The sequence below is a fragment of the Callithrix jacchus genome, chromosome 13 (assembly GCF_049354715.1).
Source record: "Callithrix jacchus isolate 240 chromosome 13, calJac240_pri, whole genome shotgun sequence".
In the NCBI taxonomy this organism is placed as follows: domain Eukaryota; kingdom Metazoa; phylum Chordata; class Mammalia; order Primates; family Cebidae; genus Callithrix; species Callithrix jacchus.
Window position 1 is genome coordinate 32145406 of NC_133514.1, and position 288358 is coordinate 32433763.

Here is a 288358-nt window from a genome sequence, read left to right on the forward strand (position 1 = left end):
ACACAAGAACCATCCCTTGCTGTTTAAGTGACTATTCATGCTGGCAGCAATTTTCACAAAGAGAGAAAACACTGGGAGGGAAGGAAAGAAAAGTTCGTTTTCATGGCTATTCCTCTGTAATGCCAAAAATAGTCTGCTGAACAGTAGTAGGGGGAAAAATATCTGACAACTGCTGTTTGTCTGTTTCTAAAAAATATTTGTTAATGAACTGACTACAATGAATAATTGTTTTTGCGTCAGTTGGAAACTTAAGATTTATTAACGAACAGACTGCTAGCCCAGTGATGGACAGTGGTGGTGGTACCAAAAGCTATTATTCTTTAAATGTTTGCCATGGGCCAGCCATTATTCCACATCTAATCCCACAATAAGCCAATGAAGTGGACATAATTATTGTGTTCATTGTATTAGGTTGATGCAAAAGTAATTGTGGTTTTCCCATTAAAAGTAATGCAGGTCAGGCGCGTTGGCTCATGCTTGTAATCCCCTCACCTTGGGAGGCTACAGTGGGCAGATCACCTGAGGTCAGGAGTTCAACACCAGCCTGGCCAACATGGTGATACCCTGTCTCTACTAAAATTACAACAAGTAGCTGGGCGTAGTGGTGGGCGCCTGTAATCCTAGCTTCTCAGGAGGCTGAGCTACTCAGGGACTTGCTAGAACCCGGGAGGCAGAGGTTGCAGTGAGCAGAGACCACGCCGTTGCACTCTAGTCTGGGTGACAAGAGTGAAACTCCATCTCAAAAAAAAAAAAAAAAAAAGTAATGCAAAACTGTGATTACTTTTGTACCAACCCAATACAATGAGGAAATGAGGTAAGTTCTTTGTCCAAGATCACACAGCTAATATGTAGGCAGAGCTGGATTTTGAACCTAGGTTGGTGAACATCAAAGCTATGTATAAGACATGCTGTAGAAGAGCTCATCCTTGCTAAAACTCGAGTTCCCAAAATGCCTAGGAAAATATGTGACTCGATATTAAAAACCTGATAATAATAGACCCCATATGTGTTAGATTTAAATAACCCCTTTTTCCTGAATACGGTACTTTGATAGAGCAATTGAATTCACAAAGTTACCTATTGTACAGCCCAGCAAAGCCAACAATTATGTGGTTGTCACTGTAGGATTCTGAAGAAAAAGACACTTAGGTGTTCTGTGCCTGGTTACTCGTATTATCTTTCTCTATACAAGATGTTTCTGATGCTTAGAGAACGGTTCATGGATAGAGAGAGAAGGCAACTGAAAGTCAGAGGAGGGTAAAAACCAGGAAATGCAAAGGGACCTATAACAAACTGAGAAGAGTTAGGAGCAAATTGTTGAAAGATATCTCTGTGTGGTGCCCTAAGAGTAGTTGACAATTGGCATCTTTTTCATGTTCTTTTTACATGATGGAAAACCCATGACTTTGCTTTATGTATGATGCAACTGAATATTTTTACTCTAAAATGAGTTTCCAGACCTCTGGTATTTGATTAAAGAAAAGCAATCTCATCAGTTTTCAAGCACCCAGTTTTTCAGTTCTTCCAATTTTTTTCTTTGGAAATACATTAAAACTATTAACTTTCCATATGCTAAATAGAAATTATATGTTTTTGCTTTGGACTAAGCTCCTGCACCAAGCCCCAACAGATCCAACTAAAAATCAAAATGGTGTCACTCATGTCCAAGGTTCTGTTGTACTAGCCCGAGCATAGAAAGTCAACACCAAGACAAAAGTATGCCAAATTGCAGGGTCTTTATTGCCGGCGGCCACGGACGATTCACGTCTTTCCAACCCGTGGCCCTGAAAGGAGGGTGTCAAGACATTTTATACCCCTAAAACCACCTCAGGGGTGAGGGTGAGGAGCGGGGATGGGGATGAGGGGCTTCAGACATTCCGAGGGCTAGTGGATTCTGTAAATCACCTCTGGGGTAGAGATTAGGGTGGGGGGCTCCGGACATTCCAAGGGCCAGGGGACTTTTGTCACTCTGCTTGTTACTTAAGTGGTTTGCAGAAGTCAAGATAAGCATTAGTTTACACATTGTCTGGGTAGGGTGGAAATTACCGTCCTTAATTACTTATTACAAGTCGCAGGGGCCAAGATGGCATGGGTTTGGACTGCTTGCCTGTCACATTTGGGTAACAGAGAGCAGTTTTAATAGAAAGCTGAGGTATGGTTGAGGTATGCAGTTTTATGGGGCTTTTCCCATGTCACAGTTCCATATCACCAAACCAAATTAAATTGTTATCTGACCTGTTGAGAAATCGGGAGGGAGATATAACAGCATAATTTTCCAGAAAGGTCAGTTTTAATTAGCATGATGATAAAGTTCCCTCTGCTTTAATTTTTACAACAAAAGGTAAACTGCAGTAATCGGATGTTAATCAATCAGTTATTTCTCTATTGTTCTGTTTTCTTCTTCCTGCCTTCCAAGGAAAGTAACTTTGAAACGACCCAGAACTGCTTTTCGTTCTTTCTGTTTTCTTCAGCCCTGTCTATAAATCCAAACTTCTTTGCTTGGATCATTGTTACATTTATTCTATTTAATGGAATGAAGTATTGTTGGGTTTTAGAATAGCAAATAAGCCAAGTTTTTTTCTTTTTAAAGACAGGATCTTGCTCTGTCTCCCAGGCTGGAGTGCAGTGGCCCAATCATGGCTCACTCCAGCCTTGACCTCCTGGGTTTAAGTGATCCTCCCACTTGAGCCTCCTGAGTAGGTGGGACTACAGGCATGCACCACCACACCTGGATAATTTTTGTATTTTTTGTGGAGATGGGGTTTTGCCATGTTGCCCATATTGGTTTTGAACTCCTGGGCTCAAGCAATCTGCCCACCTCACCCTCCCAAACTGCTGAGATTTCAGGAGCAGCTGCCAATTAAGATATTCAAATGAGCCAGGTGCGTGGCTCAAGCCTGTAATCCCAGCACTTTGGGAGGCCGAGGTGGGTGGATCACAAGGTCAAGAGATCGAGACCATCCTGGTCAACATGGTGAAACCCCGTCTCTACTGAAAATACAAAAAAAAAATTAGCTGGGCATGGTGGCACGTGCCTGTAATCCCAGCTTCTCAGGAGGCTGAGGCAGGAGAATTGCCTGAACCCAGGAGGCAGAGGTTGCAGTGAGCCGAGATCGCGCCATTGCACTCCAGCCTGGATAACAAGAGTGAGACTCGGTCTCAAAAAAAAAAAAAAAAAAATTCAAATGAGATTATTGTAGTTCTGTCTTTTGACACATGATATCTATGAATTTGCCAAAATGGAGAAATATATCACCGAATTTAAAGTATAAAATATGTCCTACTTATATAAAGTATAAAATATGTCCTACTTAATTTAGTCTTTCTCTTTAATTATCATTTTCTGAACTTAAATTATATAGCTGTCTATCAAAATGTGTAAATAAAAAATTCCTACTTTGACACAATCAAAATAAGATATTTAGGTACCTAACTAAATTACATGTTTATCTTCAGTGTATCTTAATCATTACCTCATACAGAATTTATGTGATGTTTGGATATTAAAAAAGCCTTCTTTATAGACTAAGTATTGATTCATGCTACATGGATGAGCTTTAATTCCATTTATATGAAATGTACAGAACAAGCAAACCTATAGAGACAGAAAGTAGATTAGTGGTTGCTTAAGGCTGATACGTGGGGATCCAGGGATTGACAGTTAATGGGGATGGGCTTTCTTTTATGAGGGATGAAAATGTTCTAAAATTAGATTGTAGGGATGTTTGTGAACTATCTTCTTTTATTTCCATTTAAACCGCAACAAATTTGCACATGGGAGTACATGCCACTTTAAGTATTGACATAGCAAAATCACATAGTTGTATTCAGAGTTCTTCAGCAGGGAGACATGCTACTGTTTATATCTCATCTTTCACAGAGTTGGAGGGTGGCCAGTGATTTCAAATCCATACACAGAGTGAGATGTTTTCTGTTGTAATTAACAAGTGAGAATGTAAATGACTGATGCTGTGTATCTAGTTTTAGCTCAACCACAAAACCATCTTTTAAAACCAGGAACTACAACATAAAGAAAGAAATTCTATTTAAATAACAATGCTCCATCTGTAGAAAATCAAAGCCAATTACTCTAACCCTTTATTTTCTCTATGCCCTCATTGTTGAGGACCCAGGCAAGTCAGGAAGATAATTTGTCTGTTGGAATCTTTTTTCTCCTGCTACCAGTTGAGCAATGAATGGATAAATGCACATAAAAAGATACATGAAGGAAGATCACATATGTGAAAGAAAATAACATAGTGTCTAGCATATGGTGGATATGTGAAAAATAAATGATACAGTAGATTCTTAATAAATAGGAGGGGGTTGTTTCCAGCTAAATAGAGAGCAGGCTTCAGCTTGAAGCTCTTCACTAATGCATAATTACTACTTCACTATGTGAGAGATTCAGAATATAATTAGTTATTTTCAGTATTTAGACTTTTGCTTATTGGGGCAGGGGGAAGAGGATAGAATGCAGAAAGGAGATGATCTATTTTTGTTGTTGTTGTTAGTGCCTACACTTTGTGAGTATGGGGGAGAGAACATTCGATCTGTTTGGTGGGCCTTGGAGTTTTTAACCTTTTACTCTCTGGCCTCCTTGGAGAACTGTCAGGAAAGTTTTTCATTTTCACTCTCCTGCTTTGAGACCCATGAATCAACAAGAGGTAGAAGTATGTCCTGAGAGACAAAGACACTTTTCAACTCGGTAGCCTCAGCCTTCAAGCTGATTTGAGAGTGGTGTTGAGTGCCCAGACACCCTGCCAAATTGCTTTGACCTGCAACAGTAATGAGAGAGAGAGGGATTTGGGAATTCAGAGAAAACATGAAGCACAGCAAGCCATCTCTGCAATTTCATTAAATATCCCCATAGTGGGGAAGCAACTAACAAGACGTTCCTCCAGTTAGGAGTGGGGAATCTCCAAATCACTTTTAGGAGAGTTCTGAGGACAGTTACAACGTCGATAGCCTTCCAAAATCTGAGAGTAGAAACATTTGTTTTAAGGTTGCATGGAAAAAAAATGAGCTGACCTCTTCTGGGCAGGATGTATCATTCATTCATTCATTCATTCACTCACTAATTTCATTCAGCTCAATAAATAATGAGTGCCTAGTATGTGCCAGACCCTGCCTTAGGTCCTGGAGATACTCTATTAAATGAAGGTATTTAAAATTGATAGTGGTGCTGAGAAGGGGATGCAAAAAGAAGGAGAGGAAATGAGGGAGAAAGCCTAGATTGTTACTGGCTCAGGTTAATAGGGATAATGGTCAAAGTAGAAACAAAGAAATATACAAACAGATTAGAGAGCATGGAGAGATTTAGTAGGATTGCATCAGAAAAAAAAGAAAGCTTTACTGGAAGATGAAAAAGAATAGATATGGAAAAGGAAAGTAGTATGGGAAAGAGAAGAGCCTTCAAAAGCTGCATTTGCCTGAAACTAGTTGTGAAGGTCTTGAAGATGGACAGCTGAGAGCTTTCATGCCACCTTCTTTGAGTATAGAATTAGAAAAAGAAGGCATAGAAGGGAAAAAAAGGATAAACATATTTTGTTTGAATAAGTGACTCTTTTGGAATTTTCTTTTTGGTCAAGTTTATTTTTGAATTGATAATACTTGGTTTCAGAAAATGTGTGTATACAGTAAAAAAAATGTCTGTTTCCCAATCTAACACAGAGTTCCTCTTTTCCAAGGCATCAATTGCATTTGTTTCTTGTATGTCCTTCCATGGATAATGTATTAGTCCATTTTACAATGCTGTAAAAAAATACCTGAGAGGTACTTTATAAAGAAAAGAGGTTTAATTGGCTTACAGTTCTGCAGGCTCTACAGGAAGCATGGAAGCATCTGCTTCTGGGGAGTCCTCAGGAAACTTACAATCATGGCAGAAGGTGAAGGAGAAGCAGGCACATCTTACATGGCCAGAGCAGGAGGAAGGGGGAGAGTGTGGGGAAGTGCTACACACTTTTAAGCAATCAGATCTCGTGAAAACTCTGTCATGAGAACAGCATCAAAGGGATGCTGCTAAACCATTCATGAAAGACCCACCCCCGTGATCCAATCATCTCCCACCAGGACCCACCTCCAACACCGGGGATTACAATTCAACATGACATTTGGGTGATGACACAGATCCAAATCATATCAGATATTATGCAAATACAGGTACATGCAGTGATATTTTTTAAAATGCAAGTTCTAAAGCAAATACAAGTATATGCAGTAATTTTTTTTCTCTTTTTATGTAAATGGTACCATACTAAATATGGAGGAGAAAGTATTGAAATTCTTCTGTAATCAGAATTGCAATTTGGGAGAAAATGCACTGTTTGATACTGAACATAATCAGATAAAGGACCAAAGTTTGTGTATTTGTCATAGATAAACTCCCTGGGGAAAAAGTTCTGGGTCTCTGAGACATGCATGTGGATTGTTCTAGCCTCGTGGTCTTTTAGTGCCTCTTCCAAGATGTGTTGGTGAATAACACATCTTGATTCCTCCAGTCTTTCCATCTACAAACCTCTTCCCCAGATTTTCTTGTTCCCAGAGTTCCAAACCTTCTCCTTGCAAGGTCTTTACCAAACAGCCAGACCATTTCCCAGTGTCCATCAGTCTGCATAGTCTTAGCTTGGGCCACTTTTCTTTTGCACAAAGTGGATGACCCCAGGTGCACCAACAAAAGCTCTGTCTACTGGGAGGATCTCCTTTCTCCGTTGGTCTTCAAAGTCACCTCTGAGTGGGGTCACAGTGCAGTGGCAGTCCATTTTTCACTTGTACCCACATATTGAGGCGTGTTACCCATGAACCAAGCCTGGTCTTTTTCCTTCTCTGTGAACTGTTCATAGGACCCCATTATGTATCCACAGGTGTGAGCTGAGGGAGAGATGCTGCTGCAATAGTGGTGAATGGCATGGGGGCTGGAGCACCTGCTTGTGCAGTTTATTTTTGCCTTTTGCCCTTTGCATGTGCTCTATCCTGAATGTGTAACTTCCATCTTAAAACGAAATGCTGCTGAATGCACCTGACTTTTTAACTTTGTGGGTCAGACAGATCCAGTTCATAATGGGTAGTTCTGGACACATGGTCACTTCCTATCCCACAGCTAAGCATTCCATCTCTACAAAAACGTAATAGCATACCAGGAGTTGCTTTTCAGATGGTTTATAATGACCTGCTCCAGATGGCATGATTTGGCCCCAGAACCCTAGGGATTTGCATTGTGATTCTTATGTTGGAATAAAATCCATATGGCATCTTTGCCTACAGCAGATTTCTCTAATAGCATAGGGTTAGCTGGGTCAAATGGCAAAGTGACAGATCTGTTTGTACTGCAGCCTGGATCTGCTGCAGAACCCTTTACTACTCTGTGCTTCACTCAAAGCAGGAAACTTCCCTGTTATTTGGTAAAATAGGCCAGTGCATAGAATATGATACCTCCAGAACATGAAAATCCCTTCTAGGTGTTGCGGTTCCCTGCTACTGGTGGAAAACGTGAGCTACATTAATGTGTCCCTCAATTTTGTGGGGATATCCCATCATGCCTTAGACCATTAACCCTGAATATCTTTGCTGATTTGGTAGGCCCTTGAAATTTTGCTGTTTTTTTTTTCTCTATTGTCTGGAATGTGTGTCTTACCAAACTTCCAACACATTTGCCACTTTGCGTTCATCTGGGCATAATGTTCACCAATATAATGTCATCAATCCAATGGGCCATGGTGATATTCTGCAGAATGGCCAGAGAATTCCGTTCCCTCTGGGCCATATTTTAACATAGCCCTTTGTCAAGACAGTAAACATATAGTCTGTCCCAAGTGAATGTAAACTTTCTAATCTGTCTTTCTGAGACAGCAAAGAAGGCATTTGATAGTTCAATGGCCACATACCATGTCTTAGAAGCAGTATTAATCTGCTCCAACAAAGATACCACATCTGACACAGCAGGTACAATTTGGGCTACTATTTAGTAGAGTTTGAGGTAGTCCACTGCCATGTTCCAAGATCCAATTTTTTGCAGGAGCTAGATTGAAGAAATAAGTGGATGTTTGATGTGAACCACTAATCCTGGTATCATTCAGGTCTCTAAGAATAGAATTAATCTCTGCCAGTCCTCCCTGGATATGATATTGTTTTTTTAACTTACTATCATTCCAAGGTGATAGTGGGAGACTTCTAGTTCCCATTTTGTTAAATTGTACCCCAAACCAAGTAACAGATGTATTCTGCCAACTATTAAGTATGTCTAGTCCAATAATACATGCATACATATACACACTCACGTTTGCAAGATATGAAAGTAAATCAACTGTATATAAAATATATGAATATTAATTATATTTTTATAGGAGAGGAATGAATAAGAAAAATTATAAAAACATGAATGATAGTAAAATCAAAATTGTGAATATTTAAGAATATTTCTAGAAGAAGATGTGCAAGATGTGTACATTTAAAACTAAAGTTCGGCTGGGTGCGGTGGCTCAAGCCTGTAATCCCAGCACTTTGGGAGGCCGAGGCGGGTGGATCAAGAGGTCAAGAAATCGAGACCATCCTGGTCAACAAGGTGAAACCCCGTCTCTACTCAAAATACAAAAAAAAAAAAAAAAAAAAAAAATTAGCTGGGCATGGTGGCACGTGCCTGTAATCCCAGCTACTCAGGAGGCTGAGGCGGGAGAATTGCCTGAACCCAGGAGGCGGAGGTTGTAGTGAGCTGAGATCGCGCCATTGCACTCCAGCCTGGGTAACAAAAGCGAAACTCTGTCTCAAAAAAAAACCAAAAAAACAAAAAAACTACAGTTGATGAGATAAAAAGAAGAGCCAAATAAATGGAGAGATAGATAACATTCATGGGTCAAAAGACTCAATATTGTTAAAAATTTTCCCCAAATGGATATATAGATTGAATGCAATCTCTTCAAAAATTCCATCAGGCTTTATTTTAGACATTGGGAAACTGACTCAGATTCATTTGGAAATGCGAAGGACCAAGAATGGCCAAAATGACGTTATAAAGAATAAGAAAGTTGAGAGACTAATGCTTCCTGATTTCAAGACATTTTAATCGGGACAGTAGAGTGTTGGCACTTAAATATATAAATATATCAATGGAATAGAATAGAAAGTCCAGAAATAGAGCTATGCATATATGGACAACTGATTTTCAACAAAGATGCAAGGGTAAATCAATGGAAATGAGTAGTCTTTCCAACAGATTGTATTGGAATTATTTGATATTCTTTTGTAACAAAACGAACTGTGACCTATATCCTAAACCACGTACTAAAACTGTGTACACGTGTCATAGACCTAAAATGACATATAAAATTATAAAATTTATGAAAGAAAACATTGGAGAAAATCTTTGTGACCTGGGCTTAGGCATAGAGATTGTAGCTATGCAATCAAAAGCACAGTTCACAAAAGAAACAATTGATAAGGCGAACGTTACCAAAATTAAATCGAATTCAAATGTTCTTTTCTTTTTTTGAGACAGAGTTTTCGCTTGTCACCAGGCTGGAGTGCAATGGCGCGATCTCGGCTCACCACAACCTCCGCCTCCTGGGTTCTGGCAATTCTCCCACCTCAGCCTCCCGAGTAGCTGGAATTACAGGCACGCGCCACCATGCCCAGCTAATTTTTTTTTTTTTTTTTTTTTTTTTTTTTGTATTTTGAGTAGAGACGGGGTTTCACCATATTGACCAGGATGGTCTCCATCTCTTGACCTCGTGATCCACCGGCCTCGGCCTCCCAAACCAAAATGCTGGGATTACAGGCTTGAGCCACCGCGCCCGGCCTTTTTTTTTTTTTTTTTTTTTTTTTTTAGACGGAGTTTTGCTCTTGTTGCCGGGATGGAGTGCAGTGGCGTGATCTCGGCTCAATGCAACCTCCGCCTTCCAGGTTCAAGCGATTCTCAGACCTCAGAGTCCTGAGTAGGTGGAATTACAGGCATGCGCCACCATGCCCAGGTACTTTTTTGTATTTTTAGTAGAGACGGGGGTTTCTCCGTGTTGGTCAGGCTGGTTTCGAACTCCCAACCTCAGGTGATCACCCCCCACCTCGGTTTCCCAAAGTGCTGGGATTAAGTGCTGGGATTACAGGTGTGAGCTATCACGCCTGGCCAAGAACTCTTAAAAAGCAAACAAGGTGATCAACAAATGCGCAAACCAAACATGGGCAAAGATTTGACCCTTGGCCAAAGAAGATGTATGGATAGTAAATAAGCGTATGAAAAGATTCACAGCATCCCTAGCCATTAGGGAAATGCCCATGAAAACCACAAGAGATGCCCCGACATCCTACTTGAAATGGTGAAATTTAAAAATCCAACCATACCAATTATCAGTGGGGTTGTTGAAGGATTGCTGGTGGGAATGTAAAGTGGAATAAGCACTTTGGAAAATAGTTTGACATCTTCTTTAAAAGTGAAACACATACTTACCATGTGATCCAGTCATTCCATTCCTAGGTGTTTACCAAAGAGAAGTGAAAGCAAATGTAACAACACTTGAATACAACTTTTTATAGTTGCTTTATTTTTAATAGCCAAAGACCGAATTAGGCCAAATGTTCATCAATAAATGAATAAATGAACACATTCAGCATCCATATAAATTCAGCATATCCATATCCATGGGATAATATAAATAAATGAACTATTGATACACACAACAATATAGCTGAATCTCAAAATAAACATGCTGAGTAAAAGAAGCCAGATTAAAAAACAGTACATACTGTATGAGTCAATTTAAAACTATAGAAAATGCAAACTTATCTATGTTGATGGAAAGTAGGTCAGTGGTTGCCTGGTGATAGGATCAGAATGGGTGTCAGAGGGAAGGAAATTTTTTTTTTTTTGACACAGAGTTTCGCTCTTGTTACCCAGGCTGGAGTGCGATGGTGCGATCTCGGCTCACCGCAACCTCTGCCTCCTGGTTTCAGACAATTCTCCTGCCTCAGCCTCCTGAGTAGCTGGGATTACACGCATGTGCCACCATGCCCAGCTAATTTTTTGTATTTTTAGTAGAGACGGGGTTTCACCATGTTGACCAGGATGGTCTCGATCTCTTGACCTTGTGATTCACCCGCCTCGGCCTCCCAAAGTGCTGGGATTACAGGCGTGAGCCACCGCGTCCGGCCCGGAAATTGTTTTAGGTAATGGATAGTTTTATTATTATTTCAAATTCTCCTAGATCCTTAGGATATGTTTATTCTTTTGATAGTGGTGAAGGTTTCATGGTTGTATACATAATCAACACCCAATTGTTCATCTGAAATATGCACAGTGGCTTGTATGTCATTTATGCCACAATAAAACAACTAAAACGTGCATCTTTTATGACCAAGACACTTCATTTAAAATATGTGTAAAATATGTTTAACATAGCCTTGGTTGATATTGTAAAAATCTGTGAACAATGCAATGCCCACTATTAGGGGATTAGTTAAAGAAATTGTGATGCCTTCACACAACGGAATTATAAAATTACTAAAAAGAATTTTATTCATGTCTACATACAGAAAGATACTCAAGATAAGAAATAGACCAGGTGTGGTGGGTTATGCCTATAATCCCAGTACTTTGGGCGGCCAAAGTGGATGGATTGCTTGAGCCCAGGAGTTCAAGACTAGGCTAGGCAATATGGTGAAACCCTGTTTCTACAAAAGAAAATAAATATTAACTGGGCATGATGGCACATGCCTGTAGTTCCAGCTACTCAGGAGGCTGAGGTAGAAGGATTGCTTAAGCCCCAGAGGTCAAGGTTGCAGCGATCTGTGGTCATGCCATTGCAATTCAGCCGGAGTGAAAGACTGAGACCCTGTCTCGAAATAACTAAATAAATGGCTTGCTGCTGGAGATATACCATGGTACAGCCAGTGTAGACAACAGTTTGACAGTTATTCAAAAAATTAAACATAGAGTTACTATATGACCCAGAAATTACACTCCTAGGTATCATATATACATATATACCCAAGAGAACCGAATATATATGTAAAAACTTGTGTATGAATGCTCATAGCAGTATTATTTATAAAAGCCAAAAAGTGGAAACAACCCAAATAAATGCTCATCGGATAAATGGATAAACAGAAAGTGCTATATCCATATGATAGAATATCATTCATAAAAAAGAATGAATTACTGGTATATCCTGCAGCATGGGTTAACCTGAAAGAAGCCAGATACATAAAACCGCAAATCTGTTGATATGTAATGTCCAGAATAGGAAACCCATAGAGACGGTAGATTAGTGGCTGACAAAGTCTGAGAGAGAGGAAGAATTGGGACTTAATGCTAATAGATACGGCATTTCTTTTTGCGAGGACGAAAATATTCTAGATGATGTGGTGATGGTTACACAACACAGTGAATCTAATAAAACAACCAAATGCACACTTTCAAAGAGTGAATTTTATGTTATATGAAGCATGTAACAATTTTTTTTTATTACTAATCCTCATTTTAGTAGAGTTTTGAACTATACCAAAGGGGGATAAATATTAACCCATCCATTGAATTTCTTTTGCTTTTTAAAAAAATATATTCTGATTGGCATGTGTAAAATAATGCACACTTATGAAAGAAAGTGTGAACTCCTGTGGTGACCTTGACAAGTCCCAGTCAATCCCTAAAACAGGCAATGGTAAAAATACTGAATGATGTTGTATCACATACAGCCTGGCAAAAATGCCAAAGACTATGAGGAATATCCACATGTTGCTGAGGGTCATCTCCTTGGAAATAGCTTCCTTATGGCCCTTGGAAGGTGGAAAAGCTCCTGTTTCATAAAATGTGATAAGAGGTCCTCTTTTTCCATAAACCGTGAATTGAGCCAATTGGTAAGGTCATCAGTCTCCAGGGGTACATATTTAATTGGAAAGATCCTATAATGTACATGTATGACCATTGATTTCCTGTATCCAAGGATCCAGGTTTGAATATCTATGGGTTCAGCTTTGGGATAAGCTATCGTTTTATCTATCATCCACTGGATAATTTTGATTTGTTGTCTAATTCTTTAGCATCTCCTCCTGCTGGACTTCCATTTTCTTGTTGTGCTACAAGCGCATTTGAAACCATTTTATTGCCTCAGACCTAGGCAGAGTAACATGTGTAAGAAATGGCAAGTTATTTTTCTTGGCAAATGCCTGACTTGTTTCTTGCTCTTCCTGAGGAAGCCCCCTTCTGGAAACAAAACAATTCATTTTCGATCTCTGCTCCTGTAATTATTTTCTAAGTGCTTCTTGAGAAGCAGCAGCTGTTGGTCACGATAAGATCTTCCTTGTCTTATAAAGAAGTTTCCCTGAGCAACAACCAGCCCTTTGTCCTGGAGGCACATCATCAGTGTGCACACATCTGTTGCCTGATGATTCACCAACATCACTGCTTCATCTTTTGAAATTGCTTTCTTCTCCCCATTCCGTCGCTTTTTTTTTTTTTTGGGTGGGGGACGGAGTCTAGCTCTGTCACCCAGTCTGGAGTGTAGTGGTGCAATCTCAGCTCACTGCAACCTCCACCTCCTGGGTTCAAGTGATTCTCCTACCTCAGTCTCACAAGCAGCCAGGATTACAGGGGCACACCACTATGCCTGGCTAATTTTTTTTTTTGAGACAGGATTTTGCTATTTTTGTCCAGGCTGGGGTGCAATGGCATGATCTCTGCTCACTTCAACCTCTGCCTCCTGGGTTCAAGCAATTCTCTTGCCTCAGCCTCCCAAGTAGCTGGGATTATAAGTGCCTGCCACCATGCCCAGCTAATCAATTTTTTTAAGTATTATTTTTAAAAAGCTGTGAGGAGCAAAAGTTGTAATGTTAAGGAAAAAAATTTGGATGTAGTATAATTGGGTATAGTAAAACATCATTTTATTTATAAATTAAGGTCATGTGTGGTGGCTCATGCCTGTAATTACTTTGAGAGGCCAAGGTGGGTGGATCACTTGAGGCCATGAGTTCAAAACAAGCCTAACCAACCTGGCAAACCCCATATCTAATTTTAAAAAATACAAAAATTAGCTGGGTGTAATGACACATGCCTATAATCCCAGCTACTTGGGAGGCTGAGGCAGGAAAATCACTTGAACCTGGGAGGTGGAGATTGCAGTGAGCCAAAATTGCACCACTGCACTCCAGCCTGGGTGACAGAGCAAGACTCTGTCTCAAAATGTGTGTATGTGTGTGCGTATATATCTATATATATATATACACATATATATACACACACATATATTCCAAATTAATTGATATACATATACATATATACTTGAACATATCAAAAGATTTTAAAAATTATATTCACATGTTAATATATTTATATAAATTAATTTGGAGGACTATTCATTGAACTGTCGACAATGAAGAGTAGAGTTTTGCTATTAAATGTCATATAAAGATACTTTAATATTACTTTAAGTTTATTACTTATGATCAATTCAGACTCTAATTAGGGTGATTCTTTTCCCCCAATTTTGAGTATAGGAATAAAAATTATCTCCCTCTCAAACTAAGCAAAGTAAGCATGGCCATTTCATTAATGGCCGAGATTTGCTTTGTGATCCCAAATGCCTCCATGCAATGGCGTGGCAGCCCTGGGAATGTGCCTCTCCGATCTACTTCAGTGAGCATAGGTAACCAGAGGCACAAACTGCAGTGTTCTGACCTCCATTCCTGTGCAGGCCAGGACTCTGCTTCCTCTGCACTGTTCCCGTGGACTGCTCATGGCAGCATACTAAGGCAGGCCCATATCTGAAGACATAAGACTCCTCTAAAAAGCACCTTTGGCGTGAGCATTCCCTTTGGCCTTGCTGAATCTTTTTTATTGCAATGCTGCAAGCTAAGCTCTTTGTTCACTTTTTCATTGGGTGGGATCATCATGGAGTCTGATGTCTCACTCAGGCTCCTCCAGCCCCCCATTTTCCCTCGCCAGCATTTGACCCGGTACATCTCTTACATGCTTAATCCTATCTTGGCTTTTGCTTCTCAGATGTCCTGTGCTGGCAAAAGTAGTACCAAGAATGATCCAAGGAAACAGATGGTAAGATTATGACTTTGAATTGACCTACTAACCCTCCAGTGGGCAAAGAGGATATTGACTTGATTGATAGGTGGGGTGTGGATAGTCCCTAGCCTAAGGTGGTGAGTGAAAGGTGAAAGGTTTCATTGATGGTGATCTGGGAAGATGTCCAGGTGGGTGGAGCGAGGGAAGATGTTGCAGGTGTGATGATTGAAGCATTTGAAAGTTATGGAGAGAAAAATATCCTCAAAGACAGCAAAATTGTTGACTGTTTACTGCTAAGTTGTATTGCTGCTGGCTAAGGGATAATGTGAGCAGTTAAGCAAGCAGTAAATGGCTAAGTGTGGGAGGCAAGAGCCTCTTTTGGCATCTTACAAAAAGGCCCTTACCTCCTGGAGTGTGGGAGAGCAGTCACGCTTGAACAGGTGAGGATGAAATAGTTAGAATTGCAGAGACCCCTAGATGTTTGAATATTCAGTGACGAATGGGTTGGCAGTGGTGGGGATGAGGGTTGGGCATTCGGGGAATACCTGGGACCCTGGGAAAACTTGAGACCCTAAAAACTGGGATGAGGGTATGTAGATGGAGGCTCTTGAATATATTGTCTGGGCAGACTGCCACTTTCTTTCCCAATTATTTGGGCTTGCAAAAGTGCCCCATCCTTTCTGGTAAGCGGTAGTGCTTCTGTTGTATAAGAAGAGGTCCCTGCTTCACAAGGCAACACATGTTCCCCTTGGTAGGTGCCCTCATCTCCCCTACCTGATAACTAAGGTTCAGTCCCAGCATAATGTGGGTGGGTGCTTGCTGGAGACGATTAAGTAGAAAGGAGACTATACACCAGATGAGCTGTGCACCTGGTCACCTACTTTGCATGGAAGAAGTGGCCTGGGTAAGCATATTCACAGTTCCTGGGGAGTGACTGATGGCCTAGCTATCTGGCCAGGAGCCTGGAAAGAAAAGGACTGGAAGACTGGGTCCAAGAGGCCTGGAGTAGAGGCTTGTAGGTGCACATATAGGAACAGGCGCAGACTGCGAAGAGTTTTTTCTTTGAGATGGAGTCTTGCTCTATCACCCAGGCTTGGAGTACAGTGGTACAATCTTAATTCACTACAACCTCCGCCTCCTGGATTCAAGTGATCTCCTGCCTCAGCCTCCCGAGTAGCTGGGATTACAGATGTGCTCTACGATGCCTGGCTAAGTTTTTGTTGTTGTATTTTTAGTAGAGACAGGGTTTTACCATGTTGCCCAGGCTGTTCTTGAACTCCTGGCCTCAAGTGATCCACCCGCCTTGGCCTCCCAAAATGCTGGGATTACAGGCACGAGCCACTGCACCTGGCCCAGACTGTGAAGAGTTTTGTATCACATGTTAACGTCCACCAGAAGCCATCCATCATGAGAGAGGGACTGAACAACCAAGTTGACAGTGACTCGGACCTGGATCAGACTGCCATTGGCCACCTCAGAATTGGCAGAATGGGCACATCAACAGAGTGTGCTATGGCAGCAGAGACAGAGGCATCCAACTAGAGGACCACTTCATAGCAAAGGAAGTGGCTGGTGTAAGTAAGACTTGAATACCACACCATCCACAAGCCAGCATCACAGAATGCAGAAATAGACCATGAGTCAGTTATGTTCCCTGTAGAAGGAAATCTGAGAGATGCATTTTCACGGCCACCACAGACTCCTATTGGCACTGAACAGCTCTAAGTCTCCACCTAATTGGCCCACAGATCCAGCTGTGATGCTCTGAAATCTATCGTCATGTTAGCCCTGCGATGGGCTCCCCCTAGGCTGCTCCCAGCCAATAAATGAGTGTGACAGGGATACTAAGGGGGCTGAACCTGCAAAATGCTGGCCTCTTCTGAAGAGTGACTTTGGCTCAAGGACTCCCCTAGGCCTGGCTGAAACTTGCTTATAATTTCACTGCAGTCTTAGGAGTAACTTCCTTTCTACCTCCCTCCCCTTTGCTTCTCTCTTCTCCCCAGGGGGCAGACTTGCATCTGAGTCTGATGTCTCTTCCACTGGCTCCTTCTCCATTTTCCCTCACTGGCATTTCCTCTAATAAATCTCTTGCACATCTAATTCCATCTTGGCATCTGCTTCTTGGAGGACCCAGACTAACACAGATGGCATGTATATGTGCTGGTGGGTGTCTAAGGCAGAAAGGCAACTATGTCAATCTTGCATGCTAAGTGTAGTCAACTGGGAGCAGCTGCCAGGAGAGTACTGAGTTGAGAAAGACTCTAGATCTGTATCTGGCCATTTGAATAAATACTATGGCCTGACTGGGCGTGGTGGCTCCCACCTGTAATCCCAGTACTTTCGACCAGACTGACCAACATGGGGAAACCCCGTCTCTACTAAAAATACGAAAAATTAGCTGGGTGTGGTGGCACATGCCTGTTAATCCCAGATACTCAGGAGGCTGAGGCAGGAGAATCACTTGAACCTGGGAGGCAGAGGCTGTGGTGAGCCGAGATCATACCATTGCACTCCAGCCTCGGCAACAAGAGCTAAACTCTGTCTAAAAAATAAATAAACAAAAAATAGATACTATGGCCTACTTTTTTTTTTTCGAGATAGGGTCTTGCGCTGTCATCCAGGTTGGAGTGCAATAGCATGATCACAGCTCACTCTAGCCTCGACCTCCTGGGCTCAAACAATCCTCCAGCCTCAGCCTCCTGAGTAGCTGGGACTACCGGTACTCATTTTTGTATTTTTTGTAGAGCTGGGTTTTCACCATGTTAGGCTGGTCTTAAACTTCTGGGCTCAAGTAATCTACCTGCCTTGGCCTCCGAAAATGCTGGGATTACAGGTGTGAGCTGCTCTCAGCTGCTATGGTTTGTTAATAGGCAACATCTACCAGGAGGGTTAAGGGAGGCATCTTGGTCTTTCATTAGTTGCTTCTGCTGAATTTGGATGTTCCCTAAATCTCTATCAAGAAGGGTCATGGTCAGAGAGCTATTGTATGTAAAACTTTTGTTAATAATGGATGATATTTATAATGAGAATGAGTGATTAATAATACTTAGTGATTAATAATGATGATTATAAAAAATAATAGGCTGGGCACAGTGGCTTGTGCCTGTAATCCTAGCATAATGGGAGGCCAAGGCAGGAGGACTGCTTGAGGGCAGGAGTTTGAGGCTGCAGTGAGCCATGGTCACGCCACTGCACTCCAGCTTGGGCGATAGAGTGAGACCCTGTTACCAAAAACAAATAAGCAAAATAAAAATAACGATTATATAATGTAATGATATGATTATGTAGTAACATTATGATAATGCTTAATGATGAATGATATTTATAAAACGATATTCTATCACTGAAAATCCTAAAGTGATACTAAATGCAAGATAACATGTGGCTTAATCATATAAGCAATAATTTTCACACTGAAAGATGGGGGGGTCACAAGGAATCTGGAATAAAAGATTTAAAGCATAAGGATTTATTAGTGGTTTCCATCTCTGACTTGGGGTGACTGTGCTCTCAGCTGATATGCTGATGTGGTTATTCCTGTTTTCTTGGAAGGTCTGTATCATGAAACCCATCATGACCTATTCATGAATATTAGTCATTTTCCTTCATCTGATTTTATATCAATGTTCTGACATTAATCAGGTTTTAGAAGTAGATTTTCCTGCTGGGTGCAGTGGTTCATGCCTGTAATTCCACCACTTTGGAAGGACTGCTCAAGCCCAGGACTTTAAGACCAGCCTGGGAAACATAGGAAGATGCTCTCTCTACAAAAAATAACAAGTTAGCCAGGCGTAATGGCACGTGCCTGTGGTCCTAACTACTTGGGAGGCTGAGGTGGGAGGATTACTTGAGCCTATGAGCTGTGATCCTGCCACTGCACTGCCACCTCAGTGACGAAGTTAGACTCAACCAAAAAAAAAAAAAAAAAAAAGCAGATTTTCCTCCTGGAAAGAGAATGTGCTGACCAGTTGATATACCTATTCTGGTCTGTGTAGCATTTGATTTCTTGCCTTTATAAACTATAAAATAATACACGCTTATCATGAAATAATATGCAAAAACTATAAAATCAAACTTCAAAGTTCACTTCTTATGCACAGATTCTTTCCAAACCACTCCCTAGGTGTAACACTTTATTTTTTGTTGTAAATTAATTGGTTTCTCCATTGACTGTTATTCAAGGTGACCTTGTTTAAGAGGAATCTCTTGTGAATTCACTCAGAATGAACTAACAAAAATGAGTTTCCTTTTTTCTTTTTCTTTTTTACTTCTTCCTTCATCAAAGTCTTCTTAGCTACAAAAAAACGGAACTTCTAAATACACAAAACTGAGGGCCAGCCTTTTCATTCAGTCCTTTTGATCTTCACGTGCCAGTCTTTTGTTAAGTCTTTTATGATGGGAAACTTGCTTTGTGAAAGTGTAAGAAGGGAACAATTTGGAAAAGTATGTGTAGTTCTGAGTTCACTGCATTTCATGATTTATTCGGTCCTGTGAACTACCACTCTCTTATGTTGTGTGTATTGTATTACTTTTCAGTTATTTTCCAAGAGTCTTTTCACCTCCCTTGAATCTCTGCCAAGGATAAAGGATAAAGCAAGAGGTAAGAAAAATAACTTTAGTCCTAGTGCAAATCAGTATTCACCTACTTCAACAGTTTTTAAAAAAGATTGCATGAAGACAAATCTGAAGTGATGTAGATTGCAGATTGGCTTATTATTATTATTGGCCATTTGCAAACTTAAAGCAATTCCTGATGAGAAAAATTACTTCCCTAATTTGAGTACCGTTATGCTTTTAGTATACATGGAATTTATTATAGAATATTTTCCTTACTGGAAAGAAAACATTTGGGTCTGTTTTTCAAAATGCTTTCCTATAAGGATTTAGGGAGGATACCTTGAGCATAAGCTCTCTAAGGGAAAGTTACTGTTATAGGAACAGAAAAGACAACTGACAAAAATAATGCTAATAAAGCTACAAAAACAGATATAATTGTGTAATTAAAAAAATGCTTTCACTTACAGAGGGACCATCTTACAGAGGAACCAAACTTACAAGGTACATTCATGTTATTTAAAGTTGATAAGTTTTTTTTAAAAAATTCACTACTACCAATGAAAGCTGATAAGCATTTTTCAGGGTACTCTTTTTTATGGGACAAACAATGATGAAAATTAATATAGAAATCTGATTTACTGTGAGTATAAATTAGAGATCTTTTCATGTAGATTAAACATATTTTTCTTCCAGAAGAATATGTGAAATTAATTTGTAGCACATTTATTATTTACCAGTTTTCATAAAATGGAATGCTGTTAAGGTAGTTAGAAAAATATATTGTAAAAATATCTTTGGTGAGAGGCTGTGATTTAGTAAATATTGTATTTATTTAAGATAGTCACAGAAGCGAGCTTAGGGTTCACATTGGCACTATTCTTTAAACTTCATTTTTTGATGTTAGAAGTTAGACACAATGTAATAGCTATTTGAGGCAAAAATTACTGTGCCTGAAGTTCTTTATATAATAAAGAACCATAGTAGTATGGGAATATCATTTAAGTCATGAGACCTGCTAGATTAGTAGGCTGATAGGTTTGATGATCTTCTATTTAAGGTCAATGATTGTTGCTCAAGGAGCTTTAATCCATTTGTTTCGATTGTTTCTTTTCAAATTTTAACATTACCCAAGAGTTAGGCAAAGTACCAAGGTTGGAATGCAAATTTACATAGTGCCTTTATATTGAATTTATCTCTGGCTTGGGAGAAACAGCCCTCTGCCCTCATGAAGATATTAGCAGGTTCACTTGGCCTTCTGTTGTGATTTAATATAGATGCAGAAGCTAAAAATCCAATAAAACCATTGCCATAAGTTTATCTATTATGACATTCTGGCATATGATGTCAGTTTGTCCTGGAAAATTTCAATTTAATTTTTTTGACCTTATTTTCATATATGAGGAGGGGAACTTTTAATATCAGCATATAAGAATGACCTTTTCAATGTCATTTGAGTTGCAGTAAAGGTTTTGAAGGCATACTTGTTTTCATGCAAATGTTATCTCCTGGCTCCACCAGGTGATAAAACCTTATTAATAAATTACAAAATAGATAAAGGCATTATAATAGACTGTATTGGCACATTTTTGATCTTCTCAACTTACTTATTTCCAGTTCTGATAGGTCTTTTTCTATAGATCCTACCTAAAGATGATTTTGTAAGCCAGAACAACTGCATTTAAATTCCTAAAGATACCACAAATTTTGGGGCACAAATGATATAATGAAATAAACACAAAATCAACTTTTGGGGCCCAATAGAGCTGAGATGCTTTCCGTAAAATAATTAAGAAACCAAAGTAATCACACATATAAACAAGTTTATTAGATTGTCAGTGATACTTTGAGACAAATTCAAGTTATTTTATTTTACTTCATATAAACAGAGGAAGGGAGGAAAGTTTTAAACTTCAAGCTTTGTTCAGCATGTGTGCAGTTAGCATCCACAAAAGCACCATTGGGTATGGGAGAATTAGCACCACAGAATTTTAGGACCTAACTGTTAACATGCATCACTGAAAAACTTGGAACATAAAAACTGAGTAGTACGTGGTATGGTCTATTATAAACAATACAAGGCAATTTATGATTTATTTTCATACAGTACAATACAATCACAATAAATGAGAACCTTTTAAGAACAATACGGGACAAAAACCACCTTGTACCCTGTTAACACTAAAGCAGTTACAGATTTAAAAAAATGTTTCTGGTAAGAGGCATTGGGTTGAAATTATCCCTCCCCCTCCTCAATTTTTAAATTCAGAGTTATATAGTTACATGATCTCTTAAGAAAGTTTTCAAATCTATACATCTCTCTACCTCAAGGCTGACAAATGGTGGTCTGAAAACAGAAAGGCTTGATGAATTAAAAAAAACAAAACCTAAAAACCGGATAGAGTCGAAAAGTACTTCAATGTGGTGGAAATTATTCCACGTAAGGTCAGTTTGGAAATGATGCCAGTGGTGTCGATACTTGTCTTCCTTTCCTTGGAGGAATGTCAAGTACAGAGGCCTTGCATTCATGATGAACTTCAGTTCATTTCTTTCACCGAATGCCTTTATTCTGAGGTGTAACATAAGAGATTTATTCCTTATTCCTCAACTGTTTTTGTAGTATCATGGGGCTGTTCCTTATGCTTGATTTGACAACAGTGAAAAAGGTTGATATTCTCTCTGGATTTGGGATAATTTGTGAGCTAAAGAAAAAATATTAATTTTAATTTAGCAAACATGAAGTTTTCAAGGGTGTTCCACTATTTTCACAGTACAAACCCAAAATTAATCTCAATGAAAACCTTTCTGTTAGAAAGCATGTAACAAACCCTCAATTTTTAGTTGTGTCTAGGCCATTTTTTGGCATATTTGAAGCTACTGTATAAGAAATGTGTAATAAGGATTGATAGATACAGGTATATTCAGATCTCAATGCATTGATGCCAAGGAAAATATAATTTTACTCACCAAGAGAAGAATATACCTTGAAGCATCTATGCAGACACATGAATCAATCATGTATCTGCCCAACTTCTAATTCTGGAATAGTGATAACAGGGTCATTTAGGAAAAAGTACTCAACTACAGTACAGCAGCAATTTTATGTTGTATATATTTAACAGCAAAACATTTTTGAAAATAGAAATCAGTACTATATGGTAAGTTTACAATTCACCATTTCTATATTTGTAATACATGCGTTTATTTGTCTTCCAAGTTTTAAAAAATCCCACTAGGACCAACATCTTCCGGAACAACAATCTAACATTAAACAAAACTTTCTAAGAAAAATATTTAGCATCACAGAGAGTTGAGAAACGTCTGTTACTCAGCATCACAAAATACTCAATAGGTCTACACTGAAGATTGTTCATGCCATGACATTAATATACCTTTGGGTTAATATATCTTATTTTTGAAAGAAAACAGTGAACCTAACCAAACAACTGACATGGAATTTGTGTTTGGTCTCCCCTTAACAAGAATAGACCTCCGATAAACTGGACTCCTTTCTATATCATGTAATGATAAGACTGTCTATGAAACTGCATTTACATTTAGTGAAACATTCAAAATCAGAGATGGAAAAATGGCCGCCACAAAGAATGACTTAAAGATAAGTAAACTTATAGAAAAATGTGTTTTTGTAAAAGTATACTGCCCCTCAAGCAAAAAAGAAAGTGGAGTTTGCTCACTTTGAAATATTTTACTGTTGGAAAAATTTCTTGGATAAAAGCCTATCCTTATGAGTCTCAGAAAGATGCTAAGGTTTAACTTGAGAGGGTTGAACCCTTTTGAAAAAATTATCCTACGCTTTTTCTGCTGAACTAAATTCCTTGTTTAAATCAAGTACTAATTTTCTGAAGAGGAAACTGCTATACACAGCAGCACATCCAATGTTGATGATTTCAATTTGATAGTTCACCAGGCATGGCTGACTTGAGCAAAAAAGAAACAAACCGATGTTTTAATGTTTTAGAATTACACTAAAAAATCTCAACTAAAACAAAATTGAGTTATAATGGAATGGCTTAATAATTATGATTGCCTTTACATTTGATCAACATTTCAAGACAAGATAGTACCAATTAAAAATAAGATTTAAAAATAAAAACTGTCTAAAAATTGTTCAATGAAAAAGCCTTAAAAGTTTACACCATTTAAAAATCTGAAACGATTGTAGACCAACTTGGACTAACAGTCTTGTTATCACATATATTTTTGTTATTCTTGAGTTTCATTTCTGTATTATTCATTGGCTACATCATGTTAACAATTTTTCTGTTAAGTTACAGTAGTTTGAATTAATACGTTGTACTGTAAGAGGCTTTGAAAAACATATAACTAGGATAAATTTATAAAAGGATAAAGAATAATTTAAGGGATTTTTGACATATTCTATACAGACGAATAGCTAGTTCAAGGTAATAAAGTGCCTTCTTTTCCAGGTAATACATTTATCATTAAAATATTTTAAGGCTTTATAAGAAACTCAATGCTATCAGAAGTTTGATAGTATATGGAGTTATATTATTAATTAGCATTCTTTTGTAGCTTTTATTTCATGTAATCTTCAATTCATAAGGTATTAATAAATTTTAATAATTAGCAGCTTAAAATTACACATTTGAATTGTCAATTCTGAATTCATTTTGTGGGGAAAGGGAAAGATGTATAATTTCTAAATTCTGTGATCTCTATAAGACTTATGATGCTTGTGAACAATATAGTTTATGCTGTAATATACAGCAGCCAATGCCCCACAGAAAATTTAACAGAGTATTTAATCCCATGGCAAACAGGGCCATCATTTTATTCATTCACTATATTCATTCATTAATATATCCTGCTGTCTTTATATTTAAAATGATCATGCAGGCTTAAACAAACAAGGCCAGAGAAAACCTAAGGTGAATTCTTCAGGTACAGGCACAATGAATATCTTTTATTGCAACAGCTTATGCATAATCTATATTGGTGCCAACATCTAAAGTTCAGCATTTATATTCATTTGTATTTTGCTTCTACTACCCATAGGTGCTTGACAGTAAAATACTGGTAACCTAATAGAATGTACGTGTATATGTGTGTGTGTGTGTGTGTGTGTGTGTATATATATATATAATAGCATATATATATGTGATACTCATAATAATACAGAATTCTGTTTCTTCCAACTCTTGTCATTTGTCTTTAGGGGATATGCATATGTTTTAAGCACAGCTATGTACTCAGCTGTCTTGGCAGTTCCAGATTTTAGATAAATTATGACTATATGGACAATTACTCAATTATTTATCACCATTGAAAACTAATTAAAATGTTTGAATATTCTTTTTCAGGAATTTAGTTATTTTTATCAGAAAATTACTAAAATCAGGCACAAGATTAAGTGATCATGATACCTAAAACATGCTTCTGGCTACCACTGGATTAATTTAAAATGTTTCTTAAATTAAAGGTTTTGAAGTTAGAATGAATTAGCTAAAACTCATTGCAAAGAATGGTTTAAGTTAAATGTTCCATATAATTAGAAAAGCAGGAATTACCAGTAGGAAAGAAGTGCTAATCTTAAAATTGGGTTTGGTTTTTGTCTCTAAAGCCTAGTAAGAATAATTGCTGGGAATTAGAAAAACAAAATAAAATGGGATTAACCTTTATAATTGCACATTCCTTTACCAAAGTGCCACAAGTTACTGAATATTTTTCTAAAATGCACAATGGTACTTTTCAAACTTTAAAACATGTACAGTTTTACCTTTTTCATATCGGTAGAGTATACATTCATAAATTTAGCACAAATATAACCAACAAGACGAATGATACTGTCTACAAACAGTGTAGTCTTAGTTTTTTTGCTTTAAATAACTCTGAAGAGCCTTTGTGATTATGAGGATTTGACTATATAGTCAAAGCATTCCCAAAAATCCTGAAAACATCATCATAGTTTGTTTAGGCAAATTTTAGTAATACTCTGCCATGCAATGCACAGAAGTCATACGTGTTTTCCCTTAAAATAAAAAAACCACACTGGTTTAATTACCCTGTTTTTATCTTATTTGTCTACATATGCATATTGTCTTCAATCACTGAACTGACAATATATGAACAATTAAGGTTCGAAACAGTATTAAACATTGAGAGTTCTAGCCTTAGCTGCTCATTCCTATAAGGTCCAGCAAAAATGTCTGATGCTTGGGTTATTAATTTTCATGCTTCTATTTCTTTAGTCTAAATAGAAACACTAAAAGGAAGTGTTCAGAGATAGTATAATGACAAAAGGACACTAGAGAACAAAGCACCAACATGTGGGACAAATAAAATAATATGCAACTATGTGGAAGTTCTCCATATTATTAAATTTGGCAAAATCAGGGATGGCAATAAAAATGAAGATCACTTGCTCATGTAATAATCATATTAATATATATTTGCAAATAAATGCAATGCACAGAAAGTTAAATTTTAAATATTTTTTGTTGCTTCTGAGTGTGAAAAAATTAGAGTTGCCTCATTATAAACTAATATTCTCCCCCACCCCAAAATTCTATTGTTCCAAGGAAAGAGAGAATGTAAGATTGTGATTCTCTGTGACAGATGACCTGGGTTCCACTATGCCACAGGCTAAACTCTGCAGTGTAGTGCCCCATTTAATTAGGGTAAAAGCTGGTAAGAACATAAAAGTACTAATGTTAAAATCAGGATTAGGTCATAGTCACAGAACATTAAATAACTGTCTAAATAGGTTCCTTCCTTGAGCATCTGAAACTTAGGTATAAGAATGACTATATAAAAGCATCTTAAAGACATGGCCCATTCTATAAATTCATCTTTTGAGGGTGTATAGTGGGATATAAATTGGCAACCTCATCTTCTGAATTAACAAATTTTAAAAACATAACTAAAATAAAAAAGATCTGGCATAATAAATCACTGATAACTTCCCCAAACCCAACATACTGACAGGTTAGTCATAGGATAGATATTCATCTTATTTAACAAACCTTCCTACAGTTTCTGAGTATTAAAATACAATCCCTTGTTTGTGAATAATAGCCTTGGATAGTTTCAGCATTTAAACATTGGAGAAATATTTTTAATAAACACTGAAATTCTTAATCGAAGCTACAGATTTATAGAAACTTCATAGTATGTGTGATAGTCCAACTATATTTAGCTCGTGTAATATCCAAAATAATATAAGATTCCACAATTTTTCTTGTTAATACACACAGATATTGTCTTAACTTTGTAAAAGCTAGACGATTGTATTTACCTAAAATAGCTTTTCCCTGGTAGTGGTCCTATAGTGTTGACATAAATGAGAGTCATTTCTACCCTATAATTTAATATTGTTTTCTATTATTCAGCTCTTTTGTAGCTGTTTTCATTTCCAAAAAACCTCACAACTAATTATAAGAGCTATTTTCCACTTTATCCCAATGAGCAAGGCAAAGTTAATAAATTGCCTGTGCAGTGGTTGGGCTGCACAGGGTTTATAATGATATTGTATCTTCTCTGCTCTTTGGGCAGTTATCTAGAAATTGTCCATGTTGTGAGTATCTGTACTGTCTGCTCTTTGGGGCCAAAGACTGGATCTTGTTGTCTGCTATATTATCCAGACCCAGAGAAATGATTAGTTCATATTTCTAAGGCAAAATTATAAGGCTTATTTATTCATAGGCCAAATAAATATCTGTTGATTTAATGAATGAATGAGAAATTAGACTGAGAAAACAGAATAAAGAACTTCACCATAACAGTTTCCTACCCCTAACCCCCACAAAAAGCTGTGCTGGTGTGTTTTTGCTTCACCCATTCAGTGGGGTAGGTAGTATTACAATGTCTTAAAGAATAGGGTAGTATTACTCACTTTTGAAATGGTACTCTTGAATTGGGTAGTATTACTCTTGAATAGGGTAGTATTACTCACTCCTGAATTGCTATGGCAAACCCATATGATATGTTTTCCAGAGTACCAATGACACAATTGATTATTACTACAATTACTTCTAAAACTCTGAATGAGTCATCTTTACCTTTGCCAAGCATTTAAATTAAAAGTTGTGCATCTGGTAGGCTATCCTTTTCTCAAGCTAATTCAGTCATAATGAATCAAGGAAATAATTCTTATAGCTGCAATCATTAGCATGAATATGGGAAGTATCAGAGGGAATGAAAAGACAGTTATACATAAACACAAAGGGGATCTGCGGACTACTCGTTCTTCATTGTTTTGGAAATTAGAGTAGGAAAGCTAACACCTGTAGAAAGATAATAATTATATTGAACTATTGAATACTGAGGAGGTAAGACTAGATGATGTTGAAAGTCTCTTCTAGCTCTAAAATTCTATATTGTGGTAACTGGTTCTTCTCAAGATGGGAATCTGTACAGTATTTGAAATACATATATATATTTTTTTTAAAAAAGATAGTTAAATCCAAAAAGTTTGATGTTTTGGAGCTCTTGAACAAGTGTATTAAATGTTTCCTTTAAGCCACCATTATTCCTTCTTTTGCAACCATACCATATAAAATATTTTATTTTATTTTTTGAGACAGAGTTTATCTCTGAAGCCCAGAAGCCCAGGCTGCAGTGCAATGGCACGATCTTGGCTCATTGCAACCTCCGCCTCCTGGGTTCAAGTGATTCTCCTGCCCCAGCCTCCCAAGTAGCTGAGATTACAGGCACCCGCCATCACACCTGGCTAATTTTTGTATTTTTAGTAGAGACCAGGTTTTGCTATGTTGGCCATGCTGGCCTCTAACTCTTGACCTCAGGTGATCCACCTGCCTCGGCCTCCCAAACTGCTAGGATTACAGGCATGAGCCACTGTGCCCGAGAGAGATCTCTTTTACCTTTCTAACATTAAACGGATAGCACTATTCATATTCAAATGGAAGCAAAGACCATATCCTTATTTTTTTCATCTGGAAACAAACATTATCAGCAGTTAATTAATTACTACAACCAAAATGATAATGAACTGTTTAGAGACTTTAATTCACACTTTTGAGCGATTGCTCAAAAGCACTTATCAATCTTTAAAAGATACATCTTTGAGGCTTAGTATGACAGCACTGCAAGTTGCCCTTCTGGGTTAAATTATACTGAGATTCTCTTGGTAATTCAAATGTAACTGCTTTTGTATGAGAAATAAGACTTAGGCCAAATTCTACACTAAACTAGGTCATGTTAAAGAGAAGATTCATTTCAGTATTTTTGGAATTATCAGAATGAAATATGAACATGGTAAAATAACTTAGGAACCTTTAGAAAAAAGTAAGTATGACAGGGGAAAAGGAAAGCATGTCTATTTCAGTGGTAGGTGAAACAAATGAGAAAAGCAAATGAGAAATATTTCAAGAACGGGAATAATCTGAAACTTTATCAGTATTCTCTCAGTACTCTGGCTACATTTCTTATTTCCTTAGGGTACCATTTTTTTCTCCCACTGAAGTGATATAAGCATTATGGTACTATATGTGCACTCTTTTTCTGGCTGAATAATTGTATAAATACAGAAAATTGGCCCAGCATGGTGCCTCACACTGGCCATCCAGCACTTTGGGAGGCCAGGGTGGGAGGATCACTTGACGTCAGGAGTTTGAGACCAGCCTGGACAATGTGGCAAAACCCCAACTCTACTATAAATACAAAAATTAGCCGGGCATGGTGGTACCCACGTGTAATCCCAGCTACTTGGGAAGCTGAGGCAGGACAGTTGCTTGAATCCAGGAGGTAGAGGTTCCAATGAACTGAGATTGCCCCACTGACACTGCACTTCAGCCTGGGTGACAGAGCAAGACTATGTCTCAAAAAAAAAAAAGCCATACTAACTTTTTATAAAAGTAAGAAATGGCTGTTGGTATGTGACAATGTTTTGGGATCTCTTTGTGCTCCTGCAGCTCCTTGGTCTTGTAGGTGGAGATGGTAAGAATGGGGGAGGACTAGCCAAAGGCCAGCTCAATTCTCTCCTTTACTTTGTTGAAGTTCAGCCACCTTTTTGTTAACTATAGAATTATCTTGAAAAAGACAATAGCAGAAGGTCAAAATTCACCCTTTAGGTTTGTTGGTATACAATTTATTATGGCTCCCTAGAATCACAGTATAATCTTTGCTTAAATTTTCTGCCACTCCCCAGAATCTCAATGAGTTTTTGCATAACATGGCAAACAATTTAACTAGGACTTTCAAAAGAACAAAAATGCATTCTGGATGGTGCTCTTATTGTATCTACTCTTGTTTCATTTATATAAGATTTGCTTGGAATTACAGATCAAAATGAGTTTCTAATAATAAAACTGAGTTCATCAGATCTATATTACATAATTTTAAGAATGCAAAAAAGCTCCTGAGGCATCATCATATTGATAAACAAGTAAAGCATTCTTTCCAGCACATTTTGATCATGGAGATACTATAAGAAGAATATCCTTGCCTGGGTACAGTGGCTCACGCAGGTAATCCCAGCACTTTGCAAGCCTGAGGTGGGTGGATTACTTGAGGTCAGGAGTTCAAGACCAGCCTGGCCAACATGGTGAAACTGATCTCTACTAAAAATACAGAAATTAGCGGGGCGTGGTAGTAGGTGCCAGCTACAGTGGAGGCTTAGGCAAGAGAATTGCTTGAACCTGGGAGGTGGAGGTTGCAGTTGCAGTGAGCCAAGATCACCCCACTGTACTCCAGACTGGGCAACAGAGCAAGACTCTGTCTCAAAAAAAAAAAAAAGAATATTCTCATATGGGATTATTTTTCACGACTAGTTTCTGAAGTCAAAGCAGAACTATAAAGCGACGGAAACAGTAATAGTTTTATGGCTACTACAATTGCTGATGTGAACTCAGGTTCTGTTTTTAGTAATTTAGAGTCTTCCAAAAGAGTAGTTCTTGATGCATATAATGCTAATTAAGGTGAGAGAGTTATTTGAATGTTAGAAGTACTGTCACTTAATATTAATATAAGAGGGTGTTTTCTCCCCCTGCATTCTTACTGCAGGTTTGCTGCCAAGATTTTATAGTAGTTATGTGTATTCAGCAATGATCTGCTTATTTCTTGTCTGTTTTAAAAAAGTATCAGCAATAAAAGGAAAACTCTACTGATAGACTCAACAACATGGACAATCTAAAAATTATTATGTTGAGTGAAATAAGTCAGAGAAAAATACATGTAGGCCAGGCATGATGGCCCATGCCTGTAATCCCAGCACTTTGGGAGGCTGAGATGGGCAGATCACTTGAGGTCAGGAGTTCGAGACCAGCCTGGGCGACATGGTGAAAACCCATCTCTACAAAAAAAACACAAAAATTAGCTGGGCATGGTGGCATGTGCCTGTAATCGCAGCTACTTGGGAGGCTGAAAATGAGAATTGCTTAAGCCTGGGATGTGGAGGTTGCAGTGAGCTGAGATGGTGCCATTGCACTCCAGCCTGGTGACAGAGTGAGATCCTGTCATGAAAAGTAAAGAAAAGAAAAGAGAAAATAAAAAAAAGAAAAATACATGCAGTTAACAGGGGATTCCTGAATAGACAAAACTAACCTGAGGTGATAGAAATCTAATCAGTGGTTTCTTTTGGAAGTCAGGGTCGGGGGAGTGTTGACTGGGGAGGGGTACATAGGAACTTTCTGCGGTGACAGACATGTCCCTTCATATTCATCAAATCTGACTGAATGATATGCTAAGATCTGAGCATTTCTTTAAATTCTATCTTAATAAAAATGTTAAAATGCATTACAATGAAACACTATATTCCTTCTGAAGCATCAGAAGATGGTTGGTATTTTTCCTTTTTTTTCATTTCAAAACTTTTCCCTTCAAACCATCACATAGAGAACAGCAAGCTCTGGAAAGGGATTCATGACGAATTCTCTATGGAGGACACGGATTTTCTATTAGGGGCTACCAGTGGAGCAGCAGGACAGCACTAGTAGAGAAAGGAGACTGATGAAAGTCAAACTTTTAGGTGGGAAGGAAACAAGATTTTACCTTAAGCTGCTTGGTGCACAGTCAAGTGTATACATGGTCTACCCTACTTTAAAACCATGTGGAATGCCAGTGTCTGGGCGCCTAATCTATGACTACCTTACCACTTCAAATCTAAGGGGCCACTCGTTCATCAGCTTTAAAGAGGCTACAGTCGGAGTCAAATATCCAATGAATTCCCAGTTTCCTGCAGAAATAACCTTATTACACTGTCTGACAACCCTAAAAATAAGTGAGAAAATTCTGTTGGTTTTGAGAAGAAAACAGTAATGACCTCGACAGAATTTATCCACATGTCATGCCAAGTACTCATCTATAAAATTAAAACTATCATCAGAAGTCAGACAATGATTTCTCTAATTTACTTCTTTTTTAATTCCAAGTGAAACCCACCAAAGGCTTTTACTATCCCATATCTACCTATAACATACAAAGACATCTAAAACATATAATTTTACTATTCATTATCATCTCCACCTTAGATTAGAGGGGAAAAAATAAAAATAGTAAGCAATTTCTCTAGTACAATGCTGGCCCTATTGGAAGAACTCAATACATATTTGTTGAATAAATAAATGAATATTCTCATTCCCCTTGAATTGCTATTTCTTACCTTACACAGTGGCTTCTAACTCCACATCACAAATTCAATATGGTCAAGGGAAGAGCATATACACATACTTAATTTGTTTTTTTTTTAGAAAAGCTCTGGAACCCCTATGCCACATATTATTATTGCTACTGCTATTACGCTATTAACATAAAAATTGCATAAATATATCTTGACTCAATTGTAAAAACAATAAATTGATACAACAGATTCTTAGCTATCGAATTTTCCTTTTAAAAACTCAATTATGATACTAAAGGACATTATTTGCCTCTCTAGAGTGAACGATAAAAAGTTTTGCAATCAACAGAAAGGGCAGTCGTGGTGTTTTGTGTAAATATTTCTGAGAGTGAGAGGAATCATTAGTATCAAAGGAACATAGAGTACTCAGAGCTACATGATAGAAAAAATATAGTTCAACTACGAAAGAGGAAAATCTCAGTACTAAGAAGGTGGTCTGTTAAGAGTTGTTTTATGACAGTCACTGGGGCCTGAATTATAACGGTTCTTTACTATCCTGAAATTGAGGATTGAAGTGTACGTCAACTTTCAAAACGCTATTTGTTTTTCAGAGTCAAATGACCCGCTAATATAATCTTGTAATAGTGTTTTTAACTTGAAAATAAAGAGGTGAGAAAACTCTGCTAGTTGAAGGATAAAAACAAATATTCTGAATGAAGCCTAGGTAATGTGATTTTGAAGCAAAATCACTGTAATCAGAGAAACAATGCTGAATAGTGGAAGGACCACTTAATAATGTCTAGTTCAAGTTCTGAAATCACTAGTTAAATGATGTCAAAGTCATACAAGTATTTTTCCTATCTCTTGTAAAATGAGGGTGTCATATTACCCCCAAAGGCCCCTTCGGACAAAAAATGATCAAAGTCAGTGGTAGAGCTAGACAAGAAAATTCATAGGCACTAGGAAACAGGTGAATGTAATACTTTTAGTGCTGCAGCAATTGGTCCCTCAATCATGCAAACAGCCTACCGATCATCTTTGTTTTAAAAAAGAAAAAAACAAAGCTGTTCTGATTTCCTCCAGGAATAAAACTGTGCTTCGATTATTTTCCAGTCCAAGGATAGTGTATTCATTTTTTTAATGGTGTCTCTGGATGAGTAGGAAATTTTAATTTTGATGGAGTCTAATGTATTGCTTTTTTCTTTTATAGTTAGTGCTTTTTGTTTCCTGTGCAAGAATTTTTGCCTGCACAATTGTGCACACTTTTATATTTGACTAAAAATAGTTTTGTGAGATTATAAGCAGCCCAATTCCCTTGCCTCTGCTATACCTAAAGGTTCCTATGGTAAAAGGAGGCTCCCTTTGAATTTTGCTACACTTTCTGGGGAACCATCCATTTCGTGGGTTGGGAAGAATAATGATGTTAATTAATATTTTTTAAATGATTAGTATGTGACACTTTGTTAACAGTTTCAGGTACCTGAAGGCATTTAACTTTCTTTCTTTTTTTTTTTTTTTTTTTGAGATGGAGTCTTGCCCAGGCTGCAGTGCAAAGGCAGAATCTTGGCTTGCTGCCACGGCAACCTCTGTCTCCTGGGTTCAAGCAATTCTCCTGCCTCAGTCTCCTGAGTAGCTGGGATTACAGGTATGTGCCATCACTCCTGGTTAATTTTTGTATTTTTAGTAGAGACAGGGTATCACCATGTTGGCCAGGCTGGTCTTGAACACCTGACCTCAGGTGATCTGCCCGCCTTGGCCTTCCAAAGCTTTGGGATTACAGGCATGAGCCACTGTGCCTGGCCGCATTTAACTTTAAGAGAATTCTGGTTGACTCTAGGTTCTGTGAGGGCAGGGAACCTTAGGTTTGGTTATCAATACAATCCCCTGGACTTTAAAGATTGCCCAGCACATAGTAGGTGATTGATAAGTATACAATGAATGCTGAATGAATAAATTCTTACGACTCTATACAGTTACATAAATTGACCCAAATTTCACAATAAGTGACAGAATTTGGACTTGAACCCAGGACTGGGTGACACCAAGGTCTGTGCTGTTTCCACTTTATACTAGGCCACTGAGATTGCCTGATAACTTTAGGTGATTCAATACCTAAAAATACAGCTGAAATTTCTGCTATTGCTTAAGTGAGTAAAGGAAATGGATTAAAATCATTGTTTTCTTCTCCCAGTAAAAGGGAAGTGTTGAACTCCTTATTAAGCTCCTCTTTGATAATCTTAGCCATATTGATCTGCTTTTTATATTTATAACTAAATGATAATTTGTGCAATTTGTGCAGATTAAGCCAATCTGAAACTTCTATGGCCTTAAATATACAAACAGAATAATTCGGCCAGGTGTGGTGGCTCACACTTTTAATCCCAGCACTTTGGGACGCCAAGGTGGGTGGATCACTTGAGGTCAGGAGTTTGAGACCAGTCTGACCAACATGGTGAAACCCCATCTCTGGCAAAAAATACAAAAATTAGCTGGGCATGGTGGCATGCACTTGTAGTCCCAGCTGCTTGGGAGGCTGAGGTAGGAGAATCACTTGAACCTGGGAGGTGGAGGTTGCAGTGAGCTGAGCTCTCACCACTGCACTCCAGCCTGGGTGACAGAGTGAGACCCTGCCTCAAAACAACAACAACAACAACAATAACAAAAAATGGAATAATTCAATCTGCATTTAAGAATTCAGAATTTAGCCTGTTAGTTCCTCAGTGATACTACAAAACCGTGGTTAACTGGGAATGTCAGGGAGCGAAGTCATTTACTTAATAGCAATTCCTAGTTAACAATATGCTTTTAATCCTACTGAAATGCAATATTTCTAATATGTATTATTTTGATTTTCTGCTTTAATAAATACAATATAATGAACATGGTTAAATTTTGCATGTGCAAATGAGAATACTGCAGTGCTCTAGGGCCTTCACTGTCAACAACTGTAATCACCATACTGATGCAGACCAAGAAGAGTGGGATCTTGAATTTGTTTCATAAAACCTGGATCATTCTTGTCGAATAGGTTTCTGAAAAAGTCTGCCTCTAAGTTATCAAGTGTTCATTTATCTCTTGTTCATAGCATGTAGGGAAAACCAGCCTAGGCAACATAGTGAGACCCTGTGTCCACAAAAAAATGGGAAAAAATAGCTGGGCCTGGTGGTGCATACCGGTCATCCCAGCTACTCAGGAGGCTGAGGTGGGAGGATTGCTTAAGCCCTGGAAGTCAAGGCTGCCACTGCACCACTGTACTCCAGCCTGATCTTATCTCAAAAAAAAATGCAGAAAAAAGATTTACTTGATGTTTAATTAACTGGACTTATTATGCAAATGAAGTAGTTTTACCTCTTAAATCCTTTAAACAATATTAATTTTGGAGGGCCATTCTGCAATGCAGGTGCCATGAAAAGACTTGGATTAGATGAGAAAAGGTCAAGTTCTGGAAGGTTAGCTAAGGTGGGAAGCTTAGGCAGGGAGTCTTAAGCGCAGAGGACAAAGACTCAGAGTTTGAGGCTGAGGTTGGCAAGGAGTTGGTGCACAGACATGAGTGCCAATGCAATGAGTAGCCAGGCCGTCTGCCAGGGCTAAAACCAAGAGTTTACTGAGTGCAGAATTGAGCCTAAAGATGTGATGAAAACAACAAAATACCTAGAATGCATTTCAAAACACTCTTTAAATGAGCTATAAACATACATGCTTGATTTTGCCAAATTTTGATTTTAAGTTTACCACTTTAAATTTCTGTGTTACTATTACTAAGGCTACAATGAGCAATAAAAATCCTGGTATTTTTATTAGGCAGCTAAGTGACTACAGCAAATCATTTCACCTGCTGGGCTTTGGTTTTCTTCATCTGTTAAGTAGGGATAGTGATACTGAACTAATCCAAATCAGGAGTTCCATCAGGATAAAATGAGGTATAATACATAAAAGAACTTGGAAAATGATTTTAACTTACATGTAAATTATTAGAATTTAAAATTATATATTCTGTTTACCTTTAATTGAATTAGAAAATATTTCATAATTAATGACCAGTTACGGAAAAACTTTCAGGACACATTTGTACCCATGATTAACTGAATTTATCTATTAATTGTCTTCTTTGCAATGTCTCTACAGTGAAAATAATTACACCTGTGGATTTACTAACACAGTTGCGTTGGCTAAGACATTGGCGAAATGGTCATCATAGCTTAAAACACTGATGGATTTTTGTCAGTCCAAACATATGAGGAGAAAAAGAATTTGTGATTATATTGTACATGCAATGAGAATGAAATAAAATTAAAGTGAGGATGAATACAAAAGCCTGGGGCAGGAAGGGCTAACATGTAACATGTATATAACTACTCCTTGCTTTCCTCACCTAACTGCCCCATCAACATATACAAATCATCACAGTCTTTTACCATGGGCTCGAATGGAGCTTCATGATCATCCCCAACCTAGGACTCAGGTAGTCATTACCACTTGAACACAGCGGCACATGAGATGAAACAGAATAGTTATTTTCGTCTTCTGACATCAAAGCAGGTTTGGAATGAGGAAGACAGAATTATTGTTTAAAATAGTATCATCATATTTGTGTAAATCTGCATCAACAATATATATTTTGAGCACTATGAGTGTAGATAATCGTCTTTAAAGAATAAATTGTTAAAGGGAAAATAATGTATAGCATTTTATACTAGACAGTTTCAAATACACTTCCATATACACCAACACACTGTCTGGTACTTGGCAGATAATCAAATGATTGAACATCTGTTGAATGAACAAAATGATACTGTAATTAAGCTCCAAAAGTTCCTTTGAATCAAACAACTTTGGACATGGCATACTTAAAGAAAATGGCAGTGAAATAGTTGTCTTTGGTAAGTTATTGTATCCCTAGTCCCTAGCAGAGAGCTTAGCAAAAAGTAACCACTCAATGTTCACTGGATGAGTAGAGGACCAGCATCACTTATCCCAGCATCACTTATTCATTAAGCGAGGGAAGGAATATTTCTGAAATCAAATTTAGGGTGTGCAGGCAACAAATCATCCCTTAATTTCTGAGCCATTTTTGAAATAAAAATGACACAGCAAAAAATTATCACTTTCATGAACAATTGTCACCATTTAGATTTGCCTGTTAAGTACTGTGATTCTGAAGCAACAAGATTTCAAAGACAAAACAGGAACAGGAATACTGGTGATTAAGTGAAAAGAGATGATTTAAGAAATCAGCCCAGTGCAAGGTGGAGAGGGGAATACAAAAGAGGAAGAAACAGTCTCTGCTTTTAAACTTAAATTCAAGTTAAGGAGATAGGATTTTTCATATGGGAAACTTAAGTTTAAAATATACTCTATCAAGTTTTAGGTTTTGCGTCTAAAAAAATCTCTTGGAACTGGAAGAATTGCCTATTTAAAACTTTTGTACAGGGCCAAAAGATAAGTCTTACTGATTATATATATAATATATCACAATCAACTAGTTTTTGTGTTAGTTCCAAGATAATTTTCATGTAAAATTAAATGGCAGGGTAAAAAAGGGAACTGGGTAAATTAGGCAGAGAAGCACCATACTGCAACACTGTAAAGTGGCCATAACTAAATATGAACCATGCCAAGAAGGAAAGGATGGTCAATAAATGTCAGAGGAGAGATGAAACCAAGAGGAGTAGGCGGAAAATGAGAAAAGGCCAAAGAATATAGTAGAAACTAACTTTAAGAAAAGTTTCACTGACGTCAGGGATATAGAAATTGAAGGGGTTCTTAGGGATCATCTATTCTGATCCAGTTCCCTCAATGTATGGACAAGCAAGCTGGGGTCCATAGAGGTAAAATGACTTGCCCCAGGCCCAGCTAGAAGGCACAGATCCAAGGCTTCTGAAAGACAGCTCAGCACCTCTATACTAAACTACTGCACACCATGAGGTCAGCAGCAAGACTGCAAGGATTTTTTTTTCAAATTTACTAAATGATTGAAATATTAGTTCAAATAATACACAACTTTTTTTTTGGCTTTATTAATTATAGCACAGATAAAGTGAGTAATTTAGCATTCACATTCACTTTAGTTTATAGTTATTTTGTAATAAGTTTACTAACTAATCATTTAGAATTGAGTTATTAAGAATCTAAGAATCAAGTTCTGTGTTTACCTAAGGTTAATTTTTTCATATAAAAATATAAAACATTTGCATCAAATAAAATGTAGATTGTATTTAATATGACTCAAGTCAGATGCAAATCACCTTAAAAGAGGGCACTGCTTGAATTACAGCTTGGTATGCCATTAAATATAATGGGTCTTGGAAAAAATGAGTCAAACAAGAAATGGTGATTAACAAACCAAATCACACAGTTACCTAGTGACCCAAAAACTCCCTTAAAGAGGACTACAAGTTTAATAATGCTTGAAGAACAATAATGCAAACTAAACTTAGTTACTTTAAATCTTATAGGCTTCTTCATTCTAAGTAAATTTAATATAATAATTGATACATTAGGTAAATATTTATGAAATAAAGGCTCAGAACTTGGGGAATTTTCAGGCTGGAATTCATTGTACTATATACAAGTTCCTGGCTGGGCATGGTGGCTCACACCTGCGATCCCAGCACTTTGGAAGCCTAAGGCAGATCACCTGAGGTCAGGAGTTTGAGACCAGCCTGTCCAACATGGTGAAACCTCATCTCTACTAAAAATACAAAATTAGTGGGGTGTGGTGGTGGGTGCCTGTAATCCCAGCTATTCAGGAGGCTGAAGCAGGAGAATCACTTGAACCTGGGAGGCAAAGATTGCAGTGAGCTAAGATCGCACCACTGCACTCCAGCCTGGGCAACAAGAGCAAAACTCTGTCTCAAAAATAAATAAATAAATAAATAATAAAATAAAGGTTCCTACTGGCAAAATATTAGTGTCCAGCTTAGGTTAGAAACTACAAATCGAGGGGAGGTTAAGTTCTGGCATCATATGCTCTGAGGAATGCGTGGCATCAAATAAACCACTGTGATTTCGGGGTGATATGGTGAACAATGAGGAAAGATCCTAAAAAGTGAGGGGAGCACTGAAAACAAAAAAGGTAACTGCCTGGAACATTACTGAATCAGCTGCAACACAACCCCTTCACTAAATCTTTTCAACTCAAGGAATATTTTTTCCCCCAGAAAATATTTCTAACTTTATAATGGAAATCAAAGGAAAAATAAGATTCAATAATACCAATATGTTGCAGCAGATCACTAAAAAAATCTGAATTATTCCAGATTATGGAATTATTCAAAATGGTTCAATACAAATAGCATTTGTCTGAAAAACTCATAAGGTTGCATTGATATAAATTGTTAAATTCACAAAATGAAGACTTACTTATCATTTTCTAAGAGTCACGATCAATCAGTTTTTGTGCTAGTTCTAATATAATTTAGGCCAAGAAAAGATAGATTTTATTTTTTTTTCCTTATGCAAGATCATAAGCAGCATACTCATAATTACAGCATTTTTGGTTATTTAGATGTATATTGCTTAGCAAACTTTCAGCTTTTTTTGATTTCTTAAAAAATTTTAATAATGAGCAAGAGAAATGTTTCAAAACAAAAACTTTTAAAGACTAAGGTTTAAAAAATGTATTTCTCGGGTTGAGTATTTTCTTACTGCCAAAGATTTTGAAAATAACATTTGAAACTACAGGCACTACATCTTGGCCGGGTATAGTGGCTCATGCCTATAATCCCAGCACTTTGGGAGGCTGAGGTGGGAGAAATACTTGAGCTCAGGACTTTAACACCAGCCAGGGCAACATAAAGAGATGCTGTCTCTACAAAAATAAAAAATCAGCCAGTTCCTTTGCAGAAACATACATTTCTATTTTTTACCTAGTTTCTCCGAAATTGTGTTTCTAATAAAGCTGTTTAAAGCTAAACAGTTTTATACGGAATAAGCAAAGTTTATTTTGTAAACATTAATCTGTCAATTCCAGAAAAACTTCCAATCTACTACATAAGTTGTAGTGTTATGCTAAAACAGTCCTAGAATGTACATAGGAAAAAGCCAAGGAAATTCTAGGATTTAAGCCTAATTACCTTGGTAACTCTCACCTTAAACCTTCAACAAACAAATAAAATAACAAACCAGCCAGGAAGCATAAAGTGAGTTCCATAGGTCTCAAGAGGAATAAAGGCTTACCTCACCCTGTAAATCATCTGAAAAGCTTCCAGGATAAAATACCTTCACTCAAAGATTATAAGCATATCTTATCTCAATAGAAGAACAATTGCTTTGTAATTGTAAATCTTTTTGCATGTGAGAATTCTAATACAAGAGATAAGGTTTATACTTGGTGAGCTAAATAGCAATAACTGTAAACCCATTACCGATGGGAGGAGGGTTAAGAAAATATCTTGCTTATTTAAAGAAAAGGGTGAGAAGAAAGTGTAATGGTAGTTGCCGGGGTTTGGGGAGAGAGGAACATGGGAAGTTACTTAATGAATATAGCTTTTCAGTTTTGCAGGACCAAAAAGCTATGGAGATTGGTTGCATGACAAGGTGAATATACTTAACGCTACTGAACACATTACTGAACACTTAGAAATGGTTAAGATGGTAAATTTTATGCTACGCATTTTTTTTTTACCACAATTGAAAACAACAACAACAACAACAACAAAACACCATCATCAGAAGTGAGGCATTCAAAGATTGACTAAGGCTATTTTTTTCTACTGATAAACGATAGCTTTATACTGTACATATATTAAAATAAAGAGGTTGAGAAATGTCATTTGAGATGTAAAGGGTCAACTTTTGAGACTGAAAGACCAGTCGCTTAGCTCCAAAGACTCTGAATGTTTGGTTGTGAAATCCAGAGAGTATGAAACCAGTGGACTGATGTCAAGTAAGACCAGACAGACTTAGAACTTGAGTCTAGGAGTGTGTGAGAAACTGGCATTTCCAGTAATCACTGCCCAGAAAGCTAGCCAATATGATAGTATACAAAATTTTAGATTAAACACCTGGATTTATGCATTTAGCCTTTCTGTGTTTAAAGCGAGCCCTGGTCAGGTGTAGTGGCTCATGCCTGTAATCCAGCACTTTGGGAGGCTGCGGTGGGAGAAATACTTGAGCCCAGGACTTTCACCAGCTAGGGCAACATAAAGAGATGCTATCTTTACAAAAAATAAAAAATTAGCCAGTTGTGGTGGCATGTGCCTGTGGTCCCAGCTACTTGGGAAGCTGAGGTGGGAGGACTGCTTGTGCCTGCGAAGTCAAGCCTGCAGTGAGCTGTGATTGGGCCACTGCACTCCAGCCTGGGTGACAGAACAAGACCCTTTCTCAAAATCAAACAAACATACAAACAAAGAAACAAGGCCGAGTGCGGTAGCTCATACCTGTAATTCCAGCACTTTGGGAGGCCAAGGTGGGTGGATCACTTGAGGCTAGGAGTTTGAAACCAGCCTGGCCAATATGGCAAGACCCTGTCTCTACCAAATATAAAAAAATTAGCCAGGCGTGGTGGCATATTCCTGTAGTCTCAGCTACTCAGGAGGCTGAGGCATGAGAATCACTTGAACCTGGGAGGCAGAGGTTGCAATGAGCTGAGATCACATCCCTGCACTCCAGCCTGGGCAACAGAGTGACACTGTCTTAAAAATAAATAAATAAATAGATAAATAAATAAACAAATAAAATAGAGCCCTGGATACTACTTATTAATATTATAAGCAAAAATATCATCATCTCATGGTGTCATGACTGACGGTATTTAAAACTTAAGCACTTTCTGTTGGAAAAGATGATATGGAAGAAAGAATGCAAGTCTAAGGTTCACAGTCTAAGTCAATGACAACAGTGGCTTCCAGACCACTTATATCAGAATGAGTAAGACAATGAAAAATGCCAATTTCAGAACCCCTCTCTGAACCAATCAAATCAGAGTCTCTGGGGATGGGGACCAAACCTACATTTTTATTTAATACACTCTGCACACTAATGTTTGAGAATCACTGGACTAAACTTTCAAGGGTGAAACTGCTGTCATTTTAATGGAGGTTAGAACTCATTAAAAGCAAATGCAGAGTTTAATGCTTAAGAGTATACTTGATGACATCATCACGGCCATCACTCTTGCTCCTCAAGGGGCATAGTGGAGATTCTCTGCTCTTTTAAATGAGGGATGATTAAAAGAAAACAAAAGAGATTCAAATAATCTCTTTCACGTATTAGAAGAGACACATTCCAGGTGAGTCATATGGTAGTTTGTGCTGCAACTGCCAGCTAACTGGCTAAGCTTGACATTTTCAGAGGTACAATGAGAACTTTTATGGCTCTAAAGCAGGAATTACGAATAGCAAATATTTGGCATGAATGCTGTTTTTTCCCCTCTCTCTGTACATAAGAACAGCATTTTAGGGCAGCCAATCAAGTGTAGATACAAGCGAAATAAAACCAATTTGCCACTTCCTCTCCAGGAACAAGGAAAAGGTGAATAGGATTGAGATCTCTTTCAAAATTTTTTTATATGTAAAAAATTGTATATATATGCACGTGCAATATATATGCTTAATATATATTATACATACTCTATAAGAGACTTTATATATCTATTTTACATAGTATATATATATATAGAGAGAGAGAGAGAGAGGGAGAGTGTAATATTTATGTGGAGTAGTAAATTTGCTTAGCCAAATATTTAGAAATGTGCAGTATAGTTTATAGATATTGGTGTAATAACATTTAAGCTTACTCAGATCTCTCCATAAAGCCACTTTTTGCCCACTTGAAATCTGGAAATGTTACAGTATCACAAGAAAGCACAGATGATTAGAAGAGTAACAAGGAAAAAGTGGACACTACAGGGAGAATCGAGTTTCATATGAATTCATAAGGTCCTGAATTTAGATATCATTGCATTTGTAGCAATAATGAACCTACTTGAAAACTTGTTGCCTAAAACAAAAAATTTAAGATGAAATTAGCAAACGATATTGCTTCTTTCCACCTTAATTAGCAGTCCAAGAACAAATGGAGATATTATAGATGCTTCAATCTTTAAACAAAATTTAATCTGAATTTTTATAGAAAAAATTTGATAATATCCAATAATTTGGTTTTCCAATTTACCCTACTGTCTCTTATGTCTTTCTAAATAAATCTATAGCAGGTACTTTTGAAATAGCACTATAAATACTAAATGTATTCCTTCATATAATCCTTTTTGAAAAAAGATTAAAAGGGAAATTTGTTTTGAAAATTATAAAAGGTAGACTTAATTTTGCAGAATAAATTTCATAAATACGATTTAACTAGTCATTTAATTAATAAAGCTCATGAAAATTTAAAACCTAGTTCTTACATTGTTTTGTGATAACAAAGGATGGGAAGAACATTTTTTTTCTTTATATGTTTTCACAATAATATTTGAAAATTTGAAATCACACTTCTTTATCCAAACTGGTAAATTAACAGAAGGCCTGAAGGCAAAAGTTCCAATGATTATTCTCAACAAATTCTGAATCCCTCAGAGCAGAGAAGAATCTTTGAGCCATAATGTTTCACCTTTTCTAATTTATTAATTCCCTTTATGCATCCCACATTCAGTGCCTGTCTAGTCTCTGTCTTAAGTAATTCCAGGAACAGAGAAGTCACACAATCCTTGAAGTTTGCCCTAATGTTGAGCTGAACTCTACTATAAATCTATTCTGTCTGAAGCCTACTCAAAGTATAATTCTAACATTTAATTTTTTAAATCTAAAATTTATCTTGTGGCTATGATACAAACGAATAGAGAATTAAAAAAAAGTTACACTGCCTATAATAATCCATTTGAGTTTGTGACTATCTCTGTTATGTCAGCAGTTAGTTAATCATTTTCACAATTAGGAACTCATTCAGTGTTCTGGAGTGCTAATCATTCAAAGGTAGTAGCTGTTAAGAGAAGTCAATGAACTTGCAGAACTGCCAAATGTCTATGTATGAATTAATTTAATACTTCAATAAGATGCAATCCGCTAGAATGACAGCATTAAGGTTTATATATAGAGATATTATATACATTTAGATATTATATGGTTTTATTAATTTTGACCAACATATTAATTATAGTACAGAATCTCTATAAGGTAGGCAAGCATAGAATAAATTATTTAAAAATATGTTATAGAAAATGGAATCGATGAGTGTTCAGAAGAAACATCTTTATTTAATTTATATACATATATATATATATATATATTATTATTTTTTTTTGAGAGGGAGTCTTGTTCTGTCACCCAAGCTGGAGTGCAGTAGCTCTAGGCTCACTGCAAACTCCATCTCCTGGGTTCAAGTGATTCTCCTACCTTAGCCTCCTAAGTAGCTGGGATTACAGGTGCTTGTCACCATGCCTGATTAATCTTTGTATTTTAGTAGAGATGGGGTTTCACTGTGTAGGTCAAGCTGGTTTTGAACTCCTGACCTCAAATGATCCGCCTGCCTCGGCCTCCCAAAGTGCTGGGATTACAGGCGTGAACCACCACACCTACCAACATCTCTAATTTTAAAGCAATGGGTTCAATTGTTAATCTAAAGAAAAATATTGTAGGCCGGTGCGGTGGCTCATGCCTGTAATCCCAGCATTTTGGGAGGCCAAGGTGGGCAGATCACCTGAGGTCAGGAGTTCCAGACCAGCCTGGCCAACATGATGAAACCCCGTTTCTACTAAGAATACAAAAATTAGCCCTGTGTGGTGGCACACACCTGTAATCCCAGCTACTTGGGAGGCTGGGGCTGGAGAATGGCTTGAACCAGGGAGACGGAGATTGCAGTGAGTAGAGATTGAGTCACTGCACTCCATCCTGGGCATCAGAGTTAAGACTCTGTCTTAAAAAAAAAAAAAGGACTGTAAACACACTACAGTATATATAGTTCCTCCATTCTATATGTACAGAGAAGATACAGAAAGATGGTATAAATAGTGTATGTTTTTAAAAGAAATTAGTATGTTTCTCGCCATTTATATGTCTTAAGAGATAATTAGCATTTTCAGCTCAGGCCTTTAAATTCTGTTTACTTGGTGTATTCTAGTAATTATGAACCATTTGAGCTACATGATGTATGTCACAAAATGGAAAACTAAGGGACTAAATATAAGGTCCTTCAAGACCTTATATTTAATAGTCATTAAAGTCGTATTAATAATTCTTAGAGAATTGTCCACTTTTCTTTACCAACATTTATATAACATAATTATATAATAAATTAAAAATATGCATCAGCCTCCATATATTAGAAAGCTAAGCTTTTCACGTGAGGCTTCATAACTGTTAATTCCCATCAGATTTCTCTCAAGATAGCAATTGAAAAATGACAGGGAATCATAAAGGTTATTAAAAAGGGAAGAAAATAATTTTTTACAAAACTCTGGTCAACAAGTTGTTTGTTTGGCCGGGCGCGGTGGCTCACGTCTGTAATCCCAGCACTTTGGGAGGCTGAGGCGGGTGGATCACGAGGTCAAGAGATCGAGACACCATCCTGGTCAACAAGGTGAAACCCCGTCTCCACTAAAAATACAAAAAATTAGCTGGGCATGGTGGCACGTGCCTGTAATCCCAGCTACTCAGGAGGCTGAGGCAGGAGAATTGGCTGAACCCAGGAGGCGGAGGTTGCGGTGAGCCGAGATCGCGCCACTGCACTCCAGCCTGGGTAACAAGAGCGAAACTCCATCTCAATGAAAAAAAAAAAAAAGTTGCTTGTTTGAAGATTTGTAAGCTTCTCAAGGCAGAAGAAAGAGTAGCTATCAGAGTCTTCCTTCTATCCAGATACTCTAGTTGTTTTGACTGAGGTTTTCCTTCATTATCTTTTGTAGCTAAGGTAAAATCTCATCAGCCGAGAACAGTGGTTCTTCAAGTGGGGTCCCCCTAGATCAGCAGCACCCACTCTTCTTGGGACTGTTAGAAATGCATATTCTTGGACTTCTCCCCGCCTCACCAGTCCTATTGAGCAGAAACTCTGAGCTGGGGCCAGCACTCTGTGGTTTAACAAACCATCGAGGTGATTTGTATTCACACTGAAGTTTGAAAATCAGGGCCCTATAGTAACAGGAAAAAATATATATGTGTAAATGGAGCAATTATCCATTTATTCTACTGGAGTTAAGAGAAAGAGGAGGAAATTTGGTAATTAAATATTAAAATGAGTGGAATGACATAGGGAGGAGTAGGGCAGGAAAAGTTCTAAGACATCAGTAAGACGGCAGAAAATAGTTGTAAGAAATCAAAAAACTTCCAACAATATTGTTAAGATTTATTCTGAAACTAAGATAACATAACCAGTTGTTTTTGGTTCATGCAAATGAAAGTAGACCCACGGTGAATAGTAATTTTTCTCCTCTCTGCCCTTAGGGATGGAACTAGGAAGCTCTTCTACATTCTTTTGATCTGATCTCTTTAACAAATTATGACATTTATCGGAAATAGTTTATCAGAATTAGAGATTTTATCTGGAAACTAAAGATCAAATAACTTGTATTTATTAGCATCAATTTTAACCAACTGAATCCTCAAATAAGCAAAAGTGAAGATTGTGAGACTAGTCCCACACATAGGGGGATGGTTTTGGATGAAATAATTCCCAGAAAGCTGAGGCAGATATATAGTGGTGTCTGGGGGTAGATTGTGCTTTATTAGAGTTGGAAGAATCAGTTTCAGAGGAAGTCTGAAAGGCAGTTTGGCCTAACTGAATGGGCACAGTCTTTGGCTTTGATGTAAATTTTGGTTCAAATACATTCGTTCTGAAATTCTGAACCAGTTTATAAACTTCTGGAAAATTATATGAAAATAGGGATAAGGTTGTTGTAAGGATTAGGAATAGTAGCTATAAAAAGCCCAGCTATGTCTAATACACAGTGGGTGGTCAATAATAGTTATTAGTACTAATAAATCTTAATTGACTCTTCCTTTTCTTACCACCTTCTCTTTGAAAATGGTCATGGTGAAACTTCTCTAGAGACCGAGTCATTTCTTTTTTAATTTTTCTTTTTTTTTTGAGATGGCATCTTACTCCATGACCCAGACAGGAGTACAGTGGTGCCACCTCAGTTCACTGCAACCTCCGTCTCTTGGGTTCAGGCGATTTTCCTGCCTCAGCCTTCCAAGTAGCTGGGATTACAGGAGTGTGAACCTTGCCCAGCTAAGTTTTGTATTTTTAGTAGAGACGGGGTTGTATCATGTTGGTTAGGCTGGCCTTGAACTCCTGACCTCAAGTGATTTGCCTTAGCCTCCCAAAGTGCTGTGATTACAAGTGTGAGCCGCCATGCCCAGCCCAAATTCATTTCTGAAATTACCTGTCAATCATGCTAGTCAAAAATATTTTCTAAAGATGCACTGTGTATTGAAAAGTTGAAGTAACTGATCTTTCAGATTATGTCATCCCAAGTGCAATCTGTTTTCTATGCATCTTAAACTGTTGTATAGAAACATGGCAAGAGTGTGGAGCATAGTTCAGTGAAGAAGTAGTCCTTCTTTCTTAGAGTCTATAGATCTAGCTCACAAGGCAATTTCTAAAATTTCAAAGAGCAGCTCTGGTTTTTATTGTGTTTCATTTGTCATCTGAACAAATAAATAGGATGGAGCGGGTCCATGTGATAGTGAAAGAAATTAATGCCCTTACCCACTTCCAACAGGGTACAGTGTACAGGAGGGAAGAAGGAAAGAGGATGATAATGAATGGAATTTTAGAATTCTATTTTTACAACTGATTATAAAATGAGATATCCTTTTTGGAGCATTTACTAAGCAGCAAAATATTTTGTTCTATTGAAATTCTAGACTGACAAATCATTGGAATAAATCACATTGCTTGTTTGAAGAACCTAGAAATAAAATACAGCAGTCACTGAAGTAAATTAGCAACTGATAAGAAATGTGAATGTAGGTGTCTGTATATATCCTTATTCTTACTCTTACATTATTTTCTTATGGTTCTGTTGTTTTATTTTGCTGGGTAATTTTGGCACGTAGGTGAGTTCTTTTGGTAAAGCTGCTTAGAATGTCTGATGGGAAGCTGAGGGAAGTTTCTACAAAATGGCAAGGGTAAAGAACTGCCCAGCTAAACTATTCTCTCAAATCCCACTTAGATTTCAAACACCACTGAAAAAGAAGCAATCAATAATCTACAATGTATCTGCTATTTTGAGGAGAGGGAGGAGAAAAGAGAGAAAACGTTTTCTAACAGCCAATTCATTCTATAGAATTTGTTGAAAACAGACCAACCAAATTGCCATTTGTGCCCCCAGGGCAAAGATTAGTTATCATATGGAATGTTTCTTATGTGCACAGAAACTTTTGAAATTAGCAAAATACACATGCATATGCATTTCAAAATACACTTAGGTTACTCTTAAATGCAGTCTTTGATAAACAAATAGGCACCAAAAGTGAGGTATAGAGAGAAATGTGTCACTCTTTTTAAATTCTCTCCACCGGCAGAGGAGGGGGCACTGCATACTTGAGGACTGGGGTGCTCAAATGCCTGTCAGACAAAAACCTTGTGTGCTGCTTTTCCTCTCTTTCAATCATCAATCTTTGACATTTCTTAAGGCTAAGAAACCCCCCAAACCATTAGATGTTTAATCTTTGCATACCCTAGTAGTTGCAGGTCCTCTAAAACAGAACCATACTGTTCACAGGTCAGTATCCTTTCTGATGGTCTTTGTCACACATCATTATTTCTCACATAGAATATCTGATAGGACCACTACCATGACAGCTGCAGTATTATTTGACAAGGTGATTTATAGCTATTTTAGGAACAATGGCATTTCAGGAAGTGATATTAATCTCTAAAATTCCTTTGCCATGCAGAATATAAAAAATGATTACAGAATGTGCAGAAACAAGCAATGCTCCCTCCTTCCAAATAATGAGATATTGGAAATTATGAAGACATGGGAGATAATCAATATTTAAAAACATTTCTTTAAAAAAAGTAAAGTTTAGGATAGTTATGTAGTTAGTGTACAACAACTTGGTCTTAATAAGGACTAGAAACAAAATTTTATTTTGTGTGGCTAAAGAAATACATACATTTTATAAAACTGACATTTTTGCATTGTTCTGTTAGGTATCATCACAGGTTGCTGCATAATTAGAGTTGTTTTTAATGTAAACAGAGAAACTCACACTTTCCAACTCTGGTATTATCCATCTACTTTTCCTTTCACAGTCCACTGACACAGAATTTTAGGCGTTTAGAGTAGGAGGGAACCTTAGCTTGCAGCACAATATTCTTCATTTGTCACATGAGAAAATCATCCAACAGAAGTTGAATGATTTACTCAGGGTCAGGCCATACCTTGGCAGAATTAGGTCTTATTATTCTTTCTCAAATGCTCTTTTAAAGGTTAAATAGACATTGAGTTTTGAGAATGATTTATTTCTCTTAGATGGATTTCGTTATGGACAAGCAAAATAATCAGCCACTATCTTTCTCTTTTCTATTTCTTCTTTTCTATTTGCTGCCTTTAGGCAGCAACCTCATCAAATCCACAACAAAATCCTGAAGATTTCTGTTAACCAACAGAATCATTTTCTTTAAGAAAAATAAAACACTAAATATTTTTTGAATACAAAAGTTTCCGATAAAAAAAATCCTGGCTTTAATCAGATCAAATAAGACAATCAGATTTATACAATTATTTTGATAAAGACAAAAAAAAAAAACCAACATAAGCCTTTTTTCCCCACTCTTACACTTTGAGCAACTCTTTTAAATACTACAAACATGTTTCATTAGGGACTGTTTTTCCCTTTCCCTAGGAAAATGAAAACAGAATAGAACAATTTTTTTCGCAGAAATTAAGCGTAAGAGGGTAAAATGTGAAGACCGAGAACTGCTACTTAATCAGAAATAAGTTAATAATATTAAATACGAAACTATATATTCCATTTAAATGAGTTTTTTTTTCTTCATATTCATATCACAAAGTAACTTCACTATAGCAGCACTAATTCATTATGTTTTTATTTACTGGTGGATGTCACTGGCCTCAATAAAAATATGTAACTTTTCATAAGAAGTATTCAAAAGAATCACAAAGTTTGAAAAATATAATTTACCAGAAAGCACCAACTTGGGAAATTCTTCAATTAAGGATGGGAAATTATTAATATTTTTAGCTTAAATTTAAGCAAAATTCATACCTAAAGATGAATTTTTAATGAATTTTATAATGAGTTACTCAGCATGAAAATAAAAGCAGCAAATTCTTTTATGCTTTTAAAAATATGTTTAAGAGGATCTTATCTTTTAACAACAGCTCTCTCATTTTATAAACAGGACATTATGATACCAAGTATGGAGTTATTATTCTAAAATTTAAAGCAGTGCTTTACATTTTTAAACGTTATGACATGTTCATAAAATTCACAGATAGCAATTCATTGAAAAATTCTTCCTCATCCCACATTTTTAAAGATATTTACAATTGCACTGGATCTTTTACTCTGGTTGCTTTAATTCATAATTAGATAGTATCTTTCAAGACTCAAGTGTGGGATCTTTCATTTTTCAGATAATTTTTTCTTGGTGGTCAATAGAAAAGTGATCTCAAAATGCACTCTTGATGGGAATGAAAAGAGAATTATGATTTTTGGGGAGGGGTGCTCAGAAAACTGTTAAAGCAGCTTTGTTTATATTTATAGGAAGAGTAATAATGCTAACTTCATTAAAACATTATATTGACCATTTTATATTCTTCCAGCAGAGAGTGGAGACAGTTTAGTTGTACTTGTAACCTCATAGCGCCCCAATTTTTACTCATTGCCCAAATCATCCTAGCACCGTTGGTCCCAAGGACTTCTGACACACTCTTGGCCCTTCAATGAAAAATCAATGCTTTAAACAATCGGGTCTAGAGTAACCTATTTGCTTGGATTTGATGAGGTTGCTAAATGAATGTTATACCTTTCTCAGAAAGATAAAGGCTTCATGCTAATAAAATATTTCAACAGAATTATAGCATACCCTTTTACCATAGTTCTAATACGCATTTGCTCATATAATGACAAGGTCTTTGGATGAAGATAATAGTAACAGAATTAGTAAAAACTGACTAAAAGTGATACTTTATTAAAGCCTTTAAATATGGGCATTTTTCATTATAGAACACCATTTGCTGACGATAACACTTGGTTAAATTATTGAATATCCTGCCACTCCTGACTGCATTACTTCAGAAAAAAGACCAATATATTTGTGAGGGGAATATAGGAAGGCAAGATGGCTAGAAGGGAAGGGAAACTAGTAGGATAAACTGAATATTTGTGTATTTAAAATACACATATATTTGCATTTTAAGTAACTACCAGTGGGAGTAATTCAAATTTCCTCGATATTTCCTTGGTATAATAATATATTTCAAATTAGGTGATATATTAACTAGCTCAAGTATGATATCTAGGTAAAAAAAGTCACTTAAAATGACAGATCTAAAATTGAACCTACTAGGTACAAGATAGTATATATGTTTTCATCTGTATGGTTTAAAAAGAATATATATATACATACACATGTTTTATATGCAGAGTAACTCTAAAACGATACACAAGAAATTGATAACATTGGTTGCTACTTTTCACCCTCTACCCATCTGTACTGTTTCCATTTTGTACTATATGTATGTTTTTCCCTATTCAAAAATATTGATTAAAATCTCATTACCAAAATAAATTTAAATGATTTAAAATAGCATGTCAAATTAATAACAACTACTGATTTTTTCCATTATACATGAAAATATATACTTATACATATATTATTTTTCTAAGCTCTACCTACTAAATTTGGGTATATTTTCTTTATGACATAGTTACTGTGATCTTAGAACCCAATTTTCACATGACATTAAGTTGGGGAAAACACATTCTCCCTGAACGTCATTGCTACAGTATGGTGGACTATTGGTTTTCTCAACAGAACGTTAACATACTTATTCTCTTTCTCTGATGGGCTAGCCATTAGCCACCATTTCTCTTGGAAATTCAAGAAAACTTTAAGGAAATTTCAGAAAGATATTAAGACCCTTTTCAGGCAGTGATAAGTATTATACCTGTATTATTCTGTAGGCATAGAATCAATGTTAACTTCTCTTTGTATGTTGTCAAAGATGTTTGGTGTTTTAGTAAAGAGAGACTTCAAACTAAGTGGTGACTAAGCAAAGCCCTTACATAAAGCTTTAAATAGGATTTCATAAATAGTTCCAATGAAAAACATTTGGAGATAAGCAGGAAAAAAAAGCTCACGCTTATGAAAATTATTTTCAGAAAACCACTTAAAATTCAAATTAAGTCCTATCATTTAAATATTAAAATATACCATAAACCCAAATTTAAAGGAATGATAATACATACATCAGCTTTCAATGGTAGCTGCTTATTAAAAATGAGCATCTGAGGGTGTATTCCAATTTCATCCTCTTCAAATTGTGCAGCTCAGATAAATGTTTATTTTAAGGAAAATATTTGCAAAATTACAATATAAATACATGATTATATTAAGATAGGAGGACTATATAATGTATTCTTATCTACAGATATAAAATTAATGCAGTAAATATAGCACACTCTTGATGAATTGTTAGTACACAGTGTTTCTCAGTAAAGTATTATTAAGCAACAGTTATCCAGTTTTCACATGTACATCTTAGGAAATTTTTAAGATGGAAGGATACACTAAATCCCCCAACACCCTTTTTAGTTGGAGCAGGTTAGTACTTCCGTGAATTTTGAGATATCATATTTGTGTTAGTGACTGTTCATAGGTTCCTTGCATTTTCTTAACTTGAAACTTTCTTTAGTCTGAGTGTTCTTTAAATAATGCTATATCAGCTAACCACACTTTTAATTCGAGTATAATATTATGTACTGCATTTTTATTCATTACTTAAACACATATCAACAAGGAAACAATGAGTGAAGGTAATTTTTGTATGGACAAACTCCCCAAATTAACTTTCAGGGCATTATGGGGAATCTCAACTAATATAGTCTCAATTGTAATAAAAATTTGGGTTGGAATTAGTATTTTATTTATTATAGTACTTAAGACATCAAATGTGAACTCTACTTTAAATTCTTTGTTAAATATACTGGGATTTGTTTCAAAAGCATCTTCTACTCTTCTCCATTACACTGATTTAATGGAAACCTGTTACTACAACAGTTCCAACACAAACATATGCATGCAAGAGATCACCCTATAGATTCTAACTACATAGTTATTGAAACACATCCCACCTGTCAAGTGGCATAAATGTACATCTTCTATATACAAAAGGTAAAGTGCATTATTAAATTAGTGAACTGACAGATTGTCTGCCTGGACCATACAGCTTTCAAATAGACAAATGTGAAATTCTCCTATTAGAACCAATTATTTCAAAAGGTTCCAACTAGCTTTTTCCACCCTGTCATTTATTTTTTTGGCCATGCTCTTTAGTGCAAATAAGCTTGTGTTTGACTCAAGTTTCAGGGACATGGCAGTTTGGGGCTTTAACAAGGAAAATTATAAAATGTAGCAGAACTTTAATATCTTTATAATACATTGCATCTTTTGCATATAAGCAACAGATTAGTGCTGCTTTCAGTTGCTAGGAGCACACTGCCAACTATCAAGAGGAACCCGTTTCCAAATTTTATACTATTAGCTTATATTACTACAGTTTTGAGCCTGTACCACATTATGCTAGGATTATTATGTGCAAACATCATCAGTGTTTTAGAATTATACAGTGAACTAGTACTTTTGGTTACTAACTTTCATGCTCATTTTTTAACTTCTAGCTTCCAGTTGCCTTAAGAGTTTAATGTCTTTAAGGCAGGGATTCTGTTATTTTGAAGGATACCAAGTACCCTTGCAGCTCCATGTATGTTACAAATGACAATAAATAAAATGCATATTGCACAGATAAGAATAGTAGCTTATTTTATAAGATACATGGCAATATATGTCCTAAGACCAGAGTTTTGAACTGGATCATATTTAATTATGGCTAATGAGTTCTTGGGAATTTTAAGTATCAAAAATCATAGCATCATCTCATTTTTCAATGAGTATGAAAAAATGAAACAAAAGGACTGGCAGAAGGCTTAATAATTTGAGTGTATTCAATTGCCAGTATATATGCATCTATTTAATCTGCAGCTTTGAGATTGTGAAAACTCTGAAGTATACATACAAGGTAGAAAATTTGGCTGCTTAACTAATTCTTTACTTAAATAATTAATGGAAAAGTAAATTTAATAATGTTTATATACAGTGAGTTAAAGATATTTATCTTTAAGTCTGACATGGTATTGAATGTATGTATACATACATATATATGTATATGTGTATATACATATATACGTGTGTATATATATATGTATATATATATATATAGACACATACTCAAATCTTATCAGACCCAAAAGGAATAAGGAAGTCATTGAGAACTAATGGATATAAATTTTAGAAAGGAAGACTTTAAGAGAGAGTATACACTCATAGCAATAGCGATAGGAACAATCGAATACTAGAATATTCACAGCTCCAGTTTGCCAAAATCTGACAGGTTGATTATTATTAATAGGCACTATGATGGGCAGCAATAACAATCAGTAGTACAGTAATTCAAGTGCACATCACTCCTTCATAGACCAAAAACTACTTTTTTAGCAAGCCTACATAGTTATTTTACAGTTAGGACTGTTTAAAAATCCTTGCTACTTTTAGAGTCTCAACACCCACCATGTGCTATTAACTCTAGTACTAACATTATCTCCTAACCTTCAGTTGTTCCATAGTGATCCAGATGGTCCACAAATATAATGAACTAATGGGATTCCTTCAGGCTACTAGAGGAAGTGTGAAATACAATCTGCAAACCAACACCAGTATATATGTCAGGGTTACTGATTGCTTGTTTTAAGTAACATAAACCAATGAAATTAATTTTCTTAATTTATACCATCAAGTTTTCTTAGTGACTTCACATAAATGTACTGGGGGGCAAACCTCTGGAAGAAAAAAAACTGCTGATATAATTTTAAATTACATTTGGCATATAAAAGAAGAGCTACATTCTGATTTGAATCCCTGCAGCCAGCTCTCATCAATGAGAGTGATATTTGGGGGATGAAATCAGTGTCAGGCTCTTAAATATGATTAGATGGACTAATTGTGTGGGAGGTGACTAAAGCCAAGATAAAAGACAATAACTTCATTCAGAAGAAAATAATAGCTGAATAGATGAAATTTCAGTCAGTTAATACAAGATGGGTTGGTACACATATAACACTATATCCACTTGTTTAAAAAATTGCTTAGGTGTTGAAAACTTGCTGTGGCACTTCCTGGAAAGTAATTTTTAATACAGGTAAATGGGTGAGTCTTGTGTAAAGTCAGAAAGAGCACCTTGGAAAATGCCTGAATTTTCCTTTCAAATATATTTATAACCAATCTTCAAATAATATTTTTCTCAGATTGGTAATTTGTATTCTAAATTCTTTTTAGAAAAAAAAATCCCCACCCCCTCTGGAATTAAAACACCTGTGAAATTCAGGTTTATATTGGAAGTGTTGACATGGTTTTAAGGGTAGCAACTGCAAAAGTGCTACTAAAATATATTATTACAGGTATATTTTTACATCAGTTAATTGGTGCACCAACCCTTTTGAAATAGTGTTAAAGAAGAAGCATAAAGTATAACACCTTGAGTCCATGATATATTTTGGGGAAGAAACTGCTCACAATCTTCAAATTAGCATGAAAAGCTAAAACACCGGGATTTCCAAAGCAAAGCCATTGGATGAAGCCTCCCACTCAATGTGACATAAAAGTAATTCCTGAAACTTTGGAAAGTCAATAAAAATACGTAAAACAATAAGTAGAGGTAAAGAAGGGATTGTAATTAAACTTAGAATAACCAATTAAAACTCTCCCATGGCTTTGATATGGCAACTATAAAATTTACCATAAAGTTTGAAATTATAGAATACTATAGTAACTCTTAAGAAATACTATGACACTGTATTTTTAAGGTTTACTTAGATAATAAGATTTGATCCTTTGATGGTATATTCAGTTATCCAATAGACACTATATGTCTACTTGTACTTTTATAAATAAATATATTTATATATACTTGAGGTCAATTTGTGTTTCTGTGGTAACTGCCCTACAGATAAGCTTAGCAGCTTTTAATGAAATAGGATTGAAATACTTTTTGGGGAATTTGTTAACTAGAAAGTCACACTTCCATTGAAGTATATGTACCTTTTCTCAGGATTATGTCATAGTGCAATGTAAATCTTAGTTACGGTATTTAGAATGTCAGAATGTCACATTTTGTGCTGATTTGCATACTTCAATAGTCTGGAGCAGTTGAAGCAGCTAAACTATTTAGCTCTGGGAAGGTTGGAATTCCCATAAGAATTATAGTGATATCTATGTGTAACATAACATGAGAATCAGACTTCTTGAAGTATCAACTACTAGAGGTATTACTAATAACAAAGGGCCAAAAAAGAGGAAAAACTTCTTCAAATGATAATGGATCAGTACTTTTAGCCAATTTGTGATTTAAAATTTTGCCTGATGGAGTTCAATTTCACTCTAGTCGAGGCATTCTTGTTCTTCACCACTGGCCTTTCTGCCATCCATTCTCTTTTCTTTATGGCTGTTGCAAATTTTCCTCATCTCTTCTTCATACTTGATAAAATTCTCCCCAAACCTTGTCCAAGCTTTGAATGGAACAGTAATAGTATTACGGTAAGGTGGTCTCACCTCACTTACCTTCAGGAAAATTCCATATTTATTAGAGCCCACATCAAAGTAGAACCTTTTATTGTCCACTCTGAAAGAAGTCCCCTCTGGGAGTTCAAGTGGGTCATCGTCTCCACCTCTTCGTTCTTCTATGTCGCCTTCGCCATAGTCTTCAATCAGCTGAACCAAGGCATCACGAAACTCAATCATTCCTTGTGCTGGGAGGACAATAGTCTGTTCTTGGCCCAAACTGTGGCCAAAATAACCTATCATGCCAGTCCCCCGCATCATGGTTTGTCTAATCCGTAGGAAGCGACCCCGCTGATTTTCCTTTAGGTCTAGGTAATATTTCCTATTGTCCCTCTCGATATAGTCTGTTTTCAGGACACTGTGAGGATGCTCTTCGGACCCCACCGAGACCGGTGGGGAGGGTGCCGAGTGCTTCTGTCTCCTCCTGGAGCCTTGCTCTTTGCTGTGGCCATGCTCTTGCCGGTGGCCTTTCAGGCCCAGGTGGGCATAGTGCTCGATGAAGTCCCCTAGACAGTCCTTCAGCTCCGCTGCCACAGACAGGGAGAGGGTCAGTTTACTCTTTCTGATGTTGTCCTGCCGGCCTCTACCTATCCAGACTTCGGCTATCTTTAGGAAGCGGCCCCGTGAGCTTTGCTTCACGTCTAGGTAAAACCTCTTTTTCTGGATGTCCACTCGTTTGGAGGCCAGCTCCTGGATTTCGGCTGCGCCCCCGGCCTGATTAGGGGTGGCTGAGGCCGCGTAGTGGGGGTAGTGGGAGTGCTGGGCCTGGGGATACAGTCTACTCTTGCTTAGGCCAGAGCCCCCTACATTCTTGCCTCCGCGGCCACGGCCGCCGCCGCCTCCCCTTCGCCTGGCTCTTTCCATCTTCAGCTGCAAGTGACAAACAGACACACGGGGTGGGGTGGGGGAGGGGTGTTGAGAACAATCGCAGACGCCCCTCGGCCGGGCCGCCCCCGCCGCCGCCCGGGACCCCCACGTCTGGCCCGGCTCCCCGGCGCCGCAGCGCGGGGCTCCAGCCCCTGCCGGACGGTTGGCGGCGGCGGCTCCAGCTCTGCCCGCGCTTCCCACATCCCTCTGTCGCCCTCGGGCCCGCACCCGCACGCCGCCGCCGCCCGCCCAGCGCTCCGCTGCTCCCGGTCCCCAGCCGGCGGGCACTCACATCATCGCTGCCTTCACTGCCGCCGCCGATGCCCTTCACGACCACCGCCGCCGCCGCCAGCTCTCGGCCCTTCTGCGGCAGCCGCCGCCCCCCGCCTCCTCCCCCGCCGCCGCCACTCGCACTGCCCCCCGCCGGAGCAGCCGGGCAGGGGCATCGCCCGCGGCGCCCACCGCCGCCGCCCCTCCTGCGGCCGCTGCGGGGGCCGCCGCCTGGCTTCGGACACCTGCCCCACACCCGCCGGGAGGGGAGGGGAGGGGAGGCGGGGAGAGCGACGGCGAGGGGCGGGCGGTGGACCCCGCCTCCCCCGGCACAGCCAGCTGAGGGGAAGAAGAGGGTCTCCGCTCTTCTTCAGTGCGCACCCTGACGGAAGCCTGGCGCGTGGGGTGCAGCGGGAGTGCGAGGGGACTGAACAGATACGAAGATGGGAACGAGGACCGGGTGGCGGGAGTGTTCTCACTTCTCCGGATTCCGCCGGGATGCGGGACTCTGGCGGCCCAGCGGCACCTGCAAGGAGACTACACTTCCCGAGGGGCTTAGCGGCAGCGAGGGCCTCTGCCCATGCGCACCGCGACGTGCCGGGCGGGGCTAGATGGGCTGTGATGAGAGGGCTGCAGCGCCGCGCTGAAGGCGAGCCGGGCCGGGGCGGGGAAAGGGGTGGGGTCGGAGCGGGGGCGGGGCCGGAGCCGGAGGGGCGGGGCGGCCCGGTCTCCCGGCGCTGATGTGTACTGTGTGCGCCGGAGACGCGCAGGCTTGTACTCTGCAGCGCGGGAATAAACTTTGGTGAATTGGTGTCTATCTTGGATGCCTGGGTTGCAGGTCCTGCTTGTGGTGGAGCTCCACAGTCATCCGGCTGAAGGAGAAGACCTGTTGGACTGGCTCTTCTCAGGGTAACTTGTCTTCCCACTCTCGTTTTCCAGCTCCGTGCACGGGGTATATATCGTGCTAGGCTTCTGAGACGTAGAGGTGCTTAGGCCCGCGGAGCAGGCCCCTGGGTTGTTTGGGAGATTCCAGAAAAACGGACATTCTCCCTTTCCCTTCCCCCCCTGGAGCAGCCAGGAAAGGGGTCTCTCGGATTTTCCACCATTCAAAAAGTCCTTCCCCCACTCCCGGCCCCAGCCTGATGTTTACCTTGCGCGCTCAGGATTGCTCTCTTCCAGTACGGCCTTTATTATGGGAGATACTGAGCCACTCCATGTCTGCACAGCAAAATCGAGGGAGATAACCTGCAGTCTATTATTTAGCAAGTGATGATGGATTTTTTTGAGTTCAAATCACTCAGTCGCTAATGGATTTTTTTTTCGTTTTTTTTTTTTTTTTTCCTGGTTGAATCTCAGTTGTTTGGCTAGGTTTGATATGAAAAATACTACTCCCTATTGAAGAAGATAATATAATTCTTAGGTTGCTAATATAGGGGTCTGTATGTCGGAGTACTTCAGGCTTGTATGGTTTGGTACATTTCTTTCTAGGGGTGGGAGATTGGGATAAGTAGGACAGTTCAGATATTGATGTCATTGAATAGTGGTGTTGACCTAAGAGGAAGAGGCTGGGCCACGAAATTGTAATTTAAACAGTTTACTTGAGCTAAAATGAGTACAGCTGCCCAGGACTCACTTCCCAGTTGCCTTGCAGAGTGCTCCTTCAGTCTTAGTTACAAGCAGGATTTTAAGGGCGAAGGGAGGGAGTGGGCTGAGACAAAGTTGGCCAGGAATTATTATTGGTTTACAGAGATACCATTGCTTAGTCATTGGCTGTACACTGTAACTCATAGGATATGAGTTATCGTGTCCAGAATATGGCCTTTTATGGCTACTTGATGTCAGTCTAGAGCCCACATAGCAGGTAGACTTCAAGAGATAATTATCCTGCTCAAGGAGGGAGTGAGATGGGACTGTCTTTTCATTCTAATGCCTCTCTGGGCCTGATAATTTAAAGGGCCTTGCATTCTTCAGATAAACATTTATTTTCTTCTATTTTTTTCACACAGTGATCTCCCTTTATTAATCCAACAAATGTATAGTAAGGACTGCTCCAGGCACTAGAGATAACCAACAATGAACAAAACAGACAAACATCTCTCTGCTTTTGGAGCTTACATCTTAGGGGAAGGAGACAAAAAGTGAAATATATAGGATGACAAAGTGGAAATTGAGAATGGAAAGGAAAGAGAGATGAAGAATGGGTGTGTGTGGTGGCTGAGGGGCTATAGGGAGCTGCAGTTTTACAGTAGGTGGTCTGGGAAGACTTCACTGAGAAGGAAATTTTTGAGTCCAGAGCTCAAGGAAGTGAGAGAACTTACCTTGAGGTTCTCTGGAGGAGAAGAAAGTACAAAGGCCCTGGGGAACCTACCTCCTTATATTCAGAGAGGAAAACTTAAGAGGCCTAGTCAGCTGGAGGAGAGCAGAGAGAAGGTCAGAGGTCAGGCCAGAAAGGGAAGCCAGGCAGAATGTGTAGGACTTATGGACTATTTTGAAAACTGAGGCTTTCATTCTGAGGAAGATGGGAAGCTGTTGGAGAGTTGTTAGGGAAACATGATCTGAATTATGTTTCTAGAAAATTGTGATAAAATATAAAATTTGCCATCTTAACCATTTTTAAGTGTTCTATTTAGTGACATTAATTATACTCATGCTGTGAAATCATCACCACCACTGTTTTCTTATTCTACCATTGTCTTGATGTTGACACCACCACTCTAACGACTTCAAACAGAAACTGTAACTTTTAAGCAATAACTCCCCATTGCCTCATCCACCCAGCTCTTAGTGACTTCAAATGCACATTCTTCCTCTACAAATTTGCCTATTCTAGATATTCTATGTAAGTGGAATCATAAAATATTTGACTTTTTGTATGTGGCAAATTCCACTCAGCATTTTTTTTAAAACAGCTTAATTGAGATATAATTCATATATCATACAATTCACCCATTTAAAGTGTACAATACAATGGTTTTTAGTTTGTCTTCAGAGTTGTACAGCCTTTATCACAATCACCTTTAGGACTTTTTTATCACCCAACAAAGAAACTCCATAACCATTAGTACTCAACCACACCCTCTTTCCCAGGCAATCACTTACCCTTTTTTGTCTCTATATAGTTATCAAACCTGATAACATTCCTTCTATCTAACTGTATTTTTGTACTCATTAACAGCATCTTTTGGCTGGGCGCTGTGGCTCACGCCTATAATCCCAGCACTTTGGGAGGCCGAGGCGGGTGGATCACGAGGTCAAGAGATCAAGACCATCCTGGTCAACAAGGTGAAACCCCGTCTCTACTAAAAATACAAAAATTAGCTGGGCATGGTGGTGTGCGCCTGTAGTCCCAGCTACTCGGGAGGCTGAGGCAGGAGAATTGCTTGAACCCAGGAGGCAGAGGTTGCGGTGAGCCGAGATCGTGCCATTGCACTCCAGTCTAGGTAACAACAGCGAAAACCCATCTCAAAAAAAAAAAAAGAAAAAACAAAAACAAAAAAACAACATCTTTTCATTCCTACCACCTATCCATCCCAGCTTTTGCTTTTGAGATCATATCCAAAAAATCATTGCCCAGACCAGTGGTCCGCAACCTTTTTGGCACCAAGGACTGGTATCATCGAAGACAATTTTTCCATCCACAGGAGGGAGGGGATGGTTTCAGGTTGATTCAAGCTCATTGCATTTATTGTGTAATTTATATTATTATTACATTGTAATATATAATGGTATAATTATACAGTTCACCATAATGTAGAATCAGTGGGAGCCCTGAGCTTGTTTCCTGAAACTTGAGGGTCCTATCTAGAAGTGATGGAAGACAGTGACAGATCATAAGGCATTAGATTCTCCTAAGGAGCATGCAGCCTGCATCCCTTTCATGTGCAGTTCACAACAGGGTTTGTGTTTCTTGAGAATCTAATGCTTGCTTGCCTGATGCTCACCTCCTGCTTTGTGGCCTGGTTCCTAACAGGCCATGGACTGGTACTCATATGTGGCTCAGGGGTTGGGAACCTCTAGCCCAGACCAATGTTAGGGAACTTTTCCTCCATGTTTTCTTCAAGTGATTTCATGGTTTTGGGTCTTACGTTTAAGTCTTTAATCCATTTTGAGTTTTATATGTGGTGAGAGATAATTGAAACTATTTTCATTCTTCTGCGTATGGTTATCCTGTTTTCCAACACCATTTATTGAAGAGTCTGACCTTTCCCCATTGTGTATTCTTGGCTTTTTTGTCAAAAATCAGTTGGCTATAAATGCGTGGTTGTATTTCTTGGCTCTCTATTCTGTTCTGTTACCTGTGTGTCTCTTTTTATGCCAGTACTGTGCTATTTTGATTACCAGAGTTTATTGTATTTTGAAGTTAGGCAATCTAGCTTTGTTCTTTTAGCTCAAGTTGCTTTGGGTATTCAGCATCTTTTGTGAGGAGCATGTTTTCAAGTTTCACCCATGTTGTGACATGTATCATAACTTGATTTCTTTTTATGGCTGAATAATATTCCACTTTATACTATTTTATTTATTCATTTGTTGATGGATACTTAGGTTGTTTCCACCTTTTTTCTATTGTGAATAATGCTGCTATTAACATTGGCATACAAGAATCTGTTTGGGTCCCTGTTTTCAATTCTTTTGGGAATATACCTACAAGTGGACATACGGTAAGCTTTTGGTTTAGCTTTTTAAGGAACTGCTAAAACTATTTTTCCATGAGAGCAGTGTACAAGTGTTCCAGTTCTCCATATGCTCACCAAAACTTAATTTCCTTTTTTAAAATGTATAGCTATTCTAGTAGGTGGTGGGAAGTGATATCTTAGTGTGGTTTTGTTTTGTATTTCTTTTTTTTTGAGACGGAGTTTCACTCTTGTTACCCAGGCTGGAGTGCAATGGCGCCATCTCGGCACACCGCAACCTCCACCTCCTGGGTTCAGGCAATTCTCCTGCCTCAGCCTCCTGAGTAGCTGGGATTACAGGCACGCGCCATCGTGCCCAGCTAATTTTTTGTATTTTTATTAGAGACGGGGTTTCACCATGTTGACCAAGATGGTCTCGATCTCTTGACCTCGTGATCCACCCGCCTCGGCCTCCCAAAGTGCTGGGATTACAGGCATGAGCCACTGCGCCCGGCCCTGTTTTGTATTTCTTTAATGACAAATGATGTTGAGCATCTTTTCTGTTGTATTGTAGATGATCTTTATATATTCTGAATATTAAACCTTTATTGGATATATGATTTGCAAATAATTTCTCCCATTTTATGGGTTTTCTCCACTCTTTGATATTGGTCTTTGATTCACAAAGGTTTTAAATTTTTATAGAGTTCAGTTTATCCATTTTTTTCTGTGCTTTTGGTGTCATATCTAAGAATTTTTTCCCAAATCCAAGGCCATGAAAATTTTCTGCTATGTTTTCTTTTCATTGTTTTATAGTTTTAGTTTTTCTTTTGGAGTTTTGAGTTAATCCTTATATATTATTTTGATACATTTTGAGTTTTTTTGCTATATGGTGTGAGATAGGGGTCCAACTTTACTCTTTTACATGTGGATATCCAGTTGTCCCATCACCATCTGTTGAAAAGTTTATTCTTTCCCCACTTAGTGAACTGGCTTCCTTGTCAAAAATCACCTGGTTGTAAAACTGTGGATTTACTTCTGGAATCTCAATTTGATTCCATTTTATTTATATTTGTTTGTCTTTATGCCTGTACCACACTCTTTTGATTTCTGTAGCTTTGTAGGAAGTTTAGAAGTTGGGAAACATGAGTCCTCCAACCTTATTCTTCTTTTTCAAGATTACTTTGGCTTTTTGGGGTCCCTTGCAATTCTGATGAATTTGAGGATCACCTTTTCCATTTCTGCAGAAAAGGCTTTTGGACTTTGGGTAGGGATGCATTAAATCTGTAGATAACTTTGGGTAGTATTGACATCTTAACCATATTAAGTCTTTCTGTGCATGAACATGGGATATCTTAACATTTGCTGGTGTTTTCTTTAATTTCTTTCAGCAGCATTCTGTAGTTTTTCAGCATACTTGTTTTTTGTCTCATTGGTTAAATTTATTCATCGGTATTTTATTCTTTTATTTGCTATTGTAAATGCAGTTACTTTCTTAGTTTCCTTTCAAATTGTTCATTTCTGGTGTATAACAACAGCTGATATTTCAATGTTGATGTTGTACTCTGAAACTTTGTTGACTTTATTAGATCTAGTAGCTTTCTTTGAGATTTTTATATAGGATTATGTCACCTGTATATACAGATAGTTTTACTTCTTCCTTTCCATTATTGATGCCTTATATTTCTTTTCCATGTCTAATTTCTCTGGCTAGAACTTTCAATACAACATCGAAAAGCAGTGGTGAAAGTGGATATCCTTGTCTTACTTCCTGTTTTAGGTGGACAGCTTTCAGTCTTTTACCATTAAGTATGATGTTAGCTATGCGTTTTCATAAATGCCTTTTATCATGTTGAGGAAATACCTTTTTATTCCTAGTTTTCTAAGTGTTTTTATCATGAAAGGGCATTAGATTTTGTTATATGCTTTGTGTCAATTGAGATGATCATATGGTGTTTTTCCTTCCTTATCTTAATGTGATGTGTTATATCAATTAATTTTCTTATGTTGAACCACCCTTGCCTTTCTGGGGTAAATCTCAGTCACTTATGTTATATAGTCCTTATAATTGAGTTATCTTGTAACTGAATTATTCTGCTACTGTTTTAAGCATAGACCATAGAGAAAAGCAGGTAAAATGTAATAATGACTTGAACCAGTGTAACATGGCTTGGAGCAGTGGAAGTGGTGAGAAAAGGTAGAATTTTGGCTTTGTTTTGAAGATAGAACCAACAGTATTTGCTGACAGATTAGAGGCAGAATGTAAAAGGAAGAGATGAGTCAGGATGAATCCAGGCTTTTGGCATGAGTAACCAGAAAGATGAGGTTACTTACTAAGATGGGAAATACTCAGAAGGAGCAGTTTAGGGAAACTTTGTATCTATTGAGTGGAATATGTATGCCAATTAGAGATTCAAATATCCAGTAAATAATTGGCTATCAAAGTTTGAAGTTAAGAGGAATGGTCTAGGCTGTTCATGTAACTTTGGAAGTCATTAGTGTATAACAGCTAATTTAAAAGCCAGCAGACTGGATGTGCTCTCTCAGGGAGTGATTGCAGAGGGAAAAAGAACAGATTTGTGACTTTAATCCTGGAATATTTTGATATTTAGAGATTGGGGAGGTAGAAAGGAGCAACAAAGTATACTGAAAGGGGATTGTTACTGATATAGATGAAGACTCAAGAATTATCACAGAAGCCTAATAATACTGTGTTTCAAGAAAATGGGTGTGATTAAATATGTCACTTATTGACAGTGCATTGACTCAAATGAGAGTTGAGAATTGGCTGTAGGGTTTGACAACATAAAGGTCATTGGAAATCTTGACATGAGCCCTGTTGGTGGAATGGAGTGGTTGGAATGGCTTTAAGAGAGGATCAAAGGAATGGAAACACAGATGCTAGTATAGGTGACTCTTTTGAGTAGTTTTCTACAAAAGGGAAAATAATAATGGAGCAGTTAGCCAAGAGTTGAGTTTTTTTTCTCTTTTTTTTTTTTTTGAGACAGAGTTTCATTCTTGTTACTCAGGCTGGAGTGCAATGGCGCGGTCTCGGCTCATCGCAACCTCCGCCTCCTGGGTTCAGGCAATTTTCCTGCCTCAGCCTCCTGAGTAGCTGGGATTACAGGCATGTGCCACCATGCCCAGCTAATTTTTTTGTATTTTTAGTAGAGACGGGGTTTCACCATGTTGACCAAGATGGTCTCGATCTCTTGACCTCATGATCCACCCGCCTCGGCCTCCCAAAGTGCTGGGATTACAGGCGTGAGCCACAGCACCCGGCTGATATTTTTTTCTTTTTTTTAGTTGGAAAAAATTGCATATATGTTGATGGGTCTTTTCTGGCAGACTAGTAGAGAGGAAAAAGTTGATGATGTAGGAGAAAGGGTAAATTGTTTTTGAGAAAATGTCTGAGTAGATGAGACGTTTGTACATATGGAGGGGTTGGATGTAGGAGCACAGGTAGTTCATCCACAGTTACATAAGAAAAGGTAGATGTATTAGACAGGGTTATCCTGAGAAACAAAACCAATAGGAGATCTTTATATCTCTGTCTCCATTTCCATTTCTGTCTCTGTCTCTGTATCTATCAAGAGATTTATAAAAGTCTTAAGATCTGCCAAGAGATATACCCAGGGGAGCTAATGATGTAGTTCCAGTCCAGTTGTGAAGGTCTGAGAACCAGGAGAGCCTATGGTGTAAGTTCTAGTCAGAGTCTAAATCTGAAGGCAGAAGAAGACCAATGTCCCAGCTCAAAGACAGGCAGAGGGAGCAAATCTTTCCTTACTTAGCCTTTTAATTTATTCAGGCCTTCAACAAATTGAAGGACTACCCACATTAGGGAAGGCAATCTGCTTTGCTGAGCCTATTGAATCAAGTGTTAGTCTTATCCAGAAACACCCTCACAGACATACCCGGAATAATGTTTAAATATCTGGGCACCCCATGGCCCACTTAAATTGACACATAAAATTCACCCCCAGTAGAGTATATGGGTACAGATAGAAGTACGTGAATAGATTTCAGGGTAAGAGCTTGTGGAAATTCATTTTTGATTGCTTCTAGTGAAATCTGAAGCAAGATCATAGGCTAGGAGTGTGATTGGGGGAGGAGGTATGAAGTTTAAGTGGAGAGGAGAAGGTATAAAATAGTCTTAGGCGGGGAGGATAGTAAATAGGGAAAAGCTGTAGGATTGCTAGGAAGCACCAAGGGCCCACTTGAGGCTGGTGGTCACAAATTTAAGGTGAGACCAGTCAAAATGGTTGTGTTTTTCACCTGCTACATTCATTCAGCTGCACAGGTACAGGCACAGCATAGGTAAAGAGTTCTTTTTTATTCAGGGTTAGAGTTTTGCCAGGAGATAGTAATAAAGCTAGAAGAGCAATGAATTTGAGGGAGTATGGAAGGGAGTGGTTATTAACTTGAAATTTAAACTGGTTAAGAAGAAAATTAAGGACTGCCCAAGGGCTTAGGACAATGAAATGGTAGCAGGACCTTTGGATTACAGGTCCCAGGATTGTTGGAATTGAGTTTCTGGAGGAAATGAACTTGATAAACAGGAGGTGTTGATTGGAGAGTGGTGTATGTGGAATTGAGATTATGAGAGGATTCTGTCATTGGTAATAACATGGTATCTTTGTAGGAATAAATGGGTAGAATAGGATACAGAGAAGATCACTGGAGGAGAGCTGGTCAGAAGACTGGGAAGAACTATCTCCTTTGGATATTACACATCAAAAATTGTGACCCACCAGACAAATAGTGGGGAAAGGGTGGAATATAAATATAAATATAAAAGACTATAGTTTTGATGGTAATGGTGATGGTGATGATGATGGTCCATTAACACTCAAATACCATCAACTTAATTTATATCTAACACCACAAAGTTAGGTGTTGAGTTACATGTGGCTATATTGTAACTAATAGTCAACCCATACTCCTTCATGGACGTCTGTCTATTCTTTGATCAAACTCTTCTTGTAAGAGGAGTAGCTGCCTTAAAGTACTTTTTTGTAGTGATCAGTTTGAAATCCTTCACCAGGGGTTTAGTTTAACCTGGCTACTGTGGAAGTTTCTCTTGGCTTTCTGTGTGGGCTGCTGCTTTGTCTAGTCTTGCTTTTGGGATTAGCAGACTATTGTGAATAATTTGTTGGTGAGAAGGTAAGCAGAGAAGTAGAGTACTCTATGACCTAGTAATTTCATATCTAGGAATCTGTCCTATAGAGATAATAATAGGAATGCCTAACAACATCCACATACCCGTAAAGGTATTCATTGAACAGTATTTGTGGTAAAATTCGCAAGCAACCTAATTATCATTAATAGGGAATTGTTAAATACATTACGATAGATAAAGAAAATGTAATTCTATACGATCTTCAGAAAAATCAGATTAAGAAGTGATATTATATTTTAATTATCCCATCCTGTCATCAAGGTTGCCTTCAGTTGGAAGTAATGGAAGAACCAAAGTCAAACTGACTTTAGCAATAAAAGGTTGTTTATTGGTCTATTTAATGGAGACAGACTGAGGAAGAGTGGCCTTCAAGCAAGCTCACTCAGGGATCTGACTATTTTTCTGGCTTTATGCTTGGCCCTCTTCTTTGAAACTTTCTTCAGGGTGGTTTCTTGTATGCCTGTAAGATGGCTGCTTGCATCAACCCTGAGTACATCTAGCAGGAGCAAAAGCATCCTTTCCCTCACCAGAGAGGGAGAGTCCTGAGCTTTGTTGCAGTTGGACTGCCTTGGAAGCAATAATTATGGCCAGGAGATGGAGGCTAGAGAACTGAGACTTGGGTCATAGCTCTTATCCTTCAATCAGTTGTGTGGCAAGGGGAATTGGATTTTCTTATTGGCCTTGAGACAGTTGGATTTCACCTGTAGTCTTGGTGATGAGATCAATTCTATCCATAAAACTTTGCTGTTACACATTGTGGGATGGGGTGAGGAGGGCTGAATGGAGATTAGGATGCTATTAAAATTTACAGTACACAATGGATCGTTATTGTCTTCTTTCTGAGGGTTAAAGTAATCAGCCTCTTTTTCCTCCTCCTATGCTGGGCTTTGCTAGAACCGTGAGCCATGTTTAACCTCAGGACTCCAATTTGAAAAAATATAGACTGTTATTTACTTTATTACTTACAGAGGCCCTTCATACTACTCTCAGATGGCAAGAAAGACGTAGACAGGAAGTGGCAGGGGGGTGGTGATCATGCTTGTTGAGGAAGAAATTATTTATTCAATTACTAAGAGTAGTATAAAGTGAGAAGTATTGAAATTCCTCCTTCGCATACCTGACCTCGATCCCATTCAGTTACCTGTAGGGTCCCCTATTAATTGGTACTTGACCTGCTTTTGCTTTTCATTCATAGAACTGAGTCACTGAAGTACAGTAGAAAAATAATTGGACTAGAAGATAACTTTTTTCCTTCCAGGAAATCCATAATTACAAAATTGCTGATTTTTCTTCTTGTTTGTATATTGTAAGCTTACCCTGTTTGAGGGTCTTCCTGGATTGTTCTTTGCATTTATATATACACAGAATTTCATTTTCTACTTTAAAATTTAAAGTACCATGGTTACTTCATTTTCTCTCTGTTTTACTTAGCATTTATCCTAGAGAACAATCTGAATACATATAGTTCTATTTTATTCTTTCACTTGCAGCTTAGTATGCCATATTATGGATGTGTCACTGTTTATTTAACTCTTAATTTACTCTACTGCTTTCTGTGTTTTTGCTTTTACAAAGGGATGTAGTGAACATCCTTTACATACATCCTTGTGCATATGTGCAAATATTTCCATAGGATAGATGTAATTACTGACTTGAAGCTTATGCAGATTTAAAATTTTGATGACTTGTATGAAACATCTTTCAAAATGGTGATGCCAGTTCCTTCTCTGTTGTAATTACTGCATATGATCAATCTTTTAGATTTTTGCTGATAGTGATATATTAAAATTATAACCAGTTTTTTGGCCTCATTTATTGAATAACTTGTTCTTTCTCAAAGATAAATGCCTGCATCATATGTCAAATTTCCATATTTACGTGGATCTATTTCTGGACATGGAAAGTTTTATTTATTATATATATTTATGCAATAAATATGTAGTATATAACATGATGTTTTGATACACATATACATAGTGAAATGATTACTACAGTCAAACAGATTAACATATTCACCATCTTCCAAATTCTCTGCAGTCTTTAGGGTTTTCTGTATATGGGATTGGACATGCTATGTTTTGATCTGTTTCTGTATTTTTACACCAATTCTGTGCTCTTTGTTGTTTGTTTTTGAGAGGGAGTGTTGCTCTTGTTGCCCAGGTTGTAGTGCAATGGCATGATCTTGGCTCACTGCAACCTTTGCCTCCCGAGTTCAAGCAATTCTCCTGCCTCAGCCTCCCTAGCAGCTGGAATTACAGGCACCTGCCACCATGCCCAGCTAATTTTTGTGTTTTTAGTAGAGACGGGTTTTACCATGTTGGTGAGGCTGGTCTTGAACTTCAGACCTCAGGTGATCCGCCTGCATTGGCCTCAAAAGTGCTGGGATTACAGATGTGAGCCCTTGCGCCTGGCCCACACTGTTTTAATTACTGTAGTTTTGCTTCATATTTAGTATGGTGAATTTTCCCTTGGTCTTGTTTTTCAAAAAATATTTGCTACTTTTAAGCATTTTCTCTTCTCAGTGAACTTTAATGTAAACTCATGTGGTTTGATGAAAAATTCTGCTGACATTTTTTTGGTATTGCTTCTTGAGTGTATTGATTTAATTAATATATTTACAGTTTTGGATCTGGCTGTGCAGGAACTCAGTGTGTCTTATCCAGTCCTTTTTTAGCTGTCTTAATAAAATTTGTTAGTTGTCTTTAAAATGGATCTTATATGTTTTATGTTAGGTTTATTCCTAGGTAGGTTGTCATTTTTGCTGTTATTGATTTTGGATATACATTTTGGATATAATTGTATAATTCGGACTTGGATATAATTGTATTTGATTCCTTCTGTTATATAAAAATAGGCTTAATATGAGTATGCTTATTTTGAATCTGGTTACCTTATTTGCTCCTATTAAACAAATAGATAAAATTACCTGTCCTTAAAGAGATAACTATGGAAAAATTATTTATTTTAGGAGACTTTGGAGCGTTGATAAAAATTAGGCTTGTCTTTTGTAAAAGCCAGTTAGTGATAGCAATTAGATTTTTTTTAAAGGTGATTTTTTTTTTCTTTCCTTTGGTAAAATGCTTAATATGAGGGAGGATTAAGAAAGAGGATGGCTTTTGAACAGTTTCTTTATGGGGAAATAAGAAATTAGAATATTTCAATTAGAATTGAAACCAAGACGATAGAGATATGAGATATTTGTAGTCTCTAGTAAGAATAATGGAAGCCATCAGAAAAAATATCAAAGCTTTTTAGCTCCTCCTAGAAGTTTTGATGTGAAGCAGGAGACATCACCTATTGGTACCTGTCTTGCTTTTGCTGTTCATTCCTAAAAAGGAGTCTCTGAAGTACAGTAGAAAAATAATTGGACTGGAGGATGACTTTATTTCTTCTAGGAATTACACAATCACAGAATTGCTGATTTTTCATCTTATTCATATTATATAAACTTACCCTGTCTGAGGAGACTATATTTGAACTTACGGTGTAACATTTGATTAGGTAAATTTATAGCTGCTTAAATAATTGTGTATTAATTTTCCAGTTTCTTTTTTAGCCAGTCTCTGCTTTTACCTTTCCATCTTCCTCCTATACTTAAATTGGTCTTATAAAATTTATGCATTTCTTGGTGAAACCCCGTATCTACTAAAAATAAAAAAATTAGCTGGGCATGGTGGCGCGTGCCTGTAATCCCAGCTACTTGGGAGGCTGAGGCAGGAGAATTGCCTGAACCCAGGAGGCGGAGGTTGCGGAGAGCCGAGATTGCGCCATTGCACTCCAGCCTGGGTAACAAGAGTGAAACTCCGTCTCAAAAAAAAAAAAAAAAAAATGCATTTCTCTTTCTACCTGGAAATTTTTTTTTTTTTTGAGACAGGGTCTTTATCTTTCACCCAGGCCGTAGTGCAGTGACAAGATCATGGCTCACTGCAGCCTTGAACCCCTGGGCTCAAGCAGTCCTCCCACCTCAGTCTGCCAAGTAGCTGGGACTACAGATTTGTACCATTGCAACTGGCTCATTTTTGTGGTTTTTGTAGAGACAGGGTTTTGCCATGTTGCCCAGGCTGGTCTTGAACTCCTAGACTCAAGCCATACTCCTGCCTCAGCCTGAGGAGCTGGGATTACTGGCACTATGCCCAGCTAGGGCTGAGTTTCTGAATCATCACTGTCGCAAAACGAATCAGATTACCTTTAGTCCACTGGCTCTACTGTGGGAGCTGAGAGTGGGACACCTTCCTTAAAGCACATTGGCTTTGTGGGTAACTGATCTTTTTACCTGAATAAAATTTATTAGTACTGTATAAAGGGTCCAGGGTAGAACGGATGCTGGCAAGGCAACCGTCACCATCCACTTACTGATGAGTCCTATAAAATTTTATCTCAGGTCATACGAAGTAATAGTAATAAATATAAAAGGAAAAATAGACAGCCTAAGCAAGTTTTTAAATTGACTTACTTGAAAACTTTCTCTCCAGTTTCCTAGTTTATAATGGTTGATTTCAGCTGACTGGCTATAGCTACTTAGAGAACAGAGGAAATTCATTAAAAATAATGAATTATTCAGTTGGGTAGTGAAATCCAGTTATAAAGCACTTCGCTGTGCCATGGATTCAGTTCAGGTCAAGTAATGTTCCTGGTTTATGGGCATTGCGGCTTCTCCCTATGACACAGCAGAGAACGTAGCTTTTGTCCTTTACCCTTGTTGCTAGCTAAAATTAATGGCATTTTATTGTGTTTATTTGCTTGATTCCATTTACATTTTATTTCACTTGGTTTTATTAATACAAAATTGTGCTTTACATAATATTTGGCAGTTAGGAAAATTTGTTAAGATACCTATAAAGAAACAGATCTCTCAAAAATATCATCCTACTACTTTTAAAAATTACATCGTCTACTACAGTTAACCCAGATGCGAATGGGTGGTTTTATTTAGCTTTTCTGGTTTGCTTGCTTGGGCTGTTTGGAGGGAAATTAAGATGAGCAGAAATGTAAAAATAGATTAATGAAAATCTTGAAAGCTTCTTTAATTAAAGAAGTTAATGAGGGCTTTGGCATGCATTCTTTGATTCTTCTCTGTTTTCTTCTACCCCTTCAAATTCTTTTTGGTTCATAGAAAAGTAGAAAGAAATTCTCAAAAATCATACAGGAGAATACCTTATAAATGATACCTTCTACAATAAACTATAGATTGTATACATGTATATGTATCTAGATACACAATCTGTGTGTGTGTGTATATATATAAATTAGTTACTATCATACAGGTATGTATGAAAACTCATCTAAGGTTACATTTTCAGAAAATATGTAATTAATATAATAAATCAAGCCCAGAATTTTTTTTTTAAAGTTTATTGTGTTTTTTTTTTTTTTGTTAAAAATGAAAGGCTTTTTTGACCGGAAGCTGCTTCTCAGTAAAAATAACGTAATTGTTTTGGTGAAGCCCAAAGATTCTAATCAAAATTAGGGTATTGACAACCAAACTGAATTGCTGGAGTACTTAAGCTGCTTGGTTTTGTAATCTTTCTATGTCAGAATGTTTGAAAAACACTTATCAATCCAATCTTGTAAGTTATCTTGAAATCTCTTTTTTAATATTCTTTTTCGCACACATGAAAAGTTAGATGAGTATATGAATTTCTGTTGTCAGTTGGGTTGTAGTTGGAAACCTCCTCAGTATAGTTTGTGTAGTATAGTTAAAGAGAAAGAAAATAGGCCCAGCATGGTAGCTCACGCCTCAGGACTTTGGGAGGCTGAGGTAGGGAGGATTGCTTGAGGCCAGGAGTTTGAGACCAGCCTGTGCAACATGGCGAAACCCTGTTTCTACAAAAAAATACAAAAATTAGCTGGGCATGGTGGCATGTGCCTGTAGTCCCAGCTGCTTGGGAGGCTGAGGTGGGAGGATTGCTTGAGCCTGAGTGCACTGCTACGACTGAGCAACAGAGCTAGACTCTGTCTCGTAAAAAGAAAGTAGATGTGTGTTAAAATTCAATACTTCTTTTTGAGTGAGGTCCATTGGGTAAGAAAGAAGCATTGGATAATTGGATAAATGAATCCATTTTCTCTTCTCTGTTTGAATTTGTAATTTAAAAAAATATTCTACTTATGAAGTACTTCAGTGCTTAATTAGCTGTCAGTGAATTTATATATCTTATCTAATTCGTATGGATTTGCTATTTTTATCTGTGCCTACAGTTTCTTGACCTCTCTAAAGGGATCCCAGTATACTATAGGGAAGAGATGCAATAATAGTAAAAGACCTATCACTAGTCCTGTCATCATTCCAACTCGTGTAATTATAGTTTAAAAGAAGGGACATCATGTGTATTGCTGTTTATCTTCATCTTGTGATCAAGAAAGCAAATAATACATAATAATGATATAATATCATAAGACAAGTAATGTAATGATGGGAATATAATCCCATTTTACAAATGAGGAAATGCAAATTTAGAAAAATAAAGTGACTTGTCCAAAGTCACATGGCTACTAAGTGACCAAGTGTCAAAGCAGAATTTTCCAAATAATTTAAAGATAATTCTTGTATAAACATAGAATGAACACATGTCATATGTGTCATATTAATGAGGGAACCAGCAGGTTGACAACATTGGTTCAGAGAAGTGCGAAGATAGAGACATTGGAGGAAAAAGTTGGGAATAAGATTGCTAGGTTAGATGCAAAGCTGTGTTACAGGGCAATAAAAACCATAGACTTTGAGATTATCTTTTTTACTAATAGGATTCAGTTGTACCTTTATGAGACAATTTATTATTGAACATGTGGATATTAGAGTCTAAGTTTTTAAATGATTAGTAAATTACCAGTCAGTTAAAGATATGTCCCCTAATGAAATACAGATAATCGTTGGATGAGCTTGTGCTCTTACATGACATTGAAATGACATACTGCCTTCTCTTTGTCTTCTAAGTTTTGGGTACTTTTTTTGTTTTTGATGCTAAGCAGCATTGAAACCTAGGTTTTCTGACTTTTAGTCCAGATTTCTTTACACTCTCCTTCCTGCTTCTTCTTAGTATAATTTTCAATACTAGAGCAGTCTGCATAACTTTTGCAAAATCATTAGTCTTTGTTATTACTTTTTCTTTGTTCAAAGTGATGTAGATATGGCTTTCTTCCTTAGAGAAGCACTGTGAAAGTCAATGGATATTTGTAAAATTTGCATAAATGCCCAACATGAGAAATTGAAATTATAACTTAAGTATTGCAATTATTCTTTTGTGATATTTTGTTAGCAACTTTCAGAGTAATTATAAATATTCTTGCATTTTTATTAAGTAATCAGTATTATAAAACAGTGTATTTCAACAGATTAACCTTTACATATTTTGAATAAAATATAATAAAATATAATAGAACCGTTTTAAATAGTAAGTGGAAATTTTTCCACATTAAACAGTATACCTGGCTAGCAGAGTTAAGGATTGCATTATTTAATAATTTTTTCCTGAACTTCAGATTATTATCTGTATGTGTCATATAACTTGACAATGTTTTTTTTTTTTTTTAGTGCTTTTCAAAAAGAGTGGGATACTTTATTCGGTTTAGCCCTCAAGCAATTAGACAAGTCAGTTACCATGGTAACAGTAGGTATTAATTTCCTTACCTAGTTAGAGGTTTTATGAACAAAGAAATCTCTGAGTTCATCCACCAAAACCCAACTTTCTCTTGAGACTGGCCTCTTGAGACTGGTGTTAAACCTGTCTATTTTCTAGAAGGTGACACTGTTCAAAGTGGAAAATGCTTTTCTCTTGAGGTGAATTTCTCCTCTATCAGAGTGAAGTAGAGTATGGTTAGGTAATTAAAAAGCTATCCTTTCTTAGCTAATTTGGAATGTAATTGGTCTTAATTTTTCTAAATTCGTTCTAACTAAAATCTTATTGGCGTGATTTCTATTGTTATGAACCATAAGTGACTTCCGCAGATAACTTGTACTGATACCTAAATGCCGTCAAATAGAATCACTTAAGATGAATTTCTTCCAAAACAGAGTTCATAATTTTGACAGATAATCTCTTAGCATTTAATTGGCTAATATTACCAACCTTACGGAGTAGCTCCACTCATTTAGTAATATGAGGACCATTTTGCAACTAATTTAATCAAAAAGGCTTCACCAAGAAGTAGCATTCTTATTGGATATTTTATGAATACATTATGGAGATTAAAATCACTGCAGTGGGTTGATAATGATGCCAGCCTTGGACTTTCAGTTTTAGAGCATTTTATCTGTGTTCTGTGGTAGAAGTTTGTAAGGTATCCAGTGTGTCATGTTTGACTTGCTTGTTTTTGCACTATGTGCTAAATGGTTTCTACATTTTCAATGGTTGAAAAGTTAAAAGAAGAATATTTTATGAAATATAAGTAAATCCAGGTTTCAGTGTGTATAGGTTAAGTTTTATTGTAACATTGTTATGCTTAAGTATTGTTTATGATTTCTGTGCTATAGTGAGAAACAGTTTTGACAAAGATCATCTGGCCTGTAAGGCCTAGAATATTTACTGTCTAACCCTTTAGAGAAAAAGTTTGCTGACCCTTCTTCTATACTATGAAAAAATATAGCCTTGATTATTCATTAAAAATTATTTTCCTAATTTATTGACATACTTTTGTCCCCTGATTGTTAAAAGGAACACATGTTCTTATAGAAAAGTTGGACTATATAGAAAAGTATAAAGAAGAATATGAAAAACCATTTGCAATTATGAGATAACCACTAATGTTTTGGTATACATTGCTGTAGACTTCCCCCCCCCCCCCACACACACACAATTTATTTTATACAATTAGAGTCTAATTTTGTTTTTGAGATAGAGTCTTGCTCTGTTGCCCAGGCTGAAGTACAGTGGCAAGATTTTGGCTCACTGCAACCTCTGCCTCCTGGGCTTAGCTGATTCTTGTGCCTCAGCCTCCTGAGTAACTGGAATTACAGGTGTGCACCACTATGTCCAGCTAATTTTTGTATTTTTAGTAGAGACAAGATTTCACCATGTTGCCAAGGCTGGTCTTGAACTCCTGGCCTCAAATTGTCTGCCTGTCTTGTCTTCCCAAAGTGCTCGGATTACACGCATGAGCTACTGCACCTTTGTTTTTTAATTTGCTTTTTTCACTTGAATAATTATAAGAACATTATTTTTATTGATGGTGTAGTGTTCTGTACCATGCTTAATTATTTAGCCATAATTTATTATTATGGAGTTGATAAACATGATAATCAGATTGAGCTCAAGAAGCTAGTTATAGGGTTTTACAATTAATGAATCCCAGGTACATTGCTGGGTTGCGAGTCTGTAATTTTTTTCCTGACTGTTTGGAACACTATGTTTGGGACCAATGAGGCAAAGGAAATCGAAGAGCTGGCATTTTCAATTATTGTATTAGAAGATACATTGAAGATTTGTCAAATGGCATAGACACAACATTAATCCAGATTATTTAATCAAAAAGGCATTCATTTCAGATTTGAATTCATAAATGTTTGTAATGATCCTCGGTTTGAAGACTATAGAATCCCTAAAGAACAACCTAGAAGACATTATTTACTTGGCAAATATTTCAACTGGGGATGAAATATTTGAAATGATAAATGAATACTTTGAAACACACAAGATATTATGGAAACAGAGTGGAAGTTTGGGACAGGTAATGACAGAATATGTAAAGAGTTTCCATTAAGTTCAGTCTAAAACTATACTCCAAGTAACAGGTTGTGTTATTCATGGAGAAGCAGTTGTAAATTAAAACTTGCCTGTGGTTTGGAGTTTAACATTAAATGATTATATTAAAAATTAAAATGGCAAGCCCAGCTAAATCCAAGCTCCTACAGTACCTTCTTTTCACCTTTAGGTGAAGAAATGTGTTGAGCTATTTTATTGCTGATTACGTGGACAGTCCAAAGGAAGATTTGTAAGCAAAAAGGAAAAATCTAAATTATTCCACGTGAGTGATTCTTATTTTGCAAATTTGTTGAAGTGTAGTTATTGGCTTCAAAAAGTGGTATCCTTGACCGACATTTTGAGCGCTTGAATTCACTCATTAAAAAAATGCAGTGATCATTTGGAAAATATATTAAGGTATATGACAGAGTTCTTGGATTCAGAGCAAAAATTCAGCTTTGGAAAACTGAAGTTAAAATGGTTTTAGAAGTGACATTTAATTGGTGTTATTTGAATCCTAGAGAAGAATTAATGGTACTAGTAGAAAGAGCAAAGTCAGTGTGTGTCTGTGATAAAGCTTTAGTATATTTTGAAATACTGGATAGAAAAAAAGTTACTCAACGCTTACTTAAATCATCAGAATAAATTAACATATTTCTTAAAGAAAAGGAGACGCTTTTAGACCTAAAGAAGATTTTCACCCTTGAAGTACATACAATTTAAAGAGACCGAGTTGTTGGAATACTAGTTAATGGTGAAAAAGTTTTCAGTCTGAGAGCAAAGCCTTCTCTTTTGTCATTTGCTTCTTTGTGGTGGTTGCTATGTAGAATTTGAAGAAAATATTGTTAAAAAGTCTTGATCAGGAGTAGAGTGTAGCATAAACCTAATGTGTTTTAACATTAATAATGAGGAAAAAGCGAATGCATGATAATTTCATCAAGTCAGAAAAAATGGAAAAAGAAAAAGAGGAAACTGAATAAAGTAACTAATAAAAGTAAGGTGAAAGGGAAAACTTAAATTTTTACACTACCTGTGAATGAGATTAATTTTCATTAATGCTTGGAAAATATACATATACATATTGGAAAATATACACATACATATTGACATATACAAAATGCTTCACAGTTAATAAAGCATATGTATTTTACATATTTTTTCACTACATATGTTGCATGTAGCAACCCCAAGAGTTGAGTTGTCAATTCTGATTCAGTGAATCTTAGATCTTACCCACCAGCAAACTTTGATCATGATTCAGTGAATACAGGCAAGCACCAAAAGATAAAACATTCTTTTTTTGAATCCCAAACTGAGAAGCAGATTCCAGAAACGTACCTTTCTTCTCCAGTAGGACACATTTTGGTTTTGGATTAATAGACTAGTTTTAAACAATATGTACAAAAACATTGCACAAAGGAAACTCTGTTGGTTTTGGGACTCCTGTATTATGCTTTTTTAATTATGTGGTTTGTTTGACTACCTTACATTTTCAAGCATAAATTAATCCATAATACAGACTTATTTTCAATGAACAATCTAGATAGTTGAGCTCTTTCTTGTTAACATTTTATAGATATGGACTGTTTGGTACTTTTCTTCTAATAAAATCCCTTAGTAAGTTTACAAGGCTGCCTTCTGGTTTGATGTCCTTAGGATGTTTACTGGGAACCTTCGTGAAGGTCTTTCATCTTCTCCCCCTACTGGTGCAAGAATGAGTTACAAACCTGCTCTGTTAACCCTTTCCTTCCCAATGCACAATAGCGATGGAGCTTGTTCTATATGAAAAATTTGTTTGATAAAGTAATTTTTAAAAATTTTTGTTCCGTAAATTGTATTTTCAGTTTCTGATTCATGCTTGGGATAGTTGCTGCATATTGTTCAATTTTGTTAGAATTTATATGGTTAAATAAAAAATACAGTAGACTGTTCCCAAATCATAAATAGTTGCTGTGATTAATATTAACATCCTGTTTCATCATGAGACTCATTTTTTTTTTTTTTTTTTTGAGGTGGAGTTTCGCTCTTGTTACCCAGGCTGGAGTGCAATGGTGTGATCTCAGCTCACTGCAACCTCTGCCTCCTGGGTTCAGGCAATTCTCCTGCCTCGGCCTCCTGAGTAGCTGGGATTATAGGCATGCGCCACCATGCCCAGCTAATTTTTTGTATTTTTAGTAGAGACGGGTTTTCACCATGTTGACCAGGATGGTCTCGATCTCTTGATCTCGTGATCCATCCGCCTAGGCCTCCCAAAGTGCTGGGGCTACAGGCTTGATCCACCGTGCCCGGCCAAGACTCTTCAGCCTTACGTTAAAAACTACTATCTCCTTATTATGAAAGCTAAAGTAATAGGAACTAAGGTTGAAGTTTGAGGAATTTACTAAGAACTAAGCCTTGAATTAAAGCTATTTCAATTTAGTGTAAGTTGTATTATGGTAGGGATCCATGTTACTTTTTTTTGAGAGAGTCTTACTCTGTCACCCAGGCTGGAATGCAATGGCGTTGTCTTAGCTCATTGCAACCTCTGCCGCCCCGGTTCAAGCGATTCTCCCTCCTCAGCCTCCTGAGTAGCTGTGACTACAAGTGCATGCCACCACACCAGGCTAATTTTTGTAATTTTAGTAGAGACAGGGTTTCACTATGTTGGCCAGGCTGGTCTTGAACTTCTGACCTTGTGATCCACCCACCTTGGCCTCCCAAAGTGCTGGGATTGCAGGCGTGAGCCACTGCACCCGGCCGCATTTTACTATTAACAAAACAAATATGTTCTATTTTTTTTTTAATGCACACACCACCTTTGGGAGGTTCTCATTCACTATTTTCTTTAATTATATTTGAATTTCGGTTTACATTGAGGAGAACCCTCAAAGATATTAACAGATTTAAAAAAAAATCTTCTAAAAAAACTCATTCTTGGGGAAATTTGTTCACTTACTGGGAAAGAAGTATAATAAAAAACCTTAATATAGAAGAGCTATTATCTGTCTTCAAAATTAAATCTTTGGGTAGACTTGTGAATAAATCTAATAGTTTTGCAGAATTTACTTAGATCTTAAGACAGAATAATCATGTAGAAAATTAAAGATGTCAGGAATTCATAACAATTCATATATCAAAGGATTTTTTTGATAGTGAGGTAAAATTATTCTTGAGAAAGGATCAAAGTCATAGAATAATGGAATGTTGAAACTGCCAGAATTATACAAGTCAGTTAAAATGACTGATTTGTTTTCAAAGGAAGAAATACTAAATACATAATTATTAGTTGCAGCATATTGTATCTTTTTTCTTTTGCGATTCTAGCTCTTATAACCTATGCTTGGACCTGGGTGTCATAACTTACTTTAAATATGAATGTTTGGTTTTCATTTATATTGACAGTACTACCTCTCAGTTTTCTTTAAGTATTGTTTTATATTTAGTCATCAAGACATTGTTTTTTGGACTTTGCAAATAGGACATTTCAAAGATGAATGAAAAAAAATTGGAAACAACTCCACGGCAGTGGAAATGTCCTGAATGGATGTCTGTGCAAAATAAAAGATGTGCTGTAGAAGAAAGAAAGGTATATTGTTTATTGACTATTCTTTCAGGTGGGAAATTTAATTTATATTTGACTGTGCAGAGTCAGTTGTTACTTGTAAACTTCAAGTCATTGTTTAGGTCAGAGTTGCTGCTGTCTGAATTCAACAGGACCTAGTTGTTGAAAGGGTAAGCTGGAATAAACTTTGATTGGGTTTACAAAATGAGAATTCTTAGTGTATACTTCCTCTTTTTGTATTCAGTTTGCATGGTTGACTTTACTAGTTTGTTCTAGTTCAGATAATTTAGACAACATTAACTTTGTTGAATTTTTTGTTTACCAGCCAGTATTCAGCATTTCAAGGCAACATTATTATTACAGCTACAATATGAATATAATTACCAGAGGGGGAAAAAACCTCAGGAAAATAAATGCTTTTAGGAAAATGGGATTAGAGGTTTGAAAATACACTTGTTTGGAAAAATAACTTTACAATAGGATGGCTTTATCTTTGTTAAGTTGTATGACTTCATTAGTTTATAAAACATTAATTTATAACACTTAAAACTATAAATTGAATGCTTTAGTGAACTTTATTATTTCAGTGAACATTTGTTATTTAATGTGAACTTTGTACCTATTTTGAAATTTACTAAACTCAAGGCATGTGTTCAGAAGAGTGTTTTTGAAGATGACCTCCCATTCTTAGAATTCGCTGGATCCATTGTGTATAGTTATGAAGCTAGTGATTGCTCTTTCCTGTCAGAAGATAATAGGTAAGAGATGTGAATTTCCTGATTTCATTTGAATTTGGACCCTTAGAAGGTACTATTATGGTAATATTTGTGAATATACTGAGTTTTACAGTTGAGGTATGCTCAATAGATATTTTTATGTATAGACTATCACCAAGTTTTAGTTTTCAAATAAAAAATAATCACTGAATTAATGTATAATCCGTTGGTTTGTTCATTCATAAGCTTTTCTATTACTTTTGATCATTTTTTGACTTTTAGTACTTAAGATGTTATATGTAGAGCTACTGAACACATTGTATTTATTTTACCAATTTAGGGAAAAAATGCAAAAATTATTTAACCTCTAAATACACCTTTACATTTCATTAAAAATATCTACGTAGTCATATTGAATAATGGTTATGATTGGCTCTCGTGTTTAATTAGCAACAATTGTAGCAAATGATTCTTAAAAAATGTTCTAATTAAACATTAGAAATGTTTATTAGTACTTTTAAAGGTTGCCTTTTAAAATTAAGACAATCTAAGGCTCTCAAAGCATAAAACAGAGGTAATAAGGAATTCATTCAGAACTTTTTTGAACTTGTTATACCTGTCCTTTAAAAAACAAAACAAAACAAAAAAAAACTGTTGAGTTAAAAAAAAGCAGAGGTGCTGGGCACAGTGGCTCATGCCTATAATCCCTACACTTTGGAAGGCCAAGGCATGAGGATTGCTTAAGCCCAGGAGTTTGAGAACAGCCATGGTAAGACCCCCTCATCCCTACAAAAAAATTAAAAAATTATCTTGGTGTCTGTGGTCCTAGCTACTCAGGAGGCTGAGGTGGGAAGATCATTTGGGCCCAAGAGGTTGAGGTTGTAGTGAGCCTTGATCACACCATTGCACTCCAGCCTGGGCAATAGGGCAAGACCCTGTCTGAAACAGACAAACAAACAAAAGACAGAGGTGGGTTAAACTATTTATTAATGGTCTACTGGTGTGGATATAAGCTAGAAATAACATTCAAGAGTCCTTACTTCTACTACAGCTATCTGGCCCCTTTGGGATTCATTATACTGAATTAAATTAGTTTCACAGAGGAGGTAAAATTTATTATTTATGATTACATATTAACTCTACCATTTTACCTTCAGCATTGCTATAGTATATCATATCCGAAGGCAATTAGCACAGGTGATTTGAAGAATAGTAGTTTTGATGACTTTTGTGTATTATGTAAAAGGTAGGCAGAGTTGTTTGCTTTCTCCCTCCTCCAGACACTCTTAAAATTTTTGCTACCACAGGTTTCCAACAGTTTGATTATGATGTGCCCTTGTGTAATGTGTTTTGTGTTTATCCAGCTTGGAGTTCATTAAAGTTTTTGGATCTGTGGGCTTATATCTTTAATCAAATTTGGAAAATGTCTTCAGATCTTTTTTCCTCCGATCTTGTTATTCTTTTCTCTTTCCTGGCCTCTTGATGCACACAAGATCGATTGATACTGTGTTGCAGGCCACTGAGGCTGGGTTTCCTTTCAGTCTTTTCTTCTTCCTTTTTTTCATTCCATGCTTCATTTTGAATAGTTTGAATAGTTTCTTTTCCTATGTCTGCAAGTGCAGTTATATTTTGTACTTCTGTAGTATCTATCTATCGCATCCTGTGAATTTCTTTTTTAGATATTATATATTTTGCTTATCTTTAGAAGTTCCATTTTGTTCTTAAATTTTTTCTATTTTAGCTTTCATTATATTCATGTTTCTTTTGACATTCTTGAATATAGTCAATGTCTTTATAATAGATGTCTTAATGTACTTGTACATTAATGTACATTGTATATTGATTCCATTATTCTAGGATTTTTTCTTTCTGTTAGATTATTTTTCTCCTGGTTATGGGTCATATTTTCTGTTTATTCTTATAGCTGCTAATTTTTTAAATTAGGCTTTGTGATTTTATTTTGTGGAATGTTAGATTTTATTGTTTTCCTTTAAAGAAAGGAACTTTGTTTGTCAGACATCTAAGTTACTTGAAGATCATCTTTATGTTTTGAGGCTTGTTTTCAAGCTTGATCACGGAAGGTCCACGTTTGCCTAAAGTCTAAGGATAATTTAGCCCTGGAATATGTGACCTGTCTGGGATCTTTGTTGACTGCCTCTAGTGATCAACAATCTCTTCTCTGACTTTTTAGAACTTTACTGCCTCTTACGTTTGTGTAAGTCCCTCCTAGGAATCATTCAGCTTATGGTTGTTTGCCCAGACCCATAGAGTTTTAGTCTATGCATGCATGTCTTTGTATTCTGCAAAGACCAAAGGCGTCCCTTAGGAAGATTTCCAGAGCTCTTTTCCTGCCTAGTTCCTTTCCAGAACTCTGCCCTGTGAGTTCCAGGTCCTTCTGCTTCCAGGGCTCTGAACTCTGTCTCGCCAACTCAGTGTTGCTTTCCTTGGGATTCTTCTCCCTGTTCTGTTGTCTGCAATGGGTCACAGGAAGAATGTGGGGCAACAGTAAGGTTCTCCCTTTATTTACCTTCCACTGGAGATCGTAGTCCTGTACTGCCTGTTGTCTAGTATCCAAAACAGTTGTTTTATATATTTTGTCCAAGTTTGGATTTGTTTGTGGTGGAAGGGTGAGTCTGACCTTCCTTGTTGTATCATGTTGCCCTGAAGAAGATGTTGAGTTTCTTTTATTTTTTAAATATATTTTCAATTTTTAACAACTGTTAAATAGGCAAGTATCAATAATAGATAACATTATAATAAATATGCATATTCCTTCCACTTTGTTTATCAAATCTTAATATTTTGATTTTTTTTTTCTTTTTTTTTTTTAAGACAGAGTCTCACTCTGTTGCTCATGCTGAAGTAACAGTGCTGTGATCTGTGATCTTGGTTCACTGCAGCCTCCCCCTCTTGGGCCGAAGTGATCCTTCCTCCTCAGCCTCCTGAGTAGCTGGGACTACAGGTGTGCACCACCATGCCTGGATGATTTTTGTATTGTTTTTTAATAGAGGTGGGGTTTTGCCATTTTGCCCAGGCTGATCCCAAATTCCTGGACTCGGTCTGCCTGCCTTGGCCCCCCAAAGTGCTGGGATTACAGGTGTGAGCCACTGCCACCAGCCTGTTTTCTTCAGTTCTTTATTAAGAAATGAAACAATAAAATACAGCTGAAGTCCCATGTGTGTTCTTTCTGATTCTCCCCCTGTACCCCTCTGAGATAACTTCTGTGATTTTTTACATTTTTTTCTTTTTAATAAAAACAGGGTCTTGTTCTGTTGTCTAGGCTGGAGTGTGGTGGCGAGCTCTTATGTAATGCAGCCTCAACCTTACAGGCTTAGGTGATGCTTTTGCCTCAGCCTCTCAAGTAGCTAGGACTACTGGTATGTGCTGCCATGCCTAGCTAATTTTTTTATTTTCATTTTTTTACAGACGGTCTCACTATGTTGCCGAGACTGGTTTTGACCTCCTGGGTTCAAGTGATCCTCCTTCCTTGGCCTCCCAAATCACTGGAATTATAGGCGTGAAGCACTGTGTCTGGCCGCACACATGTTTTTTATAATATTACTTAGTAATTTTATATCTGAAAATATTATATAAGAGTTTTTCTTACTGATCTGTGTAGTTAACATTTTAACTGTTATATCTTCCTGTGTTTCATTATGCAACAGTTGGTTCAATCCATTCTCTTGTTAATGGAAATGTAGTTTGTTTCTAATTTTTGCCAGTAGGAACAGTGTTGCAATGCACGTTCTGTTTTTTTTTTGAGAGGAGTCTCTGTCACCAGGCTAGAGTGCAGTGGCGCTATCTTGGCTCACTGCAACTTCTGACTCTCTGGTTCAAGCAATTCTCCTGCCTCAGCCTCCCAAGTAGCTGGGATTACAGGTACGCACCACCATGCCTGGCTAATTTTTGTATTTTTAGTAGAGACAGCGTTTCACCATGTTGGCCAGGATGGTCTTGATTTCCTGACATAGTGATCGCCCGCCTCAGCCTCCCAAAGTGCAGAGATTGATTATAGGTGTGAGCCACTGCACCTGGCTGCAATGCACATTCTTAAACATGCCTATTTGTATACATCTGAGGATTTCATTTATCTGTGACAGAAATTGCCAGGTCATAGTGTTTATGTATCTTCAGTTAGATAGTGTCACTGTCAAAGTTTTTTCCAAAGGGATTTTTACCAATTTGTACATTAACCACTGATAGATAACCTCTTAGCACTTGTTATTCTGAAGCTTTAATTTTTATCAATCAGATAGTTGTGAAATCATGTAGACTTAATTTACATTTCTCTGACTTCTGGTGAGAAGTAGTGCCTTCACATATTTTTTGGATTTTTAAAATTTATTTTTTATTTTTGTTTTTCTTAGAGACAGGGTCTTGCCCTTTTGCCCAGGCTAAATTGCAGTGATGCGATCATAGCTCACACTAATCTCTAACTCCTGGACTCAAGTGATCCTCCTGGCTCAGCTTCCTGGGTAGCTGGGGCTACAGGTGTGCGCCACAATGCCCAGCTAATTTTTAAATTATTGTGTAGAGACATGCTGTGTTGCACAGGTTGGTCTTGAACTCCTAGTCTCAAGCAGTCCTGCTGCCTTGACCTCCCAAAGTGCTGGGATTACAGGCGTAAACCACCATACCCAGCCATATCTTTTGGATTTATTGGTCATTTGGATTTTCTTTTGGGAATTACCTGTTTATATTTTTCTCAATTTTTTTGCTGAATAATTTGTTTTTTCTTACTTATTTTTCAAGGTATTTTACATATTTCCTAAAGGCTGTTCATTATCAGTTGTATTTGCTGCAGATATCTTCTAACAGTCTGTGGTTGCCATTCATTTTTGAGTTATGTCTTTAGTTATGCAGCAGTTTAAACTTTTAACGTAATTAATTTACACTATTTTTCTCCCTTTAGCATGAGTCTATCAGATGGGGAGATGGTGGGATTTGACATGGAGTGGCCACCAGTATACAATAAAGGGAAACTTGGCAAAGTTGCACTAATTCAGTTGTGTGTGTCTGAGAGCAAATGTTATTTGTTCCACATTTCTTCCATGTCAGGTTGGTATCTCTTTGTTTCATTTTTTTATGGTTGGTAATTGAAATAGGTCAACTTTATCTCTATGCAATTAAGTTCTTTCATTAGCGAGCTATTCTCTCATTATCTTAAATTTATATAAGTATTTATGTTCTACCTGATTCACTCACATTCCTTGTTCTATTTAATTTTTACAACATACCTGTGAGGCATTGACATGTTTTCTGTTTTATCAAAAACTGAAATTTTAAGGGGCTAAATGACCAGGATATATACTGCCAGTGCTAGCAGGAGTGGCATTCAAATTAGTTGTTTTTTCTTGTCATTTATCAATCAGGACTGTTTGCATTAGTTAAGAAGTACTCAAGGTGAATGTGTTTCTGAATATAAGCTTAATGTTAAACACAAATTTAAATGTAAACGTGGTACATATAGGAAGTAGGAAATAAATCCATCATAATTGACAGAACTTATAGAAATAACAAGAAAATGTTACAGTTTTTCCCCAGGGATTAAAAATGTTGCTTGAAAATAAAGCAATTAAAAAGGCAGGTGTAGGAATTGAAGGAGATCAGTGGAAACTTCTACGTGACTTTGATGTCAAATTGGAGAATTTTGTAGAGTTGACAGATGTTGCCAATAAAAAGGTAAAAGCAATATATATATTATTTTCATAATGGAGATAATTTTGTGTTGTACAGACTACTTTCTATCTGAATGTTAGATTTTTTTGGAAAAATAATTTAAATTATATAATGTTTTTGTAGCAATAAAAAAGTTCCAAGTGAATGTTCTATAAGGAAAACCTTTAGGTTTTTTTGTTTGTTCTTTTGTTTCAAGTTCAGGGGTACATGTGAAGATTTGTTACATATGTAAACTTGTGTCATTGGGGTTTATTGTACAGATTATTTTATTACCCAGGTATTAAGCCTAGTATCCATTAGTTATTTTTCCTGATTCTCTTCCTCCTCCCACCTTCCAACTCCCACAGTATGTGCTGTACCTCTCTATGCATCTGTGTGTTATCATTTAGCTCCCACTTATAAGTGACAACATATGGTATTTGCTTTACTGTTCCTTTGTTAGTTTGCTAGGGATAATGGCCTCCAACACCATCCGTGTCCCTGCAAAGGACAAGATCTCATTTTTTAATGGTTGCATACTATTCCGTGGTGTATATGTACCACATTTTCTTTATCCAGTCTATTATTGATGGGCGTTTAGATTAATTCTGTGTCTTTGCTATTGTAAATAGTGCCACAGTGAACATATACGTGCATGTGTCTTTATAACAGAATGATTTATGTTCCCTTTGGTATATACCCAGTCATGGGATTGCTGGGGCAAATGGTATTTTTTTCTTTAGGTCTCTGAGGAATTGCCACACAGTCTTCCACAATGGAAAACCTTTAGTTCTAATTCACTATCTTGCCATACAGTTTCTTTAAGCAAGCCTTCTTCTTTCTTTCCTCCCAGTTCTTGGTACTCTTTTACTTTCATATATTTGCAAATGTAAATATTGTGTTTTAGGTATATATTTTTAATCAATTTATACCAATAACTTAAAAAAAATTTTTTTAAGGGAGGGCATAATGTAGCTCTTGTGATACAATGCTCTTAGTGGAAGTTTGGCCATCGATTCCATTACCTATATTTCACATATTTTATTAATGAAGTCATTAAATTAAATCGTCATATTTAGCCAAGTATTCATTTGGCTGGGAATTAGAAAACCTACTAACTATTCAACTTTTTTCATGAACAATATTTTCAAAGTCCAAGAATGTTAATACACTACATTAGGGAAATTCTAGAATTAAAAATTCTTACAGTATGGACTGCAAATAAGGCTTTTAGTGACAGGGAATTTGTTGAAGGTTATCTATGGGTTGTATTTCGTTATAACATTTTCTAATTTTATTTGTGGCATGTTTATTTGATGTCATTAGGTAATACCTGAAAACAGGAACTAATTTTTACTGTGTTGCTTTTTCATAATTTCTAGCTGAAATGTAAAGAGACCTGGAGCCTCAACGGTCTGGTTAAACACCTCTTAGGTAAACAGCTTCTGAAAGACAAGTCTATCCGCTGTAGCAATTGGAGTAAATTTCCTCTCACTGAGGACCAGAAACTGTATGCAGCCACTGATGCTTATGTACGTGCTTAAAGATCTTTAGAAATGATGACTGTGTTTTAAAACATTATTATAAATTACTTTAGAAAAATTTTATTGTAGTAGTGGCAACAACTCTACCAAAATATTTTATATTAGTTTGGCATTGGAAAATGCTTAGGAAGACATTTAGTGAAATAGTTCATTCTCAATACTAATTAGCAAGTACCAATCAACAGATTGTTCAATGCTAGTTATTTTCATTGTCATGAAGCCAAATTCATCTCTAATTTGTATGTGAAAAAAATGTGAACTTGCTGAAAACATGAAAGGCTAATAAACCCAGGCTGAGCAAGCACAAATAGTACTGCCGATGGATTTGATATATAAGCAGTTCAGAATGAAAATAATTATAGTACAGTTTCTATTTTGAAACTGGCCTTATTTCTTATATTTGTATATAAAATGTGGTGAAATTTTAGAAAAATTGCTTCCAAATTTAGCTTGTTGCTGCCATTAGATATATTTTTATATTTACATGTTTGTATGTAGTGAAATCTGGACTTATCTTAGTATATAGCACTATTGTGTGTTTTTAAAGAAACATATTTTATTCCATAGTGAATGTTTTTTCCTAATTCAAGCTTTTATTTGTAGATGAATTTTTTATTGTTTCTTCTTTGCGTCTGTTAAAGGAATGGAAACTCCTTTGATTTGTAACCAGCAAACAATTCATTTTTGTTAGGATGATAATTTTCCTTTAAAAGAACTAGCACAAGTTCTGTAGCATTTTTATTCATGAAAAATCAATGTGACTTGATTGTTCTTGTGAACAGGATTTAGAAGGAGGACTGTTCATACACTGACTAACATTCTCAGTTGATTTAAGTAAGATTTCTCTTACTAGATTGGATTTTGTGAGATTCCATTATAGGTTATTTGATTTGGATATTGTGTGTAATATTGAGTATTAAAAAAGTGAAAACAAACTTTTAAGGCTTAGGCAGCTTGCTTTCTTAATTTTCACAACTGGTATGATTTTTAAATGGAGACATACTGATACTTGTGTCGCATAATAGGTTGAATTCCATGTTTGGGTGCTTTGCAAATCATTCTCTTCAATTTTTTTGAAGATGGGACTTACAGTTTTATTTTGGTGATCTTCAGCATACTCTTTTTGTTTTTATTTTTTTATAGGCTGGTTTCGTTATTTACCGAAAATTAGAAATTATGGATGATGCTGTGCAAATCTTTACCATAAATAAAGGTATGTTAAGATCCATAAATAAAATGTGAATTCAGTTTTTTGTGAGGCTTATCTCCAAAAAAGGCAATATTCACATATTTGCAAAGCATTTAGTACTGTAACTTCTTGAATGTGTGAGCAGTGCTGCCCAAGATTATTGTTTCACCTTTGTTACTTGTGACAAAGCAGCCCTTCCTTTTACTTTGTAGCATTGCTATGTATTAGGCTTCTAGAGTTGTGGCTTTGTGGCTTTCAGAATATCAGTGACATAGCCAGCTTTCTCCCAGTCTGGAGATTATACATCCTTGCTATAACTGTTTAAAATGCTTTATATACAATACTTTAAAACACTAAGTGATACAGTAGTTGAAGATGCATTTATTTATTTATTACATATTGTTGAGCATTTTACAATGCTTTTAAGCATACTGGCTTACATTTCTAATTTTTTTCTGTCATCTTTCTTCAAAAAGAATGGACATGTCATTCAACTTCAGAGCTGTTTTTAGAGGTCCAGGGAAAGCAGAAAGAGTCACGTAGTGGAGTGGGTGAGCTCCAGGCTTTTGTGTTGCATAGACCAGTGTGAATCCCAGCCACGTGACCTGGGATGTACCTGTTTCACCAAGCGTGGAATGTTAATACTAGCATAATATGTTTTATAGAATAATTGTGAACACTAAATGGGACGAAGTATTCAAAGCATCTGTATTGATTTGTATAAAGTTATCACTATTGTAGCTTCCTTTTGGAGATTTTAAATGATTGTGTTTATTAAGATGTTAATTAAATTAGACCATTTTGCTAAATACTCTTAAAAAATGGCATGACTGCCTCATGTAAAATGATATGATATTCTTTATAATTGTCATTGAGGAGAGAATCAGAGCCTCTGTGGGTAACAGCCCTCCTTTATATGTTAAGGTAGAAGAGTCTTTATACTTAGTTTCCCTCCCCGGAGAGCCACTTCTGATGAATGCCTGCTGATTCTCTGTAGTCAGAGATCCTGTGGTTGTAACTTAGAGTCAGCTTCGATATCCCTGGGTTCTGCATCTGTGGATTCAACCAACTGCAGATTGAGAACATTCCAGAAAAAAAAAAAACCAAAAACTTCAGTTTAAAAAAATGAAAACTTGAATTTCTTGCATGGAGTATCACATTGAATCCATATGAATGAAGTGAAGTGGAGGCATTGTATAAGGTATTATAAGAAGTCTAGAGATGATTTAAAGTGTACAGGATAATGAACGTAGGTTATATGCAGATACTGCAGCATTTTACATAAGAGACTTGATCATCTGTGGATTTATATAAAGGACTTGATCATCTAAGGATCTGGTATCCATGAAGCGGGGTTGTTCTGGAACCTATCCCTCAAGGATACAGAGGAATGACTGTATCTTAATTAACTGAGGCAAGCAATAGGTTATTTTAAGCCGATTTGGTGGTAAACAGTAAATAAGAACTTATTTAACTCATAATAAAACTAAAATTTAACAGAGGAGATTTATGTTTTTCTGGGTTTGTGGCTTGTGGAATTGCATGTAGGTTACATGTACAATTTTGTTACTTGTGCAGTTTTGGTGAACATGCTTCCAAGGAATGTTTACAATATTTTTCACTGAAGTAACATATATTAATAACTGTTATCTGTGTACCTGTCATTGCAATGCTACATTATTTGACCTTCACTTTTTTATCCCCCTTTCTTACATTATATTGTGACATCTTGACTGAGATCCCAGTGAATTATACTAGGTTGGTGCAAAAATAATTGTGGTTTTGGTAATTTTTAATGGCAAAAACCGCAATTACTTTTGTACCAACCTCATAACTAAGATTATCATTTTCTTCTTTCCTTCTTCCCTTCCTTCATTTCTGTTTCTCAGCCAGAAGTATCAGCCTCACTGTTCTCTAATTTTCTTCATGTATATGTGGATGATATTTTCCAATGAGCGCTTTTCTCTTTTGCTTTTTATTATTAGACTGTTTTTTTCTTCTTGTTAAAGGATAAAAATTAGATTAGAACATAAAAGGTTACTTACACATTGTTTCCTCGTTGACTTATTCCCAAGATGGTAGTTAATAAACACCAAATGATATAGTAAAGACACATTTACTCATTTGTTAAATATTGTTGAGCATTTTATGATATGGGAGTACGGTAGTGAACAGACAGGCGTGATCTGTTTCCTGAGGGGCTTATAGTTTTATTGGGGATATAGATGAGTGAAAAAAGCAATTTCAGTATAAGGAGATGAGTCATATGTCATGGGAAAACAAGGTGTTGTAGTTAGCACACGGGGAGACATCTGACACATATTGGGGGAAATATTCTAGAATATTTCCTGGAGAAAGTGCAGGTAAAAGCAAGACCTGAAATCTGAGCAAGAGTTAGCTAAGGCCAGGTATGGTGGCTCATGCCTGTAATCCCATCACTTTGGGAGGCTGAGGTATGTGGATCACCTGAGGTCAGGGGTTTGAGACCAACCTGGCCAAAATGGTGAAACACTGTCTCTACTAAAAATGTAAAAAATTAGCCAGATGTGGTGGCAGGCACCTGTGATTCCAGCTATTTGGGAGCTTGAGGCAGCAGAATTGCTTGAATCTGGGATGTGGAGGTTGTAGTGAGCCGAGATCATGCCATTGCACGCCAGCCTGGGTGACAAGAGTGAAACTCCATCTCAAAAAACAAAAAGAGCTAGCAGAAGAATATGGGAAAGAATGGGCACAGGAAACTGCAAGTGCCAAGTTTCAGAGGTAAGAGGAATCATAGTATCTATAGATAATTGAAAGTAGTCCAGTATAGTGAACATTGAATAGGGCCAGATGGATGACGGCAAAGCCGAAAAAGGAAAGCAGATGGGCCATGGTAAGGAGTTTATATCTCCTCCCAAGAGCAATCGAAGTGACTGAGGGCTTTAAACTTAGCAGTGAAATGAACTGCATTAAAAAGATGAGAACTTGGGCCCTAGGATAAAAAAATGGATGGTTGGATGAGGGCAGGTATCACTGTGGTAAGATCTTTTGGGAGGCTGTGACAATAATCTAAGTGAGAGGTAGTGGCAATTTGAATCAGTTAATTGTATGGAGAATGGAGAGAAGTTGACAGATAAAAAATTCACTTTTTTTTTTTTTTTTTTTTTTTGAGATGGAGCCTCGCTCTGTCACCCAGGCTGGAGAGCAGTGATGTGATCTCAGGTTACTGCAGCCTCTGCTTCTTGGGTTCAAGTGATTCCCCTGACTCAGCCTCCTGAGTAGCTAGGATTACAGGTGCCTGCCACCATGTGCAGCTAATTTTTGTATTTTTAGTGGAGACTGGGTTTCGCCATGTTGGGGCCAGGCTGGTCTTAAACTCCTGGTCTCAAGTGATCCACCTGCCTCAGCCTCCCAAAGTGCTGGGATTACAGGCATGAGCTATCACACCTGACCTCAAAATGTGTTTAATAGAGCAACCATGCCCAGCCTCCAGATACATTTACTAAACCAATGGAATTTGAGGTAATGATTAAAGACATATGTCAAGGATTATTCCTGTGTTGTTAGTTAGCACGAGCAACAGGGATGAAAAGCATTAAGGAAGAGCAAGATTTTGGGATGTGTCATCACACAGTTGATTTTAGGTGTATTAAGGGAGGGAGACCTGTAGGACTGCAAAGTGGAGGTGGTGCAAGCGTTAGTTCTGTTGGCTGTAGTGCAGAGGACAGTTTGAGTTAGAGAGTTGGGACTGAGAATCCCGAGGAACTCTTAGTGTTGAACATTTGTGTGGAGGAGGGGACACCAAAGGAGTTGCCATAGACATCGAGGAAATTAGGAGGTGTGTGCAGAAAGCTAAGTGAAGAACATGTTTTAAGTAGGTGGATGCTATCAACTGTTTTACATTTTGCTGAAAGTGAGAAACTGAGGACTTAGAATTCATCATTAGATTTGGCAATGTGCCAGCCATTTGTAATCCTTTAAACAGTAGCTTTGCTGTACTGGGTAGCAAAGGAGTGTTTTGAGGAGTGGTCCCTTGGGGCATGTGCTGTACAAACAGAGAAGAGTCCACAGGCTTTGGTAACATGAAGGTCCTACAACCATAGCAAGAGTATGAGGTGGGTGGAAATCATATTAACATGAATAAAGGAGTAAGAGCTAAGGAATGTGGAAACAGACAGGGTCTCACTATGTTGCTCAGGCTGGCTCAAACTTGTGGCCTCAAGTGATCCTCCTGCCTCAGCCTCCCAAATAACTGGGGTTTCAGGCCACTCCATCTGGCTTGAAAACATTTTCTTAGAAGCTTGTTTTAGAAATAACTAAGGCATATGTAAACAACTATTTTTCTAGAAGCTTAGTTTGGAAAGCGAATATTTATTGATTCATGTGACACTTGTTTGTTAGGTGCTTATATGTCAGGCACTGTTAGAGTTGCTGGGGAAAATTCATGAAGCAAACATACCACGCCGCTTCATTTTCTTTGGGTGAAGTGAGGAAGCCATGTGGTTATCTGAAGGAAGAGCATAGCTGGCTTAGAGGGAAGAAAGCGCAAAGCCTTGTAGGGCAATTGGCTGGCTTGTTTGGAGAAACTGCACATAACTGAATGAAATGAGTGAGGGTAAGAGTGGCAGGAAATGAGGCTAGAAAAGGAACATGAGCCATATCACTTAGGGCCTTGTAGGCTGTGAATCCGACTTCATGTCTTATTAATGAAAATAAACACGATAATGGGTGCTGGGAAACCCATAGAGGGTTTGGAGCAGAAGAATTATATAATTAAAATTTTATTTTGTAAAGATTTTTCTGGTTAAGTGGAAAAATGTCTGGCCCAAGGGTATTTAGGCAGAGAGTGAGGAGGCTATTGTAATAGTCCAGGCAGTAGATGATAATTGTTTGGATTAGGCTAATAGCAATGGAAGTGGTGAGAAGTGGTAGTTTCTGTAGGTATTTTGAAGATCTCTATTGTGAGGGATTTGCTGATGAATTCCCTGTAAGGGGTGAGATATAAAGATTGATAGGACATTCAAGATATTTTGGTCAGATTATCTGATAAATGGAAAGGTCAGTTATAGTGGGCAATCTATGAGAAGAACAGGTTTGGGTAAGAAAACTTTAGATTTCAGTGTTGGATATCCTAAGTTTTAGATGATTATTGCTATCCAAGAGGATATCTTAGTTGGAAATATGATCCCGAAGTTCTAGGTTAAGGTTGGAGATGTAATTCAGATCCCACGGTAGTTAAAGCAGTGAGACTGAATGTGATAAAACAAGGAGTGAATGAAATAGACGTGATACTGACATCAAAGGGACACCAGCATTTAGAGGTTGGGAAGATGAGGAGGGGGGCCACTAATGAAGGAGGAAAGTATATGAGGTGTTTAGTTCTGAAGCCACCCGAAGAAAATGTCTTAAATAGGAAGAAGTTGTCAACTGCTTTAAATCTTTTGGAGAAGTTGAGTGAGATGAGAGTCTAGAATTAACAGTTAGGTTTGACGATGTGGAGACCATCAGTAACCTTTCTTTTTTTTTGAGATGGAGTCTTTCTCTGTCACCCAGGCTGGAGTGTAGTGGCACAGATCTTGGCTCACTGCAACCTCTGCCTCTCAGGGTCAAGTGATTCTCCTGCCTCAGCCTTTCCAGTAGCTGGGAATACAAGTGCCCACCACCCATGCCCAGCTAATTTTTGTAGTTTTAATAGAGATGGGGTTTCATCATGTTGGCCAGGCTGGTTTTGAACTACTGCCACAAGTGATCCACCTGCCTTGGCCTCCCAAAATGTTGGGATTACAGGCGTGAGCCAGTGCACCTGGCCCCAGTAACCTTTTCAAAAGCAGCTTTGCTCTACCGATTTGGGTGAAAGCTTAGTTGGAGTTGGTTTGGGAGGAAATGGGAGCAGAAAATTTGAGACAGTGAGTATAGAAAACTCTTTCAAGGAATTTCACTATAAATGGGAGTAGAGATCTGAGGACAGAATAATTAGCAAATTGAAAAGTGGGAAGATGAGGTAATTCTCTTGATATTACCTCATTTTTCTTAGTGAAATAAGAGGTGAAGTTCTGTAATCGGAGGGTCAAACAGGTGTTAGAGGTTCACAGAGATGAAGAGGTTTGAAATAGTTATTTTGAGAGTGGGAAATGTAGAAGAATAAAGTCAGTACTGAGGGTTTGTTTGAAATCTGTGTCATCATTGATGTGCCTTATTTTCAAGTATATTCAATTGCTTGGGTGTAGGCATCAGGTAGGTAAAAAAGGTGGGTTTTATTAAGAGTAGCGGTTTTGCCAGGTAAACGCCATGAGGGGAGAGGGAAGGCGGAAAGCAAAGGAGTTGAGAGTCTGCAGATACAAAGGGATGATTTCTGTAATGTGGGTAAGAGAGGAATGTAAAGTTCAGTGGGAAATGGGAGTAGGGAGGGCAATAGATAAGGAAAAGGTGATAGGATCAATTCATTTGGTTCTGAAAGTGTCAAAGTATGTTGGGGAATGCATGCTGGAAGGAAAGATAGGCATGCTAGTGTTGGTAGGGTGGAAGGCCTACAGTTGAAGTCTGGAAGTGGTGATTTTATTGGCAATTATAAGGTCAGTGGTGTGACTGTGGAATTGAATGGCTAAGATCTGTTGAAGACAAGCTTGTTGGAAATGGAGGTCTTAAGGAACTGGCCTGTGGATGTTGAAGTCACTGGCAGTGGTCACAGGAGTAATAGTGGAGGGAAGGACAATAAACCAGGCACTAAGATCTTCAAGGGATGAAAGGATGCAATTTGGAGATGACAAGATAACTGTAGTAATCAGGAAAAGCGGGTTATAGAGCTCTGTCTCATGGGCTGCAAAGGAGATGGACTTTTGAAGGACAAGAGAAATGATGATGAATAAATTCTAAGCAGGGGAAGTGTGTGGGAAAGCAGGGCAGGCTTTATGCTGTTGATGGCAATGATATGCCAGATGGGATGAAGTTGAGACTTTGGAAGACGATCACTGATTAGAAAGGCTTACATTTTATTTTGGTGGGGGGTGGTAGCTTGTGCCTGTAATCCCAGCACTTTGGGAGGCCAAGGTGGGTGGATCACTTGAGGCCAGAAATTGGAGACTTGCCTGGCCCACATTATGAAACAATATCTCTACTAAAAATACAAAAAAAATTAGTTGGGCGTGGTGGCACATGCCTGTAGTCCCACCTACTCCAAAGGCTAGGGGATGAGAATCACTTGAAGCTGGGAGGCAGAGGCTGCAGTGAGCTGAGATTGTTCAACTGCACTCCATCCTGGGCGACAGAGTGAGACTCTACCCGCCCCCCCCGCCCCCCAAAAAAAGAAAAACAAGAAAGGCTTATATTTTATTTTGGTGATAACAGGGAATGAAGGCAATGAGGGATGACTGTTAGAGAAGGCTATACTATTAATAACAATATTATTAAGTAGCAGCACACATGGTGTTATACTGACTTCTGATTTTGCAATAGTGCAGACCGGTTCAGATTCTTATTTCCATCTTCACTTTCTGCCAAGGTCAATAATAGCTGGGTTATGATACATATGACTGCAGATCATTTGGAATTTACTTTAAATTTAAACAGTAAAAATTTGAAAGAGAAGGAAAATGACTGAGGCAATTTGGGAATTGAATAAGAAGGTCTTTTTGTTGGAATTCATTTGAGGAAAGAAAATGAAAATTTGAGCCCTAATATTATTTAATGAAGCAGCTAAATGAATATCTCTGCTTTGTGGTTTGAAAATTAATATTGATTTTATTTCCCCAGAGGAAGAAATCCAACTTAGTGACATGAAGAAACAGTTGACTTCAATCTCTGAGGAAGTGATGGATCTGGCTAAGCATCTTCCTGACACTTTCAGCAAACTGGAAAACCCACGGAGGTTAAATATTACCTTTTTTTTTTTCTTAATTCTGTTTATTTTTTTTTATCACATTTTCCTATATATGAAGAATTACTGTTCATTAAGGTAGACTCATAGAAATTTGCTTGAATACACACATACAGACTGATGTCTAAATTTGACAAATATCTTTCCAGTTGTTAAATAGTGAATCCAAAGGTTTAAGCCTTTTCTGTCTGCTTTATAGGATGTTTTATGAAACAAAGGAATAGAAATTGCATTCATATTATACATTTTGAAATTTATATATTTTTCAAAGCAAAATAAATTAAGTATACATTGAGGAAAATTAAGATTCAACGTTGTCATTTTCTTTCTGTTAATGAGTATCTTTCATGAGTATCTTTCTGTTAATAACTGTCTTTCAAGTTTGGTCACTTGAAATCTATAGTGACCAAAAGCAACTTCGTACTTGGTAGCTTAATTTTTTTGTTATTACCTGATTATTACTTAAGAATTCTACTTAAATAATAGCTTATTAGAACAAAAGACACTCCAATTTTAGAGATTCTTTTATAGCTAAAGCACTAGATAACTTAAAATATTTGGATCAAATGTTATGCAGATTAATAACCTTGGATACAGGTGCTGTGTCTTTTTGGAACCAGACCTTGTCCTGGCCTTAACTGCTGAATGACTTGCTTATTAAATCTCTAAAAGCAAGAATGATCTGGAACAATGAACAATTGGAATGTGGTCATGTAATTTTGGGCAAAAAAATACTTTGTAGAAATGTGAAGCTCTTACTTGGAATAGAAAACGTTCTGACTCTGAAAAAGTGCAGTTAATGTATGCTTTTCTGGATTAGATTTGTGATAGATTTTGATTGAGATTTGAGACTATGATATAGAAATTTAGCTTTTTTCCAAAGTAATTTTTCACCCTAGAATTCGTTTTGGTAGCTTTTAATGCAACTTGGAAAATTTCTGAAAGATGTAATTTCAAATGGGGAAGGGTACTGGTAACTGCCTGTTTTTTGTTAATTAAGTGTAAAGTAAGTTGATGATACATGACCACAAAAAAAAACCCAAAAACCTATTTCATTAAATACCAAGTTGAATACATGGTAGCAGTGTGTTTTTAGTTTTTGAATTTAATTTTGCTCTTGATTTTGTTGGTGTTAATGTAGACTTCGTCTGCTTAAGCTTGAGCCCAACTTTGGAGTGGTGTTTTCAGTGTGGAAGTAACTGGAAATAACTCATGAAACCACTTAGTACTTTTGATAGTTTATTCCCATGAAAGATCAAACTTTTACTTGAGTCGTTAATATAAAATTTTAAAAGGCATGCCAGATTTTATTAAGCATTGATTTTAAATACATAAATAATAGATGACCTAAACAAAATCACTAATTAAAGAGTAAAAACGTGTCCGTGCTCATCATACTCCCTTCACTTCCACTAATTTCTCCTTTTATGAAGTACTTTTAGCTCTACAGCAAATAGACAAGATGTTGTTCCTTATTTTACATGCTAGCAGTGTTTTTCATTCCGACTAACTGGGTTGGGTTATAATATAGTCATTTAAACTTACTTAGTTAAGATGTTATGCATTAGCAACTCAAGGAGTTAAGAAACTTAGTTCCTATTTATTTATATGCATCGTATCCATATTTTCTCACTTGTTATATTTGCCTACTGATGGGAAATTGATTTTTTTCTGTTCCAAAAATGTTGAGTTCTGAGATTTTTGGAGATGCAAAACAGCATCATTTTCAAATTATAGCACAAATACTCTTGTGTTGCAGTTGGGACTAGTAATTGATCAGTGAAGTGAAAAACTTAGCCAAAACAGGATCATGAAAATTTTCTTTATCTTTCTTTTATTTTTTTGAGACGAGTCTTGTTCTTGTTGCCCGGGCTGGAGCGCAGTGGTGTATCTCAGCTCACTCCAACCTCTGCCTCCGGGATTCAAGTGATTCTCCTGCCTTAGCCTCCTGAGTAGCTGAGATTATAGGCGTGTGTCACCACATCTGGCTAATTTTTGTACTTTTAGTAGAGACGGGTTTGCCATGTTGGCCAGGCTGGTCTCGAACTCCTGACCTCAAGTGATTCGCCTGCAACGCTTCCCAGAGTGCTGGAATTACCGGTGTGAGCCATTGCTCTTGGCCAAAATTTTCTTTTAACTTAAAGTGTTAATGATTGGGGAGGGATAACATTAGGAGAAATACCTAACGTAGATTACAGGGGGATGGTTGCAGCAAACCACCATGATACGTGTATACCTATGTAACAAACCTGCACGATCTGCATGTGTACCCCAGAACTTATAATAATGATAAAGGTATTAAAGTATAATAATAATAACAGTATTACAAAATGTTTGTTCCCAGTCTTTTGGTATGTGTCAAAGCTTTTTCATTATATACAGGCCAGCTGTCTGGAGTTCTGAGTAGTGTTTCTTGTTTAAACCACGCTTGTAATGTACCATCGACAATTTCCAATTCTTTAAGACAGAGTGAAAAATTAAGACACTTGAAGCAATCTGAATGCAGAGTCCTAGGCATTATGATTTTTCTTCAGACTTTTAGGGTTTTTAATCACAGTTTATTAAACAACTTTTTTTTTTAAACAAAAAAATAAATTTACAAAATTTTTCCATGGATTCAACTTGGAATTTAATGAAATAGGGTTTTTTTTTTTTTTTTTTTTTTTTTTGTGGTCATGTATCATCAACTTACTTTACACTTAATTAATCAACAAAAAACATGTAGTTGGCCTAAACAAATTTAGGACCAAGCACTACTGACTCTTAGTCAACTGTAGGTGCAGAAGTTCCTTGATGCTGAAGAGTAGCCTATAAGCTGTAATTATATATGGGCATTAGGGATTGAAGAATAGCTTTAATACTGTGGATCTTTTAAGTGAAGATCAGCTTAGAAAGCTTTTACTTATTAAAAAGCTTCACAATTTGTCCTTATAGTTAATGCAATTAAAATTGAATGAACCTTTCTTAATTTTTTTTTAGAGTTTCTACCTTACTAAAGGATATTTCAGAAAATCTGTATTCACTGAGGAAGATGATATTTACATCTACTAACATGGAGACTGAACTGAGGCCCAGCAGGAATTTAAACTCATTCTCCTTTGAAGATTCAACTGCTGGGGCAGTACAACAGAAACAAATTAGAGAACATACAAATTTTATTAACATTGAAGATGAAACATGGGACCCGACACTTGATCATTTAGCTGAACATGATGGAGAAGATGGACTTGGAAATAAAGTGAAACAAAAAGAAGATGGATTTGAAGATGGAGCAGAAGACAATAAATTGAAAGAGAATATGGAAAGAGCTTGTTTGATGTCTTTAGATATTACAGAACATGAACTCCAAATTTTGGAACAGCAGGCTCAGGAAGAATATCTTAGTAATACTGCTTATAAATCTACTGAGGTACTAAATAAAGAGGAAGCACATTTTTAGTTTTTAGTAGGGTCTGGCTTTTTTTCTGTAAATGGGAGGATAGTAAATATTTTAGGGTTTGTGGGACGTAGAGTCTCTGTTGCAGTACTCAGTTCTGCTATTGTAGTGTGAAAGCAGCCACAAACAAATGTAAACAAATGTGCCTGTCTGTGTTTCAATAAAACTTTAGCTACAAAGACAGGCAGTGGGCCGCATTTGGCTTGTGAGCTGTAGTTTGCTGTTCCTGACTTAGTATGATATGCAGCATTGTGTAGTGGAAAGATTTTATAGTGTCAACAGACATTTGTAGTAATTTGCTATTTTATAATTTCGTATGCTTTTTTCGTAATTGGTGTCTGCTTTTTTGTGGATTCTCTTCATATTTACTAGTGTTGACTCTTCTGACTTGATTTTTAGGAGTTGTTTTTATTTCTTTATATAGAATTGTTTTCCTTTTTCTTTCTTGTTTTTGAGACAGGGTCTTGCTCTGTCCCCCAGACTGGAGTGCAGTGGCGCAATCTTGGCTTCCTGCAGCTTTTAACTCCTGGGCTTAGGTGATCTTTCCACCTCAGCCTCCCTAGTAGCTGGGACCACAGGCCTCTGCCACCACACCCAGCTAATTTTTATATATTTTGTAGAGATGGGGTTTTGCCCAGACTGGTCTCCAACTCCTGGACTCAAGTGAGATCCACCTACCTTGGCCTCCCAACGTGTTGGGATTATAGGTGTGATCCACTGTGCCTGGTCCAGAATTTCTTTGCTTGCTCATGTGAGAGAGTTTCTAATAAACTCCTGATGTTTTTCCTTGACACTAGTTTTACTGTCATCTCATAATCACATTTTTTCCTTAATTTCTTCATTAAATTAATTTCTTTATTCCTCATTTATTTTTCATTAGTTTACAAAATTACTTAAGATGCTTGTATTTTCTGAATTTTGTATTTTATTTCATGATAAATAAGTTTTAAAAAAAATTAGATCTGATCATTTAATTAGAGTTATTTCCCCATCATCTTTCTAATGGCAACAGAAATTTTAGTATTTGAGCAGTTCTCTATATTTTGGTAACTATTAGTAATCACTTCTATCAGTATATAAATGCATTTTATCTTAAAAGGGGTTTCAAAATATTCTTATACCAACCATTCATAAAGCATGTTCCCCTTTTGGGAAATACCAGTTTTTGCTAACATCTGCATTTACCTTTGATTTTCTGGGAATTTCTGATTACGTACACACTTTTAATGATATGTTTCATATAAAGTTATAGAATTACCAGGATTTCAAGGTTTTTTTTTTTTTTTGTTAAGATGGAATCTAGCTCTGTCGCCCAAGCTGAAGTGCAGTGACACAATCTCGGTTGACTGCAACCTCTACCTCCCTGGTTCAAGCTATTCTTTTGCCTTAGCCTCCCCAGTAGCTGGGATTACAGGTGCCCACCACCATGCCCGGCTGATTTTTATATTTTTAGTCAAGACGAGGTTTCACCATGTTGGCCAGGCTGGTCTCGAATTCCTGACCTTAAGTGATCTGCCCACCTTGGCCTCCCAAGGTACTGGGATTACAAGTGTGAGCCACCACACCTAGGATTTCATGATTTGACTGGCATGTTTCATACCAATTTTTGCCATTCTTAAATTGAGTACTAATTATTAGTATTGTTTTCTTTATTGAATAAGAAGTAAAAGAACTTGTAAAAAATAAAGAAATCTTTTTTCCTCGTAAAAACTTATTTTCAATTTTTTTTTGTTGCTTAAATTTTGCAGGTTAATTAAGGCTGTACTTGCTTTTCCTACTTCCTGTTTAAATACTTGGCATTCTTTGAGGGTTTTCTTTCTATGGATTTTTGTGGGGGCTCCCATCTTGTTGGACACTTGGTTCCTGGAGATGTCAAATTATTGAAAAGTTTCCTCATATCCAAACATTGGCAATAGCTGAATAAATAGCATCTCTGACACTAGTTTTCAAATGTGTATAGAATGCTATTTGTAAAATCCTGATTTATTTTTTATTTTTTTATTTTTTTTATTTTTTATTTTTTGAGAGGGAGTTTCGCTCTTGTTACCCAGGCTGGAGTGCAATGGCGCGATCTCGGCTCACCGCAACCTCCGCCTCCTGGGTTCAGGCAATTCTCCTGCGTCAGCCTCCCGAGTAGCTGGGATTACAGGCACGTGCCACCATGCCCAGCTAGGTTTTTGTATTTTTAGTAGAGATGGGGTTTCACCATGTTGACCAAATGGTCTCGATCTCTTGACCTCGTGATCCACCCGCCTCGGCCTCCCAAAGTGCTGGGATTACAGGCGTGAGCCACCGCGCCTGGCCTAAAATCCTGATTTATTTAAAGCTATTACAATCATAGTAGTTTTTTGTAATCTTTTTTTAAAACAATGGATGTCAAAGAACAACTATTGTTCTTTGTAGGGCATTTTTTAACATTGTGAAGAGTTCTTATACTCAATAAATTTGGGAGACAGAGTCTTACATTGTTTAACCTGAGTCGAACTTGTCATTTTGTGTTCTTGTTTAGAGCGGGGATTTTATTTCATCTCTTTATCTAACTTTGTATTCCTAACTGTATTTCTTTCTTTCTCTTTTGTTCTTTGTTTCCTTGTTCATTGTTCTCTCTCTCCCTTTTTAATCTATCCTATAAAAATGTAAATATATATATTATCCATTAGGGAAGAGGAAGTTGTGTAAAGATATCTAGTATGTAGGAGTTTTATTCTGCAGAAAAGAGGATATGAAGTCAATTTTATTGGAAATTAATGCTTAATACTTCTTTTTAAAGTGTTTATCTCCCAATGATAATGAAAAGGATACATCCTACGTAATTGAGAGCGATGAAGATTTAGAAATGGAGATGCTTAAGGTATGTTTACAATTACAGAACAAGTTCCTTCCAAAGGACATTTAATTAAGTAAAATATTAGCTAATTCTAACCCAGGTTCCACCACAGTGAAATTGCTACTAATTATGTGACATTAGATTTCACGTTTTCCAATTCATGTTTCCTTTATCTTATGGAGTATGTGAATAATGAGTTAGAGATAATATGCTAATTTTAAATGTGCTTTCTTTGTTCCTTCTTTTTTTTTTTGAGACAGGTCTCACTCTGTCACCCAGGCTGGAGTGCAGTGGCGCCATCTCTACTCACTGCAACCTCTACCTCCCAGTTCAAGTGATTCTCCTGTCTCAGCCTTCCGAGTAGCTGGGATTACAGGTGTCTGCCACCATGCCCAGCTTATTTTTATATTTTTAGTAGAGATGGGGTTTCACCATTTTCGCCAGGCTGGTCTTGAACTCCTGACCTCAGGTGATCTGCCTGCCTTGGCCTCCCAAAGTGCTGGGATACAGGTATGAGCCACCATGCCTGGCTTGGGATCTCATGATTTGACTGAAATCTTTTACACCCGTTTTTGCCATTTTTTTATTGGGTACTGAGTATTGTTTTCTTTATTCGTTAAATAAGAAGTAAAAGAACTGGTAAATAAATAAAAGAACTTTTTTTCGTCGTAAAAACTTATTTTCAATTTTTTTTTATTTCTTAAATTTTGCAGGTTAATTAAGGCTGTACTTCCTTTTCCTACTTCCTCTTTAAATGTTTGGCATTTTTTGAGGGTTTTCTTTCTATGAATTTTTGTGGGGACTCCCATCTTGTTGGACACTTGGTTCCTGGATATGTCAAATTATTGAAAAGTTTCCTCATATCCAAACATTGGCAATAGCTGAATAAATAACATCTCTGACACTGTTTTTCAGATTTGTGTAGAATGCTATTTGTAAAATATTGATTTATTTAAAGCTATTACAATCATAGTTGTTTTTTGTAATCTTTACACCTATTGTTCTTTGTACGGCATTTTTCAACATTGCAAAGAGTTTTTATACTCAAAAAGTTTGGGAGACAGAGTTTGACATTGTTTAACCTGAGTTGAACTTGTCATTTTATATTCTTGTTTAGAGCAGGGATTTTATTTCATCTCTTTATCTAACTTTGTGTTTCTAACTGTATTTCTTTTTCTCGTTTGTTCTTTGTTTCCTTGTTCATTGTTCTCTCTCTCCCTTTTTTATTGTATAAACATGTAAATATATATTATATATTTATCCATTAGGGAAGAGGAGGTTGTGTAAGATATCTAGTATAGGAGTTTTATTCTACAGAAGAGAGGATATGAGGTCAATTATATTGGAAATTAATGCTTACAACTTTTTTTAAAAGCATTTATCTCCCAATGATAATGAAAACGATACATCCTACGTAATTGAGAGCGATGAAGATTTAGAAATGGAGATGCTTAAGGTACGTTTACAATTCTAGAAACGTTACTTCAAGTTCTTTCCAAAGGACATTTAATTAGGTAAAATATTAACTAATTCTAACCCAGGTTCCACCGTAATGAGATCGCTACTAATTATGTAACAACAGATTTCATGTTTTACAATTCATGTTTCTTTTATGTAGTCTATGAATAATGGGTTAGAGGTAATATACTAATTTTAAATGTGCTTTCCTTGTTCCTTTTTTTTTTTTTTTTTTTTTTTAGACAGGGTCTCACTCTGTCATCCAGGCTGGAGTGCAGTGGTACCATCTTGACTCACTGCAGTCTTCACCTCCATGGCTTAAGTGATCCTCCTGCTTAAGCCTTCTGAGTAGCTGGGATTACAGGCGTGTGCCAATATGTTCAGCTTAGTTTTGTATTTTTTGTAGAGATGGGGTTTCACCGTATTGCCCAGGATGGTCTTGAACTCCTGGGCTTAAGTGATCGACTGGACTTAGCCTCCACCTGGGACTGCACATGTGAGGTGCTGCATCTAGCCCTGTGTTCCTTCTTATGTTACTTTGTTGTAATTTTTTCCTAGAATGTTGGTAGTGATTCAGCTGTTCAGTATTGAAAGTGATTTTCCTTTCTTCCAATCCATGTGTATCTGTTTTTATTTAGAAGTTTATTTATTTATTTTATTTTACTTTAAGTTCTGAGGTGCATGTGCAGAATGCGCAGGTTTGTTGCATAGGTATACACATGCAATGGTGATTTGCTGCATCCATCACCCTGTCATCTACATTATTTCTCCTAATGCTATCCCTCCCCTAACCCCCACTGCCCAACATGTCCTGGTTTGTGATGTTCCCCTCTCTGTGTCCATGCGTTCTTATTGTTTAGCACCCACTTATGAGTGAGAATGTGCAGTGTTCTGTTTTCTGTTCTTGTGTCAGTTTGCTGAGAATGATGGTTTCCACCTTCATCCATGTCCCTGTAAAGGACATGAACTCAATCCTTTTTAATGGCTGCATAGTATTCCATGGTGTATATGTGCCACATTTTTTTTATCCAGTCTATCATTGATGGGCATTTGGGTTGGTTCCAAGTCTTGGCTATTGTGAACAATGCCGCAGTAAACATACGTGTGCATGTGTCTTTATAACAGAATGATTTATAATTCTTTGGGTATATACCCAGTAATGAGAATCCTGGGTCAAATGGTATTTCTCTACCTAGATCCTTGAGGAATTGCCGCAATGTCTTCCACAATGGTGAATTAATTTACACTCCCACCAATAGTGTAAAAGTGTTCTTATTTCTCCACATCCTCTCCAGGATCTGTTGTCTCCTGATTTGTTAATTACCATTCTAACTGGCGTGAGATGGTATCTCAGTGTGGTTTTGATTTGCATTTCTTTGATTAGACCAGTGATGAGCTTTTTTTCATATGTTGTTGGCTGCATAAATGTCTTCTTTTGAGAAGTGTCTGTTCATATCCTTCACCCACTTTTTGATGGGGTTGTTTTTTTTTTTCTTGTAAATTTGTTTAAGTTCACCATAGTATCTGGATATTAGCCTTTTGTCAGATGGGTAGACTGTAAAATTTTTCTCCCATTCTGTAGGTGTTCTGTTCACTCTGATGACAGTTTCTATTGCTGTGCAGAAACGCTTAAGTTTAATCAGATCCTATTTGTTGATTTTGGCTTTTGTTGCCATTGCTTTTGGTGTTTTAGTCATGAAGTCTTTGCATACCTATATCCTGAATGGTATTGCCTAGGTTTTCATAGGTTTAAAGCTTTAATTTACCTGGAGTTAATTTTTGTATAAGATGTAAGGAAGGGATCCAGTTTCAGCTTTCTGCATATGACTAGCTAGTTTTCCCAACACCATTTATTAAATAGGGAATCCTTTCCCCATTGTTTCTTTTTGTCAGGTTTGTCAAAGATCAGATGGTTGTAGATGTGTGGTGTTATTTCTGAGGCCTCTTTCTGTTCCATTGGTCTATGTCTCTGTTTTGGTACCAGTACTGTGCTGTTTTAATTACTGTAGCCTTGTAGTATAGTTTGAAGTCAGGTAATGTGATGCTGCCAGCTTTGTTCTTTTTGGTTAGGATTGTCTTGGCTATGTGTGCTCTCTTTTGGTTCCATATGAAGTTTAAGGTGTTTTTTTTCCAATTCCGTGAAGAAAGACAATGGTAGCTTGATGGGGATAGCCTTGAATCTATAAATTACTTTGGGCAGTATGGCCATTTTCATGATATTGATGCTTCCTAACCATAAGGATGAAAGATTCTTCCATCTGTTTGTGTCCTCTCTTATTTCCTTAGCAGTGATTTGTAGTTCTTGAAGAGGTCATTCACATGCCTTGTTAGTTGTATTCCTAGGTATTTTATTCTCTTTGAAGAAATTGTAAATGGGAGTTCCCTCATGGTTTGGCTGTCTGTCTGTCTATTACTGATATATATAGGAGTGCTTGTGATTTTTACACATTGATTTTGTATCCTGAGACTTTACTGAAGTTGCTTATCAGCTTAAGGAGATTTTGGGCTGAGATAGTAGGGTCTTCTAAATATACAGTCATGTCATCTGCAAAGAGAGACAACTTGATTTCCTTTTTTTCTAATTGAATTACCCTTTATTTCCTTTTCTTGCCTGATTGCCCTGGCCAAAATTTCTAATACTATGTTGAATAGGAGTAGTGAGAGAGGGCATCCTTATTTTATGCTGATTTTCAAAGGGAGTGCTTCCAGTTTTTGCCCATTCAGTATGATACTGGCTGTTGGTTTTTCATGAATAGGTCTTATTATTTTGCGATATGTTCCATTGAAACTCAGTTTATTGAGAGTTTTTAGCATAAAGGGCTGTTGAATTTGTTGAAGGCCTTCTCTGCATCTATTGAGATAATCATGTGGTTTATGTCTCTGGTTCTGTTTATGTAATGGATTATGTTTATGGATTTGCATATGTTGAATCAGTCTTGCATCCCAGGGATGAAGCTGACTTGCTTGTGATGGATAAGCTTTTTGATGTGCTGTTGGATTCAGTTTGCCAGTATTTTATTGAGGATTTTCGCATCAGTGTTCATCAGGGATATTGGCCTGAAATTTCCTTTTTTAGTTGTGTCTCTGCCAGGTTTGGTATCAGGATGTTGGTCTCATAAAATGAATTAGGGAGGATTCCCTCTTTTTGTATTGCTTGGAATAGTTTCAGAAGGAATTGTATCAGCTCCTCTTTGTACCTCTGGTAGAATTCAGCTGTGAACCCATCTGGTCCTGGACTTTTTTTGGTTGGTAGGCTATTAATTACTGCCTCAATTTCAGACCTTGTTATTGGTCTCTTCAGGGATTTAGCTTCTTACTGATTTAGTCTTGGGAGGGTGTAAGTGTCCAAGAATTTATCCATTTCTTCTAGATTTACTGGTTTATTTGCATAGAAGTGTTTGTAGCATTCTCTGATGGTAGTTTGTGTTTCTGTGGGATCGGTGATGATATCCCCTTTCTCATTTTTTATCACATCTTTTTGATTCTTCTCTCTTTTCTTCTTTATTAGTCTGGCTAATGGTCTACTTTGTTGATCTTTTCAAAAAACCAGATCTGGGATTTGTTGATTTTTTTTTTTTTGAAGGGTTTTTTTGTGTCTCTGTCTCCTTCAGTTCTACTCTGATCTTAGTTAATTCTTGTCTTCTGCTAGCTTTTGTATTTGATCTTGCTCCTCTAGGTCTTTTAATTGTGATGGTAAGGTGTCGATTTTAGATCTTTCCTCATTTCTCTTGTGGGCATTTAGTGCTATAAATTTCCCTCTAGACACTGATTAAAATGTGTCCCAGAGATTTTGGTACGTTGTGTCTTTGTTCTCCTAGCCCCTAAGCTGTAACTGGGGAGCTGTGTTCTTCTCCCATGCCTTCCTCATCATGCCCAAAAGTCCCACTCCCTTACTAGAGTGGGACTTGTTAGCCAGAGCAGGAACCATTGTCTATGTGAATATCAGGGAAAAGATCCCTCTCTGCTGTCGATTATTTGAGGAAGGAATTAATCCTGAGGTTTGGGCAGTGGAGGTACAATTTGGACAATGAAGGTACAATTTGGACAGGCAAAGAATGCCTGCTCAATTCAAATAAAGCTAAAGGATCCCACCCCTTTTCCTTACCAAAGACAGTATCCCTTGAGACTGGAGGCCAAAAAGGGGTACAGGTTATTGTGAAAAATTTAAAAGCTCAGGGTGTAATAAGGTCCTGTAACAGCCCGTGTAATACTCCAATTGTAGGAGTACAAAAACTTGATGGACAGTGGAGGCTGGTGCAAGATCTCAGGTTTATCAGTGAAGCTGTGATCCTTTATACCCAGCTGTATCCAACCCATATACCTTTCTGTCTCAAATACTGGGAGAGGCACAATGGTTTATATTCTGGGACCTAAAGGATGCTTTTTTCTGTATTCCATTATGTCCTGACTCCCAGTTTCTGTTTACCTTTGAAGACCCTTCAGACCACACTTCTCAGCTCACTGGACAGTGTTACCCCAGGGCTTTTGTGATGGTCCTCTCCTGTTCGGCCAGGCTTTATAGTTCAGGACCTTAGTCATTTTTCACATCCGGATACCCTGGTCCTCCAATACATGGATGACTTACTTTTAACTGCTAACACAGAAGCCCTGTGTCAGCAGGCCCCCCAGGACCTCCTAAACCTTCTGGCCACCTGTGAATATAAGGTTTCCAAATCAGCAGCCCAACTTTGTAGGCAACAGGTCCATCTTGGGAAGGACATTTTCAGTCATTCTGTCTACCCCAGTGGCAGTTAAGGTGGCGGGAATTGACTTGTGGATCCATCACATATGGCTAAAACCTTGGACTTTTCTTCAAGAAGACCAGGGTCCCTCTTCTCCACTGTCTGAAGCTCCAGGAAGCTACCCTTCATACATCTGCAAGCCACTGGAGGATTTGCAGTTGCTTTTCTGATGAGACCCTCAGGAAAGTAACTAACTCATGAGTCTAACTTATATTCTGGCATTGACAGGAATATCACTCTTAACTTAACTGCTTGCAACCAGAGTATATGTGGTCACCCATAAAGCTTGGCCCACATACCATAGACTCTCCATATCCGTGGGTTTCTGCCTAATTATACCTCCAATAGCTCTCTTTCTCTCCTTCTGATATTATCACTCTCTTACTATGACCTCTCTTGTGGTCCTCATTGTCCTCTTGGCTGCCTGTCTCCTGCTTCACTCCCATCCTACTTGCAAATGCACCCAAAAGGGTTACAACTAGAACAATATATAACAGTGAAAAAGTCCACTTTCTGGTTGGTCTTGGGGATTAGGTCTACCTGCCTCTTTTTTTTTTTTTAATTAATCAATTAATTAATTTTTTATTGCATTTTAAGTTTTGGGATACATGTGCAGAACATGCAAGATAGTTGCATAGGTACACACATGGCAGTGTGTTTTGCTGCCTTCCTCCCCTTCACCCACATTTGGCATTTCTCCCCAGCCTATCCCTCCCCAGCTCCCACCCCCGCTGTCCCTCCTTTATTCCCCCCAATAGAACCCAGTGTGTAGTACTCCCTTCTCTGTGTCCATGTGTTCTCATTTTTCATCACCCGCCTATGAGTGAGAATATGCGGTATTTCATTTTCTGTTCTTGTGTCAGTTTGCTGAGAATGATGTTCTCCAGATTCATCCATGTCCCTACAAAGGACACGAACTCATCATTTCTGATTGCTGCATAATATTCCACGGTGTATATGTGCCACGTTTTCCCAGTCCAGTCTATCCTCAATGGACATTTGGGTTGGTTCCAGTTCTTTGCTATTGTAAACAGTGCTTCAATGAACATTCGTGTGCATGTGTCCTTATAGTAGAACGATTTATAGTCTTTTGGATATATACCCAGTAATGGGATTGCTGGGTCAAATGGAATTTCTATTTCTAAGGCCTCGAGGAATCGCCACACTGTCTTCCACAATGGTTGAACTAATATACACCCACCAACAGTGTAAAAGTGTTCCTATTTCTCCACATCCTCTCCAGCATCTGTTGTCTCCAGAGTTTTTAATGATCGCCATTCTAACTGGCATGAGATGGTATCTCAATGTGGTTTTGATTTGCATCTCTCTAATGACCAGTGATGATAAGCATTTTTTCATATGTTTGTTGGCCTCATGTATGTCTTCTTTTATAAAGTCTCTGTTCATATCCTTTGCCCATTTTTGAATGGGCTTGTTTGTTTTTTTCCTGTAAATCTGTTTGAGTTCTTTGTAAATTCTGGATATCAGCCCTTTGTCAGATGGGTAAACTGCAAACATTTTTTCCCATTCTGTTGGTTGCCGATCCACTCTAGTGACTGTTTCTTTTGCCGTGCAGAAGCTGTGGAGTTTGATTAGGTCCCATTTGTCTATTTTGGCTTTTGTTGCCAATGCTTTTGGTGTTTTGGTCATGAAGTCCTTGCCTACTCCTATGTCCTGAATGGTTTTGCCTAGATTTTCTTCTAGGGTTTTTATGGTGCCAGGTCTTATGTTTAAGTCTTTAATCCATCTGGAGTTAATTTTAGTGTAAGGTGTCAGAAAGGGGTCCAGTTTCTCCTTTGTGCACATGGCTAGCCAGTTTTCCCAACACCATTTATTAAACAGGGAATCCTTTCCCCATTGCTTGTTTTTGTCAGGTTTATCAAAGATTGTATGGTTGTAGATATGTTGTGTTGCCTCCGATGCCTCTGTTCTGTTCCATTGGTCTATATCTCTGTTTTGGTACCAGTACCATGCTGTTTTGATTACCGTAGCCTTGTAGTATAGTTTGAAGTCCGGTAGTGTGATGCCTCCCGCTGTATTCTTTTTGCTTAGAATTGACTTGGCTATGCGGGCTCTCTTTTCTTTCCATATGAAGTTCATGGTGGTTTTTTTCCAGTTCTATGAAGAAAGTCAATGGTAGCTTGACAGGGATAGCATTGATTCTGTAAATTACTTTGGGCAGTATAGCCATTTTCACGATACTGATTATTCCTCACCATGAACATGGAATCTTTCTCCATCTGTTTGTGTCCTCTCTTATTTCGTTGAGAGTGGTTTGTAGTTTTCCTTGGAGAGGTCCCTTATGTTCCTTGTAAGTTGTATTCCTAGGTATTTTATTCTTTTTGTAGCAATTGTGAATGGCAGTTGGTTCTTGATTTGGCTCTCTTTAAGTCTCTTATTGGTGTATAGGAATGCTTGTGATTTTTGCACATTGATTTTATATCCTGAGACTTTGCTGAAGTTGCTTATCAGTTTCAGGAGTTTTTGGGCTGAGGCGATGGGGTCTTCTAGGTATACTATCATGTCGTCTGCAAATAGAGACAATTTGGCTTCCACCTTTCCTATTTGAATACCCTTTATTTCTTTTTCCTGCCTGATTGCTCTGGCTAGAACTTCCAGTACTATATTGAATAGGAGTGGTGAAAGAGGGCATCCTTGTCTAGTGCCGGATTTCAAAGGGAATGCTTCCAGTTTTTGCCCATTCAGTATGATATTGGCTGTTGGTTTGTTGTAGATAGCTTTTATTACTTTGAGATATGTGCCGTCAATACCGAGTTTATTGAGGGTTTTTAGCATAAAGGGCTGTTGAATTTTGTCAAATACCTTCTCCGCGTCAATTGAGATAATCATGTGGTTTTTGTTTTTGGTTCTGTTTATGCGGTGAATTACATTTATAGACTTGCGTATGTTGAACCAGCCTTGCATCCCCAGGATGAATCCTACTTGATCATGATGGATAAGTTTTTTGATGTGCTGTTGCAATCGGCTTGCCAGTATTTTATTGAAGATTTTTGCATCTATGTTCATCATGGATGTTGGCCTGAAGTTTTCTTTTCTTGTTGAGTTTCTGCCAGGTTTTGGTATCAGGATGATGTTGGTCTCATAAAATGATTTGGGAAGGATTCCCTCTTAATGGATTATTTGGAATCGTTTCAGAAGAAATGGTACCAGCTCCTCTTTGTGTGTCTGGTAGAATTCGGCTGTGACCCTGTCTGGACCTGGGCTTTTTTTGTGTGGTAGGCTCTTAATTGCTGCCTTGACTTCAGACCTTGTTATTGGTCTATTCATAGTTTCAGCTTCCTCCTGGTTTAGGCTTGGGAGGACACGGGTGTCCAGGAGTTTATCCATTTATTCCAGGTTTACTAGTTTATGTGCATAGAGTTGTTTGTAATATTCTCTGATGATGGTTTGAATTTCTGTGGAATCTGTGGTAATTTCTCCTTTATCGTTTTTTATTGCATCTATTTGGTTGTTCTCTCTTTCTTTTTTTATCAGTCTGGCTAGTGGTCTATTTTGTCGATCTTTTCAAAAAACCAGCTTTTGGATTTATTGACTTTTTTGAAGGGTTTTTCGTGTCTCTCTCTCCTTCAGTTCAGCTCTGATCTTAGTTATTTCTTATCTTCTGCTAGGTTTTGAGTTTTTTTGATCTTTCCCCTCTAGCTCTTTCAATTTTGACTATAGGGTGTCAATTTTGGATCTCTCCACTCTTCTCATGTGGGCACTTATTGCTATATATTTTCCTCTGGAGACTGCTTTAACTGTGTCCCAGAGATTCTGGTATGTTGTGTCTTTGTTCTTGTTGGTTTCGAAGAACTTCTTTGTTTCTGGCTTCATTTCATTGTTTATCCAGTCTACATTCAAGAGCCAGTTGTTCAGTTTCCATGAAGCTGTGCGATTCTGAGTTAGTTTCTGAATTCTGAGTTCTAACTTGATTGCACTGTGGTCTGAGAGACTGTTTGTTATTATGTCAGTTGTTTTGCATTTGCTGAGGGTGCTTTACTTCCAATTATGTGGTCAATTTTAGGGTAGGTGTGATGTGGTGCTGAGAAGAATGTATATTCTGTGGATTTGGGGTGGAGAGTTCTGTAAATGTCTATCAGGTTTGCTTGTTCCAGGTCTGAGTTCAAGCCCTGGATATCCTTGTTAATTTTCTGTCTGGTTGATCTGTCTAATATTGACAGTGGAGTGCTAAAGTCTCCCACTATTATTGTGTGGGAGTCTAAGTCTCTTTGTAAGTCGTTAAGAACTTGCCTTATATATCTGGGTGCTCCTATATTGGGTCCATATATATTTAGGATCGTTAGCTCTTCTTGTTGTATCGATCCTTTGACCATTATGTAATGACCTTCTTTGTCTCTTTTGATCTTTGTTTCTTTAAAGTCTATTTTATCAGAGGCGAGAATTGCAATTCCTGCTTTTTTTTTGCTCTCCATTTGCTTGGTAAATCTTCTTCCATCTGTTTATTTTGAGCCTTTATGTATCCTTGCATGTGAGATGGGTTTCCTGAAAACAGTACACTGATGGGTTTTGGCTTTCTATCTAATTTGCCAGTCTGTATTATTTGATTGGTGCATTTAGCCCATTTACATTTAGGGTTTTTATTGTTATGTGTGAATTTGATACTACCATTTTGATGCTAGCTGGCTGTTTTGCCCGTTAGTTGATGCAGATTCTTCATTTTGTTGATGCTCTTTAGCATTTGGTATGTTTTTGGAATGGCTAGTACTGGTCGTTCTTTTCTATGTGTAGTGCCTCTTTCAGGAGCTCTTGTAAAGCAGGCCTGGTGGTGACAAAATCTCTTAGTACTTGCTTGTTTGCAAAGGATTTTATTTTTCCTTCACTTCTGAAGCTCAGTTTGGCTGGATATGAAATTCTGGGTTGAAAGTTCTTTTCTTTAAGGATGTTGCATATTGGCCCCCACTCTCTTGTGGCTTGTAGAATTTCTGCCGAGAGATCTGCTGTGAGTCTGATGGGCTTCCCTTTGTGGGTGACCCCACCTTTCTCTCTGGCTGCCCTTAGTATTTTCTCCTTCAGTTTAACCCTGGTGAATCTGATGATTGTGTGCCTTGGGGTTGCTCTTCTTGTGGAATATCTTTGTGGTCTTCTCTGTATTTCCTGAATTTGAGAGTTGGCCTGCCTTGCTAGGTTGTGGAAATTTTCTTGGATAATATCCTGAAGAGTATTTTCCAGCTTGGATTCATTCTCTTCGTCACATTCTGGTACACCTATCAAACGTAGGTTAGGTCTCTTAACATAGTCCCACATTTCTTGGAGACTTTGTTTATTCCTTTTTGCGCTTTTTTCTCTAATCTTGGTTTCTCGTTTTATTTCATTGAGTTGATCTTCTACTTCTAATATTCTTTCTTCTGCTTGGTCAATTTGGCTGTTGAAACTTGTGCATGCTTCATGAAGTTCTCGTGTTGTGTTTTTCAGCTCCTTCAATTCATTTATATTCCTCTCTAAGTTGTCTATTCTTGTTACCATTTCCTTGAATCTTTTTTCAAGGTTCTTAGTTTCTTTGCATTGATTTAGAACATGTTCTTTTAGCTCACAGAAATTTCTCATTACCCACCTTCTGAAGTCTGATTCTGTCATTTCATCACACTCATTCTCCATCCAGCTTTGTTCCCTTGCTGGTGAGGAGTTTTGGTCCTTTGTAGGAGGCGAAGTGTTTTGGTTTTAGGTGTTTTCCTCCTTTTTGTGCTGGTTTCTTTCATCTTTTTGGGTTTATCCACCTGTCGTCTGAGCAGTTGCTGACATTTCGATTGGGTCTCTGAGTGGATGCCCAGATTGTTGATGATGAAGTATTTCTGTTACTTAGTTTTTCTTCTAACAGTCTAGCCCCTCTGCTGTATGATTGCTGAGGTCCACTCCAGGCCCTGCTTGTCTGGGGTGCTCCTGTAGCAGCTGCGGAACAGTGAGGGATGCTACCAGTTTCTTCTTCTGCTATCTTTGTCCCAGAGTGATGCCCGCCAGATGTCAGTGTTATCCATCTTTTTGAGGTGACTCTTTGGATATACAGGGGTTAGGGAGCTGCTTGAGGAGGTCTGTACTTTATAGGAGCTCAAGTGCTGATCTGTGAGCTCCGTTGATCATTCAGGGCTGTTAGGCAGGTACGTTTAAGTCTGCTGCAGCAGAACTGATAAAACCCCTTTTTTTCCTCAGAGCTCTGTCTCGGGGAGTTAGGGCTTTCTTTATGAGTATCCGTTGCACTGTCCTGCCCAGCTAGGAGACAGTCTAGTCCCTATTTGCCTGCCGTGGGCCCTGCCCTCCTGCCGTGGGCTCTGCCCTGTTGGCGGAGTCTCTCTGTTATGGTGGGTTGCCTAGGCAATGGCAGGCTGTGTCAGCAATGGGAGTGTACCTCAGTAGGGTTGGAATGCCTTGGTAATGGTGGACGCGCCTCCCTTACCGAGCTTCATGGTCCTGGCTTCAGCTGTGCCCACAGTGAAACTCTCAACTCGAGCATTTCGAATCGCCGATTTGTTTGTCCCTGTGGGGACAGGTCTTCGAGCCTGATCACCTGGCTCCCTACCTCGAGCCTTTTTTTTTTTTTTTAAATTTTTTTTTAAGTTGAACAGTTGACTCTCTCTCAGGTGTTTCAGTTGCCTGCTGTTAGGGCACCGGGATCTGTGTGATTTCCCATGCAGTGACCCACTGCGCCGGCTCAAATGTTGTTTCCCGGGAATCTCCTGGTCTGGGTCACTGTCCAAATCCCATTTAATCAGATGGATATGCTAATCTGCCCTCCCAAATCTCAGATTGCCAGTTTAACAGGGCACCCAGACCAGTGCATTTAGTGTGGAGTGCCACTGCACTGCGGTGACGGCCAAAATGGCCATGCCAGCTGAAACAGCTGCGCTGGCATTCCATGTCTCTCCTACACCTGGGAGTTTCCCCTTTCTGTGGGCAACAACGATCCGTCTGGAAATGTGGCTTGGACTCACCCTCTGCGTCTTCACTGAGAGCTGCAATCCTGAGTTGCTCCTACCGTGCCATCTTCTTTTTCCTCCCCCCTGCCTCTTTTATATTTTATACTTGGTATGCACAAAAGTGCTATATATCTGCTTCCCTGTGCATGTACAACTCACACACTTATTGGACAGGAACAGTAACTGGGCCTAATTGTCCAGCTGCCAAGGGAACCATTGCCTACTGGACATACTTTGACCACATTGGGACTTCAGATAGGGGTGGAGTTCAAGATCAGGCACAGGAACAGCATCTCCAGGAAGTAATCTCTAGCTTAGGCAAACCACAAAGTACCCCCAGTCCTTACAAAAGCATGGACCTTTCTAAGTTACATGAGACACTTCACATACACTCCCATCTGTCCAACTTATTTAATGCCGTTCTCACAGGAATGCATGAGGCCTCCTCTGATAACCCAACTGACTGTTGGATGTGCCTCCCACTACGTTTCAAACCATATGTCCCCGTTCCAGTTCCATACTTATGGAACACAACTAACCCACCCTCAAATCATATGGGGCTTATAGGTCCCTTGGTAACCAATCTACAAATTCTATCTGCCTCCAACTTCACTTGCATGAACTTTACTAACAACTCCAATGCTTTTCTAAGCTGAAACTGGGTTACTTTATCCCCAGGCCTCAACTTCCTAGCACTAGGCTTATTCTTTGTGGCTTCTCAGCTTACTGCTGTCTAAACAATACCCTGGAAGAAATATGCCTCCTCTGCTTCCTAGGGTCCCCCATGATCATTTACACTGACTCTCAATTGCAGAGCCTTGTCTTGGCCAGGTCATGCCATACGTGGACCCCAATTCTTCCATTCATCATGGGGGCCTGAATAATAGGTGGACTTAGTATTGGTATTGGAGGAGTTACTGCCTCCACTCAGTTTTACTATAAACTATCCCAGGAATTAAATAATGACATGGAAAAGGTTGCTGATTCTCTTGTAACTCTACAAAAGCAGCTTAACCCTTTAGCTGCCATGGCTCTTCAAAATCGAAGGGCTCTGGATCTGTTAACGGCAGAGAGAGGAGGAACTTGTCTCTTTTTAGGAGAAGAATGCTGTTACTTTGTAAACCAATCAGGTATTCTCCTAAACAAGGTTAAAGAACTTAGGGACCAAATAGAACAAAGGGCTAAGGACTGCCAAGAAATAGGATCATGGAGTTTTCTTAACAACTGGCTACCCTGGTTCTCCCCTTTTCTGGGCCCTTTAATAACCATCCTATTATTGCTTGCTTTGGGCCTTGCATCTTTAACTTTCTTGCCAAATTCGTTTCTTCCAGAATTGAGGCCATGAAGCTACAAATGGTCCTACAAATGGAACTCCAAATGTCCTTGGCTCATTTCTATCACAGACCACAGGATTGCCTTGCAACCCCAGAAGACTCCCCTCCAGAGGAAACCTCAACTGCAGGGCCCCTTTCTTTGCCCTAGTTCAGCAGGAAGTAGTTGGAGCAGTTGTCGCCCATGTTCCAATAGCAGTTGGACTTTCCTTTTGAGAGGGGGTTCTGAGGGACTGTGTTAGAGGAACTTCTAAGGTCAGCTAGGGGCTTTGTTTCCAGTGCAGGTATTTTCCCACCTCTGGCAGTAGAGGCACTTTGTTCCCAGTACAGGAATTTTCTAGCCTCTGGCTCCTAAAGGCAGAGGCTCAGTGACTCAGGGTTTTAAAACAGTAACCAATCTGGTAAAGGATTCAAAGATCAACTGATCCAGAGAAAGCTTAAAAAAAACCCCTTTCATTGGACAAGAACAAGAAACGGGAGGGATTAACTCAAGGGTATAAGCTCCAGCTGCACAAGCCTGCAGTGGCACCCCCTCTGGGTCCCCTTCCACGGTGTGGAAGCTGTCCTTTCACTCTAATAAACCACTCTACTGCACACTGTTTGGGTCCATGAGTTCTATGTGAGCTGTAACACTCACTGCGACACTGAGGCTTCCTTTCCCATTCTTCAGGGTTGGAGAGGCCAAGAACCTGAGTACCAGAAAATCTGGTTGCATCTAATCTGGTTACATTATTACCCACCTGAAGCCTGCTTCTGTCAATTCGTCAAACTCATTCTTCATCCAGTTTTGTTCCCTTGCTGGTCAGGATTTGTGATCCCTTGGAGGAGAAGACGCATTCTGGCTTTTGGAGATTTCAGCCTTTTTGTGCTAGTTTCTTTCCATCTTTGTGGATTTATCTACCTTTGGTCTTTGAAATTGGTGATCTTTGGATGGGGTCTCTGAGTGGATGTCCTTTCTGTTGATGTTGAAACTATTTCATTCTGTTCGTTAGTTTTCCTTCTAACAGGTCCCTCTGCTGTAGGTCTGCTGGAGTTTGCTGGAGGTCCACTCCAGAACCTGTTTGCCTGGGAATGACCAGCAGGTGCTGTAGAACAGCAAAGATTGCTGCCTGTTCCTTCCTCTGGTAGCTTCATCCCAGAAAGGTATCCGCAAGATGCCAGCCAGAGCTCTCTTGTATGAGGTGTCTTTCTGTGCCTGCTGGGAGGTGTCTCCAAGTCAGGATACACAGGGCTCAGGGAGCCACTTCAGGAGGCAGTCTGTCCCTTATCAGAGCTTGAGGGCTGTATTGGGAGATCCGTTGCTTCCTTCAGAACTGCTGGGCAGGGATGTTTAAGTCTGCTGAAGCTGAACCCACAACCACCCCTTTTCCCAGGTGCTCTGTCCCAGGAAGGTGGGGGCTCTATTTATAAGTTCATGACAGGCTGCTGCCTTTTTTCAGAGATGCCCTGTCCAACAAGAAGGGAATCTAGTGACAGTCTGCCTGCAGAGGTCTTGCTGAGCTGCTGTGGTCTCTGCCCAGTTACTGTGTGAACATCTAGGTGACTTTATTTACATAGGCTGGGGTAAAAGCACCTACACCTGAGCCTCAGCAATGGCAGATGCCCCTCCTGCCATGAGCTTGAACATCCCAGGAGGAGCTCAGACTGCTGTGCTGGCTGCAAGAATTTCAAGCCAGTAGATCTTAGCTTGCTGGTCTTTGTGGGGGTGGGACCTGCCAAGCCAGATCACTGGGCTCCCTGGCTTCACCCCCCTTTTTCATGGGAATGAGCAGTTCTGTCTCACTGGTGTTCCAGGAGCCACTGGGTATGAGAAAACAAAACTGCTGCGGTCAAAACGGTCACCCAGATTTGCACTGGAAACTTGGGGCACTGGTACTGTAGGCACTGGAGGGAATCTCCTGGTCTGTGGATTGTGAAGACTGTGGGAAAAGCACAGCATCTGAGCCAGAGTGCCAAAGTGCCAGGAAAATTCCCTAATGGCTTCCCTTGTCTAGGAGAGGGAGTTCTCCGGTCCCTTGTGCTTCCCAGGTGAGGTAATGCTGATCACCCAGCTTCTGCGTCGTTCTTGCTGGGAAGTGGTCACAGGAGCTGTTCCTATTCCGCCATCTTGGCAGAAGCTGGAAGTTTTTTTTTTTTGTATATTTTAAAATTAATTTATTTACTTTAGGTGCATACTATATCTGGCATTTCTCCCCATGTTATCCCTCCCCACCCCCCGCTGTCTCTCCCTATCCCCCTCAACTGCCTCCGGTGTGTGATGCTCCTCTCCCTGAGTCCACGTGTTCTTGTTGTTCAACACCCACTTATGAGTGAGAACATATGGTGTTTGGCTTTCTGTTCTTGTGTTAGTTTGTTGAGAATGATGGCTTCCAAAGTCATCCAAGTCCCTCCAAAGGACACAAACTCATTTTTTTTATGGCTGAGTAGTATTCCATGGTGTATATGTACCACATCTTCTTTGTCCAGTCTATCATCGATGGGCATTTGGGTTGATTTTATGGAAGTCTAGTATTTCTTTTTTTTTGAGACAGAGTTTCCAGTCAACACTCAGAAACAGGCTGTTCAGTTTCCATGTGGGTTTGTGTGTGTTTCTTGATCCTGAGTCTTAGTTTGACTGTGCTGTGGACTGATAGACTGTTTGTTATGATTTCTGTTCTTTTGCATTTGCTGAGGAGTGATTTGTTTCCAATGCTATGGTCAATTTTAGAGTATGTGCAATGTGCTGAGAAAAATGTATATTCTGTGGATTTGGGGTGGAGCGTTCTGTATATGTGTATTAGGTCCACTTGGCCCAGCTCTGCATTTAAGTCCTGAATATTCTTGTTAATTTTCTGTCTCATTGATCTAATATTGACAGTGGAGTTTTGAAGTCTCCCAATATTATTGTATGGGAGTCTAAATCTTGTTTTATGTCATTAAGAACTTGCTTTATGTATCTGGGTGCTCCTATGTTGGGGGCATATGTATTTAGGATACTTAGCTCTTTCTGTTGGATTGATCCTTTTACCATTATGTAGTGTCCTTCTTTGTCTCTTTTGATCTTTGTTGGTTTGAAGTCCATTTTATCAGAGAATAGGATTGCAACCCCTGCTTTTTTTTGTTCTCCATTTGCTTGGTAAATCTTCTTCCATCCCTTTATTTTGAGTCTATCTGTGTCTTTGTGAGATGGGTTTCTTGAATACAGCACACCGATGGGTTCTGACTTTTTATCCAGTTTGCCAGTCTGTGTCTTTTGATTGGGATGTTTAGGCCATTTATTCAATTTTAATATTGTTATGTGTGGATTTGATTCTGCCATTTTGTTACTGACTGGTTTTCTTTCCCATTAGTTGCCTCATTTTCTTCATTGCATTTTTGGTCTTTGCCACTGGTTTGCTTTTGCAGTGTCTGGTACTTGTTCCTTTCCATGCTTATTGTTTCTTTCAGGAGCTCTTGTAGGGCAGGTCTGGTGGTGACGAAATCTCTCAATAATTGCTTGTCAGTAAAGGATTTTATTTCTCCTTCACTTTAAAAGCTTGGATATGAGATTCTGGGTTGAAAGTTCTTTTCTTTAAGGATGTTGAATATTGGTCCCCACTCTGTTCTGGCTTGTAGGGTTTCTTCAGAGAGATCTGCTGTGAGTCTGATTGGCTTCCCTCTGTTGGTGACCTGGCCTTTTTCTCTGGTTCCCCTTAGCATTTTTTCCTTCATTTCAACTCTGTTGAATCTGATGATTATGTGCCTTGGGGTTGCTCTTCTTGAGGAATATCTTTGGGGAGTTCTCTGTATTTCTTGAATTTGAAATTTGGACTGCCTTGCTAGGCTTGGGAAGTTCTCCTGGATAATATCGTGGAACATGTTTTCCAGCTTGGATTCATTCTCCCCATCACATTGAGGTACACCGATCAAGCGTAGATTAGGTCTTTTCACATAATCCCGTATTTCTTGGAGGCTTTGTTCATTTCTTTTCACTATTTTTTCTCTTTGTCTTGCCTTCTCTTTTTATTTCATTGAGTTGATCTTCAATCTCTGATATCCTTTCTTCTCCTTGATTGATCTGGCTATTAAAACTTGTGTTTGCTTCATGTAGTTCTTGTGCTATGTTTTTCAACTCCATCAAGTCATTTATGTTCTTCTCTATCTTGATTATTCCAATTAGCATTTTGTCTTTTTCTCAAGGTGTTTGGTTACTTTGCGTTGAGTTAGAACATGTTCCTTTAGCTCAGAAATGTTTGTTATTAGCCACCTTCTGAAGCCTGCATCTGTCAGTTCATCTCACTCCTTGGTCAAGTTGTGATCCTATGTTGTTGAGAAGTTGTGTTGCTTTGAAGGAGAAGAGGTATTCTGGTCTTTGATGGTTTCATCTTTTTGTGCTGGTTTTTCCCCATCTTTGTGGATTTACCTGGCTGTGGTGTCAGGGAGCTGCTTGATGAGGTTGCTTGTCTGCCCAGGAAGGCCATGTTTCTGTAGTTCTCTAACATCACATTCCTATATAAATTCTGCTGTGCAGTGTCCAGGCACTGCCACTTCTCCAGAGAGAATTCTATGACCACATCCCTAAATGTCAACGGTTCCATTTCTAGGCTTCCAGGAGATCCTAGCATCTTAGCTGTGGATCTCCAATACCTGCAGGTCACAGGGCCACACAAGGTAGGCGTCTAGGAGAACAGGACACAGAGAAGTAGTTTTGTTTTTATACATTCAGTAATCAGCTTTGCTTTCTTTGGTATTATTTACTATGGATATTTTACATCTATAGTTTTCTAATGGATTAAATGGTTCAGTTTTACTCTCTTTTATTATCGAAATTGAAAATACTACTTTATAATTTATATAAATTATATAATTTATATACTATATAATTTATATGTTTTCCACTCCTTTACCTCTAATTTCTTTGTCAGGTGTTATGAACCAAAGATTTAGAAGAAAAGCCAGTTTAGCTAAATTAAGTAAAAAAATGAAGAAAAACACAGAAGTTTACCATTATGCATATTTTCTATTCCTAATCTTTAGATTGATAAGTTTTTTTGTTTTTATGAAATGACATTAATTTCCTTTTTTAGTTTTGAGGCCAAGTAGTAGATAATGAGTAAGAATGTATATTCTAAGGCCAGGCATGGTGGCTCACGCATGTAATCTCAGCAGTTTGGGAGGCCAAGGCAGGAGGTTCACTTCATTACAGGAGTTTGAGACCAGCCTGGACAGCATGGCGAAACCCTGTCTTTATAAAAAAATGTAAGAATTGAGCGGGCTGGGTCTGGTGGCTTGCACCTATAGTCCCAGTTACTTGGGAGTCTGAGGTGGTGGGATGATCACCTGAGACTGAGAAGGTTGAGGCTGCAGTAAGCCATGACCATGCCACTGTACTCTAGCCTTGTTGCTGAGTGAAACCCCGTCTCAATGGAAAACAAATAGATTCTGAATTCAGATGTGGGTTTGAATCTCAGCTTTTCCAGTTAGTAGCTGTGTGACTTGGGGCAAGTTTCTTAGCATTTTTGATACTCATTTATAATTATTATTTAAAGTATTGCTTGTGAAGAGCCAGGCAGCTAGTAAGTGTTTAATAAATATTAGCTAACAGTTAATAACTAGAACATAAATACTGAATCATCTTTTGTTATTAATTATCCATTTCTCTGAGAAGTACTGTTCTAATAGTACATTTTTAGGAAACTTGTGGACTTCTACAAACATACATTAAATCTCTTACAATGCAAACTGGATGCCCATATTTTAAGATAACTCTAAAAAATGCATTCTGTTTGTAGACTTGAATAAAATAAAACAAAGAGAAACACTTTTTTTTTTCACCTTAAGGTTTGAAATGAATATACGTTTCTAAAAAAAACCCTTCAAAGTCAAAATATTAAATGAAAGGTTTAATAAAAAGAGAAAATGAAAACTGTAGTTTAATAAAGTCTTCCTCTCCCTTCATGGTTAAAAAATGTTATAGAGGAAACAATTTTGAAATATTCTTGAAATAGATTATTTAAGGGAGAATGCAGATACTCTCAAGCCAACATAAAAACAAATAACTTTATTTCACATTTATAATACTCGTTTTCTAAAATGATTTGAATCTTTTGTTGTTTTGACAGTTCCAAAACACACTTATTGTTTGTTTATAGTTTCAGCCTTATTCAAAAAGAACGTGACTGACTCGTGATATAGAGAAACTTGTTACAAAAATAACATTAAAATCCACATTTACTACTTGAGAATCAAAAATATTGAAGTGCAATAAAGAAAAAATGTTTTACGTTATCCAAATTTAAAACGTATGTTGGGTTTCTCCAGGGGCAGTTTATTATATGCTATTAATGAGCCTTGCTTATTCTGGAAATGTTCCATCTTTGGCCTTGTGCCTTAGAAACCATTCATGAGCACATATTTAAACTGGAGCACACATGTTCTTTTGTAGTATGGCTTGCACATCTGCCAGCTTTCAACAAAATTGTAGGCCCTGTTAATAATAGTCCTTTTGTGTTTGGTGAAAAAGATACGACACTGTCAGTGGTTTTGCTTTTAAAATTTCTTTTAAACTTTCAGTCTTTAGAAAACCTCAATAGTGGCACAGTAGAACCAACTCATTCTAAATGCTTAGAAATGGAAAGAAATCTGAGTCTTTCTACTAAAGAAGAAGAAGATGATGAAAATGAAGCTTATGAAGAGGAAGAAGATGATGATAAGGGTAAGTGCTGAAGTATGTTTGAAATGACTCACGTCTGATACCTACCACTGACTTTAACTTAGGGTCCAGTTTTGGATGGTTTGGAGGTCAGAGACTTTGTGGCATAGAGTTAATTATTGGATCCTTATGAGCTTTTGTCTCCTTAGTGCTTTTGTCACTATAAAGTAAAATCTTACTGCTTACAGAAATAGAGTAATAGTAGCATTATGATGATAAAAATATCTTTCCTTTTGTTTTCTTGTTTATTTAACAGATGTGATTTCTCCAAATCAGTATAGTTCTCATTTAGAATTATTAAAGCTGAGAACTCTAGTGGTGAACTTTCATTTGTTTAGTGGCAGATTACCTTGATTCTTCTTTTGCCCTTTCTTGGCTACTCATGAATCTTTCAAGCTCACAGTGGACAGGGAAGGTTAGTTGGGTAGAGCTAACCTAACTTCATTATGCTGTGCAGTTAGAATTTTGACCAAAGATGTAGGTAACCAAGTTTTCCTAACTACGTTAGATTTAGGTAACTAAACTAAACGAGATTTTGGTAACTTAATTCAGGTGTAACTACATTTAGTTTTGGAAAACTAAAATGAAGATTTTATTTTATCTGTGGACTTTTTTAGTCTAACATTTCTGATTACCATTAATTGAAGGTTTGTTATATTTTAACATTTGGATTGGTATATTGCTTGCCATGGTTTGTTCAACTGTTAGATTTTAGAAGTATACCTGATTCTAAAACATCAGTTTTTTAAGATAGTGCTGGCAAAGTGTGAATCACAACAAAATTCTAACACTTAAAAGTAATCCAGGTGTTTTCTTGGTGTCATATATGGTACCCAGAGGACCAATTTGTATTGGAATTAAAAAACAGAAAACAGTAACACATGGTAGCTATCACTGTATTCTTTCAAAAAAGCCAGTGAAATAAACTGTTTTCTCCCTCTTGATGGTGTTTTTCTATTTGAACATAAATGCCCATTTTATTTTATTTCAAGACTCTTTGTTGCCAGCACCCAATGCAGAGCAAATTACTTGCCTCAAGACATATTTTGGCCATTCCAGTTTTAAACCGTGAGTATAATCTCAGTTAATCAAATCACATGTTTAGCATTTTCTTTAAAACAAGGAAAAAGGCAAATAGTCCATTGACTTAGCAGCAACAGCACAACTTCACTGTGGTTACACATGCCACACTGTATTTTGTCTGTGACTACAACATTATTTCAAAGTAATATTTATATACAATTCATTTCTGCACATTGTTTTATAACTGCTTTAACTGAGCAGTTCTGAGTAGACACTAGTTTAAAGGTACTTACAAGTAAATGTTAATTTAATACCGACTTGTTTTTCATTAAATAAGTGTCTGTGCCTGTTTTGGGTATCATATTACCCAGAACATGCTGATGTACTAGAAGTTCTTAATACAACAATTTGAGGAATGGTGGTAATCTTATCTATTTTAATGTACTCAAAATGTGTTTACGTCTAATGGGCACATTTTTGTAAGGATAAAATGAGATGAACAAGTAAATTTGAGTAAAACTAATAAGCATGTGAAAATCTTGACTGGATTTTTCCTGTTTTGAGAATTTAACATATATCTACTGAAGTATCTCATTCTTTTTTCTTTTGATCTTAAACATTTTTTATCTATGTCTTACATACAGAAAAGTGTGCATGGTGTATAGATCAGTGAATTTTCATAAACTGTGCATCCTATAGCCAGCCCTTAGTTAAGAATAAGTCATTAATGGCATGCCAGAAGACTACCTCTTAACTGATTTTTACCCTTAGTATTTTATTAAGAAAATTTCCCTAGATGTAGTAAAGCTGAAAGAACTTTTTTTCTGTGAATTTCTGTATACCCACCACCTCCATTCTAGTATTATTACTATACTTGCTTTATCACATACCCATCCATTCATATCTCTCTATCCATCCATTAATTCATTTAAGTTTTAAAATGCGTCTCAGGGTCAGTTGAGGACACCATTACACTTCCACCTAAGTATTTCAGCATATAAATTATTAACTAGAGTTAAATATTCATTTAATTTTTTAATGTAAAATTCATTTAATTTTTTAATATAAAATTTGCATATAAGGAAATATGAAAATTTAAGCATATATTTGCAAATTTTACAGGTACATATACATATCCATGTAGCCTAAATTCTTACCAAGAGTTCTTATTATCATCACTTCACAGAGTTCCCTTATTTCCCTTTTCAGTCAGTCCTTGTCCCTGGAGCATTTCTCTTACTAGTTTAAAGCATTAATTCTTTTGGATATCTAGTATGAAGCTTAGAATCTGTTTTTTACTTTAGATGTATGTAATGAAATTTAATACATATACCAAATGGTAGTTGTTAGTTAGCTTGAATGAGAGGTTGGTCAAATGGAGTTCTTTGCTTTAAAGTTCCAGGGTTTGTGCAGATTTATGTATGAAGTTCTAAAATAAATTCTATTAAAGGAAATGAAAAACTGAATGGATTTTGATCTGTACCTTGGGTTTCTTATTAATAAAACAAAACAGGTTTTTGCTTTTCACCTTCAAGGGTTCAGTGGAAAGTGATTCATTCAGTATTGGAAGAAAGAAGAGATAATGTTGCTGTCATGGCAACTGGTAAGTTGTATTTAAGCAAATAACCTAATCCTTTAAAAAATAAAACATAAAAAGTTTGAAATGCTTAATCTTTCGTTAAACCCTCAAAATACAGACGTCACTACAAATGGTGTAAAATATAGAAGACAGCGAACAGAGAACAGATGCTCAGATTTATGTATCAATTACCTCTTAGGAAGATAGCATATAGTATTGACCATTCATCTGCAATAAGTACATTGTAAAAGGAAATTAAAGCATCAAAGGTTTTTATTTTTATTTCTATGAGCATATTATTTTCTTTTCAAGGATATGGAAAGAGTTTGTGCTTCCAGTATCCACCTGTTTATGTAGGCAAGATTGGCCTTGTCATCTCGCCTCTTATTTCGCTGATGGAAGACCAAGTGCTGCAGCTTAGGTAAGTCATGTTATCATTGCCACAACATCACCTTGTTTTTTTCTTCTGTGGATGAAACATCTGTTCCATCATGCATGTTAAAATCTAGTTCACAATAACATATTTCTGCAGGTATTGCTTTATCTTTATTAGTAATAAATGACACTTTAGTGGAAGAGCTTATCTTCTTTCTTGAGTTCTCTGTAATTCAAAGCTACCAGGTGGCCCTGATAAAATAAAATAAAAAAAAAATTATTACTTTATGGTGGTTTACATTGAATATCTCAAAATTATTTTCTCTTTCTGTTACCCTTGCTTTTTTAGCTTGATAAGAAGTGCATATATGGAAGTATATTTTTTTATCTATGAAAAACTTTTCAGCTTCAACTTGAGCTTGCTATATGTTTTTAAATTAATACATAATATCCGTACATATTTCTGGAGTACTGTGGTATTTTGATCATAATATATAATGGTAATAATATGTAATGATCAAATCAGGGCATTTGTTCATCACTTTGAACATTTATCATTTCTTTGTGCTAGGAACATTTCAAATATTTTCTTTGGGTTATTTTGAAATATACAATATTATTGTCATTAACTGTAGTTACCCTACTGTTGGTTAATGAGTACAAATATACAGTTAGGTGGAAGGAATAGAGTCTAGCAGCCTATTCCTTTACCTCCCATCATCCCCTGTTGCCTCGAGCTTACAGTTTCTTTCAAAACCCACCTTAAAAACTTGCTTTCTGATAAGGCCCTTGAAGGAATTTGCTTATCAAGTTAGTAAGTGACAAAAAAAGAGAAAATTGCAAAGAACAGGAATATACATTATTATATTTCTTTATTCTTTCTCACTTAAGAATCAAACTGATAATGTGTAGTGTGTACACAGCACCAGAAAGTTTGTTTTTCTTCTTATAGAATGTCCAACATCCCAGCTTGCTTCCTTGGATCAGCACAGTCAGAAAATGTTCTAAGAGATGTTAAATTGTGAGTAATTTTTTTCCCCTCAACTTTTATTTTGGATTCATGGGGTATGTACATAAGTTTGTTGCATTGGTGAATTACATGTTGCTGAGGAAGTTGTGAGTAATTTATGATTTCTAATTATTTGGTCAGATGTCTGTAGTATATGAGAGAATTTTGTACACAAACAAATTTTATTAAATGCATGGAAAAAAAGTCCATGATTTTAAAATGTATTTTATTTTTTATAGTACCATTGCAGGACTGTTGCTTTTTAAATCCTTCAAACTTAAAGAAATAATTTACTCTCAGTTATTGGGCTATAAGATTAGCATTGGTCATAGGATTTTAAAAATTTTGGTTTTGGAAGAGAAGTTGGAGATTATCTAGATTCGTCTCATTTTATAGATGAGAAAACTGAGGCTCAGAGACAAGTAATTTTCCCAAAGTCACTCAGTGACTGTGGCTGAGCAGGGCTGGAATCTAGGTCTCTTGCCCAGCCAATTCTGTCATGATGTAATTACTCAGGAGAATATCATCTCAGACACACATATACACACCCATTTTGTGTGCATATGTATATATATGTACACACACAAACATATATATACATATACATAAAGGTATACATACATATACGTACATACACACATGTATTAATATATCTGCATATATATGGATGTTCTAATTCAGAACATTTTCATCACTCCCAAAAGAACACCCATGCCCATTAAGCAGTTGCTTTCTTTGTGTATATATTAGTATATACATACACCCAAGGCACATGTGTATTTACTGAGTTTTGATATATACATAAAAGATGTAAACCAAACCTCTAATAAGATACAGAAAATTACTGACCTTCTAGAAAGTTTCTTCATGTGCCTCCCCAGTCTGTCCTTCCATCTGCATCCTAGGCAAGCTAGTATTCTAATTTTCTCTACCATAGTTTAGTATTGTCTGTGCTAGAATGTTGTAAAATGCAGTCACACAATATGAACTCTTTTGTTTAAGACTTCTTTCATTTGGCATAATGGTTCTGAGATTCTTCCATGCTGTTGCATGTATCAGTAGTTTTTTGTTTTGTTTTTGTTTTTTCAGAGACAAGGTCTCCTTCTGTCACCCAGGCCAGAGGACACTGGTGCAATCATAGCTCATTGCAGCCTCTAACTACTGGGCTCAAGCTATCCTGCTGCTTCCCAAGTAGCTAGGACTACAGGCGTGTGCCACCATACCTGGCTAATTTTTAAATTTTTTGTAGATACAGGGTCTTGCTTGGTTGCCCAGGCTGGTCTTGAACTCCTGGCCTCAGGATTGTTTCCAGTTTGGGGTTATTACAAATAACTATGAACAGTTGCATGTAAGTCTTTGTATGGACATATGTTTCATTTTATTGATATATATCAAGGAGTGGAATGACTGGATCATGTAGTGGATATATGTTTAATTTTCTTTTTTCTAATTTAGTTTTTTCTGAGATAAAATTAGAAAGTGATCCTCCTGCCTTGGCCTTCCAAAGTGCTGGAATTATAGGCGTGAACCACCGCACCTGTGTAGTTTTAAAAAAAAATTTTTTTTAGCATCTGTTATTTTATTGTATTTCATAGAAAATAATACAGTTTGTTTTTACTTTTTTTTTTTTTTTTTGAGATGGAGTTTCGCTCTTGTTACCCAGACTGGAGTGCGATGGCATGATCTCGGCTCACTGCAACCTCCGCCTTCTGGGTTCAAGCAATTCTCCTGCCTCAGCCTCCCGAGTAGCTGGGACTACAGGTGCACGCTACCATGCCCAGCTAATTTTTGTATTTTTAGTAGAGACGGGGTTTCACCTTGTTGACCAGGATGGTCTCAGTCTCTTGACCTCGTGACCCACCTGCCTCGGCCTCCCAAAGTGCTGGGATTATAGGCATGAGTCACTGCGCCTGGCCTGTTTTTACATTTTCTTACTGATAGATGCCTAGGCTACTTTTTTAGTGTTGGGCTGTTACTACTAAAGCTGCTATATACATTCTTATACAAATCTTTTTGTGGACACGTTTTCTTTTTTTTTAAGCATTTTAAATCACCTTTATTGAGGTGTAATTGGCTTATAATAAATTTTATGTGCTGAGAGTGTGTAATATAAGTTTTGACACAGGTATGCACCCATGAAACCATCATCATAATCCAGTTAATGAACATATTCATCACCCCCAAAGTTTACCTTTTTTTTCGTTAACCCCAGTCAGTGGGTAACTGCTGATCTCCTTCCTGTTACTATTGACTAGTTTGCATTTTCTAAAATTATATATACACAGAGTCAGTCATATATTATGTGCCCTTTTTTATCTGGTTTAAATAAGGCAGTATAATTATTTCAAGATTTATCCATGTTATTACATTGATTAATAGTTCATTCTTCTTATTGTTAAGTGGATTACATTTTATGGATGTGCCACAAATTGTTTATCCATTCACCTGACAGACATTTGGATAGTTTCTAGTTTGGGGTTATTACAAATAAAGCTGTATGAACATTTGTATATAAGTCTTGTATGGACATATGTTTTCATTTTATTGATCATATATGAAGGAGCAGAATGACTGGAACAGGTGATGGATATATGTTTAACTTTCTTTTTCTTTTCTTCGTTTCTTTTTTTTTTTTGAGATAGAGTCTTGCTTTTGTCACCCAGGCTGGAGTGCAATGGCATGATCTTGGCTCACTGCAACCCCCATTTCCCCAGTTCAAGCGATTCTCCTGCCTCAGCCTCTCAAGTAGCCAGGATTACAGGCACCCACCACTATGCCCAACTAATTTTTTGTATTTTTTTTAGTAGAGATGGGGTTTTGCCACATTGGCCAGGCTGCTCTCGAACACCTGACCTCATGATCCACCTGCCTTGGACTCCCAAAGTTCTGGGATTACAGGTGTGAGCCACCACACTCCGCCAACTTCCTTTTTTCTAATTGAGATAAAGTTCACAGAACCTAACTTTTACCATTTTAATCGTTACTAAAGTCCAGTGGCTTTGGCATAGTAATAATGTATAACCATCATTAATTCCAGAACATTTTCATAACTCCCAAAAGAATTTCCATACCCATTAAGTGGTCATTCCCTAATGTCCCTTTTCTTCTCTTCTCTTCCCTTCTCTTCCTTTCCCCTCCCCTCCCCTCTTTTCTCTTTTCTCTTTTCTCTTTTCTTGATGGGGTCTCCCTCTGTCAACCAAGCTAGAGTGCACTAGTGTGATCACTGTTTACTACAGCCTCGATTTCCTGGGCTCAGTCGATCCTCTCACCTCAGTTTCCTGCGTAGCTGGGACTGTAGACATATGGTGCCACACCTGGCTAATTTGTTTTAGTTTTAATAGATGAAATTTTACTGTGTTGCCCAAGTTGTTCTTAAACTCCTGGGCTCAAGAAATTTTCCTGCCTCAGCCTCCCAAAATGCTGGGATTACAGGTGTGAGGCACTCTGCCTGGCCTATTTTCTCTGTTCTAGCTACTTCCAACCACTAATCTTTCATTCTCTATGATTTGCCTATTCTGGATATTTCTATAAATGAGCTCATACAGTCTATGGCCTTTTGTGTCTAGCTTCTTTCATTTAGCATGATGCTATCAGTACTTCAATCAGTCTTTTTTTATGACTGAATAATATTCCATTTTATGGGCATACATATTTTAAAAAATTCATTCATCAGTGATGGACATTTGGGTTGTATCCTTTTTGACTGTTATGAATAATGGCGCTATGAACATCTGTGTACCAATTTTTGTTGAGCATGTGTTTTCAATGCTTTTGCGTATATCCCTAAGAGTAGAATTGCTGGGCTATATTCTTTGTTTAAAAAACTATCAAGTTACCTGGGAGGCAGAGGTTGTGGTGAGCTGTGATTGCACCATTGCACTACAGCCTGGGCAACAAGAGGGAAACTTCATCTCAAAAACAAAACAAAACAAATCAAGCTTTTGAGAGTGATTGTATCATGGTATATTCCCACTAGCAGTGTATGAGAGGTCCATTTCTTCTCCATCTTTGCCATCACTTAGCCTGGCCGATCTTTAAGGCATTCCTGTAGTATCTCATTGTGTTATGCTTTTCCCTAATGACAAATTATATTGAGTAATTTTTCATACACTTAATGGCCATCTGTATATTTTCTTAGAGGCAGTATCTGTTCAAATCTTTTCCCTATTCTTTTTTTCCTTACTGAGTTTGATAGTCATTTCTATTCTGAGTATAAATTATTTATTTGATGTATGCTTTGCAGACATTTTCTCCTAGTTTATGACTTTACATACTTTCCACAGTTCTTTTGAAGAGCAGCAGTTTTTCATTTTAATAAAGTCCAATTTGTCGGTTTGTTCTTTTAGGGGTTTTGCTTTTAGTGTTTTGACCCAAGGTCACAAATATTTGCTTTTATGTTTTCTCCTAAAAGTTTTATAATTTTAAGTGTTACATTTAAATTTGCGATTCACTTTTAGTAAATGTTGTCTATTGTATAAAGTATTGATAATAGTTTATGTATTTTTCACCTATTGTTCCAGCTCCATTTTTAAAAAAGACTATGCTTTTACACTGAATTGACTTTGTACCTTTGTCAAAAATAAATTGGCTACATATATTTGGGTCTGCTGCTGCACTCTCTGTTCTGTGTTTTGTGGATCTATTTTTCTGTCTTGATTACTGTAGCTTTATAAGAAACCTGGGAATCAGGTAGTGCGTTTCCTCTAGCTTTGTTCTTTTCTTTCAAAGTTGTTTTGGCTATTTTAGGTCCTTCGTATTTCTGTGAGTATTTCAGCATCACCTTTTCAACCAAAATGCCTGCTGGGATTTTGATTGAGTTTACCTTGAATCTAGGTATCTAAACAATTAGCTGTCTTGATAATGGTTGTCACTGTTTTATACCGAAGAAACTGGGCGTGCTAAAGTAACTTGGTTAAGATCACTTACCTTGTAAGAAGTAGAACTGGGCAGTTTGACACCAGAGCTTATTCTTTATCCTCTTTCCTATGTTAATTAGAATACATTATGAATTGTATAAAGGTAAAGACATATCTGTGTTGTTCCTAATTCCTTGTGAAAGCACAATGCCTAGCATACAGTAGACACTTAAATATCTGTTGAATGGATAGGTGAATGATTTTAGAGTCTTTCCATATAGAAAATTAAGTTTCATTACATTTGGCTTGATCTAGGTCTTTATTTCATCGAATGAAGAACAGACTCTGTAAATATTTTGCCCCAGACTTAGGCTTATTACAAACATTGTCTTAATTAGGATTCTGTCTACCCAGAATAGAAATTGACTCAAGGTAGCATAAGTGTATGTTGAATTTTATATTAAGGATAAAGGAATGTCTCATAGATCCCACTTAAGAGAAATTTGCCAGCCCTTAGGAAGAGTAGATTGGGTTTGCAAAATACAATAGGGCTTTCTTTTTATCTGTAGTCTTTAGTGAGTCTTCCTCATTTTTCTCTCTGAAGAGATAAGCAATCTCTGCTTTTCTAGTCACAAAATAGAAGATGGTTACTTCGTAACTCTTCTTTTTAAAAAAACATGTAGCAGGTCCTGCCACTTTCAGAAACTGGTTGTTTCATCAAACCTCCAGATTTCAGGACAGCGATTACTTGGCTTGACTTTAACACAGTGTTTGGCCCAATCTGTTTTAGGCAAGACAGCAGAATATGTAGAATAAACATGAATGTAGGAAAGCAGGGATAGTGGGTTATAGTTCTCAAGAAGGAGGGTGGTGTGCAGGCAGACTGATAAACACTGTGAAAGGTTTATTAGAGGTTTGACCAGTGAATCCAGTAACTTTAGTTTCCTAGCTAGACTGCTGGACATCAGAGCCTGGCTTCCAGTGTCACCTTAGTGCTAAATACTCCCTGACAGGCATTGCCACTTTCAATTTTGATGCATAGAAGAGAAATTAGAGAACAAATGTATGTGAATATTGTCTATACACATGCATAGATGTAGCACTCTTTTAGATTTCTGTGACATAAAATATTATATCAAGAAAAAAATCCATCAGATATTTTGATTTTAAGTTGTAATTCCTTGAGATGATTGTTTTCTTTATTGTTAATATGTTTCCTTTCCTGTTTGTTTTTCTTTTGTTTGTTTTTACAGAGGCAAATATCAGATTGTATATATAACTCCAGAATACTGTTCAGGTAACTTGAGCCTACTCCAGCAACTTGAGGCCAATATTGGTAAGTGATTAAGAAGGAGCTCTGCAAATACTTACTGAGTTAATCTTTAAGGTTAAATCTATGGATCAACACTGGGATTTCACTTCTGTTAAAGTTTATTTGATACATTATTACCTCCAGGAAATCTCTTGACTGTCCAACTTGGTATTTCACCTATCTTATCCCATGGTATTCTATAATTCCTTTTGTTATAGAAATTAGATTCTGTTATCGTAACTACCTGTTTATATATCTGTTTTCTTCTGCTAGGCTATAAAGTTTTCAAGGGAAAAATAACACTTTTTAAAATTTGTATTTCCTCAGTGTGGTGCTTGGCACTTAAACATATTGCTGAATGAATGTTGAATCTTTGGTTCTATGAAATTTTAATTTATTTGTTTTTCATGTTCAGTATCTAAATTAAGTCAATGTAGTGGTTTTCTACCTTCTTTGTTCATAAGAATCACTTTTCAAACTTAAAAAAAAAAGTAGGTAACCCGCAACCTTGGAAATTCTGATTTAACAGGACTGGGGCGGCACCCGGCATTGGTGGCTTTTCACAGGTTATTCTGATGTGTAGCCAGTTGGAAACCACAGTACCTTTGATTATTTGACACTAGTGAGTATAATTTATTACATAAAATAACAAACTTAGATAAGTCAGAGTTTATTTCCTAGAAAGTGTAAATAAAGAATTAGTCAAAAGCTGATAGTGCTTTTTTTTTTTTTGTACTCAAAACTATTTTAAGCCTCAGTATAATGAGACCTCGTCTCTACAAATAATTTTCTAAAAAGTTGGCCGAGCCTGGTGGTGCATGCCTGTAGTCCCAGCTACTTGGGAGGCTGAGGTAGGAAGATTGTTTGAGCTTGGGAGGTAGAGGCTGTGGTGAGCCACGATCAGGCTGCTGCATTCCACCCTGGGCAACAGAGTGAGACCATGCCTCGAGAAAATTTTTTTTTTCTTCTTGGTGGTTAGACACTGCTCTCCAAGAATTGCAATCATGGCTTCTATTGCAAATGCCCCTATTTCACACCTTCAGTCGACCTAACCAAATTTGGTTTTTCAGTATCATATGATCTTTTTGTATAATTGTATATTGAAATAATTCCAGATAGGTTAGGCTTTCAAATTGCAACATCCGTTTAATGGTTACTTTTATGTAACTGTCAGAAAGCATTTGATAATTTTTCTAACAATGTATGAAAACAAACTTGTATCTTTTAGTATGTGTTAAAACTAAAAAAAGAATGAGGGCAGTGTGGTGGGGAGGTGGGGGGTGGCGATGGCTCATGCCTGTAATCCTAGCACTTTGGGAGGCTGAGGTGGGCGAATCATAAGGTCAGGAGATTGAGACCATCTTGGTTAGCATGATGAAACCCTCTCTTTCCTAAAAATACAAAAAATTAGCCAGAAGTGGTGGTGCGTGCTGGTAGTCCAAGCTACTTGGGAGGCTGAGGCAGGAGAATCACTTGAACCGGGGAGGCAGAGGTTGCATGCAGTGAACTGAGATCACGCCACTGCCCTCCAGCCTGGGTGACAGAGCAAGACTTCACCTCAAAAAAAAAAAAAAAAAAAAAAAATGAGGGCAGCAATGAACATTTCATTAAATATATTAGCAATGAGTACATTCATGAGCTCTTAAACTCCCTTATTGACATACTGTATTTTTTGCCCTTAATGAACAATGAATTTGATATATTTCCTATTAGGTTATATGAAGTTCTTGTGAATATTTCACTTTGGGTTAAGCATAACTACCCCATATGTAAGTTTCATGGGTTGTATTGCAAAAGCTAGGGTGTATGTCCATAGTGGTCTGGGTACATTTTTACTATTTGCTGTGTTTCTGTGATAGTGTTAAATGAATAATAAGCTGAAGTATTTAAGCAAATACTTAATACTTTTGACAAGTACTTAAAACTCTCTTTTTATTTTTTGTAATGGATGAATTATGAACACTGCAATAATTAGAGCAGCATACTTTGCTTTTGATGGATGAAAATGTTCTCTGGTTGACTCAGTGTTGAATAAAAAGGGATACATTAAATAAAAATTATTTTTGAAATATTTTCCTTTGCCTTTTGTTGCAGGAAATTGTACAATGCTTGCAAAAATGAATATATGCAGGATGTTATTTGTACAGCAGTCTGACATTTAGCTAATCAGATTCCTCATTTTTAGGTAAATGTTAAATTACTTAAATAGTCTGGATTTTTAACAGAAACAGCAAACATAATTTTATAGAGAGGCTTCTTACAAACCAAACTTTTAACTTAAGTGAATGTTGGCAAAAGCTGGTCTAAATTGATTTCGAGTGACAAGGTTTAGCTCCATTAAAAGCTAGTTTGTCAAACCTGTAACTAAAGCTTTTAAAACAAAGGAAAGTTTTAAAATAAAAGAGAACATCCTCTCTGTTTTTAACCTGTTTACTTTAAAATCTGGGCTGAAGTAGGAGTATTGCTTGAACCCAGGAGTTCGCTATCAGCCTGGGCAACACAGTGCGACTCTATCTCTTAAAAAAATAAATAAATAAATAAACGAGCTGAGCATGGTACCTGTTGTAGTCCCAGTTACAAAAGAAAGAGAGAAAAAAGGAAGGAAGGAATAAGAAATAAGGAAAGAAAGAGAGAAAGAAAATCAGTCACTCAGATTTAGTTTCTAAAGCCAAATAATTATAGTGATAATATTGAATTTTTTCCAGCCACTCAATAGTACCCAGAGAATTTTGATACAAATAACTGACTTTGCACCTATGTTTAGAAGATTTTTTGTTTGTTTGTTTTTGGCTTTCTTTCTCCTCTCTACTCTCTTAGGACTGTTGTAGCTTGTAATCTCAATGAACTGTAATTGTTTATTTGCATGTCTGTCTCTTCTTTTAGAATTGGGAACTCCTCAGGTTATGGATTGTATTTTATCAGTCTCTTTATTCCTAGAAAAGTATTTAGATAATATTTATTAACCATAATAGTAGTGTTAGAATTTTTAAAATTGACCCCGTTTTTGTGTGTGCCAGGCCCTATTTTAGCATTTTATATGAATGGTTGAATTTAACCTATTGAGCATCTAGAAAATGCTAGGTACTATTATTATCCATATTTTACTTGTGAGAGGACTGAGACTTGGAAAGTAACTTGCTTAAGGTAATACACATGGCAGGTGATGGAGCCAGGTTTTGCATCTGAGCAGTCTGACTTTAGAGCTTTTTAATCATCTTCCGCCTAGTGTTCAAACGTTATTAATGCTCAGAGAAGTATCAAGGAATGATCATGCTCATTGAAGGAAAAAATTATTCTTATGTATCAGTTTCTTAATTGAGGGCAAAAGCATGACTGTTATGACTGTTACTACTTTGAAAAATCTGAAGACATTTTAATGGATGATTTTACAATAAAATCCTTTCTGACATGCATTACAACACACTATTGATTCCTTTTCAGTGTGTGTGCCTGGTGTGGGGGCAGAGTAGAGAAGTACTAGAGGAAGAAAGAACAAGTTACGTTTCTTCTTACCTACTTTGTACATCATGTGGTTTAGTTCTTCCCATACCATTTTACATGAGAAAATGTGGCTGTCTTCCTGTGCCCTAGCCTGGCATTTCGGAGGACTCTCTGCAATGTGATATGTGATCAATCATGGATGGTGATGCAGTTAATTTCGGTAGAAATATGCTGACTCTTTTTATCTCTTTTAATGGCTAACACATGAGATAAAATTTAAAGTATTACCAAAGAGAAATGCAGGTGGTTCATGTGTTATAGTTTTGGGGACAAAGTCACAGTAAACAATTCATCTCTCCAAGGAATAGTGATGAAAGCTGAGATCCAATAAATGTGTTGTTTGGATTAATATATAAATATTTCCTTTTAAAATTCTTAAGCCTTTTATTCACATATCTCCCCTCTCCCTATCCCAATAATGATTTTTGGTGTTAATATGACGGTATTTATGCTTATGTTTTTATAGGAACCAAATACTTTGATTTTAGTTATTTATTCTCTGTTGGAGATGTAAATGAGTTTATGAGTTTATTTTTTCCTTTTGAACTATATCTTTTCCATTATGTGTTTTTCTTTTTTTATAGGTATCACACTCATTGCTGTGGATGAGGCTCACTGTATTTCTGAGTGGGGGCATGACTTTAGAAATTCATTCAGGGAATTGGGCTCCCTAAAGACAGCACTCCCATTGGTAAGCTTTCAAGTCTAACGTCCCAAAAGGGAGTGGTCAAAAAGCTGATGACTTCTTTATAAAAGAGCAAAGGGATAATATAAAAAGAGAACTATTTTATTATTGAATTCTAAAGCTGGCATATAATCTGTTGAGGAATACAGTAGAACAAAGCTTGACAAACCTTTTCTGAAAAGACCAGATAATGAATATTTCAAGCTTTATAGGCCACATGTAGTCTGTATCACATATTCCTCTCTGTGTTAGTAACCCTCTAAAAATGTAAAGGGTTACATTTTTCACTGGTGAGCCATAACAAAACAGGCTCTGAGCCATATTTATCCTAATGTCTTCTCAGTGAGCTTTCATCCGTATGTACTTTTACTCTAGAACACTGTGAAAGCCCAGTTACCCCTTCTTGTATCACACTGAAAACCTAAAATTTGAACTATTTTACAGATATTTTTATTAAGGCTTTCAGTATTAGAATTTCTCTTTCTTTCCTAATTATAAAAAACAGCAACTTTTGGTTGGGCGTGGTGGCTCACGTCTGTAATCCCAGCACTTTGGGAGGCTGAGGCAGGTGGATATCCTGAGGTCAGGAGTTCAAGACCAGCTGGTCAACATGGTGAAACCCCATCTCTGCTAAAAATACAAAAATTAGCTGGGCGATGGTCACAGGTACCTGCAATCGCAGCTACTCAGGGGGCTGAGGCAGGAGAATCACTTGAACCCAGGAGGTGGAGGTTGCAGTGAGCTGAGATTGTGCCATTGCACTCCAGGCTGGGCGACAAAAGTGAAGCTACATCTGAAAATTAAAAAAGCAAATTTTTACATGAGTATTCTACATGAATGGTTAAAAAACCCACAATACTAGTGCTGTTTATTTTTTATTTTGAAAATTGTAGATTCACAAGAAGAGAGGTCCTGTGTACCTTTCACCCAGTTTCCTGAACAGTAACATCTTGCATAACTATAGTACAATATCAAATCTAAGAATATGACATTTGTATAGTATCTAGAGTTTATTCCTACTTCTCTAGTTTTATAAGTATTCTTTTGTATGTTTATGTATTGTTCTATACAGTTTAATCTCATGTACATTTGTGTAACTGCCACTGCAGTCAGAATACCAAATGTTCCCTTACCACAAAGCTTCCTGGAGCTGTTCTTCCCACCCCTAGCCCTAGCTACTGGCTACCACAAATCTGGTCTCTATTTTTAAAGTTTTGTTTCAAGAATGTTATATTCATGGAATCATGCAATTTGTCACCTTTTGGAATTAGTTTTTTCCAATCAACCTAATTACCTTGAGATCCGTCCAAGTTGTATGTGATCATATGTTGCTTAACAATTGGGCTATGTTCTGAGAAATGTGTGTATAGGACATTTCATGGTTGTCTGAACATGTACTTAGACAAACCTGATGATAAAGCTTACTGCACACCTAGGCTATATGGTAGAGTCTGTTGCTCCTAGGCTGTAAATCTGTATAGTATGTTACTAATAAATACTCCAAGCAATTTTAATACAATGGTAAGTATTTGTGTGTCTAAACATACCTAATGTAGAAAAAGGTACAGTTAAAATACAGTATAAAAGATAAAAGATGGTATACCTGTATAGGTGCTTCCTGCGAATGGAGCTTGTAGGACGCGAGTTGGTCCAGGTGATTGAATGAGTGGTGAGTGAATGTGAAGGCCTAGGACATTACTGTACACGTTGTAGACTTTTAAGTATAACTTAGGCTACACTAAATTTATTTTAAATTTTTCTTTAAAAATTTTCTTTCTTCAATAATAAATTAATCTTAGCTTACTGTAACTTTACTTCATAAACCTGAAAAAACTTTTTGACTTTGGACTCTTGTAATAACACTTAGCTTAAAGCATGAGCACATTGTACAGCTGTACAAACATTTTTTTCTTCCTTGATTAATGTATTCCATAAGCCTTTATTTTAAATTAAAAAAAAGTTTTTAAAACTTTTTTGTTAAAAATTGAAATACAAACACACACATCAGCCTACACCTGCACAGGGTCAAAATCATCAGTGTTGCTCCACATCTTGTCTCACTGGAAGTGCATGGAGCCGTCATCTATGATAACAGTGCCTTCTTCTCCTAGATACCTCCTGAAGGACCAGCCTGAGGCTGTTTTACAGTTAACTTTAAAAACTAAATATGTAGAAGGAGTATACTCTAAAATAATGGAAAAGGGTATAGTAAATACGTAAACCAGTAACATACTTGTTTATTCTCATTTATCAAGTTATGTACTGTATATGATTGTATGTGCTGTGCTTTTTAATGACTAGCAGTGCAGTACGTTTATTGACACTAGCATCACCACAAAGATGAGCAGTGCCTTGTCCTAAGACATTGTGACGGCTATGACATCACTTGGTGATAGGAATTTTTCAGCTCTGTTATAATCTTATGGGACCACTGTTCTATCTGTGGTCTGTCATTAACTGAAATGCATTAAGTACAACATGACTGTATTTCGGAAGTCTGTTTTTTATTACAGAGTATTCCATGGTACAGCTGTACCACAGCTTAACTGTTTACCTGTTGAAGAACTTTTGGGTTGTTTTCCAGTTTTTGGTTATTATGAATAAAGGTGCTGTGAACATTCGTGTATATCTCAGAGGTTCTTCAATAGGTGAATGGTTAAACAACTTGAAAATATAAAAGTTTTCATTTCTCTGGGATAAATGTCCAGCAGTATATTTTTAGTTTTTAAGGAATTGCCAAACTGCTTTTCCAAAGTGGCTGTACCATTTTACATCCTATCAGCAGTGTGTGAATGATTTGCCATCCTTGCTGCTGTTTGTTGCTGCAACTGTGTTTCATTTTAGCCATTTTGATAGGTGTTAAGTGGTATCTCGCTTTTAATTTGCATTTCTCTCATGGCTGATGATGTCGAATGTCTTTTCATATGCTAATTTGCTTCTGGTGAAATTCCTCATATAATTGGAATGCTTGGCTTTTTCTGTTGAGTTTTATGAGTTTAAAAAATACATTGTAGATATAAGTCCTTGGTCAGATATGTGGTTTTAAATATTTTCACTTCGTAGCTTGTCTTTTCATTCTTTTTACCATGTCTTTCTCAGAGTAAATATTTTAAATTTTAGTGAAATCCAATTGATCATTTCTTCTTTTATGGATAGTGTTCTTCACCTACCTAGATCCTGAAGACTTTCTCCTGTGGTTCTTTCCTAAAATTGTTACAGCTTTATGTTTTAGGTCTGTGATCCATTTTGAGTTAAATTTTGTATAAGGTGTGAGGTTTAGGTCAAGGTTCATTGTTTTCCCAATAGATGTTAAATTGCTGCAGACCCCTTATTGAATAGATTGTCCTTCCCCTATTACATTGTGTTTGCCCCTTTGTTGAAAGTCATTTGAGTGCATTTGTGTGGGTCTATTTCTGGGTTCTCTAGCCTGTTATTTTAATTTGGAATGAATAAATAAAGTTGGCTTATGTTTAAGTTTTCTTGTAGTAGTGAGGCAGTGGTGGCCTCTGAGCCCAGGATTTCATAGTTGTGTGAGTGAACTGTGTTATAATTTGTTCGTTATTCTTTTGGTAGATTGTCTAGTTCAATTTCATTGCTCATTAATCTTGCTTATAGATAGAAAGTTGAGAGGCATCCCAAAAATAGTTTCTTTTGTTAGCTTATCTCACAGAGATTTGGTTGGAGCAGATATTAAAACAGAACGAACAAACAAAAAAAAACTAGTTAGCCAGTTTATATTGAGGAAAAATCAAACTGTGTGAATTGAACTCCGATGATGTGGCTTGCCTTGGGTCAGATTTTTGTATCATGGTTCAACAAGGTAGCTATTAAAATCTTCATACTACTTGAAATACTTCTTCATAGTCACATAGGACAGCATACACTCCTGGATTTCTTGTTTCCTTACTGTCTCTTTATTCTCAGCCTCCTGTTTGTTTCTTCTCATCTCTCTGCCCTTTTAATGTTGGCCTTCCAGGAACCTTAGTCTTTGGTCCTACCTTTGCACTCACTTCCTTGGTGATATTACCCAACATACAGTTTTATTCTATTTTTTGAGACAGAGTTTCATTCTTGTTGCCCAGGCTGGAGTGCAGTGGTGTGATCTCAGCTCACTGCAACCTCCACCTCCTGGGTTTAAGCGATTCTCCTGCCTCAGCCTCCTCAGTAACTGGGATTACAGGTGTGTGCCACCATGCCTTGCTAGTTTTTGTATTTTTAGTAGAAACGGGGTTTCACCATGTTGGCCAGGCTGATCTTGAACTTCTGACCTCAGGTGATCCACCTTGCCTTGGCCTCCCAAAGTGCTGGGATTAAAGGTGTGAGCCACCATGCCTGTCCTACAATTTTAAGTACCATTTCTATACTGAGAACTCCCAAATTTACATCTCCATCATAGACTGATACCAGCAATATATGAGTGATCCAGTTTTTTTGCCTCTTTGCCAGCATTTGATGTTGTCACAATTTTTTCATTTTAGTTATTAATAGAATATATGTACATATATATATGTGTGTACATACAGGCACACATCTGTATAACCACTCAACATGCCTCTGCTGAGATGACCAACAGGCATCTCAAACTTAACCTCTTCCTAACTGACCTCTGCTCTTTCCTCACTTTCCTCCATCTTGTTCATAGCAACTTCATTGGCCAAAATTTTGGAATTTTCCTCTTTTTCTCATAGTCCACTGTATATTTAAATAGTAAGGAAATCTCATGAGTTCTCAGAATATATGCAGAATTAGATCACTTCTCTCTTGATCCCTGCCATTCCCCTGGTACAAGCCACCATATCCTTAGAGCCTCCTGCTTTCACTTTTCCCGTCCTTCATTCTGTTTCAACATAGCATCCCGAGTGATACTTTAAAAATAGAAGTCAGATAGATCATGTCTTTTGCACAGAACCATCTAGCAGCATGCCATTTCACTCTAAATAAAGGCAAAAGTCCTTACTATGTATTACCAAGCCTTATGTGAACTGAACTTCTGTTTTCTCTCTGATGTCCTCCTCTACTCCCTGTTTCCTTGTTCACCGGATGCAGCCACACCACCCTCCTTGTTCTTCAGACATTCCAGGCATGCTCCAGTGCCTGGGCTTTGCTCCTGCTGCTTTCTCTGCCTGAATATGTTTCCCCTACATTATCGATAGGATGTTTCCCCCTAATTCTCTCAGGTCTTTTGCATTTAGGCCGTCTGGGCCACGGTATTTAAAATACCGAATTAGTTCCCCCTCCCACATCATTCAACATTCCTCGTAAACCTTTGCTGTTTTACAGATAGCACTATCACTGTTAAATTTACTGTGTTATATTTTGTTAATTTTCTGAGTCCTTCCCCAGAATATTCTTTGTAGGGAGGAGGTTTTGATGGTTTGGTTTATAAAATCTACAACAATACCTGGCTCATAGGAGGTGCTCAATACGTAACAGGGTAAAGGAATGAATGAATGAATTCTGATGGTAAGACTGAGAATCAGTAAAGTGACTTTCCAGAACAGGTAGTGAGCAGTATAGAGTTGGGCCAGAAGTAGCTACACCATATGACATCATGCTAGTTTCTAAAGCAAATGATTTGAAAGAGGCATAAAACTTAGTTTCTGCCGTCAAGTAGCTCATAATTCAGTAAAGGAGTTTAGATTCATACTCATAAAAGTAGGAGTAACAGTATCAAACAATAAATGGTGTTATGAAGTGGTACAAATAATACAAAAAGATGAACAGTGTCAGTAGTACATGTAATAGGATAGAAGGGATTTCTATGGTGAAAGTCACTAGGCACAGTATACCTGGAGGACTGATTTCCATTAATTTAAAATGGTTTAAAGTAAGCTTTTGGAAACTAGGAAGATTACTTTCTGTAATCCTTTCCTAGGCCTTTGATTCTAGAAGGATTGTATTAAAGGAGTTTTAAATATTTTATACAGTTCTTAAATCTTTTTTAGTTTGAATTAAATCTTTTATTATGTCTGGCCATGGACGTCATTGGATCATTTTCATTTCTTGGGAGGATTAAAGCACATTCCTTCTGTTGAGCCTCCAGTGCAGGGAGGGTGTTGGCCAAGCAATGGCTGAGAAAACCTTTTTCCCCTGGTGTTTTCGAGAACTCTCTTTATTAGCTAAGTGGCGAGACATGCCACCTGGTGGTTATAGTACTATCATTTTTCCCACTGCTCTTGGTGCTTTTTTTCTCCTTCTGATTCCAGTTATACTAGGACAACAGCTGTAAACCTAGAATGTTTCGCACAATATTATTTCAGTAAATTCTAAAACAGCAGAGATCACTAAGCTGTTTGGCACAAAGACTCCTATTTGGAGGGAATCAGACAAAGTGAGTCTGGAGACAGAACAGCCAGGCAGAAAGCTTTGCATCAGTCTTAAAGTTCTTTACATTTCAAGTTAGAGGAACTGTGAAATCTATGAGACATGTGGGGGTTTTCCACTACTTTCTCCCCAATACCTATCACAAAGATTAAGACATAGTAGGTACTCAATAACTATTTGGAATGAGTGAATGAATGAATGAAGTATGTGTGATGTTATGGGGTACAAAGTTAGAATTAGCCACATGACCTGTATTTAGAAGCAGGTGGAATACTTACAATTTCCTCAATCTGTGGGCACTACACCATTGAAGTATATGTTTAATAAGATCTTTCTAAATTTATAGTCATAAGATTAATTTATATTTGGTTGTTTGATTTAGTAAAACCTGATGCCTGTTAAAAAAGAAATTAAGACCTGCCAACTTAAAGAATACATTTGTGAGTTAAGAAGTAAGTGGCAGTATAATTTGCTACCCAAAGCAGTTTGCTTCTGAAAATTAAAGAGTTCAAGCTATTAATAATTATGCCGTGACTGCAGGCATGAACTGGGAATGTTCCAGCAAACGAGGATGTATTTTCACCCTTCTCATAGCCTGCCTGTGTTGTTTTTAAGCTTCACTCTAGTTTATATATTTTAAATGTCATAAAATACCACATATTTATAAGAGAAAAGGTTCTATTCATTGCTGAAGTGGAAGTTTATCATTAATTTTTAATATATTCTGTTACTTTATTTTCTAATTGTATAAACAACATTCTTAGCTGTAACTTTCTAGAATGTTGAGGCAAAAGAGTAAATTTATAGTGATTTTCACTGTTACCAAATTGCTGGGATAGGGAATTTCTGGTAGCAAGATGGGAATTTTTAAGTTGGAAGGGTCTAACAAATCATATAGCCCTCTCCATCTCATTTTTTGGGCTGAAAAGACTGAGCCCTTGCAAATGTCAGTTGCAAATCTGGGAGTAGTACTCAAGTCTCTGGAGTTCTTATATAGAGTTCTTTTCAATTATTGCAATTACAATATTTGAAATAGTTGAAACTTTTTGAGTTCTTACTTTATTTCATGCATTATGTTCAGCACTTTACATGTTTTATCTCAGTTGATCTTCACAACTTTATGAGATTGGCACTGTTATTGTAGCCATTTTATAGATGAGGAAACCAAAGCTTAAGAGCTCAAAATCTCCCATCTAGTAAGTGGCAAAAACAAGATTTCAACTCAACCAATCTGATTCCAAGACAGATTTTTTCCAGTATAGTGCCATTCTTTTGCCTGGTTTTTCTGTTCACTTCTTAAAGATGTGTCATGTGTCACGCGTATTTCCTTATTTTCATATATATATTACCTGTCCACTTATACATTATATTGCTTAGAAACAAACCCAACCTTCTTTTCTTATGGACTGTATCCTGAAAAACACTGTTTTTAATATGCAGTTAAACAAGTATTTCATTAGTGCATTTATATAAATTATTTGACTAAAACACGATATAAATTATTTGACTAAAACAGTGGTGAAAATGCTTTATTGTGAGATTGAGAATGTGCATATTCTAAGAACTTCTGCTTTTTAAACTTCCCTTATTCTCGGCTTTATATTTATTAGTAGCTGTGTATTAATGGAGGTACACCCATGTTAGGGCTTGATTAGAGAAACCAGTCTCTTTATAGATTAGCTTGTTCATCTCTAAGTTTCTAGGCAGGCCCTATAAATTCAGAGAACAATCTGATTGTAAGCCAAAAATCTTTGAAATTAATTTTGGGGTTGCCTTTTGAAATAGTTTCACAAAATGCAAAAATGATGCTCATTACGTAGTCACATTAGTTTTGATTTAATTTTTTTAATTTGAAAAAAATTTGAGTTTGGAGATAATCTGTAATTCACTAAAGTTATAATGATTGTAAAAGTAGTTTATAATTTTTAATAAATTGATTTTGTTTTAATTTTGAGTCATAGTCTACAATTTCTTCTTTGCAAATTGGTAAATTGGTCATAAATTTCCACTTATATACAAGATAATTGCTGTAGTTTGTTTGTAAAATAGATGCAGATCATCTGAAGAGCTATTTTATGAGAATATTGTTTCTTGTATTTGTCATGAGCCAAAAAAAATATTTTTAAGAAAGTTATATATTCTTGATGAGAGAACAGCTGACAATTTAGAGACAAGTCCATTTTTTGTGATTATAAATTAATACCATAGTTAAGTGTAACTTCCTATAATAATCTGGACAAAAATATGAAATCTAGTTTTTTGAGAGGTGTATTGTTACCATACCTTAGAATTTCTGGAAGATGACATACTCATATGTTTCCTGATAACTGTTGAGTCTCCTGCTCTGTCTGCCAATTCAGTCAGGAAGTTCTTGCTAACAATCAATTAATAATACATGTTTTACTTATACATGTTTCCTATATATAGTATGTTATTGATTATCTCAGTAAACTGAAGAGAGGGTCATTGGAGCTTTGCTTCTAGATTTGTGAAAGCTGTAAACCTATATATTTAACAGGAGGCCAAAAAAAAAAAAGACTTAATTGTTTTACATAGTAAGATTTTCTGTGATTTGAAGTGTTTATCATTTGTGAATCATATATGAATCAACTTTAAGGCATAATATACACCCTGCTTATATCAACACTATTTCAAATGTAATAAATGTTGAAAAATAATAAATGGAGAAGTAGATAGTTAACAAGTAGGCTTAATTTAATAAGACAAGGTAAATTGCATTTGGAAACCTTGTGGATTTAGTGTTTTATTTAAAGGATTTCTGATTTAAAAAAAAATAAATATTGTATCCAGAAGGCTGAAAAACAAGTTAGTACAGAGATTTTTTTCTTTACAAAAAAACTTAACATTTGCGTCTTTGACATTGTACCTCTGACCGATGTCTTACCAGTCTTTTTGTAAGAAAGCAATAGACATATCGGGAATGAATGAGTTCTCTCCTTTTTTAAATATCAGTTTTACTTCATTCAGGTTCCAATTGTTGCCGTTACTGCTACTGCAAGTTCTTCAATCCGGAAAGACATTGTATGTTGCTTAAATCTGAAAAATCCTCAGATCACCTGTACTGGTTTTGATCGACCAAACCTGTATTTAGAAGTTGGACGAAAAACAGGGAATATCCTTCAGGATCTGAAGCCATTTCTTGTCAGAAAAACAAAGTAAGGATTTAATGGTTGATGAATTTTGGTAATCGTTTCCTTTTTCTTTTTTTTTTTCTTGACAACTTACGTATTTTATGTTATTTATGATTTCCTTCTAATGCATATTTAATATTTCAAATTCCACCTAGTTTTGGTTCAAGTCAAGCATGATGTTATATAATCAATTCAGTGATTGAGAATAGTCTATTTTTTTTTTGGAGATGGAGTTTCACTCTTGTTACCCAGGCTGGAGTGCAATGGCGCGATCTCGGTTCACCGCAACCTCCGCCTCCTGGGTTCGGGCAATTCTGCCTCAGCCTCCTGAGTAGCTGGGATTACAGGCACATGCCACCATGCCCAGCTAATTTTTTGTATCTTTAGTAGAGACAGGGTTTCAACATGTTGACTAGGATGGTCTCGATCTCTTGACCTCATGATCCACCCTCCTCGGCCTCCCAAACTGCTGGGATTACAGGCTTGAGCCACTGCGCCCGGCAAGAATAGTCTATTTTTAAAATCAGAAACTAATTCTTCTAATAGTTTAATATCCCATTCTGTTGCTTAAACAGGGCATATATTATGTTTTTTTAAAATTAATTTTATTAATTTATTTATAGAGATAGGGTTTCGCTGTCGTCAGGCTGGAGTGCAGTGATGTAATCACAACCCACAGCACCCTCAAACTCCTGGGCTCAAGCAGTCCTCCTCTCAGCCTCCCAAGTAGCTGGAACTACAGGCTCACACCACCATGCCTGGCTAGGACATATACTCTTAATGATTGACAAGTAAACAAGCAAACATAAAATGACTTTTTCATCTGAATTATGTCTAGTTTACTAATTACTTAACTTCAGTCTTAAGAATCTTAGGAAAGTTATCCTACAAACACACTGGAGCATGTATAGTGTTTCAGAGACTGTCATAGGCACTTTATATAAGTGATCTAATTTAATAAGGATTTAATAAGGATTAAATTAGATCATTTATATAAAGTGCCTATGATAGTCACTTTAGTTTCTGTCAGTAAGTTACATATTATTTTCATTTTACTGATGAGGAAACTGTCATTAATACTTTTTTTTCTATTTATTTTGTTTAAAGCCATTATATATATATATATATATATATATATATATATATATATATATGTTAAGAAGTTTTGTTGAGCTTTACTTTCTGATATCTGCTTAGTGAAAGGTTTATAATTTTTATTTCATTTTATTTTTTGAGAGGGTGTCTTGCTCTGTCACCCAGGCTGGAGTGCAGTAATGCGATCCTGGCTCACTGCAACCTCTGTCTCCTGGGTTTAAGCTATTCACCTGCCTCCGTCTCCATAGCTGAAATTACAGGTGTGTGCCACCACGCTCAGCTAATTTTGTATTTCTTAGTAGAGACGAGGTTTTACCATGGTGGCCAGTCTGGTCTCAAACTCCTGACCTCATGATCCGCCTGTGTCAGCCTCTCAAAGTAGTGGGATTACAGGCGTGAGCCACTGCGCCTGGCAGCACTTTCCTTTTTAAAGCAGTTTGCCTTTTTGTGTATAATATTGTCCTCCTGTTTTTCTGATACCTTGATCCTCTTAAAATATCCTATGCAAATGTTTCTTTCTGTTTTTTATGTGGACTCTACTAATTGAGGTATTTGTTACTTTTTAGTCCTGGCTCTTATAATTTCCCCAACAAATATCCGCCCTCCCCAGTGCCTCTTGTTGCTTTCTGTGCACAGTTTAAAAATTATCCTATGAAAACACATACTTAATTCTGAATCCTTTTCCGGAGCTTTTTACTAGGGAGTAAAGACCAGACTCAGTGTAACATTCAGCATTATCAAAGATCTTGATATTTAATAGATTTTTTTTAAAGCAGATCAGGAAAGATTTTGTACCCATATTTAATCCTCTAAGAAGACTTAGGATAGCAGGAAACCATTGAGAGTCAGAACACTTTCTGCAGATCTTAGGTGAAAAAAATTTTTCTCTTAATGAGCAGTGAGGTGGAGGCTAATTAAGGCTTTAGAGCATCATTGCCCTTTAGTTTCATCTTCTTCACTTTAATTCTGCCAAATTCCTTTGTTTATCAGTATTAACATCTTTTTTTTTTTTTGACAGAGTCAGTCTCTCTTACCAGGCTGGAGTGCAGTGGCATGATCTTGGCCCACTGCAGCCTCCAACTCCCGGGTTCAAACGATTATCCTGACTCAGCCTCCTGAGTGGCTGGGACTACAGGCGCGCGCTACCATGCCTAGCTAATTTTTATACTTTTAGGAGAGACGGGATTTTACCATGCTGGCCAGGATGGTCTTGATCTCATGACCTCGTGATCTGCCCACCTCGACCTCCCAAAGTGCTGGGATTACAGGCATGAGCCACTGTGCCTGGCCTCAGTATTCACATTTTTTTTAATCCATTGAGCTAAGGTTAGTTTCTTAAACTAACCTTATTTTGTTAAAGTCTTAATTATAATGTATTCATAATACATTTAAATGAAATAGACAAACCTCTCTTATGTAATCTAGTGGTTGATTAGATTAGATTAGAATTTCCCCCCCTCTGAAAATTAAGAAGAAGTAACAGTCTTTAGCAAATCACTTGGCATAGTAATGACTCCTTTTGTAATAGGAATTTTTTACTCTTTTGATTTATCTGTTAAATAAGTTCAAATTTTTATGTATTTTCCACCTTTTAAAAAGAAGAGTGCTACATGGTCAATATCAATTTGAACAGCACTGATGCATATAGATTGAAAAGGGCTCCAATTTTTCAATTCCATTGCTCAGTTGTGGTCACTGTTGGTATTTTGGCATTTAGTTATATAGACTTCTTTTCTCTGACTCTACAACTCTGCAGATGTACACTTACAGTTTTTTGTTGTTGTTATGTTGGTACAGAAATAGTTGCATACTATAATCCATTATTTCTGCAAATCTTTTTTCATTTAAAGTATCTTTACTATCTTTCCATATATTGTGTTTCTTAAATTAGAGCCTTAGTATGTAGGATATTACTATATCCAGGTTTTGATGAGTAGTTTTTTCTTCTTTGAAAACATGTTTTTAAAATAAGATTTTTTTTGTTTTTGGAGACAGAGTCTTGCTGTATGCCCAGGCTTGAGTGCTGTGGTGTGAGCTCAGTTCACTGCAGCCTTTGCCTCAGTGATTCTCCTGCCTCAGACTCCTTGGTAACTGGGATTACAGGTGCACACCACCATGCTCTGCTAATTTTTATATTTTTAGTAGAGATGGGGTTTCACTATGGTGGCCAGACTGGTCTTAAACTCCTGACCTCAGGTGATTGGCCTGCCTTGGCCTCCCAAAGTGCTGGGATTACAGGCAAGAGCCACCACACCCTGCCTTAAAATAAGATTTTTATACGCTAAAAAAAAAAACCTTATATTTTTTTCACTCCATTAAGTAGTTTACTGTGAATTTTTGATATTGAAGCCCATTTGGTTGCTGTCAAAAATAGCTTTGAGCAGATTAGTCAGTATGACTCTTAAAGTGAAATTACTGCCTTTTTTTCCTCTGCTTAAGTTTTCGGTGGCTTTTGCCATAGTCTTTAAAGGTTTTATAATTTTTTTAATGTTTAATTTTTAAGCATTTGCTTAATATCCCATAGTATCAGTGTACATAATGATGAACATTTAGATGATTTTTTACTGTTATAGTTTTGCTGTGAATATTTGTTTACATTTATCTTTTGGCTGATAAGCAAATATTTCTGTAATTAGAATCCTAAAATTGAAATTAGATCAAAGGTTATATGCATTTAAAATTAAATAACTTTTCCTAAATCTAAAATAGTATATATATTTTTATATTGCAGCATCAATGAATGTATTTATATAAATGAATATTTTTAGACATTAAGGAAAATGTTCTGTGGAAATAGAACATGGAAATTGTTTATACTTCTATGGAAATTGTTTACACTTTTAATAAAGCATAAGTTTTGGTAACAGATAATAGATGTTTTCTAAAACATTCAGTCTCAAGATTATTAGTAAATACTTCTTGGAACTATAAAAGCAATCTTTCAATATTATAAGGAAGCTCTTGCTTTAGTAAACATTTAGAAACTCTTCTTTATTATCGTAAGAGAATAAGAACAGTGTAGCAAATTTTATACATACTCCCACGTAAACCCTCACCAGACTAATTGTTAATCTGGCTCCTTGCATTCCCCAGAGTATTTTTATGTTTTGTTTATAAGTTTTTATCAAGGTTTTAGCTAAAACAGATAAATCTCTTTCTGGTTTTAGCTTTAATTTGAACCAAAACAGTCAAAACTGAGTTTTGGGGACTTCACACAATTTATTTGCACATTTGATTCTCCATAATGTTTTAAATTTCCATGCACTTAAGTATATCATTATTTTTGATAGGCTTTCTTCCTTTAGTCTTTTGTTTAGAAAATAGAAAGGAAAAATGAAATAAGATAAAACCAAAACTGGTCTGAAGCATATACACAGTATATACATTTGCTCTTTTATTCTTTTTCTTTAGTACCCGCTGGGAATTTGAAGGTCCTACAATCATCTATTGCCCTTCCAGAAAAATGACAGAACAAGTTACAGATGAACTTAGGAAACTGAAACTATCCTGTGGAACATACCATGCGGGCATGAGTTTTAGCAAAAGGACAGACACTCATCATAGGTTTATGAGAGATGAAATTCAGGTATGAGGATCAATCATCATTGCTCTCTGTTGCTCATAGTGGAAACAGATATTTCTCAAATGTTTATTTACCAGATCTTTATTGAATACTTTCTTTGTATTGAACAAAAAACAGTCCCTCTGATAAATGTGGGAGAACAAACTTGCAGATTAGTATAAACAGTAGCCTGTCCCTAGTGCTTAGGTGCACAGAGGAGGGAGCATGAGCTCTGTCGAGATAATTGTGCAATGGGGATGGTCCATCCGGGAAAATGCAATTGGAGTCCGAACATGTAAAGAAAACTTGTTCAAGTATGCCAGGCCAGTAGGTGATGAGGGAAACAAATTGGTTTAGAATTACAGGAAGGACTAGCAGGTACAGAGATACTTTATGAGAGTGTATACTGGGTTCAGGAAATTGTGACTGGTTTGGAATGGTTGGAGGGAACGAGAATGTGGGGTAGGAATGGCAGAAAGTATGGACCAAGAGGCAAACTATAAGAGACTTGGGAGGACAGTTGAATGGATTGGTTGGCCAGGTTATAGATGGCTCTAAAACTTGTAAAGAAGCAGGCTGGGCTTGGTGTCATACACCTGTAGTTTTCCCCGAGTACTTTAGCCTTAGAATTTTTAGTTTAAATAAAATTTTATGTAATAGGTAAAATGGATTAAAGTAGAATGACTCTGGCTGAAGTTGATGTGAGGGAAAAGGAGGTCCAAGAGCCTCCAAACTTTGAGGACAGTCCCTGTTGGGGTCTTACAATCCTTGGAGTGCCACAGAATCATTTGAAAACCATCATGATATATTACTCTTTGTTTTTGAACAAGATAATATTATTATAGAAACAGTAGACTGGCGGCAGTAAGTTGGATTAATTTGAAGAAGATTAACTGAAGAAGGGAAAGGGTATCGATGCAGTTATTGTGAAATTCTACAGTTGAGATTCCTGTCCTGATTGGACTGGCTCAGTGGGTATCTTAGAAAATGTTTGGAAGGATTTAAGTTCAAGGCACATAAATAGGTTTAAGTCAACAACTTGACACTGTCAGCATGAAATCCACACTCTGTCACTATAAGCCCAGGGAACAGCCCTCCTCTGAAGTTAGGAATTTTAACTTCAGCTCTGGCATTTTCTGTCCCACTGGTCATCCATTTCCTCTCTATCCATCTTTTCTTCTGTTACTAAGTTGTTACCCATCCTCAGCTGTTGTTGTTGAAAAGCTTATCTTAAGTATATTCATACCCACTCTCTAGAAAGTTCACTACACATAATCATGCTGTAATGCATACTTGCCTGCAAGCATCTAGTCTCTCTTTTCCTTCTTTCCAAGGATAGGAATACTATTCACAGCTGTTAGAATAGAAATTTTGTCCAAATTCTTGAGTGTTTATATTTTTATTCTGTTTCAGTCTCTTCAATATTGTCAAATAAAATTCATTAGTTGCTACTGCTACTGCTCTTAATAATCAATCTTCAATTTTTCTATCTTAATGTATTAGCAATTATTCATTTAAAGTAAAACATCTCCTAAAACATGAAAGAATACAAAGTTGATTCGAATTACATTATGACAAGAGACTTTATTGGATGCACCTGATTTTCCTGCCAATACGCAGCTTTATGAAAACATTAATGCTTTGAAATATGGCTTAGGAAACTTCACAATGATCATTAATTACACCTAATTTCTGGAAGAGTATACACATGTATGTGTTACTCTATTCTCCCTTTCTATGACAAGATGTCACAAATTTTTATCCACATTATAAAAATTAAAAAGTTGATATTGTTTTTTTCTCCCTAGGCTGATATCAGATATTGTTTGATCTGACAGCTGGCCCGATGTACTCCTTTGACATTACAAAGAATTCACAAACTTCATATTTGCATTGAAAGTTCTCAGACACTTTTTGAAGATGATGAAAATATGTTTCATCATCTATATAGAATAGTCAGGTGCTCTTGCAATTGATTATTTGCTACTGAGAATTGAATATCTACTGAGTGCATAATGTATAGAATTCTAGATATTCACTTTGCTGTGTTTTTACAGTTGATACTTACCTTAGTGTGGGTCTAAAAATGGAGGTGAAATCTGTAGCTCTTAATGTCTTAGACTGAGTGATGCTTAGAATCTTAGATTTTCTTTTATAATTTTAGAAAATGTACTTTTCTTTCTTATTTTTATAATCAGATCCAACCACATTTGCATGTAGATAAGCATTCTTACTTTTAATTCTCACTTTTAGTTTTGTATCTTTTTGTATTTCATTTCCCATTTCAAGATGCCTAAATCCTTTCCTTTTAGGAATGATGTTGTGAATGAATTATTTCATAAAATATCTTTATACCTGAGAGTTTATAAGGATAGTTTGAATATCATGTCTGTAAAACAGGTTGATCTCACCTAAAAATATCATATAATGAAAATTAGAATTATTATTGTATTGCTTATTCACTCTTAAATATAGCAAAATTGCCAAGTCTTACTCAGCCAAAACTTTTACTTAGTATGATATTCATTTCTAAATTTACTTTTTCTCACCTTTCTTAGACTTTCTTTTACTTATTCAGCATTTTCCTCCTTTCCTCCCTCCTTTCTTTTCTTTCCTTCTTTTTTCTTTCATTCATATTCCTGGTCCATCTTAGCATGTAATCTTTCTTTATTAAGTGGCATGCAAATAGGTCTACTGTGCTTACAGTGAAAAGCTTCAAGACCTCATGCTTTCCTCACTTCTGTCTTCTACTCGCAACCTTTTTAGCTGATTCTTTTGATGCTTACCACTATATCTTGCCATAATTTACTTAAATGGCTCCTACTTAATTTTTTGTTTATTTGTGTATTAGATGTAGGCATTATCTATCCAAAAGATGAAAGTTTAGCTCTCTTTCACATTCTTGACTGTTCTTTTTTCTTCCCTTATCCATGTATTTCTAACCCCTTTTTCTCCTATTATGTTTATATCATAATTTTGGCTAGATCAGTGTGTAAGATTTACATAATTATTACTCTGTAAGTGCCCTTTATAATCTCTGAGCCATGTAGTATATTATGGCTATTTTTCTTTCTTATCTATTGGTATTTTTATTGTTAATACTTTAAAAAAATCTTTTCTATGTCTTATCACTCATTCTTCCCTAAAATTTCCCACAATTGTGTAAACTTATCTTAGTATATTCATACATTTGAGACATTCTATCAATTTTATCCTCTTAAAGATGCAGAGATAATGCATCATGTTTCATCCTACTATCTTTAATGAGAAGCTTCCATCTTAGGTTAGTATTAAGAAATTGTTAAAATACTCTTCAATCAGGTAAGGACACTTGAAACTTCATTGTTATATAAAAGTTTTCTTTAATACAGTAAATATTTTGAGTCTCTTTTGTGTCTTGTATTCATAGGAGTTCCGATAAACCACTTTATTTATAATTTTTTATAGAGAGTGAACAGAAATCCCATTTCTAGTCACCAGTCCTTAACTTGTAAATTGGGCAGATAATCTATAAATGATTGGTTGAAATCACATTAAATTCCATTTTATGCCAGGGACTTAAGTTAATGAACAAATTTTTCTTACAAAAAGGTATAGATGTAAGGCTTTAGTTCTGCTAAATATGTTTGTCAAACTGTGTTGTGATTTATTCTCAGTGTGTCATAGCTACCATAGCTTTTGGAATGGGCATTAATAAAGCTGACATTCGCCAAGTCATTCATTACGGTGCGCCTAAGGAAATGGAATCATATTATCAGGAGATTGGTAGAGCTGGTCGTGATGGACTTCAAAGTTCTTGTCATGTCCTCTGGGCTCCAGCGGACATTAACTTAAATAGGTAAAAAAACATTTATTGTTTTTACTCTTGCAGATTTCTTTCTTTCTTTCTATATAAACCTCAAAAATATTTGAGGCTATTTCCAGTATTCCAAGTAACTAGTGAGTGCATTTAAAGTCAAAATCCTCCCTGAATCCAGAGGACATGTAAGAAGAACATTTGTGGTAATAGTTGCCACTTGGAGGAGATGAGCTAATTTCAGCATGCCTTAGTGTGAGAAATTAACTAAATCAGGACAATACTTGGGCCTGTAACAGAGATCCTATGGAATACTTTCCACCATTGTGCACTAATGAACTGGTTCTTTTCCTCTCAGATTTCTATGTCTTCAGCCATAGTTACTTCAGCTACCATTGATTTTGTTACTGATTCTTTCTTCCCATGCTACAGTGGTGATTATTCCAGAGGAATTCTCCCAGTCCCTGTTTGACTCTTGTTACCATTTGTTTCCTTGGTTAGTTCCGTCAGACCATACCAGGTCACTGATAGACTGCCATAAATAAATATTAAGTATTCAGTGTTTAAGTGCAGGAGAACCATTCCACTTAAGTATTCAACAAGTAGTTTGTTGGCACTTAAGTTCTGTGAGATTTTTATTGTAAAGGAAAACTTCATCTTGCAAAGATTTTCTGATATTCTTTGTGTAGCTGAATGAATTGAGATCTTGAATGGACATATTAGGTCATTTTAGTAAAATGATAAGAGAATGCCTCCCACTACAGTTTTTGTTTTTATGCATCATTAAACAATGTGTTTTGAGTGCCCACTGTGTTCCATGAACTATACTGTGTGTTGGAAATAGAATAGTAAAGAAAAGCAAAGTACCTGCTTCCACAGAACTCAGTATAATGGGAATGGTAGTTCTTTAGAGAATCATATAACTATAGATACATAGGCTTCATTTTACTATTCTCCTTTTGTGTTTGAAAATGTCGACAATCAAAAGGTTTTAAAAAGGAGTCATGCAACATATTTAAAATTATAACTGTGTTAAGTGTTATGAAGGGAAATTGCATTGAGTAGTGAGAATATATAAGGGTGTGTGGTATTTACCAAGTTAAATGATCAGATAAGGCTTCCTTGTGGAAGTGATAGTTCAAATCTGAAAGAAGAATACTGATTAATTAGATAAAAATGATGCAAATTTTAAGGTTTTCCTTCTGAGTAGTCAGTAGCTTTTCCTTCTTAACTTAGAAGATGACAAAACCATCCTTTTTTGTACAGAACAATTCTTGTTTTCCTTTGGAAATGTATCTGTCAAGCTTCTTATGAACTAATTTAAATAATTGGGATACAACACAGCTGTACATGCTGCTATTAAATATGGGCTGTATCAAGCATAAGTTGATTCCTACCAATTCTGCTTTTATATATTTTGTTAAAGGTACCGAGTACATTAATGTCTAGTTTTATATTGTGCATTTGAAGGTTCATCAATAAATACAGTTTTTATTTACCTGAGTCTTAAAAGATATTTTAAATGGTTATCTCATTAAGAGTTAACAGGAGGAACAGTGATTCAAATCAAATAGTGGTGCCAGAAACCCATACTTGAATTTTTAGTACAGGCAGGTTACTCTGCATCAATTCAGAGGAAACTAAAATTATAGGGTTAATCAGGATAAAAAAGAATTGAGCAAGGATTGTGGAGGGATCTGTATCATTCTGGTGACACACCTCTTCTAGAAAAAGCTAGAAAGTCTAAGAATAAGTGAGGTTGCTTGTTCTCACCTGGAAAGGTCAGTTACTCACAAAATTTTGAGAGTCTATCTTATGCCATAATTCTATCACTGAGAAAAGAAACTTTTCTAGTCATCATGTAATCTTCATGTAAATTTGTATTTTTAATTGCAGAATTCATACCACAGGCCAAGTCCCAATGTCCGCATTTGCTCTTACCTTAAATAGTCAAACCCCAAAGTTATAGTGATCTTTTTTTAAATGAGAATAATTTGCAAAATAATCTCAGTTCAATAAATCTTTCACTGGATTCAACGGATTTCTATGACCGGTTTAGAGTTTTTCTTATTTTCAGATTGTTTTTATTCTGTGGAATATTGGACTTATTTTTGTAGTCCCAGAAGAAGAATAAATATTTATTTATTTGCTGTTATGAGCTGTAGTTTTGTGTTGTCAAATTTGTTACTGACACTTGATAAGTTAAATATAGGTCATCTGAACCAAATACAAAGAAGGACCCAGTTCTGAGAGTGTGGATGTTTGTTTTATTGTTGTTTTTTTCTATAGGAGAGGAACAAGGTAAGCTAAATAAATAAACAAAATAAAGCAAAAACGTACTGATTTTTAGCCCTTTATCTGTATTTTCACTTTCTGTAGTTTTAGTTACTTATAACCACATTCAAAATATTACATAGAAAATTCCAGAAATAAACAATTCATAAGTTTTAAGTCACTGGTGGTTTTGAGTAGCGTAATTAAATCTCATGCCATCCTACTCAGTCGGCCTGAACTCCCTTAGAATCATCCCTTGGTCTCGTATATTCACATTGTATTTACTCCGTCTGTTAGTCACTTGTTGCAATATTGCAGTGCTTGTGTTCAAATAACGCTTATTTTACTTAAGAGTGGCCCCAAAGCACAAGAGTACTGTGCCTAATTTATATAATTTTAAAAATTTAATTTATAAATTAAACTTTTTCATTGATATGTATGTACAGAAAAAAACATAATACGTATAGAATCTGGTACTGTTCTGTGGCTTCAGCCATCCACTGGAGGTCTTGGAATATATCCTCTGTGGATAAGGAGAAACTGTATATGGTTAGTTAACCTAGGAGCTAGGGTCAACTGTCGGAAGAGATTTTGGGGATAATTACGTGGAAGGTCATGGTGGCTGGTGGTTTCCCATAACAAGAATGTTTTTGAATAACAGATCCTTTGTGTATACAGACTTTCCAGAACTCCTTGAGAATTATACAGAGATATTTAATCAGTCAGAAGTTTGAATAGTCAAAATATTAGTGAGTGAAGTCTATTTGATGAGGATTTTACTAATGCTATTCCTTAGATATTATAAGTAAATTGTTGTTTTCTTTAGAAATATCTGAAACCCAGTTAACACAGATTTTTATTTATTCTTGCAAAGATATGCAACGTTATTTGGGAGATTGTTGTCATCTGCTATTTGATATTCACGGGCTTTCTTCACAGAAGACTAGAAATTAACAGAGTCACAATGAATTATGGCAACATTAACTTTAAAAAAGCAAACATCTCTTTAATGTTATTTAACAATTTTGAGTAAATTTGGTTTGGTATGGCAAACGAATCGGTTATAATTGATTGAGAAAGGAACCGAATTCTAATACATTATTGGTATCCCATAATAACCCATAATACTAAGAGACAGTTTTGGAGGGTGAGAAGTCCTGAAGAGCTGATAAAGGTAAAGGCTCAAATTTGAGCTTCTTTCAGTATTCCTTACATCAATGATTTTAGTTTCTTATACAAAATAAATTAAAGCATAACCTTTTTACTGGGAAAAAGTAAAAATTAATAATTATAGAAGCCTTGTTTGAGGCCAAAAAGTGTGTGACATGTAAATCGAAATGAAGAACTTCAGAGTTTATGATACTTTTTCAAAGCAGCTAATGAACTGATAGATACTTGGACACAGGTAGAATTTTTTCAAAAGCAATTTTTATAAAATCAGAAAAATGTTTACCTCTTATGGGTGGCGTTGACTGGAAAGGAATACAACAGAACTTTCTGAGATGACAGAATGTTTTTTATCTTCATGGGATGTGGGTTTTATAGGTTATGAAAAATAAACAGTAATAAGTAAATAAAAAGAAAGTTGCCAGTACAGTTTTACATATTCCTGTGATGTTTTTAATTGACAGGCTCCTCCTTACTGAGATACATGATGAGATGTTTCGATTATACAAATTAAAGATGATGTCAAAGATGGAAAAATATCTTCATTCTAGCAGGTGTAGGAGACGGTATGGATTATTTATTTTATGCCAGTAACATGGATTTGTGGATGATGCTCTTTTAAGAAAACAGCTTTGCTAAATAATTATAAGTATTTTGAAAAAACATTTTGTTGATATTACATGTGTGCTGAATTTTTAAGGCAAACTTCTTTGTGCCTTAGTAAACTAAAGTCAAATAATGAGATCCCAAGTGGATCAATTCATGATGATTTTCCCTCATTATTTTCAGGAATGAATTTAACATATACGTTTTTGTTCTTTATTTAATTTAAAATTTTGTCTTGGGTAGAATCATCCTGTCTCATTTTGAGGACAAACAAGTGCAAAAAGCCTCCTTGGGAATTATGGGAACTGAAAAATGCTGTGATAACTGCAGGTCCAGGTAAAGATTTCTTATTATAGATGGACATTCCAAAAGTCTTTGTTTCTCTTCCTTTTCATGTTTAACTGAATTTTTGTTGACTGGTAAATATTTCAGTTTCTTAATCAAATTAATAAATGCATTTAGATATAAGAGAAAGCAAACAATATTAAAGTGTTTTGCTTAAAAAAAACAGATAAAGCAATGAAATGGTAGCCCTAAATCTAAATATATCAATAGTTATATTAAATGTAAATGATCTAAAATATTATTTAAAGGCGTAAATTGTAAGAATTGGTTTAAAAACACGAGGCTGAGGCAGGAGAACTGCCTGAACCCAAGAGGTGGAGGTTGCAGTGAGCTGAGATCGTGCCATTGCACTCCAGCCTGGGTAGCAAGAGTGAAACTTCGTCTAAAAAAAAAAAAAAAAAAAAAAACACAAAACCACGACCTTGTTCTATATGCTGTCCATAAGAAATCCACTCTAATTATATAGATAGGTTTAAAAAAGAATGAAACATTACATTCCATGAAAACATTAATCAGAAGGAAGCTGGAGTTGTTACTTTAGTATCAGACAATGGAGACTTTGGAGCAAAGAATATTATCAGGATAAAGAAGGATATTATATGATGTAAAAGAATCATTTCACCATTGTATCTGTCAGAGTTCACCAGAGAAGCAGGACCATTGATGTTATGTATATATGTATGGGGAGGGGAAGGGAAAACAGAAGTGGGAAAAGTGGAATGAGGGGACTGATTTTGAGGAATTAGCTCACGAAACTGTGGGGGTTGGCAGGTCTGAAATTGGTAAGCAGGGAAACAATAGGCTGGAAACTCAGGCAAAAGGTGATATTGCAGTCTTGAGGCAGAATTTCTCCTCTAGAAAACCTAGTTTTTGCTCTTTAATCCTGCCCCTGAGTGGATGAGACCCACCCATATTATTGACAGTAATCTTGTATATTTAAAGTTCACGGATTGTAGATGTTAATCATGTCTACAAAATATTTTACAGCAACATCTAGATTAGTGTTGACCAAGCAATTGACATCATAGGCTAGCCAAGTTGATGTATTATATTAATTATTACAACCAAGAAGATTTCATCCTAAATATATATATATACTTACCAAAAGGACTGAAAGAATCAAAAGGAGAAATAGAGAAACCTATGATTACATTTGGTGACTTCCAACATCTCTCAATAAGCGATAAAACTAACAGACCAAAAAATCAGTAAGAAGATAGAAGAAATGAATAGACTATCAACATACTGGATCTGATTGACTTCTATAGAACATTCTACCCAGAAACAGCAGAGTACACATTCTTTTCAAGTGCAGATGCAGTATTCATGAACATAAATCATATTCAGACTCATAAAATAAACGTTAAATTTAAGAATCTTGTATTTGTATTTTTTTCACTATAATGGAATAAAACTAGAAAGCACTAACAGAAAGATAAAAGAAAAGTCAACAACATTGGAAATTAAATAACACACCTCTAAATAAATACATGAGTCAAAGAGGAAGTTTCCAGGCAAATTAGAAAATGTTTTGAATTGAATGAAATGAAAATACAAAATGTGTGAGATGCAGCTAATGCAATACTGAGAAGGAAATTTATAGTATTAAATACTCATATTATAAAAGAAAGGTCTCAAATTGAAACCTAAGCTTCTGTCTTAACAAGCAAATAAGAGCAAAATAAATCAAAAGGAAGCAAACAGAGGAAATAAAGATAAAAGTGTAAATCAATGAATAAAAAACAAAAACAATAGAGAAAATCAGCTCAAAATCTCATTCTGTGTAAAAATCAACAAAATTGATATAAACTTCTAACAAGACTGACAGAAAGAGAAGAGACACAGATAGCCAATACCAGAAATGAAAGGGGATTTTACTACAGACTCCACAGGTATTTATGGGGATGATAAGGGAACTCTGTGGACTCAGAACATAACTTAATAATTTAGATGAAATGGGGCAATTTCTTGATAATCTCAAACCAATTAAACTTACAGTGAGTTAGATAACCTGCATAGTCTTACAGCCATTAGAGACATTGAATTCTGTGTTAAAAATCTCTGAAAATAGGCCAGGCGCAGTGGCTCAAGCCTGTAATCCCAGCACTTTGGGAGGCGGAGGCGGGTGGATCACAAGGTCAAGAGATCGAGACTATCCTGGTCAACATGGTGAAACCCTCTCTCTACTAGAAATACAAAAAATTAGCTGGGTATGGTGGTGCGTGCCTGTAATCCCAGCTACTCAGGAGGCTGGGGCAGGAGAATTGCCTGAACCCAGGAGGTGGAGGTTGCGGTGAGCCGAGATCGCGCCATTGCACTCCAGCCTGGGTAACGAGTGAAACTCCGTCTCAAAAAAAAAAAAAAAAAAAAAAATCTCTGAAAATAAAATTTCCTAGCACAAAAGGTTTCAATGACAAATTCTATCAAACATTTAGAAGACAAAATAATACCAATTCTATAGCATGATTCCATTTATATAATACTCTTTGAAACCTAAAACAATACTAGAGGGATGAAGAAAAGATCAGTGGTTGTCAGAGATTACCAGAGATAGGGGGAAGGAGAGGGTATGATTCCAAAGGGTAGTACAAGGCAGTGTTTTGGAGTGTTAGATTTGTCGTGCTGATTGTGATGGGAGTTAGATGAATCTATGGATGTCTTAAAATTTGTAGAACTTTACACATACACACAACCAATTTGCCTATGTTAATTGAAAAAAATAAAATGAAAACAAATTATTCACCTAGCTGGATTAGCTACATACTTAAGTGCAATAGCTGCATTACTGTAAGACAAAAGAAGCATATATTAGGGATGGAGTTGTTCTCTGTTTAATGAGAAATAGTTTCTTCACTGAAGACAGAGTTGTTCTATGCATCTCAAAAAAACAAAAACAAAAAAAACAACCAACAAACAGCAAGTTGCCTGGTGCTGTGAGTCACACTTGTAATATCAGCTGAGGTGGGAGCATCACTTGAGACCATGATTTTTTGAGACCATCCTGGGCAAAAAAGCAAGACTGTGTTTCTACAAAAATAAAAAATAAAAAAAGTAAACTTAGCTAGGTATGGTGACATGTGCCTCTCTAGTCCCAGCTACTCTGAAGGCTGAGGTGGGAAGACCACTTGAGCCTGGAAGGTCAAGACTGCAGTTGCATTGAGCTGTGATGGCACCCACTGCCCTCCAGACTGGCCTTCAGAGTAAGACTCCATCTCCAAATGAATTTTTTATTCATTTATTTTTTATGTAAGATGGAGTCTTACCCTGAACATGGTCTGGACATGGTGGTTCACACCTGTAGTCCCAGCACCTTGGAAGGCCAAGGCAGGAGAATTGCTTGAACCTAAGACTGAGAACAACCTGGGAAACATAGCAAGACCCTATCTTTATTAAAAAAAAAAAAATTAAAAATCCAGCAAATAGATAAAGCACAAAGCTGACAGGAGAGGTGGAGAAATCAATAAATTCGCCATCAAAGTGGGAGAATTTGATAAAATTTTTAGTTATTGGTAGGGTAAACAATCCAAAAATTAGTACATTATGGAAAATTTGGTTAACATAGTAATAAGTTTGATTTATCAGATACATAGTATATAGAATCCTAGACCAAGCAACTCTAGCAGTGTATCTCAAGTATTTTTACTTCATGGCCCACATAGCAAATGATATGTGTATATAACACACTGGGCTAATTGTCAGAGGTCAGTTTCTGTCCAAAATCCTAAGATCTGGAGTGATTAATCTTTCAGCACCTACAACTTATTTGTTTGTAGCACACTGATTGAGAAGCACTGAAAGACTTTGCTCCTCAAACATACATGGAGTATTTCCAAAAACTATGCGTTAGAGCATGGGTTGGCAAACTATGGCCTGTGGGCAAAATCTGCATGCTGCTTTTTTTTTTTTTTTTTAACTTTTTTTTGACGTAGGGTCTCACTCTGTCACCCAAGCTGGAGAGCAGTGATAGGACCATAGCTCACGGTAACCTTGGATTACTGAGCTCAAGCAATTTTCTCACCTCAGCCTCCCGAGTAGCTACAGGCACACCCTGCCATGCCCAGTTGATTAAAAAAAAATTATTGGTAGAGACAGAGTCTTGGTATGTTGCCTAGGCTGGTTTTCAAACTCCTGGCATCAGTCAGTCTTCCTGCCTCAGCTTCCTAAAGTGCTGGGATTATATGCATGAGCCATCACACTCGACTAATGTTTTTGTAAATAAACTTTTCTTGGAACACAGCTGCGCCTTTTGCTTAGGTGTTATCTGTGGCTGCTTGAGTTGAGTGCTTGACTGCAAAGCCTGTCATGGCCCAAAAAGCCTGAAATACTTACTATCTGGTCCTCTATAGAAAATGTTTTCTGACCCTGTACTAGACTAGCTTGTCTCAAAATTTTTCAATGAATTTGAAACTCTTCTCACCACATTTTCTGACCATAATACATTTGAGCTAGAAGTAAATAAGTGGATAGACAACAAAATTCTCATGCATTTGGAAATTAAAATTAACACTTAAATAAGTCATACTTAAAAAATCAAATTGGAAATAAAAAAAAATTTAAACCTAGGGATAACTACATTAATATGCATTAACATTTTTCGAACTTTGGCATAATTACACTAATATAAGTTAAAAGATAAGAGGGCATGGTGGCTCACACCTGTCATTCCAGCTCTTTGGGAGGCTGAGGAGAGAGGATCACTTGAGGCCAGGAGTTCACGACCAGACTGGGCAACATAATGAGACCCCATCGCTACAAAATTTTAAAAACAACAACAAAAAACTGGTAAGAGGCAGCATAGATAGTACTTTGTGGGAATTTGATTGCTTGAAATATTCATAATAGAAAAGAAGATTAATCAGCTAAGCATCTCACTAAAGACATTAGAGTAGGAGAGTAAACCTAGGCATAGTTTTTTTCCCCCACATTATTATATCTGGAATATTGAATGCTTTCTTATTGCTTTTCAAAGATACTTATTCTAAGGGAAGCAATTGAATTAGGTAGTTGAACTCTATAGCAGATTTTCATTAATGAGTCCTTTTGTTCTCAACCTACTTAAAGAATTCTCATTTGAATTTATGATAATTTCAGATCTACCTGAAGGGTGACTTAGGAATTTAGCTTCCAAGTTTACTTAAATGAAAGGTTAATAATAATTGTGTCATATTTTACAGTCATTATCATTTAACAATTTATAGCATAGGATTTGGGTTTTTTTTTTTCATGTTAAGAAGTATTTAAACAAGATACTTGACTAAGGGAAAACTATCTTGGAGTTATGATTACTAGAGTAATTTATTTCTCCTTAAAGACAGATTGGTCTATATGTAACAGCTACATAAAAACGGTTATAAAATGTTCCTTGGTTTTACAATGATAAATGAAAAACATGAAAATTCTCCAATTGAACAAGGTATGCAAGGATTTTTATTTTGTTTTTTTTTTTTTTGCTAAAGCAAAATAACATCCTGGAGTATAAAGATAAGAGCTGAATGAGCAGGCCACTAGGGGACAGAGGTAGTCTTCACAGAACCGATAGTTCTTTTTCCCATCCCATCTGCATTCGAAGTCAATCCAAACATATTATTGAACATTTAGTTAAAAAAAAAAAAGAAAAGTAATAGACTTGTGGACATGCACCAGTTACTTTATGTGCAATAAAAGAATGAGGAAGTAGAGAAAACTCTATGTAGCCAGGATGTGGCGGAAACAAATTGCAACTTTCATTCTTTTTTTTTTTTTCCTTTGAGATGGAGTTTTGTTCTTGTCACCCAGGCTGGAGTGTAGTGGCACCATCTCAGCTCACTGCAGCCTCTGCCTCTCAGGTTCAAGCCATTCCCCTGCCTCAGTTTCCCAAGTAGCTGGTGTTATAGGTGTGTGCCACCTTGCCTGGCTAATTTTTGTATTTTTAGTAGAGATGGGGTTTCACCATGTTGGCTAGGCTGGTCTTGAATGGCTGACTTCAAGTGATCCACCCACCTCGGCCTCCCAAAGTGCTGAGATTACAGGCATGAGCCACCATGTCCAGCCAAATTGCAGCTTTCTACTTGAGACTGTATTCTTGGTCTGGAAGAGCAGAGTTCTTCAGTAAAGTAGCAGGTCCCCCTTTTAGTAGACATCTCCATGTCTGCTGCTGGAGCACATCAGTTTTATCTTAAGCCTCGCTTCCAAATGTGCAGATATATCTGGTTCATTGACTGGCTGCCTGTCGGATTGAAACCTGATCTGCCTCATTGACAAACCGTGCCCCTCACAATAGGCTTTCTTTGGTTTTACTAAGTGGTGCATGCCTCTTCATCTTAAACTGCACCACAGTGCCATCCTGCCCCACCACCTTCAAATGAACATTATCCTTGTTCTAGTCTACTTCCTTGGGCTTTTAGTGGATCCTGATGAGTGTGGCAGTCTCCTCAGCTGCTGCTTTACAAAAGAGGTACCAGGTCTGCCCCGAATGAGTGAGCCCATAAACAGCACCAGCAGTGGCAGAAGAAAGAGACAGCAACTGAGATGTATTTTTCTAAGCTGAAAGCCTTTTTTTTTTGGGGGGGGGGTTGGGGGGCAACAAATCTGTTTTTGCAACACACACTAAACATTGAAGTCCGGTATTTATATAATTGGTCAAGTAAGTAGAACTGTTCTAGCTATAAATACGGCGACTCTGCTTGCTCATACTATTAATAACATTATTCCTTTCTGTGGTCGAGGCACCTTGCATGAAACTTACTTCTAGGGCACTAGGATTGAGAACTATCAGCATAACCTGTCTGTTACGCTACTTCATATTTTTCATATTTTAGATACTTTACACGCTTGGCTAAAATGAACTTTATTCGTAGTTTCTGGAACAGTTGGCACATTTGAGATTTTTTTTCTTGGCTCATTGTTATGCTAAATCTTTCAATTTCTAAAGCTACATGCCTTGGCTAAGCTTTCTTCATATGTTATTATTTTTATTTAGATTAGGTCATTGCTATTCCATGGATGACTCAGAAGATACATCTTGGGACTTTGGTCCACAAGCATTTCAGCTCTTGTCTGCTGTGGACATCTTAGGGGAAAAATTTGGAATTGGGCTTCCAATTTTATTTCTCCGAGGATCTGTAAGTATATATGTGAATTCCCTTCAGAGTTCTTTTGCTTCTATTATGCTTTTCTTCAGAGATTTACTGTATTATGATTGTAGCTTTGACTTCCGATGGGTTATTAGGAACTCATAGCGTCATAGTAAGTTCCAGTTAAACACTCCATTCATTACTTTCGATAAAACTTGTGCATATGGCATCTTCTGCTGTTTTCATGTTCCAAGCCGATGGTCAGCTCTGCAGCTCAGTCTGGAAGCATTGTGCTAGTCTATCACATTGCAGTTGGGTGAATCCCTAGACAAGTCTTACTTAGGATAATGAAGAAAAGTTAACTTTCATTGTGTCAAGGGACAGGTAGAACAAAATTGTCCTTTTGTCCAGGAAACTATCAAATTCTTTAAGGAAAACTTTAGTTATACGGACTATTTTGTAAATATCTAATTTTTTTTTGACTTTACTAATGAATAAATAGTCAATTAAATTCAGCTCCTTTTTTTTTTTTTTTTGAGACGGAGCCTTGCTCTCTCACCTAGGCTGGAGTGCAGTGGCTCAATCATGGCTCACTGCAACCTCTGCCTCCTGGGTTGAAGCCAGTTCTCCTGCCTCAGCCTCCCAAATAGCTGGGATTACAGGTGCCTGCCACCACACCTGACTGAAATTTGTATTTTCAGTAAAGACAGGGTTTTACCATGTTGGCCAGGCTGGTCTCAAACATCTGACCTCAGGTGATCCACCCACCTTGGCCTCCCAAAGTGGTGGGATTACAGGTGTGAGCCACTGTGCCCGGCGAAGTTCAGCTACATTTTTTTTTTTTGGAGTGATTGATGTGCCAGTATTCTCCTAAACAACCACAGGTACAAATGTGAAGAAGATATGACCCTTGCAGTCCGAAAGCTTGTTCTGTAGTCCTTTTCTTTATATGATTTTTTCCCCAGGTTTAGAAGTCTATAAAACAAAGCTAAGTATTACACACTGATATTGGCTGAATAAATCAAGAGTGAGAGATAGGATACTTTGTAAATATGCATATTTATTAAAATATATTTGAAAATAGAGATGAAAATTCTCATTTTGAATGTAGAATTTAAAAAGTCGTTTAGGTAAGCATTTATTTGTGAAATACTGAAATGCTTCATGTAAATACTTTCTGAGTTTTTATTTTGTTTAGAAAGCAACATATTAAATTAGTTGTGAAATATTTTAAATGAAATATGTTGAAAACTTCTGTTGTTTTTCACATGCTGATGTTTTTAGAATCTAAGTGGAGTTTAAAATTTTGTTTGCAAATCACAAGTTGGATTAGAAATTTAATAGTAGAAGTGTTGCCTAAGGCACTGTTTTAGATGCTATGAGTGAAACTATTTTTTATAACACGAATTTTAGTTGTAAGGGACAGCGTAAATATAATTGAGATCTATGAAAATGTATTGTCTCTATTGCCTTCAAAACTTGTGTATCCCAATTGAATGTATAATTTATAAAAATTATTCTTGTTTTAATTTGGTATAATCCAGCCATATCCAGTGTCAACAAATAAGTCTAAGTAGGCTTCTTGACAAACTTGAACTGGCCACAAGAGAGATCAGATTTCACCTATTAAAAAACCAAATCAGACCACTTATACTGACGGTCTCTTCGGGGAGTCCTCAAATTAAGAAGTTTATCCTTTGTGAAATATTATACTACCCTTGCTAGATAAAAGTAAAACTCTCTAAAAAATACCACTTAATGAAAATCTGTAGACACTAAATGCAGTGAAAATAAGGCAAGTTTTTTTCCTCCCCATTTCAGTGATCTTGGTATCCTGGGATATGGTTTTTTAAATTATCATCATAATTCCTTTGAGGGTTTAGTAAAATGTTCCCCTTAACCAACTTAAGAAAATTTAATATCTTTGTATGTGATTTTGATCTGTAAAATAAACATTTTGAACTGCAAATGATTGGAATTTAAAGAGATAATATATATAAATATGTAATATACAGTATCAGCAGCATTTAATTCTCTCTTACACAAGATTTTTCTAAGTAGGATAAATTATGTAGCCTATCTAAGTTTGTGAATGGAATTTAAAATTTTGTTTTGCATCCACGAGTTTGATTAGAAATTAAACAGTAAAGGCATTACTTAAGGAACTTTGTTTTAGCTATCCAACAGTTTACCATATAAAAATCTTTAAACACTGTATAAGTATGTGATAGGATATGCAATGGCCTTAATTTTATAGATTAGAAAATAAAAACACGCTCATTAATTTGTGTAACTGAGAGATTACTTGAAACTTCTTTTCTGATCACATTAATAGAATGCCAAAGCTTGATGTGGCACTAGAATTAGAGTAGTTTCGATAAAACATGATGTGACTATAGACAGTTGTTGAAACTGTTGGTAGTTTTAATCACCCTTGTAATTTTTAAACTGTTTAACGGGAGAGGTTATCCATTCTGTTTTCCAGACAAGCTATTTCATCTAAATGAAATATATATATTCCTGTAGATAATTATCACTATGTTATCTTTTGGTTTTATTTTGCACATTGAATAGCTCACAATGACTTTCTGAAGCCCTAAAGTTGTGAGCTTCTTGGCCTGTAGGAACTGGGATAAAGCACCCTCACCCCCACCCTCAAAGGAAGTTAAAGTGTTTTTAACATTGGATGTGGCCTTTTTGTAGTTTAAGAACTTAGGAATTGCCAAGACTGGAATGCAATGGTATGATCATAGCTTGCTGCAGCCTTGAACTCCTGGGCTCAAGCAATCCTCCCACCTCAGCCTCCAGAGTAACTGGGACCACAAGTGCCACCACACCCAGCTATTAAAAAAAACATTTTTTTTTGTAGACATGAGGTCTCCCCATGTTGCCCTGCCTGTCTCAAACTCCTGGGCTCAAGTTAAGGGGAACATTTAAGAAGTGAGATCCCTCCACCCTTGGCCTCCCAGAGCATTAAGAATCATTGTGCCATGCCGAGTTTAAAATTTCCTGAGTTGGAGTTTATAACTATTTTTTTCCACTAATTATTAAACGTAGTTTTGTATAAGGCATTGTATTGTATTTTGAGGAGAATTCAAAGTTTAATTAAATGAGACCCATTATCTAGTATGGAAGGTGTTACTTAAGAAATAAGTGTAATGTGGTGGAGAAAGAGATAAGGGATCTGTGAGTAGACGTAAATGTTAGTGAAGTTCTGAAGAGAGAAAGTGTTTAGAGAAATTAGAGGAGTCTTCATGAGGGTATCACTAGAACTTCCTATTTTTATAGAGTATACAGTAGATTTTGGTGTGATACTGTTGATTTGGACATTCATTAAGAGATGGAATGAGGGAAGAAGGGTGGAGAAGAATGTGGCATTCACAGCACAAAAAGCAGTGGTGATTTTTAAAGAAGTTACTATGGAGAAGTGGCAAGTTTTTTATTTTGTTTGTTTTTCTGTTCTTTTTCTCTATCAGATACTGGTGTAAAGATTTTGCTTTTACCAGAAACTGATACTTTGGGTCATCTACTCTGAGCAGTCAGTTCTCTTTATTCTAACACTTACCCATCAATTAGTAGGTTTCCGCATTCTACGATATGTCCATTTTGGTGACCCTTATTTTTCTATCTGATTTATAAAAGGAAAGGAGATGTGTCACCCAGGCTCTAAGTACAGTGGCCTGATCATAGGTCATAGCAGCCTCAAAGTTCCCTGATTAAGTGATCCTACCTCCTTGGCCTCCTGAATACATGGGACTACAGTTGCATGCCGCCATGCCCAGCTAACTTTTTTGTAGAGACAGAATTTTCTTATGTTGCCCAGACTGGTCTCGAACCCCTGGGTGCAAGTGAGCCTCCCACCTTGGCTTCCCAAGGTTGGGATTACAGGCATGAACCACTGTGCCTGGTCTGAAAATTTTTATTTTGAGATGGAATCCCACAGAAGTATGCCTGCTTAGATGTAACATTGGCAAAAAGACTGTTTAACATTATTGCCTTATTTTACTGTAGTTGAGACTGAGTTAGACTGAAAGCTGAATGACATGCCCTAGGTCATACTGTTACTTTGTGCCAGAGTCAGGATGAATGAAGGGCTTTCCTGCCTGCTAGTCTAGTGTCCTTTCTATTTATTATGCTGTTACATGCAGTTTTAAACTTGTGTTTTTATGCCCAATGGACACAGTGACTTACATCTATAATTCCAGCACTTTGGGAAGCCAAAGTGGGAGGATTGCTTGAGACTAGGAGTTCAAGACCAGCCTGGGCAACATAGTGAGACTCCATCTCTAAAAAAAAAAAAAAATTAAAAATTAGCTAAGTGTGGTGGTGTGGGTGTGTAGTCCTCCTTATGGGAAGGTTGAGGTGGGAGGATCAATTGAATCTAGGAGTTCAGGACTGCAGTGAGCCATGATTATGCCACTGTATTCCAGCCTGGGTGATAGAGCAATACCCTGTTTGAAATGAATGAAAGAGCAGCTTTCTCATCGTAGGTAGTGTTTACTCTTATCAGTGGACAACCTGCAAAATTAACTAGAACACTTAAGCAATTAACAGATAAGGCCTTGCTCAGAGTGTGAAATCATTAAGCGTTTGTTGTTGAATATTCTTACTATATTGTGTTTTAATTCTATTTTTTTTTTAATGTAACATTTCTAGTTGAGAAGGGAATATGATTGCTTTAAAACAAAGATACTCTGCTTTAAAGCAAAGATGTTTCATCCTCTTCATGGTGATTGCCATGGAAACCAGGCAACATAAATATATTCATGGAGTATACAGTGTTTATAGTTACTGATCATGAGGGGAAGGGACAGTTACTCCATACTGATCAGATAAAACCTCATTGCTTCATAATAATAAATGTTTTCTTCTGCTTATGAAAGGAAAAGCCTGAAGAGTAATTTTTAGTGTCTAGAGAGCTAGTGAGTCTAGTTAGGCAACTTGATAGTTTTGGTGTTTGCGAGCAATAGAACTACTACAAAGGTAACCCCTAGCAGTTGGAGAGTACCATTAACAAGTGTTCCAGGGAAGAAACCCCACAAGATACCAAGTCATGCCTTTTACTCTTAGGTTAAGAAATTCAGGTTGAGTTAAAGGATCAGCTGTTAACTAATAAAAAGCAGATTAACATTACCAAGCCAGGCTTTGTCCTGGTTATGGACTTAGTCTTCACAGCATCCTCAAGAGATGAAAATGAATATATCTGCATATTAGATGAGGAAATAGAAAATAAATAACTTGCCAGAGCTATGACTTGAACCCAGGTAATGTAGCTTGAAAGCCTCCACATATATGTATATTGGGGGTATGTGTGTGTGCATGTGGGGTGTGAGTGTGTGTGCATGTGGGATGTGTGTGTGTGGGGTGTGTGTGTGGGTGTATGTGTGTGCATGTGGGTCGTGTATGTGTATGTGCATGCTTGTGAGTGCTCGTGCATGTGTATGGCATAAGAAAAAATTAGCTTTTATGCCTGTAATCCCAGCACTTTGGGAGGCAGAGGCACAAGGATCTCTCAAGTCCAGGAGTTTAAGACCAGTCTAGGCAACATAGCGAGACTCCATCTCTACAAAAAAATTTGAAAAATATTAACAGACATAGTGGAATACACCTGTAGTGCCACCTACTTGGGATGCTGAGGTGGGAGGATCCTTGAGTCCAGCAGATTGAGGTGAGCTATGATTGAACCTCTGCACTCCAGCTTGGGTGACAGAGAGAGACCCTGTCTCAAAAAAAAAAAAAAAAAAAAAAAATTAGAACTAGTCATCTGGAGGCCTATGTTCTCGTCTTAGCTTTAGTACAGGTATACAGTGAGACCTTAGGCTACCATTTAATATCTTTGAGCCTCTGATAATTTGTTAACAATATAAGTAAAAATGACTAAGATAGATCAAAAACCTCCATCATTTCCTTCAGCTCTGAAATTTCATAATGTTTGATCTTATTTTACTTATAAAAATAAATTGTATTATGTATATTTAAGGTTTTTAATATGATGTTATGGGTTACCTATATATAGTAAAATGATTACTATAGTGAAACTAATTAACATATCCATTATCTTACATTGTTCCCATTTTTTTGTTTTTGTGGCAAAAGAAGCTGAAATCTACTAATTTAGTAGGAAATCAAAATACAATACAGTTGTATTAACTGTAATTCTCATGGCGTACGTTCAATCTCTAGACTTGTTTATGCTACATACGTTTGACTTTTAAACGTTCTACTCAAATCAACCCTAAGTCAAGGTTAGCACAGACAGGACTTGTTAACAAGGAAGAAGGTGCCACATGGTACCTGGGTGTTTATATTTCTCTAAATCTTGTTCTGATCATAATTTAATAAATGTAATCAGGACACTAAAATTCATTCCTTAGCTATTAAAAATTCTATTTTTATTGTTAAGATTTAGGACAACATGGTATAGATTCTCTTAACTATGCCTATCAGAAGCCTATGTTTTAAGTTCAATATATAGACAATGCCCTATTTATCTCTGTTGGGAATTTATCCTACTTTACCTAATTTCATCTTAGCTTCCTTTTTGTGAAAGATCACCCTTATTTAGCCTATTTTTTGGCAAATCTACATTTTAGAAATAGTAGTAAATGACAAGCATATTAATATTTATGACATTTTGTTTTCAGTCATATACTTGGGAAGATTCTCAAATATTAAAGCAGTATATTGTTACATTTAAGTATGTCGTTCTTGTTCTGTTTTAGAATGCTTGTATTTGCATTTTTAACATTCTACAATGATAAACCTGTAATCCTAATGTTTTTCTCAATTCAGTAAAACCAATACGTTTGTGATAGAGAGAGCCTTATAGTTGCCTTAGTTAAGTTTGCTGCAACTCATTTTATATAGTCTTTTAATTTTGATCCCTGGATTTTTCATTGATTATGAAACCTTCATTAGGGTATATATGAAATCTAAGAATGTTGAGTTATAGTCTGTCTTTTTGTAGAATTTTAGACTGCATTTTTATATAGAAATTTAAATTGCTCCTAATCATTCTGGTGAATTTAAGCAGAAAGGTATTTATTACTGGGTATTAAATGACTTATGATATTGTTGACAAGGTTCTGTGATCAAGAAGCCATCTGTCAACTTGGGAAGCTTCCACTAAACACCTAACCCTTGGCGAACTATTTTGCAGTAGAACCTTGACAACTATAAGGCTCTCTATTACAAACGTATTGGTTTTATTGAACTGATGAAAACATTATGATTACAGGTTTATCATTGTGGAATGTTAAAAATGCAAATACAAGCATTCTAAAACAGAACAAGAATGACATACATTGGTTTGCAGAGCAAGCAAAGGTAGAACCTTCCTGATTATTACAGCTTCTTACTCAATGCAGTTTGGGGTTAGGCGCTGTGGTGGAAGCTTCCCAAGTTGACAGATGGCTTCTTGATCAAACTGCATTGCCAGCGTTAACCTGCTATAATTTGTAACCACTAAATGGATGCCTGTGGATACTTATGAAGCTGGTCATTGTATGCTGGATTCTTGGCTCACACTTTCTTATAAAAATTAAATACCTCCACAATCATGCATGCCTGCAAAAACAGCAGAGGAGTAGCCTCAGCCTCACTTCCTGCTTACACCTGTCATGCAAATACACAGAACCAAGAACCCTAGCTGAAAGGGAGTTTGAGAAGTAGTATATGTATCGTCCCAGATTCTGCAGTGGAAGAATTAATAGTGGAAGTTAGAATAACCCTTGAATTACAATCAGTCATATTCACCACAAATACATTTAATGTGAATACTTTTCCATGAAGCCCTTTGTTTGTGTATTTTTTTTTTTTTTTTTGCAACAGGGTCTCACTGTTGCTCAGGCTGGAGTGCCGTGATGTCATCATAGCTCACTGCAGTCTTGATCTGCTGAGCTCAAACAATTCTCCTGCCTCAGCTACTGCTCCTGGGTAGCTGGGATGACAGGTACACACCACCATACTTTGCTATTTTTTTATTTTTTGTAGAGATGGGGGTCTCACTGTGTTGCCCAGAATGGTCTCGAGCTCCTGGGCTCAAGTGATCCTCCCATAGTGTTGGGATTACAGGCATGAACCACTGTGCCTGGCCCATGTACTGCTATATATATTTAAAAGTAGTATTTAAATGTATAGGATGAATGAAGGAGGCAGTAAGAGGACAAAGTAATGAAAAATACTTTTATAGGGAGTGAAAGCAGGAGAGTCCTCTCTGTTAGAGAACAACAGACTTGCATATGACACACTAGCTTTCCTAACATTTCTAGAACTTGATGGCTGTGAAGAACCTCCCATGGGAATTGTCCTTTCACTTAGGAAAACATACCTCAAAACCATCAGCTGTTTAGCATGCACCTGCTTTTCCTGGTGTATCTCAATGAAGCAGCTAAATCATAAATGATTAAGTAAACTTTGCAGTGCATCATGTGCAAAAGCACAGTAAAAGCAAAAATGCATTGGAAGCTGTGAGTTGTTGCACTGCACTCATGGATGAGTAGCTGTTGGTTCGCATTGCCTTTTATATAATTCTCAGGGTTCTAGTCTTAAGCTGTAGGATTTTGATCACTGTTTCAAACAATAATGTGAGTTTGCTAAGAGGTCTAAATAACAAAAGCTAAGTATTCCAAACCCATGTCCAAACCTATATACTGGGAAATGCATCTGAATTATATGTGAAATTTCCTGCCATTATTTAAGACACAAAGGAACATTATTTTGATAATACATTTATTTGTGAGTGTTCAGAATGGCCATGATTGGTGTAACATTTTTGTAGGTTTTTAAAGCTGAAATTTAGTGTAAATCCAAAGAATCAATAGACAGGTCTGTGTTTTAATTAACCTGTATGTTTAAATTAGCATTTTTAGATATTGATTTTATTCCTTTTTTCAGAATTCTCAGCGTCTTGCAGATCAATATCGCAGGCACAGTTTATTTGGCACTGGCAAGGATCAAACAGAAAGTTGGTGGAAGGCTTTTTCCCGTCAGCTCATTGTCGAGGGATTCTTGGTAGATGTTTCTGGACATAACAAATTTGTGAAGATTTGCATGCTCACGGAAAAGGTAAACAGTGTAGGAGTTTGCCTTTTTTTACTTAATTTTGTTTCCCACTCTGTATTAAAAGATCTTTCTTGCTTTTGATAGGGTAGACAATGGCTTCAGAAAGCTAAAACTTCAGGATCTCAGAGCCTCGTCCTTCAAGCTAATGAAGAATTGTGTCCAAAGAAGTTTCTTCTGCCTAGGTTCATTTTTCAGTACTTTTTCTTGTAACTTCTGGGTTTTTTGTTACTATTTATGTGATTCAAATTATACCAATTTATAGTCAGTTTGGGGGAGGGGATCTGTGAGGAAAGGATAAATTGTAGAGCACTTTTCTTTTTTTAAGAGACAAGGTCCTTCTCTGTTGTCCAAGCTGGAGTGCAGTGGTACGATCCTAGCTTACTGCAGCCTTGATCTCCTGGGCTCATGTGATCCTCAGCCACCTGAGTAGCTGGGACTACAGGCATGTACTACTATGCCTAGCTAATATATTTTAGTTTTTTGTATAGAGACAGGATCTTGTTGTGTTTCCTAGGCTGGTCTTGAACTCTTGAGCTCAAGTGATCCTCCTGCCTCAGCCTCCCAAACCACTGGGATTGCTGGCATGATCCACTGCTCCCAGCCAGAACATTTTCTTGGTTGATGGGAAGTAGCTGACCATGGTATTTAGAAAACTTCTGTCTCGTTGATTAAAGAAGCAGTATTGAAATCAATGCTAAGGAATCCATTTATCGTATTTATTTCTTGGGTGTAGAAGTGGAAAGGGAATATATGTGTTGCTTACTTTTTAGTACCCTTTACATGATGTTGATCTCTTGTAAGTTTTTTCTTTCAAGCTTCTTAAAGCTTCTAAAGCTTTTTCTGGAAAAAAAAATTCAGTTTAAAAAATTGCCAGTTCTAAAAGGGTAATGTAATCTTACCTCTTTCTGAGAGTGAGAGTATGATGATTCATGAATTAGATACTTGCATTTTAACATTTGAGATAATTTAATTTATTATTTTTCAGCTCAAGCACTGTATCTTCAGACACCAAACAGTGTTCTTATAATCAAGTACCAGTTGAATTAACTGCAGAGAAGAAGGTTTGTTTTAAAGAAATCATTCTTATTTATTTTATTCTTGATTGATTCAACATCTGTTTAAAGTTTTATTTTTTAATTCTCTTCCAATTAAAGAAAAAATGGCATATATAACAAAACATAAAATTTGGCAAGAGAAGTGATGTGAACAGACTAAAATATATGGTATATAATTTCTGGGGCTAATAAAGAATTGGAAGTATTTGAGAAGGAATTTGATTTGGATTCTTTTAAACCTGTCTTCTAAGTCATTAAGGTTAGAGTGCTCACACATTATAATACTTACAGTTGATCAAAAAATAAGCCTGATTCCTAAGTGTTCTTATTAAAGCTGCACATGCACACACAGACACACACACACACACACACACACACACACACACTCTCTCTCTCTCACATGCTCATATACCTTCTTGCTTCTTTTTTTGGCCTTAGATCTTAGATAACTATTAAATACTAGATTAAATATTAAATACTAGATCTTAGATAACTATTAAATACTAGATTAACTATTAAATACTATTAGATTATTAATCCACTGGCAGACTTCAGCTAATTAGAACACTGGAATAATAGACAAATACAGTGAATTATATTTTCTGGTGAGCCTTTTCTGCTTTATTGAAGTATGCAGAATGTAATTGAATTGTTTTTATAACTTTGGCACTTGCTATATCTTAGAGCATTCTTTTGATGATTTATTTCTATAGTTTTGGGAGGGATAGGACATTGGATTGTGTTTCTAGCTGCTTTTAGAACTTTAGAAACTGATAATTTAGGAGGCTATTTTCAGGTGATTTATTTGATGGCTTGATTATGCAAAGGAAAAATTGGGATTGTGAGATTTTTGTATCTTATTTTCTTCACATTTAAAAATTCGTTGAGACTTTTTTTTAAGTGGACCTTTATATGTTTAAATGCAGTCTAACTTGGAGAAGTTATATTCTTACAAACCATGCGATAAGATTTCTTCTGGGAGTAACATTTCTAAAAAAAGGTATGGAGTTCCATATTTTTATGTTCTATACTTACTTCATGAGTATTTTTTTTTCTAAAGAGAAAGGACTGTCAGATGTTGGGCTATTTTATTGGCAAAAGGAAGTTAAATTTAAAACGCAAGCCCTTCAGTATTAGAATTATTAAAGTGAGCTATTAAATAATAGTGTTATTAATAGCTAACACTTCTTGGATATTACTGTTTGCCAGGCATTATGTTAAACACTAAGAACTTTATATGTGATATCTTGTTTAATTCTTCTAACAGCCTAACAGCTGTTATTATTTATCGCCATTTTATTGTTGAAGATACCAAGGGTTAAGAAGTTGACTAACTTGTTCAAGAGCATACAGCTAATGGCCAAGCTGGCTTTCAAATCTTTGTCTACCTCTAGCATCAAGACACTATTTATTTTTATTTGTATGAAATATATACAGGCATACTTCATTTTATTGTGACTTGCAGATGTTGCATTTTGTATAAATTAAAGGTTTATGGCAACCTTACATCAAACAGGTCATATCAGCACCATTTTCCAATAGCATGTTCTGTTGTCATGTGTTTGTGTTATATTTTGGTAATTCTTGCAGTATTTCAGATCCTTTCATTATTATCATATCTATTATGGTGATCTGTGATTAATGATCTTCGACATTACTATTGTAATTGTTTTGGGGTGCTGTTAACCATGCCCATATAAGGCAGCAAATTAAGTAAGTGTTGTATGAGTTCTGACTCCTGCACTGACTGGCCATTCACCATTTCTCTCCCTCTCCTCGGGCCTCCCTGTTCCCTGAGATACAGCAAAATTGAAATTAGACCAGTGAATAACTCTACAATAGTCTCTAAGTGTTTGTTTGTTTTTTCTTTTGAGACTGAGGCTGGAGTGCAGTGGCGCGATCTTGGCTCACTGCAACCTCTGTCTCCCAGGTTCAAGCAGTTCTCCAGTCCTGGGTTCAAGTGATTCTCTCATCTCAGCCTCCTGAGTAGCTGGAACTACAGGCACTTGACACCATGCCTGGCTATTTTTTGTATTTCTAATAGAGATGGGGTTTTCTCAAACTCCTGACCTCAGGTGATCTACCTGCCGTGGATGGGATTACAGAGATGAGCCACTGCAGGTGATTTACCTGCCGTGATGGGATTACAGAGATGAGCCACTGCAGTAAGTGAAAGGAAGATTCACATGTCTCTCACATTAAATCAAAAGTTAAAAATGATTAAGCTTAGTGAGGAAGCCATGTTGAAAGTTGCAGTAGACCAAAAGCTAGGCCTCTTGCACCAAACAGCCATGCAAAGGCAAAAGTTCCTGAAGGAAATTAAAATTGCTGCCCCAGTGAATAAATACACCAATGATAAGAAAGCAAAGCAGCCTTATTGCTGATATGGAGAAAGTTTTAGTGGTCTCTATAGGAGATCAAACCAGCCACAACATTCCCTTGAGCCAAAGCCTTATCCAGAGCAAAGCCCTAACTCTCTTCAATTCTCGGAAAGCTGAGAGAGGTGAGGAAGCTACAGAATAAAAGTTTGAGGCTAGTAGAGGTTGGTTCATGAGGTATAAGGAAATAAGCCATCTGCAGAACATAAAAGTGCAAAGTGAAGCAGCAAGTGCTGATATAGAAACTGTAGCAAGTCATCCAGAAGATCTAGCTAAGATCATTAATGAAGGTACCTTCACTAACAGACTTTGAGTGTAGACCAAATGCTTTCTACCAGAAGAAGCTGTCTAGTACTTTCATAGCTAGAGAGGAGAAGTCAATGCCTGGCTTCAGAGCTTCAAAGGACAAGCTGACTCTTGTTAGAGGCTGATGCAACTGGTGACTTTAAGTTGAAACCAGTGCTCACTTAGCCTTCTGAAAATCCTAGGGCCCTTAAGAATTATGCTATATCTACTCTGCCTGTGCTACGTACATGTAACAATAAAGTCTTGATGATATCTGTTTATAGCATAGTTTACTGAATACTTTAAGCCCATTGTTGAAACCTGCTTAGACAAAAGATTCCTTTTAATATATTACTGGCAACACCTAGTCACCAAGATTAATGTTGTTTTCATGCCTGCTAACTCAACATCCAGTCTCTGTAGCTCATGGATCAAGAAGTAAATTCACCTTTCAAGTATTATTATTTAAGAAATACATTTTGTAATGCTTTAGCTTCCATAGATAGTGATGATCAGAAAAAAGCTTTTAAGAGGTTTCCCAGAAAACCTTCTGGAAAATATTCACTATTCTAGATGTCATGAAGAATATTTGTGATTCATGAGAGTCGGTCAAAATATTGACATAAATAGGCGTTTGGAAGAAGTCGATTCTGATTAAAATCAAGATAGACATACTGAGTTTGGGACACCTATGGAGTAGTCCAGAGATTAATTTAAATATATGGGCTTTGTGTACAGAAGTGAGCAGGATGCTTATCTATCAATAATTATTTTAAGGTTTATTTAAACTTTCATTAAAATAATACCTATACTTGATTTAAAAAGTTAATTGGAAATTAATGGCTTGTGACAAGCATACTAGTCCACACTCTTCCCAAACCCACTTTACCTTTTTTTCATAGAGGCTGTCATCTTCAAATCTTCCAGCTGATTTATCTGGCATTTGCCTTCTTATTTCTTTTTTGAATACTATTTTTTTTTTTCACTTACCAATGTTAGAAATTTTCTACTGACTTCCTGTCATGGTAAATTTGCCCTTCTTCATTCCCCTACCAATATAATTATGTTTCATCATACTAATAATGTTTTTATATATTTTTAATATAATAACATAATATTGCATTTATATTATTATAACTACACAAATATTATATACATACTACTAACCCAACTGTGTTATTATGGCCACCACTACCTTTATTTTTTTCCTGGTGTTAGTGATTGTCTTTGTTTTTCTTCGTTTTTAGTGGTCCTTTTCCTAATTTTCTTTATTTCTATTTCAATCTCTCATTGTTTGTTTACTCATTTGGAGCATGCGTTGACTTTTATCCCCACTCACCTGGTGACATTTTAATTTTAGTTATCAAATTTTTAATTTTAATTTCTTTTTTTTGTTTTTGAGACAGAGTTTTGCTCTTGTTACCCAGGCTGGAGTGCAATGGCGCGATCTCGGCTCACCGCAACCTCCGCCTCCTGGGTTCAGGCAGTTCTCCTGCCTCAGCCTCCTGAGTAGCTGGGATTACAGGCACGTGCCACCATGCCCAGCTAATTTTTTGTATTTTTAGTAGAGACGGGGTTTCACCATGTTGACCAGGATGGTCTTGATCTCTTGACCTCGTGATCCACCCGCCTCGGACTCCCAAAGTGCTGGGATTACAGGCGAGAGCCACCGCGCCTGGCCCCAAATTTTTAATTTCTAAGAATGCTTCTTGTTCTCCTTTGTTTCTTCTTTCCCACCAACCAAAAATGTGTGATGTTATAGCAAGGATCATAAATTGTATACCAGTAGGTTAAGAAACCTTGGTTAATCCCTATTGTATCCCAGTAAATTAAAAGATGATATTGTGCCATCTTCAGTATGGATAAAAGAATATTTTCTTTCAAAAGCATTTGGTTGAGGAAGAGAATGGGACAAATGCTCTTTTTAAAACACACCGATTTTGTAATGAACTCAAATTGCAATTTTTACCGTTATAATGAATGTATTTGATCCAAAATGTTTAAAATCTAGGCTGCTGTCATTTAAATAACAAATTACCCTATTGGTGTCATGAAGAATAAATGTTAGTACTGATTTGGAAAGACATTCTCATTTAGGGGATAAAATGGAAAGTAAATGAGGAGAAAGAAAAGTTTTTATTATTTGTTTTCTTTTAAATATTTTAGTATCATGGTGCAGTCATTGGAAACATTTCACAGTGCCTCAGAGCCTGTTATTTCGGCACAAGAGCAAGAGACTCAGGTAAGTCTTTTGTAAACAGGTAATTAGTTTATGATGGAGTTGTTATGATTCTGTGCATTCTTAAAATTCTGTATTTTGCCAGTATTTAAAAAATTGTTCTTGAGCTAAAAGTCTGAGTTTATATTTATTTTAAGGAAAAATGTGGTATCTGAAGCTCTAAAAATAAAGGACTAGATCTTTCTATGTACATTTTTTAAAGTGTTGAGTTGTTTCTTTGTTTTTTGTTCAGACTGTATTATATGGCAAATTGGTAGAAGCTAGGCAGAAACAGGCCAATAAAATGGATGTTCCCCCAGCTATTCTGGCAACAAACAAGATACTAGTGGATATGGCCAAAATGAGGTAAACTATCTTTTGCATGTGTTCTCATTTATTTCCTTCTAACAAAATAGATTTGGAAAATGTATCTGAGTTGATAACATGACCATGGCTTCCACTGTCACATCTGGGAGGCGACTCAGATTCCCCCTGCTGCGATCCTTATCTCTTTGCCAAGCTTTAGTACTGTGTTTCTTAATGAATAAAAACCAGTTACATTTTCAGCTATCAGATTCAACATATATAAAATCTAACTCATTATCTACCCACCCTGCATTTTATCCGGATGCCAAAACTTTTCTTTTTGGATTCTTTATTTTTGATTATCATACCTTTAGATTCCTAGTCAGAGGTTCCTAATGCTTAAAACCTCTGATACGAATTTTCTCTCCTCCAATATAAAACTCCTTCCTCTTCCTCTTCTTTTTTTTTTTTTCTCAAGACAGGTCTCACTCTATTGTCCATGCTGGAGTGTAGTGTGATCACTGCCCACTGCAGCCTTGACCTCCCAGGCTTCTCCCACCTCACCTTCCTGAGTAGCTGGGACTACAAGACATGCCACCATGCCCAGCTAATTTTTGTATTTTTTGTAGAGACAGGGTTTTGCCATATTGCCCAGGCTGGTCTTGAACTCCTAAGCTCAAGCAATCTTCCTGCCTCAGTCTCCAAAGTGCTAGCACCACAGGTGTGAGCCACTGTGCCTGGCCTCTTGTTATTTAAATAGTTTTCAAACCTTTTGTAAAACAGGTTCCCTGTTGCCTGTCTACGCCTTCCTCCTCCTTCCTCATGACACCAGGTTATTTCTATTTTCCCTTGACCTGTTTCAGAAACAGTTTAACTATTAATCCTTTATTCTCTCTGTTTCATCTAATATATGAGTGCCAAATTAAATCTTTTATCATATTGTATTTCTGCTTAAATGGTTTCTTTCTAGCGTAGAATTCAGGGCCCTCCATTTATGAACTTAAACTTACTTTTCCATCTTCATCACAGAATTTGATATGATTTATTTTACCTGGATTGTTTACCACTTGTTGAAGACCCATTTTCAACTTCCATATATTTATTTACCATGTCGCTTCTCCTTGTAGTTTCCCTGATTCCTCAAAACTCCTTTTAAGAAATTCCTTAAGATCTTGCTGTATTACTATTTCTTGCTGTATTACCATCAAGACTATAATAAGGTCCTTTATGGTCTTATCAGCCAAGTAATTCCTCTCTCTTGAATTCATCAAGGATTTTCAGATGAAATCTAAAGATGCTTCTCTGGCACTTAACACACAATTCTTTATTTTATTTTTTTTTTGTAATTAGTGGTAAACATATATCTTCTAGATTTTAAACTTCAAATAAAGATATTAGCTCTTCATCACTTTGTGTGTTTCCCATAGCACCTAGCACAATGCCTCATAAACACGAGGTCATCATTACATATTTAGAGGAAATTCTTTCCCAAGAATAGTTGCTTGGTAATTGTATTCGTCTTTTGCTTCCTTTGAAAAAATTGTTTCTTTCAATAAATTGCATCCAGTAGATGTTACTTGACAGCAGAATTTTCTAATGATACTACACAGTGCTACATCTGACACTAATTCTTTTGTTAAAAAATAAATATTCTAAGACCATACTTTAATATTCAGAGGAGATACTTAATGAAAAAGAATAACCATTAGATTCACAGATTTGTAGAAAGAGAGCATCGTATGGTTTCTTGGATATTGGACACAATAAAAAATATTGAGCTAAAATTCTAAAGGAATTGGCAGATTTACTGTTAAAGGTAAATACTTTGTAGAAGACAATAATGAATGAGATTTTCTTCTGAGATTTTCTTAGCCTCTTGGTTGTTTCCAGGTAGAGCCTCATAGTTTTCCTTTTCATGTCTATAAAAATAATAATAAAATCAGTAATAAAGTGAGTATATGAGTAATAAAGTGAATATAACCTGTTCCTTTATGACAGTGGCCTGTTTATCAGTTAACAGTGTGTTTTTGTAGTGATGGGGGCAATAGTGTTTTTATTCATAAGTTGATAAAACAACAAATCTTTAAATGGTGGAAAGCAAAGAAAGAAATGATAAAACATGATTACTTCTGTTATACGTTGTTTTGGTTGTTGGAGAAACTATAATTGATTGAGATCATTATGAAGCTGGACATCAGCTATATTGCTGGAGTGATACTGTTTCACTGGTTTCTTGACCTTTTTTTTGTTGTTGTCTTTAAACACAGACCGACTACGGTTGCATACGTGAAAAGAATTGATGGTGTTTCTGAAGGCAAAGCTGCCATGTTGGCCCCTCTATTGGAAGTCATCAAACATTTCTGCCAAACAAACAGTGTTCAGGTAAAATACTGTGGTTTGCAGGAGCTCTTAGAGAATAAGCATTTTTTTGTAGCCATTTCAAAAGTATCCTTCAGAAGCAACATTTTCTCACTTTATTTGCATTTCCAGACTGGACACTTAGAAAATGAATTCAGATTGTTTTTAAAGTCAATCTGTTGTAAAAACATGTCAGTTATCTACTTTTAAAGATGATACTAAAAAGTAGTTGTCCAGGCTGCTGATGTCTTTCTGTTTCATTGGGAGGTTTTGTTTTTAAATTTGAAACATTATTTTAGGTTGATAAAATATAATTTTACACTCAAATGTGGTAGTTGGAAATTAAAGCTGAGAAGCTATGAGTTGGTCAGGAGCTTAGCCATTTTCTTTTGGTATAGCATATTCTCTAATTCCCCCTCCCCTTCCAGTAATGCTGTCTTTTGATAGTAAGTGGATTTCATATTATTCTCTTCGGTTTTAATAGCGTTTCCTTCATATCCTTTTATTACTGCTTATTCTGCCGTAAGTGACCATTTCCAGAAGTTTGGAATTTTCTCTAAACTCCATGGATTAGATTCAATGGTGTATACTCTGCAGAAGGTGAGGCAGTGGGAGGTAGAGGGGAGACTCCTGGTCTTGAAGTCAGGGAATCAGGACTTTAGTTCTTCCTTACAGTTGTTCACCTGGGGAACCTGCACATGTCCTTTAACTTCCTTGGGTCTTCACTTCCTCAGCTATACCATGGAAATGACACTTTCTACCCTCTCCAATCCAGGAAACAATGGATGACATTAGAAAAATAAAAGATATGGGATGAGTGTAAAATGTCGGAAGAGTTAAACACATGCAAGGCAGTATTAAGGGATTATGTTTTACTTCCAAGGAGCTCCTGGAAGCTTTGGGCAGGCACAGTTGGATCCTACTTTAGAAAAATCTTTCTCTAACTATAAGTAGAAAACCCTTCTGCTTTTTCAATGTAGCATTTCCCTCTTTTGATATAGAATATCTTTGGCAACTTTAAATTTTCTTTTTCATACTCTTATATAAGACATCATGTGAAAATTCTTATTTCTTATTGAGTTTTTGGAAATGAAATGCTAATGTCTTAATGGTTTGATAAAGACTGTCATACCTACCAGCAGTTATTGAATAAGTTCCCTCACTTTGGACACTTGACAGTAGTATCTTCTTTTATGAATTAGTGATATTATTTAATAATGAATGAAAGATCTCTCCCAACTCCCCTTCAGGAGAGGAAACTGAAGTAGGGCAAAAGGTAAATTCATAATAGGTATGAAACCTTTATGAACTTTCTGGATACAGAAGATGACTGCTAATTTCTGTGATTAGAAAGTATATTTGGGTTATTCTGCAAAGTGAAACTATTTATTAAAAAAATAAATGAATCAACTTTAATGTTTATTAAGCAAGTTTTGTTATTCATGAGTTTCATTAGCCTTGAATATATACATATTTTAAATTTTAAGTAAAATTTCTTGCTGTCACAATACACATTAAAAATTATAATACGACGTGTATTAAACACATTAAGATGGCCATTTAGGAAAAATATGCTAAAATACTTTTATATAAATATATTTTTGGAGAATTTATGGACTAAAATAATGATATCATCCATAAATATACAATTAAAGGGTTTAGGGATATCTAAAATACTGGTTAAAGTAATCTGAAGTAATACTCTTAGGAAGGTAGTGCTATACAATGTGATTCTAGTAAGCAAAAATCTAATCAAATCATACTCTAGATAAAAGACTATATGAACATATATGGCACAAATATGTACAAATATTATATATAAAAAAAGTCAGGGGTATGGGCAGGGTAGTTAGAAAATGCCAGAAGGTGTTGATGAAATACGATTGGCTATGAATGACAGTTGTTGAAACTGGATGATGCACATCTTAGTATTCTCTCGATTTGTGTATATGTTTGATATTTCCCACAATAAACCTTAAAAAAAAAGATGAGTGGTCAATTATAGGAAGATATAAATAGAAAAGGCAATATTGGCAAAGCTTACCTAAGCACTATTCAGATAAAAAGACATTTTTCGCTAACTAGATTTCAATATTATAGTTTAATTGGCAAGGAGAGTGCCTCAACTTAACCTTGTTTTTAGAGACTACTTAAAGCACTATCAGAAGTTCCCTTATGGCGAGATACAAGCCCTCATGCCTATAATCCCAGCACTTTGAGAGGCCAAGACGGACAGATTGCTTGAGGCCAGGAGTTAGAAACCAACCTGGGCAACATAGTGAGACCCCATCTGTACAAAAGCAATTTTTTTAAAACTAGCCACCCATGGTGGTACTAGCCTATAATCCCAGCTATTTGGGATGCTGAGGCCAGAAGATTACTTGAGCCTGGGGATTTGAGGCTGCAGTGAGCCATGATTGTACCATAATACTCCAGCCTGGGTGATAGAAAAAAAGTGTCTTTGTTGTATTCCAAACTTACTAACAACTTTCAGGTGTGCTGGCTTCTATATAGGACAGAACATACTGGTTGGGCCAAGTGAAACTGTCCAGTTGTATGCCTCAGAGGTTAATGAATGAATTTGCTTTCTAATATGTATACATATATATATGTATATATACACACACACACATGCACATAAAACCACGTTGAACAGATGGGTATTGCAGCTCTGCTGTAACAAGACAGAGATTGTGAGGATGAGTACTGAAATGCCAGCCTAGACCATGGCGATGCCATAGTGGGGTGACCAATCTGAACAGCCAACAATGCTTCCTTAGTAAATACTTATTTTGTCTTGATAGGATTCCTAAAAATTGCAAAATGCAACTATTCTGAAGCTGTAAAATAAAAACAGAAACATGCTACCCTTGAGACTGTTTTATTAGGTCCACCATATGCTCAGAACATGAAATTTCCACTGCTAGGGTTATTTAATTGATAGGGTCTTTGTGTTGATGTGAGAGTTTAGCTCTGAGATTCTTCCACATGTAAAATGTAATCCCCCAACAGGTTTGGCAAGCACATTTTATTACCTTGGGTCAGGTAATTCAAATTCTAACATTAGGCATCATCTATATAGCATGTAAAAAGTAAAACAGAAACATTTATGTTTCTCACCAAGCAGTAAATTAATACTCAACTAATAAATTTCTTAAACTCCCTAATAACAGAGTATGGAAACAAAAGTAAATTTCTTTCCAAAAGAAAAGCTCATGGACACATTTCCTCATATATGTATACATAATACAGTAGACCGCATGATAAATACCTTATCAAAATAATACCAATATTATTCATCAAGAGACTAGGCTCTTCTTTAAATTATTAATTTAGTTTGTTACAGGTTTTATTATGACTGTAGCATGCTGTTTTAATTTACCTTTTATGTGTAGTTAAAAAAATAGTTGTCTCTTTACCTTTATTTCAGCCTCTAAAAAGATATATTTTTCATTAATCTTGTTTTTCAATTGTTTCCCCTTTTTTCTTTAAATTTTTTTTTTTCTTAAATTTCTTAAGGAACCATATTTAAGATTTTATAGAATACTTAGATTTCTAGTTGGGATGTATCGTTTAAAATTAGACATGTAGAGAGAATGTTATCTTTCTTTATATTAGTGGTTATAGTACCTAAATTCGAATATTGATTCTGCTTATTCACTCATTCATTCGGTATTCATTTCCAGGGCACTAGGGACTTACTTAAAGACAGAGTGGGTCACATTATAGTTCCTCTTTTCGGTAGTCCTTATTGGTTAAAGACTAGGAAATGTTTGTTATTACAAATATTTTATTAAAATGTGTGTGATCTAGCCTTATTTTACCTTCTTAAATTAATATGTTAAATATCCAGCTGCTTTTTGAGCTCCCCATAAAAAAGGGAATTATTTGTTCCTTAGGTTTAACTTGTGTTATTTTTTTCTTAATGGCTAATGGTCATATTTATAATCTATTTTATTGATATTGCTGATCATTTGTGCTATATTTAAAATTCTGTAGACAGACCTCTTTTCAACTACAAAACCTCAAGACGAACAGAAGATGAGTCTGGTAGCAAAAAATAAAATATGCACACTTTCACAGTCTATGGCCATCACATACTCTTTATTCCAAGAAAAGAAGATGCCTTTGGTAAGTGTTACTTTCAAGTTACAGGGAATTTTTTTAGTTTATTTAAACTTGTGTTTTATCAGCTTTTCAGTATTAAAGCTCAGACTTGGGACCAATTTCTTCCAACCCTACAATAAATCTCATTTTATCTTTAGTTTTAAAGAGAACCGTTGTTTTCTTTTTCTGTTAAGCCTCCCTGTTTAACTAATAGAAGCAAGTTGAGCCTGACCATGAATATCTTCTAGAGGTTGTATCGGGGAACTGATAAACAATTTGTAGCTCAGTGATACTACAACAGCCATATTTTAAAATGGGACTAATAGTTTAAAAACTATAAATATTCTCAGTGTTAAGAAACAATCTCAAGATACATTAAGAAAAAGGAAGGTACAAAACAGTGAGAAAAGCAAACTACAGATGTATATGTGTGTGCATATGCATGCTTACTTAGTCACATAATATTCTTGTATGTGTACAAAAAATACATACTGGATTTCTGGAAGCATAGCCAAACAACTGGAAATATGTTTTTAGAAACTTGTGATTCATTCTATCTCTTCTAGTACTGTTTTGATGCTCTTTGGAAACAATCTAATTATTATTAAAAATGACTATATGTAGTGGCTTATGCCTGTAATCCCAGCACTATGGGAGGCCAAGGCAGGTGGAATTCTTGGGGCCAGGGATTTGAAGCCAGGGGTTTGAGACCAGCCTGGACAACACAGGGAGACCCTGTCTCTACCAAAAATGCAAAAATTAGCCGGGCGTGGTGACACGCACCTGTAATCTCAGATACTTGGGAGGCTGAGGCTTGGGAATTGCTTGAACTCAGGAGGCAGGGGTTGCAGTGAACTGAGATTGTGACACTGCATTCCAGGCTGGGCAACAGAGCCCAGACAGAGCAAGACTCTGTCTCCAATAAAAAACAAAGACCATATGTAATGTTTCTTCATTGATCTAAGATAAATCTTCAAGACTGTTGAGTTTTTTTTTTTTTGTATATAAAATGGAAAGTAAGTTTTAATGGAATGGGACAGAATAGGCTTCCAGTTAAGTCTGAGTTCCCATCATCTCGGCATTGAGTTGATTTGGGACAAGTGATATGGTCCAAAGCCTGCTTTTCTATGGTCTGTACTTCCATCCACTAGTGCCTATGTTACACACTTTTTGTTCAGGTTTTGTAATTTAAAAATAAATAAGAATAACCAGTCCATAGCTTATCTTACTGAATAAATGTTCTAACTTGACAGTCATGTTTCTTGAAGTTCCTTACAAAGGCCATTGCCCAAGAAATCAAATAATTTTACTATATTATTTTTGAAATAGATCACATAATAAATGGGAATTTTAAGTTCAATTTCTTTTGTAAATAATAGCTTATATGTACATGTTAAATATGCCTATTATGCCTAATTTGACCATGTATATGTAGTAGAAATGAAAACAGTTACTAAGAAAATTTGGCATTGTCTCCAAATTATCTGAATCAAGTGTATTCTAATGCTCAGCCATAATATGAGGTTTCATGTGTTAGTTTATGTATTCCTGATTAAAGATGTGAAGACTGTTATATCTTCATTTGTGTCTTTTGGTATTATTTGGTTGTATTATGTTGTGTAATATGGTGGTTTAATTATCCTTACCTCCCAGGAGTCTGAGAGGGTCTTGTCAGTTAACCACAAAATTAAACATGCTTAGGACTAATGAGTCAGGAGCAATACTACAATTAATTGGAGGTAATTTGAAACCTGGTATCAAATAACCCTGATATTATGCACACATGGTGCACACTTTTCTAGTAGACATTTAATGAAAGTAATTTAAAACCTACCTTTGAAGGATGAAAAACATTGCCTTAAATGCTCTATTTTGTGAAGGTGTCAACATTCATGCAAATACAGTCTAAATTCAGACTTTGAAAATGTATTGAAAGAGAGGATCATGAAATAAGAGCTGAGTGACTAAGCTTTCGGAGTGTTTCAAAGAATGTTTTACCTAATAAGTATCTGAAATGTATTTGGAGCCACATTTGTTTAAAGAACTGTATAAATATGTAGCACTGTTCGTGTGAAGTTCAATAGTAGGAAAATGCTGACAGCCCTTGTGAAACTGTGGTTATTATTATTTTATGAATAGAGCCAATTTCAAACACCTATTAAAGTCTTCTGAGGAAACTTTTATAGAATGCATCTGGAGACTTGTGTTATCACTAAGCATTTTAGGATTTGTCTTCTTGGAAATTCGTGTAACCAAAGCATCATGTGTTATTTCAAGTGTATAGAGTATTGGGTTACAGCTTACTTTGTTTTCAGAGGTTGTGACAACGATTAGACTTACAGAGAATGCCTTCTTTGCCACTAATGGCTTTCTAAAGTGAATAATTAGAGAGGGGTGAGGATTGAATTCTTTAGTAAAGCTGGGTGATTTTGTTTTATTCAATACAGTGTAAGTATAAAAGGTAGAACCTATGGAGAGCTATATTGGGGGTAGTTTTAAAGGAATTCTGAAAATGAAAATTTAAGTAAAGGTTGAGTTCATTGTTTATTTCACATTGAATGTTTTGGACATTGTCTTTCCATGAGTGGAGTGGACACTTTTAAAATTCACTGGGTTCTTTTGCTGTTCTTTCTTTAGAAGAGCATAGCTGAGAGCAGGATTCTGCCTCTCATGACAGTTGGCATGCACTTGTCCCAAGCGGTGAGAGCTGGCTGCCCCCTCGATTTGGAGCGAGCAGGCCTGACTCCAGAGGTTCAGAAGATTATTGCTGATGTTATCCGAAACCCTCCCATCAACTCAGGTGAGAAGCATGGCCTTACTCTGCAGCCTTAATGACCTGATGAAGTAAACAAGCAATCCGCTAATATTTTTCACTTTTAACAGCATTAATCCTTCATTCTGTTATGAAAACCTTACTTTTGTGATTCTTTTCCTTGTTTTAGGAAAACAATCTTTCTTCCCATTATCACTCAGAGGAAAATATACTGAGAAATTTTTTTTTTTTTGAGACAGAGTCTTGTTCTGTTGCCCAGGCTGGAGTGCAGTGGCATGATCTTGGCTCACTGCAACCTCCACCTCCCAGGTTCAAGTGATTCTCTTGCTTCAGCCTCCTGAGTAACTGGGACTACAGGTGTGCACCACCATACCCAGATAATTTTTGTATTTTTTAATAGAGACAACAAGGTTTTCCATGTTGGCCAGCCTGGTGTCAAACTCCTGACCTCAGGTGATCCACCTACCTTGGCCTCCCAAAGTGCTGGGATTACAGATGTGAGCCACTGCACTTGGCCAACATACTGAGAAATTTTTATTTTCCTTTTCAGCTTAAGGTTATAACTTCCCCACCATCCAAAACAGTGCCCTTTAATTTTTTTCTAATTTCTACCTCACCACTTGCAAAAACCACATTTTCCTCCACATTCATTCTTGGTAGCTTCCTGACCCCTAGTTCTTCCCTAAACCCTCTGAGTCCTTGCCATTGGTTTCACTTGAATAGTCTTTCTAATCAACATGGACATGGAAGGGACAGACCAAGTTCTATGGGCCCCCATGTAGAAGGACTTCCTGTCACTTTGCTGCAGGACCTCCGCTGTGCTCATGGGGAGCAAGCCCATTTGCTTGCCCTGTAGAAATATTTAAAATTAATATCCTTTTTTTTTTTTTTTTTTTTTTTTTAGCAGAAGTAAAGAGGAGGTGCTTTAGAGGATTTTCTCTCCTACATGTGTAAATATAAACTTGGGGTCTTATAACTCAATAACTCTGATTTATTTTGTTAGACTCTTAGGATAGAGTAGTGGCCATACCAAAAGCCTCATCTCCAAAGCTGTGGTGCAGATAATTACTTTTTACTACCTCAACATCTTTCCTACTTGTGAACAATTCCCCCCAAGAATTTGGAAGATCACGCTCTGAAAGTACAGTCAATACTGTACTTAAATGGATCTGAACAAAAGTAAGTCAATTAGAAGACAGGATTATTTCTAGGCTTGAGCATGACTTGACTGAAGGTCTAAAGAACAAACACTTCTTCACTTCCGTTGATCACGGTGGAAGCACAGGGAAAGGAGAGGCACGGGGGCAAGTTGGGGTAGTGGTCATCTAAGTTCCAGGGATGCAGGAGAGTGGCCAGGGGACTCCAAGTAGAGTAAATAAATAACCTATTTATAAGTTATGTCAATATCATGTTTGAAATAGAAAACCAAATACTACATGTTTTTACTTACAAGCGGGAGCTAAAGTTGGTGCACATGGATATAAAAATGAGAACAGACCAGGTGTGGTGGCTTGTATCTGAAATCCCAGCACTTTGGGAGACCTAGATGGAAGGATTTCTTGAGCTGAGGAGGTCAAGACCAGCCTGAGCAACATAGTGTGACCCCCGCAATCTCTGTAAAACAAGAAAATTAGCCAGATGTGGTGGCATATACCTTTAGTCCCAGCTACCTGGGAGGCTGAGGTGGGAGGAGAGCCTAAGCTCAGGAGTTTGAGGATAAAATGAACTGTGATCATGCCACTACTCTCCAGCCTGAGTAACAGAGTGAGACCCTGTCTCAAAAAGAAGAAGAAGAAGAAAAAGGAACAATAGACACTGGGACTACTGAGAGGAGGGAAGTAATGGTTGAGAAACTACATATTGGGTACTATGCTCACTACCTGGGTGATGGGATCAATTGTACCTCAGCCTTCAGCATCCTGTAATATACTCATGTAACAAACCTGCCCATGTACTACCTCAATCTAAAATAAAAGTTATAATTAAAAATAATAAAATCAGAAAATAAAAATCTGAGGTGAAAATTAAAAGACCAAAGCTACCCATAAGCATAATAAATCCCTCCCCCGAAAGATTAGATATATAACAAAAGATATTGTGCCAGGCATAGTGACTCACCTGTTATCCTGGCACTTTGTGAGGCTGAGACAGGCAGATGACTTGAGGTCAGGAGTTCAAGATCAGCCTGGCCAACATGGTGAAACCTCATCTCTACTAAAAATACAAAAATTAGCCAGGAGTGATGGCACATGCCTGTAATCCCAGCTACTTGGAGGCTGAGGCAGGAGAATCGCTTGAACTGGGAGGCAGAGGTTGCAGTGAGCTGAGATCATGTCACTGCACTCCAGCCAGGGTGACAGAACGAGACTCCCATCTTAAAAGAAAAAAAAAAAAAGACATTGAACCCTGACAAGTTTTAGTTTGTGCAGGAATGCTAAAATGATTCAAGATTGGAAAAAATCTTTCAGTTTTAGTTAACACCATAAGGATGAAAGGAGAAAAATTACCCAATGTCATTTGAACAACTAGAAGAAATAACAGGCATTAAAAATTGGGAAAAAATTATATTTGAGGAATACTCCAAACAATGAATTCTGCTTCTATATTACTTCCTAGCTTTCAGATGATAACCTCCTGTGCAGATCTGTATGTAAGGAATGTATGTAGTCATGCTAATTTGAGTATTTATCTGTGTGATACATACAAATTAACGATGTAAGTTAATAAGTTAGCATTTGGTGAACCTGGTTAACACTGATTTCCTAAGATTAAGTTAGATTTCTAAATTTGAAAACCTGAGGGCCAAATCCTGAACTGAGCTGTAAAACATCCAAGGTAGGGTAGAGAGGCATGTTAAGAGAAAGCTGGCCACCTCTCCTAGTCACCTAATCTTCCTAACTTCAGAAATTAAGGCAGAGAGAGGAAAATAGTAATTACTCTGTAGGATTAGACTTATGGTTGTCAAAACCTCTGTTTCTCCATTGAAGAATGAGATAGCATTTTAGAGAAAGCCAAAAAGACTCAAATGTCTTCTTGATGCTCATAGTCAGGAATTTTTTTTCCTTTAGAAATGTATTGTCTCTCAGGACTTAAAGCAATTTGCATTTTTCGATGAGATGTCGAGTACTAGGCAGTATTCTCTGAAAGAATTTGTGCAGGCCAGGGGTGGTGGCTCATGCCAGTAATCCCAGCACTTTGGGAGGCCGAGGCAGACAGGTCTCCTGAGGTCAGGAGTTCGAGACCAGCCTAGCCAACGTGGTGAAATCCCGTCTCTACTAAAAATACAAAAATTAGCTGGGCTTGGTGGTGCATGCCTGTAATCCCAGCTGCTAGGGAGGCTGAGGCAGGAGAATCGCTTGCACCCTCCACCCCCGCCCTGGGAGGTGGAGATTGCAGTGAGCTGAGATCACGCCATTGTACTCTGGTCTGGACAACAAACAGACTGAGACTCCATCTCAAACAAAAAAAAAAAAAAAAAGAAAAGAAAAAAAACGAATTTGTGCATTTCCCCCCTTTTTATCTATTGACATTTTTGCTGTCATTTAGCTGCCTTCTTTATATCCTGAAACTTACAGGTAGTGTTGGTCTAGTCAGTAAGAGCATAGGCTTTGGCAATAGACAGATCTGTATTTAGACCTTGGCTCTAGCATTTCATTGCTCTGTGACCTCCATCAAGTGACCCAATTTTCCTAAGCCTTAGTTTCCTCATCTCTAAGACAGGGAGAGTTAATATTGCCTCTCTTATAGAATTGTGAGAAATACAGTCATGCGTCACTTAATGAGGGGGATGAATTCTGAGAAATGTGTCATTACGTGATTTCATGTTGTGGGAACCTCAGAGTGAACTTAAACAAACCTAGGTGGTGTAGCCCGCTAGGGTGTGTAACCTAGGCTGTACAGTATAGCCCATTGCTCCTGGCTTCAAACCTGTACAGCTTGTGACGTTACTGAATATTGTAGGCAATTATAACACAGTGGTAAATATTTGTGTATGTAAATATAGTGAAACAGAAAAGGCACAGCAAAAATACAGTGTAAACGATTAAAAGAAAAAAGGGGGCTGGGCACGGTGGCTCATGCCACCAGTAATCCCAGCACTTTGGGAGGCCAAGGCAGGCCGATCACCTGAGGTCAGGAGTTTGAGACCAGCCTGGTCAACATGGTGAAATCCCGTTTCTACTTAAAATATAAAATTAACCTGGTGTGATGGTATGCCCCTGTAATCCCAACTGCTCGGGAGGCTGAGGCAGGAGAATTGCTTGAACCTAGGAGGCAGAGGTTGCAGTGAGTGGAGATCTCTCTATTGTACTCCAGCCTGGGAGACAGAGCAAGACTGTCTCAAAAACAAAAACAAAAAAAGATAAAAAAGGTCACTTGTACAGGGCACTTACCATGAATGGAGCTTGCACCCTGAGATTTGCTGTGGGTGAGTCAGTGAGTGAGTGGTGAGTGAATTTGAGGACCGAGGATTTTGTGTACTGCTGTGGACTTTATCAACACTGTGCACTTAGACTACACTAACTCTTGTGGTATGAATTTACCTACTTAATGAACCTGCATATGTACCCTTGAAACTAAGAGTTTGAAATTTTTTTTCTCTCACCAATAATAGCTTACCCTTAGCTTACTGTAATGTTTTTCTTTATTAAAATACTTTTACTCTTTTGTAATAACACTTAGCTTAAAATACATATTGTACTGCTCTACAAATATATTTTCTATATATCTTTCTATAAGCTTTCTGTTTTTAATTTTGTTAAATGTTTTTACTTTATACATTTTGTTGTTGTTGTTAAAAACTAAGACACAAACCCACACATCAGGATCATCAGTGTCACTGTCTTCCACCTCCAATCTTGTCCCACCAGAAGGTCTTCAGGGGAAGTAACATGCATGAGGCTGTCATCTCCTATGATAACAATGACTTCTTTTGGACACCTACATGAGGGCCTGCCTGTTTTACAGTGAACTTTTAAAATATAATGATAAAATGTATAGTATAGCAAACACAAAAACATAGTAACAGCGTTTATTATCATTATCAAGTTAATGTACCGTACATAATTGTATGTGCTAGACTTCTACACCTGTCAGCAGAGTGGGTTTGTACACCATCACCACCACAAACACATGGGTGATGCTTTGCATTGTGATGTTATGATGGCTGTGATGTCACTAGGTGATAGGAATTTTTCAGCTCCATGATGATCTAATGTATACTTGTTCCTGTTTGCTGCCCATTGTTAACTGAAACATCATTATGCATGACTGTAAATTAGATACTGTTCAGAAAGCTCTGGCACACTGGTAATATAAGGTGGTGGTGAATATGCTCATGATGAGGATAATGATGACTGAAGACATAATTGGTAAAATTTTGTGATATCTTAAACATACCCTCTAAATATGATTATTTTTATAAACTGTCATTTTTAATAGGCATTTAAAAATATATGAATTTAATGTGTACATAAGAAAGAAGGTTTCCCAAAATATATTTTATAGAAACATGCAGTTTATGTAATGGGGTGTGTGTGTGCGCGCGCGCGCCTGCCTGCATTCACACTAAAGAATTCTTGGGCATCTATTCTTGAATGGCCTAAATGGATGTTCTAACATCAGTTCATTATGAGCAGGGTCAAATGGAAAGGAAAATTTCATATTATTCAGCCTGTATTGACAACATCTGTTTTATTTGCCTATGGTAAAGAATTTAAGTGCTGTTAATTTGCTTTCTAAATCATACAGGCACAAAGTTACAGAACTTTAGATTAGGAAATGAAATTGGAAATGATTACACTTTCCCTTTACTGTTCCCACTCTGTTTTGGAGATAAGGAATGTGAGACCTAGAGAGTTATAAAGCTGTTTTAATATCATGTCTAAGATTAATGACTGAGCAAGTTTCTCTTTTTACTAGTGTTAAAGTTGTATTGCCAATTAACTTGACAGAAGTATGCAGTTTCTAATCCTGATATAGGATATGGGTATATAAACTCTAACTTGATGAGTGAAACAAATTAACTTACTTATAATCAGTTTCATATCTTTATGTATTGAGTGTCTTTGAATACCCCTTACCATATCTAGTACCTTCTACATTCTGAGATTTGCAGTTTTAATTTCTAATGTTAGATAACTTTTAAAAGTAAGAAATATTAAAATCAAGCAGAATATAATGAAAAATTCTTAAGATATACTTATTAAAAACTTATTTCATTGTCCTGTTAATACACTGTATATAGTTGCACATATAATATGAAAACGTATATTTTTGAAGCCTACTTTTAAATCCAAAATAGAGGAGGTTAAGAAGGTTGTGATAACCATGAGCTTTTTTTTTTTTTTCTGAGACAAGGTTTCACTCTGTTGCCCAGGCTGGAGGGCAGTGACACAATCATAGCTCACTGCAACCTTGAACTCTTGGTCTCAAGCAGTCCTTCCACTTCAGCCTCTCAAGTAGCTGGGATCATATCTGGCTAATTTTTAAATATTTTTGTAGAGATAGGGGTCTCACTACATAGCCCAGGCTAGTCTTGAACCCTTAGCCTCAAGTAATCCTCCCACTTCAGCCTCACTAAGTGCTGGGATTACAGGTGTGAGCCACTGAGCCCGGCCCTCTTTTATTTCTTTTGATAGTACACTTATAATCACCAAACTATTGTCATTTATTGATGTGAGATTGTGCTTTTGGATTCTTATTTTTCTTTTGTAAAATACTTTTTGTTCTCTTACTGGAGAAAACATTGTTGGATTATAAATGATAACAAGGAATGAGGATATACATACCATAATAAAATTCAGATATGTTATTTTCATATTTTATTTAACTGTAGCCATGCCACATAATTTAGTGTTATAAAAAACAAGTTTGATTGAAATCTGAACTTTGTACAATCCTGAATTGAGAAGTTTCCTCTATTTTATTTCGACACAATCTTTACCTAAAAATAGAATAATTATGAATTGAGAAAACGTAGCTATTATTTTCGTAGTCTTATTTGTTAAGTAGGTTTTGTCTGGAAAACTATATTTAAAGGAGCTTTGTACCTTTGTATTCTTTTAGCTTCTCCTTTTTTATGTAATTTTAAACTCTGTGTGTGGATTTGGGATTCTAACTATGCTTAATAATAAATGAAGGCATTGAATGAGGTACCTAGATAGCATTTTGATGAATTTTATTCTCCCATTCTTTATGTGCATGCAACTGGAAAATTAAGAATGGCTTCCAAGGGGTCTACTAGGAGAGTAAGGGTAATATGATCTCTTTTAAAACACTGAAGGCGTGTAGCCAGTGTTGTCATTATTTCTCTAGTAGATATTTTCAGCACTTATTTACATGGGACGTTAGAGCAGAATAAGATGCACCTGTTAAAGCTGCATGCCACTTATTTGCATATATATAAAATAGAGGATGAATTTACCAGAGAAATATAAAGGAGATTTATAGAAATATATTAGGAAGAGATATGAATTTTTAAATTATATCTAGAAATTATATTTATACATTTAAATTTAAATCATCAATAGTGGTTTAACACCATAAGCAAATGTTTATGCATCATAATTTTATGAAAAAGACATTCTAATTGTAGAAATAAAGTGAATCAAAAGAGAATAAAATGTCTTCTTTTTCTTTTACAATTAATTTGCTTAGCCCATGACACGATAATAGCTCAAGCTTATGTTTTTTTCCCTAAATTGGTTTGTACATATTACGTTTATAGTATGGAGAAATAAATCTTACATACTTTATTTTTTCTAATTTCTAAATACCTGCCGAAGAAAATGAATTTAATGCACTGTGGTTGTATTACTTGGTTTCAAGTGTGGGAAAATATGGTCTTCCTATAAAACAGCACTATCAGTAGAAATATAATGTGAGCTACATAGGCAATTTAAAATTTTCTAGTAGCCACACTTAAAAAAGGAAATGGATGCAATTAATTTTGATAATATAGTTTAATTAGTCTACTACATTTAAAATTTTATCATTTCAACATGTAACCAGTATGAAAATTATTAATGAGACATTTTATGTACTTTTTTCTGTAATAACCGTTTGTAATCAGATATGTACTTTATATATACAACATATCATCTGATGCTAAATTTTAAGTGGAAATACTTGATCTGTGTTTAGCTTTTATAAAATTACTGTAGAATAAAGTGGACTAATGTACCCAAGTTGTTCCAAACATATTTTACAATTTGAAGACAAATAAAAGGGAACTCATAGTAAATTCGGATACACACTTACAATAGAATACTCTTCAGCCATTAAAAAATGATGAAATAGTAAAATTGTGGGAATTTTGATGATATTAGGATGATATAACGACCAAGGGACAAATACAGTTTGGTTGAGAGATATGATAGTCATGTTGCTGATTTTACTGTATATAGAGGTTATCTTTAGCTTTCTAAGATTTTGAAACTTTAGTTAACCCACTGACCTAGTTCCTATTAGCTGGGTAACTTTCTCTTCCCGTTTTTTTTGTTTTGTTGTGTTTTTTGTTTTTTAAACTGCAGTGTTTTGAGGAGTCCTGGAGTAGCAAGCTAATCTTTGGAAGAAAGGAAAATATAATCCTGAAAACTAATAATTTAAAGAACATCTTTTCAGGTTGTCATTTGAAAAATACTCGGTTTCTGATCACTAATTTGAATTGGGTGTCAAATGTTTGATATGTTTTGTAAATTAGGTGAAGATGAATGAGTAGGTTCTAAACTACTTGGGTTTACCACCCTCTGGAGCATTGCAGAAGATTGTGATGTTGGAAGGAAGCGCTGAAACATAATTATTGGCTTGCCTATAGGAGAGTGCTGCATAATTTTAGAAGGTGTCAAGAAATTGACACAGTCTGAATTAGTTCTGTTGAGTTGCGAAAAACATAAAGTTTCTTGATTCTGAAAATAAGAAATATGTTCCCAGAAATCTCTTGTAGTTAATATGTATTTAAAAGAATTGATGTCTCTTGTTATTACAATAATAGCCATTGAAATAATCCTTTTTATTAGAGTCTTATTTACAAGTGCGATTAGCTTCTACTTAAAGAATAAATTATTTTTATACTTGATCTTAGGCAAAAGGCCAAGAAGTGATGAGAATAAGTTATTTTAAGAGCAAACTAATTATAATTGATATTTGGAATTGGAAGCACAATTTCCCTTAGAACAATTCTGTGAATGGTGATTTTGATTCTCAGGGGAGCCCACAAAAGACGGTTTGAAACACAATTTATACAGTGTCAATAGTACTGACCTGATTTTGGATCTTGGAGGCAGGGGCTTCAGGTGATACCCAAGTGAAGTTTTTACTCCATTTCCATTCCATAGGGCTATAGGCATTTGAAAGAGGAAACTTTTCTTTGGCAACCTTCATCCTTCCTTTCTACAAAATACTTCACTGTTTCTAGCTCATAGGTTTTCTAAAATGTTCTCTATAATTTATCTTGAAATGGAGTTTTTTATCTTTTACAGATATGAGTAAAATTAACCAAATCAGAATGCTAGTTCCTGAAAACATTGACACATACCTTATCCACATGGCAATTGAGATCCTTAAACATGGTCCTGACGGCGGACTTCAACCTTCATGTGATTCCAGCCTAAGGAGATGTTTCCCCAGCTCTGAAGAGGTCTGTTCAACTTCTGAGAGAAGCAGGGAAGAAGTAGGCATCAATACCAAGGTGTTAATTATATATAGAATTTTCATACAGTGCCAGTTTGTTCAGTTTCCATATCCTAGTACTAGAATGCTACATTTTTTGAACTGTTATAAATTCTGATATGATTACATTCTCTATGTGCTACATTTCCTTTGCTTTTCTTCAATATGGTCTGAGAAAAGTGATAAAAAGATAGTAAAAGGGGGATTTAGTCCATCTGTTTAGCTTATTTTGTACAATGTCAGCTTAAATTTTACCTGTATCTCATATTGACTATATACCCTGGAAAATCTTTTTTTGAGATGTATGGTTAATGGATTTAAGCATGTGGCAATTTATGTAGTTAATGATAGTGAAAACAAATTATATTATAAATACCTCCCAAACTGGTTGACTATCATTCCGTCGTTCATCATGCTCTGTTACTATGATATTGAATATCTGAGTACAAGGGTTATTGTTGCTCATGGCTCTGAGCATATCCTAGTGCTTTTGCATGATGAGAGAAACATGACAAATGTACTGTTTTGTTAGATGGTACATTTTATTAAAATCAAATGCTTCAGAAATAATTGCTCTGTGTATGGCATGAAATAAATAGCAATCAGAGAATATTATTTAGTAATATGACCCTATTAAATGATTATATAAATTTGAAAATTTGACCTTTAGTATTTTTCCAGGTCAAAAATTACATGACTCCATTACAAATGTTTTTGAAATGATTAAAAATTTGTTTTAGTTCTTAGTTGGTAAATACAGTGTGGTAGTAGGTGGTGGTGATTATTTATATTAGCATATTAGGAATTTTACTTTAGTTCTAAGGTAATCTTTGTAGGATGTCCAACAGCTAAACTCCTACCTTTTTCAAATGCTTAAAAATAAGGGGAACTGGTCTTTTAAAATTCTGTATTTCAGTTAGGTCTTTATATAGTCATGTCCTAGATACTCTAATGAAATTTAATTAGTTGGAATTCTTTATGTTGTTTATATTGAGCTAGCTAGAAGATGAACATTAAAGAAAATATATTTGGGGTGGGGTTAATGAAATTTAGCTTCCTAATACCCAGCCTTTCATTTTTGTAATGTATACCAGATGCCTAAGACCCTCTTATTTTTTCCCAACTTCAGCCTGTCAATATAGGAAAATGTGTAACATTATTTTTCCTCAACATTGAAGCACATTTGTAGTAAAATACTATTTTAACTATGTATTACCATTTTTGCTTTTTCCCTATTTCAGTAACATTAGATGCCAACAAGAGAATGGGGGGAATTTGGGGGGTTGAGTGGGAAGAAATCTTACTAAGTTTACTGGATTCTGAAAGGTATACCTAATTTGGCCTTGTTTTTCCCATTTAGGGGAACAAGGGCATTGGGTCTGGGAAGCAGATAAGAAGTGAGTGAGTCATCCAAAGCATCTTGTCTTCATTGAACTCCTTGTATGAAAAGCTGGTTTCTGTAGAGTGTTGGAGACCTAGTTTCAGAATTTGTCATATGTTAACATTCATCTTCTCTATTGACCTGATTTATATCCCTTAGTCTGTTTCATTTTAGAATTGTGAGGTTTCTGACAAAGGATAAAGTCATTAGAACAATTTTTTTAAATTAGTTGACACATTGTTACATTTACATCTCTTGTGTTTGCTATTAAGATATAGAAGCTCAATCATGTCTTTGTTTAACAGCCAAAGGTGATGTCTGGGCATTGATAATTCTGATTCAATATCTATAGGTACATGGTGGACTCTTTACGTAGTATTCTTTCATTTCTGCAAAGTTTTCTTAAATGATAGTTTTTTTAAAACTTTTATTTCTATACAGTTTTTTAAAATCATACTTTTTAGTATTTTGTTCTACTGCTTCATATTTCTTCTTCAGGAACTCCTGCTATACATGTATGTTGGATCTTCTTTACTCAGCTTCAGTATTTGTCATTTTTTGTGCATTCTTTTTACTTCTTCATTTCTCTTTAAATTTTTTTCTTTTTCACTTTCTATTTCTCTTTTAACATAATCATATTTATTTCTGTATTCCACATAGCTTAATATTCACTTACTTTTTAATTATTTTTAACACAATTTTTAGATTTAAAAATTCTTTTTTTTTTGTTTATATATACTTATTTTATTTTAACCAAAGGAGCAACCCTATTAACTGAAGACTTATATAATTTTTTCCTCTTATTTCTGATTCTTTAAACCCTTCAGTTTTGAATTTTTCTAATTTTGATTTGTGATGTTCTTTGTTTTGGATAATTTTTCTAATGTTTTCCAGTTCACTTTGAAAGGCTACAGTTTTATTCTGTATCTAAGCAAGTCTTTCTGGTATCGAAGATTTGACCTTGATATTTCTGCTCATTTTCATATGAAATTAGTTTTTCTGTACTTTCAAAAGAAGGCCAATTTGACATCTGCCTCTAATGTTTTTGTGTAATGTCTATACTGTGGAAACTTGGTTTATGAGATCTACTCTGCCATTTTTATCTGGGCTTTCTCTTCTCTTTGTCTCTGTTGTACCTGTCCTGCTTGGTTTTGATTTAGCCCCAGTGGTTTCTCCTGAATGTGGAGCCTTCTGGAAGGCAGCCTTGGCTGGTCCCAGGGTTCAGAGTAGTCATCTGCTCTCTTCACCTAAGAGACCACTGTGGATTCCTTGAACTCACTTCTGTTGGCTTGGACAAAAGCCCTCCCATTTTCACATGCTGTTATCAGATTAATCTGTCATTAAGCTGTCTTTCCAGTGTATGCCTGTGGGATGTCTTGGGGTTCTCCTGTTCTCAGATACCTCCCTGCTTGCCTCTGCTTTCTCGTGTACAGTTGTCTCGTGTACCGTGCAGGTCTTAATGGGTGTGGGTGGTGTGCCCCTACATGCTTATAATTTGGGTTTCCCAAGGATACCTTTACACTTGGTTTTATTGTAAATATCCACAATGGATTTTGGGTTTTGCTATCTAGTTCTGTCTTAATTCTGGAATTCAGAAAGGTTAAAAAGCTTTGCTGCTGCTGCTGCCACCGTCTTCCCAGTACCCTCTCCTCCTATGTCATTTTTTTCTTCTTATTTTTTTTGACTGTATAAGAGATAATGTATGACATTTCCTGTTTGGCCACTGAGTTTAATTATAAATTAAAATAGACAATATTATACACAAATTGTTTTGTAGAAGATTTATTTACAGATTCATATTCACAGTTAAAACTGATTTATGAAAATAGTTTTCATGACAAATGCATCATCAGGTGTGGTAACTATATGGCTTCACCTTGGTTATAAATGAAATTAAATTTGAACGTAACTTCCTATTTCTCTATTTGCTTACATCTGTATGTGCACATATAATCAGTACAAGAGTTGATGTTTCCTATTCGTAACTTAATGATAATAGCTTGGTAACAGAGTTGGAAGTATTAAAAAGATGTAAAGAGCACCTTAAAGTTTTGTTTTGATTGCTGGGAATTTTAGTCCTCTACTGATGAAGGAAATAGACACTGGAAGGCATTGTTTCTATTAATTGACTTAGATCTCATACTGAGGACCTCTTCAAATACTTACTGTTGACATTCAAAAGATACACTCAGTGTAAGTAAGCATTTCCCCTATTTTCTCAATGAAATAAGATCATTATTATAATTACATTGTAAACACTGATGATCATATATATAGAAATATAGAAGACTTGAAATGATATTAGCTACCAGTTAATGAGTGTGAAGAAGAAATCAGAATGTTTTGATATTTTATATTTATTATTTAATTCCAAATAATTCAGTGATGTTATGTACTATTATTTCCACTTCTCTGAGGAGACACTGAAGCTTAACTAACATGCATAATGTCATACATTTAGCAAATGGCTCAATTAGAGTTCAAACCTAGTTCTGCCTGGTTCCAAGTCTATGGTACTAGGCTACAACATGACTTAGGGTTTCTTCTTTTGTTCTATTGCTGTTCAGATGTCCTCCTCTTTTGGCAGAGTGGGAGAAAATTTTTGCAATCTATTTATCTGACAAAGGTCCAATATCCAGAATCTACAAGGAACCCAAACAAATTTACAAGAAAGCTTGGCACAGTGACTCATGCCTGTAATCCTAGCACTTTAGGAGGCTGAGGCAGGCGGATCACAAGGTCAGGAGAGTAAGACCATCCTGGCTAACACAGTGAAACCCCATCTCTACTAAAAATACAAAATATTAGCCAGGCATGGTGGCATGCACCTGTAGTCCCAGCTATTCAGGAGGCTGAGGCAGAAGAGTAGCTTGAACCTAGGAGGCTGAGGTTGCATTGAGCCGAGATGGTGCTATTGCACTCTAGCCTGGGTGACAGAGCAAGACTCTGTCTCCAAAAAAAAAAAATTACAAGAAAAAAAAACATTAAAAAGTGGACAAAGGACTTGATCAGATACTTCTCAAAAGAAGACATTTATATAGCCAACAAACACATGAAGAAAAGCTCAACATCACTGATCATTAGAAGAATGCAAAATGCCTTTTCTGTATGCCAGCTTATATCCCCAATATTTATTATTTCTAAGTCATAGTATCTTACAATGTATGTAAGTCTCATCCGTTCTTTTGGTTTTCTCTTCCCTCCTTGCAAGTGGGTACCTAGGAACAAAGCTTCAATCTTTGCCAGTTTTGTCTTTAGCTTTTGCTGATGTGTAAAAAGCTGTTTTCTCTAACCTGGATTTCTTAAGCTGGAACAGCTAAGTTTTTACCTTTTTGAAATATGAAGTTTCAGAGTCTTCTGCCAAGGATCTTTTGCTGTTTTCCTACTGTTAAATATTTCAAAACCTTTTTTAAACATAGAAAATACAATCAAACATAGCAAGCAGCTGATGAACAATATCTAGATGGTTTTCATTCTTGAAATAGAATAAATGGTATTTTTGTATTTTAGGCTAACAGACACTTTGTACCTTAGGCTAACCTTACCATAAAATCCCTCAATCACTTCTATTAATAATAACCAGATTAACTCTGTGGATTCCAGGGTGTACTCATGATGGAGTGATTTCTCTATCATGTTATCCTGAAGATCTAGGACTCTTGAGATAACACAAATGTGTGCCACTTTAGGCTTATGAAACACTTACCTACTTAAAATTATTTCATTTTGCTCATGTGCAGATGGTATAGTACCCAAACATTGCCTTTGTATTCTTTTTTTTTTGAGAAAGAGTCTTATTCTGTTGCCCAGGCTGGAGTGCAGTGGTGTGATGATAGCTCACTGCAGCCTTGACCTCCTGGGCTCCAGTGATCCTCCCCGCTCAGCCTCCCAAAGTGTTGGGATTGTAGGCATGAGCCACCTCACCTAGCCTTAAATTATTTTTTTTCAAGAATGTTTAATATGAAGTTTAGAGGCTCTTTGGCATGTGAGCTGCTAAAATGTGTTTGAAAGTGTTGTGCATGTTTATGTTTCTCTGGGAAGTGGAGCTGTAGTGATTCTCAGATGAGTCTGTGAGATAAGGAACTTTTATTTTTTCCATTTATTTAGCAAATGTTTGTTAAGTGTATTATGCCTTGGGCACTCTACATGGTGTTGATTGGTCCAGTCTGTTTATCTACCATTGTAGATGTTAGAAGCCATATTCTTTTTCACATATCTAATATAACTCTGTGTGTGTGTATACATGCCCAGGCATGTTCCTTCCTCAGAACATTAAATTCACCATTTTGGTCAACTCAAAGCAAGTACATCATGGGACATAGATCTGAAATAATGTCCACTTTTTTACTTCCTGAACCCAGTGTCTTGAGTGTCTTAAGACTACATGATAAGATGGCAAGTAATTGCCTGAAGAAATGATATAGTGATTTTGTCTCTCTTATATATATATATTTACTTTTTGATCCAGAAATAAATTCTGTAGATACCACTGTTTTGTTTTGTTTGGATGGGGGAGAAAAGATGGGTATATATTCAGGAACCTGTGTTGCTTTATGCAACTTAATACCCCTTCTCAGTAGTACAAAGATTTCTTTTTCTTTCTATTTCCTATAGACTTCACCTGCAGAGAGAAAGAGAAAATTACCTGCATGGTTTGCCAGAGAAAGTGATACCAGCAAGAAATTAATGGCCAAAACAAAAAACAGAGGTCTTTTTAGTTAAGCTGCCAATTACCAAAACAATTATGTATCTTGCTGTATTATGAGGAGAGCTATATTTTACTTCTGAAAAGTAAGGAATTGTATTTTGGCTTAAAAATGATTCTAATCACAAAGTAAAACTCACCTGTTGATTGAAAAACTGGCATCTTAAATCAGCCTTCTGCAATTCACGTAAAGTTTCTGGGTCTTCTGGGCGCCTATGTGAGTATATCACCTAAGAGAATATTAAATTAGACTTCCTGTAAGATTGTTTTAAGAAACTGTTACTGTCCTATTTTCTAATCTGTTTATTAAAACAGTGTGTTCGGAAAATGTTATGTGCTATGATTTGCTATAGATAACAGATTAATAGTTATGTAGTAATCATGTGATATAAAATATTCATATATTTCCAAAATTCTGTTTTGTAAATGTAAGAAAGCATAGTTATTTTACAAATTATCTTTACTATCTTTTGAGGAAGCTCTTATACACGTTATAAAGTGGTATTAGTTGACCAGGTCAGTGAAAATGAAACCACATTTTGGGTGCTATTAAATAGGGAAAAAGAATGTAAAAAATGTGAAATGGATACCAATTGCACTAGGCAACTGTACATTTCTATGTATCTATTATTTTTCAAATAATAAACATTTTTCATATTGAACATTATATATATTTTTTAGCTTTTATTTACTTAATTACTTTGAGTACCTTTATTTTTCAAGGATGTCAGAATTTGATTCTAACCTCTCTTATGTAGCACATGTGACTTAATTTAAAACCTATACTGTGACAGAGTTGGATAAACAATGGTTTATATAACTTTAAGCATTTCACCATACATTTCAAAGCCTTTGTTTGGCAGTTTTGTAAATAAAAATAAGTGTTGTTAAGAAACAAATATATCTTTATCATAGAAGAACTAGAAAATCCAGGGAAGTGAGAAAAATAAAAAAAAAAATCATTCATAGTTTTACTAGTAGCTAATTACTCAACCCCTTTTGTATATCCTGCCAGACTTTTTAATATTCATTTGTTTTTAGGTAAAATAGAAAAGTCTTGTATATTCTCATTTTTCTGCATTCCATTACCAGAAGGTAGTAGTGCCTGTTAAACATGTGATATGTAGTTCTCTAGCCATGTCTACTGCATTTCCATGAGTTTGCATGTGCATCTGCAATACCCTATGAGTATCCTGTGTGTTGGAGTGGCAAATACGCACAGACATGTCCGCTGCATGCCTAGGTACGAGGCTGTCTCCAGGGGAAACACTTGTTTGATTACTTGAGTTGCCAGTTGAATTTGCTGCTTTTTTTTCATGGAATGCTATTTTTACTGAAAAGAATGACTAACAAAAAACGATGATTGGTTATTTGGATTTGGATGTTTTTGGCAGACATTCAAAATTGAACAAAGTTGGCCTCTTCACGGAAAACAACTGATGGTATTTGTTGTGCCAATGATAAAATTGGAGATTTCTAGCAAAATGTGTAATTTTGGAAAACTTGTGTTCCCCCACTAGATGCTTGACAGCTTTCCTTAACATAGGGACTTCTCTTTTTTCTTTCTTTCTTCCTTTTTTCTTTTTAAGACACACATTCTCACTCTTTCGCCTGGACTGGAGTGTAATAGTATGATCATAGCTCACTATTAACCTTGAACTCCTGGGCTCAAGTGACCCTCCCACCTCAGCCTCTGAGTACCTGAAACTACAGGTGCATGCCACGATGCCCTGCTGATTTTTTCTTTTTATGTTTTGTAGAAATGAGGTCTCTGTGTTGCCCAGGCTGGTCTTGAGTGCCTGGCCTCAAGCAGTCCTCCCTCCTCAGCCTCCCAAAATAATGGGATTACAGGTGTGAGCCTCCGTGTGTGCCTTACAAAAAGCCTTTTCTATTGAGATGGATAGTAGCTGACAAATTTGAGTTTTTAATATTATGTAAAGATTTTTTCTGTGTTTAGAAGATATGTATAACTCAGTGAATCAGTATGTTCTGGATGAATAATATGTGATGTTAAGAAATCATGACTGAGGCCGGGAGCAGTGGCTCACACCTGTAATCCCAGCACTTTGGGAGGCCGAGGTGGGTAGATCATGAGGTCAGGAGATCGAGACCATCTGGCCAACATGGTGAAACTGCATCTCTACTAAAAATAGAAAAATTAACTGGATGTGGTGGCACGCTACTGTAATTCCAGCTTCTCAGGACGCTGAGGCAGAATTGCTTGAACCTGGAAGGTGGAGATTGCAGTAAACTGAGATTGCGCCACTGCACTCCAGCCTGGTGACACAGCAAGACTCCATCTCAGAAAAAAAAAAAAGAAAAGAAATCGTGACTGGGTGAAAGATCTGTTCACAGTACAAGATGGATCAATGGATTTGAATATAACAGTATGAAAAAGTTCATTGATATAGTTTCGGAGTACATTCTGCAACTTTAAGAAACTATCTTTAAGAAACTATCATGTGTCCAGTTTTTGGTAAAATTTCAGAGAATAATATACACCATTATCTGAACAGGCTAAAAATACTCTTTTCCAACTACGTACCTGTGTAGAGTCAGATTTTTTCATATACTTTAGCTAAAACAGCATATCAAAACAGATTGAATGCAGAAGCAGGTCTGAGAATCTAGCCACTTCTATTAAGCCAATGAGATTTGCAAAATGTAAAAACAATGCTGCTGTTCTATGTTTAAAAATATTATTTTTTTAAAAGTATGTTAGTGTATTATGTTTACTGCTATTTTTAAATAAAACAACATTTTTAAATGTCTGTTTTAATTTCTAAAGTGGTAGTGATAGATATAACCCGTATTAACAAAGCTCTTTGGGGTCCTCAATGATTTTTTTAAGAGTATGAAGGGATTCTCAGACCTAAGAGATTGAGAAATGCTGATGTAATATTTTAAATGTGTACCATGAATTATTTAACTTCATATTGTTGGACATTAAAGATGCTTTTAGTTTTTTTGCTATTTTAAACAGCAGAGACAGGATCTTGCTGTGTTTCCCAGGTTGGAGTGCAGTGGCTATTCACAGGCATGATCATAGCATACTATAGCCTTGGATTCTTGGGCTCATGTGATACTTCTGTCTCAGCCTCCTGGTAGCTGGGACTACAGGTGTGTACCACTATGCCCAGCTGCTTTGCACATTCTTGAAATATGGTATAGTCTCATGGCATATACATAGCCAGATGGGGAGAGAGAGAATTTTGTTGTTGTTGTGTATGTTATCATCAGTAGTGGCTTTATGCCTTCCCAGCATAAATTCTCTCTTTCCCCATTTCTTGTGGCTCTTGATTTTTGCTGGGGTTAGTTCCAAGGAGAATAATTCCCACCTAGATATTGGATTGGCAGCTGTGACCTCATCTAAGCTATTCCCTAGTAACAGTGTTTGGATCTGGGGTAGGCATGTGGCCTGCTGAGCTGATGGTTATGCCTTTCCTGAAATCAGCGCTACCTCTGAATATTTCAGAAACATGGGTCATTAACTTCCCTATACTTACCTTAAACTTACTCTTTGAATGAGGAGTTTTCACTTCCAGTTGTGTTCAGTTGTCACAAAAGCACAGTGATGTGATTGGTGGAAAGACCTGCCTGCAGACACAGAATATGTAAAGTGTTTTTAATCTGAGAGGATAAGGAATCTCAGAGGTAGTTACACAGAGTATCCGACGAGGCAGCTGCTGGATGGAGGCAGAGGCTTCCTGAATCTTCAAGTACTGCGTGGGTTGTTGTATTAAGTTGGTACAATAGGGTCTGGAGGCAGGGAACGTAAGACCGATTCACTCTGACTTCCTAGAACTAAATCAAAAGGAAAACCCCCACTTTCCACACCTAAATAAAAAAAGGACCAGAGGCTACTCCCTTTGCAATCCCCCTCCCCCACACCTTTCTGCTTCATGATGGAAAATTGAAAGTATCTCTGATTGGTTGCTTTCTGCATAGGAAAGTGACTTTGTAACCAGTCAGACTGATTGCTGGCTAAGTCTTGTCTGCATAGAAATATAACTTTGTAACTTCACTTTAACCTCTGATTGGTTGCTTTCCATAACCAATCAGATGCTTGCATAGGGTGTAACCATTGTGACTTCACTTCAGCCTCCCATTGGTTCTTGAGTCCTGGAGCCTGTAGGGGATACTTTTATTTTCAGTAAGTTTCTGCTTTCTTAACTTGTTTTGTTCATTTTGTCCAATTCCTCATTCAAGTCACCAAGAACCCGGACATCTTTCACTGGTAACAAAAGTTGCTGTTTTTGCCATTAGAAGTAATGGCACATAACAAATGCTCTATACACGAGATCGATTTCTTATCGAAAATTCAATGGCGCGTAAGTCAGTGCTCAGGGTAGGGGAACTGGGAACTAGTGGAGGAAGGACTCCAACTTACACTTGTGGGATCTCCAAGTCTTTGAAAGTCCGTCCCACCCTGTGTGAAGAATGACAGTGCAGCTGGAGTCATCACCGGGGGCTTTGGGGGGCTGAACTTGTCATTTGAGGGTGTAGGGAGGTTGGATTAGTCATAGGGGTGCAGGGAGGGGGCCCACTGGCGCACCACCAGGACCCCAGCGTCCTGGATTCAAATCTAGTCATGCTTCCCATGCTCAGAGGCAAACCCCCTTCCCCTTGGGGGACGGAGACCCCCTCTTCTTCCTTTTCCAGGTCCGGTGGGGCGGGGCTTAGAAGTAATGGCAAAAACAGCAATTACTTTTGCACCAACCTAGTATCTTCCCAGTTTCCCTCTCCTCGCTCTCTACCACCTGAGTGTGTTTGGAAGCTCTGTGTACCTGCCTGATCACCAGGTGCTAATAGCTGGGCCAGAACGACCTCGGCACTTTATCGATTATTTACTACAGGAACAGGTGAGTTGACGGCCAATCCCCAGGTGTAGCCTGTGACCATAGAGTCAGACAAAGCCCTGTTATCGGGAATTCAAAAAAGCTGTAGCCCTACCAGATAGCATAAGAACAGAAGATAGGGCCGGGCGCGGTGGCTCAAGCCTGCAATCCCAGCACTTTGGGAGGCCGAGGCGGGTGGATCACGAGGTCAAGAGATCGAGACCATCCTGGTCAGCATAGTGAAACCTCGTCTCTACTAAAAATACAAAAAAAAAAAAAAAAAAAAAATTAGCTGGGCTTTGTGGCGCGCGCCTGTAATCCCAGCTACTCAGGAGGCTGAGGCAGGAGAATTGCCTGAACCCAGGAGGCGGAGGTAGCAGTGAGCCGAAATTGCGCCATTGCACTCCAGCCTGGGTAACGAGAGCGAAACTCCGTCTCAAAAAAAAAAAAAAAAGAATAGAAGATAGGATTCTTCCTATCCAAATAGGTTGCCTACGATTAACTAAGAGCATGAAAGATCCAGCAGAATATACTCAAAGCAGTTTTTGAGCTTAATAGACATTTAACGATCTGATGGAAAAGAATTGCAAAAACACAAAAACAGTGAAGAAGGTTCATTACAGCCTTGATGGGGTAGCAGACTTCAGCAGTCTCAACTATCTGAGAAGGTATTTACCAGATTATGGTTGGGAACATAATCCAGAACTCATTTGAGATAATGTACTCATTTCCTTACTGGGTAAATGTGTTTAAACCTTGAGAAAATGTAGATATAAGTAGAATACAGAATAAATTAAACCTGTGGTAGTCATGTTTTCGAATTAAGGAAAAAGTACATATTTAATATTTAATGCTTGAGATGATTTATCTTATTCGAGTAACAGATTACTCTTGTGATTGCAATATAAAATGCATCATTGAAAAATTGGTATCTACTTGTGATTTTTAACTAGGGACCCTACCATTTGAAAGGTATTTATCTTTATTATTGGAGATATTTCATATGAATATTTAACGTTGTTATTACATAGAAGTATTTAAACAGATTTCACTTGCAATAGAAAGATATAGGTTACTCTTAATCAGTACTAAATTACTACAATTACTGTATTCTATTAATATCGATTCATTAAACCAGAGCTTTATGTCTCAGAAAATTAAACGTTAGCCTCACAAGCAGCTTTATTCTCTAACTTAGTATTTAAAAATTGACAGGTATGTATTATACTTATTTATGTCTTCAGTAAATATTTGCATTTGTAGCATGCAAGACAACATGCTAGGTACATGGAAGATGGAATAAGTAGAAGAAAATGCAGCAGAGATCTCATGCTTAAGAGGGAAAGATTTACTCTGAAGATTGAATGAAAAATTCACAACAAATTTTTTCTACAAGAAGGAAAACATTTTAAAGAAAACATTTACTTCACATAATAAGATATGAGAAAAAAATGGACCCTCTGAATGAAAAAAAAAGAGATCATGTGAAGGATTTGTGCAATTTTTTTAAAGTTATGGACTGAAACATTCCTGATCATTAACATTTGTTATTTCAGGGGAGTGGAATTGGAAGGGTGGAAGGATCAGCTATTTAAATCTTTATTATCTCTGTGTCTTTTAAATCAATTTATATTGCATTTATTTAGTTAAAATTTTAAGAGCTTTAAAAAAAATAGACCAACTCCCTTTGTTACCCAGGCTGGTTTCAAACTCCTGGGCTCAGGCAATCCTCCCACCTCAATTAGAAAGGTAGAAGGGCCAGCTGTTTAAATTTCTATAGTCTCTGTATTTTTTAAATACATATTGCATTTATTTATTTAAAATTTTAAAAATTAAAAAAAAATAGAAATGGAGTCTCCCTATGTTGCCCAGGCTGATCTTGAGCTCCTAGGATCAAGAGATCCTTCCACCTTGGCTTTCCAAAGAGCTGGGATTACAGGCATGAACCACCATGCCCTGCCTGCCTGCCCGCCCGCCCATCTGTCTTTCTGTCTGTCTGTCTATCTATCTGTCTGTCTGTCTATCTATCTATCTGTCTGTCTATCTATCTCTTTAGAGGCACAGTCTCACTCTGTCACCTAGACTTTGAAGTGCAGTGGTGCGATCATAGCTCACTGCAGCCTCAAACTCCTGTACTCAAGCAATCATCTAGCCTCAGCCTCCCAAGTACTGAGACGACAGACATGTGCCACCACACCCCCTAATTTTTCTGTAGAGATGGAGTCTTTCTATGTTGCCCAGACAAGTCTCAAACTCTTGGCCTCAGCTTCCAAAGCACTGGGATTATTTCATTTATTTTGGGTAGGCTCGATCACTTCAAGGCATGAATCAGAACACATGGCCCAGCTTTCAATAAATATAAAGTGGCTAGGGCATTCTGGGATGATGGGCAACCATTACTTTTGCTTTCCCTCCATTCTGAATGTTAGCCTCCATCCACCTCTCTTAAGCCAGCTCTTGATGCGTAGGACTGGCAGGTGAGCAGGATCTTAGGGTGCTGGCTGGAGGTCTGGAAAGCCCCAGGGCAAGGTTATGAATGTGAAGGATTCTAAGGAGATACTTGGACCTCAAGGGAATTGTTGGTCTAGGTTTGCTGGAATATGTTAGATCTTCTTGGCCCCCAAAGAGTCAAGGAAAAGCTGAAGAGGTGGACCGAATCCTTCCAGCCCTGAGGCTCTGAGAACTCTATGACACCAGTGGGGGCTCATTCTGGTGCTGCCATGAACCTGACTACCTACTTCTGTTAAACTCCCCAGCAGCTGAGCCTTCATGAGAAGACATTCTCCACCTTTTCCATGACGTGAAGAATCCTTGGAGCCAGGGGGCATGCTCGCTGGCTCACACCTGTCTCCCTTCTCTAGACCATGCCCGCAGTGGACAGTACTCCAGAATGCCTGGCCCAGACACTCCTGAGCCTTCAGGGTCTGCAGGGGCTTCTGGCCTTGTTTCCCCATCTGATGAGTTCATTTCTTGGTCTGAAAGATGGTCAAAGAATGGCTGTTTGTGGAGGTTATGGACAAGGCTTGATGTCCAGGCCCAGTGTCCATAGCCCCTTGGTGGTACAGCGTGAAGCCAGGGGAGGAGGAGTTGGTTGTGTCCATGGGCTGATTCTCCCCACACCAATAGCACAGAATGCTAAGGAATCCGAGCATTTGAAATCCAAATCTGGCCTTCCAGGTTGTTATATATTTGTCTAGGTAGGAGGATAGACTGTATTTAAAGGTGTTAGCCTGACTTATTTATGCATTTCATATTTGGGCTTCCATTTTTTCCTTTGTCTTGGGTCCCAAAGATATATTAGAGCTGGGCCTGTCTGTTCTCTTGGACACAAGGACCTCAGCAAGCTTCCACTGTTCTCTGAATGTTTCCTTTCTAGTTTTCTGTGCAGTGTTATATGTAATTTTACTTCCACTTTGTAACACTAAAGTACGATTTTTTTTAGTCAACAATGATATAGTGAACCAATATATTTTACTATTATTTTTGCTTACTAGTTTTTCATGCCTTCCTCATCTTCTCACTAAGTTTGTCTGACTACAGCCACACACCATTCATTCAATACCAACTCTTTTTGGCGGGGAGGGGTGGGGAAGAGGGTCTCACTCTGTCACCCAGCTGGAGTGCAGTGGTATGATCATGGTTCACTACAGTCTCTAACTCCTGGACTCAAACATTCCTCCTGCCTCAGCCTTCTGAGTAGCTGGGATCACAGGTGCACACCACTATGCCTGGCTAATTAAAAACAAAACACTTTTTTTTTCTTTTTAGAGATGGGGCCTCACTATGTTGCCCAGGCTGGTTTCGAACTCCTGGGCTCAGGTGATCCAATACCAACTCAACAGGTGGTGAGACCCAGTGGTCTAGACAAGCAGCCACATAGCAATATGTTTTTCTCCATGATTAATATCTATGTTCGTTTGTTACAAAATCACAAGCATGTACATTTTCTTCTTCAGAGAGGGAGATCCCCACTTACCCATTAATTACTCATTTGGTATCCATTCCAGACTATTAAACTTTGCAAAAGCAGACATGAGAAAAGAAACTTAAGTTAATGTTTTTATCATGTGTTGGTGCCAGCCTCCCAGAGTGGTGCTAAATTTATGAAATTACAACCAAACAAAACCCCCAACAACCCAACAACAAAAAGCTATTTAGTGAACACTGTGACTAACAAGCTTCTTAGAACTGCCTATCAAAGCCATGTGTGGATTTTGTAGGGGGAAAGATTTTCTTCCCTCCTAGCCATTTTGCAAAATAAAAGTAAAATATTACCTTTATGTATGTGGTAGATAGAATTTTATAGTCTTCAAATTCAACATCTCAAAAATGTTGCTTTTGCTTTCCATATCTGAGGAGTCACTTTTATTTATTTTGTAGAGCTAGAGTCTCACTTTCTTGCCCAAGCTGGAGTTGCAGTGACGGGATCATAGCTCACTGCAGGCTTGAATTATCTCAGCCTCCTGAGTAGGTGGGACTATAAGCACATACCACCACTCCTGGCTAATTTTTAAATTCTTTTTAGACATAGGATCTTGCTATGTTGCCCAGACTGGTCTTGAACTCTTGGCTTCAAGGTATCCTTCCATCTTGGCCTCCCAAAGTGCTGGGATTGCAGGTATGAGCCACCATACCTGCCCAGAAATCTCTGTTTTAAACCCCAGTTCCTCCTGATAGTAAAAAAAAATGTCATTATGGTTTATTTTGGGTAGACTCGATCATTTCAAGGTTCCCCCTCCTCCTCCTTTTCCTCTGAGTAAAACCTGAAGCTCTGACAGGGGCCTGCAAGCCCTGCTGGGATCTGTCCTCAGTCCCTCTCTGACTCATCTTCTACTGTCTTGCTCTCACTCCTCCCTGTCCTTCTCTCTGCTCCAGCCATACAAGATCCCATATTGTTCCTTGTTAATATTCACTCAGGATGGCTGGCAAAATATTAGGGAATACTAGAGAAAGATGTAGATTATAGTCTCAAACCTTTTGGAAGGCTGAAAGGTTTTATTGGGCCAGGCCAAAGGTGGCTGGTCCATTATGTTAGGGAAAAGATAGGGACGATAAAAGACTTTCCCAGTTTAAATCTGTTTACCCCACATTCCTTTGTCTCTAATTTGTTTGCTTATGTAAACTTTGTGCTGGATGGTCCTCTCACGGAGAGGTCAAGGGAATTACCCATTAATAGTGTTTATACTGGACCCCTGAACCTAAAGCTTTTATCATTCATAAAACCACTCTTTTAACCATGTTAATTATCCACAAGCATGTTGACTTAGAACCTCTGTTGTGAAATTTATACTGAATAAATGTGAGTATGTGGAGGGAGTCTTGGTCAATTGGCTGCAGTTGCCCTCTGAAAGCAGCCAACAACCATCCCTAGCCCACTTGAATCACTGAAATAGGTGTGAGAGTGCATTTATTCATCCGTCATTGAGTCAGGGTCTGCAGGACAGACCTCCACAGGTGGTGATCGACATCTTATTCCTGGAAGACACCAGGCATGGTACGTCTTAGGGGAGAATGTGATTTTACCAAGCAGTGCCCCCCCCTCGAATAACATGCGTTTGTCCTGATTGCTCTTTTCACCTGCTATGCTGTTCCGTGGATAACCACAGGCAAACTCCATCTACTCCTTCCAGTCTGTTCAAATGGTACTATACTGTGAGTAGTTAACTTAAAATCTCCGTGTCCTGTCCCATTCTGTCTTATCTGTTCCAATACTTACATATATGACCTCTCTCTGCTAGACTGTAAGCTCCTTGACAGCAGGGATTCTTGTCTTTTTTGTTTACTGCTGTATCTTTAGCACCTGGAAAAAAATGCTGGCACACAGCGGGAACTCAGTAAATACCTGTTGAATAAATAAACACATGAATAGATAAATAAATGGTGATGCCTAAGTGCTCCAGGATTCTGGTCAAAGCTTTGGCATCTGGGGAGGCATGGGTACCCTCGTCATCTCTGTCTCCCATGCAGGTATTCACTGAGATCTGCAGTCCCATCTGGTCCTTGAACCCAGTTACCCTTCATGTTGCCCTCTGTTAAGATGTCCAGGTTATATCTGTTCTCCAATCCTATGGACCATACGACATCCCTTTATTACTACCCCTGCAGCTGAGCAGTCAGCCACACATTCGGTAAGGTCCCATCACCTAGCTGGGTGACTTTGACAAATTGTTTAGACACTCTGAACCTCGTTTGTAACATGCAGAGATGTTTCTGGAATTAGACACGATGCCTGTAGACCATTTAACAATGGCTGTCACACATGGTTGTATTTACTCAGCTGTCACTATGGAAATAGTGGACAGAAAAGGCACAGCGTCAGTGGCTGGGTGTCCAGAGAGAAGCAGTCTCTCTCTAGATAATACTTGGCAGGCAACTACTTGGCAAAATCACTATTTGTTCAGTCTGTTGTGTGGCCCTTTATTGTCCTTGGTCAGAAATCTGGGGTGTCAGCACCCCAAAGTGGGATCCACTGATCTGATTATTCAAGTTGACAGAGATGGAAGTAAATATTCAACAAATATTTATTGAGCACTTACTATGTGCCAGGCACTGTTGTAGGTGCTGGAATACAGCAACAAACAAAACAAATGAAATATTCTTCCTTAGCTGGTGATAAAGTGGTAGGAGGACACAGCAGGGGAGGGGACTTGTACTGTTTCGGTTTGGGACAGGAAACGCCTTGCTGAGAAAGTGAGGGCTGAGCTCTGGAATTAGCCTGGGTTTGACAACATGTAACTGCAGCTTTGAGCAAGTAGATCCACTCTAAGTGTCTTTTGTTGACACCATCGTGTAGAAGAGGAAATAGAGGCATAGCTAAAACCGTTGGAGAACTGAATACAGTGCTGCATTTAGCACAGCATAGGAATAATAAAAGCCAGCTGTTCTCATCCATTGCCCATAGAAAAGCTATTGAGCACGGGGCTAGATTTCTTGAGGTGCCAGAGTAATGCTTGCTTTTCATTAACAATGGATTCAAGGTATAGGCATTCCAGAACTTTTAAAGAAAATAATTGGAATAATCAAATACCCGGAAGTTTATGCATATTCTGGTTCACGAATTTGTTATCTGGTAAATCATAGTCTGAAAGTCACAGAATACAAATCATTTTAAATTTCTTCCAAGGCTTACTGAGTAAGGGGAGGGACATTTAAGATGCGGATGAAGCGCTGAACTTGCAAGCCAAGGACGAGGAGGAAGGCGGCTGCTGAACTCTAACCCTTAGAGAAGAGGTGGGTGGGACTCGGCAGGCCCCCTAGACCTTCTTTGTTTTGGATCTTGATAGGGACAGTCTAATATTTTTAGTGACTCACGTGAATTGTATACTGTTTTAAGCATTCACCAAAAGTCTATAGGCTTTTCCCCTCATTTGACTCATTCTCACACAGGGAGTAACCGAACATTTTACCTCATTGGTTCACGAGCACCATCTACTGGTCAGATGTGGTATTTTCGTGTTTTATGACCCTGGAAAATCAAAGAGCATTTTGATTTGGTTGTGTTTGGTTTTGGTCCATGCACTTATCAATGCAGGATTTTTGGGGAACAAAATAATGTGAAAATCAGAGGGATCAGCTGGGGGCATTGGATGTCTTTCTGTCATAGACGATGAGGAGCTCAGTTGATTTTCAGCTTCTAACATCAGCTGGTCTGGAGAAGAGCAGACCAGACAACCAGCACAAAGAAAGTAGCTCTGCCTCGGCCTCTGTAGTGTGCTGGGTATTCTGGTTACATAGACAGGAAGACGAGGCCTTTTCCAACATATATGCAAATCCCCCAAGTCTCCATATTTGGTAGCTCTGGGGCTTAGGGCAGCTTCTGGAAAGAGAACTCAGACCTAGCTTGCTGGAACAGGCAGGACTTCTGAGAAGACGATGTCTGGACCTTCTACGGGATGGGAATGAGCCGCCAGGCAAGGTGGCTCACACCTGTAATCCCAGCACTTTGGGAGGCCGAGGCGGGCGGGTCACTTGACAAAGTTAGGAGTTTGAGACCAGCCAGGGCAACATGATGAAATCTGGTCTCTATAAAAAATACAAAAATTAGCTGGGTGTGATGATGCATACCTGTCGTCCCAGCTACTCTGGATCCTAAGTTGGGAGGATCCCTTGAGCCTATGAGGTTGAGCCTGAGTGAGTCGTGATGGCATCACTGTACTCCAGCCCAGGTGACAGAGTGAGACCCTATCTTAGAAAAAATAAAAGAAAGAAAGAAAGAGAAAAGAAGAGGTCAGGAGTTTGATACCAGCCTGGCCAGCATGATGAAACTCTGTCTCTACTAAAAAAAAAAAAAAAAAAAAATTTAGCCAGGTGTGGTGGCACACACTTGTAATCCCAGCTACTGGGGAAGCTGAGGCACAAGAATCGCTTGAACCTGGGAGGCAGAGGTTGCATTGAGCCAAGATCACTCCACTGCACTCCAGCCTGGGTGACAGAGTGAGAATCCACCTTTAAAAAAAAAAATTGCAGGGTGGAATACAGGGGAAGGGCATTTCAGATACAGGGGCCAGAAAAGCAGGGGCATAAAAGGCATGGAATGGCATGTGGGGAGTAACAAGGTATTTAAAAAAAAAAACAAAAAAAAAACCAGAGTCTTGCTTTGTTGCCCAAGCTAGAGTGCAGTGGTGTGATCTTGGCTCACTGCAAACTCCACCTCCTGGGTTCAAGTGATTCTCCTGCCTCGGCCTCCTGAGTAGCTGGGACTACAGGCATGTGCTACCACACCCAGCTAATTTTTGTATTTTTAGTAGAGATGGAGTTTCACCATGTTGGCTAGGCTGGTCTTGAACTCCTGACCTCAAGTCATCTGCCCATCTCAGCCTCCCAAGGTGCTGCGATTACAGGCGTGAACCACTGTGCCCAGCTAGTAACAAGGTATTGATTGAACCAGAGTGTGGTGTGCAGGGTGGGGTGTGTCAAGATGGAGAATCAGTGAGCAGCACAGGGGATGTGCTGGGTGGGGGGTCAGGCCTTCCCCTTACCCCGCTACCCACCTGCACACTTAATTTGTTTTCTTTCCCCTCATTCTTCTGCCTTGCCCAGACTTCAGGTCTACCAGCTCCACTTCCTGATTTCTTTGGCCTTCAAAATTCAGTTCAATAAGGAAAATTTTAGCATTATTTTCATGTAGGTCCTTGACATTTCTTGCTAAGGTTATCAGTAGATTTCTTTTTTAAATGGTGTAATCATTCAGGCCATCACTCAAATGTCATCTTTCTAGAGAAGCCTTCCTTGACTACCATACCAAAAACGGTTCCAGCGCCACTACCCTGTATCCTAGCCTGTCCTCTTGTGTCCTGTGGTCCTGATGTTCTGTGATAATGCTGTGTAATTCTCTTCTGTCCAATATGGTAGCCACAAGCCACATGTATTCATACAGTCACTATTGAGCACTATATAATGTGGCTGGTGCAACTGACACACTACCATTTTAGTTGAATTTCAATGTAAATGAATTTACATTGAAATAGCCACCTATGGCTGGCGGCTACGGTACTGGACAGCACCGCTCTGTTTCTCCACTAGAATGTGGAGGGTGAGGATTTGGACTTATTCACATCCAAATACCTAGAATGTTGGAAACAGGTTTATAATGTCGGGAAAAGTCCACACCGAGACAATGGACCACCCAGCAAGGCTAGTTTACTTCCCGCAGGAAGGGTGCAGCTCACTGGCAGTCTTGCCACGAGAGCACACCTGAACAAAGGAGACAGGGACATTTGTAACTTTCATAACCTGATGCAAGCGCCCTACTGCTGTGTCCGGTTTCCATTTGCCAGAACGGGACCTCACATTCTATGCTTGACCTGATTGGCTAAAAACTCGGAAATTTCCTGAGTAGATAAAGGGAAAGAAGACAAGGAAGGAGAGGAAACCAGTCAGGAGAAGGTCAGGAAGGTTTCCAGATAAGGAATGGCATGCACCAGGGTTTGGAGCTTGCCCAGTTCTGTTCAGACATGTCGGAGTGAGTCAAGGTAGCTGATTTAAGATGTAGCTGATTTACAGAATATATATATGTTTTAAGATACAAGGTCTCACTACTTTGCCCAAGCTGGTCTTGAACTCCTGTGCTCAGGCAATCCTCCCATCTCAGCCTCCTGAGTTGCTGGGATTACAGGCAGGAGCCACTGTTCCTGGTTATTGTATATTTCTAAATAACTAAAAGACTGAAATTGGAAGTTTCTCACACAAAGAAATGATAAATGCTTGAGATAGTGGTTATGCTAATTACCCTGATTAGATCATAACACCTTGTCTGCTTATATCAAAACATCATATAAATATTTATATTTCTATATTTTTAAATTATATTTATATTTATGTGATATTTTGATATATTTTGTACTCAGCACTGTACATATGTACATACTTATACATATGTACAAACCAAAGAAACCATACATATTTCTACACATGTACATACGTACAAACCAAATAAACTAGGATATGGCTATCCCAGTTCTATTAAAAAATTGAGATTTTTTTGTCTTTTTCCCCCCAAGTATGCCCTACATATTTGCATTTTGTTCTTTATTGATATTTCCTACTGTTTTTTTTTTTGTTTTCGAAAATAATTTCTTCTTGAGTCAGTTGTGATGATTTATACCCGTATAGAGATTACTAGTTTGATTGAAATCATCTCATTTATTGTTAGAAATTGTTTGGTGGTATTATCTCCTAACTGAAGATTTTTCTCTCTCTCTGTGATTATATTCTATTTCTCATTCATTACATTTTTGTTTTATTCCAGTTTTTCTTGGTTCGGCTTTCCTATTATTTGTGTGTTTTACTTTCTTTACAAAGAACAGCCTTGGTATTTATGTATCAATTCTATTTCTTTTTAATTTCACAATTAATTGTTTTCTGCTTTTACCATAACTAATTCCCACTTCTGCTTCCGTGGATTAATTTTGTGTTCTTTTTCTAGTTCCTTCCATTAATTTATCTATTTTCCTTTTTAAAAACTTAATAATAAAAGTACGTAAAGTCCCAAATCTTTTTCTGACTACCGTGGGATTCTTTCCATGTGCTTTGGCATGTAGTATTGCCACTGCCATCGGTGTAGATGGTGTTACCATTCTTACTTCCTCTTACATCCAGGGATTACTAAGGAGACTCATTTTAAATTTGCAAGAGGTTTGACTTCTAAAAGTGCTATGCTCCTTTTTGATGTATAGTCTTCCCCATTTCTTCTGTTTTTCTCTAGGAACTGAACTCAGGTTTTGTTGAAGGTAGCAAACTGCCTAGCTAAAACTGCTCAGTGATTTCCAGCTAAAATTGCTTAAGTATTCCCTGCAGCTAGTTAGGGCATATTATCCAGCTCCGACAAGAAAGATGGAAATGCAGGTCCTTGGAGAGAGTCCCCTTGGAACAAAAAGGCAAAGACTTACCAGCAGAAAACCCATTTGCTCTTTCCTTCTCCTCCTCACTGAAATGCAAATGGAGGTATGGGAGGTATGTCTGGAGGTACGGGAAAAAGAAAGCATAAGGATAAAAATCTAACAGACTAAGAATGACAGGGCAGAGATAGAAAGGATCTGTGTCCCCGATGGCATCATTGTACCAGCCAGACTCATGGCGATGTAAGTCAAATGAATTCCCAGCTGCTGCTGCCTGTTTTTTTAAAGTTTTACTTTTTTTTTTTTTTTTTTATTGAGATGGAGTCTTGCTCTGTCACCAGACTGGAGTGCAGTGGCACAATCTTAGCTCACTGCAACCTCCGCCTCCTGGGTTCAAGCGATTCTCCTGCCTCAGGCTCCCGAGTAGCTGGGTCTACAGGTGAGCGCCACCATGCCCAGCTAATTTTTGTATTTTTAGTAGAGATGGGTTTCACCATGTTGGCCAGGATGGTCTCAATCTCTTGACCTCGTGATCTACCTGCCTCAGCCTCCCAAAGTGCTGGGATTATAGGCGTGAGCCACCGCGCCCAGTCTGAACGTCTACTTTTAAGACTATTGTATATTCAAATCCTGTGTCCTCTTTTACACAGTTTCCTCTAATGGGGACACTTTACAAATATAATAACCAGGTATTGATATTGATACAGTCTAGTTATTTTTTCATCACCACAAAGAACCTGGTGTTACTCTTTTATAGCCATACCTGCCTCCTTCTCCCCACCCCCATCCCTCACCCCTGGCAACCCATTAATCTGTTATCCATTTCTACAATTTTGTCATTTCAAAAATGGTAGATAAATGGAATCATACAGTTTCTCATCTCTGAGATTGGCTCTTTCCTTTTTTTTTTTTGAGATGGAGTCTTGCTTGCTTTTGTCACTCAGGCTGGCATGCCATGGCGCGATCTCGGCTCACGGCAACCTCTACCTCCTGGGTCGAAGCGATTCTCCTGTCTCAGCCTCCCAAGTAGCTGGGATTACAGGTGCCCACCACCACATCCAGCTAATTTTTTGTAGTTTTAGTAGAGACGGGGTTTCACCAGGTTGGCAAGGCTGATCTCGAGCTCCCGACTTCAGGTGATCCACCTGCCTTGGCCTCTCAAATTGCTGGGATTACAGGTGTGAGTCACTGTGCCCAGCTGAGATTGGCTCTTCCACTCAGTGTAATTCACTGGAGATTTCATCCAAGTTGTTGCATGTATCAGTAGCTTGTTCCTTTTCGTTGCCACCTAGATTTCCATGGTATGAATGCTGCATTGTTTAATCAGTCACCTGGTAGAAAACATCAGGGTTGTTTTCAGTTTTTAACTATTACGAATAAAGCTGCTATGAACATTCGTGTACAGGATTTTGTGTTCACTAGTGCTAATGATGTTGAACATCTTTCATGTACTTATTTGCCATCTGTATATCCATTTGGTGAAACACTTCATGTCTTTAAAGACATGGTGGGGCCAGGCACGGTGGCTCACGCTTGTAATCATAGCACTTTGGAGTCTGAGGCATGTGGATCACAAGGTCAGGAGTTTGAGAACAGCCTGGCTAACATGATGAAACCCTGTCTCTACTGAAAATACAAAAATCAGCAGGGTGTGGTGGCATGTGCCTGTAATCCCAACTACTTGGGAGGCTGAGGCAGGAGAAATGCTTGAACCTGGGAGGTGGAGGTTGCAGTGAGCCGAGATAGCACCATTGCACTCCAGCCTGGGCAACAGAATGAGACTCTGTCAAAAAAAAAAAAAAAAAAAAGACATGGAATTTCTAAAAAATTGTTGAGTTTTGAGAGTTTTAAAAATTAAAAATATATTCTAGATACTAGTACTTCGTCGGATACATGGTTTGTAAATATTTTCTCCTAGTTTGTAGCTTGTCTTTTCATATGTGTTAAGGCTTGTCTGCCATTTGGTTATTTGTTTTCTGTTTATTTTCTTTGTTTCTTACTCCTCTATTCTTTGTGTGGGTTATTTAAATATTTTTTAAGCTTCCATCTTGATTTATTTATAGCATTTTGGGTACATCTCTTTGTACAGTTTTCTTAGACGTTGCTCTAGGTGTTACCCTATACACATGTCAAGAGTCACGTTCTGCTGTTGTCAGTATTTTTCCTGTTGAAGGCGAGTGTGGAAAACTTACCTCCATTTAGATTCCTTTACCCTTCCCATTTTAAAACATGTGTCTCAAGTATCTCCTCTGCATTCATTGATCACCACATGAGATAGTGTTATTTTGGCTTTAACCTTCAAATATAATTTAAGACACTCATTAGAATAGGATCGTCTGTTATGTTTAGCCCTATCTTTACCTGTTTTGATGTTTTTCATTCTTTCCTAAAGTTTCAAGCATTCTTCTGTTATCATTTCCTTTCTGTTTGAAAAACTTCCTTTAGCCATTCTCTAAGGAGACATTTGCTAGCAACAGATTCTCAGTTTTTCTTCAACTGAGAATGTCCTTATTTCCCCTTCATCCCCAAGGATATTTTCACTGGATATAGAATTTGTGAGTGATAGTTCTTTTTTCTCTAAGTACTTGAAAACTGTTATGCTACTTTCTGCTGTCTTTTATGGTTTCAGAAGAGAAATCCACTTTCATTCAAACTGGTATTTCCCTGTAAGTAATGCGTGCTTTCTGTCTAGTTGCCTTCAAGACTCTCTGTCTTTACTTTTTACAAGTTTAATTTGATATGTCTTGGTGTGAATTTGTTTGAGTTTATCCTGCTTATGATAGTTCATGTAGCTTTTACAAACTGTAGGTTTATGTGTTCTGCCAAATTTTACTTAATTTTTTCAGTTCTATTTTCTTTCTCTTCTTCTTGAACTATTCCAGTGATATGATGCTCTCTTTGTTATTGTCCCACTGGTCTTTGAGATTCTCGGTTCATTTTATCTCGGTCTTTCTTTTCTCTGTTGTTCAGATTGGGTAAATTCCATTGATCTATCCTCAAGCCCGCTGATTCTGTCCTCTATAATCTCTATTATTGAGTTCAACCACACAGTTTTTATTTTGATGATTGTTTTTCGCAGTTCTCAAATTTCCATTTGGTTGTTTTTCAATAACTTCCATTTTTGCTGAAATTTTCACTTGCTTCAAGAGAATTTGTAATTTCTTGTTGAAGCATTTTTATAATATCTGCCTTAAAATACTTGTCAGATAATTTCAGTACCTAATTCATCTTGGTGTTGACATCTGTTTATTGCTCATTTAAAAATAAAAAATTTTAAAAACCCAGACTTTATTTTTTTATATCAGTTTCAGGTTTACAGCAAAATTGAGAAGAAAATAAAGAGTGTTCCCAGAAAAACAGTACCCTATGCAGAGCCTCCCAGATATGTTTTGGCTGTGTCCCCCACCAATTCTCATCTTGAATTGTAGCTCCCACAATTCTCATGTGTTGTGGGAGGGACCTGGTGGAAGGTAATTGGATCATGGGGACGAATCCTTCCCTTGCTGTTCTCATGAAAGTGACTAAGTCTCATGAGATCTGATGGTTTTATAAAGAGGGGCTTCCCTGAGCAAGTCCTCTCTTGCCTGGTGCCATGTAAGAAGTCCCTTTGCTCTTACTTCATCTTCCATTATGATTGTGAGGTCTCCCCAAGCCATGTGGAACTGTAAGTCCATTAAACCTCCTTTTCTTTATAAATTACCCAGTCATGGATATATCTTTATTAGCAGTGTGAGAATGGACTAGTACACTCCCTATCCCCTCCCGCAGAATGGAATGTTTGTTATAATCGATGAACCTGTGTCAACACAGCATTATTTCCCAAGCTCCATAGCGTACATGAGGATTCCCTCTTGGTGTTGTACATTCTGTGGGTATTGACAAATGTATGATGAGATATATTGGCCATTACAGTGTCATACAGAATACAGAATAGTTTCACTGCCTGCCAAAAATTCTCTGTGCTCTGTTATTCATCCCTCCCTCTGGTGTAAGTCCTGACTTCTTTCACTCAGTAATAGGGTTCTTCCATGTCTTTTCATGGCTTGATAGCTAATTTCTTATCATTCCTCGAATCCAGTGTTTGGAATTCTTGCAAAGGATATGCTATTCCCTACCTTTATGCATCTTCACTCACTCACAGGATTGTTTTTTTCTCACCAATGCTTATTGATACAAAAACCAAATCAACAACCAAATTTTACACATCAAAAATTTTCAGACTTCTGATGACTCCAAAGAAGGAATGACCCCTTTCTTCTCAGGTCCTCCTTATGACTAAAAAACTCTGAACAAAGCACAAAAATTTATGGAAGGCTCTGAAAGGTGAAAAAAGAAGGTGGACTACCTAGGGACCTCAGGAACCAGAAAACAACACAGTGGGCAGTTACCTGGGTTTCCTTATCACTTCCCTTATATCCTGGACACGGAGCTGCAGAAGGCTCCAACCTGCAGTCACCAACAGGCATAGAAGAAAAAAGCTACAAGAAAAGCCTGTTCCTCCTGGCCAGATGACTGGGCAAGGGTGACCTGACAACAGAAACCCACAACTAGGAATTATAGGTAACTCCAGAGAGGATCAGCTTGGGTGGTTTAAACAAGTACATGGAAAACCAACAAACAAAAAAAGCTTTTTTTTTTTTTGACTCAGTCTTACTCTGCTGCCCAGGCTGGAGTGCAGTGGCATGACCTTGGCTCACTGTAACCTTTGCCTCCCAGGTTCAAGTTATTCTCACATCTCAGCCTCCCGAGTAGCTGGGATTACAGGCATGAGCCACCATGTCTGGCCAAAGATGTCCTTTAACTAAAGACTTCCGGTGTATGCTACCTTAAAAATCTAAAAGCATGAAGAAAATACAACCTCCATGAATTTTTTTTGCCAATGAATCTAGAAAAATATGAATTGAATCAAAATATACAATAGGGAAGCTGTAATAAAATGACTTGGGGATTCACTGAATTCATTTAAATATATATCTCTTACTAAAATCACTAAGAGCCATGATTTGAGAATATGAAGTGGCATAAATCTTAACAATATATCTAAAAAAACTGGAGTAATTTGGAGAGAGGGTATGGGAGGGTGTGTTCTTTCATAGTAGTGCGTTATTTATCCTTAAAATGGAAACTTGTAAGAAAAAAGATCCTAATGACTGAAAACTCAGTTTTTCTCAATCTTTTTGTTATCCTTCGGAGGCTATTTTAAGAAATAAAATCTAAAGAACATTGATTTGATGTTCACAATTCCAGTTGATTTTCGTTCTGTGAAATTAAATAAATATGTGTTGTTAAAAATGCTGTGATCTCATGTAAGTAAATGTCCTTTATTTTACCTATCTATTCATCTATCAATGGATACATGTGCACAGATAAATGCCCCCTTTGGTGAAGGGCTGAGAGGGTATTGCTTTCCTTCCTTCCTTCTCTTTCTCTCTCTCTCTCTCTTTCTTTTCTTTCTTTCTCTCCTTCCTTTTGATGGAGTCCCACTCTGTAGCCCAGGCTGCAGTGCAGTGGTGCCATCTGGGCTCACTGCAACCTCCACCTCCCGCTTCTCTGGTTCAAGCTATTCTGCCTCAGTCTCCTGAGTAGCTGGGACTACAGGTGTATGCTGCCATGCCCAGATAATTTTTGTAATTTTAGTAGAGATGGGGTTTCACCATATTGGCCAGGCTGGTCTTAAACTTTTGACCTTGTGATCTACCGACATTGACCTCCCAAAGTGCTGGGATTACAGGAGTGAGCCACTGCGCCTGGTTTATGTTTTCTATTCCAAACCTGTGAGGACTTCCATGAAACCAGTGGAATCATTGTGAAATGTGTTTACCACAGCAGGGAGACACAGAAGATTGGGTCTCACACCTGTGTAGGAACTCCAGAGGGCGAGAGAAAGGCCAATGAACTGCTCCTGTGACAGAGCAGGGAGGGTGCTGCTGTGCTGGGTGGACTGCCTTCCTAGAGAATGTCAGGGAAAGGGATGTGGGGTCATTTCCTGTGGACACATTTAAGCCAAATCTGGTATGGGGTCTTCTTGGGGCCTGTTGTACAAGGTTGACCAGCAGAGAGAGGATGCCCAAGGGTTGAAGGAGGAGTGGCTAAGAGGTTCCCTAGGTCATGGCAACTTCTGAAGTTCCCATGGAAAGCACCATCAGAATCTACGTGCAATGAGCAGCCAAATCCACGTGGGAAATCTAGGCCAGCAAGAACCCCTTACTTCCTCAATTGCTGCCACGTGGCTCTGACCATGGAGGGGTCTGGAACTGTAGCTTCCCAGTGGGGGAAGAAGTAGGCTAGGAGAGAGGAGGGACAGAGGAACCACACACCTGCTTCCCCACATGCAAATGGAAGCCAGTAAAAGTTAAAGGATGGAGAAAAATCTAGGGCTAAATTAAGTTTTGGAACTTTGGCACAATCAAGGCTCACTGCAGCCTCAAACCCCTGGGCTCAAACAATCCTCTCTCCTCAGCCTCCAAGTAGCTGGGACTACAGGCACATACAACCATGCCCAGCTATTTTTTTTTTTTTGTAGAGGTGGGGTATTGCTATGTTGCTCAGGGCTGGTCTCGAACTCCTGGGCTCAAGCAATTCTCCTGCCTCAGCCTCCAAAAGTGTTGGATTATAGGTGTGAGCCACCAGTCCTGCCAAGTCTGGGAACTTTTACTGTTACAAGAGACTAGATATTTCAATTATTATTATTATTATTATTATTATTATTTTAGACAGAAGAGTCTTACTCCATACCCAGGCTGGAGTGCATGACGCAACCTTGGCTCACTGCAACCTCTGCCTTCCGGGTTCAAGTGATTCTCCTGCCTCAGCCTCCTGAGTAGCTGGAATTAGTAGAGATGGAGTTTTGCCATGTTGGTAAGGCTGGTCTTGGACTCCTGACCTCAATTGATCCACCTGCCTTTGCCTCCTAAAGTGCTGGGATTAGATACTTTTTGAACAGAGGCGATTTTTATGACTAAAAGTGAATGAAGGATATTTTGTATCTTCCAGGAGTTTGGAAAGTCAAGTCCATCTGCACCCAGCCAAGTGCTTGCATGGTGCCTGTGGCCTCTCACTTTCTGACCTTTGTTTATGCTGCTCTGTCTACCCAGAATGCTCTCCATCTTGGGAAATCCTACTCTCCCTTCAAGGCCAAATTCCAGCATCAACTCCACAATGAAGCCTTCATAGATCTACTCAAGTGGCAACTTCCTGACCCCTCTAAACTGTCTTAGCATCTTGGTTATAGTATCGATTTAGCATAGCACACACTCTACCCAAAATTTCACTAAGTCTATTCTAAGCAAATCTTGGATAATTTGCTAACACTAAAATTAAACCTGTTCCCTTTTTGTTTTTTTTTTTGCGAACAAAGAAACAAACCTGGTCTTACTCTTTTGCACAGGCACACCTGGAGTACAGTGGTGTGATCATGGCTCACCGCAGCCAGGAACTCCTGGACTCAAGGCACCATCCTACCTCAGCCTCCTGCGTAGCTGGGACTACATGTGTGCATAACCATGCCTGGCTAGTTTTTGATTTTTTTGTAGGGACAGAGTTTTGCTATGTTGTCCAAAATGGTCTTGAACTCCTTACCTCAAGTGATCCTCCTGCCTCGGCCTTTCAAAGTTCTGGGATTACAGGTATGAGCCACCACACCTAGCTCGCTCTCTCTTTTGCATCTTAGAATCTCTGTGCTCTTGGGAAAAGTGGACCAATATTATTTCAAAACTTGATGAAAAAGAAAATTAAAATTTATCCTCGGGAACTAAAATCACAAACCACCCAGCAAGGGTCCACACCTCTGAGACTGGCATTTAGAAAACAGGACCACAGCTAAAGCAACGCTTCTTTCTTTACCCTCCCTTCCTGTGACAAACTGCATGCACTGATTATCCCTGCATTTTCTGCGGAGCTTGCCTTCCTGGTGATGCAATACTTTATTTTATTTTGAGGGCCCCTTCCCGCCAGGGGATATCTGGCAGGGGATGCATCATACTGCACAAAATGGAATGAGTTATAGAAACAGGTCATATAAAATTTCAGGACATTGTTGAGATGGAGAAGTTGCTAAATTGGGGACACACAGGAACTAGTGTGTTTTTCTTATGTAATATTTTATGGTGTCTGGGAAATGGAGTTGCCTAAGTGAACCCATATTTTATGTCTAGAGGAATAGCCACATAACTATCATCTAACACTAAATAAAGAGAAGCAAAATGTGCTACATTTAGAAAGTGATGGTATTATCCCCAGCTGAGGCAGACTCAGTGACGGTCTGAGAAATAAAGTAGGGTGGGAGGCTGAGACAGGTGGATTGCATAAGCTCAGGAGTTTGAGATCAGTCTGGGCAACATGATGAAATCCTATCTACGAAATATACAAAAATTAGCTAGGCATGGTGGCATGTGCCTGTAGTCCCAGCTAGTCAGGAGGCTGAGGTGGAGGTTGCAGTGAACACTGATTGCACCACTGAACTCCAGCCTGGGCAACAAAGACTGTCTCAAGAAACAAAAAGGTATGGTGTGAAAAGGAAGAGGGATTATGAATTGTTGATATTTTCCCTTCAGGGAAAACTTCGAGCCTCTTCTTGGCTAAATGCTTTAATCTTACAAATTTATTTAGTGAAATTTCCAGTTTATATATGTAAAGAACAAACACTTCAATGGCTTAATAAGAAAAATCAAAGTTCCCCTGCAAAAAGGAAAGAGGGTCTTGATATGGTTTGGCTCTGTGTGTCCACCCAAATCTCATTTCAAATTGTAATCCTTGTAATACCCATTTGTAGAGGGAGGGTCCTGGTGGGAGGTAATTAGATCACGGGGGCAGTTTCCCCCATGCTGTTCTCATTATAGTGAATGAGTTCTCACGAGATCTGACGGTTTTATAAGGGGCTCTTTCCCCTTCTCCTTCTCTCTTGGTGCCTTGTGAAGAAGGTATTTGCTTCTCCTTTGCCTTCTGCCATGAGTGTAAGTTTCCTGAGGCCTCCCAGACCATGTGGAACTGTGAGTCAATTAAAACTTTTTCCTTTATAAATTACTCAGTCTCAGGTAGTGTGTTTATAGCAGGGTGTAAATGAACAAATAGACTTCTAACACCAAAATAAAGGAAAAGAGAAAACCTCCAGAGGCGACCACAATTAACAGCTTAGTATAAGTAATATTTAATTGGTTGCCAAATCTTTGACATGTCTGAGTCACTTTTAATCATTGTGGGGATTCATCATATATTCTAAGCTTGTATAAGCTGAACTCCAAACAATAATACTAAGAAGAAGAAATTATCCTGTTGCATAAAACGAGTTATAAACGGTTCTTCTATACTTTACAACATTGTTCCAATGCGTGTGAGTTTCGGGTTGTCTGAGTTTTGGCTAAATCTATAAGAATGTCATATTACAAATTAATACGGGATTAACTGTCTCATAAGTGAAAAAAGCAAATTTCTGAAACCTGCCTTAGACTATAAAGGCTTCAGCTGTCTACTCCAGCAGGAGGCCGAGAGAACCTGAATGTTTTGCTAAAAGACCAGTGAGACTGGAAAAAACTCCAATTTTAAAGTCATGTGATTTTGGAAGAAACATGCTTAACATTCTGAAAGGATCTTTCAGAAAATAAAAGGATTTTCTATTAGGATGTTTAGAAAATCTGAGGTGTATTTTTCAGGTTCTGCAACATTTGAAAATAGCCTATTTTCTTCAACAAATGGTATATAGTTTTTTATAATGTTTTGAGAAAATGAAAATACTCCTGTGCGAACTTTCAAACCTATTTTCCGAGCTGTTAAGCATTTCTTTTGTGTGTGTTTAACACTTTGTTAAAAAAGAGAAAATCACTTAAAAAGAGGATGAATCTTTTTCATAGTCTTACTTCCAGTGTGGGTTGAAAAAGACCTTCAGCTTTCATTGCTCAGTTCTTACGGGGTGTCCCTCTTCCTGGCCTGTTACTCAGCCATTTTCTTATTCTCTGGCTTTTTTTTTTTTTTTTTTTGGACATGGAGTCTCCTTCTGTCGCCCAGGCTGGCTGGAGTACAGTGGTGTTATCTCAGCTCACTGCAAACTCCACCTCCCAGGTTCAAACGATTCTCATGCGTTATCCTACCAACTAGCTGGGATTACAGGTGTGCACCACTATGCCCAGCTAATTTTTTTTGTGTTTTTAGTAGAGATGGGGTTTCACCATGTTGGCCAGGCAGGTCTTGAACTCCTGAACTCAGGTGATCTGCCTGCCTCGGCCTCTCAAAATGCTGGGATTACAGGCATGAGCCACCATGCCTGGCCTATTTTTTAAAATTATATGTAGAGAGAGTGTATTATCAGTTTGTAATTTGTGTCTTTCTGAAGATTAGCTGCTAAATGGGGCAGAAAGCAAGCATTATAATGCTTTGCTGTGTTCTTTAGTGGGAGGCTGCTAATGGGTAGAAACATGCTTTGTTTCCCAAATATACAACCAGCCTTGGTAGATAGGGAGAGAGGCATGCAGTCTCTACTGGAAATTACTTGCAGAGCCAACTTATTGTTGGACTTACGAGGATGAAAGAATCTTGAAATGTTATCTAATCTGCCCCTGTGTTCAGGCAGAAAAGTGCCAAGCATCATGTTTTAGTGTCTTATTTTCCTTCTGTTCTCCTTTTCTCCTCTTCTCCTCTTAGTCTCCCCACTCCATTCTTCCTTCTGCCATTTCCTTGTTCCTCCTCTTTCCTCTCAGGGAGATTCTTAACCTGTTTTCATATTGCTCCTGAGTTGGCCAGAGTTTGAGGGAGAGGACCCTGGCTCAGGGATCACAAGATTTTAACCTAGTGCAGGTAGCAAAGTGGCTCTTTAATGAGATCACAGATAAACTGCACAAATTACAGAAGATTATTGATTGGCTTATGCTCTGGTCTAATCCCAGTTTAGGAACCAAGTCTCATGCACTCATGCTGGTCATAAGGAAATCACTGTTTGTGGTGTGAATGAGGATTAAACTGGTACCCAAAGCATCTTTGGAACAGGCTGGGGCAAGAAGCCAACTGGCCACTCTACCACCCCTGACATTTTGGGGCTCATACTTCTCTTGGTTCACTCACCCCAAAGGAAACCACATCAGTACTCAGAGATTGCCTCTGTCTTAGTGCTGCCAAATATACCACCAGGAATTGGTATTTTCTTTTTATTAGTTGTAATTTATGAGGAATAATTACAGCTTTTCCTTTCTGAGAATCATATTTTCAGGACATAAACATACTCCACACCTGTTTCCTGTAGTGGGTGATATGATGCCAATTCCCTTGTAGGGTAGGAGCCCTGACTCCCCCTGCTGCCGGGAGTGTTGTCAGAAGACAGATTTCAGCTGGCAGCTTTCTCCGGAAATTGCCCTTGACTGTTCTTGGTGGGAGCAGCCTGCATTAGTGACTTATTTAGGAGCAATCTAAGGCCAGACACTCCTGCTGCCATGCAGGACAATTCTGAAGGTCCATCTTAGCTTCACTGTGCCTTCACGCAAGGCAGGACGATATGGTTTGGAGGCAGGGAAACAGGCCAATTCACGCTGACTTCCTAGAAATAAAAGGAAAACCCCAACTTTCCCCACCTAAGTACCAAAAGGACCAGAAGATACTCCCTTTGCAAACCTCCCCACCCACCTTTTCTGCATGGCAGATTGAAAATTAAAAGTATCTCTGATTGGTTGCTTTCTGCAATCAGATGTTTGCCTAGGAGTGTAACTTTGTAACTTCACTTTGGCTTCTGATTGGTCACTTTCCACAACCAGTCAGACTCTTGATTAGGGTGTAACCTTTGTAACTTCTCATCAGCCTCTGATTGGTTGCAGAAAGCAACCAATTAGACTGATTGCAGACCATTACTTCATTTTTACTTTGCCCTAAAGTCAAGATTGTTTGCTTTCTGCAACCAATCAGACTGATTACTGGTCTCTACTGGAAATTACTTGCAGAGCCAACTTGTTAGACTTAAGAGGATGAAAGAATCTTGAAATGTCTACCAATCTGCCCGTGTTCAGATAGAATATTGCATAAGCATCATCTTTTAATGTCTTATTTTCCTTCTTTTCTCCTTTTCTACTACATTTTCTTCTTTTTTACTTCATTTACATAAGGTGCACACCAAGTAACCAATAGGAAACCTTTAGAGGGTATTTAAACTCCAGAAAGTTCTGGAAGGAGGACTCTTGAGCTCCTGTGCTTGGGCTGCTCCCACATAGTGGAGTGTACTTTGGTTTTCAGTAACTCTCTGTTGTTGTTGCTTCATTCCTTCCTTGCTTTGTTTGTGCGTTTTGTCCAATTCTTTGTTCAAAACGCCAAGAACCTGGACACCCTCCACTGGTATCATATGGAGGGGGCTGAGGCCTTTGTTAAGGCTGCATTCTGCTCACTTCTCTCTCAGTCCTGGTCCCTTCTTCCTTCCACAGGGCTTGATCCACGAGCATTCTCTAATAAATGTAATGCATGTGAGTCCCTGTTTCAGAGTTTCTCCAGGGAACCCAACGTCTGAAAATAATCTTTTCTTAATCTCACCAGGGAAGACGATCATACACAAAATGAAAACAAAACGCCCCCAACAGAAAAAGTCACATAAATTACTGGCATTACAATACATTACCCAGGATGGTGCTTTAGCATGCCAAGGGCAAGTTCTCATCCTCTTTGTCTGGGCTACAAGAATGGGTAGGTAGAACTTCAAACAGCTGGGTAGAAGAACAGAGATTTAGACTTTCTCATAGAAAAGAAATTTCCAGAACAGACTCAATACCAACTCACATTGGAGGCACCTTCATGCAGGGGCTAAGGGGATAGACTCTGTGGACAGAATGCCTTAGTTGGGGTCTGGCTGTGCTATTTCCTGTGTCTCTGTGCCACTCTCCCCTCATTGAGAGACTGAATGTACAAATAGACAGTGGCCAGATCAGACACAGAAGTAGCACTCTTACAGTCTGCAGCAACAAGCCCATATCCCAACCCACTAGGCCCATGAAGCCAGCCTGCCTACAAGTCAGCTTTGTATGAAATCAGACCACAGTCCCTAACAAGCAGTCCAGGAAGGCAAACAATAACCCCTGTAACAATTGGCCCCAAGCAACCAGGACTTGATTAATGACTGACAGCTTCCCCAATTTTTGTCCCTGCTTCCAATATGCAACCAGCCAGGGAAAGCTACATAGGCTCCCCACAGGATGCGCTGCTCCTATTCAGTTCACCTGCAGCTTCCCCATACCAACATCCTCCAACTGGAGCACACCAGCAGCTGTCCTTTCTTTCTACTATGAATTTTTCCCATTTCTCTGCCTGCCTTTGAGTCTCCGCCAAAATACAAGTGATGGTGGTTGACTCCCTTGCTATAGCAAGCTTTGAATAAATAGCTGTCTTTGTCCATTTTCTGCTGTTATAACAGAATAGCACAGACTGGGCAATTTATGAAGAATAGAAATTTATTTTGCTCACAGTTCTGGAGGCTGGGAAGCCCACGACTGAGGGGCTGCTTCTTGGAGAGACCTTTTCATTGCATCATAACATAGTGGAAAGCATCTCATGGCAAGAGAGGACGAAAGAGGGTGAGACAGAAAAAGGGGCCAAACTCCTGTGATAACTCCCCCAGGCCCACCATAACAGCATTAATCTATTCAGGAGGGCATAGCCCTCATGACCTAATCGCCTTTTATTTTTATTTTTTGTTGTACTTTAGGTTCTGCAGTACATGTACAGATCATGCAGGATTGTTCCATAGGTACATACTTGGCAAGGTGGTTTGCTGCCTCCATCCCCCCAACACTATATCTGGTACTTCTCTCCACGTTTTTACTCCCCGCCCTCCCCACCCCCTGCTGTCCCTCCCCTAGCCACTCCCAACTGAGCATCACACACTAACCTCTTTTTAAAGATGTTACCTCTTAAGACTGTTACAATGGCAATCTAATTTCAACATGAGTTTTGGAAGGAACATTCAAATCACAGCAGTTACATTTGCTTTCTCATTTGAATGTTCTTGTTTCCACGGTTAGGAGGAGTGATTGGGTTAACATTTGTAAACCACTGGGAGACAGTGCCTGGCACATAATAAATGCTATATAATGCTTTAAAGTAGAATAAATAGCAGTTCATGGTTTAGAGGTGACACCCAGACTTAATCATTTCCTGTCACATGTTTTGTTTAATATTATATCTTTTTATTATACTAATCCAGTTTAATTTTTTTTTTTTTGAGTTGGAGTATCGCTGTTATCCAGGCTGGAGTGCAGTGGCTCACTGCAACCTTTGCCTCCTGGGTTCAAACAATTCTTCTGCCTCAGTCTCCCAAGTAGCTGGGATTACAGCTACACACCATCATGCCCAGCTAATTTTGTATTTTTAGTAGAAATGGGGTTTCGCCATGTTGACCAGGCTGATCTCAAACCCCTGACCTCAGGTAATCCACCCAACTTGGCCTCCCAAAGTGCTGGGATTACAGGCATGAGCCACCACGCCCAGCCCTAATCCACTTTTGTTTCTGAGGGTTTCTCCAGATTTGCAGAAGTTCTTAAGTGGAGAAATCTATATACATAGTCAGTAGAGAGTTCTATAGCAGATACCAAGCCTGACAGCTGTCTCTTCCGTTGCTCCAGATGGCTTCTAGGTGGGCTTTTTCAACAACCCATCTCTGTAGGCTCTGGTGTTAGTTTCTCAAGAGTTTTGTTGATGACTTTGATTCTATCTGTCTTCTGGGTCCAAGACCCTTGGTTTTTGAAGGATCTCTTCTCATTTTGTGGATCCCATAAGCTACTTTTATCCATCATGATGCCATGTTTGCATCCCAATTACACTATCTTTTCCAGGCTTGCCTGATGGGAAAATTCCTTCAGGAAATTCTACATACACCAACAAGATTCTGTATATGCCTATTTATATCTCTGATCTATTACCCTATAAGAATTATCTTATAAAATACTTAGAGATGTAGACAAATTTGCAACTCTGGCTTCTACTTCAAGATTACAGCAGGCAGAAATTTGGCTTTTGGCCCATCAATTTACTCTTGATCTGTTTCAACATTCCAGACTGGACTTAGGGGCAAAACGAGGCCTTGCCCTTGGCCTCGAAGAAGCTCCAAATTTTACTTCAACAAATTGGCATGTCTAGGTTTCAGATTGTCCCAGGTTTTCCAGTGTCCTGAGCACATTTAGGCTTATCCTTTTGTTTTTGGTTGCCATGCCAGCCAGCTTATAAAGAGTTCTGACCTGGAGGATGAAGGTACAGGATTTAAGACTGGTGACTTAGAGGGTTATGAGAGTATGTGTGAATTCCAGTTTAGTTCCAGTTAGTGGCTCTGAATTTTCTTTCACTTGATTTAGTGGCCAGATTGTGCTGTGATACTGGCAGAAATGAATTTCTGACTTTTTCCCCTATGGTCTAGACAGCAGAAAATCCAGCTTGGCTAGAAACATAAGCTTGTGCACGGATGCTGCTGAAGATGGTAGCTGATTTGGGGTCTAGGAGACTGGCCCTGTTTTCACATTGTCATGGATCCTATGGAAGGTGGACGCTGGTAAAAGTGTTCCTGGAAGGTTTTAAGATGGGCCACCAGTGTTCTCCTAATTTTCCTGGGTCCTAGAGCCCTTGGTTCTGATAACCAATATCCTGATCGTCAAGGAGGGTAGACTTTAGGACCATACTGGAGGTCAGGGTCCTGGCCTGACCTTCAGATTACCCCTGGTGGTCCTGAAATATACCTGAGCTTTTTTCCTCAAGCTATCTGCCAGAAAACAGGAGCCTTGTTGGGATGAGCCTGGCTCACTGCTAATGCACTTGGCTTACTGTTGCCTCTAGAAACGCAAGGATTTGTTTGGATTTGGTACCTCTATTACTGTTTTTTTTTTTTTTTTTTTAAAGCAAGCAGGTCTAGTGAACTTAGTTGCATGCTTGTTGGAGAGAAAGTTAATCTCTGACCTGAGTGGCCTAATGGCAGATCAGCTGGCATCAAGCTTAGACTCTGAAAGGGAGGTATTAGGGTTTGGGCTTCGCTCTCTGTAGACAACTAGGTGGCCCATGGGAAAGTGAGATCAACTCTTCATTGAAAGGAGATTGATATCGAAGAAAAGAACTTTAACTGTATGTAAATACTTTTTTTTTTTTTCTCCAAATAGAGTCTCGCTCTGTTGCTCAGGCTGGAGTGCAGTGGCATCTTGGCTCACTGCAACCTCCGACTCCTGGGTTCAAGCGATTCCCCTGCCTCAGCCTCCCAAGTAGCTGGGATTACAGGCATGCAGCACCACACTCAGCCAATTAAAAAAAAAATTGGTTTTGGTAGATTTGGAATTTCACCATATTGGCCAGGCTGGTCTCGAACTTCTGACCTCAAGTGATCTGCCTGCCTTGGCCTCCCAAAGTGCTGAGATTACAGCCATGAGCCACTGTGCCAAGCTAGTATGTGAATTCTTAATAGTCTAAGCAAAAGAGCATGTGGGTAGCAAGTTTCTAATGAAAGAGGGACTAGAAGGAGGTAATTAGACATGGTTTAGAACAGTGATAGTGTGGCTTGAAAGCCATGGCATGCGGCTGGTAGCCCAGTGTCGCCAAGAACCACCATCCATTTGGAATCAAACCCTTTCTCAGAGAGACCTGTTGGAGTCTCCACCCATGTAGAATGTAGAATCAGCTTGTAGAGCTGATTCCTCAAAAGAAAGCTTTGCAATGAATCAGGAGGACCATTTGAAGAGAAAGAAGCTCTATTAGTGACAGCTGACAGCAAAAAGGAGAACAAAGGACTAGTTCTTTAATATAACAGGTGACTCTGAGTCATTAAGAAAGATATTAAATTATATTGTACAAATTCTAAGAATACACCTGTAGGATGCACTTACAAAAACAGGATGATTACAAAGCATTCAAGTAATGATAAGTTCCATAACCCAGAGAATTCACTGACATGGAGCACCATCTCTCAGTATCACAGTCTGTTATGAGGACCATAATTCCATCAAACCAGTTTAGGTTGAAAGAAATCTCGGGGAATGAGAAAGTAGGTATGGGCCTCATAGATGCTGAAACCAATAACTAGACGGTCAGAAAAGAAAGACGGTCAGCCAGGTAGTCTCTCTTCTTTGCTTTTCTTAATTTCCCGCTTTTACGATCGGCGTTTTCTTTTCTTTTTTCTTCTTTGCTTTTTGTTTTTTTGAGACAGGATATTATTCTGTTGCCCAAGCCAGAGTGCAGTGGCATGATCACAGCTCATTGTAACCTAGAACGCCTGGACTAAAGCGATTCTCCTGCCTTAGCTCCTGAGGAGCTGAAACTACTACTCAGGCAGGTGCCACCACATCCTGCTGATTTTTGTTTCCTTGTTTGTTTAGACAGACTCTTGCTCTGTTACCTACGCTGGAATGCAGTGGCACAATCTGGGCTCACTGCAACCTCCACTTCCTGGGTTCAAGTGATTCTCCTGCCTCAGCCTCTTGAGTGGCTGGGTGTATTCCACTGTCCCGCTCATTTTTGTATTTTTAGTAGAGACGAGTTTTGTCATGTTGGCCAGGCTGGTCTTGAACTCCTGACCTCAGGTGGTCTGTCCGCCTCGGCCTCCCAAAGTGCTGGGATGACAGGCGTGAACCACCACAACTGGACCTTTTTTTTCTATTTTTTATAGAAACAGGGTCTTGTAATGTTGCTCAGCCTGTTCTATCTCTTGGCCTCAAGTGATCCTCTTGCCTTGGCCTCCTGAAGTGCTGAAATTACAGGCATGAGCAACTGTGCCGGGCCCTAGATCTGCATTTTCTACTTTAGCACGCACATGGCTGTCCCATCCGAACTGCACGCAGCCTTCTTCCGTAAGACCTCAGTACCAGCTGTCTAGTCCTCCTGTCTTTTGCATCCAGTTCTCTCATGACATCATCTGCTGGGCTCATGGTATTGGTATTGGCATGTATTGGTTCTTCTTGGGTCAGATCCCCAGCTCTGGTCCAGTCAGCTGTAGTCATGGGGGCAAAATGACTCCAAGAGGATTTTTATTTACACATTCATTCAATAAATATTTATTGAACATTAAAAAATTTTGTTGTGGCCAGGTACTCTGCTAAGCAGCTGGAATTCAATCTTGTAGCAAAGCATACATACATGGGTCTTGCTGTCATGGGCTTATAGTGTAGCAGGGAAGACAAATATTAATAAAATATTTTAAAAATGATTTATTTATTAGAGACAGTCACTCTGTTGCCTAGGCTGGAGTGCAGGGGTGTGGGCATAGATGATGCAGTCTTGAACTCCTGGCCTCAAAGGGTCCTCCTGCCTCAGCCTCCTGGGTAGCTGGGACCACTGCTGGAACCACTACTTATTTTAAATTTTTTTGTAGAGACAGGATTTTGCTGTGTTGCCCAGGCTGGTCTCCAACTCCGGGCCTCAAGTGAACCTCCTTCCTTGGCCTCCCAAAGTGTTGGGATTATCAGTGTGAGCCACTGGGCCTGGCCAGATATTAATGTAATGTTAACACACATGAATATGTAACAAGATGCTTCAGGGTGCTGAATGCGATCCTGTTTGCTCAGTTTGATTACTAAGGCTCACACTGAGGAAAAACCACGGCAAACATTCTGTACTCTAAGTTGGAGGGACAATTAGGGCTCTGAACCAGCCACACCACTCAGGGCTTCCTGGGAAGCACTTGGTTAGATAACAGACCCAACTGCCTACCACATACCCTGACCCCCCTCTGGATATGAGAAGAGGACCTGGAGGGGGAAGAGGAATGCTGCCTTTGGGAGGGCAGCAGTGTTTGACATGTGAAGCTATTCTTGTCCTCCTCCTCAAGCTGGAGGGAAAGTGGGTGTTTTTCCTTTCTGGAGCCAAGGCAGGGAAGCCCCCAAGAGAACCATTAGTGAAGGAGCTGCCTTACATTCTTACAAACAGTTCAATTAATAACAAGTTAAGTAACCTAGAGTTGGGTCTCTAAGCAGGCATCTGCTTATCTAGCAGACTGGCTGGGCTGCTGCTGTGCCAGTGGAACAGGACAAAGGCTTTCTGCGGAGAGAGCTGTGGCAGAGGCCGCAGGTGGGAAGGAAGTCAGTGTTTCCCTGCCTCAAGCTTCAGGTTATTGCCAACTACAGAAGTTGGATACTACAAGGGCCTGCTGCTGGGAACTGGCCACGAGGGATGAAGAGATTGGGGCTACACAGGCCCTGGGCTGCTACATTATGGGACAAATGAATGCACATGCCAAAGCCAGCAGCGACTGGCTCAATCTCTCTAAAAGCCACCATCTGTTTGGGAATGAGCCCTCTCTCTGAGGGGCCTTGGGAGTGTCTACCCGCCTATCTGACACTAAAGACCAGAGATCCAGGAGGGCACTTCTGGCCACTGGGAAGGAACACCAAGTTCACTCTTGTTCTTCTTTCCCCAACCAAACGAGCAAGTACAAGGAAGAGAAAGAGGGAAGGAGAGGTGCGTGAGAACAGACCCGGACTGCACCTCCTGCAGCATCCCCCCACCACCCTCTCACCCTTAGCCATTGGAACCACAAAGGACAGAGAGAGATCTGATCAAATATTGACTGAGATTCTAAAACGAATGGGACCAAGCCTTTAAGAAACATAATGCAATTGTTTTCATCATGGAAACTGATCACTAAGATTATAAAGATAGTGAAAAGGGATTTTAAATAAGGGAATAAGTAAGGGGTTCAGGGTTGGGGGAGGTGAACAGAAAGCAGAAAGGTATTGCAACCATGTGGTCAACTCCACCTGGCCAGAAACCTAAGGAGGCAAGAAATCAGTGTGAAATGAGTACCTTCTAGAGAGACGTAAGGAGTCTGCTGTCAGAATATAAAGAAATATTTGGGTGTGTGGCTATAAAAATTGGCATATTGAATTAGATCTTTAGTGTACCTTTCAATCTAAGGGGAGAAAAATAGGCCCAGGGAGAAGTCTTCTGTGCTCACAGGAGGACTATGTTTTCCAGTTTTCCTTTTAGTTAGGCCAGTGGGGCACAGGCTGTTGGAATGTCATGGACATGATGAAATCTACTTTGATCTTTCAGCTTTCCATTCCCCTTTTATAGATCTTGGAAGACAACTTTTTTTTTCTTCGAGACAGAGTCTCTCTCTCTACTGCCCAAGCTGGAGTACAGTGGCACAATCTCAGCTCACTGCAAACTCTGCCTCCTGGGTTCAAGTGATTCTTCTGCCTCAGCTTCCTGAGTAGCTGGGATTACAGGCATGTGCCACCACACCTGGCGAATTTTTGTATTTTTAGTAGAGCCAGCATTTCACCATATTGGCCAGGCTGGCCTTGAACTCCTGACCTCATGATCCTCCCACCTTGGCCTCCCAAAGTGCTGGGATTATAGGCCTCAGTCACCGTGCCCAGCTGATATCAGTTTTAAGTGGTGTGACTGCCAACAGACTTAGGACTTTTCATGAACAAGAAATAAATCGTTAATTTGCTCAATCACAAAGGTTTTGGAGTTTATTACTACAGCATATTTTAACCTCCTGATGAATAAAAGCCTTATTGTAAACCCATTTTAAAAATCAGCCAAACTGTTCATCGTGCCTTCAGTCTTGTAACCCATAATCCACTCTTCACACACTGTCCGGGTATCTGTCTTTTGGAGAGTAGTGGGAAATGAATTTTTTGAATTCGGTAGCACTAATCTGGTCAGTGGCAGGCAGGATTATGACAGCACAGTCTCTGTGGAGATGCATTTTCCCTGCATCATTCGCTGGCAATAGCTCATTGGGCTGCTGCAAATCTTCTGGAAGCCATGAAGTCATGACAAGTCTTGATTCTCTGCTTATGATTTTTGGTCAGTCCTATGGTAATGATTATAATTCACTGCAAATGTGAAAGAACATCCAGCAACCTCTGATTATATATCAATCTTTCTATTTTTTTTCCTTTGGTTGTTGTTTCTTTGAAAGCACTTCAAGATGCAATGAAGTTTTCTTTTTTTTTCCCCCTGTGGACAATGTCTGTCTTTGTTGCAGTGCAGTGGTGTGAACATAGCTCACTGCAGTTTCAAATTCTTGGGCTCAAGGGATCCTCTCACCTCAGCCTCCTGAGTAACTGGGACTACAGGCACATGCCACTGCATGTATATATGTGTGTGTGTGTGTGTGTGTGTGTGTGTGTGTGTATTTTTTTTGAAGGGGTCTTACTGTGTTGCTTAAGCTGGTCTTAAACTCCTGGCCTCAAGAAATCCTCTCACAGTGCTGGCATTACAGGCAGAAGTCACCATACCTGGCCCGAAATTGCCTCTTTTTTTTTTTTTTTTTTTTTTTTTTGAGACAGTCTCACTCTGTCACCCAGGCTGGAGTGTGGTGGCATGATCTCAGCTCACTGCAACCTCCTCCTCCTGGGTTCAAGCAATTCTGCCTCAGCCTCCTGAGTAGCTGGGATTACAGGCATACACCACCATGCTTGGCTAATTTTTGTATTCTTAGTAGAGACAGGGTTTCACCATATTGGCCAGGCTGGTCTCAAACTCCTGACCTTGTGATCCACCTGCTTGTGCCTCCCAAAGTGCTGGGATTACAGGCGTGAGCCACTGTGCCTGGCCTGGAATTGCCTCTTTAACATCTGCCATAATTGTCTTCCTTTGTTTCTTTCAGAAGTGTTGAGCAATGCCTCTTGCGCTGTTTTTGCCACGGTCAAAACTGTTCATTAGAACACAAAGTAGATGGGATAACAACACAAATAGCACTCTCATTGACTAAAGGGTGCAGTGTGGTGTGCTAGAGCTCATTGACTGAGAGTGGATAGTACAGTGAATTGGGCCAACTCCTAATTGCCTAAGAATTTATCATAGCATGCAGAACGTTGGGAAAATACATGAACTGTATCCTAGAGCAAGTTGTTTATACTTTTGTTTTTTGAAAAATAGAATCAGGAGGTTTATAACACGCGCTGATCAAGAATTTGTTAAATGAATATTATAAGAAATTTTGTGTAGCTGCTTATTATAGCTTTCAAAGCAAGCGGCTAGCACAATGCCACAGCACAATTCGGTGTTTGTCATTCTATGAGGATTAAAGGTGATGTAATCCTGGTACCTCGTTCTCTGATCATCAGGAAATAATGGTCTATTTATCATCAGCATTTACTCATGAAATCATGCTCTGAAACTGAGCTTGTGATCAATATTCTGGGTGGCAGAATAATGAGATTATACTCTTACAAATTCTCAATGGATGGTGTTCTAAGTTTCCAATTTGGGGAAGATACATATACTTTATATTAGATTGTTGCAGTGGGCATAGCCAGATGTCATATTTAGAAAAGTTGTTTTCATGGGTGAAGCTCAGAGTTTATTCTGTTTGTTACAATGTTGTTATTCTTATTTCTATAAAGTAAAAAATGCTGGTGCTTTTCCAATACAAAAACAAATGGGACAAGGAATTCCATGTTTCTATGCAATATAGTATGATCATGATATCCTTAGGCTTTCCAATGTAAATAGGAAAAAAGAAGACATCTACATTTAAGTAATATTAGTTTTTGGTAAAGTGATTGCATTAAATACTCCTCAGTAACCAAATAGACTCACAAGGTGGAGTTTTTAGGCATGGAACCAAAACCTCAGATTTCGTTTCAGAATAGGTGATCTGGAGTTACACCTTCTGACAGCCATATACAGCAGGTCCAGGTATATATCATTGTCACTCCTGCTCTGTGGCATTAGAGCCATACAATTCACCAGAGGGAATTCCTTTTTCTTTTTTTCCTATTAAAAAAAATACAATTGTTTGTGCTGTTTTAATATCTGGAAAAAAGGCTAAACTTCTTGCTTATTTAAGTAAAAGAATCATCAGGACTCAAAGAGTTATTCTTTTTTAGAAAATTGCCATTAACTACTTTGTTCCCGTTGAAATTTAAAGAGGAAGGATTAGAATCTACCTTTAAAAATTGTTGTTTGATAATTCCGAAGGAAGGTTCTCTTTCTTCGGTGCTCTATTATAATTATTACTATATTTAAAAACAAAAAACCCAGAGTATGTAAATTAAAACATTTGACAAGGCCCTACAGCTTTCCGCCTTCCCTTCTCTTTTTCACTCTCTGAGCTTTTCTTTTTGCTGTTTACCCCCCATTTCTAAATAATGCATTGACATCACTGTTTCTTTGTCCTCCATCCCCTGCCAATTTCCACGATGGAAGGTGAGGATTTCACACTCTTACACTTTCCCCCGCCCCTCCACACATGTAACACCCTGTTTTACTAATATTACTACGTTTGATAAATCAGTACTATTATGACTATGTAAATAATGTCTGTCCATGGCTGTGCCTTGTAGTGTATTATAATTTCTTTTATTTTTATACAACTTTTCCCTTTCTATAGATTAAGTATACTATTTGTTTTAAATGTTTTATATTTTGCAAGCTCTGTCTCCTGGGTTCAAGCAATTGTCCTGCCTCAGCTTCCTGAGTAGCTGGGATTACAGGCATCTGCCACCACCCCCAGCTAATTTTTATATTTTTAGTAGAGATGGGGTTCCACCATGTTGGCCAGGCTGGTCTTGAACTCCTGACCTCAAGTGATCAGCCCACGTCAGCCTCCCAAAGTGCTGGGATTAGAGGCATGAGCCACCTTGCCTGGCCTTACCTATTTAGTTTAATCCCAAACTGTATCTGTCAAAATATAAATTTCCTCATAATACATTCGAACATAGTAGGCTGGCCTTTGCTCCCTCCCTCACTCCCTTCCTTCCTCTCTTCTTCTACCCTTACTCTTACCCTCCCTTTTTTTCCTCTCTCCCTTCTCTCTTTTCCTTTCCTCCTGGTGACATTCTTTCTGTAGCCCCAGATTACCCTGCCCCAACCTGGATGAGCTCTCTCCAAGAAGATGTCTAAGTACTGATTTTCCTTTTACTGTCACCATGGAGATTTCCTTCCCCATTCTTGGTTTACTGCTATACTTGGTCAAGCATATCCTCCTGAAACTTTTCATAAAAAGGTACACAAAAGCTTAATTTTTTGAGATTTTGCATGTTTGAACACATTTTCATTCTACTCTTAAACTTGAATGGGTTTCAACTCAGCATTAGTCAGCTTGGGTTCCCTGAACAGAATACCACAGACCGAGTGTTTTAAACAACAGACCTTTATTTATTTTCTCACAGTTCTTGGGGCTGGAAGTCCAAGGTCAAAGTTCCAGCTGATTCCATTTCTGGTGAGGGCTCTTTTCCTGGCTTGCAGATGGCCACCTTCTTGCTGTGTCCTCATGTAGCCTTTCTTCCATGAGTGGGTACAGGGACAGAGATAGCAAGAGTGAGCTCTCTGGTGTCTCTTCTTATAAGCTCACTAATCCTATCACATCAGTGCTCTATCTATATGACCTCATTTAACCTCGGTTACTTTCTTAGAGGCTGCATCTCCAAATATAGCCACACTGGGGGTTAGGGATTACAATTATTTTTTTCCTCAGAATTTTGAAGGCCATTTTCCATTACCTTCTAGCATTCAATATTGTTGAGACATCGGAGACCATCCTCATTACTGATCTTGTGTATTGAGCTGTTTTGTCCTTTTGGAGGCTTTTAAGATCTTCTCTTTATCCTCAGGCTTCTGAAATTTCATGACGACGTGCCTTAGTGTATGTTTTCCTAAAAAAATGCACTGTGTGGGTGAAACATTGTGGATATTTTAAATTGAGAAATTCATGTTCTTTAATCTGAATGTTAAAAATATTTTTAAAATAATTTATTTTGTATTTCCTTTTTTACAAAGAATTCCCATTTTTCTGATCTGATTGATCCTTTCATTTTTTTTTACTAAATTGTATCTGCTATATTTAATTTCTTTGTTTTTTATCCCATCTATTGAATGTTGACATCTGTATCTATCTATAAATATATATAGCCCTGATGCAAGACAGTAAAGGTGTACTGTTCTTTCTACTATATAAAGGCAACTACGTCTGATTATATTGCTAATAAGGATGGAAAAACTTGCTAAGTGCACACTAATTTCCAGTAGCTATATTAATTTTATCTAGTGAAGATACCACGCTTGAATTGCAGCTGTATTAATTTTCTCTAGTGAAGATACCACACTTGAATTGCAGCAGTGGTTGGTGACACCATCTGCTACTGTTTGTGACAGTCTGCAGTCATCTTGGTGCCCTTTCTGGCTTTGGCACTGGGAAAACAGATGCATTTAATGGTATTGTGTTGAGAATTATCACCCTGGGTGTCTAAAGTAGTCAAATTCACAGAAACAGAAAGTAGAATGGTGGTTTTCTATCTGTCCCTGGAAGACCATCCTCATTACTGATCCTTTGTATTGGGCTGTTTTGTCCTTTTGGAGGCTGGGGTTGTTATTTAATGGGTACAGAGTTTGCAAGATGATGATGTTCTAGAGATCCATGACACATAGTGAACATAAATAACAAGAAGGAACTGTGTGCTTAAAATGCAGTAAGATGGTAGATTGTGTTTTTTATAATTTTTAAAAAATCAAAACAATGAAAGAATTATCACTGCATTTCTCTAATGTTTGCTGGTGGCAATTATTGCTGCAATTATTATGGGGATGTAGCATTGTGCTTGGTTTACTATCTCTGTAAAGGCTGAAGCAGTTCCAGAAGTTTCCACTCTGCCCTTCCTACCCAAATAGCCCTCACTTTGCAGACCAGGGAACCAAAGTAGAAGTCTACCAATTACTAAATGTATCTGTTCCTACTCTACATTCTGGGGTTAGGGAAATAGTAGTTAGAATAGGTCGCTGGTCTTCAGAGCCAGTATCTAATAATGCAGAAGGAATGGTATTTCACTTTCCCAAATATCCAGATATTCTCTTAAATGGCAATAGGACCCTCTGGGAAAGCCCTGGGGAATGATGTAGGGTGAACATCTGTGGCTGCGCTGCAGGATCCTTCCTCAAAGTTCTTTCTCAGTCAAAGGGTTTTGGGTCTATGTACTACATATTTGTTTTTTAATTTTTTATTGGATTATAGGTTTTGGGGTACATGAGCAGAGCATGCAAGACAGTTGCGTAGGTACACACATGGCAGTGTGCTTTGCTTTTCTTCTCCCCTTCACCCACATTTGGCATTTCTCCCCAGGCTATCCCTCCCTACCTCCCCCTCCCACTGGCCCTCCCCTTTTCCCCCCAATAGACCCCACTGTTTAGTAATCCCCTTTCTGTGTCCATGTGTTCTCGTTTTTCATCACCCACCTATGAGTGAGAATATGCGGTGTTTCATTTTCTGTTCTTGTGTCAGTTTGCTGAGGATGATGTTTTCGAGATTCATCCATGTCCCTACAAACGACACAAACTCATCATTTCTGATTGCTGCATAATATTCCATGGTGTATATGTGCCATCAAGCTACCATTGACTTTCTTCACAGAACTGGAAAAAACCACCATGAACTTCATATGGAACCAAAAGAGAGCCCGCATAGCCAAGTCAATTCTAAGCAAAAAGAACACAGCGGGGGGCATCACACTACCGGATTTCAAACTATACTACAAGGCTACAGTAATCAAAACAGCATGGTACTGGTACCAAAACAGAGATATAGACCAATGGAACAAAACAGAGGCACCGGAGGCAACACAACATACATACAACTATACAATCTTTGATAAACCCGACAAAAACAAGCAATGGGGAAAGGATTCCATGTTTAACAAATGGTGTTGGGAAAACTGGCTAGCCATGTGCAGAAAGCAGAAACTGGACCCCTTCCTGACACCTTACACTAAAATTAACTCCAGATGGATTAAAGACTTAAACATAAGACCTGGCACCATAAAAACCCTAGAAGGAAATCTAGGCAAAACCATCCAGAACATAGGAGTAGGCAAGGACTTCATGAACAAAACACCAAAAGCATTGGCAACAAAAGCCAAAATAGACAAATGGGACCTAATGAAACTCCACAGCTTCTGCACGGCAAAAGAAACAGTCACTAGAGTGGATCGGCAACCAACAGAATGGGAAAAAATTTTTGCAGTCTACCCATCTGACAAAGGGCTGATATCCAGAATTTACAAAGAACTCAAACAGATTTACAGGAAAAAAACAAACAAGCCCATTCAAAAGTGGGCAAAGGATATGAACAGATACTTTACGAAAGAAGACATATATGAGGCCAACAATCATATGAAAAAATGCTCATCGTCACTGGTCATCAGAGAGATGCAAATCAAAACCACATTGAGATACCATCTCACGCCAGTTAGAATGGCGATCATTAAAAAATCTGGAGACAACAGATGCTGGAGAGGATGTGGAGAAAAAGGAACACTTTTACACTGTTGGTGGGAGTGTAAATTAGTTCAAGAATTGTGGAAGACAGTGTGGCGATTCCTCAAGGCCTTATAAATAGAAATTCCATTTGACCCAGCAATCCCATTACTGGGTATATATCCAAAAGACTATAAATCATTCTACTATAAGGACACATGTACACGAATGTTCATTGCAGCACTGTTTACAATAGCAAAGACCTGGAATCAACCCAAATGCCCATTGATACATATTTGTTTTTTAGAGTCAGGGTCTCCCTCTGTTACTCAGGCTGGAGTGCAGTGATGCAGTCAAAGCTCACTGCAGCCCAAACTCCTGGGCTCAACTCATCCTACTGCTCCTTGGCCTCCCAAAGCATAGAGATTACAAGTGTGAGCCACCGGGCCAGCCAGGTGAACTAACTTAGGTGTGGAAGCTAGTTAAGAGGCTGTGAACTCCTTGCTGCAGCAGCTTGGGTGAGATGTCTGCCCAGCAGACCTGGAATGTTTCCATCTATAAATACCAAGCAGCATCCTCGTAGTCTGTCCACCCCTTTCATTGACAGGGATTCCACTATCTATTAGACAACCCCAGAGTCCTGTGAGTCTAAACTCCCTGATAGCAACTTAGTTCTTGTGGCTTTAGTGATCACTGCCCCCCTCGCCTGTCCTCCAGTTCAATAAGGTTTCATTTTCCCCACTGAAGCTGGGGAGAACATTGGTTTTTCTGCAGCGTTTCTTTCTATCATAATTGGCTTATGGAGAAGAGCTAGTGCAGGCCTTTAAAAGATACTGATTACTCCCTTTCCCACCAACAAATGTCTTCCCCTCTCATCAATGAATTACTTAATTTCCTAATATCTCGGTACGGGCAGTGTCCTCAGGTCCTTCTAGTGAATGCGGGTAGGAATAGCTACATAGGTCACTCATAATAGATCTGTTTCAACATCTCCACCTCACTGAGCTTTTGGATTCCTTCTACAGTAAACCAGAGGATTTTTAGCAGGTTAATCTCATTGACTGCTCCTCACTGTTGAGTTCAGGCTTCAATTAACCAACCCAGTAGATTGGTAACAGCACTCCCTGGCACTGAAGCCAGTTTATTAAATTATAATTCTGGGTTACTTACATCAATACATGCAGTCCAACCCAGCATGTATATTTCAGTTTCTTGGTGCCACAGCCTTCAAATCACTCCCACACATACCCTTCGGAATCCTGTAGGGGACATTGCACTTCTTTGTCTCATCTCTTTTGGGATCAAACTCTCATCATTAACTTGGAGACAAGAATGGTTGAGGGTCTGGCCAGATCCTGAGCATAAGAAACATTCAGTTTTGAAGCAACTACCCCAGTACAATCATTGAAATTTTTTTCTCCCACGGGAAAAAGGCAGCAAAGCTCAGAGAGTGGGGCAGGAGGAATTGATTCCACTTTTAAGGAAGGTTCAGAAAGATCTGGGGGTTCAAAGCATTAATTAAACCTCATTTCTGATTGCTCAGATGACCTCCCCAATCTCAGGCTCCCGCTCCTTTGTCACCAAGCAATCAATACCTTTATCTTGGTGAACAGACATGATGGTGCTGAGCACTTAGTGGGATTTTTGACTCTCTGTCTCCTAAAATCAGGCTTGCTCTTGGGCCTCAGCTATTCACTCTGTTACTATGTAAGACAAAGGACTCTTAAGCTCTGTCCTTGGCTGGCCCTCTGCCCTGCCCCTCCCTGCCCCGCCCTTCTTCCCTTCTTCCTTTCTTCCTTCCTTGACAGCCTTGCTCTGTCACCTATGCTGGAATGCAGTGGTACAATCATGGCTCACTGCAGCCTCAAACTTGGGCTCAAGCAATCCTTCCACCTCAGCCTCCTGTGTAGCTGGGACCATAGGTGTGCACAACCACCCCTGGCTAATTAAAACCTTTTTTTTTTTTTTTTTTTTTTTTTGGAGAGCCAGGGTCTATGTTGCCTAGGCTTGTCGTGAACTGCTGGGCTCAAGTGAACCTCCTTCTTGGCTTCCCAAAGTGCTGGAATTACAGGTGTGAGCCACTGTGCCTGTCTTGGTTTTCTGTGTTTGTTTTAAGTTGAATGAACTCCAATTTCTTCTTTCCCCTAGGTATCCTCTCTAGGGAAATTAGAAAAAGCCAGCTGGCCCCATAATCTTTATAATCAGCCCTACACATTTTATAAGTACCGTTGTTGCCATAGCAATGATACATCCCAGACAGTTTTTCAGCAACTTGCCACCTACCTGCAGTTCATCCCATCCCAACCTGTGATAATCTGAGTAATCATGATGCCAGCACGTGCCATGGGTTACTAGAGCCCTACTTCCTTTAACAAGGAGGTTAATAAGGAGATTATTTGCAAGCTTCTCGAATATATATGATAAGCTCAACCCAGAATCCTGTTTTGAAGGTCTTTATTGTAGTTTCACTCCAGGCAACAATGACTCTATCAGTCAGGGTCCTGTTAAGAAACAAATGGCATACCCAAGCTAGTTATTTGGAAGAGGATTTAATAGGGGACTATGTCTAGAGGTGCAGGTAAGGTTTGAGGAAGCCGGCAGAGGCTAATGTAGGACTGCAGGTTAGGAACTGTGGGGATTTGACAGCACCAGGCTGGAAGAGGCAAGGGGAGGATGGTCCTGGATCTGGGGATGGAAACTCTGGGCAGACACCTGCCTGTCAAAGGCTGGCCTGTGGGAGGAGGAGGAAGTTATTCAAAGGAGGGAGTGGGGAAAATAAACCCTTTGACTTTCTTTTCTTTTTTCTTCTTTCCCTTCCCTTCCCCTCTTTCTCTCTCTTTCTGTAAAATATTTCTTCTGTTTATTGGCAGTATGCATTTTATTTGTGCTGGTTAACTGCGTAGGGCCCTTTATCCATCGTTTTAAAATTTTTATTTATTTTTACTTTAAGTTCTGGGATACATGTGCTGAATGTGCAGGTCTGTTACATAGGTATACATGTGCTATGGTGGTTTGCTGCACCTGTCAACCCATCATCTAGGTTTTATTTATTTGTTTATTTTGCAACTGAGTCTCACTCTATTGTTCAGGCTGGAATGCAATGGCATGATCTCAGCTCACTGCAATCTCTGCCTCCTGGGTTCAATAATTCTGCTTCAGCCTCCCAAGTAGCTGGGATTACAGGTGCTCACCACCAAGCCCAGCTAATTTTTGTATTTTTAGTAGAGATGGGGTTTCACCATGTTGGTCAAGCTGGTCTTGAACTCCTGACCTCAAGTGATCCGCCCACCTTGGCCTCCCAAAGTGCTGGGATTACAGGTGTGAGCCACCACACCCAACCCCATGTGTTTTCATGGTTCAGTTCCTACTTACGAGCGAGAACATGAGGTGAAAAGCCCCTCGACCTTATTCCTCTCCACTATTGCTCCCCAGTGCCATCCATTGGTCACATCCTCTCATAAGCCTGAAGGCAAAGGATCCAGTTGATTTTGTCTCAGGGGAGTCGATCTCCTGAGCTCACATTGGGATGGGGAAAGACTGAGAGTAAATTCAAGGGGACAAGTGGAAGATATCCAGGCTGGGCCCTAACTGCAACATGGTATCAAGTGCTGGCCTGACTGATAGAAATCAGTGTCAAATTTCCTCCAGACTTATGATTTGTGGTTGACCCTTGAACAACGCAAGTTTGAGCTGTGAGGGTCCACTCATACTTGAATTTCCTTCTGCCTCTGTCACCCTGAGACAGTAAAACCAACCCCTCTTCCTCCTCCTCCTCCTCCTCAATGTGAAGACATCGAGGATGAAGACCTTTAGGGTGATCCACTTCCACTTAACGAATGGTGAATACATTTTCTCTTATGATTTTCTTACTAACATTTTCTTTTTTCTAGCTTGCTTTATCGTAAGAACACAGTATATAATATAGCACACAAAATGTGTTAATGAACTCTTTATGCTGTTAGACTTCTAGTCAGACTACTACTAGTACTTCGGTTACTGGAGAGTCAAAAATTATATGTGGATTTCTGACTGCATGTGTGGTGGCGCATGTCTGTTGTTTCAATACTTTGGGCAGCCTGGGTGAATGACTGCTTGAGCCCAAGAGTTCGAGGCCGGCCTGGGCAACATAGTGAGACCCTGTCTCTACGAAAAACAAAACAATCAAACAAAACTCAACAATCCTTCCTGACCAAAAGAAATCCAGATAGCAATGTAGAAGAGACTCCTTTGGAAACAGGAGAAATAATTGGGAATTCAGGAGAGTTCCAGGCTAGAGAAGGAGATTGGGACTGGAGTTGTTCTTGTGAAGTGTATAGAGGTAGAAGTTATGCTATCTATCTATCTATCTATCTATCTATCTATCTATCATCTATCTATCTATCTATCTATCTATCTATCTATCTATTTTTTTTTTCTCCCCAGAAATGTACTAGCAGTAAAGCAAACTAGAAAAGCCCTGTATCTCGGGTGAGGGGAGCTACTCTTTTATTTCTGCTGAGGAGCCAAAAGCAGGAGGGAAAGGGCACTTTGGGAAGATGCGAGGGGCACACTTTGGTCACAGTTTGGCCAGATAGTGCAGTTTCAGGGGCCCTGAGCTGCCTCCCAGGGCGGCTACAGCAGAGTGTGATTCACTTGTGTGATAGCCCAGTGCAGAGGCAGAGAGAGCTGCCTCCCTCCTGGGCTGTAATTAGCAGAGGCTTTCTTGCTGCTAAACAGTGCCTGCCATGACTTTCCTTGTGCTAAATGTATGAGAGAATTGAGTGACTCACTTCTCTTTCTGGGACCACTTTTAAGGCACTCAAGCTTTCTTAAGCAGATTTCAGGGGATCCCCTCAGGCTCCATCTGAAAGTTATCTTTATTTCTCAGGGACTTACTTTCAAACCAGTTCCCTTTTCTTGGGAAGAAGCAGACTTCTGCCTTCTAATGCTTGTTTCTCGGGGTTCTTTGCAGATGTCTCCTATTTTCCAGGGCGTTTGTGTATCATAGACTAATGTTCTACCAGATTGTGGTAAGACACCAACCTCCACATCTTTGAAACCCACCGATTGTTCAATAGCTTGTGTGTATCAATCCAAACTCCAAACGCTCCTTTCGTAAGGTCATGAGGAGGACAAAGCAAAGAGAATCTGCAGAACAAACATCCATTTTGGCACCCACTCAGGGTCACCGGGAGACTGACTTCCCAAGAGCTTTGGGACTTAGGTTTCTTGAATGGACACTTCGCTCTCTGGAACAGCCTTCACCAGATGTGACATTGCCCAGACCATATGCTTGAAGGTTGAACGAGCCGTGCCTTACAAAGCCAGAACCTGTGATCTCTAGCAACACACGGTTCTAGGTCACCTTCAGCTACTTCTGCCTGTTGCTTCAGAACAGCAGTTGTGTTACAGGAAAGGGGTCCTGATCCAGATCCCAACAGAGGGTTCTTGGATCTTACGCAAGAAAGAATTCAGGGGGAGTCTGCAGTGCCAAGTAAAAGCAAGTTTATTAAGAAAGTCAAGTGGTGAAAGGACAGCTACCCCATAGACAGAGCAGGAGGCTCCTGAAAGTAAAAGGAAGAACGATAGGCACGATACTCATATATATGGGGAGATGGGCTCCGCTACAAGGGTTTGTGATAAAGGATTAATTTTAATGATTACATTTTGCAAGAATTGATAATATTATCTTTAAAGCAAAATGAGGAATGCCTTTGTTCTCCAGATACCGAAATATCTGGACACTTCCAAGTCTGGGTCTGTTGGAGTAAACGTTATTAATTTGTTTCCATAACCATAAACATCTAGAGGCTAGGAATGCCTGATTGGCTGAGAATACAGCCCAGCAAGTTTCAGCCTCATTTTCCTAGCCCTGACTCAAAATGGAGTCGCTCTGGTTCGAACGCCTCTAAAAGTTGCAGCAGTAAAACAGTAGACTCTCAGTGCTATAAAATAGTTTTATTCTTCTTATTATCAATTTATTTTTTTGAGATAGGGTCTCACTCTGTGACCCAGGATGGAGTGCATTAGTGTCATCTCAGCTCACTGCAACCTCTGCCTCCCTGGTTCAAGTGATTCTCCTGCCTCAGCCTCCTAAGTAGCTGGGATTACAGGCATGTGCCACCACACCTGGTGAATTTTTGTATTTTTCACGGAGATGGGGTTTCACTATGTTGGCCAGGCTGGTCTTGACTCCTGACCTGGTGATCCACCTGCCTCAGCCTTCCAAAGTGCTGGGATTGCAGGCGTGAGCCAATGTGCCTGACCTATTTTATTATTATTTTTTGAGACAGGGTCTTGCTCTGTTTCCCAGGCTGCAGTGCAGCCTCCTGAATAGCTGGGATTATGGTTGCATGCCACCACATCTAGCTAATTAACCATTATTTTTCTTTGTAGAAACAAGGTCTTGCTATGTTGCCCAGGCTGGTCTCGAACTCCTGGCCTTAAGTGATCCTCCTGCTTTGGCTTTCCTATATTTTCTTACACCTAAAATCCAATCAATTTTCTCTGAGATGACTGCCAGCAGTGGAGGATGAGAGAGATGGATTTTCTTTTGTTGTTAGAGGTCCTAGTTCATGATTAGTTCTTAGTTTTTGAACATACAAGCAGGCTTCACTTTAATATCTTAGTAAATAAACACAGAAGTTTATCAGTGGTATAAGTTTAGGGACATTATTGTATCACAAATTATAGGTCTTTGCTTTAAAAAAATCTTGTGAGACCAATTAAAATGATTTAATCATTTGAAACTTGATTTATATGCATGCAGATACAACTAACATATAGCATAAGAGTTAATTCTGTTCTCATTTTGTAAAAGGATAAGGCATGTACTTACAAGCTAAAAGAACAGAAATGGCTGGGCGTGGTGGCTCACACCTTTAATTCCAGCTCTTTGGGAAGCTGATGTGGGTGCATCACGTGAGCCCAGGAATTTGACACCAGCCTCGGCAATGTAGTGAGTCCTTGTAGTTGGACATGGTGTGTGTGCCTGTAGTCCTGGCTAGTTCGAAGCATAAGTGGGAAGATTGCTTGAGGCCAGGGGTTCAAGGCTGTGGTGAGCTATGATTGTGCCACAGCACTCCAGCCTGGGCAACAGAGTGAGACTTTATTTCTTAAAAAAAAAAAAAAAAGTGATCAGCTTATGATTGTAACACCATCAATATTTAAATATTAACCTCATTGTTTTATATCCAATTCTATGATAGCGATGTTAACTAGTTAACAAGTTGTAAAAGAAATTACTTTTCCTGGGTTCCTCAGCCAAGAATAGTTCAAACCATGGTGTTGCTTTCATAAGCAGCCTTAAAGGTCCTACCTCCAGCATATGACTGAGTTACCAGGGAGGGAGTGAAGTCAAGTCCTGAGTGTTTCGCACTGATGTGCACTGGTTGAGGGAGTTGTCTGCGAGTGGCTGACAGAGTCCCATGGATATCTGTGTGTTACTCAGGGAAAACATGGAAAGAACCCAGCTGTATGAAGGTACTAGGAGGAATGAGAATCATAATTGTGTTTTTATACCAGATGGCAGTCACGTCTTTGCAGCTGGATGGGACATGAGGAAGGTGTTGAGGTTGTGGATGGATATGCGGTTGGGTAAGAGTTGGTGTAGGATTATTCCTGTGTGTGTGTGTTGGTTATTTGCACATGATTGTGTGACTTTTTATGTTTAGAGGGTTTATTGCATCGAGGGGCTCTTAGCGTGTTGTGTTTAGCATTTTTCCTTTCTCCTGTCCCATAGTGAAAGGCTTCATACGAAGAGTCTCGTCTAACAGGTATTCCTTCCAAGTGACCCCATCTCCTATATGAAGAGAGATGCTTTTTATGTTTGTCTTGGAGTTTCCATTAGAGTTTTAGGAAAACTCTATATGAAATCTAAAGCTGATGGAAACTTCTTCTGTTAAGAAGATTTTGGTTATGATAAGAAATAATCTAGGATACCAAGTTGAGAGATACTGGTTATATGGAAAAAATATGGTCTGATTTGTTGATGAAGACGAGGGACCTATGACTTGAGTATTCAGTGAGGTTAAAAAAAAATCGCCATTCAGCTGGGTGCAGTGGCTCAGGCCTGTCATCCCAACACCTTGGGAAGCTGAGGTAGGAGGATTGCTTGAGGCCAGGAGTTCCAGACCAGCCTGGGCAGAAGAGTGAGGCCTTATCTCTATAAAAATAAAAAAAATTTGCTGGGTATGGCGGTGGCACTGGTAGTCCCAGTTACTCAGGAGCTGAGGTGGGAGGATCACTTGAGCCTAGGAGGTCAAGGCTGCAGTGAGCTGTGAAAGCTCCACTATACTCCAGTCTGAGTGACAGAGACCGTCTCACAAAACCCAACCAAACAAAAACCAAAACACCATTCAGTGTACTCAATGTTGCAATAAGAAATAGAATAATTAAATGCACCAAATGGTGTTTCAATTTTTTTTTTTATCAGCAGCTAAAATGTTGACTGGTATAATCTAACTATGTAAATGAAATTGGTGAGATTTAGATATTTGATAGCTGTGTGCGTATGTGAATGTGTGTGTCCATGTCTGTGTGTTTGTGCACGTTGAGTATGGTGAGTAGACTTTGGGTCTATAGATTAAAAACTACTGGAGTTCCTCCCTGGGAAACTTTGTGAATGTGATTGAAGAATTGATTTATTGTTCACTTCTCAGCGATACCCAATTTTTCTTTAAGCCAGATCTAATTTCTGTTTGCTCTTCTTATAGAGTATTAAGGTTTAATTCCTGATCTTGGCTGTTGGATAAATGTGCGATTAACCCTGCTGTTTTATAGAATCAGGCCCTGCAGCAGTCCCTAATAGCTTTTCTCCCCAGTAGCCCCTTTGATATCCTGAACCAACAGTGTGCGACGTGTGTCCAGGACTTGTGTTTTGAAATGCAGTGACACCTAGTCCTTTACTGGAAGAGAGGGCATTCTCACCAAGGTGGGGGCATTTGAAAGTCCAAGGAAGCAGATGTGCTCTGAGAAGCCCCATGGATATTAGTACGTCCATTTATAGAACACTTAGAGAGAACCCAGCTGTGTGAGGATGCCACTGTGGGCTGAATTATTAAAGGCAACAGTCAGATCCAGTAACGTGCAGGAACTCGACAGAAAAGCACAGCTATGAAAGAATTACTGACCTACCTAAAGACAGAAGGAAGGGAATCTGCAAATGGTAACTTCCTGGGTCATATCAGAGGTAAATAATAAGTTTGACTTCCTCTTCTTTGCAGAACTGAGGCAAAGTTCTGCCTTGGTAGACTTGTGCCAAGTGTGAGAATGGCCCAGGTCTCCATTTCACCTTCCTCTGAGAGCCTCTTCCTCTTTGGATAAGTCTTCTGAAGCCCTGAGGGCCTCAGGCTGCCTGCTACCTGCCCACAATTCTATTGAAGGGTACCCAGAGAGGGACAAGATTCATGCACCAATTTTCCCTACTTTAAACTCAGCATTTCTCTGTCTAATGACATATGTACTTTTCGAAGCTCTGCTAATTGCTCTATGGGAACAATCAATAAGTTAATTCTTATATGTGAATTTCACAATGACTTGTATTCTTCCCACAGGTATAATATCTTAGCTGTCAAAACGCACACTTCTGGCTGGGCGCGGTGGCTTATGCCTGTAATCTCAGCACTTTGGGAGGCCAAGGCGGGTGGATCACTTGAGGTCAGGGGTTTGAGACCAGCGTGGCCAACATGATGAAACCCCGTCTCTACTAAAAATACAAAAATTAGCCGAGTGTGGTGGCACATGCCTGTAACCCTAGCTACTCAGGAGGCTGAGGCAGGAGAATTGCTTGATCCCAGGAGGCAGAGGTTGCAGTGAGCTATCTCGCAACTGCACTCTAGCTTGGTAACAAAGTAAGACTGCAAAAAAAAAAAAAAAAAAAAAAAAAAAAAATTACACACTTCTTTAAAAGATGGAAGAGTATTTCTTATGGCAACACAGAGCTGGAAGAGATGTTGGAGATAGCTCAAGTTCCATCCACTCATCTTATAACTGAGGCAAGAGAGCCCTGCTGAAGTGAAAATGTCCTTGGGCTGGCCATGGTGGCTCACACCTGTAGTCCTGCTGTGAATTGCCATGCCTGGTCCACAGAGCCCTTTTTTTTTGAGATGGAGTCTCACTCTGTCGTCTAGTCCTCAGTGCAGTGGCAGTCTCGGCTCACTGCAACTTCAGCCTTCTGGGTTCAAACAATTCTCCTGTCTCAGTTTCCTAAGTAGCTGAGATTACAGGTGCCTGCCATCATGCCTGGGTAATTTTTGTATTTTTAGTAGAGACAAGGTGTTGCCTTGTTGGCCAGGCTGGTCTTGAACTCCTGAACTCAGGTAATCCACCCGCCTCAGCCTCCCAAAGTACTGGGATTACAGGTATGAGCCACTGCACTTGACCCCACAGAGCCCTTTCTATATATAGGAGCTTATGCTTAAAGCTGGAAATAAAAAAAAGGGAAGATATTGTTTGAGGAGAGAGTATAAATATGCTTAGAGATCCATCAATTCTAGAGAAAAAAAAATGCACAAACTGATTTATGGGGCAAAGAACCACCTCTTAAAAAGCTGGGTCTCATACAACCCACATATTTCTTTTCATTACTGTTACCATTGCATATTACAATTGTTTTGTGTCAAATGCTATAAATTCAGGGTCATTGAAGGCCATCGAAGTGTAGGGGTTACCTCATCTTTTTATGCTGAACTTGAGAGTAAATTTTTTACAATTACAATTACAATTAAAAAATTTTTAGGAGGCAGAGTCTTGCTCTGTCACCCAGGCTGGAGTGCAGTGGTGCCATCATAGCTTATTGCAGCCTCAAACTCCTGGGCTCGCATGATCCTCCTACCTCAGCCTCTCAAGTAGCGAGGACTACAGGTGCCTGCCACTATGCCTGGCTAATTTTTTATTTTTCATATAGATAACATTTTTCTATGATGCCCAGGCTGATCTTTAACTCCTGGCTTCAAACAATCTTTTCTCCTCAGCCTCCCAAAGTGTTGGAATTATAGGCATGAGCCATGATGCCCTGCGGAGAATAAATTCATTAGAATTACTCTAAACTCTGAAACTTAGAAGGAAATGGAACAACAGGTTTGTCTTGAAACTCAGGGAGAAATAGAATGGTTTAAAAATCAAGTTGTGGGTTTGACTTTAGAATGGAAATACGTAGGAAGTGAAAGGAAAACTACGGGAAGGTTGTTAATTGAGCTGGAGGAAGGAAAGAATTTCCTTAGGAGGCAAGTTGAGATCTGAGAAGTCAGGTCAGAGAGATGAAATATATGTTTCTTTACACCTGGGGCTTGGGAAGGGGGATCTCATCATGGTTAACAGATTGTTGTTTGAAGGGCATCCTGTTTATAAATGTCATTGTTTCTTGTCTGAATTGTGAACCAGTTAGGCATGAAGACAGCTTGAACACAGGCTCAAAGGGAAACTGGACCTTAAAAGGCTTTAAAATAGGCCAGGCACAGTGGCTCACGTCTCTAATCTCAGCACTTTGGAAGGCTGATGCAGGTGGATCACCTGAGGTCAGAAGTTCAAGAGCAGCCTGGTCAACATGGCAAAACCCCATCTCTACTAAAAATACAAAAATTAGCTGGGCGTGGTGGTGGGTGCCTGTAATCCCAGCTACCCAAGAGGTTGAGGCAGGGAGAATTGCTTGAACCCAGAATGTAGAGGTTGTAGTGAGCCAAGATTGCGCCACTGCACTCCAGCCTGGGTGACACAGCAAGGCTGTGTCTCAAAACAAACAAACAAACAAACAAACAAACAAACAAACAAACAAACAAACAAAAGGCTTTAAAATAGATACGATGGGCATTGCTGGGAGGGGAAGTCTCGGAGAAGACCTGGAAACTTTGGAGTCACCATCTTAAAAATTTCTGTATTTTGCTAGAAGGAAGAGATGTCTCAAATGTCCTTCTGGGAGAGGGTGAAGTATGTATAGGTGAATTATTTTTCATAACAAAAGGTATGCATACCATCACAATTGGCTTTTTAAAAAATTTATTTTTTGTAGAGATGGGAACTCTCTATCTTGTCCAGGCTGGTCTTGAACTTCTGGGCTCAAGGCATCTTCCTGTCTCAGCCTCCCAAAGTGCTGGGATTACAGGTGTGAGCCACTGTACCTGGCCACAGTTGACTTTTTATGATATATTTCTTCTAACGTGATTTTGGATTGTGTTAAATACCGGATTTGGGGAGGATAATTTGTTTCGGGTAAATACGGTGGAACTTGGTTATTTGTTTGTGTTCTCTGCAGTTTGTGCCTAGGTGGTAGTGCTCGCTGTCTTCTTTTTCTATTTACTTTGGTTCTTTGAATAAGTAGTGTAAGGGAGAGACTTGGGAAGTGACAAAGCTCTTGTTTTGTGAGATTTGAGGCGGTGACTCCTGAAGAGAGGCCTGACACTCCCAGGCATCAACGTGAGACTCCTGGTCTAAGACTAAGCAGAATAAGAATTTTGGAGAGGGTGAAAATATTGGGATTAATTGTTTTCAGCTATAACATATAGGAGGACGTCATTTCTGGAGCCCAATTTCTCTCTCTCCACTAAATATTTGAAGGGCTTCATATTGTTTCAATGCGGTAATTTTGTTGCATAGTTGCTGAAGGATTTGGGGATTTAAAAACGTCTTTTGTATTCCTCACACACTTTTTGGTGAGGTAGATTGGATAATGCAGGAGGGCATGATTTTATGATTTTTTTTTTTTTTTTTTTTTTTTTTTGAGATGGAGTTTCGCTCTTGTTACCCAGGCTGGAGTGCAATGGCGCGATCTCGGCTCACCACAACCTCCGTCTCCTGGGTTCAGGCAATTCTCCTGCCTCAGCCTCCTGAGTAGCTGGGATTACAGGCACGCACCACCGTGCCCAGCTAATTTTTTGTATCTTTAGTAGAGACGGGGTTTCACCATGTTGACCAGGATGGTCTCGATCTCTTGACCTCGTGATCCACCCACCTCGGCCTCCCAAAGTGCTGGGATTACAGGCTTGAGCCACTGCACCCAGCCAGGAGGGCATGATTTGAGATGGGAGGGAGGTAGGGTGAGTTTTGGCTTAGGGTACAGTTTTGCCTTGAAGTTAATTTAGTAAACATTCAATGTGGCCCATTTCAGAGCCTTTAGTTACACAAATCTCAGCCACAAGATCCCGAGGAATCAGGGTTAGGTGTGGATGGAGAAGTCGGTTGAAAGAGGAAGCAAGAATTCCTTGACATGCTGTGAGCTTCCTCCTCTGATTTGGTTGTTAACGGTGCTGAGGTAACGGGAAAAGCCGTGTGTGTGTGTGTGTGTGTGTGAGAGAGAGAGAGAGAGAGAGAGAGAGAGAGAGAGAGAGAGAGAGAGAGAGAGAGAGAGAGAGAGAGAAGTGGGAGGTGCTATTAGTGTTAGTGGTGAAGGGAAGGCTTCTCCATTGTAATTTTTGCTGTTAAGAGGGGAATTTTTCCTCCATTTCTGCTTGCAGGGAGGGGCTCATCTCGTTGGGATCAAGTGTTTCTGTCAGGAGAGGTTAAGTTAGCCAGAGGTCACTGCTCAAGCCTGGCATGGTTTCCTCTGCCGCCTCCTACAGAGCTTTTTACCAAGCTTTGTCTTTTCAGTTTGGTGTCGTAAGTTTCCCTGTTCTGGGCTGTCCTGTGTTTTAACTTCTCAGTGCTATGTGTGTGGGTAGTTGAGTCAGGTCAGGCCTCTGCTGGAGCCTTCAGGGCTTGTGGAGAGGTCGTTTTTCAAGCTATTAATTCGGTACTTGTGTGAGGAGACTCTTTCTGGAAAAACCCTGCATGGCTGGGGCATGCAGGGTTGACCTTTTACATTTCTTTGCCTTATCATACATTTGACAGTCTTTTTTCCCTGGAGAGAGTCTTCATAGGCTGTTCTCAGAGCAAGACCTGAGCAGTTTCATTCTGAAAAGTCAATTTACTCAAGTTATAAGAGGAGAAAGGAACAGAACAATAAAATATACTCCAAATTTCTAAAGTCTTTTGCTCTTTGTCTGAAGAATTATTACTCTGCAATATCACTGTCAGAAAATTGAGAAAGCTCAGGTTTAAGTGAGCCCAGTAAGAAGAGCTGTAATTTCATCTCATACTCCATTTCCACTTGAATGTAAAAGGGAGTTGGGCAACTTCACTGTTGGATGAGAAGAAACCATTCTATCCCTGGGGCTTGGGTGGTGAACAAACCTCTCCACTGGTCTTAAGATGGGATCTCTCTACCATTCTGACATACCAATGAAAAGAAACAGCTCCCCTCAGCAGAAGTTTGAGAAAGCAGCTTTTGTGACACCTGATGTTGCTTAATAATAGAGTAGATATTCATCATTTGAGTACTAGATTTTGACTGATGCCTTTTAGAATTATGATTTTTCTTCCTTACTACCATATATTTATGTTAGAATGTACCAAAGGAAAGGGCATATCCTTTGATATTTGGCCAAGAAATCCCCCACATATTTTTATTTTATAATTTTTCTTTATTAAAATTTAACATTGGTCTATAGTCAAGTTTATTAATCACCTCCTTATGGCCTCTGTATTTGGATTATGTTAAGAAAGGTCTTTTCCACTCTGATACACCTATGTGTGAGTCTGTGTGTGCGTATATACAGCACATACACCCGTGCATCTATGTCATACAAACATTTACCATCTACATTTTCATTTAGATTTTTGGTTGATCTCATATATATTGTAAGAAATATTTTGTTTCCCCCATTAAATTACGCCTAGCTTCATTGTCTAATATGGTTCACCAAAAAAGTCAGGAAGGAACACGTATTTGCACAAAGTTTACTGGATAGCAACCTACAGAACAGGGTGAGGATGCATATGGGAAAGGAATTAGGGACAGAAAGATCCTTTAGGGCTTTACCAATAGTGGCAAAAGAGAGGGATGGGGAAATTGGTGACAGTAAAGTGGTCCCCTGGGCTGGACTTGTGCTGGTTGGATGGGAGCACCATGGGACAGGTAGATGTTTAGGTCATAGGCTGACCAGCAGTGGTGCCATTTGCTGAGAGAGCAAACCTTTAGTGAATGAGTGAGTTTTGGGGAAAAGATAATGAGTTTGGGGGATTTGAGTTCTGTGTACTTAAAAGGAATTGAATGAGGGAATGATTGGGCAGCACTGGCAGTGGTGGGTGGAGGTTGGTGGTGGGTGAAGTTTGGCAGCAGGTGGAAGGTTTTGGACAGAAAGGAATCTGCTGACCCCCTCGGTGCATGGAGATGACAGAGGTAAGGAAGGTGTATTATCAGTCTGTTCCCATGCTGCTAATAAAGACGTATTAGCGACTAGGTAATTTATAAAGAAAAAGAGGTTTAATGGACTCATAACTCCACATGGCAGGGGAGGCCTCACAATCACGGCAGAAGGGGAAAGGCACACCTTACATGGTAGCAGGCAAGAGAGAATGAGAACCAAGTCAAAGGGTTTCTCCTTATAAAAATCAGATCTCATGAGGCTTATTCACTACCATGAGATCAGTATGGAGGAAACCACCCTCATGATTTATCTCCCACAGGGTTCCTCCCACCACGCATGGGAATTATGGGAGCTACAGTTCGAGATGAGATTTGGGTGGGGACACAGCCAAACCATATCAGGAGGGCTTAGGGCAGAAAGGGAAGCCTACAACATGGCACTGACCTTCTATCCACCGACATCTCTACCCATTAAACCCCAGTCTCCATCTCTTTCTCTCTTCCTCTCAACAAAGTCAAAGGTGCATGCACTTTAGAATTAAATAAACTATTTTCCAGAAATGGTTTCTTGTCTTGGATCTGGAAGTTGCAATTAGGAGAGACAAGGAGAAATGGCTCTGGAAAAAGCAAGCTTAACCTATCATGCCCTAAGCATGTCCTTTGCACTGTACGTGTCTGAAGTTTCTATGTTCACCACTGGAGGGCAGGCTCAGTTCACAAACACGCAAACCAACTCACCAGAGGTTTCCTTCTCTGACATTGTTATCAAAAGGAAGCAACGTAGCAAGGAAACAGAATAGAAATATATGTTCTATAACGATACGTATATATAATAGAATATAAAAAGGAGGAAATAGAAGCAAGGATTAGCTTCTGTGCATAAATGAGTGGGATAGAAACGTATAAAGAATTATCCTTTTCTTGAATAACCAGTTTGGGCATTTACTGTGTGATGTGTGTCTTACACAAGCTTAGTGCCTTTTTATTCCCTCCTCCTCCAGGACATTTGATTTGCGATAGCAGTCAATAAAGATTCATGTAGGCCACCAGGGCCAAATAACTACGGTGATCAAATTCTGTTCTTTAATTAGAAAAGTTGGTTTTTTTCCCTGAGGCCCCCGTATCTAAGGTGCCCCTTAGCCTGGAGTGAGGTGAGGGAGAGGGGGAAGAGGGGGCAGGTTGTAGATGCAGGAGTCTCAGATTCTTTGTTATAAAATGATCTAATGCATAATTCCTGAGGTTGCTCTGGCGTGTGAGGATGAAAGCTTGCGTGCATTGAATGCTTGACTCTCAGTATGGGCAAGTCATGCTGAAGGTGACGATGATGATATCTCCAAAGCAGAACAAGAAGAGAAGAAGCCAGCATTCTGGAAGCCTGATCTTTTCCACTATAGCTGGGAACACCCAACGTTTCTCTGTTTAGAAAAATTTCTAGATGTTGTACCAGTGTAGAAAACGACACAGGCCAAAGTTGTGTCCAAGGGCAGAACAACAGGGTTTGTTTTGCTGAACATTTCAGGATTATTTCAAAGATACAGACCGGGGGAGTTGAAGAAGCCCTACACGGAAGACTAGGTCATATATTTTTTTCCTCATTCTTAATTGTCCTGAAAACAAACAAAAAATAAAACTTCTGTCATGAATATGCATTAAATATTGTTATTTAGAAAATTATTAGACATCTAATTGCAGAGAGCCAGAGAAATGTGAGTTGACAATTGATGACAAAACTTCTGAAGTCTTTCCTGTTAATTTTTACCTATCTTTGCCTAAAATTCCCTAACTAACTAGGGAAGAGGCTGTTTATTCCACAGTTTGGAATGAGCCTTAAAATTGAATATCCTAGAAAGGTAAAGTATTCTCTCAAGTGTATACCAAGGTGTAAAAAATGGATTTTCAAAAAATTTAAAATGTTAATTTTTTTTAGAAGTGGGGTCTTCACTTTGTTGCCCAGGCTAGAGCGCAGTAGTGCAATCACAGCTCACTGCAACCTTGAACTCCTGAGCTCAAGTGGTTTTCTTGCCTCAGCTTTCTGAGTAGATAGGATTAGGTGAATTCTTTTGCATGTAGATGCTTCAAGGAAATAAATCTGGGATGGGGTAAGAGAAAAGGATAATGGTGAGGAAAGATGTGGAGGGAGACATAAGGATGAACGCTCTCCTTCCTAATTAGCAAGTCCAGGTTTCCTTAGCCCCCAGATTTTGGTTTTTGTTTTTTTCTCACTTACCAAAAAAAAAAAAAAAAAAGATCCTAAACATGGAAAGAATTCAGACTTTGACTTTAGGGAGATCAGAATTTGAGGTCTGATTTTGTCATTTACAGCTTCGGGGAAGGTGGTTTCTATCTTCTCGACTGTAACATTGCACTTATGTGTTCACATGGGGCTGTGTGGAGGCATGAATGAGATGGTGCCATCAAGCCTTTAGACTCGTGAGGCACAGAGCTGGAGCTTGGGATTATTTGGTGGGGATTTGGCAGCAGATTTAAGAATATAACCTCTGGAGTCAGACAAATGTAGCCTAAATCTGGCATAGTCACTTACTCGCTGGTATTTTTGGACAACTTACTTTACGAGTTTCCTCATCTACAAGCTACTGACTATCATAATTTACCTCCTGTTGTGGTTGGGAGGCTCTGACAGCTTGTATCAAGCTCTGTGCCCAGTGTAGACTGCTTATTAGGAGCTCCATAACCAGTAGCTGATCTGTTGCCCAGTATGCCCTGGACACTGCTTGGCCTTGGGGAGGAAATGGTGGATGGGCAGCTGCAGGAGCTGTCCTGAGCTCAGTCCTGTACCTTTGCTTTGATGCTATCCCCCTCTCACCTAGATTCGCGTAAGCATTTATGTATTTATGCAAAAATATAAAATGCAGCATTTCTCAGTTTTTCCAAATCATGACTCCTTTTGATATATTAAAAAACCTCATATTCTTTTCTAGAGAATAGAATGCCTCCCTGCCCATTCCCCACTTCCTGGGCATTGCCTTGAGGGGAACGTTTCCCATCCAAAGGCTAGTCATTGCCAAAGGCAGAACTTCCCAGCCCTGTGACAAGGCACTTTGGGACTTCTGGTGGCTCTTAGGGGTGGAAAGAAAATGATTCTCTCAGCAAACTCTCAACAACTTGGTGGGGTCTGGGGAAGCTGGAAATATTATTTTCTATATTTGTCACAATGAGAAAAATGGTGGGGAATACTGGTCTAAATAACAAAGTCCAAGCTCTTTGGTCTGAAGGCAAAGTCCCCCATAACTTGGCTCTGGTTAAATTGTGTCCCCTCCGCTCCCCTCCCCTTCCTTCTTTTCCACTCCCCTCCCTTCCCCTGGAGTGCAGTGGTGAGATCTCTGTTCACTTCAACCTCTGCTTCCTGGGTTCAAGCGATTCTCCTGCCTCAGCCTCCTAGGTAGTTGGGACTACAGGCACATGTCACCGTGCCCAGACAATTATTGTATTTTTAGTAGAGCCATGGTAACTCCATGTTGCCCAACTTTTTGCTGCTGTTTGAGAAAGGTGTAGGGCAGACCTTTTCAAACTGTGTCTTCCTCTGCTCTCACACTGTCCACAACAATCATCAAAATAGAAGAAGACTTCTGTGACCTAAATGTAGGGGAGTTTTTTCCCACACATCACACAGCGGACACCAACTGGGTGTCCTCCAATTCAGCACAGCTTGGGAGCTCACTGGTTGGGATCTCAGTCACCAAGACTGCCCCCCACCATGTCCCGAGACACCTGTTACAAGTTTGGGCCTCCAGAAGTTCTGACCAACCAGCTTAAAGTTAAGGTTCCCATGACTCTTCTTTGGGTTCAATTAATTTGCTGACATGGCTCACAGAACTCAGGGAAACACTTATGTTTACCAGTGTATTAATGTGACAAAGGATATGGATGAAGAGATGCCTAGGGTGAGGTGTGGGGAAAGGAATGTGGAGCTTCCATGCCCTCCCCTACCTTCCAGGGACCTACATGTGTTCAGTTTTCCAGAAGCTTTCCAAACCCAGTCCTTTTGGATTTTTATGGAAGCTTCATGATGTCAGCATTCTTTCCCCTAGGGTATGAGGAAGGACCCTCTCAGGGGAGGGTCTTAAGACCCACAATCACAAAGGTGGGGAAAGATTAGAGTCCTGCCTTGGGGCAGATGAAAAGAAGGCAGAAGGCCCAAGAGATTCCTGAGGTCTGCCCCTGAGGCCTGATACACTCAATGTTATAACAGCAGACTGTAACAAGGGATATGGGAATTATGAACGGGGAACTGTGGACAAAAACCTATCTCTGTTTCTCTATCTTATAATGCATGTCCCCCCAATAGAATGCTTATTTTTCTCCCACACTAAACTCTTCTGTTTCATAAGCAATAGAACCATATTTCTTTTTACCGTCTAGTATTTTAATTTGCTGTTATCTCTATCTACAATCCTTCCCTTTACTTATTTTCTGGTTATATTAGGGGTCTTCAGAAAAGCAGAACCAACAGGATGTATGTCTTACCACATTTGTGCTGCTATAACAAAACACCTAAGACTAGGTAATTAATAAAAAACAGACATTTATTTCTCACAGTTCTGGAGGCTGGGAAGTCCAAGATCAGGTGCCAACAGATTTGATGTCTAGTGAGGACTGCTCTCTGCTCTCAAAATGCCTTGTTGCTGTATCCTCCAGAAGGGATGAATGCCATGTCATCACATGTTGGAAAGGACAGAAGGGCAAAAGGACCAAACAGCTCCCTTTTATAAGATCATTAATCTCATTCCTGAGGTCTCTTTCCCACCTCTTAATACTATCACATTGGTGGTAAAGTTTCAATTTCTGAATTTTGGGAGGAAGCAATCAGGCTATAGCAACGTGTGTATATGAAAGCTGTATTTTAAGGAATTGGCTCATGTGATTATGAAGCCTTACAAGTCCAAAATCTGCAGCACAGGTTGGAGATTCAAGGAAGAGCTGATTTTGCCATCTGAAGGTCATCTGTTGCAGGATTCCCTCTTGTGTGGAGGAGTCAGTCTTGTTCTATTCAGGCCTTCAACTGATTGGATAATGCCCATCCACATTAGGGAGGGTAATCTCCTTTACTCAGTGTCCACTGATGTATATGCTAATCACATCCAAAAAACTCTGCCACAGAAACATCCAGAATAATGTGTGGCCATTGATAGACACTGTAGCCCAGCCAAGTTAACACACAAATTAACCATCAGACTGGTGAAATCTCATATTCATCCTACAAGTTTCCCATAAAAAAATCATTCCCTAGAAGGTCTTTCCCAGTCATGGCTCTTGTGGTTGTCAGGATTTCAAGGCAACTCCCAGTGACCTGTGATCTTAAATAATCTCCTCCTCTTGAGTGCAGGCAAATCTGTGAATATGATGCAATACCACTCCCGTGATTATGTTATATTGTATGTAAAAGGTAAAATAATTTTGCAGATGTAATTGAGGTCCCTAATCAGTTGACTTTGAGTTAATCAAAAGGGGGATTATTCTGAGTGAGTCTGGACTAATTAGGTATCCTTTAAAAGAGACTAGTAGCAGCTGACACTGTCCTGCTGACCTTGAAGAAACAAACAACCTAGTTGTGGGCTACCTGTGCAGTAAAGAAATGTGGAGAGAAGAATGTGCAGTGGCTTTTAAAGAGGAAGATGCCAAATGCTTTATAGAAATAGAGCACAACAAGGGATCAGAAATACCAATTTTATGATCTAGCAAACAGGGGGTCAGGGCAAATCTTGTGGAATGTCATGGATGAAATTAGATTGCAATGAAGTGAGAGCAAATGTAACATAATGAAATAGATAAAGCAAGCACAGGTAAGTCTTTTATGAAACTATATGGGGGAAGGAGAGTAAGAGGAAGACCTGGGACCACAGTCTGGTTTTTCTTAATTGGTAAGTGTTGATGCTACAGGGAAGAACAAAACCGAGTGAGAAAAGGTGAGAGGAGGAGACCAGGGAATGGCATGAAGTTCTCAAGGAGGTAACCTTGAATAAAGAGAGAACAATTTTTTTTTTCTGAGCAAGGATGGGCTAGCTCTTCCAATGTCCCTGGAAAGGAAGCTGGGTTAGGTTTAGATGCAGATGAATTTGGCAGGGAGAGTGATTGATCAGGCTAGCAGAAAGTAGAAGCATTCTTACCAATGACCTCTTTTTTTCTCTGTGAAGTAGGATCCAAAATCATTCACTCACAATGAGATGGTGAGTGTTTGGGCAGGGTTTATGGAGAATGGGGAATTTACAAAACAAACTTTGAAATTAAATGATAAAATGCATACAGAAAAGCACACGAATCATATCTATACTGATCAATAAATTTTTACAAAATGAAATTGCACTCATTTAATGCTGGGGTTCGTCCCATGGACCCCAGCTGCATGATAGATGAATAAAGTACTCAAACACTGATATTTAATGAAAGAGCAGGCTTAGAGGTCTGTGGTCACTTACAGACACTTGAGGAGAATGCTGTCAAGAATTAGCAGCTTTGGCCTTGACTCTCTGGCCCTCCTGGCATTTATCTAGCACACTTTAAATGACAAAGGCTTTGAGTCAGTACCATTAGAGGGTAATTTCCCTGGTTGACCTCCCCCTGAGAGAGGTCTGTGAATTATTAAAGGTTAGTTTTAGTACCACATGAGTAAACAAGTTATTTAGATAAACTCATTTATGTTCCTTTGTTATTTACCCTTGCTATTAGCTCAAAGAGCATTAGGCTGCCTTCAGCCCTAATTTTATTCTGAGGCTTTTGCAAAACCTTCCAGCCTTCCAAGAAATTTGTGACTATTTTACATAACTCTCTTTATAATTTCATTTACAACTCTTCCTGCCATCCTGATGAAATCCCCACATATCCCTCTTTTCTGTTTTCTGTGTCAGGCTTTGTTGACTGAAGGGTGTGTATGTGTGCAGCAACAGGTTTCTCAGGTTAGGAGGTCATTGCTTTTACTCTGGCTTTGCATTCTAGAATTAGCAGATAACATAAGGCAATTATGAGTATAATTAGCAACATTCTTTTCTAGTCAAAGAGTGATCTGTAGTGTTACTTGGCATCTCTGTTCACTGTATGCCATTAATGAGGAATCCCACCGGGTTATGATAATTCCTTTTAGCCAAGCAGTTGCATTGTTAGAAGCTGGGAAGGGGAGGGGGTGTTTGTTTAAGTAACAGGGCAGAAAAAAGGCAGATTTAGAAGATAGGAAAACAGGCTTAACAGAGTGTGGCTAGTACAGGTTGTAGGCAGAGTGAGAGAATAAAAAAGGAACAAATTATCTGCAGTTAATGGCATCTGTGTTGAGCAGGGTTTGCTTAGCCTCCTGTGTTGTCTTCTTCAGCATTCCCCAGGTGATGTCCAGGGCCTGTTTTGTCCATGAAAGCTGCATCATCTGGGGCTGTGTGTTCTGTAGGGTCTTTCTTAAGCTGGCTCGAGTTTTTTCTTCTTTCCATTCTTTGATGAGGATGTAGTCTCCTGGCTAGTGCTGGTGTACTGGAAATTCTAGGGGTGGTACCTGTGCTAAGAGACCTTTGATAATCTTTGACAAAGAGCAAGTTAGCACTTAAGAAAAAAACCTATTGTGCTTTATTTTAAAGTCTAGTTTACATAAAAACTGAATGATAATTCTTTAATTTCTTTTACAAATAACGTTTTAAAATTTGCTTAGACCTTCAGAACAAAAATGATACCACATTTCCTGCATAAATTCCTTTTTATAACATTTTCCACAACTTTCACAGATAATCTTTGACATGCCTTAACTTTTTGACTTGGTTTTGTAAACTTCTTTACTAAATGTGCATTCTTATATCTATAACTTTCTTAATATTTCTTTCTCTTCTTCCTATTTTCTCTCTCTCCTTTGTCTTTTTTTGTGTCTCTCTGATTTCTGTCTTCTAGTCTCCTTCTTACTCATTCTTTCCCTCTATTTTTCTCTCTAATCTTTGTCTTGAGAGGTTTTAGCTAAGTTATTTTCTACAGGTGATTGAAATTTGTCATCTAAATTTTAAAAATTAAGGGTAAATAAGTCTTGTGCTAGTAGTGTTGTAGGGTCCTTACTCATACTTTCCCCTTTTTTGTTTTTTGAGCATATTTTCAGGGGTGGAGTGGTCACGTTCTATGATCTGTTCTTGGGAGCTGTATAGGATGCCTGTGGAATGTTGGATATTATACATGTGACAAAATTGTTGAAATTGTCAGCTGGCATAAGCAGGACCATTATAAGTTTTAATTTTTGTGGGCCTCCCCATAAATGCAAAAGTTAAAAGAGGATATTTAATGACATATTGAGTGGACTCTCCAGGAAGAGTGTGTGCACTAATTAGATGAGTGTTGCTATCAACAGATACATGTACATATCTAAGTTTTCCAAATTCAGGGATGTGTGTAACATCTATTTGCCATAACTGATTAGGTTCTAGTCCTTTAGGGTTAACACCTGTTGAAGAAGGTTGCCCAATTAGGGCAATGCAGGATAATTTGTTTAGCCAGTCTCTGGGTAGGTTGAAAGCGTTTAGTTAAGTTTCTCCAATTTTGGTGAAGAAATTGATGTGATTGGGTGGCTTGGTCAAACAATGATGCCATAACTTGTAGGTCTACTTGTTCATTGCTATATGCCAATGAGCCAGGCAGTGAGCTGTGTACCCAAATATGTGTGATAAAAATAGGATGCACGCATTGGTTCAGTGCTGAAGTTGTAGAAAGAGTGCACACAGGGTGAGACTTAATTAGGGCTGTTTCAAGGTTCTACAATAAACAAACAGTAAGCAGAGTCACTAACAAGGTTATCGGCCTAGTGGAAAAAGGTTCCAAGGCCAATATTAAGGCCTCAATCTCAGCTCTTTGAGTGCTAGTAAATCTAGATCAAGTGAGTGAATTACGTGGTTTTCACCACACTGCCACTTTTTCATGTTTACCTGAACCATCAGTAAATACTGTTAAAGCATTGGTTAGGGGGAATGAACTAGCTTTGTAGGCAACATCACAGAAGTACGAGATAAGAACTAAAGGAGTTTATCAGCAGGAAGGACATCCTCTATTTGCCTTGTGTAATCAGAAAGGGCTATTTGCAGATCTAAAGAGAGGAACATTACTGCTTCGAATTGCTTTTTACTTAAAGAAATACTAATAATATCAGGATTATAACCTGATGACTGATTGCACTGTCTGTGGCCTGAATACATGACTTAACTGATTACCTGGATATAGGGCAATGGTTTTTAAGTCCTGATCTGTGAACAAAAAACGCATGCTAGAAAGTGTAGTCCTGGTGCAATTTGTCCTATTAACCCTGTAAGGGGAGTGTTTGGTGGGAAAGAAAGACAAACAATTGAACTAAATAGAGTGGGTCTATGCAATCTAGCTGACTCTGAGAGATAGCAAGCTCTATTTCTTTATTCTCTCTTATAGGGACAGGGGTTAAATATCTGTGAGAATACAGGGTTGTATTGCCTTTTAAGATAGAAAACAGGTTTTGCAACATATGTGTATTAATCGCCAAGGTGGGGCAGAGCCAGTTAACATCACCCAGAAATTTTTGATAATTACGTAAGATGTGTAAGTTGCTAGTGTTTAATTTAACCCTTTGAGTCCTTGCTCATCAGGAAGTATGTATCCAAGATATTTCCAAGGAGAAGACATCTGTACTTTTTCAGGTGCAATGATTAAACGTCTTAGCTTTGTATTTTTTATGACAGAGGTATATAAATTTAAAAGTACTGGCTCTATTGGGGCTGCCAGTAATATGTCATCCATAAAATGAATATCTTACAGTTGGAAATTCCTTTCTACTGGGGAGCAAAGCCAGTATTATGATCTACATAATACCGACACATGGTAGGACTGTTTAGTATTATGATCTACATAATACCGACACATGGTAGGACTGTTTAGTATTCCTTGAGGCAGCACTTTCCAATGAAAGCAGCACGCTGGCCTTTCATTATTAATAGCTGGTAATGTAAATGCAAATATTTCTCTGTCCTGTTCTGCTAGGGGAATTGTATAAAGCAATATTCTAAGTCAATAAAAATCATAGGCCAGTCTTGAGGAATCACCTTGGGGGAAGGGAGCCCCTACTGAAAAGGTCCCATAGGCTGTAGATTAGCATTAATAGCACCTAAGTCATGCAAAAGCCTCTGTTTAGCAGACTTTTGGGGAATGATGAAACTGGGCGAATTCTAAGGACTATTACCTGATTCTATATGCATGGGTTTTAATTGCTCTTCAACTAATTCATGGGCCCTCTGTAATTTCTCTCCCTTCAGAGGCTACTGTTCCACCCAAATTGGATCTTGAGAGAGTCATGTCAGGAGTAGGGCAGGAATAATAACCATGACCATTATTAGAAAAAGGTCTTACAAATTCTTAAATTTTACTTAAATCTTAGCAGAGAATTATAACCTGGGACATTGCTTGTAAACAAGGAACATACAAAATTTTGCCATGGGCCACCTGTGGAGCCAGAGGGCAGTGGCACAAGTCCCAGGGCGGTGACCATGTTGTACTTGCCTAGCCACGGCCTTTTTACTGTGACATTTTTTTGTTTGTGCTGTTCCCTTCTCCCACCACTGGGTGGCTGCTTCTGGCTCGAGCAATTCTTATTGGCCCAGGGTGCTGCGAGCTTCCCTGCCACTGAATGTTTTCTTAGACCTATTGCCCACTTGACCACGTGGTTTCGACCTCCAGTGCTTTTCTTCTTATCTTTTTATAGGCATACACCTGATTGCTTTGTTGATCCTGCATTATCAGGTGAGCCAAGAGCTCCCCTTTTAAAGCTGCTTGTCTAAGACAGGGTCCCATAGCTGTATTGTATACCTTGTCTTTTTTCTTATTTATTGGAGGAGGGGCCTTAGGCAAAACCTCCGTTTCCTCTTTGTTATTTTGGCCTGGTGATAGTGGGGCTGAGAGACTTAGTGGTAAGGTAGGTGACAATTCACCCTCCTTCCTCTTTTTAGGCTCTTCTGTGTATAATGGGACCAACACTGCCCTTACTAGAGCCCATAGCATTAAAGATGATACTGGGACCCATTGCTCTTGCTCATGATGTTGTTTAACATTTTTTCCCCACTTGTTCCCAGAGCTCTATGTTTAGTGTACCTTCTGCTGGGTACCACAGGCATTGGGAAATAACAGTTTGCATTAGGTCCCTTAATTGAGCCTGTGAAACCAAGGCTCTACTGGCTTTAAGAAGCAGTTTTAATACTTTTATATACTGTTTCTGTTGAGCTGGTAACTGTTGTCCCATGATGAAACCCTAGCCTGAACAATCTCCTTCAAACTTGGCAATCCCAAGCAGGTACCAGTGACTTACTTGCTCACTGACTATGTGGTCCTTTTCACCTTCATTTCTGGGGGTTCTGTCATGATCCTTTGTAGCATTCCTTGTCACATTTGGGTCACCACCTGCTGGGGTCTGTCCTGCAGACTCCAGCTGCATCACAGATTAATACTATACTCAAGCACTGATGTTCAGTGAAAGAGCGGACTTAGGGGTCCATAGCCACTCACAGACACTCAAGGAGAGCACTGTCAAGAGTTAGCAGCTGCAACCCTGACTTGCTGGCCCTCCTGGCATTTATTCAGCGCAAATTAAATGACAAAGGTTTTGATTCAACACCATTAGAGGGCAGTTTCCCTGGTCAACCTCTCCCCAAGAGCGTCATCTGGCCAATGAATGATTAAAAGTTAGTTTTAGGACCACATGAGTAAACAAGTTATTTAGATAAGCTCCCTTACATTCCTTTTTATTTACCCTTGCTATTAGCTTAGAGAGGATTAGGTTGCCTTCAGCCATAACTCTACTCTGAGGCTTTTGCAAAACCTTCCAGCCTTCCAAGAAGGGTTTTGACTATTTTCTATAACTCTCTTTATAACTGCACTTAAAACTCTTCCTACCACCCTGACTAAACCTCCACAATGTGACTACCACTCATATAAAGAAATGGAATATTAGTAGCACCCCAGAAATGCTTACCATTCCCCTAACAAGCTGCTAATGCTTTTTAAAGTAACCATCACCTGACTTAGAACACCATTGATTAATTTCACGTTTATGGGTGCTTTATTTGAATGATATAATATAATATGTGCTCTTTGATGTTTCATTTCTTTTACTCAAGTTTGTGTTTTTGAGATTCATCCATGTTGTTAGGTATAGAAATAATTCATTAATTTACATTGCTATTTAGTGTTCCATCTATGAATATACCACAATCTATTTTTCTTTTTTATTGTTGATAGATATTTGAGTTGCTTCCAGTTTAGGCTACCACAAATGGGATTGTTATATAAGCACGCTACATGTATTTTGGTGCCCATATAATAAATTTCTGTTGAATATAGGAGTAGAAATACTGGGCATTAGGTTGTACATATGTTCAGATTTTATAAATTCCACCTGGGAAGGAAAGAGTTGGCAGCAGTTCTGCAATCAGTTTTCTCCCCTTATTGGGGATGCCTGGGAAAAAAGGAAAAGTGACCCAGGTAAATAATCTAGTAAATGTACTAAGGAAAGACTTACTGGCAAATACATTAATGGTAATTTCTAGTGGCAGAGTCCTTATCTAGAGAATGCTTTTTCACCGGATATACTAGAACAGTTTATGTTGCTTTTTGTGAAGGTACTTTGAATGCATATCTTTACAGGTCGTAGATTCTAGGATTACGTCGACCAAGCAATAAAATTATTAGAATATAAAGTATAGATGTTTCATAGCTGAAATAGCTTTCATTTGTAAACATGATCCTACATGTACATTGCTTTATAGACCCCCTAACATGACAGGAAAGAAACTGGAGAGAGGCATTGGTAATCAGCCATCTTGCCTTGCTTTTCCTGTGTCTCACAATTACCTGTATCTTTGTGATTATTTGTTGATGGTGGGGTAAGTTCTCTGAACCTTCAAAATGTGATTTTCAATTCTTTGTGTTACCTCACTACCAAACAGTCTTCCACAGTGATTGTTCCAATTTATCCTTCCAGCAGCAGTATATGAGGGCTCCACTAGCTTCCATTCTTGCTGATGCTTGTCAATGTCAATGTTTTTATTTTAGATATTGTGGAATGTGTGTAAGCTCTTTGACTTTTTCTTCTTTCAAATTGCCTTGATTATTCTTGGCTCTTTTATTTCTGTATGAATTTTAGAATTATCTTGTCTGTTTTCACAGCAAATCTGTCCCAATTTTGATTGAAAGAGCATTGAATCTATACATAAATGTGATAGGAAGGCCATATTTTCAATTAAGTATTGTGAGTTTAATGGTGTTCCCCCAAAAGATATGTGAATGTTACCTTATTTGAAATAGGTTCTTTGCAGACATAATTAAATAAAAATGAGGTGATATCAAATGAGGGTAGACCCAAAGTCCAATGGTTGGTGTCCTTGTATGGATAAAATATTTGATTTTTGATCTCTTTTATTTTCTGATACTTAAGACTAAAAATTTCCTTCTAATTGTAGTTTCAGCTGTTTGTCACAATCTTTATTATGTTCACACTTTTGTGAACATAATTTAGCTAAAAGTATTTTCTTTTTTTAAAAAAATTATAAATTGATCCCATATTTCTTAGAGCTGAAAGTATTTTCTAACTTGGTCATTTCTTCTTTGACTTGTGGATGGCACTGATGCACGTGAAGGCTGCAGAAACGTCTGTGCCTTTCCTATGTGCTGGCTCCTCTGAGAAGATTGAAAACATCTGTTCATCATTCTATGCATAATAGGCCATAGCATAATTTTGATTACCTAATTCCCACAAGACTCCAGTGAGATGGGTTCATCTTATCATGATTGGATGTGTTTTGGGGGAACACAATTTGGTCCATAGCAAAAGACGACCCTATATTCCTGGTGAGGAATGTAGGCACCATCTAGGGGTCGAGGGTAGCCCCTGGCTGACAGCCAGCATGGAAACAGAACTTCAGTCTTAAGCCCACAAGGAACTGAATTCTGCCACAACTGTGAGCTTGAAAGATGTATTAGCCTGCTTGGGATGCCATAACAAGATACCATAGACTTGGTGGCCTGGCAACAGAAATTTGTTTATTCACAGTTCTGGAGGCTGAAAGTACAAAGTCAAGGTGCTGGCAGTGTTGGTTTCTGGTGAGGCTTCTCTTCCTGGCTTTCAGTCAGGCACCATCTTGCTATGCCCTACTGCAGCCTTTCTTCTGCATACAGCATGTGGGGGTGACTGGGGAGAGATTATTTTTGATATTGGCTCTCTTCTTTTTATTTTTATTTCTAAAAAGTATGAATTTTTTTTATTTAGAGGCAGGGTCTCACTCTGTCACCCAGGTTGAAGTGCAGTGGTGCAATCATAGGTCACTATAACCTCAAATTCCTCCTGGCCTCAAGTAATCCTCCTGCCTCAGCCTCCTGAAGTGCTGGGATTACAGACATCAGCTATCACATGCAGCCACCTCCTCTTCTTATAAGGACATCAGTCCTCTTCATTAAAGTTCCTACCTCCCAATATAGTCACATTGGGAGCTGGGTTCTAATGTATGGGTTTTGGGGGAACATAATTCAGTCCATAACAGAGGAAGACCCTGAACTCCAGATTAGAATTCAGGTTGGCAGTTCCAGGCTGACACCTTGATTTCAGCTCAGTGAGACTCTGAGCAGATAATCTAGCCTGGACTTCTGGCCACCAGAATCTGTGAGGTAATAAACTTTTGCTGTTTGAAGCTGATATGGTTTGGCTGTGTCCTCACTCAAATCTCATCTTGAATTGTAGCTCCATAATCCCCACGTGTCATGGGAGGGACCTGGTGGGAGTAATTGAATCATGGGGGGTGAGTTTTCCTGTGCTTTTCTTGTGATAGTGAATAAGCTTCAGGAGATCCGATGGCTTTATAAAGGGCAGTTTCCCTGCACAAGCTCTCTTGCCTGCTGCCATGTAGGACATGCCTTTGCTCCTGCTTCACCTTCTGCCATGATGGTGAGGCCTTCCCAGCCATGTGGAACTGTGAGTCCATTACACTTCTTTTTCTTTATAGATTATGCAGTCTTGGGTATGTCCTTACTAGTAGCATGAGAATGAAACTAACACACAAGTCATTAATTTTGTGGTAATTTGTTAGGAAGCAATAGAAAATGAACACAGGGCACCTAAAAATTGTAGGCCAATCTCATTTATTCATTGAGAACATCATGTCCAAAGAAACACAAATAATAAAGTGATTTGTTGAATTTTATTCTGTCAGTAAGAGTTGTTGGGAGACAAGAACTTCAGCAACATAATTCTCACTCTAGACCTCTTTCCACTGTGATTTTTACTTGGCCTCTTGTTGATGTAGCTAATTAGGTTTTATTCTAAAAAAAGAGCCACTTTGAGGCTGGGCGTAGTGGCTCATGCCTGTAATCCCAGTGTTTTGGGAGGCCCAGGCAGGAAGATTGCTTCACCTAGGGAGTTCAAGGCTGCAGTGAGCCGTGATAGAGCCGTACTCCAGCCTAAGCAATAGAGCCAGACACTGTCTCAAAAAAAAAAAAGCCACTTTATTTCAAATCCCCTTCCTCTGCTTTCCAGACACTGTGCAGGTCACTAGGAAAGCTCCAGAGATTTAGCTCCCAACTTCTAGAAAGTTCTTCCTTCTGGTTCACTTATATGCAAGTTTTATGTAAACAGGGTTCACCGACCACCTCTATTTGAGTCACCTATGGTGTCTGTCAAAACATGTGAACTCCTGGGCCCCACCCTGAGAGACTGACTCTGTGGGTGATGCAGAAATGCAACTGCGCACTGTGTGTGCCCTTTCCTACATGCTGGCTCCTCTGAAGAGATTGAAAACATCTGTTCATCATTCTATGCATAATGGGCCATAGCATAATTTTGATTACCTCATTCCCACAAGACTCCAGTGAGATGAGTTCATCTTATCATCATTGGAAAGTGTCCAACGTTGGGATCCTTCCTGGTTTTCCCAGGGCATCATCACATGTCATCTTTCTCCTTGTTCTGCTTGCATCAGCCAAATCCATTATTACCAAAGAAACAATCATGTTTTATTGTGAGATTGATTGATTTTAACTGCAACAAATTCAATTTTTAGAAAACACTCTGTATGCCAATCAAAATATCTCTGTGGACATCATGGTTATTAGGAAACACCTACCTGAGGAGGAAAACTTTACTAGTCACCATTTGGGGTTTGTATATAGAGATCCTGATGGCTTGTTTTTATTTTTTCTTTTCTATTTATTTATTTATTGTTAGAGACAGGGTCTCATTTTGTCACCCAGCCTGGATTACAGTGGCGTAATCATAGCTCACTGCAGCCTTGAACTCCTGGGCTCAAGCGATCCTCCTGTCTTAGTCTCCCCAGTAGCAAGGACTACAGGCACACACCACCATACCCTGCTAATTTTTAAAAATTTTTTTATAGAGATAGGAGTCTGCCTATGTTCCTTTGGCTGATCTAAACTCCCAGTCTGAAACAATCCTTCTGCCCTGGCCTCCTAAAGTGTTGGGATTACAGGTATGTGTCACTGTTTTCTCAGTGCTATTAATTTCAAGAGATTTGTGTTTCAGACCATGGTCAAGATTTTGAACTTTGTCCTTTCTGTGATGAGGGAAGAAAATCCTGTGCACTGTTAGGAATAAAAGTAACCACAATTTTCCCTGTCCACATTAAGGAGGCTGTTTCCTGATCCCAGTCTTAAATGATGGGAATCTCTGCTCACCAAATTTTATTTGGTTACTCCATCATTTAGGTGTGATTGCTTTTAACATTTAAATTTCCTTTTGACAAGGTGCTTGCTGTCTATTTGAGTACATGGTCACTCAAAATTCATTGGTCAACCGTACATATTATGCAACACAATTATGAATCTCAGGGATCCAAAGTCCGTAGTATGCTTTGGGTCCAGTGGCAACCTTCCTTTGAGCAGGAGGATCGTCCTACTACTCTTCATAAAGATGCTCACATTTAAAATGGAAAGGTTCTTACAAAACACCTTTTAGTACTAAATGGTAGGGTGGGAGATAATTTCTTGGGGATATTAAAAAAAATCTGGTCCAGAACCCAGCTTTACCCTTCATGGATAAAGGAAAGTTAATTTCTATATCTCACTACACTTAAAGGGGGATTTTGTAGACTGTCCAAAAATGTGATCAGTTCTCTTTTAACCCCTGGCATGTTGTCACAGCCTCTGTCTGTTTACATGGTTGGCCTTTAGAGATTAGCAGTTTTAAAGAATTAGATGGATCTAAGTGTTTGCAAATTCTATTAGTGATGCTTTTCAAGCCTAGGAAATAAAAAAAATATACGCCAGGCTCTTGGCTGCTCAGTGGTACAAATTCACTGCAGCCTGAGCCTCAGATAACTGATCTGTTATGTCCTGGGCAATCAAAAGAGCTTTCATCAGCAGGGACTGGCCAGCTTGGCTGGGTGCTGGCCATTGAGTATAACACTGGCGAGAGGGCAGCCTACTCCTGAAAATGTACTTTTGTTGGACCAGTGTTCTAGAGCTGCCGTTTTCCAAGAGAAATCAACAATCATATTTTATTGCGAGGCTGATTGATTTTAACTGCAACAAATTCAATTTTTAGAAAACACTCTTTGTGCCAATCAAAATATCTCTGTGGACATCTTTGGACTTTTAGGATGTGCAATCCAAATACCCTAATTCTTCATAAAACTAAAGTGAAAGTATGTATTCAGAGAAGGTCCAGGAGATAGGAAAAACTAAACTATTTTTGCTACTCTCACACTAAACATAACGCAGAGCTGGATGTATGGGGTTTTTCTCCCACACCAACCGATTCTCTGGACCAACTGAATGTCCTACAATGTAATTCAGCTCTGACACTGTCTGCCTGGAGAGTGAGACCCCACAGGTTAAGGGATCAGTTTCCATAATTCCTTCCTTGGATTTACATTTGCTAGAGTGACTCATAAAACTTGGGAAGACACTCTACTTACTATTGCTGATTTATTACAAAGGATATTTTAAAGGACACAAAGGGACAGCCAGATGAAGAGATACACAGAAGAGGTTCAGAAAGGGTTTCTGTCCCCATGGAGCTGAGATGCACTGTCCTCCTGGAATTTGGATGTGTTCAGCAACCCAGGAGCTGCTCTCCTGGCCCTGCCCTTTTAGGTTTTGATGGAGGCTTCATTGCATAGGCATGGTTGATTAAACCATTGGTCTTTGGTGATCAACTCAGCTGTCAGCCCTCTCTTCTCCCCAGGGGTCGGGGGGTGGGGCTGAAAGTTCCAACCATCTAATCACTTGATTGGCTCCCCTGGAGTGTGAGGAGGCTCAAGCCTGTAATCGCAGCACTTTGGAAAGCCAAGGTGGGTGGATCATCAGGTCAGGAGTTCGAGACCAGCCTGGCCAACATAGTGAAACCCCACCTCTACTAAAAATACAAAAATTGGCTGGATGTGGTGACATGCACCTGTAGTCCCAGCTACTCTGGAGACGGAGGCAGCAGAATCACTTAAGCCCAGGAGGTGGAGGTTGCAGTAAGCCGAGATCACACCATTGCATTCCAGCATAGGTGATAGAGTGAGACACTGTCTCAGAAAAAAAAAAAAGACCAAAAAAAAAAAAAAAAAAAAAAAAACCAAAATCCAGAAAAGAAAACAGGATGAATGATCAGGAAGTCCAATATCAGTTAGCCCAATAAAATGTCACTATTCCTGCCCAATTTTTGGATGGAGTCACTTCTCAGACAGTGACTGAAAAAGAAGGTCTTTGCTGGGAGGAAGCATGCTGAAGTCCCATGGCAGGTGTATGCACTAATTAGTTTCCAAGTTCTTTTCCAAAAAGACTGTGGCTATTTACTCAGGTTATGCTGAACTGGGAAAATACTACACTGTATAAAGGGGAATACCTTAACATTTTGAAGACTCTTGGACACAGGGTCTTGACATTGATATCTGGGGACCAAAAGCATTATTATGTCTCTCAGAATGATGGCATATGGGATCTAGGTAGTGAATGGAGTCTCAGCCAAGTTCAGCTCAAAAAGGATCTAGAATCCCACTCAGTAGTCATTTCCCCTTTTCCAAAATAATTAATTGAAATGGACACACTTTGAAGGAATTGATGCATTAAGACTAAAATTACAAGGAAAGTTAGGAAATGTTTTAAATGGAATAATAATAAAAATACAACAGCAAATTGTAAGATGCGGTGCTTAGAGTGGAATTTGTAGCTTTAAATGCTTGTATTAGAAAGAAAAGTCTTAAAATGGACAAATAAGGAAGTTGGTAGCATTCTCATATTGGTTCCTTGGCCTCTGGGTTAAGAGTTATTATATGGAAAGGCCAACTGGAAGCCCGAGAAACTGTCCTGCATCCTGGTCAAGAGAGCAAATGAATAAATAATATTGCAAGATCGGGATATTCCAGAATTAATACCCTTATGCAAAGACTTAAAAAAGGTAGAAGTGGTCATCCCCACCGTATTTCCATTTACTTCACTGGTTTTAATCTTTCAAAAACCAAGTCATGGCCGGGCACGGTGGCTCAAGCCTGTAATCCCAGCACTTTGGGAGGCTGAGGCGGGTGGATCATGAAGTCAAGAGATTGAGACCATCCTGGTCAACATGGTGAAACCCCGTCTCTACTAAAAATACAGAAAATTAGCTGGGCATGGTGGTGTGTGCCTGTAATCCCAGCTACTCGGGAGGCTGAGGCAGGAGAATTGCCTGAACCCAGGAGGTGGAGGTTGCGGTGAGCCGAGATCGCACCATTGCACTCCAGCCTTGGTAACAAGAGTGAAACTCCGTCTCAAAAAAAAAAAAAAAAAAAAACCAAGTCATTTCTGGTAGATGATGGTGGACTACCATCAATGTAATCACAGAGTAGCATCATTTGTGGCTGCAATGCCAGATATACTTTTGCTAGAACACATTAACATAGTGTTGGATAAATGGTCTACAGCCATCAGTATGGTGAATGTATTCTTCCCATTATCAAGAATAAAGTTGAGAACCAGTTTTAATTTTTGTGGACTGCATAACAGTATGCATTTATGGTCTTTCATCTGGACTATGCTGTCTTTCCCTCTGTTGTAATACAGTCTGAATTACAGACTTGGATTATCTGGACATTGTTCAGAACTTCATATTGGTCTATCGCATTAATGAGATGCTAACCAGAGAAAATGAGAAATACATGGCGATATAGTTTGGCTGTGTCCCCACCCAAATCTCCCCTTAAATTGTAACAATTCCCGCATGTCAGTTGTGGGTCAGGTGGAGATAACTGAATCATGGGACAGTTTTCCCCTTACTGTTCTTGTGTTAGTGAGTGAGTCTCACAAAATCTGATGGTTTTAAAAAAAAATTTTATTTTTTTGATCTGATGGTTTTATAAATGGGAGTTCCCCTACACAAGCCCTCTTGCCTGCCCCCATGTGAGATGTGACTTTGCTTCCCCATTGCCTTCTGCCATGATGGTGAGGCTTCCGTAGCCATATGGAGCTGTGAGTCCATTAAACCTCTTTCCTTTATAAATTATCCAGTCTCGAATGTGTCTTTATTAGTGGCATGAGAACAGAC

General features: G+C 38.1%; 2 protein-coding genes, 1 long non-coding RNA gene and 1 pseudogene across 30 annotated transcripts; 2 read left to right on the top strand and 2 right to left on the bottom strand.

Annotated features, from left to right (window-relative positions):
* Positions 1–10560: 10560 nt before the first annotated feature.
* LOC100406394 (acyl-CoA:lysophosphatidylglycerol acyltransferase 1 pseudogene) lies at positions 10561–14716 on the bottom strand (annotated as a pseudogene).
* Positions 14717–21355: 6639 nt separating this feature from the next.
* Positions 21356–58304, bottom strand: PURG (purine rich element binding protein G). 3 transcript variants are annotated; one of them, XM_002756927.6, is made up of 3 exons: positions 58066–58304; positions 56907–57776; positions 21356–22251 (listed from the first exon to the last, which is right to left on the bottom strand). In XM_002756927.6, exons 2-3 carry the CDS (start codon positions 57768–57770, stop codon positions 22147–22149), a joined length of 969 nt encoding a protein of 322 aa, XP_002756973.2. In that variant the 5' UTR covers positions 57771–57776; positions 58066–58304; the 3' UTR covers positions 21356–22146. The 3 variants fall into 3 exon arrangements, with proteins under 3 accessions (XP_002756973.2, XP_078203589.1, XP_078203588.1); XM_078347463.1 differs by lacking the exon at positions 21356–22251 and adding an exon at positions 54802–54990; XM_078347462.1 differs by lacking the exon at positions 21356–22251 and having other exon boundaries at positions 55816–57776.
* Positions 58305–58779: 475 nt separating this feature from the next.
* WRN (WRN RecQ like helicase) lies at positions 58780–210077 on the top strand. Of its 26 annotated transcripts, none has more exons than XR_013525612.1 (38): positions 58780–58952; positions 77697–77789; positions 80964–81071; positions 81693–81805; positions 85529–85642; positions 86676–86821; positions 87297–87445; positions 88804–88953; positions 90109–90178; positions 97883–97997; positions 100986–101415; positions 104213–104293; positions 105645–105725; positions 125261–125402; positions 126392–126467; positions 127958–128025; positions 128314–128422; positions 129329–129397; positions 135495–135577; positions 139639–139745; positions 149052–149239; positions 153722–153896; positions 157529–157710; positions 161574–161675; positions 161959–162051; positions 169019–169160; positions 178008–178178; positions 178260–178357; positions 179161–179236; positions 180157–180230; positions 181161–181395; positions 184060–184135; positions 184365–184477; positions 186685–186799; positions 190775–190906; positions 193520–193682; positions 203135–203292; positions 209320–210077. XR_013525612.1 is itself a non-coding variant. In XM_078347446.1 (38 exons), the coding sequence occupies exons 4-38, from the start codon at positions 80976–80978 to the stop codon at positions 209425–209427; spliced, it is 4416 nt and encodes a 1471-aa protein (XP_078203572.1). In that variant the 5' UTR covers positions 58780–58952; positions 61219–61325; positions 77697–77789; positions 80964–80975; the 3' UTR covers positions 209428–210077. The 26 variants fall into 26 exon arrangements, 18 of the variants coding, with proteins under 18 accessions (XP_078203572.1, XP_078203573.1, XP_078203571.1 ...); XM_078347446.1 differs by lacking the exon at positions 181161–181395 and adding an exon at positions 61219–61325 and having other exon boundaries at positions 203135–203343; XR_013525615.1 differs by lacking the exon at positions 85529–85642 and having other exon boundaries at positions 181105–181395.
* Positions 210078–214140: 4063 nt separating this feature from the next.
* Positions 214141–215726, top strand: LOC144578962 (uncharacterized). The gene is made up of 2 exons (XR_013525616.1): positions 214141–214272; positions 215512–215726. It is a non-coding gene; the product is annotated as an uncharacterized LOC144578962 (long non-coding RNA).
* Positions 215727–288358: the final 72632 nt, after the last annotated feature.

Excerpts from the sequence above, each read along its gene's own strand:
- PURG (XM_078347462.1), bottom strand. The coding sequence starts at position 57,770 with ATGGAAAGAGCCAGGCGAAGGGGAGGCGGCGGCGGCCGTGGCCGCGGA.
- WRN (XM_078347446.1), top strand. The coding sequence starts at position 80,976 with ATGAATGAAAAAAAATTGGAAACAACTCCACGGCAGTGGAAATGTCCT. Across the intron at positions 90,179-97,882 it reads AATCTTTACCATAAATAAAG|AGGAAGAAATCCAACTTAGT; the intron begins GTATGTTAAGAT and ends TTATTTCCCCAG. Across the intron at positions 125,403-126,391 it reads GGAAGAAGATGATGATAAGG|ACTCTTTGTTGCCAGCACCC; the intron begins GTAAGTGCTGAA and ends TTTTATTTCAAG.